At 40.0% G+C, this 238,970-nt stretch overlaps 10 protein-coding genes across 22 annotated transcripts; 7 read left to right on the forward strand and 3 right to left on the reverse strand.

Moving 5' to 3' along the window:
* Positions 1-293: 293 nt before the first annotated feature.
* sox21b (SRY-box transcription factor 21b) lies at positions 294-2,596 on the reverse strand. Its single transcript, XM_056390259.1, has 2 exons — positions 2,329-2,596; positions 294-2,161 (listed from the first exon to the last, which is right to left on the reverse strand). The coding sequence occupies exon 2, from the start codon at positions 2,142-2,144 to the stop codon at positions 1,398-1,400; it is 747 nt and encodes a 248-aa protein (XP_056246234.1). The 5' UTR covers positions 2,145-2,161; positions 2,329-2,596; the 3' UTR covers positions 294-1,397.
* Positions 2,597-26,455: 23,859 nt separating this feature from the next.
* On the reverse strand, positions 26,456-61,520 carry LOC130178155 (ATP-binding cassette sub-family C member 4-like). The gene is made up of 31 exons (XM_056390298.1): positions 61,278-61,520; positions 60,440-60,550; positions 58,534-58,654; positions 58,184-58,408; positions 58,004-58,093; positions 57,723-57,886; positions 57,476-57,601; positions 56,978-57,227; positions 56,773-56,880; positions 56,499-56,588; positions 55,700-55,891; positions 55,450-55,544; positions 55,282-55,368; positions 55,037-55,133; positions 53,546-53,776; positions 53,189-53,320; positions 52,869-52,906; positions 52,475-52,569; positions 51,927-52,073; positions 46,156-46,235; positions 39,772-39,922; positions 38,794-38,913; positions 38,575-38,685; positions 38,390-38,490; positions 37,736-37,927; positions 34,611-34,766; positions 31,712-31,801; positions 31,080-31,252; positions 30,463-30,568; positions 28,949-29,083; positions 26,456-27,500 (listed from the first exon to the last, which is right to left on the reverse strand). The coding sequence occupies exons 1-31, from the start codon at positions 61,349-61,351 to the stop codon at positions 27,423-27,425; spliced, it is 3,966 nt and encodes a 1,321-aa protein (XP_056246273.1). The 5' UTR covers positions 61,352-61,520; the 3' UTR covers positions 26,456-27,422.
* A 3,032-nt stretch (positions 61,521-64,552) lies between these two features.
* Positions 64,553-69,724, forward strand: LOC130177135 (claudin-10-like). 3 transcript variants are annotated; one of them, XM_056388591.1, is made up of 5 exons: positions 64,553-64,766; positions 68,238-68,399; positions 68,481-68,562; positions 68,653-68,757; positions 68,892-69,724. In XM_056388591.1, the coding sequence occupies exons 1-5, from the start codon at positions 64,553-64,555 to the stop codon at positions 69,046-69,048; spliced, it is 720 nt and encodes a 239-aa protein (XP_056244566.1). In that variant the 3' UTR covers positions 69,049-69,724. The 3 variants fall into 3 exon arrangements, with proteins under 3 accessions (XP_056244566.1, XP_056244567.1, XP_056244569.1); XM_056388592.1 differs by lacking the exon at positions 64,553-64,766 and adding an exon at positions 67,324-67,543; XM_056388594.1 differs by lacking the exon at positions 64,553-64,766 and adding an exon at positions 67,324-67,543 and having other exon boundaries at positions 68,898-69,724.
* A 423-nt stretch (positions 69,725-70,147) lies between these two features.
* On the forward strand, positions 70,148-72,703 carry LOC130177134 (claudin-10). Its single transcript, XM_056388590.1, has 5 exons — positions 70,148-70,465; positions 71,391-71,552; positions 71,655-71,742; positions 71,871-71,978; positions 72,077-72,703. Exons 1-5 carry the CDS (start codon positions 70,234-70,236, stop codon positions 72,267-72,269), a joined length of 783 nt encoding a protein of 260 aa, XP_056244565.1. The 5' UTR covers positions 70,148-70,233; the 3' UTR covers positions 72,270-72,703.
* A 512-nt stretch (positions 72,704-73,215) lies between these two features.
* On the forward strand, positions 73,216-74,868 carry cldn10c (claudin 10c). The gene is made up of 5 exons (XM_056388589.1): positions 73,216-73,565; positions 73,653-73,814; positions 73,902-73,983; positions 74,102-74,209; positions 74,315-74,868. The coding sequence occupies exons 1-5, from the start codon at positions 73,334-73,336 to the stop codon at positions 74,523-74,525; spliced, it is 795 nt and encodes a 264-aa protein (XP_056244564.1). The 5' UTR covers positions 73,216-73,333; the 3' UTR covers positions 74,526-74,868.
* A 1,142-nt stretch (positions 74,869-76,010) lies between these two features.
* On the forward strand, positions 76,011-86,878 carry dnajc3a (DnaJ (Hsp40) homolog, subfamily C, member 3a). Its single transcript, XM_056389005.1, has 12 exons — positions 76,011-76,238; positions 76,585-76,695; positions 76,811-76,935; positions 77,219-77,293; positions 78,881-79,033; positions 79,177-79,358; positions 80,111-80,230; positions 80,604-80,709; positions 80,809-80,929; positions 84,479-84,611; positions 85,120-85,268; positions 86,285-86,878. The coding sequence occupies exons 1-12, from the start codon at positions 76,157-76,159 to the stop codon at positions 86,437-86,439; spliced, it is 1,512 nt and encodes a 503-aa protein (XP_056244980.1). The 5' UTR covers positions 76,011-76,156; the 3' UTR covers positions 86,440-86,878.
* Positions 86,879-87,117: 239 nt separating this feature from the next.
* Positions 87,118-129,627, reverse strand: uggt2 (UDP-glucose glycoprotein glucosyltransferase 2). 6 transcript variants are annotated; one of them, XM_056388999.1, is made up of 41 exons: positions 129,532-129,627; positions 128,973-129,123; positions 127,959-128,041; positions 127,692-127,822; positions 126,336-126,448; positions 125,964-126,141; positions 124,478-124,574; positions 124,326-124,398; positions 124,091-124,191; positions 123,701-123,800; positions 123,183-123,243; positions 122,789-122,880; positions 122,463-122,613; positions 121,433-121,552; positions 121,075-121,160; positions 120,802-120,937; positions 120,008-120,139; positions 119,724-119,888; positions 118,955-119,078; positions 118,768-118,866; positions 113,567-113,661; positions 112,767-112,976; positions 108,631-108,762; positions 107,863-107,993; positions 106,747-106,842; positions 106,429-106,531; positions 105,560-105,639; positions 103,337-103,526; positions 103,063-103,221; positions 102,851-102,936; positions 100,260-100,344; positions 99,978-100,060; positions 99,643-99,666; positions 92,596-92,700; positions 92,391-92,475; positions 91,552-91,734; positions 91,218-91,378; positions 90,192-90,306; positions 89,702-89,818; positions 88,966-89,131; positions 87,118-88,790 (listed from the first exon to the last, which is right to left on the reverse strand). In XM_056388999.1, exons 2-41 carry the CDS (start codon positions 129,095-129,097, stop codon positions 88,765-88,767), a joined length of 4,599 nt encoding a protein of 1,532 aa, XP_056244974.1. In that variant the 5' UTR covers positions 129,098-129,123; positions 129,532-129,627; the 3' UTR covers positions 87,118-88,764. The 6 variants fall into 6 exon arrangements, with proteins under 6 accessions (XP_056244974.1, XP_056244976.1, XP_056244975.1 ...); XM_056389001.1 differs by lacking the exon at positions 129,532-129,627 and adding an exon at positions 129,333-129,506 and having other exon boundaries at positions 87,118-88,787; XM_056389000.1 differs by lacking the exon at positions 129,532-129,627 and adding an exon at positions 129,333-129,505 and having other exon boundaries at positions 112,767-112,973.
* A 2,246-nt stretch (positions 129,628-131,873) lies between these two features.
* hs6st3b (heparan sulfate 6-O-sulfotransferase 3b) lies at positions 131,874-195,119 on the forward strand. The gene is made up of 2 exons (XM_056390218.1): positions 131,874-133,134; positions 190,367-195,119. The coding sequence occupies exons 1-2, from the start codon at positions 132,590-132,592 to the stop codon at positions 191,127-191,129; spliced, it is 1,308 nt and encodes a 435-aa protein (XP_056246193.1). The 5' UTR covers positions 131,874-132,589; the 3' UTR covers positions 191,130-195,119.
* A 3,895-nt stretch (positions 195,120-199,014) lies between these two features.
* Positions 199,015-217,764, forward strand: LOC130177079 (muscleblind-like protein 2a). 6 transcript variants are annotated; one of them, XM_056388506.1, is made up of 10 exons: positions 199,015-199,253; positions 202,938-203,631; positions 208,141-208,305; positions 208,419-208,625; positions 208,751-209,002; positions 210,035-210,088; positions 210,891-211,047; positions 212,114-212,149; positions 212,895-212,989; positions 213,606-217,764. In XM_056388506.1, exons 2-10 carry the CDS (start codon positions 203,434-203,436, stop codon positions 213,618-213,620), a joined length of 1,179 nt encoding a protein of 392 aa, XP_056244481.1. In that variant the 5' UTR covers positions 199,015-199,253; positions 202,938-203,433; the 3' UTR covers positions 213,621-217,764. The 6 variants fall into 6 exon arrangements, with proteins under 6 accessions (XP_056244481.1, XP_056244483.1, XP_056244479.1 ...); XM_056388508.1 differs by having other exon boundaries at positions 212,937-212,989; XM_056388504.1 differs by lacking the exon at positions 212,895-212,989.
* Positions 217,765-218,472: 708 nt separating this feature from the next.
* On the forward strand, positions 218,473-232,019 carry LOC130177080 (ras-related protein Rap-2a). The gene is made up of 2 exons (XM_056388511.1): positions 218,473-219,433; positions 230,191-232,019. Exons 1-2 carry the CDS (start codon positions 219,120-219,122, stop codon positions 230,426-230,428), a joined length of 552 nt encoding a protein of 183 aa, XP_056244486.1. The 5' UTR covers positions 218,473-219,119; the 3' UTR covers positions 230,429-232,019.
* The last annotated feature ends 6,951 nt before the right edge of the window (positions 232,020-238,970 follow it).

Below are 238,970 nucleotides of genomic sequence, written 5' to 3' on the forward strand. Positions count from 1 at the left end.
TCTCTCTCTCTCTCTCTCTCTCTCTCTCTCTCTTTTCTGTTCATGGGAAAAGAAAGCTTCAGAGTTTTATCTTCCTCCCTATTCACGATTAAAATTGTGATAAATAAGGTTTTGGCTCTTGATTACAATGGGCTGATTTAGATTTTTCTCCCCAGTATAAAGCCATTCAAAGCGCGGACAAAAGCGGCCTTTGGAGGATACCTTACACTTCACCTGGACTGAGGAGGCAGGAGCAGGAAAAGAAAAGATAACAATCTTGTTCATCTCATCAAGAACTTACAGCCGCGATTCCCTTCCGTTTAATCCGAATACGCTTTATTGTAGTCCTTTGCTCAACAAGTGAACAGTAGCAATAGGTTGAAGTACATAACGGAGGTTAAAGAAAACACAAAAAACATACAAATTCCATAAGAGTTAGTTAAAAACGTTTTTTTTCTGCTGCACATGATACGAGGAGTGGGAGGGTGAGGGATCAAGGAAATGATAAACTCCTTGAATAAACTTCCACTTGCATTTAAATTTGAACTTTTTTTTTTTTTTTTTTTTTACTGATTAGAAAAAAAACGGTCTGTTGCAATGCACTGAAATTCAAAATAAATTACATCCTCTACGTTTCATGTGCAAATATTACAGAACTAGTCTTGTCCTTTTTAAAATTGTCTGGCTCACCATAGATTCCACTAAACAATAAATATTACAGACATCTATAAAACGGTTTAAAAACTCAAAATATACACCGGATTTCTAGTGAAATACGTAGGTTCCTGGCCCTATCTCAAACACTAAGCCTATAACGGCAAATAAACTAGAGTCATTTTATCTGTACACATTTACAGTCATTCAAGAGAGAGGGGGTGGTGGTGGGGGGGCTGGATGTTGTGACAATCCTCCTTGATCCATGAATTAGAACCCTACATCATGTTAGGCTATCTGAGAGGAAATGCTGTGATCCTGCGATCTGAATGTGGTCATTGTATCTGCCGCCATTGATTCCAACAGGTTAGTCAAGCAGGTGCAACTTGCAAAAAAAAAAAAGAAAAAGAAAAAGAAAAAAAAAAGATAGGAATCGAACAGGGTACCTTTCAAAATGAGTTTTCACAAACTGTTCTGATACCCTTTCCTCTCAAATGTGTGCATGTCTGCCATCCTTTAGTCCTTCTTCCTCTGGGCTGAGAGGTGATGGCTGGGTAATAATAGATTAGAGAGTTCTCTAAATAAGCATTACCTTAGATAAAGGCATTAATCAATATACATACACATGTGATATCTGAGACGACGAGCACTTCATCACATGTACAAGTTTGTGCATGCATAATAAAACTCTTGCATGGATAGCTTTTCTTTTTTTTTTGTCTTGTGTTCACATTTCATTTTTTTAGAAGTCCAGAGTGGGCCTATCATAACGCCGCAGCATATGCAGGGTACGGTTCAAGTTGAGGTTTTCCCATCCCGGGGAGCAGAATGTATGCTAAGGGGGGCTGGAGTCCTGCTGAGGGCCAGGCCGTACAGTTACAAGGGATCATGTAGCCCGGGTTTCCAGGGGACGGATGTGAGTGAGTGTGGGTGTGCGTCCCGCCACCTACACTGCCAGTCCCGGTGAAAGCCGTGGCGCCTCCCGGCGGGTAGCCCAACGGAGACGCGTACGGAAATGAAGGTGGGGAAAGCTCGGTCATCTTGGATCCCAGGTCGAAAAAGGAATAGGGGTTCGTGGACATGGACGGGTTGAAGAATACCCTCGCCGCTGCGGCCGCCGCGGCCGCTGCTGCCTTATCTGGGTTCCCAATGACGGAGTCGGAAAGTGCTCCAGCGGAAAGCCCGTTAACTTTGAGTGCGTCGTGCTCCCCGAGATTGTAGGGCACCGGGAAAGAAAACTTATCTTTTTTCATCAGAGTCTTGGGCTTCCGCCTCGGTCTGTATTTATAGTCTGGGTGTTCCTTCATGTGCATCGCTCGCAGTCGCTTGGCTTCGTCGATGAATGGCCTTTTCTCAGACTCGGTGAGAAGTTTCCACTCCGCTCCCAGCCTCTTGCTGATCTCGGAGTTGTGCATTTTTGGGTTCTCCTGAGCCATTTTTCTGCGCTGGGCTCTGGACCAAACCATGAAAGCATTCATCGGGCGTTTTACGTGATCCATTGGTTTAGACATGTTGGCACAAACGCACTCTGGAGGGAGGGAAAAAAAGAACCGCATTTCAAAAAACAACCCAAAGAATAAACACCTTTCAAAAACAGCACAAAATCACAAACAAGACTCCTTTAGAAAGTTTCGATACTCATTTAAATTCAGTCTGCACCCACGACAACCACAGCTCATGCTTTGCCTTACTTACTTTAGACTTCAATTCTTCATCCCACCGTCGCGATTATCTTCTGAAAAGTACAAGTGGCTGCGTCCTTATGAGTGCTCAACTTCTGTTTTTCTGCTTCATGGTGGCATCCATCAGTGATAACGCCTTTAGCAAGCACGAGAGAGAGGGGAGGAAAAAACACGCCGTGTTGTCGCCTGCGACTGTCAACCACCACTCAGCAGCAGCAGCATTTACGCAAGTGGATGATAACTCCCGCTTGCCCCATGTGAAATACAGGACTGTGTGGCAGGTAGTGAAAGTGCCGCTGGCGCATGCGCAGCAGCGCTCAATACGCATCCGAGCGCTGAGCTATTTTTTTTATTTTTTTATTTTTTTTTAAATGCCACCCTGAGTTTGAAAGGGAAACGCATCTCGTAGCCTTTTATATGTCTTTATTTATTATCAGTGTGTTTAAAGTCAAAGCGGTGACCTCGCTGTTCTTTGGCCTCATTAGTTTCATGTTCTGAATTATTTTCATTCTGATGAGTAACTTGTCAAATCGGGATTATTTAGCTCTATTGAAGTCATTAACTTCTTCACTGAGGCGACGGATGCACCTGAAACACGCGAGGAGGGATGGCAGCAACACGTCTGAGCCCCTGACTAACACACTGACAGACTTTGTGGAAGTGACTGCAGCAGACAGGTGCATATTGTTCAGGATGAGTCTCGAAGTGCTTTGAATCTGAGCAAACACTTGAAAAACAGGCACATGCTCACACTTTCTTTTTCTTTCTCTTCTTTTTTTTCTTTTTTCTTTTTTTTGAAACATTTGTCATTACACGCCTAATCGCCTCTTCCTCTCTGTTTCATTTGTTTAATTGACAATCGAGCCAGCTTGAATCCGCTGGTGTCACTCCACTCTCTCACCTTTCATGTCTGTGGCGTCTCTGCGCCCTGCCCCTTCCCCTTCCCCATGGGTGGCACTGCCATTGAGAAGTAAGTGTGTAAGACGACAAGAAAGGTAAATGAATGTCTTCTTTAATTTTCTGATATTGTGGCATTTTGTCGTAAATACGCAAATGCTGAGGAGGTCTGAAGTGTTTCTAATCGCGCCTGGTGAAATTAATTACTTTCCTGAAATCCCCCTTTTCACTTTCACTTCAAAGGACTTTCCCAAGGGCAGCGAATCGACAACTGAAATTAGGTTGTCGAATATTCAACTAAGCAATTACAGTTATCTGCAGGACTTGTTGAGTAAATTGTAGGTTTAAGTGGTTTGTTCTCGCACCTTCCCCGTTGTACATAATTATATATGTACAAAAAAAAGGAAATAGAGCAGGGCGGTATCGAACAATATTATAAATGACGAATTAGGCTGTGGGTTGATATGAATGGATGTCAAATTCATTTCATGTGCTGTTGCACTTTTTTAACGGTTTAAGTCTAATCTAAGGTTTACAGTTTACACAATACTATATAATGTAGAATTGTATTATTATTTTTATTATTATTATTACATAAAATATCGGACAAATCATTAGTTTAAACAGGGTGAAAGTGGAGTGATGACGCTGACCTATCGCACAGTGATGAGCAATTTACAAGAGACAGCGCCTTTATTGAGATTGTTTGAAATTTTGTGTTAACAAGGATTAGGGATGTTTTATTGCAACGGGGACATAAAAAAAAAAAAAAAACAAAGCTCACTGAGAGACCGTTCCTTTGTCTCAAGTAGGAAAACCTGACAAGGTGAGGATGATCCGCGCCAAAAAAGAAAAGGACCAGCTGAGAGACAAACCTGCAGCCTGAACTCAGTCGCAGCATCTCTCAACACCGTGCGTGCCCTTTTCTGTTTTTTTTTTTTTTTTTTTGTCGGCTTGTCATTCACCTCGATAACATTCCTGCAATGAAGCGCTCCACTCACTCCACAGGAGCATCCTCCTCTCATGACACAAACGGGCAAAAAAAAAAAAGAAAAAAAATATATTGCTATGAATTATATGAATAAGTTACGGTGGAAAGTTCTTATCGGGAGTTGACAGTCATAGAGGTGTGCAATTCAGTGTGCATGCTCTACACGTGGCCTCTTTGGAGATTTCATAATTTGTCATTACACCCCCAGCAGTTTTATGTCATTTTATTATTTAGTTTAATATTGTCTGGCAGTGTAAAGACACACCTGCCCTCACTGTCCTGCTCCTGAGGCACGGCCTCTGTTTTCTTCAGGAACATGTGTTGGAGGGTTTTAGATGATGCCTGGGCCTAGTTGAGCCTGCAATAACAGGAGCAGGTGCAGCCATGCAGTATGTTTTCTACTCATCATAATGTCAAGATTTGTTGTATCTATTTCACAAAACAGCTTATTATTTTTGCAGACTGAGAAAACATTAATTTATTCAATTTGGTAATTTAATTGAGATCAGATTTAAAAAAAAAACACTGACAACACTCCAGTTTGTGCCCCCCCCTTTCTTTTACTTCTGCCTGGGTCCTGGAAATAACACTTAAATAATTCAAGATGAGTTAGTGAGAGTGGGAGAATTACCTGCCGATAAAGCCCGAGTCCAGCCTCTGAGACGGAGCCAGCACTCCCACCTCACAGCACACTGACGATAAGACTGAATAGAAAAATATCATGCAAATAGAAGGCAGACAGCAGCAACAACAAGCCCATGGGGACATTTTCCTACCCGGAGAGATCGCACACAGTTCACTCCAAAGTGCTAAAGCCATCACTCTGAAATAGGAGCCCCTGGAGGTGCAAGAATCTTCATGATAGCACCAAACAGTTTATTCTGCTCAACACTCCACATAACTCTGGGATAAAGCAAAGCAAATTATAGAGAGTTGATGAGGATCCCTGGATAATCCCAGTTTGCATAAAAGCCCTCATCTATAAAGAATATTGTAGTGATGTGTACTTTACCTCCTCTTTCTTTTCAAGGTGTTTACTGTTATTCTCCCACTGGAGAAGGAGGGAGGGGAATCAAGGCTTAAAATAAATTGATTTCAAGGGAACACAAGTTGACCTCTTGCTATCAGATGGCTTTTCTTTGACTGGTGGGAAAAAAAAAAAAGTGAGCAGGGTAAACAACAATATCTTCTGTTTGCCACTTCAAACCCCACAGAGTGGAGAGTATTTACTGCCACATGAAAGTTTGCTCATTATCGAGGAGGTCTGAAGAAAAGGAGGAGGGAGGGGTTCCTGATTGTGTACCTGATGTGGTTTTCTTTCAGCTTGTCTGATCACAGCTCTGCCTGGATCTTCCCCCACTGTTTTTTTTTTTTTTTTTCCTTTTTCAGCTCAGCTGCTTCTCACGCAGGCCGGGGCCAAGACAGAAGCAGTAAAAAGGTAGTCCTCTCATTTTCATCTGATGATTTTCTTTTTTTTCTTCTTTTTTTTTTCATTAATCCCTACATGCTCATGCCAAACGCTCCACTTTTTACAGCCGATTTTCTGATTAAGGATTTATTCAGCAGATAAGCAGCACAAACGTGGACCAAAACATTTCATTAATTTAGCTTAAAACATATTTAAAAGCATGACTGATATTGTAATACTGGAGATTTATGTGGGGAGTAATATAATATAGTGTCAAACATAATTACTTTACATTTTCAGTTAACTCTTTTCATCATGTTGCCTTTTTTTTTTTTTTTTTCACAAATCACTGGCTGAATTAAATTCCAATTGCGGAAGATTAAGACAAAGGTATTCATATCAAAGACACAAGGAAACAAATCTAAAAAAAATAAAACTGTAAATACATTTCCCAGCAAAGCAAACATGTAACATACACTGAAGGACAAAAGTGTTCACTGCCTGATGTATGTGGAGAGCATTGAAAGTCAATTTGTCACCATCACACGCCATTAGCTGCAGAATCTTATCTTAAGTGAGCCTTTGATAAAGTGCTAATGACAAACAGTTTAGTGTTGTAAGGGATTCAATTGATTACTATTTAAAGATGATTGCATTTAGATTAGAAGTCATTCCGTCTAATGAGGTTTCTTTACAGCTTTTACAATACGGAGAAAATATGCTTAAGTGTAAGGCAGTATAATGATCGGATTGGTAAAGAGACAATGCCGACTTCAGCATCACTTCAAATGAGTCACGCAGAATGTCTGAATAAATACATAATTAATGTGAATAAAGTTAATATTTTTTGTGGTTTAAATATGTGACCTATTTTGAACGTTGTGTTCTCTAAATATATTCAATAAGTGCCAAATTAGTTGTGCAGTTCTTTAATCATTCTAATTATACAGTCTTTATTGCTCCTTAGGGCAGACTTTCGCGTCTTTGTCTCAGTGGGAATTATTTTGGTGAAGAACCAAAATATTTACTCAACCACAACCTAAATATTACGCATATCAAGAGGAATTGAGAAATAATCCTCTCATAGAGCACAGTATTAACTTAATCACATTAGTGAAAATACTATTGATAGTGGTCATGATCCCTAGTGAGGGAATCTGTAATTCACAATAAAACAGCCATACAAGATAGAACACACTGGAGTGTGTATTAAAGACTAGGGACTGGAACAGGCAAATGGCCCTGAGGATTGTGTGTGTGCATGTGTGTGTGTGTGTGTGTGTGTGTATGCTTGAATGATGGTGAAGAGGGAGGAGAGAGGAGTGATTGTCAGTTCAATCTTGGAGGACCTGAACTGACAGATACAACAAACTTTGAAAGCACATTATGGAAGGAGAATGGCTACACAGAAGGGAAGTGGAGTCCGTGAGGTTGATAAGACCTTCATCTTTAAACCGCCGCTTGTCAAAGTATTATATGTAATCTCACACTGCAGAATATCTCTGCACCCTCAGGGGCAAACAAAACAGCAGCGGCAATCAAACGACTTCCTGGATCATTAAAAAAAAAAAACGGCCTACCCTACCCTTTGTGAAAAGTCAGATTTTTGAACTCTGACTGCCGCTACCCCCCACAGGGTGTATGTTTAGCTTAAACCTTCCACATATTCTCTGTCTCAGAGTCCTGTGGTTCAAATCCACAGATACTTGTTTACCTCCAGGCACCGAGATGACTTTTCCCATGATAGACTATTTTGAACCATTTAGCGGATACATTATCGCTGGCCTTTCTTCCTCATTATATTCCCCCTTATCGCCGCAGCATCACTGCAAAGCCCCAAATAGAGAGTTGTAATTACCCAGACTGCCACCTGATAGCAGCCCTTCTATCAGCTTTATCACTCCAGGTCCTGCTAACTCATCACAGGGACAGAGGGAAGAAAAGGCCTGCTTGTGGCACAGCCCGCAACAGATAGCTCATCTCTCAGATACATTTATAGTTGCAGTTGGGATCAGAGAAAACTGATGCACCAAGGCAATTTTTTATCCACCCTTTCCCTTCAACCCCACAAAGACTGCTCTCTCTCAGTCCTCTCCTAGTCTCTCACTCTTTATGTGGAAGCTGAATTGATGCCGCTCCGCAAACAAAAAGTGATCCAATCTCCTTGAACCCGTGGCAGGGCAGTAACATGCTATTTGGGCTTTCATAGTGTGCCATCGTCCTTCAGAGTTTAAAAAAAAAAAAAAAAAAAAAAGAATCCTTAGGGTGACTTGTTTATCTTTCACATTGCACACAACGTCAAAGACACCTGCATAAAAGTTGACAGTATAGAGAGCTTGCAGCTTATTAATCACCTTTGACCCTTATTGCAAGTTTCTGTGATGTTATGAATAGGAAATGAAGAACTGAATCTATGGATTACGGCTCATATGGGTTGAATGAGCAGAAGGTGAAAAGCACTAAAAAGTTGAGATTAAAGGTCGAGATTTATTCACATTCATGGTCTTTTATATTCACAAGTCTGCTGCAAAAACTGAAAAGCGAACGCTAAATATCATCAAAATCAAAATGCAAAACTGTACAAATTATTCACAGGTCCGCCATTAAAAGATGACCTTTTGTGATTTCTTCACATTTCCTTTTTAGTGTATAAATCATGGGTCATTGTCTGTCAGAATAACAGTTTGGAAAAAGTGATTTGAGAAAAACCTTATAAGCCTCAGTAAAATAGTAAAATGACTTCTTTCTTTCGGAGAAGATTATTGAAAGTGTTGTGAAGAGTTTGAGTAATAACCACTGAAATTACATTTCTAACAGTATTATCCCAAAAATCTGTCATTTGTGCAATGCTATTCCTATTGCTTACAAGACCACCGTTTTAAAAGATGATCCCACAATTTATTATCTCAGTATATAATTATCTGCCAATTCAGAGTGTGTGTTTGCATTTGTATGACACAATCACATCACCTGCATCTTTTCCTGTCATTTATTGTGCGTGTAGCCGCGCTCTTCTCGATCACTTGTAACAATGAAAGAGCCTTTGTGCGTCTACTCATCAGTGTGTCAAAGAAACAGCCTCAGTGACTGTGACCTCCATCAAATGGGAAAATTGTGAGGATGCATTGGAACTCTATGGTTCCCATGGCCTGAGCGCCTTCTGACAGAGGCAGCCTGAAAAGAGAAATCAATCTTATTTGAGGAGATTAAGTGACCAAGATAATAACCATGTAATTGAGAGAAAAAAAAAAAAAAAAACAGTCCTACTTTTCTAAAGAGTGAAATAACCGAGTTCCTGCAGATGGCTCATTGTTGCAGTTGAGTGTCACGTCTCTCGAGGTGAGCCCTTTATAGGAGTGTTGTCTTACATACCTCAGGGACAAAACATGTGGCCATACCAACAACCGGAGTACGAGTTCATTTTGTAGACGCATAACGCGGGGAGAGATTAGTGATATTTACACTGCATGCTGTACCCGCACACGTGGGCGTGTGTGTGTGTGTGTGTGTGTGTGTGTGCATGTGAATGTGTCTTCTCTCCTAAGCACTGGCTTGAATGACAATATGATCAATGGGAGGGCAAGTGTCCTGTCAGCACGTCCTGTTCAATGTGTGTGTGTGTGTGTGTGTGTGTGTGTGTGTGTAAAAAGGGGGGGGGGGTGCGCGTTGACGGTGGCTGTCTCAGGTGATCTCATTATTTGATGGACACAGCAGTGGAGAGGCTGTATTCATACTTGCCTCTCTCGTGTTGCTCACTTAATCAGGCCATTACTCATGCACAGCGGAGGAGGCACTTATAGGAAATATTGATCATATTTTGACAGAGTATTCTCCCCTCTCCATAATCAGCAATGCATTACTGCCACAAAACGCTCATCCTGAGCACACGACAACATCATTAGATGCCATTGCAGAGGGGTTACACTTATCAGCATTCCAAAGCAGGCAGCCTGTGTTTGTGTGTTAAGATGTTTGCCTAATGATTTTAACTAATCTGTTTACTTCCAATGTTTATCTAAACAGCCTGTGAGGGGAGGGATAGTAAAGCAAGGAACATAGCTTTTCAAAATCAAAGACTTCAAAGCACTAATCGCCTGCGTGAAGATTAATGAATTACTCTTACGAATGCTCCTTCTCAGTGTTTCACTCCTGTTTTATTTATTTGTTTTTTTTTTTTTATGTCTGGCTAAAGTCGATACCTATGCAGAGCTGCACTCTGAATAGATGGCTAACCTCAAAGGCCAGGACCCCGCAAGAGTCAGATCATCATCCCATGGGACATTTGCTAAAGATGCTGTGACACGCCTAAAGAGCAGAGCTCCAGCAAGGGCCCCCCAGGGCTGTTTGCATTTGGCAGCACAAGCCAGAAGTATCTTCTGTGTCCAAATTAAGCCTTGCCAAGGGTCAAGTGAAATCAATATGTTAATCCATAAATTGTCCTGTGTGATAATTACTAAGAGGAACAGTAATTACAAAAGACATTAATTTACTTCTTAGATTTTGTGCCAGGGGAAGAGTCTCACACAGCCTTAATTCATCTGAAGGCAAACAATTCACAGAGGAAGCGTCCCTTTTTTTAAAGCAGTGGTCGATTCTTTTAAGGAACAGTAGGCGCACACAAGCTCTCGGTCAAAGCACTTTTGGATATGCTGAGAGATTGTTTGAGGGTTTTCGAACCCCTGTGTAGTCAACTCCAGGGTTCTTACATTGGTCAGTAATGACAAAGGTTTCACAAAATGCACACTTTTGTTCCCTGTGACAATGTGTCTTGGGCATTAGCATAATAATAATATAAAAAAAATCTATATGGGCTATTAAGGGATAAAACCTTGATGTCCTCAGCTAAAGACACATGGAGCGCCATACAAACAGCACACTGCTTTAATAGGGCGAAAACCTGTACACATTTTGATCTTTTTTCTTCCCAGCCACTTTGAGGCATGGCACAAACATCGTACAGGCATTCTTCTCTAAACCCCAGGTTGCAGCTGGTCTGCCACTCGCTGTGCACTGTCAAGTGCAAGAAATGAGTCTCTTTTATCAGGATGGAGCAAATCTGGGCTAATGTGTCTGGTAGAGAGTGTCCCAGGAAGCCTCGCTCTCCCATTCTTTGGCCATTCTTTCCACTTTTCTCCTCTCCTGCACTTGGGATAATTGCAGTTTAATTGGGTGACAAGAAATGAAAACTGTGTCCACATTATCTAGGAGTATCTCTTTTTCCTCCAGCCTGCCATCAATTCAAAGAAGCCCATTTATCAGCACAGGGAAGCTGATGCTTGGTCAGCGGAGGAGAAGCTTTGAGCACCAGTTAGCAAAATGAAGAGAGAAAGGGGCCAGGAGCGATGGGAGGGGGCTTGACAGCCAAGAAAAATGCTCTTTGTATCTTATGGTAACCATACATTCATCTTGGAGATGCATATCATTTTAGTACTCCAAATCGATAAAAATACAATAATATTATTCTAAAGAATTATTTTCTTCCAGAAAAGAAAAAAAACTATCAGTTAGCCAGTATCAGTTCTCAAACTCGACCCCAACAACACTTTTAAGCTTTGATTACTTTTTAAGTATCCAGAAACATTTCACCAAAACATACAACACGTCACATCGCTTTAGCGAGCCAGACAAAACGTGCTGAAGAATACCGGTGCGTCTTCCAGATTTGTGGCTTGGATGTGCTTCATAGCTGGCTTCATTCATTTCCTCAGCATTCTTAAATTCTGCATGGCAAGGTTATAAACATTGAGTCATACTCAGGCCAGCCATAGCTCACCCTCTTTGTTTGAGCTGTACTCAACCTTAAAAGCCTCTTTCAGGATGCATGAATGCACTTCATTTTCTCTCTAAGAACTTTGCTCTGATAGCTGAAAAAGGAAGGTTGTTTAGAGGAGGAGGAGAGACAATGAGGGCAAAATGAAAGCTTTCATATTCCATTATGAGCATTGCCCCTCTACTCTGTTAGGCTGTTTATACTGTACATTTTCTTCACAATAATTCCTTTTTGCCTTAATATGCTTGCCAGTCGCTCGAGCATAATTCTAAAGGAGGCTTGCATCAGGGTTATGGTAATACAGTAAATACTACAAAAATGATGGAGGCATTCTGAGGGAGGATCAGGGTAAAAGATAGCAGATCAGAAAACGGCTTCATTAGTACTTTGCTAGCCTCTGCACAGAAGTAGATGAAAGAAAAGAGACCTTGCCAGTGCACCATACCTATTCAGTCTCAGGTGCATTGGCTTTGTGTAGCACCTAAGTATGAAAATCTGTTGTACAATGACCGAGCTGGAGTGCCTTCCACTCTGAATGCAACAGGGGACCTTCTCTCAACACAATACGCTTGAAGGTTAAAGGATATATTGTTTGCTCTCAGGAGTGTGTGCATGTGTGTGGTGTGTGTGACTATATGCATAGCCTATGTCTGTGTATATATGTGTGTTTGTGTGTGTGCATAGGCGGATGTTGCACACAGGGAGGTAAACAAAATAAAACGTAAACAATGTAAAAAACATACATATACAGTACTGTAATAAAAACTAGGTCGTGAGGAAAAGGCTAAAGCGAAAACTTTCCCACTTTGCAGGTGCAAACGCCGGCTTAAAAGCGACGTGAGCCTGGACGAAACAAAAACACAAACGTTGCTACAAAGTTGGGTCATATTAGCATGAACGTCAGTTAGCATAATTTGTCAAAGCCAAGCATATCCATTATTGGATTTGTGATGTTCTGTGATGATTTTCCACATTCTCCTCTTCATTTATCTTATGATTAAGCGTTATATAACCCTTTGTAGCAATTTTTGTCGTTTAGTCTTTTCTAATCGGAAGTGACTTCTAAGCAAGTGTTAACCCTCTGCTGCACATGTGTGAGATATGCAGCAGTATTCTGGATTTTATTTTGTAATTTTGCAAAAAATAATTTCTTGGAAAAAGACTGAAGACATACTCAAGATCTAGGGCAGAATTCAAAGGAACACTTTTATCACAAATTCATACACTGATCATTTATTTCAACTTCAGACTTCAAACTGAGCGATAAGATCAAGCTGTCTGAGAGATACTGGGAGTTGGGGAGGGGGGGGGGTGATTTGCTGATTCAGCTCACCATATATAATCAAATACACACTGACACAAATGTCTCTTTGCTTACTCTGTTGTGACCAATTGCCGAAACAGTGCAACTTCTCTGATTGTTTCCATAAGGTTTCAATGAATGTGAAATACTTTTTCACGGTTATGGTTACAACAATGGGCTGATAGCAGGAGAACTGATACCTGTTTCAGAGTCAGGGCTATGCAGGAATATGGCTGCCACCTTCATCCAGGCGGTGTTAATCATTTTTACGCGGGACAGCAGTATAAAATTGCTAAAGGAGAATTGCTTCAGCCTGGTCAGTGCAGGGAGCAGTTTGTCTAATCAGAGTGCAAATAAGGTTTGATCACTGTCCAGCGTAATCTGGCCCACAAGCAGCATTTACAGCATTAAATCAAGCGTCGGGGAAGCTGCAGGTGCTGCCTCACAGACAGGCCTCCCCCTGGGGGCCCTGTGCTGGGGAATAAACAGCAAATAAATGGCAGTGCTGGGAGAGCGATGAGCTGATTAACTCACTGCAGGGCAGTTTCTCATTATCCCGTTAACCCAGACGGAGACCTACCCAATCTTACACCCTGTCTCACTTACAGTAGGGCGCTGTCCTGCGGAAGCCAGGCTGACATTGTCTGGGTTATACTTTCAGTGAGATAGAGTCTGTATAGATTGTGTATTTAAAAAAAAAAAGTGAAAATATGTGTGTGTGTGTGTGTGTGTGGATGTTCACGCCTATGTGTGTGTGTGTGCTGTGTGGTCCATCTCTGGGGAGACTGCTAATGTGTCAGCTCCATGGCTCATTTCTTTCAATTACAGCGGCTGGACTAGGAGAGCCCACCAGCGGTCCACTGACAGCTCCATATGGGTCCCATCACCGCTTATCACGGGCCACTCGTGGATAATTCATTTACCCTTCATTGGATATGATATATTACCATCAACAAAAGCAGTTATATATCACACACTTCGCACATTGTTCATTAAGAGCAAGTTATCGCGACAGTCAAATTATTCTATTCAAACAGAGGTGGGATTATTTATCGGAGCCGTAGAAGATCTTTTTATAATTTACCACAAAACATGAAAAAAAATAGGAAGAATGGTATTCTGAAATAGTGGCTTTCCTCGATAAAGTTTACTTTATGTAAGTGAAATCTTACCATATAAAAGGAGCTATGTTCAAATAAAGAAAAGTCACTTTTTCACTGTCTCTGGCGCTCCAGAGAAAAATGTGAATTTTCTATTGTAAAATGTTGATTTCGCATGTCACCTGAATATAAAGCATCCTCTGACATACTTTGAAATGAGCTGCACTGTTTTCCATTGTGCCTCCCCCTGTGGTTTCAAAGCGAATTAATTAACATGATACAGAAATAGGTAGAATGCAAATGTTGGAGCCCTCACTTTATGCCTGGGTATCCTTTTGTTCCCCTTTATTGTACCAAATTATTTAATTGGGTCTCTCTGATTGTGCGCAGACACAGGAAGGAACACAGGCCATTGTTAGCTTCCATACAAGCCACAATACGGTATCAAATTCAATTCCCATCAAAACGCCAGGCTGCTGTAGAGCCCACAGCGGCCCTGGAGATTAATGAAGATCTGCATCAAGGCAAAGCGCTGGTTTGAGATGGGAGATTTCTCCCAAATAAAAGACCCCTTCACCAAGAACAAAGGGGGCCCTGAAAAGCAACGGGATGTTCTGAGAGGATGAAATAAATCAAAACAAAGACAAGAGTTTGGGGTGGGGAAGGGGGAAATCTCTGAAATAAACCAATTTCTTTTCTTGTCATTTGATTTGCCTAATTCAGTCAATAAGTTGAAACACTCAACACAAGCCGGATGTCAGATATTAATATCTTAATATCAATTTATCCTATATGCATAACCAAATGATCAGTGTATCATATCTAAATCCTACACAGTCGGAACAAAAACACATCTCAGAGCACAATCATCTCTCTGAAACCATACCTCCGCTTTAAATGACACTGTGCAGGTAGGTTGTCAGGAACAATATGTTACTCACTGCCTTAAAGAAACAAACAAGTCATGGCGTTCACCTTGATTGTCGCGTGTTCATCAAAGCGTGAGGGAGTGAAAGCAATGACTGACAGGGTCTGAAGTGAATTAATACGCAGCCTTTCTCTGTTTTGTTCTTCAAATAACAGTCAGAGGAGAGACACACTTCAACTATATTCAGAGTGTGTGAATAGATTTTCTTCTCTTCACTCGCTTTGTATAAACTGCAACAACTGGATGACTTGTTCTCTGAATGCAGCGTGTCGACAGGTGGGCCTCTTTCAACTCAACTTAGCACAACACTTGTTTTGTTTTTGCCTGACAGATTCCAGGCTCCATGTGGGACTCGCATCATCTTTTGAGCCGTTTGATAACCACAAATAGGCGACATTATTCATGAAATAGATATTCCGCTTTCATTCCACCAACACATCTGATTTTTGTCTGCAGCACATGTATTCAAAAGGAGTTTGATTGTTTTGGCAAACGATGCTTTTTAAAACTTGAATTCATAAACATACGATTGTTCTAATAACCATTGTGGCGTTACAATGACACATTCGGTGTCGGAGAAGGAGTTTACGTTTTTGGTCAGTCCCACCCTAAACACAGCACGCCACTCTTTCACATTCAGCACATGGTGCAGTGTCCCAGCCCGCCATATTTACTTCATTTCCCCCGATTCATAGATGCTGCTCGCTGGACCAGAACATTCCAGCTGCCACCTCAACATCTCATTATTTTTTTGAAATATCAAGCTTGTATCTTCTTGATAAATAATTCGCAGTAGTATAATGTATCAGACTAAAACATATTTTGAGGGGGGCACAGAGGTTAAAGTGCCAATCTCACCTTTTTAATTTTTTTTCGCCCTGAAGACAGAGATTTCCATATATAGAGTGACCATGGTTTGTGTTCAACATGAGCAATCGGGATGAAGCACACGGCGACATATTTCTGTCAGAGATTGGAAATGAGGCCTGCTAACCTGTAGGCATCCTCCCCAGACCAATCAGCTTTACACATTGCCAATGCATTTGCCGCCTCTAAACAGAATTGTGACTGTGAAGTTTTTATCGGAGTAGTTGACAAACATTACTCTTTAATGCAGTTTTGTAGAAATGCATTCTTATCCCTCTTGGAAGGCATTTATCTACTTGAAACCTGCAAAACGGTTGCCACAGGGAAGGATTTCTTTTAATAGACTACAATAGGCTCAGTATAGGACACATTCTGATTTCTGTGATAGATAGGGGCCCCAGCCATATATTCATGGGAAATTGTTTATCTTCAAGCGAAAGGAGAGAAAGGCTATTCTACAATAGCATTTCAACTTTCATCTGAAATGATTCTTTTCACTCACATAAATTGTTCTGTTGAATTTCAGACAGGTGCTTTTCATAAAAAATATCAATCTGCAAAAGGAGATGTCACAAAACATGAATAGAAGCCACCATGATAGAAGAAAAAGAATTTTATGAATATTTATATATATATATATATATATATATATATATATATATATATATATATATATATATATATATACATACATATATACATACACACACATACATACACACACAAATACACTCAAAATTATTTTATATGAATAGATAGATACACTATATATTCACTGTATATTAATATTTATAATAATATGATTAAATCAACATATCATCTAAAGACCTGAACAGTTACGTTGGAAAACACACACACACACACACACACACACACACACAGACGCACACAGCAGAAAAAAAGCCCTCTGTGGGAGGCAAATGTCCCACGGCGTCCGCTATTCAGACGGAACTACATTGTGCCGCGGTGCTGTCTCTCAGGCCTTCGTGCGGTTGAAGCTTTTTTCTTGTGAGGTCCTTGTGATGCTTGGGCAGGGCCTTTCCCTGGCCTGTCTCTGTAACAGAAGCCAGCAACCAGGCGACACAATGTGAGAGCAGGGCCTGAAGACGGGGGGGCCTTGTGCACTCTTAACGCCACTCTCAGGAAGCGGGGACAATAAATCAATAGACTGTCCCTCTCCAGTAGGGGCCAAATGTAAACAAATTGAAAAGGACGGAGAACAAAACAGATTGGTGAGTGAAACAGACATACTCAATGGGGGAACTGCTGCAAATGAAATGCCTTTGTGGCCGTTTCCTTCCAGCCTTCACTATGATGTGTGCCACTCTCAGCAACATGACATGTGATAACAAGTGTAACCAACTTCAAATTTTGACTAAAAACAACAGGTGCAACGAGTCTTGTGAATTTCTTTATATTTAACTTGTTCTAGCATCATCCCGTGCCTTAAAATGAACATCTGCAGTGCGATGAGATGTATTCAGCGTCGCAGGTAGCCTAATTTGTCAGCGCACTTCTTCTGAGAGACCTATGCCAAGGAGCCACAACAACATCTTACACCGTATAACATACAGCGCTCAAGGGCACAAGCACAGAACCTCTGTGCATGTCAGAGCTGCATGCCACAAGTTAAATTAATGAATCTTTAAAAGGTTTAGGTTTTTTTAATGAGAGAATCTGTTGTAGCTTTTTATCAAACCTCTTCATATTTCACTGAGGTGGAATGGTGCACCACATTTGCGAGGCAGAACTAATGCTATATAAATCTCAAGTAATAAGCAGGCCCTGGGGACATCATCTAAATGAAGATTTTACACCAATTTAAACCTGCCTGCAATTTGATTCCTGCCTTAAGTGCATTTGTTTAACAGGTGCTGGAGATGCAAGCGTTTCCCTCTAAAGTGTCGCTATGTCTCCTTTATTAATTTCTGGATTGCAAGTGGGCGGGGGAGTATGAAGAGAAAGGGGAGTTGACAAACACTAATCAAAGGTTCAGAGTGGGCTGATTCTACCATAGAACCAATGTACTTTCGCTTCATTTGCAAACTAATGATTTTAAACCCCCACAATCTGTTTGAGGTCAGCTCCTGTGTATTTTGGATACGCTTGGCTATTAGCATCACTGAAAGCTTCAGATGTGTCAAGCCTGCTCCCCCTCCAGTGATAGTCACCTACTTTAATTTCCCTGCAGGCCTCAGAGGGGGATGAATTCAACTAAAATCACAAGCTGTTTTGTTGGCAATCCTTTGTGGCCTATAATGAATCTAATGAATATAAAGAGAGGAGAAGGGAGGGAGGGGGGAAAGGGATAGAGGCGAATACATTTCAACCACACTGTGTTGCTTTTACTTGACGATTTGTGACCCTCAACAATGGGACAATGGCGAGTGTTTTTGTACCCTTAATTTGCCTTTGTGTTTCAGCTTCATCTCTTTCACCGCCGAGCATTGAAAGTTGTCAGTTGAAGAATAACTGCTGACTCCACGGTCCGTCAGACAAAGGGGGGGTTTTAAGATGAATCCCTAACTATCAGCCAGCCAGAGGAGCAGAAAGGGAAAGGGGCTCAAGCACAACAACAGGCAAGTGTTGGGCAAGGTAGAATTAGCCGGGGTTCCCAAACAGGCCCGAAGCGCTTCCTCTCTCGTCACAACAAAAACTGCACTTCCACTTCTTAAAAGCTGCTGGACATTTGTTTCCCCCTCCTCGGAGAGGTGTTAGGCACATTCTTTAAAGTGGCTCATCTGATAAGAGCAAAGGCTAGTGGAGGTAGAAGGGGGCTGTTGTTAAAGCTGGCATGTTTCTGATTTCACAGGCCCCTCAGGTGGCAGGATCATATTAACAAGCCTTGTTCCCATGTCCAGGAGTTAGACACAGCCCAAAGTGACCACAGCTAAATCAATGGCACACTAAACATTTCTCGCACGTTAACTTTTAAGTGCACCAGTGTGCGCTGGGGAGATGATAAAAAAAAAAAAAAAAAAAAAAAGTTCTATGTCACTGGTTCATGCCGGTATGCTCCCCAGTCCCTGTAATGATTTCTATTCATAAACATGCAGTGTGCTATCCTCCACCTGGCAGCTGCCTCTGTGCATATGAGATTACTATTATGCATCTTCCAATCCCAAGGATAAACATCTCTTCACTTTTGAAGTTTGCAAGCATGAGGCATATTTTAGTGCCATACGACTTAAGCATCCCTTCAGGTATCACTTGCAATCTTTCCTCATTCTATATACATTGTTCAACTTTAATGGGTATCTAATTTGTGTTATCAGCTTACAGGGCAGTAAGTAATAATTTGCATGGCTGCCCTAAGCAAATATGCTTCCATAAGCATCCCATAGTATAGACACTAGAATGGATTAACCTCCATATTGGCTATGCCCCAACAGTCAATGCTTTTTTAGAAATAAGTAGAACAGATAGTTTAGTTTGGTGGCAATCGTGCTGTAAAAAAAAAAAAAAAAAAAAGTCTGGATTTACCACAAAACCTGACTACCTTCAGATTCAGATGCTGTGTTGGATAAAAGCATTGAACCCGAAAAACCTACGGTGAAATGACATCTGTGGAATCTATGTTTACAACAATGGTTAACATCCCATACTGGAACAAACATATGACATGGGTTTGTACTTCATTTCTTCTATCTCTGATGACATGCAGCGTGTGCTGGCCCTCTTGTAAATCCAGTTGCCTCCTAACCTGGCTCACAATAAGAATGACTGAATGTACTATTCTTTTGTAAGCGGTGAAAAGCCTGAGCAGGGTGAAGGTCAGCATGATTTTAGCTGTACAGAGCAGAGGCTATCACTGTTGATAATTTTAGCAGATTCACTACCAACAGTTCTTCGAAGCGCAGAGAAGCCCTCTGAAGAGCTCTTTGTCGGAGACTTCTGCCACTGACAAGGTCTCACCAGTCCCTCGTGGATGACAACTCTCTCAATCTCTGGTGGATTTCGAATGCCAGTTGCACTCCAAACATAAACCCACCCGTATCGATCCAAGTGAGAGTAAAGCTCCTCAGTCCAGAGCCCCCAAGTTAATTAACATTTGAAACGAATTAGCCGTGCGCATGTGTGCTGCGCGTTCACAGTGGATCTACAGGGTAAACGGGGATACATCTTGGAGAGTAGCTTGATATTCTACTGGCTTGCATCAGGCATGTGTGTTACGCTTGTTAGCTTAGTAGACAGTTAATTGCCATGGTGGGTGGTTAGAGTGCTAGGAGCCTGATCTTAGGAATATGTCATATTTGTTAATCGGACATGCAGATGCAAATAATGTGTGACAGACTGTGACCAACACTACCGGAACATAAATACTGTTAACTTCAGAAATGTTCTTGGCTCAGAAATACTACTGCATAAAGGCTATAAAGACAACCCACTGTTTATCTATTTATTTATTTTGTTTAGCTATTTCTGTTCATGGGCCAATATGACAAAAGACGTGTGATAACAAAAAAAATCCCACTGAAATAGTAGCGTGCCAGATTATGCTTTGTTGAGGGTTCTGTGTACTACAATCCCACGCTAGTTGGGGATTGTTGGCCTGATTACATTAGCTGGTACTAGGAATTCATGTAAACCAAGTGAAATCTGAACACCATGAATGGAAGGAACACTCGGCTCGCACAACCTAATTCATATTCCTAGAAGGATTTGTAATTTGCAAAACATATCAGATATCTGACAGGAGGGCACAGCCTCCTTAAAAAACTATGCTATTCAAACTTGCATATACAGTTTGAAAAGCTCGTCCATAAAGATTGATTAAAGTTGTAAAGATTTTGCATCAAAAAAAAGGGGGGGGGCACTCTGATTAAAGCTATCTGCCACACAGACGCTGCTCTTTTGCATCAGTCCTGTAATCTGCCTCACTTGGTGAAATTGTTGTTAATGCAGAAATAATATCAATGCAAACTTTATTAATAACTATGGTGAGAGAAGCTGGAGAAATGTCACTTAATCAATGAAAACAAATCATGCACACCTATGCCATGATTATGTGGAAGAGTCTGAATATTAATGTGTCGGTCTGAATCAATTTTGGGGTTGCATACATTGCCTCCTGTGTTTACTCATAGTTAAGACATTTCTTTCTTTTATATTTCTGCTACATCCCTGAGAGCGATCAATGAAATACTAAATAGAGATATGATACCAGCTATTATAGTAATTCAACAACAGTAACAAAACACTAGCGATTGCATTATTGTAAACCAGAAAGATGGGATGTTCAAATTTCAATTAACTTTGGTTTGTATTTGCTGATATTAATTAAGAGGGCTTGCAAAAGGACACAATAGAGACAGGTTTATTGTCTCAGATTATTCTCATGAAAGTAGCATTAGTATGTAGGACAACGCTACCTAATTAAGTGGCATGAGAGGCAAGACATTACACTGGAAACCTTTTGATTTGTGGGAGGTAATAGCATTGGGCAAGAAACAGATTCTTTATTTCATTATTTGATAAGAATGTGTTTAATGAAAATATCAGCCCAGGAGCAACAAAAGTCAACATCACTACTTTGTGGTAAAAAAAAAAAAAAAAAAAAAAAAAAAAAAACTTGCTTCAAGGAGTATTGTTGCAATCAACGAATTACCTCATGACTACAGTCCATTAAATAAAATGTGAAACACACCTGGTGGGCTAACGGAGGTCAAACGTATAAGCAGCAGTGTGAACGTAAGGTGATGTGGCAATCAGAGACAAAGCAGAATCTAGTCTCTCTCTGACAGGTTAATGAAATGCCTGCTGCTGCTGCTGCTGTGTGTGCATGTGTGTGTGTGTGTGTGTGTGTGTGTGTGCGCGTGCGTGTGTGTGTTCGTGTAGTGAGACTCGGCTCTGTCACAGCGAAGCTTCTCCTGGAGTCTGGAGTCAGCGATGTGACAGTGTTGTATCAGTGTCACTGAAAGCAATCATAACATTCCTTTCCTCCGAGTCCAGGGCTTGTCTGAAATTCCCTTGGCAGCAGAATGCTTTAGGGGGTCAAACACACCAAATCTCCCCAACAATAATAGGCCAACTATCAGTTACATCTCTCACCTGTAATCATTGGCCGGCATTAAAAGCATGTTTTTTTTCTCTCTCTCTCTCTTGCGCATACTTGACTGTGAATGCTTTTGAAATGAGTATAATGTAATCTGTGCCGCAGATATCTTCTGCTTTTGTGCATCTATCCAAGCAGTGAATGGTTAGGCCTATCAGTTACTCTCTGGAGGTGATGTATACGCTCTCTAGAACAATGCTACAAACAGATGAAGGCTATAATATGCTGCTCATTGCTACTCTCATTTTTCAGGGTTATTTTGTTTTCTTTTGGAAAAACATTTCAGGTCCCGCCAACTTTTTTTTTTTTTCCTTCCTCGAGAGGTAAAAGCTCCTCTTTGAATCAAACTTAAGAAATAACATTTTCCAAAATGCTCACTTTGGCAGCAACCTCAACTGTTGTTAGAAAGATGCCACTACAACTTCAGCTAACAACAGGAACTATTTGATTTTCATTTTGTTTTGAAATATGAAACCAGAGAATATAGCTAGTACAAAGTAAAAACTGAACCAAATGCTAATTTGTATGGCTTTGCTTCTTATCTTTTTACAAATCAACTTAATCAATGAAGTAGTGGTACAAACTCACATGTGTAACAACAGAAATCCATGTTTAAGCAACTGACGGGAGTCATGAGACATAAAATTTCCATTACGAGACATATCATTTTGACGTTATCTTCGAGATATAAAAGTTTTTATTCTTTGACTGTGATGTGTGTCAGATTATCCACCGGGCTGTCTATCGGTATTACCCTTTAATTTTCACACTGACGGTTTGAAGAATAAAGACACAGGGTTTAAATACATCTCCCCACTGAATAGACATTCTTCAACAGATGTGCAACAGATACTGTCAGTCTAATCTTTGAAAGCAACAGCATCAACTTTACAGTGTATTTATTGGGGTAAAAAGGAAGAATCTTCATAGATTATGATTTAAAATCAGCTTTGACGTTAAGTTTAACTCTCTTTTCCAAACTTTCTTTTAATTGTTGCATTTTGTAGGGACACAAAACACAAGAAAAAAGTAATTGAAATTGATTTTCAGACAAAAAAAAAAAAAAAAAAAGGAAAAAAAAAATAAAGTGATGGAACTACGAAGTTGAGAACAGATATGTACTAAGCAGAGGAAGAAGCCATTTGAGTAATTACAGCAGGACATGTCCCACTTTATCAGGCATCTCCAGCATTGTCCATAGGGAGTTAACTTTTAGACTGTTTACTGGCTCAAAGGCCAGGCATGCATCTGAAGCCACATAAGCAAGATAATGTGTCCCAGGCTACAAAAGCAGGCAAATCACTGTGCATTAAGACTGGACACACAATAGACAACAATGGCTTGCATAAACACTATTTAGAACTATTCACATGGCATTGAAGAGATGGGCGTCGACTCACTATTGCTGCAAAGCCGGCGCATTGTGCGGAGGTGAAAAGAAGTCTAATGAACAGGAAGCCTTATTTGAGAGAGCTGACAGTAACCATACAACAGCCGCATTGTGCGCTTGCCACCAACCCCGTGGGTCTCTACATTAGGAGAAATGATGAGAAAGTAACCCGAAAAGACACAGTGGGCCCTTGGACCCACGTAAATGCAACCAGACAATAATGGGGGACACAAGCTGTCCCCACCTTTACCCAAAGCTGCACGTTTACATGCACAGAACATCAACCGCTCTCATGGCCAAGGATAAAAGCCCCCTGGCCAGATGGAACTTTGAAGTACATTTGGGTTAGTTTACCACCAAAGACTGCAATTTTAGGGCAGCAGCAGTTAAAATATATGTCATACATTTTAAATTATATCAAACTCTGCAGAGGAAAGTTAGAAACTCTTGAGTTTGGTGAACCAGGCCTCCTCCTCCTCCTCCTCCACACTCACACACACATTCACAGTCACATTATGCCCCCTGCCTCAAGCTTCATCAATCTTCCACAAAGGCATGACATCACCAATAAGCATAGCCTTTTATAGCTTTAAGCAATAAGCCTTATTTACTGATGAGATAAGCCCTCTGCTATTGTCTAGCCCTCCACTTTGCTTCTTTCTCTCGCAGTTGAAGAATCAAACGGCACTTTTGGAAGGTGACAGAGCATGCCCGGGATTTAAGGCTAAAGCATGCAAAGAGGTTTCCTATTTGTTGGCTTTTCAAAGGCCCACATTAGCCAGTTTAGTTCAAAGTGGCAGGGACAGGTACAATTACAAAATTCCCGGCTTCTTTGAGACCACTTGTTCTGTTTCTTTAAGTTTTCTTTTCCCTAAATAAAAAAAAGAGTATTCTGTGTAAATGTGCACATAAACACTTGTTAAAATCTGACTAAATTTATCCACTGAATTTTAAATATCCTCGCACTCAGAGTTTGAAACAAACCACAGCCTGGGGAGTTTACAACGCATCACCCATTACATGTCTGACCTATAATTATTGTTTGTAGCAGTATTAGTCGGCCAGTCCATGAGGCCGGGCGGGGGTGGTCACTAAACTGCTGAGGCACCATGATGTGTGCGCGCTGGGAGGAACTACACTTGCAGATAATGTTTGTGTTCTTTTGTGATGCTTCTCCAAAGAGGTACTACTAGTTCTAAGTTTGAAATCAACACTTGGTACTTCTAATTTTTTTTTTTCCCACTTTCACAAAGTCTGCCACAGGAAAAACTAGGTCTAACTAGGCTGTTGCATCGATCTCGAAAACATAGCATCCGCATATTCTAAATTGAGCACCTATTTTTAACAAGATAAAAAGCCATTTTCTAACACACTACATCCAGTGTCACCACATGTATCTTAAAAAAACTTGCCATTTGTTGTTTGTTTTTCTTAGCTCTACACAGAGTCATGTCAGGGCCTTGGGAACTTGTCAGATATTCAGTTTGTAGTCACGTTAGAAAGGCTGCGCGCAGAGTCTCTGGGGAATCACTCCAGTCTCCCCATCTCCCCCACCCCATGTCACCAGCCAGGAACAAAGCCGCCATAGTCAATTCTCCTAATTTCACTGCAGCCTGTCGAAATCCTGTTCTCCTTTTCTCCTTCTCTTCAACAAGTACTTTATGCTGGGATCAGTCAGGTCTGAGTCGCCCACAAAAACCTGAGGCTCTCGCTTCATCGTCTTTCAGCACTGGGTTTGACACTCCCCATCTCCCTGCCATTCAGACGCCTGCACCATGCAATTTGTTTCCATTTGTCAAACAGCAGTATCCATCACAAAAGAAAATGCTGGCACAACAGAAAGTTTGTGAAAAACCTTGTCTCCTAAACCAAAAAAAAAAAAAAAAATGGCCCTGAGACTACTTATTTATTGGCTCGTAACAAAACAACCTTAAACAATTTACACCACTTTCAGTTGTTATGGATACTTGTTACATTGTTCTTCTCTCAACTGACTGAATAAAACATCTTTAACTGAATAGAGCATGTATCACATCCTCAAATCAACACCAACGTATCACTTTTCTCTTAAAGTGTGGATGCTACAGCTTGAATTCATCATTTCATTCACTGCTTCCACATTGTGCTGACTCTTATTTTGTGTTTTATTTCTTTGGGATTAAACTTCATTGTGTTGACAGCCAGGTTTCTCAGACATTTATTTATTAAAGCTATATCAGCACTATGTTGACAGCATTGCTATTTGCACACCTATTCAGATATGTCTTAAAATGGCAGTATTATTGGGCAACGTAGGAAGGTATCTGGTTAATAATACTTATTGTGTAAACTTTGTTGTCACCATTCTTGTGTTGGCTGTTATCGAGGGGAGAGCAGAGAGGATATGTGCTGACTCTGATGTAGATAGCGCCATGAGTATTCCTATTGTGGCAGCTGCCGTGTGGTGCAGTCCCTGATAGGGTTTCGGATGCTGTCAATGCTGTGTCAGGTGCATTAGCACCTCAGAGACCCATGATGCTCCAGCTGCTATGTGCCTGTGTCTCCCCGGGCCCTGGCCGCCAGCCTGACACCCGACACAAAGTAATCACAGATCACAGCGTTTAATCACTGAAACAAGCACTCCAGAGGACCCTACTGTCAATATCCCACTCTCTCATTATCTGTTTGGATTGCACATCCACACTGTCAGATAAACAGAGTGGAAAATTAAGATTAAAAATATGGTAATTTCATTTCAGGCGGCGGGCTCCTCTCACTGGCCCATTATGCTATTGATTACCTCTGAATTCAATTTCTCTTTTCAATGTAAACTTTAATCTATTCGCAAGCCAACAATTCAACTCCCAAGGGGCTATTTGAGAGTAAGTAACCATTTAATATGACGCTGGCTGAAGATTCACTGGCTTTAATGAATTGTGTAAATCACTCAGCTTTTAAAGGAACTGATGTCCCGCAGTTCATGGCCCAAATCTGGGCCTGGTTAAATACTGCCTTTTATACCAAGCTAAGTGTTTACTGACAGCCATCTCTGAATGTGTAATCACCTGCTTTGCTCTTGTCTGTATGAAGGTGAATTAAACAGCTCTTTTTTCTAATTGAGCCGGCGATGAAAAAATTACATTGTAATTAGGATTTAATCGTCATATTGCACTACCGGCGCGTTAAAATAATGGACTAAATAGCTGCACCACGGTGAAACAAGATTTAAAAATCACTTGACTCAACACAGTAATCACTAGGTTGTTTTCTTAACCACTTACCAATTTGTAGCATCGTGGTCAGGACCAGTTGTAATCACTGACCTGAGGCAAACACACCATTCAGACAACTGGGTAGAGGATGAGCAACAGCGAGAGGAAATGGTTAGTGAGTCAGAGTAATGGGAGACAACAATGTTTTAAAAGTAAAATGAAGACAGCACTGAAACAAAATAGAAACACTGTTTTATTTTATGTAATTTGAACTTAATCTACTCTAAATTTTAAGTGAAGATTTGTATCACTTATTTATGACTACAAAGTGCAAACTCACTGGAATATAACCTTTAACGAAACTCAGTGTTAAAAAACAATCCATACATGTAAATAAATAAATAAATACACAGCTAGAAACAGTCATACTAAATTTCATATTATTGCCAGAGTGAAAAGTGCTACGTTTCCAAAGCAACAGCAATACATTAATCAAAAGAGTAAAGAGACGGAGTAGATGTTACACTGGAGAGTTTTGTAGTTTCTCTGCAATAAACTTAGAACTTCTGTCGCATGTTCCTTGACATTAGTCTGTATCATTGGTATTAAATGACATGTTCCATTTCAACTTTACTATTTGTTCCTGACAAGAGCTGAGGTAGACATAAAACCACTGTGGTCAAAGTGCAGGAAGACTATTCAATAAAAACAGTGCAATTACAAAGAATCAATAGTCTGATTAAGGCACAATAATTACTGAAAACATCGGTGTCTCCTCTCAGTTTCTCCTTGTCTTGTCAGGCATTTTACCAAATAGATTTTATTTCCAAAAGACCTTAGTCCTGCAAAACAATGTCTGCTTTAAAAGAATAATTTAAGCCACCAATAATTTATTGCACGCCCACTATCTGCACTCTTTTCTGCACCAGTGCAGGATTGAAGCTACCCAGGAGGCCAGAGCACACATACATAAACATAGTGGAGTGTAATCAATAAACAGCCATGCAGTAAAATGCTGTCAATAAAGCCCTGCCTTAGATACTTGCCTCTTTTCTGTTCCAGACCAAAGGACTATTACAATCAAATGCAGCACATACTGCACTATGTCTGCCGGGGAGTCTAAACACATTTTAATGCACAGTAAAGGAACTACATGTATCTGGTAAAAGGATTTGGTCAGCGGTGGCCACAGCGACTCTCCAAACTGTCAAAGAGACGTCTCAAAGATGACACAGATGTCCTTGGCACAGCGCACGTCTGTCACTCGCTTTTTGTTCGTGTAAACCTGGAAGTGTATCAGGGAAGCAGTGTCACAGAATACAAGCACACAGTCCAATCTAAGCTACGATCTGTTAGGGTGCGTTTTTATGACAGATCCAGTCAGAGGCGGGTGAAGGGATTTGTCACCCGTTGAAGCATGCAAAAGTGGCTTATTTAGCCTCATAAACAGCTGTGAAATCCAAGGGAGAAAATATCAGAGATAATCACTTAAATTATTTGTTTTATTTGAGTTAATTTTCTCCAACGGTGACTTCTAAGCTGAGCTGTGCGATTGTATTTGAAAAACTGTCTCTGAAGATATCAGTGTTTGCCTAAAGTGTCTACAAAATGCTTGATTTACTCATACAAAGAGGATCTGGCAGACCAAAAATTTCAATAACAGAAAGTTTGTGAAAAAGAGGCAAAAAATAAAAAATAAAACAGGCTAGCCACAGCTATACAGATATACTGTCTATTCCTAGATTCTCTTCCAACGTGGACAAAGGAGCCAGAGGTTGATATCAGATTATTGAATGTATTTAAACCTTGACTGACAACTATAGAAACTTGACACACAACATGTGGACCATCTCAGTATTTAATAAGTGGTGCTAGACAGTTATGGATGCTGCAGTAATCTGATCTAAGGAGAGAAGCCCACAATAAAGAAAGGAAAACGTAAGGGCTTGAACAATGTCACTACCAATCCACCAGTGTGCAGGGTAAGACGATACCAAATAATACCACAGTGTGCTGAGTCTTTGAAATCAGTATTTTACTCATTTCACTCCTCTGGCTGAGAAGATACAGTTCCGCTGATAAATTTGTGCGAGGGACAGAGAGAAAATGAAATGATGCCTACTTTTTCTTATTTCACAAAGACCTGTTTGAAGTTGCAATATGGTATCTGTAGTCCCAGACAGATGCACATAAAATGGAATTGAACAATGAATAGCCGGCTCTTATCTGTTCAGTGTCTGAAGGGGAAATACATCACAAATGAATTTCACAGGGAAAAAATATGGACATTCTCTATTACAGTAATCCCCATAGAAAGTTTATCCCAAATCGCGATGAAGTTAAACCCAATATTTCAAAAAAGATATACTGCAAAGAAAGCTGCTTTTCTAGAATCATCTCGAAAATGATCTCGAAATTACATTATGAGAAAAAAGATTATATGGAGAGTTTCCGCGATAAAATCAGAGGATGTCAATCTACAAAGGGACAATTTCACTCTTAAAATTAATGTTATGGCGTCGCAATGCTCCAAGTAGGCACTTTAAATTAAAATGGTAATCAAGTGTCTTTGCATTGTCAGGGTTACGCACATCTTCTGTTGCTTAACTGTATTATTTTGGAGGTGAGCAACGAAGTCTGGAGTTTAAGGGAGAGGTCTGGGATTAGTGTGCCTCGACTGGACTCTATTTAGTGACAGAAGCCCCGTCCTGGGACAAAGGTGGGTGTGGTTACCTGTTTGGCTGTGTGCAGCAGTGAGGCGGCCTCAGCTCTGCCTGTCTGTTGGACCATCTGGTAAAAAAGCCCATCCTGGTTCTGGAGCAGCACATATGGCTCATCATACTCCTGGATCCTGCCAGCATCTAGAACCTGCAATCACACATACAATGCTGGGTGTGTGTGTGTGTGTGTGTGTGTGTGTGTGTGCCTGTGTGACGCCGGCTGTATACTTTACTTTGGAGAAAACAGACATTTCAGCTGTTTCACTGCTGAGTGATGCATCCAGACGGTGCAAGATGAATGGGGAAACAGTAGTTCTTTGCGCCTCTGAACCATCCATTTTACGTGACTCATGCAACAGCAAACACCGGTGCCTCTTTCTGCTTGACAGGGCCACGGACAATGAGCGTAACCTGTTGGCAGTGTGAAAGTCTACTACGCTGACGCTGACAGACTGAAGATCAGTGATTGAACCGTGTATTTATCCTGGCATTGGAGCGGCTCAGGGGTGGTCCCCATTCAAATCCAACAATCACACCTTTAAGACACGCTAGAAAATTACCATCATTTCTATGTCATCACATACTATGTAAACCACACAAAGAATAGTGCCAATTCAAGCAGTTTGGAAAAGACTACAATTATATCACAGACAAATTTTAACAAGCTCGATCCCCTTACAGCGGTAATGAGCAGTTTGTTATCGCTAAAGCACAGTTTCAGGGAGTGTTTAGTATGAAAGGGAGACTTGTGCAGCTGCTGTCATAATCGACGGTTTAGGCGCAGGATACTAGGAGATGAAGTTTGTATCTTGGAAAAACATTCTGTGTCTAAATATGGCGCAGCTTAAGATTTGGACAAGGCAATTCAGGTGTGTCCCAATTCAGTTCTCCTGGGTTGTGTGTGACAATCCGGGGGCATTTAACACAAGTGTAGGTGTGAAACAGTCCCTGCTGTGTGATATTTGACTTTTCTCAGCAACCCTCTCAGTGACCGAGCAGCGACCAAGTCGTGCCCCGTCCTCCGCAGACGCTTAACAAATGCTGCCACAAATGGCACTAATTGGCACCTCGGCAGGCAGTAGCAGGAAAGGGCCAAAGATCAAGTGGCACGAGCGCACGCTCAATGAGAGGCAGTGCTGTGAGGGAGAAATCAGCCCAGCTGTTGCAAAATACGGCAAGTGAATTTAAAACTTTGTAGACACTGCATGCTAGGAAATTTTAAAAAGGCGTTTTTATACGATCTGTGTTTAATGTAGGGTGGTGAATCCGAGACACATTTTTGCAGGCTACTGAACATCGCACCATAAATTTTGCACACGAAAGGAGCTCAGTTTGTCATAGTTGATGACAGTTTGTGAAGGGGTATCACGAAATGTCAGGAAGAAGTCAGGGAGGCGGTTATTTTTTGTTTAACCCCCGTTTCCTGTCTGTCATTATTAAAAACTTTCCACAATAACTGAATACCAAAGGGAAGCAGTCTCATTTTATAACACTGAAGTGCTGGACAGTGGAAATTTCCTTACTTACCAGTATTCTGTCACAGTCAATGATAGTGTTGAGCCTGTGAGCAATGGTGAGGACCGTACACTCTTGAAACTTGTCCCGGATAGTCTGCTGGATGAGGCCGTCAGTTCTAAAGGAGAAGGGAACACGACACCTCAGCACAAAAACCCCCCCCCCCCAAAAAAAAAACACCTCTATTCCTATAGACCCTTGGGCAGGGATTTTACTCAACACGGAACAATGGCTCATCAGCAGAGAGGTATGTGCAGTAGTAGGCATAAAAATAAAGGATATGACAGTAAGTTTACAAAGATAGATTCAGCTTATTTTGATAATTTTGTCTAAGACAACTTTGTATAACTATGTTTGATGACATTCTACATTGATAACCATATTTCACTTTTTCCAATAGTGTTATTGTTTAATGTGGGTGTTGCAGTAGAATTTATTAGTTATTTACTATATGGATGTTCTGATCAATCTGTCAGTGAACAGCATTGGTAATATTAGCACTCAGACATAGACTGACAATAAGTCCACTGATATGTCTACACAGATGCTCAAACAGAATCTTGTTTTAAGAATGATTTCTCTTTCTAGTGGTATTACAGTTTCTCTTCTCGACTCAAGTGTCCCCTGACCTTGGGTCCACGTTGGCTGTGGCCTCATCGATAATGAGGATGCGGTTTTTGCGGAGGATGGCCCTGGCCAAACACACGAGCTGCCTCTGGCCCACGCTGAAGTTAGAGCCCGACTCAGTCAGCACAGTCTCCAGCTTATTGGGCAGCTCCTCGACCACAGCCTTCATCTGCACCTGTGGAGAGGGAGAGCAGAGCCCCAACCCTTCATTACTCCTGCATAAAGGCTTCCTGTGGGGATGTCTTTAAAGAGCCATCCAAACACACCCATTAACCGCCTGGCACAAAGCAGGGCCAGGTCCACTGATGACCTTGGCCAGTGCTCTCTTGTGGCCAGCCTCTAGCTTTAATCCAGGCCACCAAACCCATTCAGAGGCAGGACCAGGAGCTGAAGCCCTTCACTGTGGGGGGAGCCTTCATCCTGGTTGGCCTGACTGCCCAAACACATCTCCCCCAGCACTTTCAATGGTTCCCAGTTACAAGCCGCACATTGAGCTGGGCCCCATGGCCCTAATGGGATTTCCCCCCATGACTTGTGGCGAGCAGGGAGGCTGAATGGCAGCATTGTACAGGGGGACAGAGGGATCCCCCCCTGGGCTTGCGAGGGGGAATCATTCAGAGCCACGCTGGAGTACCTCTTGGAGTGCATTCCACAGGTCCTCATCTGTGTGCTGCCTGAAAGGGTCCAGATTCTTCCTCATGGTGCCCGTGAAGAGAACTGGGTCCTGTGGATAGATGGATATAGAAAGAGAAGGCCGTGGCCAGTTAAGATAATGACAAGGGGGAAGACGTATGAAAGGGTTAAGACAGGCTTTATAGAGCGCCGCTAGGCAATGTGTGAGGGGAAGATGTTCATAAAGGGCTTGCTACACTCAGGAGCTCTATTCAATGCTCTTAGCAACTATTCTTCAATAAGTTGATCTTTTTACTTGGAAAACCAGGGCTTGTGCACTGGTGTCGGTGGAGAATAGCTGTGCGAGGTTGTCTGAATATATGACACAAAAAGTGCCATCTAGTCACTGTTACAGCACAAAGAATTTCATACAGTAGCTTTATTAGAAACGATAATCTCAAAATGTCGGCCGAAATGCGTCCGTCAATGGGGGTTAGCACCTTCAGTTGACTACCCTCATGAAAGGCCAGCCTCAGATCTCAGACAGCTAAGACATGTGTTTACGGTGAGCCACACACCTGTATCAAGGTTCAGCCGCACAGCCATCTTTAAGCGAGTTGAATAAAGCTCTTTATTACAGTGCAGAGGAAAGAGCTCGCAAGTGAACAGGCACTGTTCCAGCATGCCGCTCTGTTTGTGGTTAACCTGATAAACAGGAGCAAGCCAGCATCTCCTTGTATCAGGTCAGATATTTATTCATAAATCCTGCTCCAACGCTGAAGTGATTTACTGAACACTTGCTAGGACGCTCTCAGGTTGTTGTAAAGAGGTCTAGCCTCTCATGGTACAGCGCTGCGGCAGATAAGGTTTTCATATGGCATCCTTTTGGTATTGTTTTATCAGTGAACAAACACAGCTGGACTTGCTTTTGAAACATGGATTTATGACACTTGAGTGATCATCTAAAAAAAAAAAAAAAACTTCAATAAGATGTGACGGAGTATATCACAGCTACAGAGGTGACGCCTTGAAGAAAACGTGATAGGCTTCCACTGTCTGTATCCTCATCACAGTTAAGGCAATGTTGTAACTCCAGCTTACTCAAGATATGGATCTGACCTCAAATCAAGATAGGAAATGTTCACCTGGCAACTGTGAGATTAGACCAGGAGTAAAAGTAAGGTACACAATGGGTCTAAAAGGCTCAGTGTCCTGCATTAAGATTACAGAACTACTAGTCTGAGTGTGACTCACTATCCACACCTTCATCTCTGCTCTCTTACAGGTCAGCTCAAAGCCAGCGCTGTGACAGCAACATAGTGGAAAAAGTGCCACAAGCATTCATGTGTGTAGGCACATAAATTCATACAGTGCACAGACTCCTTAAATACAAAATCATGTCTCAACAAACCTTCATGTAGGTCAAAGGACTCAGGACTAACTGCTCAATTTCCATCCAGAAAAAAATAAAAAAATAAAAAGAATCAAGCTTTCAGGACTTCATCCCTGCTACCTGTGTCTTCGAAAATGTTCCACCTCTTTACTTCCAATGAGCTTTTCCCTCTGTCACCAAAATACAGCCTTGTCATTAAGCCAGCTGAAGTCCCAATTCAAACTAGTTTTGTGACACACTTTAATTGAGGATTCAATGTTAGGTCGGGAAAAACTGCTTTCAAGCACAGCTTTCCATAGACCGATTATGTGCTCCACCAACTCTAAGCCCTCTGTTTGCTACAGAATTCATTTTTAGTAAGTCATTCCTGAGAATTCAATAGAAAAGGAAATGGATCCTTTTTTAATGCCATATGCTAATAAAAGCTTATCATAATCAAATCTGTGGGTGGCAAATAATGAAACTCCTCACGGCCAATGTATAGCGTACATATCACACTCAACATTCCACATGAAAAAGTAAAGCGACTGGCAATTTATATCAAGATTCTTTCCATGTGAAAGGCTGACTGAATATCACTTTATCTCTGATGTCTAGCGGGAGAATAAAAGGCTTTCAGATGAATTTGTATAAATGCAAGAGACTTCTCTATATATAAGTTTGTAAAACTAAGAGCACAGAAACTCTTCTGAATGCTGGTTAGACTTCATGTCATGAAAATGCCATCCAATATGCGATACAGATGGGCGTGCAGTTAAAGTTCTGACTCGTAACCTGCCACTTTGTGCAAGTCTCTCCCTCTAGGAGAGACAGAAAGAGTAAACAAAATCACATCAAACACACATCACATCCATCTCAAACTAGTTTGGACTAGAAGTAAAACTTTATCTGAAGTAGTAGCAATGCCAGGAACCTATCAAATCCACAGAAAAGCATTAATGAAACTGTTTTTGGGCATCTTGGCTTCACCCTAGAAATGTTTGAGACTTGGGCTAAGTGACGGTGTACAAGGGGACTCTGACTGTGAGGATGGGGGAGACTTCGTCTAAGCAGCTTTCCCATGTTTGGGGGGTAGAGGGCTTAATCCTCTGTCAGGGATGGGGAACTGCTCTCTTCACAGTACAGGCCGTGGGAGTCTTCTCCCCTCCCTCCACTCTGCTGACACTCACCCGCAGGCTGGCATTTTCTTAATGCCGTATCAGTTTCAACAAGCGGAAATAAAGTTAAACTGTCTCAAGGCATCCGTTTGTCTCACTTTCAGAAATCCCCTGAGTGACGACTGTAATTCTCCTCACTTGTTTTAGCTTTTTAAAAGCCAGGCGTATAAAAAAAAAAAGGGAAAAAAAAGGCCAAGGCATGAAGGGTTCTGTTACCACTGTTCATTTGACATTTCTGACATTTCTCAATCATGAGAAATAACACAACCTTGAGTGCAAAAGATGGATTCTGCCGTACTTAACTTCTATTAAATCGAACATTTTTCTACCAAGACACAACAGCTGAGACTGGAGCAATTTAAAAGAGGCACCTGTGGGATGATGGACATTTTCTGGCGCAGGGTGTGTAGACCAATTGCAGAAGTCAGAAACCCATCAATCATTATTCTTCCCTCAGGTTCTGCCAGCCGGAACAAGGCGGAGATCAGGGAGCTTTTACCAGCACCAGTGCGTCCAACGATGCCAACCTGCAGTGTAGAGATGAGAGTTATTCTTAAAGCTGTGAAAAAATTCCACCAATTTACAGAAAGACAAAATATTATTGAGGTCCTTCAGATTTCTAATGACACTAGGGCTTATAATTGTTAAGTGTCGTTAAGTGTCAAGACACTGAGGGACCATGTCTTATGGGTAACACGATGGAACCACTTATAAAATGAAGCTGATGAAAAATAATTTACTCTACGCAGGGATAACAAATCAGGTTTTATGTTGTAGCCTCAATGAGACATTTAATAATAATAATAACATATGTATGTATGTATATGTATATATATATATATATATATATATGTATATATATATATGTATGTATATATATATATATATATATATATATATATATATATATATATATATATATATATATATATATATATATATATATTCTAGTCCTCACTGACTTATTTTGTGTCTAGTGGAACTTCACTCTGCCGTCACTGTAGTGATAATACCTGCAGTTCTTGCCACTGCCTATCACTATAAGATCTTTGCATGCATGCCATGTTTTTTACTCAGAACTTTTGCCAACAAGCTGAGCACAGATCATAAGCAAGACTCAGATTCAATCTGCCGGTAGGACCCAATGAATGGGAATGGTGTCAACATTGGCACCAGGAGGCAAATCGTCACTTGTTCCATTGAACTGAACTGCTGATGCCACACACTGCAGCCTGCCAACATATATGCCTGTTATATGCCACTACGCAGCCAATGGGCAACCCTTTGTTTGGACAGGGGATTACCAAAAACATTGCTTGCATGACAAAGAACTGCTGTGCTCATAACATGCCAACACACAGAGAAGGTGCAACAATTTTTTTTCCTCCTTTTTTTTGCCCAGTTAGGTGGAGAAAGGATCGAGACGTACAGGACCGGGTTGTTCTGAATGAGTTATCGTAATTGACATAACACTTAGAGAACACTGCAGAGCGGGCGGAAACGCCTCCTCTAAAAGGGTCTCAAGAAACTCAGGTGATTATAACATAAGGGACACGGGAATAGATAGACTGGATGCCTCTACCCGGTCTTTGTAAGAAACATCATCTTTCCCCAAACCAGACCGACAAATAATGTGACAGTAGAATATGGCAAAATTCCGTTCTGCGGAAACTGGAGTAAGAGTGCACAGATATGACTAAATAGATATGACTAATCCTGCACCTTTCAGCACTGAGCTACAGGATTGCCACTCGTGTGGCTAAGAAAGTTTACATGTTTATTCTGAACAAAGAATTTCCACACTGAATGAGCTTATAGAACAGTTGCTACACACAGAGTGGGTCATCTTTCCTGCAGAAGTCACCTAGCTCTATGCTAGTCAACAAGCCCTTTTATTGTGTAGTAGTTCCATATAACTATTACTGGCATTCAGAGCATGTACAATATTCAGTCTTTTATGTTTCTGTCTGACTGTAAAGCACATTGCATCTTTATTTTGAAAAATCCTTCAGAAAGTCATGTTCTGAGCTGCAAGTATGCATTTTGCTGACTGTAACTGAATGCTCAAGGAAGGAAGAGAAAGGGACCTTGTACCATACCATGAATTTCAACTTGTCTTGGATCCTTTCATGTCACCTCTTAATTACCTGGTGATGCCTGTGTGAACCATTTTCTTTCTAATCAAGAGATGATCTTTACTCTCTTAAGAGTTATTAGGAGAGCCCACAATCCCATGTTTTAAAGCACAGGTATGTTTTACAAGGCACAATAAACACTGTACAAGTCTTGCGACAACAAAGCATGTCCTCTGTAGGTGCTTTTCGAAGCAATCTATGTGGGAATTTCAAAAATGTATTGTATAACCGTTTTCTAAATTGATCTTAACAGGAAAAGGGAATAAACCTTGACTGCTTGTTTGAGAAAAGATGTGAACACAAAGGCATTTGCATAGCTGTGCATCTCACTTCAACAAGCAATATAATAACGCCACACTGCTTCCTGATTGGCAGTAAATGCAAACAAAGGTAGCTTTAAGCTATTTCAATAAATGGCCAACATCTGAAACAGTGTTCAGCATGGATGAGTCATACATTCCCTGGCTTTCATTAAACAAAATAAAATAATTAAAAAAAAAAAAAGGTTATCAAGTATCTTATTTCATTCAACCACATAAGAATGTCAAAGTTCACTTAATACATTTTATGGTGTTCTCACAGTTTATCTATAGCATAATAAAATGTAAAAGCGACTACTGTGCATTACTGATCTTGATTTTCTGAGTCTTTGAGATAAGTATTTTGCCCTTTCCAAGCGATTTCTCCAAACAACAGAAGGTCAGCTGAGGTGCTGTGGCGAGTTGTGTGCTTTTATATGATTATGTATAGTATATGACTTTAGTGAGTGGCAGAGTGAATGCATCTTGTACTGTAGGTGGTAGGTGCAGGTTTCCTTGTGAAAGGGTGTCAGGGGAACTGTCAGGATGCACAAAGCCTTTCACCCCCATGGCATGCGGCAGAGATCCCTCCCATGGGCTGTCAGAGCCAGGGGCTCTACACTTATCAACCCATCCATTGTGAAATCAGCCGCCCTGGCCAACCATAGCCATGCAAAATACACCCCCAGCATTAAACACAATTTCAATCATCCTCAACCATCTCCCTCTGCCTTCCTCTCTCTCTTTCTTCGCCCCTCTACCTTGGCCTCTTCTCTCTCTATAGTGAATAAACAGTTGTCACCGTCAGGTAGCTCAAAATGCAAATTGGGAACAAATGGATCCACTTGAACAGTCTTAATTACATGATATGTATTCCATGAATCACAAATGGTATAGTCCTCAAGATTCAGAAGCACATATGCTGTCCTTTTAATAATTGATTTCAAAATAATGCCACATAAAAAAGAACCACACCACACCTTCTACACTAGCTGCATATCAACCCAGGTCATGGGCTGTGCACACCAGTAAACATGCACAGGTGGGAATAAAGACAAGAACCTTTTCTCTGGAAGTGAAGACAACAGTAAGGTTCTTTAGGACCAAAGGATCACTGGCACTGTAAGAGAAGTTGACTCTGTCAAAGGTGATGGAGCCAGTCTTCGGCCAGTCATGCGGAGGCTTTTTGTCTGTCTCCCAAGGTGCTTCCCTCTCCAGCTCTGCATACTCAACCACTCTCTCCACTGATGTCATCTACAGAGAATGAGGCAAACATATTTTTCATGGAATTTTTGCTCATTTGGGAATTTTAAAAATAATGGAAAAGGCAACGCAAATATGGCAACATGGCTCACTACTATTTCTAATTTTACCATCTCAAAGAGAATTATATTTAAGTGGTTGATTTCTGTTTTAAAGTAGTACTCCAGTGAATTTATGGAACGTAGATCATTTAAAAAATGGCATGGCCTAAATCAAAGCAGCAGTATGGATCTTACAATTCCCATACTCCAACTCTACAATGTCTCAAATCCCACACCTCCAGTTTGTAATACAGGCCATAAACAAATCATGCAACACCAAATTAACTGAAATTATTTATGCATTTTAGAGAAGAAATTCTAAAAATGGGTTAATTGGGTAAATAAATGAGTTTAGTGATGCCCAACTGAAATAGAAAACTGCAGTTAAGTGTTCAAATGTAAATGTTCTCACCATGTTCTCGATCTCAGCGCTCTGTCTAACGCCCCACTGGAACATGCCAGTGAGTGTAACAGCATAAGACAGAGCAAGACCCACTGCACCTGGCTCCAAACCTGTAACATTAGAAAAAAAATGTAAACGTAAAGTCACACAATAATGAGTTTATCATCATGGTTTCACCAAAACCCATACAGTACCATCCCTGAGGTAGAGGCAGCCAAAAGCAGTAATGGTGACAAAAATGGAACAAATTCCATCAAGACGCACAGCGAACCAACGAGAAGTAGTCAGGAACAAGAACCAGGCCTCTGTTAACAAATACATCCACAGACATTATACGTGTAATCTCAAAAAAAAAAAAAAAAAATTAATGTCCTGAGTTTTGGCCATTTAACTGAAATGTAGGTTCCATTCACCTGAGTGAAGATCTTGAAATTCATCAAACATCTGCTGAAACCTCTGCTGGACCTTGAAGGCACGGATGGTGCTCAGGCCTTGGAGAGAGGAAGAAAGGTGGGAGAAGACAGGACTCCGAGCTGAAAGAAATATATACAGTGAATAAAGGGAATCTGTTGGCATTTGTAAAAAAAAAAAAAAAAAAAAAAAAAATGTACCAAAAACCTATGAATTGAACACCTTGTTCAAGTTTTTTAACATAAATATTTTCTTTCGGCTATACTTAGGACAGTTTTGAGGAGCTTTAAATACAATGTTTAACTATGAACATGGTTTCAGAACATATTTGCTTTCATGTATCATTATTCATAACTGACTTCCTCTACAGTGTGTTTCCATATTTATTTAAGTAAGCCAGGCAGTCATAATCTACTGCTCAGAACTGCCATGTTTTGGGGTGTTCTACCTGATATTGCCTATCAGAAAGTGTAGACAAAGAAAATGTGCTTTGGTAATCTATAGTGAAATACGTATGTGTTCTGCATTATGCAAGCCTTAAATGTTTCCCTTATGCCAGTCAGTTTTGATTTAGGGAAAGGTTGCAATTGAGTGGTCTTTTGTTTCTATTTGTTAGTTTTACAAAACCTTTCCTCTCAGCTTTTTCATAGAACTTTTCTTCTTTAAGACGATGAAACCTGTTGGCCAATGTGCATTTGGGCTCTCAGCCCAGAATAAAAATTGATAAACTAAAGCCTGCAATGGCCTAGTCATGCCCACTTGGCATTTTTCCCTTTGTATGTGATGTCATGAACTCCCGTCTCTTGAGGAAACTGCGTGTGGCCAAGCCATAGGCTACCACCACCTTTAGCCTTTATGCTAATGCCCATGGCTTTCTTCAATGGTCTATTAGCATTCCTGTGGTCTGCTTTTGTCTTTTGGCACAAATGGACATGTCCACGCCCCCACACCAAAAAAAAAAAAAAAAAAAAAAAAATTACTGGTAGACTCTAGGCGCTTGATGTCCCTGGAGGTCTGCAGGAAGTAGCATCTCAGAATCAGGAAGACAACGAGAAGAGGAACAACAGGAATAAGGATCCAAGGGATGATGACTGCAGCTACTGCAATCACTCCAATGACTTGGAGAAAAACCTGGGACAGAGGGAAAGATGTGTGCAAAACATTAATCAAACAGCAACAGAGTCAAAAGCTCCACTGCTGCTGTGTGGGCTACCACTGGGGCACTGAGGCCTATTTTTTGAGGCTGAACAAGAGAAACTCTTTCAGCTCTATTTGTGTGAGACCATCATGGACATACAGTAAGGTGACAGCAGGTTGTGGGACTGAGCTTATGTGACTCACAGTGTGAAAGGAAAACGATCACGGTGCTAATTCTCACTTAGTAGCAAGTGAGAATTTACCACTTGGCCACTGCAGCTCATATCCCTGGCTCCCTCAGGCTTTCCCTTCAACACTTCTGGCCTGTAAGCCTCCCTGGCAGTGCAGCCAGCCAACAGGCATGGCCACAGTGACTGGCAGAGGGCTCTGGGAACCACACTGTGGGTGTCTGATACATCGCACTCAAACCACACAGCCCTCAACAACACAGTGACTCATCACCCGTGTTAATAGCTCCGTGACACATCTAGACCAGGATACCAGAGCTGTCTAAACAGGATTGGAGGCAATGACTCTGATGACACCAAAGCACTCACACCTGCACTTTGTTTAGAAAATTGAAATAAGCATCTCTATCATCCACTGAAAGTATCATCAAAGTTACATAAATGCTTTTACAATAGCCCATATGTGGTGGTGATCAACAGTGACTAAGTACTTTTACACACATTACAATTTCGAATGTGTTGTTGTGTGTTGAAATGTTATTTCACTGAATAAAATTTTAACTTTATTTTAATTTCCACTAAAATCTAATGCAACTTCATATTTCTAGGTAATTTAATTTCAGAATAAAATAGTGTACTTTTTACTGCAGAACATTTATCTGAGTGTTATAGTGACTTTGCAGATTACGATTTGTACTTACAAAATATATAATTAGCCTCATCATATAAATAATATGTTTATTTGTTATAGACTAAAGTGATTAAAAACATATATTAAAATCCTGGAAGCTGGATATATACACACACAACAAGGCAAGATGTATTACTAGTACTTTCCAAGTACTTTCATTTTTGATACATTGAGTACATTTTGCTTAGTAATACTTATGCCCTTTTACTTAAGTGGGACTTTGAATGCAGGACTTTTACCGGAGTGTGTTTACCGTGTAGTATTAACATTTTCACTCAAGTATGGCATCTGAATACTTCTTCCACCACTGAATATGTGTGAGACCATTTCTTCTTAACTGAAAGATATACTGTGTTACATATTTCATATTCGATTGGTAGATGATAAAATTGAAACCTCACACCCTGAAATTAGACACATCCTAAGAGATGAATCATAAGACGTGGAGATTAGGATCGTACGGTTACCTTCAGTGGTCTCAGACTAGCCCAGAGAGATGAAAATTTAATTTAGTACCTTAATTACGGATGTTATCTGCCACTTAAGCACACATTTAAGCATGATCACTTTCAGTGTAGTTTTATGATGAAAAGCCACTCAATCCCATTTGCAGTTCAGATAAGAGGGTATTACTAGTCTAACCATTGCAATAGTGGAGCCCACACAATCAAACAGTAAGTGGAAGCTACTGAGCACAACTGATCCCAAGAATTTCACAGTACATAAGTTTCAATCTTAGCCTTGATGGAAGGCTACCAGACTGCAAAGTGAGATGGTGGCACATGGGCCATTACTGCATGTTATCCAGCCTTCCCTTGAGGGGATCAAATATTAACTGAACAAATGTCTTATCAAATATACTGTTTTTTCTTTCACTCTCCTGCTGCTGGTTACTGACACAGTGACACTGCTCATTCATGTTTGCTGGTTGGTTAATTTGAATTCTAATTGGGCTCATTTCAGCAGGGGCCACGAAGGTCCGAGCCAGGCCGGCTTATCTGACAGTGGGGTCATCTGAGGGGACGGAGGAGGAACAGGAACCATTAGATAGGAGTCTTGCCTCCTCCTGCTCCCCGGGGCTTCTGTCGCCAAGGCCCCCGTTTGATGTGATCCATTTGCGTGGTCTGCCGCTTATCATGTCAGCATCGGGAACACCGTGGCCCCCACCCACACTACACACAGATGACTCCGATAAGCGATCCTACAAGTGTACACCTCACCCCCTCAGACCACATCCATATCTCCTATGAAACCACACAGGAACAGAAAACTCCCAAAGCCACATCCCGCTGCACATAAAAGTGGATAAAAGGATGAAAGGTTCTGTATACAAACAGTTTAAATAAAGAATTACCGCTAATTGCTCTTTAGCAAGAAAAGAAAGCTACCGCACGCATGTGATTCAGTCATTCAAGCAAACTGGGCGCACTGCTGTGTCCAAAGACCATTCAGATCTCTGCTGACCCTAATTGCTTTATTTTCTCAATGATTCTATCAGCTCTTTGATGTCCAAATAAATGTAGAAAATTGAAGTTAATTGCTATATTTGTGTTCGGCAATGATAGCGACTGTTGTTCCGCAGCAGAAAATAAACACTTCCCTTTAATTAAACATCCCTCTGGACACAAGGAATCAGTACGCTTTTTACAACCCCTTTTTCATCCTCCCTTTATTTACTGTCAGTGTGCAATATTTGCCACTGGGAAAGACGTGCAAACAAAACAGGAAATGAGGGGAACGCATGGTGAAGAAAATTCCTCAAAAGAAGTCCTCTGTCATTGCTGGAATTTTTTTTTTTTTTTTACTCCACACTTTCCGTGACAGAGCCTCACAATAAGTTGCAAGGGTCAGTGGTACTGAAACAAAACAGGGCTGTTCCACTTGGGCTCTGGAACAATAGAAGTGACCCAATCCATTCTACTCTGTCTTTGGGCTTTATTTTAGCATTAAATGCCCAGATGCTGTGGCTTTTCTTTGGGAGAAATGACTGTGGACACCTCCTTCACATTTTCCCTTTCTGGGCCATTTTCACTTCATAAAGCTGCAGTCAATGTGTTTTGTGTGTGGTGAGGAGGGTCTGACACATACTGTGGTGGTCTCAGTCGCTGTCTACATTGGTGGCTCAAGTAGTCCTAGGATTAGGCCTTTGTGTGCTGTGAAAAGGTAAAAGAAGTCAGTTATTTGGGCTCAGTCAAGCTGCTGATTTCCAACCCCATTTTGGAAATAAGAGAAAGGCTTTGAAATGCAATCTCTCTCTCTCTCTCTCTCTCTCTACTATAAATCACTAGTGTCCAGCAAATTCATTCATTCAGTCATTGCTCCTTTCTCTCTCTCTCTCTTCCTCTTGATAACAACACAAAACACTTTTTCAAATACGCAAGAAAACAGCAATTCACACATACAAAAGTCACTCACAGAAAGCACTGAATCCATTATCTTCATCATATTGACATGAGGTGAGATTCTAGATGAGATTGAGACTTTGTTATGTAAGTTCCCAGGCTCAAACGACCCCAGGCCTGGCCTGCATGTCTGAGTCAGAACAGCTGAGGTGCTGGACCGCAGCATCATGGGAGACCACACATACACACACACACACAAACACTGGAAGCTTTTGCTGGCCAGTGCTCGCCATCAAATGACCATGTGTGGTATTGCTGAGTGGCCAGCTAAGCACACAAACACATACACACACACACAAACACAAACACACACACATATACACACTGCTGTTTTCTTGTGTTCTGGTTTCTATTGAAACTAATTTGACAAATAAGTGAATACAACAAGTATTTGTTTAAGTTCATCTTTAGGCCTCTCACCTTTTCTGTGCCACTTTTTTCATCTTGTGCAAGAAGACAATGGCACTGTCATAAAACAATGGTCAAAGGGGATTTATGGCACAGCCTATATATTTCCACACAGGTCCATCTCCTGTGTTTCTCCGGCTAATCTGTGTAACGCCTGGAGCCAGTGCATTCTTCACCTCTTCTGTCACCAACGTGGTAAAGAAACAGAGAAAGCTGGTGAAATCCCATCCTGCAGCACTCACGGTTACGTCAGCAGTTCTCATATCCCACAAAGCCACTGAAGAGGTCTGACACACAATGTACCACAATATACAGACTAACACAACTATCCACCCGCCAGTGTTTTTAGATAATAGCCATCCTTGCTCTGTGTTTGTGTGTGTCTTCAAACTCATGCACGCCCTCTTTCCCTCACACACACAAACTACTTTCTTTCTCCGGCAGGTATTACTGCTGTCGTTTACTGTATGATTTGCGGGCAAATATTTGTGCCTGTTTACATGATATTAACACTGGTGAGAGCAGGTGAGGTCCCATTAAAATGAAAGCAATTGTCAGCTGGTGTCTGAGCATAAACATCCTGACAAACTGAATTTGCATGGATGGCTGAGAAGACCTATGAATGTAGCTATGGACCCCACACTTAGTGGTGTGACTTGGTCAAGAGCCTTCACACAAAATCCTCCCCCTGTTCACCCCTTAATTGTCTTTCCCTCCTCCTCTGCCACCTCTGTGAAAATAGAGGCAACCCAGGATTTAAAGGTCAAGTCCACACAAAAGCTGACAGTCCCAAAAGCCTGAGGTGTTTTTAATTGACATTTCTGTCTTTGTCCCCTGACCATAAAGAGAGGAGAGAAAGAGCCTTTTTTCCCAATATACTAAATTACTACTAAATGAGACCTGTGGAAAAAATAGGGCTCTGGGGTGTAACCAGGTTCCCCCAGCTTGAGGGAATCCCCTTGTTAGGCGGGTATGGGGGCAGTGCTGAGGGGCTGTGAAGTGCTTTCTCCACCATAAAGGAGGAGGCTCCGGTGCAAATCCCCGCACAGAAGCGGTCTCTCCCCATAGAGAGAGATAAACCAGTTAGGGCATTGTTTATGAAGTTTCACTTTATTCACCACTGACAACCATTTAAACAATGACTATGGGGAAACGTCCCTCCGCGAATGAGCAACAATAGTCGGGATCAGCAGCTTTTCTGCATGGCTAATACTTTGATAAAAAGAGTGAAAATCTTCCTTCCTGAAAGCATTAAAGACTGCTCTATGAAAGACACCTGCAAACAGGAGCAGAAAGCAGCACAAACAAAAGTGTTTTGTCCAAAAGATGCCACCATTGTCAACTATCACAATCACCTCCCACTTTCTGTTGCAGCAAAACACTGGCACAAACAACATGCTCATGATATATTAAGTCTTATTTTACCATTTTGCTCCTCACTTGTTAGTTTTCACTGCAATATGGAGTTTTAAAAGTATCGTGTCATATATTTCCCAATAACGAAGGTAATGATGGAATGAATAGGTCATGGATGAAGTACAGAGAGAATGTATGTGCAACACAAGTCATGACCTAGTCTACTTTCACTGTTTTCAGTTGGACCTTATGGGCCTTCTACAAAGTTATTATTTTACTTCAGCCATTATTCACCTTATTATCAAAATGAGGGGAACTATAGCAGACAAAAAGCTTTTGTGTGGATGATCTTTTGTGCTTTCAGCATTTAAGATGGCTTTTGTCTACTGTGAGATGGGTATCTGCCACAAACATCACTCAGGCATTGTGGAGGGGGGATTCGTTTTCAGCACGCCTTTGTTCTATTCTCTGGCCCTAACCAAGGAGCCACGCCTGCTCCTCTACCTCGAATTGTGCAGCGAACATTCCCTTCTTTGTGGCGCTAGGTGCATGAGCTGGCTCATCTCCTCAGGCTTTCGTGGGAGATGGCTGTCGTAGTGGCAGGGTGGCATTTGGTAACCTAACCTGGTTATGCACCAGGGTGGCCCTTGGCTACCAGGCCTGTAAGACTGTAGAATATTAGGTGAATTGCACTAAGAGTCCCGCTCTGGATCTGTTCCAACTGACCTGCCCTCCCCCCCACCCCCACCTCCACCACGCTTCCAGCTCCACTCCTATAAACACATTGTACGCCTGCTGATCACACTTTTTCTCTTTGCCACTCAACACATCATCCTTGTCACCCCCTCCTCACCTCCGCACTGTTTACCTCCACATCTGACCCATCATCCTGTGGGCTTTATTTCCTCTTTGGTTCCTTTCTCTCCCCCAATCACTTGCTTAGTCTCCATACACATTCTCTGAGGATGCCGTTTCTGTTGTGTCACACTGGGGGAGCCACGCCCTCAGCCTATGTGCACACTTTTATTAAATCTGTGCAGGCGCTGGGCCGCGCTGGCGGGTAATCCTACAGTAATTGTTTCCAGATTAGGAGACCCAGACCACAAAGCAGGTTTAGCCAGGCATGAAATGGCCTCCCCATGCTGCAGCGCCAGCGACCAAACCTGCCGAGGTGAGACTCACCTGGATAAAGTCCACAAACGTCCACGGGAGCAGTGAGTCCAGGTAACCAATGTCTTTCGAAAACCTGTTGAGGATTCTTCCTGGGAAACAACACAACACAAATGAACAGATTAATATGAGATCAGATGTGTGACAGAGGCACACATTTGACGGCAGAATTTTGTTTTATTGTCCATTAAGATATTAAGTAAATAACTTGCACAATCAGAATATAGGAAAATAAGATGAAACAGTTGGGGTATTCATCATGTAATGTAAGTTGCAAATCTAAGTCAAATACATGCTTTATCCTTCAGCTTCTCTGCACCCACAAAAAGGAATATTTTGTTTGTTTTAATTTCCTTCAGTCTCACTAGACTATTGAGCAACTGTTACCAAAGTACTGTACCTTCCAATTTAATACAACAGCGCTTATACATTGAGTGTGATAACAGATGAAAAACACAGGCCTATCTAGATTAAACAATGAATCATTATTTGTCTAGCATTTCATAAAGACTGCCCTACTCTTGGCTGAATACGTGAGGGAACCTTTTGTTTGGAAACAAAAGGGCAACATAAGCTGCGTACCTGCCTTTATGTTCTGACTGGCAGTGTCAGTGACGTTAATTGAGTTGCCTCCAATCTGCTCAGGTGTTCATTATTTTGGCTGGTGCTCTGCAGGTGCTGTGGCAGCCCTTTATTGTCACTCCTTTAGTAACTTTGCTCCCCTATTCTGATCCCACAGCACATAAGATTACACTCCAGCTGCGTTCACACACTATTTACTGCAGGGTCAGTGATAGCCAATCCCCACACTAAACTACCCAAAGGCAGGCAAGACAGAAAAGGCTTTCTCTATCTCTGTCCCTGAAGGAAGCCCCAAGACTCTCAGAGGCAGACAAAAAAAAAGTACCAGAGCAGTGACAGCATTGCCACAGCAAGAACTAAGCTCAAGTTAAAAGACAAGAATAAGCTGAGGGTGTGTTGTGTGTATTCTTTGGTGTATATTTCCCATCAAATTGCCTCCAAAATAGCATCATAATGTTTTGTCCTGTATTTAAGCAACCCATTGTCTCTCGCAGTAACACATCACTAAGCAAACAATAATATCTGTCTGAGGAGAATGTAAATAAAGCAGCACTCACACATTTAGGGTACAGCCCCTGATAAAGAGGAACTAACCACACAGGCATGTCAATGAGTTTATCTAGGCTCACAGAGAAGGCCCCAAAACATGGTGGGACTCGGTAAAGGTACGAGAGAGGGAACGGCTGAGAGGCACGTTGGCACAGTGTGGTGGTATGGCACTCTCCAGGCGTGGTGAAGCCATGGCACCACTGACCTAAAAGTTGCCTCCCAGCCTCCCAGTCAGTCCTACGGAGTTGGGCCCTGTAATCACCTCTCTCCACGGCCGTAAGCAGCTTACAGCTTTATCCAAAATGCCGCTCCCGCCTAAAAACATGCATGCAGACGAGGCCGGGCTCCACATAACAGCCATTGCATAAACGCAGCCAGAGCATTATTCCCCGCAACAACCCAGCAATGCTCCAAATCAGTACTGATTCAAAGTCAAGTGGCGTAAGCATGTTGTACACTTGGAGGCAGACTAATCTTATTCACAGTGTGAGTGCCCCTTTAGCATACAGACATCCCGAGGGGAAGGTTCAAGCAAGGGGGTAGAGCTGCTACTATACTAGTGAAGAATATCGCAGCTTTAGTCTGGGAATGGGGGGAGTACTTGTCAAACTGTGTTTGTGGAAGATCCAATAATATTTTATGTAATTTTACTGTCTAAGCCATAGATGACCCAAATTCATGCATATCTGACAAACAATGCCAATAAGAAAAGGATAGGTTTCTCTGGGTTACATCATACCATGGTTGGAGGGTGTTCGAGCAGAGAACATCAGTCAGCTATCAGCTGTTTGACAAGCGGCTCAGTTAACACAGAGTTTCAGAGGGGATGAAGTAAAGACCCTTCTCCATCCTGCACAGACTATAGAGGGGATACATTACAGTGATGCAGTTACACAAAGACATTCACTGCATGGAAATGCCTATGAGGTAAGATCGGTGTGGGACAATGGCTTCAATCACTATGGGTGGTTGTCAACAATATCACCTATTGTGTAGAGAGGGGTATAGACGTTTCAGGATATCAGCGGCATTAGTATCAAACAATTTCTCATGGTTTAAGACTCCAGGGGTGATTTGCACCACTTTTTAAGGCTCAGGAAATATCAAGCCCTCCCAACTAAGGTGGCCCCTTAGGTGGAGATATTAGTTGAGCAGGGCCCCCAATCACACTTAAAGAAGTGGAACAGTGGGGTCCGGCTAGAGCAGGGCGTGTGGCAAATCGCTGTTCCCTGTAAACATCAAGATAAGGGGACAACTCAGAGCCGCTCCATGTGTGGGCCCCAGTGCGGTTGGAGGGGCCTTTCAGTGAGGCAAGAGCGATAATGAAGGAATACTGGGGAGGGGGCTGCCAAGGCTGGAGGTGGCACAGCTCACCTGCACTTCCATGAAGGGCCCAGGAGCCTGGGGCAGCCTCCCACCGCCGGCACCTTGCTGCCAATACTAATACATTCTAAATCCATTCTCTTCGCTCACACCGCCAGGCTCCTGCAATCTCCTCTCCTTCCCTTTCATGCAATTAAATAGTGGAAGTGCCGAGCGAGGGGGAGCCCTATCAGCCATACTGCACACACACATACACGGCTCCATCTCCACATTCAATTTACACACTTCGATATCATCATCCTCTCTGCAGTACTTCCTCCACTTTGCTCTTAACACTCTTGCAACCCAGACCTGAAATACAGACATTAAAAACATTGCCTCTGTAGACACAATTAGAATCTCACATCACTGACTACAGAAGATCTAAAGTTCCCTGCGTCAACAGCAACTGAGTGACACCCAGCACTGAGATGGCCCACTATGCTGATGTGAAAGGGGGACAGTAGAGGCGTGTGTGTGTGTGTGTGTGTGTGTGTGGTGTGTGTGTGTGTGTTGCCTGAAACGCCACTCCTTGACTGTGCTGATGAGCTGAAGCCCTGGCCTGCAGTCTCTGAGGGGATTAGCCAACTCAATGACACTAAATTACAGGGATCAACATCAGCTCAACACATCCACCGCTGTCTATGCTGCTCTAACTGGATCAAATTTGGATGAACAGCTGTAATAAGACTGTACATATTGCTAAAATTGAGCAACATGAATATATTAAGTTATATAAATTTATATAAAATAGAGGAAATATCAGTTTGTCATGTTATCAACATCATCTTGCTATCTCTAAACTTATCAAACAGTATTGTTACAAAACATAAAGGTTTTAATCACCAAAAGCTCCAACTTGGAAATCAACTATCTCCACACAGCACAAAAGATAACACAGACTTATGATTCGAATGGCGCAGAGGCATTCAGTGGCTGATACAGAAGAGCTACAATGCCTCTCCATCAATCATAATTCACCACTGCTGTACTCTATTGTTATAAACCACATTCACAGAATAACAAGCAAGACCTTTGTGCAGTGACGCTTGAAATGGTAACCTTTAACTCTGAGGACAGCTATCAAACACTGGGCCTGTTCAGCAGCAGCACACCTATCACATGCACATGTAAACAGCTGTCAAATCCTTAACAACATATAGGCACACGGTTACAAATTGCTCCCACTTATGGAAACACACAAGTGGATGTGAAAGCAGCTGTGATGGAGGTGACAGTTAATTATATAAAAGGGAAGAAAACTCTTTTTAGACAGAAGAAAACATTAAGAAGGAAAGAAGAGAAACCGGCATAGTTGACAATAGCTGTCTTTTTCCTGTTTTTTTTTTTTGTTTTTTTTAATATACAACACATAAAAAACATAAAAAAATAAATAAAGGTTTTGATTAAGTTAATGAATAACTTAAAAAAAAAGAAGAAAATAAAAACAGCAGTAAAAAACGACATGATTAAGTGAAACTTATTTACATTGCATAGGTTAAAAAAAAAAAAAAAAAGGTCAGGTTCATGCTTAATCTACTGTTGACTGGATAAAGGAAAAAGGAAACAGTCTCTGGGACAGTTGTCTATAAATCCAGTCAAACACAGTGTTGTTTGCCAGCCTGGAGGCCAAGCTGTAATGACTGGACTGGTCATACAATGGTTACTGATAGCAGCACAACAGCAATCAGATAGCAGTGTCTGTTAAGCCTCTCCTTTACTGCACTATTAAACAGATTATTACATTATTCAAAGTGTTTGTTCTCCTCCTGTGTGTAGATTACCAAGTAAGGCACACCCAGATAAGCTGCCAGGTAGTCCAATACGTAACACAGCAGCAACACTAAAAACAAAAGCCAAAAGATTAAGACCTGTGGTGTTTGCTCCAAATACAGCTTTGCAAAGGAAAGCTTTGTCGCTACACCCACTTCTAATGCCAGTAGAAACCGCAAGCTCCTGAACACCCTCAAATCATATTTAGACTTGTGTTACCAGCTTATTATGACTCATTATACAGACACAAGTTCCCTTCTTGTTGAGAATTCCCACCCGAGCTGATTGTGTCGTACATGCATGTCACTATGAAGAGATTAGGCTGAGTAATTATCTGCTGACAGGTGAACAATGCTCCAGAAAAATTAAAGTTATCAAAGTGGGCCACTTGACAGTTGACTTTGGATATGAATGACAGATTGTAGTGACATTATTTTACCTGATTAAAAGAGGTCTTTAATTAATGCCACAAAGTCCCAGGCATAAAATAACAAGAAGAGCAAATGAATTTTGCAAACGATTCAAACAAATTTTTAATTATTATAGTTTTATTGGTTTCTTAAAAAAAAAAAAAATAATAATAATAATAATAAAAAAAAATTACACAAAACACACCTGGAGAAAAACCAGCAACCCTCCTTGAGTAACGTCAGATGAGTGTTTGCTCACTTTTAAAATCATGTCCATCTGCCCACTCCATTGACCCAGCAGCTACAGCCTACAAAGCTAATGAAATAATCAAAGATTTCTGATACAACGCAAAAGACAAATACATCTGTATTTAAACAGCACTCTAGTCCAAACACAACACTGTCTAAGATCTACTGCAAACAGTATTTATTCAATACGATTGTTTGCTTTTTAGTTTGGACTCATAAAAAATAAAAAATAAAAAGATAACACTCTCTTTGCTCATTTTAAATGTATTATGGCCAAATATTAAGTCATATTACAAGGTTTTTTGACTGAATTGGCCTCTTGGTTGCACAGGCTTTACTTCACAGCAGCGACTTTTACGATGCCAGTACATTCACAGTTAGATTTTAAAGCTGATAAACAGTTGATCTTTAAGCTTGTTTGACTAAATTAAAATTATTATGGATATTAGATTCTGTAATTAACACTTATCATTTATTAATTCTATTCATGTACATATTAAACATGCATTTCAATGTGATGTAAATATAAAATCTTTGAGTACAAAAATAATATTTAGAGTTTTGTATGAAAATTGAATTTGAATGTGTGAATTATTATATCATACGGGACTTGATAGCAATGACAAACTATGGAGTTTAAGGGAAAGCATGTGGATGTTTGTAAAGTGGATGAAAAACATGACAAAGTAACAGTCTGCTCTCTAGTGGTGAGATGTTACAACAATAACTTGCACAGCATCTGGATGTTAACATCTCATAATCAGCTTATCATCCCTGTATAACCTTGGCCATGCTAGAAATAAGTCACCACTAATCACTTATTTAAATAAGAACTTGATATGGAGGTGAGCCACTTACCAATTGGATTGATATCGAAAAAGTGTACCGGGGTCCGGAGGATGGCATTGAACATGCTGTTGTGTAGGGTTTGGGCTGAGCTCACCAGGACATTAAAGAAGAGCAAGCTGCGCAGGAAGCCAAACACAACTGACGTGGCTGTTAAACCTGACAAAAACAGAAAAAAGTAATTCATCAGCACACTACAGTGCTGTTCTTATGCCTGTTCTAAGATTAGCTATGCATTTTAGATGACATTGAGCAAAAACATACATCTTCTGCTTTATTTTTTCCATCAATTATGTTTTTTGTCTTGAATGCTGATCTATCACAGTGGATACAAGGCCTGAGAGAGTGAAAAGGGTTGGAGTCACAGGGAGATAATCAGAGCAATCCAACAGCAGCGAACAAGAAAGGCACGGCTATCTCCCTGTACAGCTGAGGCCCATGTACACATACACTGGGCCTTGAAGGCCTTGGGCCACAGCCAAAGAACTGTGTTCATTGAATGGCTGCGTATTGAGAGCCTCACAGTACATAAAAAGCTATGTGCGCTCGGTGAGCTTCACCTGCGTAAACACCTAGGTACAGGTCAAGGTCCAGCTGCCGGGAGAAGCTGCCATTGAGGTGCTCTGTCACATTGATGTGCTTCTGTTCAGAGGCCCTGCAAGTCAGCCACAAAAGAAACAAAAATCCACAAGGACATATAAACACAAAGAATAAATAAAGCTGCAACATGAAGGTGCTAGACAAAACACATTCCTCCTATCTTGAAGCACAAGGTCAGTTTCAACAAGTGACAGATAATACCAAGAAAAACAGTTTGGTTCAGTCGTCTTCAATTAAATTATCAACCACTTCCAGTCTCTGAAAATATGTTGGTTTGGCTTACAAAACCAGTATCCTCTTTTTTTTTGGCAAGCCTCGTGTTTTTCACAGGATGTAAAAGAAACAAAATCTTACCAGCAAGCAAGCCACCAGTCCTGCAGGACAAATGTAATCTGAAAAAACGTGAAAAAATCTAATCAAGATTATAGTTTTTTTACATCAAATATTAAAACATGAACCAAAAATGTATTTAAAAAAAAAAAAACAATACAAAAAACCCCATTATTCATTAAATCACAGTAAAGAATAAACACATAACAAAGCAACTTAATTTGACTATGACTCATTAGATAATTCAGTGTTACATAAAATTCACTCATGTGAACTCACTTATGTTGTATTTTTCCAAAACTGATAGAAAACACAAACCAAATTAATTGAAGAAACAAACTCACTTGTGCAAGAGCATTGAGTAAAATTAGGACGAAGAGGACCAGGAAGTTAGCACCTGCCATGAAATATTTCACGTACATACGCAGGCCGACGTTTCCCTCTGAGCGTCTTTCCTCCACTGTTGGTTGCAACACCTACAGATAGACATTCGTGTCAATACCAGTCACTCAGCATCACTTAAATTCAAGCTATGATGAACAGGGAAAGGTGAGTATCTTCTGCTCTCTAGTGGCTGAAAGGATGCACAACAGGCCTTTTTCCTGCCATACTTGTGTGCTTAAAGCGTGATGAAAATTGTTTTGAGCTGCTTACACTCAAGACTAATCATTTAAGTAATTAAAGGTTTAAAATATACCTACCACTGCAAGTGGCTCTGCTCCCTCAATCAAAGAGCACCGAGAGGAGGTAAGGGAGGACATGGAGGACATGGAGTTGTCAGAGAGTGTATGGGGGAAGCGAGAGACAGTCCCAGGAATGGGAGTTGTGCCTTGCCTCTCTTCCTCCTGGCCGTCATCCTCCTTAAGCAGGGAAGTAAAGTCTAGTCCTGAACCCTGCAACTGATTGTAGGTCCCTTGTGCCACCAACTGGCCCTGAAAAAGAGAAAAGAGGACTCACACACACACACACACACACTCATAGAAATTCCACCATCTGTAAGTGACATAACATTTATATAACGTAATGTAATCCTGCCAATATTACCAATTGAAAAAATATGTATGCAAATTGTGGTTTCTGCAGGTGTTTTGCCTAATGCTTATACATACATTTACAACTTATAAACTCTCATTGTAGAATGACATCCTGATGGAGGCTGTTGACAGAATTGAATGTTGTCATCCATTTTGGAAGAAGATATCAGTATTGTGGAAAACAATAGTGATGGTTAATATATGAAAAATATCAAAGTTTAAGTAACACATTCTGCCCAGAATAAAATGACTTGGTGTAGCTTGGAAGGGGTAAAACCACGGAGAATCTTTTTTTTTTTAATAGATAAAAAATATATATTAATTAATTAATATATATTTTTTAACAACATGCAAATGGTTATGCCAAGCACCAAATGACACATAAAACAACAACATACAGCTGCTAATATTTAGAGATCACAACATTTTTGTCTGCAGTCAAAGAACAACAAACCAGAACTAAAACAACAGTGAGTACTGGATTTAACTCATCAAGCAGCTAGACACTGTTCCAATGTGAAGATAATGAACTGGGAGTAGTACTGCAGGCGATTGTTTGCTAAAACATTAGCAATACCATCCAATGGTTAGCTCGCTATTTAGCTCTTCTGCTAACCCATTGGCCAAAAACCAGTTATTGAATTGAATTTACAGTGATCAGTCAGGGAACTGCTCTGTCATAGGTGACTCACTGCTGGGTATTGTGACTCAACATGTGCTATACAAAACAACCAATAAAGCAGCTAGATACAAGCACTTTTGATTCTTCTTTCTGGTTTGAAACTGGGTCACCACCTGATTCCACTGTAATAGCTGTGTATCCAAGCTGACTACAGCCGCTGCCCTCAGGTGACTACAAACTTTTTAAAGCTCTAAGTCTACAGAGGGAGAGTGTTTGATACTCAAAAGACAGATTTTGGGTGTAGAATCACTGAAAAATTACTGAGCTGAAAAATGTAACGGAATTAGACATAAGTGATCCTATAAGCCAGAGACTGTTAACTACGTGAGAATTATACACTACATACTACCATGTGCGCTCATGACTAACAGTATACCTGGAGTACATAGAGCTTCAATACCAGTAATAAGTGTATTAATTAACTTTACTTTAGTATGAAAACTTTTTAACACACAAAAATAAACACATGCTCATACCTCCTTTAAGACAATTATTTGATCTGCAGCCTTCAGATACTGTAGTTGGTGAGTAACCAAGATGCGAGGTTTCTTCCTCAGAAGTCCACAAATGCACCTGAGTGAAACAAATATTTTTGTGCAGAAATGAAAAACTGCTCATATAGTTTTATCAACATAATAGTGAACAGCTGACTAATTGAAATATTCTTTGCACTGGATTTCTTCACGGAAAACAATGGGGAAATGTTAGTAACGAGACTTACTCTTCAAAGAGGTGCCGGCCCACCTCAGCATCCACAGCACTGAGCGGGTCGTCCAGCAAGTAGATATCTGCATCCTGATACACTGCTCTAAAATACACACATATTGAGGTTATCCCTGTCACTGACACCAAAGACAAAAATGCATTACTGTATAGTTATTCAACACACCTGGCTAAGCTGATCCTTGCCTTCTGTCCTCCACTGAGGTTGGCTCCTCTGTCCCCGACCATCGCCAAGTCACCACCTGGCAACAGGTCCATGTCCTGAGCAGGGTCCAAATGCAACTTTACCAGTTATTCACATTCACGCTGAGGTCACTACAAGGTAGCTGTGCTAAAACTTAATCAACTGGCCAACGCAGTATGAAAATACAACGGGGCATGTGATTATCAAAGACATGACTCGAAGCGATTCTCACTCTCTTGAGGGCGCAGGCTCTCAGAACTCTATCATACTTCTGGGGATTCAGCTCTTTGCCAAAAAGGATGTTGCTTCGAATCGTACCAGGTAAAATCCATGGCTGCTGGGAAGTGTAGGTCAGCTCTCCTTTGACTTTTACCACACCACTTTCCTGACTCAGTTCTCCCAGGATGGCACTGAGGAGCGAGGACTGACATGTACAAACACAGAAACTTTTTTTGACATTTTGTGGTTAGTTTGGAACTAAAGCCAGGAGGCAATTAGCTTAGCCTAGCATAACAGCTGTTGTTCACATAAATAAAAGAAGTTACAGCACATAACTCCCAGTCAAACCACAAATTAAATTTGTTTGTGTAGGGATAAAACAAAGGTGACACAACACGCTAAGCTAAGTGTCCCAGCATTAGCACCACACTTAACATATTGCTGCTTGCACACAAGCTAACTGTCTAGCATCTATCTAACTAGCTGCCCATTGGTTTTAATGGGAAATGCTATCATTATCATAGCACTGCAGAGTATTGGATTAATTTATGTCAAAATGAAGGAATATTGGTATCGTACACATCAAAATATTTATTCTCTCAATTGTATCAGTCACCTTTAATGTTCTTACATTTTATATTGCATTCAACTGCTGCCAAAAAACCTCAGCACTGACTCCATGCTTGCGGTAAAACTGATGGTAAATACAGTTGATTCCCATATATGATTTATTTAGACTTACTTAATATGTCACAGGTTTATAATCATGTGTGTGCATGACTATAAACCCGAGACTAGAGAACAGACCTGACCTTTCCAGCCCCAACAGGTCCAATTACTGCCAGGAGCTGCTCGGGCCTAACGGTGAATGACACATTCTGTAAAGTTGGAGCCTCTAGCATCTGTAAGAAAAAGCAATTGAACTGAAACACAGCACTGTACTGACTATGCTATAAGTCACACGTTTCCCTGGGGCTACACTGTGTGTATCGCATATGACACTATGCGTAGACTTTCTAGGAGTCTGATGACTGCTGCATGTGATGTATGTTTAAGAGGGTAGAAGTTAGAGGGGCACATCCTCACCTTATCCCAGTAGCATATCAAATCTTGAATCTTCACCATACACTCCTTCTTCTCTACCACAGGAAGTCCCAGATGATGAGGAGCAACTTCATCCAGCAGAAGAAAATTCTTCGTGGAAAAATGACATTTAGAACTTCAGTTTTCATATATAGTAAAATCAACAGTCACTGGGTATAAATATGCCTTCTGTTTGTGGTGTATTTACTTTAATCCTTCGGATACTGATGAGAGTCTCAGAGACCTTCTCTATGGCAAAGGGAAAGAAGAGGGTAATGGTGAGTCTGACTGCCCCGTAGAGGGAAACAGCCATAAACACTCTGCTAGCAGACAACTCGTTTCCAGTCAGTACATAAACGCACACGGTGATGAAGATGATGATCTTGCTGGCCACAAAGAAAGACGCCATGTTCAGGCCACGCAGGTAGGAGCTTTTCATTATCCGGAAGATTTCCATTCTGTACAATAACAAGGCATGTTCGTCAGTGAATGCTGTTTCACGTATATTATTGTTGTTATATTTGGCATCATACATGACCAGTTGTTAGTTTATGTTTGGTTGTTAGGTGTTTTTTGAAATTCAGTAGAAAGTAACTTTTCTCATTAATGTGAATAAACAAACCTACAGGATAACATTTTACACTTCTGTATCATGAATGAACAGTTCATCAAATATAACAATAGATATGAAGAGGAACCAAGCTACCTTCTGATCTCATCTACCAATGCAGCGAAAGGCTTCTCCCACCCATACATCTTAATAACACGGATCCCAGTGATGACTTCATTCATTGTGCGTATCCTCTCATCTGTTAAGACTGCTGTTTCAGCCCTAAAACAGAAAAAAAACAACACACACAAATACAAGCAATGACACCGGTGCAACAGCAACTTTTAAGGAAGTAGAGACAACTATTATCTTTATTTGATAAACCTGGCGCTCCACTACCAACCTGAGTGTAGAGAATAGCCGTCCAAACATGGTCTGTATTGGCATCAGAATGAAGAAGACAGCCATTCCCGCAAGGCATGATGGGCCAATTGCATACATCAACAATAATATCACAGTTGCTGCTTGTAGGGGGCCAATCCACAAAAAGTGCAAGTATAAGGTTACCTGAAAAAATGAAAGAAAAAAAATATTGCCAAGGTGCGGTCTGGATTATTGAATTGGTACATCAAATGGAAAATATACATACAGGACAAACAAAAAGAGTCACTTTCAGGTAATCACCTCATCAAATTTGTTGACATCATTAGATAAGAGGTTGACAATTTGTCCTGTGGTAGTTTTGGCCAGTGCTGTGCTGTTAAGATATAGAGCCTTTGCAGAACAAAAGGTTCATGTCAAGTTATAAAGACCACACGAATATGACAAAACATTTATACATTAGATGTGTTATTAATGACTGACCTTCCGATAGATCATGTGACACATGGCCACACGGATCTTCATGCCCACTCGCTGAACATGGTAGAAATAGAGATGATGAAGGATAGCCAGGCCGATGGTTGACAGGGAGATACCTGCAGCATAGCTGTAGGCCTCATAGACTGCAGCTGTGTTGATGGGGTCATTACTCTCAAAGTACTCAATAAGCTTCCCAAGTAGCACAGGCTGAATGACTTTGATAACTTCCTGATAGAAAATGGGATGTAAGGCAGATAAGTGGATGTGCTGCATTAAAATAAATCTTAATTTTTAAAATGCAGCATTGCTCACTGTTGATGTGTGGTTACACTGTGTGTGTGACTGCATTGTACCTCTATGAAGATGTATATTCCAATGAGTAAATATGATCTCCAATAGCACTGAATGATAACTTTGGTAAGATTTGGCGGGCGCGTTTCTTTTGCTGCCTGTTGAACTTCTTGATCCCAGTACCTTTCAAAAGCATGAGGAAGTGAAAAGAAAAGCCATGGTTACCTCCAGTCACTAACCTTTAACTAAGCTAACTTACTCAAAATATGGCACTGCTGGTAACTCCCAGGAAAGCAAGAGAAACTACTTAATGTTTCTCAAAAGAAATCACAAGAAATGTTTCAAGTAGCATAATACATAAATTATTGTGTGGATGTTACCCGACCAGTGCAAGTCTTGTACCACTATAAAATTTAATATGTGGTTGTCTACATACAACTTGCTACAGAAAAAAGGTATTTAAGGTAGTCAATTTGGTTTCAGCTCTCTCTTCATTGACACAGATTAATACAAATTTCATATTAGCTTCAGTATCTATTGGTTTGTATCATCTATTGTTAGCCTTAGTTATGGAGTACTTTTGGGTGTTGATCACCCCTCAACTTGTGGGGGGAGAAAACCTGAGCCTCAGAATTACAATTAAACAAATAAATAAAGTGTACAAAATGTGAAGGGGTTTGAAAACCTTGTGATCCCACAGTCGAGAACTCAAATTGAACAAGCTGGTCTTTATGCCAGGTAAGCAAGCTAAACTCTCACCTCACCTCCTAAAAGCAGTAGCCCCTACAATAGTTACACTGTGTTCACACAAACAGATACACTGTAGCTGTCAGTATCTGCCCTCTCATGAATCTGCAGTATGATCAGTGTTGGTGAGAAGCCCTCTCTCATGTGACAGTATGAGAAGTATTATCTATATATAACCAGGTTCACCACCATACAGAATGACAACTCTGATGCCAAACTCCGTCAGAGGAGGTGGTCTCTTTGCTATTTAGGGAAGGTCCAGGCTGAGAGGGGTCAGGAAGTGGTGGGGACGTTCTAAGTCTCTGGTTGGCTACTACACCCTTGGGACTGTCTAAAGTGGAGAAGGGGGTAATTCAATATGACTTCTACTTATTGTGAGAGTACAGCTCTGACTGCCGTTTACAGGGAGAACGACCAATCCATCCATTTCCTATTAACCTTCCGGGGTACTTCAAATTCAAATTGGCAATGACAAGAAGCATTGATGTGGCAGTGGATGACAAGAACAGCCTCTCTGATCCAAATCTGAGACACAGGTTGTTAGTTGACATCTGTACTGTTCATATATCCAGAACTCATGCTTAGGTAATAGTAAGAGAGGTGTTACTATAAGATGGACATGGTTAGTTCAGTTTCCTATACCCAAAACAGAGCTGAGGTGGTCCCTTTTCAAAACAAGTATGATGTAAGCAGATGCTGAGAATAGCCAGGAGGTGGTTTTGTCTGTCCTCTTGAAAACCTTTGAAATGGAAGCAAACACCGGCAGGAAAGTGGGGCTGTCAAGGTAACTAGGTCCTAAGGGCCTGGCTGGTACTGTCAGGCCTACAAGGCTGCATCTGCAGGGGTTGAAAAACCCATATTCTCAGGGCGGGAGTTGTTCAGAAAGGACAAGCATAACAGCTCAATTTCAGCGCAATCTGTAATAAAATTCAAAGTGACACAATGATGGATCTGAATGTAACCTGGGTTTGTAACCTTGCTCTTGACCAGGTTTTAACACTGGATTATAATGCTCAAGGTTTTAATGGTTGTCTTTCAGTGAAATACAGATTACTATGGTGTCTGAATTTACAAGAATCTAAGACTATTCAGTCAATGCTTTGTGATGGACTCTGAAAAAAAGAAAATTAGTAGTTAATTTCTATTAGATAATCCAAAAAATACATGGAAATAGCCTAAATACTATCAAACAAAATTAATAAGAGACATTCAATGTCATACCACTGTAGTTCCTCCCCGAGACTGTCAGATGCATCCTCTGGTAGAACTTTATACATGTCATCTTCTTCCAATTTCCTCTTGTAGCCGATTCTGAACAAGGGATTCAGCCAACTAGAGATAGTATAGTATATAAAGGTATTTTCAGTAGTTAAAATAATTACTGAAATGATTGACCTTTATGTAGATGTGAGCAAAGGTGGGTTGTCACCAAGTACATTTATTCAAGTATGTACAGTTTTAAGATCAGACAGCAGTACTTTTTACTCCATTACAATTCATAGGTAAATACCGTACACCACATTTATCTCACAGCTGCAAGACTTACATGAGAAAACATGAAAATCAGCTTTCACCTGAAAAATAATACATTGCTGCTCTACAGTACGGATGCAGTCTACCTGTACAAGCTACAACATTAAAAATACCATTTAACTTGTTGACATCTAATATAAGCAGAGGGGAACACTTATAAAACTTGTCTGGTTTGATTTCTACTATATGCTTTTTACTTTAATAATAGTATTACTTTCTCTCATGTTCTTTGTTTAAACTTTGTTTCCATGTTAAGAGTTAATACATTTGAATAGTTTCACTATGCTACTCTCGAATTACCAGTTTTAACAACTTTGCCTGTTCTGCTTTAAGACTGCTAGAAGAAAAAAAAAATAGTCTGAGCTCTCTCCTCCATGCATGAGCAGTGCATGGACGGATGCTCAGCCGCTACCTGCCATCACATCCAGGGACAGCCACTCTAGAGTGGCCACAGACTGTCACACAGAAGAGCTCTCCATTCAATTAATGTCAAACACGGCTGTCACTGTGAGGCTGGTTTTCTTACCAGAAGAAAATCTTGGAGAGAAGATTAGCTGAAGCCGACGGATTATCCTTCGCCTCCTTCCGCAGAGGTTCCATGCCCCCCAACAGTAACCCGAAGACTTTCTCGGCAGGTTGTGTGGCTGGAGGATATCGATTAAGGCTCGGAGAAGAAAACACTAAGAGAACAGCTGCTGTAAACTCCTATGTCCGTCAATATTTACACCTGCCAACATTCAGTAAAGGATTACTACAGGAGACGCACAGCCGGTCTGGCTGTCAGGTGAGCGGGACGCTGCGTAGCCCCGCCCACCGCCACGGTATTGGCCGACACAAGTCTCTATCACTTCCCACATGAACGCCATCCTGTGAATTAAATTTCAAAATGAAAACGTCTCAAATGAGAAGCAATAGCACACAGTACAAATACTTTATTACAAGTAACAAACCAGCATTCAAAATTTTACTAAAGTAAAATAGTATTATCAATAAAGTGTACCTATCAGTACAAAAAGTGAAAGTGAAGTGCTCATGCAGACTAAAATATAATAATAACAATCATCATTTAAACTACTTTATGAATTGGTTGTTGAGTTTTAGATGTTTTTTTTTTTAATTATATAAGAAAAAAAAAAATCTGCCAGCTTCAGTTTCAATAACAGGATAAAGTGATTCAATACAGGCTACATGCATAACCTACACTGTAAATCCCAATTTGTTCACTAAACGTTGGTTTATTAGAAAAGGCTTGCACACAAAACCCCTTTAGATTAGTACAGCACAGTAACATACGGTGAAAATTATGAGTATACATCTGACACAAAATGCATGTATCACATGACCTTTGTCTGACTGGAAGTTTATGTCAGTTCTGAGCTAGCTGCTCCCAGGTGCACTTGCAAGATGAACGATGCGGACCTGCAGGGGAGATATTTTCTGCTCTGTATCTGTATACAGATGTTGACAAAAGCCCTTCTTTTCACAGTGTCTTTCTGTTCACAGATTTAAATTACACCAGGTTGTTGTTTTTTAAAACATATCTTCTACACATCCAGTTTTTTTCACATGCACAAACTTATTTTGTGCAGGTTTATTTTACAGCTTTACAAAGCTTGATTTACAACTACAACCTTTGGATATATTTGTGACCATCACCTTACAAGCCCAAAATCATTTTGATCCTAATATGAGCCCATATAGGTATGGGGTGCAGTCAGGCTCATACCATTTATTGCTGGTTGTAGGGGGCCATAAGCTTTGGTAGGCCTGGCCTGAGATTGATTCTGGCAGCCCTATGAAAACTCATAACCAAATAAAATGGCTTTGCATTGCAGGGTAAACAAGCACATTTCAAGCAGCTCTTCACAACATAATATTGAGAAACTTTTTTTTTTTTTTATTTAAAATTAGTTTGAGCTTAAACACCAAAGTGACATTTAATGGTACAACAGTTTATGTTTTTGAAGACAGCAGACAGTCACAAGTTTTCAGCATTTAAAAATAAATAAACAAATCAAAAAATCCAACACAGTTTAGATGTTTTTATATATTAATAAACATGAATAGGAAGTGTTTTTCCAAAATAATGATAGTAAATATATATATATTTTATTTTTTCCCCCCATTATAGGCCCACATTCTTCACCAACATTGCACATTGACTAATTGTTTCACACTTGAGTTCAGGTTAAACAAATATTGAGCCTAACTGGACTGATATTTGTTGCAGAGAAAATATATTTGGATTGCTTTTACAGTAACTACTATAAAAATAAAAAATAAAAACAATTGTTTCCCTGATACTGACATTTCATTTGTAATATACAAACGTTTGTATTAACATGAAGCAAGAAATGAACCATTTCTCGAACCGCTTTGCTAGCTTAATGAAGCTTCATATCATGCCAGTGAGCCATCTTCCCAATTAGATCTCTGATAAGAAAGTAAACTGAAAACCTCCGACGTTGTGGACTTACCTCCGATACCGGATTTCTTCGCGAAACCAGTATGTGGCAACATGGGCAAAGTTTCCTGCTTTGCTAGAGAGGCTCTCCGAGTATTTTACTTACCGTCCGCGGACTGTACACGAGGTTCACTGCAGCCACCATGTTTTTTTTTTCGTCGTCCATATTTAAATTAAAAATGGCGCACTCCTCAGAGATCTCTGTCCAATCAACGTCAGTCCCTCCCTGCACGCCCTGTTTCCTGTTCACCTGACTTTCGAAATAGTCAGCTGTATGACCATAGACTGTATGGGTACGACCGATTTCGGCTTTTGTTTTCCCTCCATTTAATCCGAGTCTGGGCCGAGATATCCGGCAAATTTGCGATCTAATGTTGAGTAAACATGGGTCTGATAAAACCCAGATGAAGGTAGGCAGGTCTACATTAGGGCTGTTTTGCCTGGTTTCCCTTACAGTGAACTAAATATTGTCAACTTTAACCTTCTATCAGGACATATTACTGTGATTAATCATGAAAGAACGGGAGGGAATTGCCTGTATTTGTTTATTACCTAACATACTGACATTATACATAAAACACCTTTCACAATATGCAGTAAGTGTGATGTAAGGTCATCTGTGGAGACCTTTCATCTGAATCATACATGAACATAACTTAGCATTTGTTTAAAGAGTGGCTTATTGCTTGCATGAAGTCTTAACATTTGTTGTTTGCCATTATTAATTCCAGTCAGCATATTCATCTGCAAGATTTAGAGCATAAAATGTTTTTACAGCTTTCAACTCAGTCAGTACACAAGTATTCATGCAAACATCTGTTTTATTAATTGACTGATTTTATTTTTCTATTTTAGACAGAAACTGACACTCGTCACACTCTTTGGCCATGAAAAACAACATACATGTTCACATGTAATCTGGCAATCATTAGTCCGTCAGTTGCCAGATACTGCATGCAGAAATAGCTGAACTAGTAACTGGACTTTGTCACATTGCTTCTTGTTTTTAGGATTACTGATTACTCCTTTATTATTTTTTATGTTAATATGATACCTGGCCTTATTTTTAGACCAAAGCATGGACACACAAAAGGAGCATTTCAAATACTCCTTGCCAAAATTTAATGACTAACTGCCAGCTCATACTTCCTTTAGTATGTCACTCTCAGACACCTGTGTCTATCCCTCTCCAATAGAGATGAAGGCAAGATATCCTGTCTGTAAATCATCTCAGTGAAACACATGTCCACAGTGTAATTTGCCTGCCTGGGGCGATTTTATTTCTTCTCTTTTTCTTGAATCTCCCAAAAAACTGTAAATATATGTTAACCTACCAAATGTCAGGGTTGCAGATTCTGGCTTTTCTGAGCGGTCTGGCTGGGCTTGGGGCCTCTATTGGTGCCACAGTGTCCAATGAATGGAGAGTCACCAGCCGAGCATCCTCAGTCATCACAGCAACCTGGGTGCTCCAGGGTCTGTGGAACAACTGTGCTGGAAATGCCATTGGAGCTCTGCACTGCCGACCACATCATACTATCCTTCAGCTGGACGGTAAGTTCAGAGGGTCTGAACTGCCACATATATAATATGTGTGTTCTCACAATTCTGCATGAAGCATTTGTCTCTGTTTATAACTTTAATGGTTAAATACTGAGTTAATGATATCCGTAATGCATAGAGTGTGTGAACATATGTGCAGTAAGTTATATTTTTCAGACATAACACCATTGCAAATAAATGTCCATAAATCTGTTTAGGAATCAGAGAAAAAAGAAGTTCCTTCCTCCAGTGATAGTTGTCAGTACATCCAACAGAACATAACAAACAGGAACTTAAATAGCTAATTTATTACACTTAATTTTCCAAAATTTAAACAAACATGAGCTAAAAAAAACTAAACAGGGCTCAAGTTGAAGCCCACAATTTATGGTATGTCTGTGTATTGGATTTAGTTGCATTTGGATTAGATTTACTGCGTGAAGTTGTGTTGCTTTAAGTTTGTGCTATGCATCCATGGTTTGTACATATTATATTCCCAGAACCTTTGGGTGAGCTACTCACATGTTGGAGAACCCTGATGTAAAGTCACCTTTAGAATGACTTATTGAAGGTTAGGTGAAGTGATTTAATTGCAAAGAAATGGTTTCTTCAGGCTCATGATTAAATATCTCTATTAGAGGATACTGTCTGACAATGAAGGACTTGAATTGTCTTTGTCTTGGCACTATTAGTCATCTTGTGGAAGGTCACGTGGTGTGTATCTAATTATTCATGAAAATAAAAACACATCTGATCAAGTTACACCTTTTTTCATAATGACATTATTATCATTATCTTTTACCTTGACCAGATACGTTCAGATAACTAAATGTGTAAATGCTCACTGAGAAAAAAAAACTAAATACTCAAAACATTTGGTAATATTCATTTCAGTTCCAGATTATGGCTCACACGTTAACTGAAGCAAATGTGTAATCTTTAGTTGGAAATGTCAAACTGAGAGTCTCTGAGTCACAGAAGCTTCTGCAGAGGCCAAGTAAACAAAGATATGTAGTTACAAAGAGAGAAAGTTAAACTAATTCAAAAATCAAGACCAAATCAAATTACAATATTGTGTGAAATGCCCCATATTTTATGTATTATAATTGCAGTATTTACCCAGTATCTGAGGAATTTGGGTTTTATTGTCTATAATAATCCTTTTGTTGTTCATATTGTTTTTTTTTATCCATCTATATTTTGAGCAGTTCAGTCTATCAGTTAGGTATCAGGTGGCTAGTGCTGTAACTTTTTGTTGTTGTTGTTTGCTTTGTTTTCCTTTGGGTTTCTTTTTTGTTTTGCCTTTTTTCTATTTGCTGAAAACATTTCAGTTCAATGCAGTGCATAAAACTGCAATGGGAAGTCATGAAATCTTCATTTAAATCAGTTTACAGTTAATAATGCTTATTTTGTGTGACAGTGCTTTGAGATTCTCAGCTCCATCTGATGGTGGCAGCAGTAAGATGGCAGAAACTTTATCTACAGCATGTACAGCCACTAGATGGGGCTCTAATCCACATCATGAAAGCTGTTGTTTGGTTTTTGTCAGTGGCATCCGGATAATCTTTTTAGGTATTGTTCTCTAAATTAATTATCACATTGTCATGCCATGTAACAGGACAGTGTGTGTCCTTCAGTCACTGAAGCATTGTGCTGTTAACATGCAGTTAAGAAGTCATCTAAATCCTGCTACTTGAGGTGGGTGAGTATTAATCATAGGTGCCAGGACAAGGTGACAGGCAGAGGGTGACACTTCACCGTACTTCATCCTATCTCAAATGTCTGTTTTATATCTTTGGTTTATCAAGTCAGTTACAGACAACTCTTCCACCTTGGACATTTTCAGGCCATAGTCTGTGGTGTGGATGGACAAAATAACACAATACAATTTACTATTGGCCCATACTATGCCCATATGCCCATACCATACTGTATGGTGAACTGCTGGCTTTAACCTACCCCACCCTACAACATTAACTTCTACAGGTTAATGCATTAATAATTTAACACACCTTAGAATGACTACTGTGTGTTTAACCTATAAGTGCAATTCATTTTACTTTTAAAAAGTTTTGAATGCAAAAATCCTGCTTTTATTTAAGTATTTTTCCATTATGGTATTACTACTTTTACTTATTAATCAAATTATTCAAGTACTGGTCATGATGCCCACTACGGACCACACAAACAACTGCTCACACATTTTACATGCCTGAAGTTGCTTTAATTTTCAGTGTCTTTATTGAGGTCATCACAACACTTTTCTACATCTGGAACCTTCGGTCCCCGTCATCTCACGTTGAGTCATAGTGACGTGTACTAGGTGAGTGGGTGGAAGACACTATAATAGACCACTGGCCACCTGTTGAAGTTTAGGACCAAACTCCTCCCTACAGAATTTAAAAGTCCACAACACATTAACTATCAATCACAGCCTATCCATTGAACTTACTAGTGCAGAGCCAAGCTACGTTTTCAAGAAGCTTCACAAGCCAGAGAACCTTTGGTCAATTCTTGGTCCTACCAACTCCTGCCAGCCTCAGTCGTGTGGAGGACTCTTCTCTGCGGTATGAGCAGCATGTTTCAGGAGATCTTGGCCTTCATGTTAACCACCTCAGGGTGGGTGCTGGTGTCTTCCACCTTGCCGACGGACTACTGGAAGGTGTCGTCACTTGATGGAACCGTCATCACCACAGCTACTTACTGGTCCAATCTGTGGAAGGCCTGTGTCACTGATTCAACAGGAATCTCTAACTGCAAAGACTTTTCCTCGTTGCTGGCACTGGATGGTCAGATCTTTTTCATTCTGATCATTTGATGCTTGGTTTTTCTGCCTTTGACTGCGTTTGCTTCTTGACCTTTTTAATGGTGTCGCTCAGTCATGTTGAATTAAGTTTCTGTTTTTGTTTGTTTCTCAGTTTAAGAGCACAGGGTAATATCTGATGTTGTAGTTTTTCTTTCAGGTGATTTATCTTAACTACCCTAGTGCATCAGAAAAGGTCAAACTCAGCTTCTCTCTCTTTCTAAATTCAAGTTGAAGTTCATTGCAAACCAGGACTAATAGATAGTCTAATGCAAGTCTTCAAGGAAGAACTCATTTACCTCTAAATACGTCAATGTTTAGCCTTAGTTCTCTGAGCCTGAAAGCGATAAAGGAGATTTACTGGGACCCTCAGGCAATTTCTACCATGGCTGACTAGTCTCAGCGGTTAACTTCCAAGGTAATATTTGCCTCAAAATCACATCTGAAGTAGACTTTTCATACCAAGGCAATCACAACAGTAGGCAAGGTGCTTGAAAACAATTATGGTTACTCGTGACAAATTGTATTTCTTGCTTAATGTGTAAATTGGTCACAAGGTCAATACCTCATTGACCTTGCGTTGTGCAGATTTGAAAGGGAAGGCAAAACCACAGAGGAGAAGCACAGCACAGAAAACTATATTGACTGGACATAAGCTGATCTCTGTTTTATGTTTGCAGGTTATATCCAGGCATGCAGAGGACTGATGATTGCAGCCGTCTGTCTGGGTTTTTTTGGTTCCATATTTGCCCTTGTTGGAATGAAATGCACCAAAATAGGAGGAACTGACAAAAACAAAGCCAGGATCGCCTGCTTTGCTGGTGTTGATTTCATTCTTAGTGGTAAGTAAAGTGGACCTGTCGAATTATTTGTGTAATAGCATTTTCTGTTGATCTACATTGCCTTTCTCTTGTCCTTCTCAGGCCTCTGCTCACTGTCAGCGTGCTCCCTTTACGCACATCAGATAACATCAGAGTTTTTTGACCCAATGTTTGTGGCACAAAAGTAAGCACCATGTGACTGTAGATCCATAATGTTTAAAATGTTTAAATGTCACTCAACCAATTAAGAAACATTGCTGCATTTGCTCTGTAGGTATGAACTGGGTGCTGCTCTCTTTATTGGCTGGGCAGGTTCTATCCTCTGTATCCTCGGAGGCAGCATGCTCTGTTTCTCCATTGCCGATTCTTTTACCAAAAGGTGTGTACAAGTAAAACATACTATGTTTACATCATACATAAGATACATGTTGTAAATAACCTGCCGTGTGTATCAATTTTCTGGAGTCACATAGGTGATTTGTGCACATGAATCTGTGTTCTGTATTTTCACAGCCACAGTCAGGCAAACTATATCTACAAAGGCGCTGCCTCGCATTCTCATCTCTCCTCCTACCCGAGAGGGCAGGCAAAGTCTGTAAACCAGAGGCCGCCTCCAGACTACAGCAGCTCCTCCAGGATTCAGCACTTTGATAAGAATGTATACGTTTGAGGGATGTTGAATATATAACACTTTTAGTCGAAGCCACTGGTGAGTCTTAAGAGATATACCTAGTCTAAAAGATATAGAGCAGTGCATGAAACCTTGTGGTCTCTGTCTCACAGGGGATTAAGTTTAAAATATTTACATGTTTCTTCCAGGGGTATGAATTTAAAAGTATATGATAGAGTTTACTCTCTGATTTTGGAGAATTTGTATTTTCTATGCCGGACACAACTTTTGCATTTGATAGTTACATATTGCTGTGCATTGAATATCTTCTCACTTAAAAACAGGATGTGTCTCATAATTAAACAGCAAAAAACCCAAAACATTTGGTCCAAAATGGGTCTTTGTAATCTAATGTCTGCATCATTTTCTAATTCAGTCGCTATATATGGAAATAAAGTTTGTAATATTTTGTAAGACATTTGCTTTGGTGGTTGTATCTTTAACTGTAAGTAACCCACGCATGCTGTTAATCTGTAATGACAACATTTAAAGTTGTGTCAAACACTGTATTTTTGTTTAACATGGCGTAACCATTAACTATGATTTTGTAATAATTGGAAGTTTAAGAAAGTAAAAAAAAAAAAGGACTGCATCTTGTCATTGTTTCTAATTATGTAAATGTGTAGTGAATGATGATAAGAGTATGAATAGAAATAAAACAGATTAGATGAGTCTGAGTTGCAGCACATCCAATTTTGTGTCTTGCGTTGTTTTGTCATCTGATGATGTCATACCTGCGCCGGTCTGCAGAGGTCAGCAGTCTGCAGTCTTTGTAACAATATGTTCTCTGAAGGTGATCAGTGTAGAGTTGAGTCTCTGTGGGACTTTAATATGTAAGGGTAAACATTTGGTTGCACATCTATGCTGTTTTATTGTAAGTGCATGTTGAAATGTGTTGTTGCTACATACTAGGGTGCAAAACGGACATGAACCTGTAGCTATAAGTGGTGTGAAATACCTGAAGCAGGCGGCACACTCCAGAGAGTTTACAGTAAACACATGACACAATGGTGCAGAGCCCTCATCAACACTAATGGCACACAGCACGCACTGTCATAGCCTATACTGCCTGGTTCACAGATTGAAATCAAAAAAAGTGTCTCCTGTGTGTCCTGTCCTTGTGAGTTGCGCTGCTGTTTGAGCTTTTACCAAACTCAGTGGACACCACCTGGTTCAACTTCAGACATGGATAAACGTCTCCTGCAAATATTGGGCTTCTTGGTCTCATCACTGGGATGGACGTTTGTGCTGTGCACCATGGCCATGGACTACTGGAGGATCACCCAGTTAGGAGGACAAGGAGGCTCCTTCATCATTAGAGTGGCCTGGTACTGGTCCAACCTGTGGAAGGATTGTTTCTCTGATTCTACAGCTGTCACCAATTGCAGAGACTTCCCAGTGCTCTGGACTGTCACTCGTAAGTGCACAAAAACATGTTTCTAATTGTTAGTCTTTCACTCTGAATGAATAGAAAAATTTGCAATCCTGTAGAGCAGCAGGTACAGAATGGCACAACCATGGATAGATGTTCCCAGTGACAGCAGAATTACACAAGCACTTGAAGTGAGACTGTCACTATTGAAAGGATAAAATACATAAACCTGGTCTTAGAATGAAAAGTTTAATTCTTAAGCGACACATCCTTGTTGATTCCAATACACGCAGGGGTTTTGTCACTACAGGCTCACTTGGTCTGGTATGACCAGTAACTTTTGGTTTCTAATGCTAGTTAATTTTAGGAAGATTTTGCCATGTAAATAACATTAGTAGATCAGTTAGCTGACTTTATGATTCCTCTCTAAATGTGTTACTGTCACCCCCCCACCCACCTTGTAGCATCTAACATTATCCTGTGGCCTGCATTCTACAGAGAGGATTGTTGTAATTCAGCATGTCAGTTTCATGAGAATTTATTGGCCACTTTAATTCACCTTTCAAGAGGAAATATTTTCATTCATACTCCATAACCTCACTTTGAATGTTAAGGTTTTACTTACCAACATGCTTTGTGTGACATTGAGTTTACACCAATCAAAATCTTAACAGTAATAGTTCCCTTAAAACTCCTCTGAGAAAACCATTACACGCTTTGTAAAGTTGGTATTCATTGCTCACCTGTTTAAAATGACTGTTTATTGTACAGGTGTCTACGTGACTCTATTCAGTCCATGTAGCTAATATAAGAGCACTTCAACATCTTTTAAAGAGCTTATGATGTGATTTTATTCTAACAGCGTCCTCTTTTCAGTCTGAGAGAAACTGAACACTATCCTAGAAACTGAACCTTTTCTTTTAAACCTTTTCTCATTTTGTCAAACCTGAACTGTTCCCATTTCTCTCAGCTTTCATCCAGGGAGTGCGAGGATTACTAATGTGCGGGTTAACTCTGGGATTCTTCGGTGTAGTACTTTGCTTTCTTGGGATGGAGTGCACTTATATTGGTGGAGCTGATAAAACCAAGGACAAAATGCTTTTTGCCGGAGTAGTGTTTCATGTTGCTGGTGGTGAGTACAGCACATACATACATGTACATGTTTGTCTCTGTAAATGACAGACAGTGTTTTGCCCTCATTATTTCTTGGTATCAACGAAACCTCTGCACACAGGTGTGTCAGATATTTCTGCCTACTGCTTATACATCAACAGGATCGCCAGAACAACCTTTGCTGCCAGTGTAGGGCCAGGAGTCCTACGGTACAGTTTTGGTTTTTTTTTACACTTTTGTACAATACTTTATATCATTTAGTTTAAAATGTCCACACAATGTGGTGTGTATACAGTATTTAAATTGTATTTCATTTAATACAATTAAACTATTCCAGGTATGACCTAGGCCCTCCCATATTTCTTGGATTGGTGGGATGTTTTTTCATCCTGTTGGGGGCTGTGTTCTATTCTGTGACGGTCTGCCGAGTAATCTGCCCCAAAAGGTATTATAGATCATCCATCTTCATCCTTTTTCTCTGTGGCTACCAAGACCATCCTGTTTTATTCATTTTGTCAATGTTTTTACTTTTTGGTCTTACAGTAAAGTGGTATATGCCTATGGAGGAGGCACATACATGAGCCCTCGCTCCAGAGGACGAACGTACGCTGGATACTACAAACCCTCCTGGCAGTATGGATCTTATCTAGGCTCGGGTCGATCCAGCAGCTCCAAGATTTCAAAGCTCTCTCAGACGACACCAACAAAAATCTCAGAAAGAGATGCATTCGTGTAGTATCTTAAACCTTTTTTTAAATTCATATACTTTTATTCTAACACCAACAGGCAAACACAAAAATACATAGGGGCTCAAAATCTGATTAGCTCATATTGTAGATGAATATACTCTCAGCCTTCTCTTTAGAGCAGCATATGTACAATTGTATTTTTTTTGTTGTTGTTGTTCTCATTCACTTGTCATGTTTTGTTTTTGTAAAACAGCCCATTCTCTGTATAAAATATACTTTCGTTTACGCTTCATGTATTAATTCTGCTGTGATATAATCAAAACATGTATGACAACTCGGAACATCACTGTAATATCTATGAATTATAATATAATGATAAAAAACTTTGTACCTATGAATATATGAATATGAGTATACCATGAGTATTGTGTCTTTCCAGTCATTTTCTTCAATGTATATATTATTTATATATATATATATATATATATATATATATATATACACATACAGTATATATGCATACATACATACTACATACATATATATGCATATAAATATATGACAGTACTTTTTATTTTACACCAGTATATCCTCAGTTTTACAAAAATATAAGTGTATCATTCTCCTGTCAGCCTGTGTAATAAAATGGTGCCACCATTTTTAAATCTTTTACCATTCGGGAATGTGATGTGCCTTGTTCACACTGGTTCACACACACCATCTGAAGTTAGTAAGTAACTAATTGGCACACAAAAACTGAAGCCATGCTGGCAGGCTCCTGGGTACCAACAACAAACACATCACCAAAATGACCTTCAGGAAACACAGCAAACACAATCCAAGGCAAAACATGTGATGATGTACACAAACCACGTTCACCCTCTTGTGTGTGTGTGTGTGTGTGTGTGTGTGTGTGTGTGTGTGTGTGTGTGTGTGTGTGTGTGTGTGTGTGTGTGTGTGTGTGTGTTTCCATCTGCATGCAACAGCTGAGGAGGGACTTTTGGGCAGACAGCGCCAGACACACAAGTGTCCCACAGCTTGTGATCAGGAGCTTTGTGCCGCGGCTCGGCTCAGTCTTCCCTCTGTCTAGTGGTTCAACTTCAGGGCAGAAATGGGTTACAGGACTGTGGTGATGTACATGGAGATTGGCTGCTTCGTGGTCTGTGTGTCTGGATGGATCCTGGTCTGTTCCACAATGCCAACGGAGATCTGGACTTGGTCCGAAGTTGACAGCATAGTCCTGACCACTTCAAACTACTTCTCCAACTTGTGGAAGGATTGTATATCTGACTCAACTGGAGTATCTGACTGCAAGGGAATTCCATCATTGCTTGCACTGAACTGTAAGTAAAATATATGATGGTTAATTTAACACTTTTACCTACATTTTGTGGCATGTACTGAACATTGTTTTTCCTACTCTTGGACAGGGGACATTCATATGTGTCGAGCTCTCATCATAATCTCTATCATCTTGGCTTTCTTTGGGTCAGTTCTAGTCTTAGTGGGAATGAAGTGCACTAAGGTTGGGGGATCAGAGATTGCTAATGCAAGAGTAACCTTTGCTGGAGGGATGAACTACCTTATCGGAGGTAAGACGTTAAACTGAGAGCTATTTGAAAGTCACATTGAAAAGTACTCTATGATTAATTTTTAAATAAACATGTGCATTGTTTCAGGGATGTGTTCTATGACTGCTTTCTCCTATTATGGAAACAAAATTAGAGCAGAATTCCAAGACCCTAACTTCAGAGCTCAGAAGTACGTACAATGGATGATAAATACAACAACCTAGCCTTATTAATACATCAACATTCATCGCATTATTCTAAGAGGGAAGAGCTGTAGCCTGATGAATTATTCTTGTATTTATTGCCAGGTTTGAAATAGGCGTTGGTGTCTTCATCGGCTGGGGAGGCTCCACCTTACTTGTTGTTGGAGGCCTTATTTACAGTATCTTTGCAGGGAGGGAAGGATGCCGTTCAAGGTAAAATGCAACAACTGAATACATTTTTTTATTTTTTTTTATCCGCATTTCTATTATTCTACAGAAAAGAATAACCACACATTTCTTGAATTTTGACACACACAGCTCAAAACACTATCCTGCCTACCGGTTCCCTGATGCCTACGCAGTTGCCCCGGCAAAAAAGAGCCTTGCTTCTCTGGCTCGTTCTGAGATTAGTGAGACCAGAAAATCCAGGAACACCAGTGACACCAGTGACATCAGTGACACCAGTGCCAGCAGCATCTCTGGGGTCACCAGTATCACCAAGACGACAGCTACTAATGAATATGTGTGACATATTATCAAAGATTGGAAATAATTATTACTATTTTCTCATCTGTGTGCAGGTTTTCTTTTTAGGTGCACTGAATGTTCAATATGCATCATTTATAATAAGTCACTCTAGTGGACTCCTTACATTTAATGTCCAGTTGGACTAAGAGAATGCTATCAGTTTCCCCTGATATTAACTCTTGCTCTGATCTGAGACAAAAATTACTGTATGTTATGAGTATGTAAAGAAATATATAAAGAATTATCCATGCAAGAACACAGATTGAATGCATGCTTTGATCAAATATTGTTGGAAGCCATAAGATGTTTTTGAAATTTGTAATAAAACTACATTTTGATATTGATTCATAACAGAAAGAGTGGTTTGGGACGAGCATGAGAATATTCATGAGTTTTCACCACTGGCAACTTACAGATGTGAACACACCCAACACACCACCTTTGCATTGGGGAATTTAAGAGTTTTTCAGTCTTCACTTTGGATGTTTGACTTCAAAAGTCATTGCATCCCATGATGATCAAACTCATAACATCCAATATTCCAAGTAGTCCACTCACACTGTGACCTATGTTGTCAGACAGCTGACCTTTATTTCCTTGCACCTTTGAATGTCTACATTGGGTGTTGGACTTTAAAATTAATCGCAGCCCCAAACCTAAGACCTCAACACACCAGATCAGTGTTCTTTCTCCATGAGATATTTATACAGACATTTGAGCTCTATTTCTTGGAGATCTTGTGTCTTTTAGATACTGGACTTCAAAATCTGACCAGATGGTTCAAAGAGTTCTGAGACTTCTGAAATTTTGAATATTAACACTAATATCAAAGACAAATATTAATCAACTGTCTTTTTACAACTAGCTTGGGGTGTAAGTTATGGGCTGGAAAACAATGAGCAGCTGAAGCTTTATTGAAACATGAAGTTGCAACCAAGCTTTTAGAAATGTTGGAGGAATTTTTGCAACTACATTAAAACATTAGAACTAAATTAGCCACTGTTAGGTTAGCCTATTACATTAATAGCCACTTGAACTGCACACACTATATTGTTATCAGTTACATGTTTTTTTCTAGATATATATATATATATATATATATATATATATTTACACTGTAGTGCAAATAAAGTGTACTTCTATCTTTGTGAGGACATTCACTGACATAATGCATTCCATAGACCCTTACCCTAACCTTAACCTTAACCTATCCCTAACCTTATGCTGACCATAAAATCAGTTTTTTCCCCAGTTGGGGTCATGGCTTTTGGAGTCCCCAATTAATTAGTTGCCAATGACAGAGACGCGCGCGCGCACGCACGCACGCACGCACGCACGCACACACACACACACACACACACACACACACGTACCTTGTGCTGCCGTGGCTCCTCTCTGTTGAACCAACTGAGGTGGGCGTGGTTTTGCAAACCATCCAGCCAATCACAGTCACCCACGACCTGTCGGTTGCGTGTTTCTGCTCTGCTGTGACTGGGGAAAGAGAAGCAATATGCTGAACAACGCTCAACTCATGGGACTGACCAGAATTAAGCGAAACATTAGTTAAAATAACATCAGCTGAAGTTTGTGGGACCTAACGAGAAAGAGGACGTGTCAGACACAAATTTAACCATGGTTTCCATTGACCATGTAGCTCACAAAATACTGACTTACATCCCATATGTTCTTGTTTTGATGGACATGAGATATGAAGGTAAGAAGCTGACTAACTTCTACTTTACTGTACTAGGCAAGCTAACGATAGCTACGAACTTAACGTTACCAGAACTTTGGCCATGGTTCAGACAGCCTGCTTTTAGTCCAGGTAGGGTTAACATCGCTAATGTCAGTGTCAACATTACCAAGCCAAATCCACAACAATGCTGGCTAACGTTAAGCTAGCTAACCGCTATTGACTTATTAGTAAAAGTATTGAGTTTGTTTTAGCCTATAGGTGAATAAAAACTAGCCAAACCGCTTCTTTGCTAATGCATCACAGAACGGAGTACTGTACAGTAGTAGTGTGTGGAAATATACTCAGTATAGTGAATATGTTTCAGGAGTGAAATGCGGTAGGGATGGGAGTGTGGACAATCATATGGAGATGGGGAAGAAGCTGCTCGCTGCTGGCCAGCTAGCCGATGCCCTCTCTCATTTCCATGCTGCCGTAGGTGAGTGTCATTAACATGCTGAGTTTTTTTTTTTTTTAAGTTTAACTTTTGGCTTGTTATGGTAGGAAACACAGTCCAAAACTTTTGCAGCCATGTTTGCATGTTCTTTTATCAGACGGAGATCCCAAGAACTACATGGCCTACTACAGGAGGGCTACAGTGTTTCTAGCAATGGGGAAATCAAAGTCTGCACTGCCAGATTTGAGCAGGGTCATTGAGCTCAAACCAGACTTCACATCTGTGAGTTTTTGTTTTTACATCAGTTGGTCTGAAATGTTTTGCACACACTCATGTCATACTTTACCAGCACCACAAATATGCATTGTAGGTGTGACAGAATCCACCCACTTAATAGGAGTTAGCTGCTACATATGTGCATATATATTATGTGCATACATATATTGTAAGTCGTATTAGCTCCAGGCACAACTATACTGGGAAACCTGTCAGTTTTGTCAGCTGTGTTGATAAGTGTGTGATTTCAGTCTTATGCCCAACAAGTTCCCTCTCTCGCTCTTAACAGGCACGGCTTCAGAGGGGAAATCTCCTTCTGAAGCAGGGAAGACTCGATGAAGCAGAGAGTGACTTCAAGAAGGTGGTAAGTGTAGCAGAGTAATATCCAGTTTAAAGTCTACAGCAGCAAGACTGAATATTAGTCATTATTTTTGTCAGATAAGCAGAGTTCACCAGGAGGTGTCAGTGTTGATCAGTAGCCTGGTGTTGTAGTGAAGCTACACTTACGCATAAGAACGAAGCTTAATGTGGTTTTGTTATGATTTAAAATAAGGAGAGTCATTAGATTTATTAACTGCATGTTTGTTATGAATATTATTTGTTTTTCTATTACTGTGCACACTTGATTGATTTCAGAACACTGTACAGATATACTATAAAGCTGACAATGTGAGAAATGTTATTCTGGACTGATTGAATTTAATAAAACTCTTTGAAACCAAGTAGCAAGAAGGTTAAATGATAGACAAAGACCACATAATATCATGTGAAGCTGACGCACCCTGCATCCATAAGCCATCTTACAAAATGTAGATAGTAATTAAATTGGCATTGAGCTCTCATTTGGACCCTCTGGGATCATTTATAGGTGCTTGTTAAGGATTAAGACTGGAAATCGCTAATGCATTTTCCATTAGAATTACCAAATTAGACTGAAGTTTCACAACACTCCCACAGGACATAAATGCCCTTGTTATATCTACTATTAATTCTTAGATTCCATTTACAGCTGCAGTATTCTCAGGTGAAGTTATCATTCAGGGGGAAATTAAGTTCCTCCTCTTTCAGATAATGTCACATTGTGCCAAGGGCGCGTGGTTGACCTGCTGCTCCCTCCCCCTCCCACAGGCCCGTTTTGATCATTAGCTCGATGCCTTTTCATTCCCTTTTATCGAACAAACAGAAAACCAGTCAATGTTTGATTAAATTTCTTATATGTAGGTTGGATCTCAGTGGTTAGTCCTGTATTCTTGTTTGGCAGGCTGTAATGTGGAACCTAGTTCAAAGGAATGCTGTGTGTTACAGACGGCTAGAGTCTGTGATAAATATAGGTCTAAAGTCAGCTGCGATGTGGCTTCTGCTTCAGGAGAGCAATGAGTTACCAGCAGAGTCCCAGCAGAGGCCTATAGGCATCTGAGCTTATACAGTTTTACATACAGACAATATCCTGCTGGTATAATGTCAAGGTATCTGGCCAGAGGTGCATGCTGTCCTGCTGCTTCAGCGGCCCACAACATTGGCCCAGTGTAATGCATCACATTTATGCATTACACTCCTCCCTAAGCTGAGCTAGCAGGAAACACTTAAAGGGTAGCCAGGTCTGTTTGTAAAGGTTTGGTCATTAGCTGAGGTTGCTCTTATGAATATGATGACCTCCATGATGAGGATGATTATAATGCAGTGTATGTAGGGAATGGTAAGTACTGCTATGGTACATGGTGCTTTCAGGAGGCAAAGTTAGTGCTAGAATCTCGCCACAAATGTAAGAGCTCATATTGGAACACACTGATGAGTGACAGAATAAAATTTTCTTAAACACACAGATCATGCTTATACCATCTACATATCATATTTCACACTCTGTCCACGCTTCAGTTTTTGTTGCCACTCTAGACTTCTTTAATCATGACAATAAGTACTTGATATAATGTCTTGCTTTGCAATCCTCCAGATGAAGTCCAACCCCAGTGACAAAGAAGAGAGAGAAGCCCAGAGTCAGCTGACAAAGTCAGATGAAATTCAGCGACTGGTTGCTCAGGCACGCAGCAGCTTCAGCAGCCAGGATTATATGACAGCTGCTGCCCAGCTTGACACTGTCATTGAGGTAAGAGACCTACCTTGTCAGCATTGCCTAATTTTCGTGCAAGCAAGACATTGTCCATGTTATCATTACTGCACCTTGTGCACCGAGCATTTGAATAGTAACCAGTACTGCAGTTTGTAAGTATTACTGTCCACCTGTGACAGACCTGCGTTTGGGATGTGACTTCTCGTGAGATGCGAGCTGAGTGTTTTATCCAAATGGGAGAGATGGGGAAGGCCATCAGCGACCTGAAAGCTGCATCCAAGTTAAAGAATGACAATACCCAGGCTTTCTACAAACTCAGCACCATCTACTATAACCTTGGAGACCATGAGATGTCCCTCAAGTAAGACCCACTTGCAGACTGCTTTTTTTTTTGAGGAAGCTCCCACACTGGTATCGGACATTGTGACCAGTACCAGAATAAAATGGTGTCACTATGACAGAACATCCTAGTTATTAAGCTGATTCAGATAATAGATTATATGTCAGGTGTTTTTTGTAAATTGACATTACCAGTCTCTAGATTTATTTGTTCGTAAAAGTACTGGATTATTTCACATGGATGAAAGGTACAGTGGATCGCTCTTAAAAGTTAAAATAAATAATAAAATATTAACAAATACATTTATGAATACTTTTCCACCTTCCACATGATAAATATTAACAAATTATTTATAATATTTATCCACAAAGCCAATCATGAACACTGTAAAAATTCTAAATGCAATGTGGCAAGCAATAAAAGCACAACTTTTCAGACATCTGGAGCACACATGCTAAACACAGAGAGACTAAAGAAGCAAAAAAGAAGCAGGGATCACAAATATACCCTCAGCAACACTGACTTCTATGACACACAATAGGATATTTGTTTAACAACAAGTTTCAAAAATAACCACAAAGTTGAAATCAGAACAGCTTGAGCTTCACCAAAGCGGTGTTACTGCTAGACTATTGAGTGTACTTGTTATTTTTGTCCACTCCCTGCGAGTTGGCAATAAAGCACATACAGTACATCAGTTAACATGGAAAATAAATGTGTCTGCTGTAAACCCTCTCGCTCTTACTTTCTTCCTCCTCTTCTCTGATCTGCAGTGAAGTGCGCGAGTGCCTGAAGCTGGATCCTGATCACAAGCAGTGTTACAGCCATTACAAGCAGGTCAAGAAGCTCAACAAACAGATCCAGTCTGCAGAGGAACTCATCCAAGAGCAGAGGTAGGGGGGGGGGTGTTTGTGTGTGTGTGTGTGTGTGTGTGTGTGTGTGTGTGTGTTCGGCTTATTATGTATCTGTGTAAATATACAATAATATCCCCTCTGAATACCAGGGATTGCATCATCTGTGACTGCTTCCTTTATCCTCAAGCTCTCCGACTTTCTGCTCATACAAACGGGCATGCAAATCCCATCTGAATGTGAATGGGTGTCACATCATATTTGACATACACAAGATATCATATTCACAAGCCTAAACCCAGAGAATAACAGAGTGTCATGATGTTTGTGGGTGCAATCATCTCTGTTGCATTCTGCTGTTTCGCCCCAGTGTCTCAGTGTTGTTGAAACACCTACCTGCCTCTTGCTCTTTTAGGTATGAAGAAGCAGTGAGCAAATATGAGGCAGTGATGAAGACCGAGCCCACAGTGCAACATTTCTCTCTGCTTGCCAAGGAACGCATCTGCCACGCGCTCACACAGGTAACACCCCTTAACCGCAGCCACCCGATGTATTAACTCGCTCTGTGCTTTAACTGCTTTATATATCTGACCACCGTATTTTCTGTGCATTACGACCAGAGCCAGCAGGCCAGCAGGGCTATCTCAGTGTGCAGCGAAGTCCTCCAGTCCGACCCAGAGAATGTGAACGTGCTTAAGGACAGAGCTGAGGCCTACATCCAAGAGGAACAGTATGAGGACGGTAAGCCTGACACGCTTAGCTGGATTTATTATTCAATCTAGTGGGGTCAGTCTGTTAAATTTCCACACTCAGAAACAGGGACAAACTCAATACTGTTGAGTCTCCACTGGGAATACATCCATTTGAGGAGAGAAAGTCAATGATTTTTAGGGCTTCTTAGTGATGAGAACGCAGCCAATTAATTGAAGTTACTGAAATCTGCACACCCTGGCTTCTTCAGTAGGCACACCTGTATAATTTATTGGAATCCAGTATAGCAACTCTGCCACACCTTTACAGAACTCACAATGGCCAGTTCTTATTAAAACTTTGGTGTTAATTCAACTATATGTTTAGTACTACGTTTTAGTTATTGGTGGTATTGTGCTGGACTGGATTATATTGAGCGATGTCTCTAATATTCTTCACCAACACATATTTGTGACCACTGAGTGTGTGCTGAAATAACCTCAACTCTACTACACTTGAGAGGTACAACTAACTGATGTCATGGCAGGAGCTTAACACAAGGGGTCCTTGTAACACTACACGGAAAACACGGTGAAATAAAGTGAAAACATCAATGGTGCGTCTTGTAAGCATCGCACTATCTGATCATTCAATTCTGTCTCTTTTAACACAATCTATCAGTTCATCGGCAAACTCCCATTCGGATTATAAATTTGAATAAGCGCAATAAAGACCAACTGCAGATAAATACATCAAGGATTTCCATATCTAATTTGATTAAAGCATAGAACTACGATGTGTAAAGGAAATCATGCGGCACTTACTGTCTCTGTGAAGCCTGTGGTGGCAGAGGCAGGACCAGGCTGAAACAACGATCTCCCTTACCTGTTGTCAAATCGCAGAAAGTCCAATGATGGCAGATGGTGAAATCCCTAGGAACAGTCCGCCTCCCAGCCATCATATTCCCCTGTCAGCTGACGTTCTACTGCCACCATGCAAACAAGCAATGGATAATTTTTGCCAAAAGCCCTGCCTGCATTTTACGTTTGTCAATTAAGTTTGAAATTTAATATAAACCATCATTACCTCCTCAGTGTGTTTGTGTACAGATTGTCAATGCAATATCCAAACCCTGGATCAACTGTTCAGTACATTACAATTGGAAACTCGCACATTTGACTCTCACTGTCTGTGTTAGTCTGATATAAGCCAAAAACACTGGATCGAATATTGGAAATATTTGTTATGTTATTAAATGCAAATCCAATATAAACAATTTACAAATATTCTCTGAAACACAAGTAATGGCTGTGTCGCAGATCAGTGAGGGGAAAAAACGAGTGACAAAATGGCATCAGGGCAAAATGCTAAATGTGCAATGTGTCAGGTGTAGAAAGATGGAGTCAACTGAATGTTGAATGAAAAACTTTGTAGAATACTTGGAAGTACAAATTCTAGATACAGTGGCTTCAAAGAGGAAAAAAATAAGAGTAGGATTGGTGTCAGTATTGGCAGATCCTTTCAGTTCTGTGAATGTCACTGAGGCGCAGCACTGAAAACCTAGGCCTAGACAATACCTTCATTATCCAGTGCATCAGACTCCAACACTCCTATTGATTTACACAGCGTAAACAAAATGAACATAAAGTAATGATTCATAACTTGCCAGTGTGATGCCCTCCAGAGTAGAGATTTTCTGTTTGTTTTTCAAAAGCCTGCCGCTGGTTGAAGCTCGTATCGAACTCGAACTACAGCGGATCCGTCTGACAATGTGCGTCATTCAAATTAGAGACTGCAGATAGAAAACTTTACTGCCTCATATCTGACACTTTCAGATGCCCGCACAGGCAGTTATTCAGCTAAAAGGAAAGGTGGCTACAGTACAGTACAGGCTAGCTGCTGTGGATCGGAGATTGTGGTAAGAATCACTACAAATGCTTTGAAATTAACTTTTTTTTTTTTTTTTAGTATTTGTTGAGGAGGTTTTGATGGTAGCTAGTAACAAGAGATGAAAACCAATGAGTAGAGTTAGAGATTGAGGCAGGGGGTCCGTGGCGGGATGTTAACATGAGGCATTGCAACCACATGGTACACATTTTAGATGTGTAGGCTATCATAACATCCTCGGGGGGGGGGGGGGGGGGGGGGGGGTACGTTTGTAAAGGATTATATGCATGTGTCTCAACTAATTACAGAGACAGAATGATCATAAAACAGGAACGGTGTTGCTGACCTGTTCAAAAGAGCAAAGACGTGGTCAGTGCGCTGCTGGATTGCCGGTGACAGTCTCCCTGCTATGCCTCTCCTCCCATTGTGGCGCAAGTCACCAAAATAGAAAACTGGCACAGGCGAGGAAAGGACCTCAGCACTTTGGGCCAGTGCTAAACAAGCCCTCTCTTGTCTGATGAGCTAAATGTTACACCATGTTTATGGATCTTTTAAAGAAGAAAATAAGTAATACATCTATTTATAAAATCCTCAAAAGCTAAAGCCACTAGCTGTGTCACTGAGCACTTAAGATGCACTTGAGGTTAGTGCGACAGTGATGTTATTTAGTTTTTATCTCGGCTAACAGCTCACAGAAGTGTTAAATGCAAAATGTCAACACACTCACAAAGAAAATAGCAGCTATAAAAAGGGATAAAGGAGTCGTATTAACGCTCAATGTCAGTTTTCATTTAGTCCATGTAACTGATTCCTATCTATAGTGTAACACCCAAAAATATGGTTTTACTTTCTATTTTAGTCTCTAACAAAAAATGAAAAAAAAAAAAAAAAATCGCACACACACGTCCAATTAAACCCACAATTAACACCACCAGCCCTCTAGGCAGGTAACATCCTTCACTAAGACCCCATCAGCTCTGCAACCGCAGGAGGTGCTGGCTGAGCATGAGCAAATCAGCAGGTGGGAACACCAGACCTCGCGCAGGCTTTTAAAGTGTCAGAATCCATGGGTGTTAAAACTCACCTCGGTACACCACACAGGGTTAACAAGCCCTAAAGCTCCCAAACGTGCACGCACAAACAGCCTGGAGATGCTGCAACATGATCTGAAAGTGATGGGGCTTACTGAATGAATAAAGTGGTTCACAAGACTACAGTACAAGATCAAGCACTTTCAGATGTTTGTAGAGGTGATGCAGAAATGAAAGACTTTATATAAAAAAAAAAAAGAAGTAGGGTTTGTGTCTATATGATTCTGGCAATGATAGTATTTTTTTTTTTTTTTTTTTTTGATCATGACTGCTGATTGTATTAAGAATTGCATCCCTCACTTCCATACAGATGAGCACATCTTTAACAAAAGTCTCATTAAGCAACAATAGGGAATTATTGTCAGCTGATCCCTGTGAATTCTTCTGTGTTTTTTGTTTGGCTCATCATCTGCGTGGAGGCTCGCACACATAATATAACCTCATGACACTGAAGGATTCAGTGCCTTGCTCAATGACACTTGATAAGGGCAGATGCTTGCCACAAGGTGTCTAAAGTCTGTTGCGTTCAAATGAATACTGTAATACTGTGTGCTACACTTCCCGTTAGCTGTTTTTGTATGTGCCAGCAATACTGATTCTATCCTGCATTTTTATTTTCCAGCCATTAAGGACTATGAGACTGCTGCCAAACACAGCGAGAACGACCGCCAGATTAAAGAAGGCATGGACAGAGCTCAGCGACTTCTCAAACAGTCTCAGAAGAGGGACTATTATAAGATCCTGGGGGTGAAGAGGTGGGCGCTGATCATTATTTGTAAACTTGATGGGATGTTTTTTATATTATTTTTTTTAAAGGTGTATTCCAGACGGAATTTCATAGATTCCCCAGGGGAAATCGAGGAGAATTGGGGTATTTTACAAGTGTGTTCCATCAGAGAGCAGTTTATGTTTTGTGGTCAGATTGTGGTTTTCAGTTAGTTTCAGACATTGAATAACCACTGTGCTCTAAAGAAAGCCCTACTGCATGTGAATGTTATATAATATATCCCTTTTGAGCATTTTGATGTTAAGAGCACTACAGATAGTTTAAGATGGAAATCAAATTTAAGGCAATGGAAGCACTCATGGTTATAAAAAGTAATGGTTTATTACATGGGAGCTTGTGTGCTAACCCTGACACTTAGAGAGTATTATTAGGGCCAGCTTATGTAAAAATAAATAAATAAATAAAGAATAAGATAAGGAGAGAAGCTGTTCTTATCTTAAGTAAATGTGTTGATAATACTCTCCCCATGATCACAGAACTGCCCAGAAAAAGGAGATTATCAAAGCCTACAGGAAACTGGCACAACAGTGGCATCCGGACAATTTCCAGGATCCGGAGGAAAAGAAGAAGGCTGAAAAGAAGTTCATAGACATCGCTCAGGCTAAAGAGGTTCTCACTGACCCAGGTAAGAAGTGTGTGGTCCGCAGAGTGTGGGGAAAGTTGTTACCACCAGTTTCCCAGTAAATGTCAGACCTCTGAGGAGCTACTGAAGAAGAGAAAAAAAAACAAAAAAAAACTCTCTACTTACTTCTTTCTTCAAGTAGCCTGAGACTTTCTCTACTGTGTGCCATTACTGTTTCAGTAAAATGGTTTCATCCAAACCAGTTTACAGAACCCTATTGTGGTATATGTATGAACATTTTTTCAACATTGATGTTTCCAACAGCACATATTTTGCTGGTGTAACATATTTACCACAACTCATTTTGTAATTGGGCTGTATCAAGTTAGTGTTTGATTAATCAATAAAAACTGGAATATTTGTTGTAGGTCACATTCACATGTTACAAGTTAATCTCTGTTGACACTCATGTTTGAGTTTTTCCTTCATGCATTGCAATTCTTAGAACAAAACCATCACCACTTTGGAGAGCTTGCAATTTAGCTTAATTCCTGCAATAACTAACCAAACAAAAAACTGTACATGAAATTCATAATACCCACGTTTTCCAGAATAAAGTAATCAAATTTAGGGCTCCAGGTGAAATAAACTCAAACCTCATGAGCCAAGTGCACTTCTAAGTCCTCTATGATAACTGTTCTCTGTCATAACTCTATGACAGACCTTCACAAAAGTTGTCTCTTTGAGCATTGCTTAGGCTAAAGCTGCATCATTCTCAAAACGACCTTAACCAAATCTTTTCTGAATTATATCTTCACTGAACCATCTTCAATCTAACAGCTCAAACTAAATGTTTGATTGAATGTGTGGAGCTGATTGGCTGAGCTAAAAATGTTTGAAGCGTTGCAGAAAGCTTTTCTCACAGTCCAAACAGTGGTAGATGTTATTTCTGGGCAATAATAAAGAGAGAACTAAGAAGTTCTTAGAGTCATTTCATTTCTAATTCAAAAGCTATACACGAGCACATATTTTTTATTGAGTTGTTCTGTACTGACGTGTCAATCTGCATGTTTTTCTAGAGAAAAGAACCAAGTTTGATCATGGGGAGGACCCCATGGATCCAGAGAGCCAGCAGGGTCACCATCATCATAACTTCCATGGAGGTTTCCACGGCTTCCAGGGTTTCAATCCATTTGGTTCTGGACCCTTTAACTTTAAATTCAACTTCAACTAAGGAGGCTCACATCCAGCACTGCTGGAGTGGATTTTAGTATTTTCCTCCCTATTTAAAAGGGAGATCACTGGCAAAAGGAATGTCAGTACATACCATCAAGGCTCACAAAAAATGTGGAGCAAATTGTGACTTTGATTCAGTGACCTTAATTCAAGACGCATCTTTGTTGAATAATACAACTTCAGATTCCGTTTGGGGAAGGACTGTTGCTATGCTAACAAATATCTGCCATTTGTGAAGCAGCTTTTATCTGTTCAGAATGAGTGCTTAATTCTTCATCCTTTCCATATATTGTACACTCTACAATTCACATCCATTCGAAAGATTCAGTTTGTACATAGGTACAGTACTATTTTTATATGAATGGAGTTTTTCTGAAGTGTAAATAAAGAGATATTTATGTACATTAAAATGAACTGAGGGTCACGAGTATTGCCGATTGGATGGTTCGGACAGTAATTTACTACATTCATGGACTGAAGCTACAGTTTGAGAAATGGCACGTAGTAATGGTACTTCATTACATCTGACCTTTCAATATTGCAACTATCTTAACAGCTTATCTTCCCAGTTGATGCATTTTCACATGGAACAAATTACACAATCCCTTCACTGTAGACAATTCAAAACACGAACAACACATCCACTTACAGGCAAATTCACAGAATGCTTTTGTAATGACAGTTCTGTAGCAAAGATTTATTTTTCCCACCAGACAGTAATATAAACATTTCTTTTTGACACAGCACAGTGAAAGATGGGTGCCCTGAGAGCAGACTTCTGCACCCATTTTTAAAACTGCTTCAGTTGAGCAGTAACACCTATCTTATTCCTGAGACAAAACACTGGTTCACTGAGGAATTAAAATATTGAAAAATTCTTTCCAAAAATGTAATACAGTGGAGCTGAATGTACATAAGATGTAAACATACTGAAATAAGTTAAAATCCTATATTCTACACATAAACCATGGCCTGTAATGTGCAAATGAGGATTCTTCGTCCCATAATTTGGCAATAATAAAGCCTAGCTTGGTCTTCTAAATCATATTTGATATAGTGTCATATACTTGGCAGGTAGACAGACAGGTGACTGTTGGTTAGGCCACGCCTCCCTGTAGTTACTGCAGCTGTGCTTATCAAGCTTTCCATTGCAGCGTGGTGCATTTCCAGCTAATGACTGTACTGTGAATGGCTCTTAAATGTGGACACAATGGCTGCATAAGCTGCATGATAAGACGTTAATGATAAAAGACAAGGCAAAAAGTTTGCATCTTCACCAGTTGATGATCAATGCAGTAGACACTGATATAAAGGAGAAGCACTGTTGTGTGTTGTATGGCAGGTATAGATGGTTAGTGCCAGTATTATGATTAAAAATGTTATTTATTGTAACATAACCCATGGTTGGCTAAGGTGGTAACGATAGAAAGCATGTATAGATATAGCCTGAGGTGTAAAATAACATATAATCCCACAGAATAATGTAGTTAGCCAATGATAAGCCCCTAACGTTTGGAGATAAATTTAGGTTACTGCCACTGTTTTTGGTTTTGCAAAGGCTAAAAAAAAAAATACACCACCCTCCAGGAGGAGAAACAGGTGGAGAAATCCAAAGACTGACAGGCCTGCCATGCCTAGTTTTAGCTGCTCAGCTATAATTGGATAATAGCTGTTCAGGGGCGGGGTTTAGCAAATGGTAAACTATCAGTGCTAACTGCTGTTCTCATGTAACAACTTTAAATCAAAGTGTAATTTTAAAAATAAATCAAGCTTTACTTCAGTCACAACTTTGGTATGGGCATTTCAGTCAACGCATAGTCATGTTTACAAAGTCAAATTAAGAATATGTACATGTATTAGCTTTTTGAAAAAGGTGTACATAAACAAACATTAAGATTTGAGAATAGATTCTTAGAAATGTGCCTTCTCCATTTGATTCGTGATTCTGCATACATTATCAGTGCAGCTTGTTTTCCTCACATACACACCTAATTGAGTGGTTTGACTGACCGTTTACTCTTTCTGTGGTCACTTCATTTTCCGGTAACCACGTACTAACAAGACCTGACTGTAGTGCTGATAGTGCACCAGGAGTTCACAGCTGGCAGTTAACACTTACATCACGTGTTGATTTTGTAAGATGTACTGACTGCAGAAGCAGCCATGGCATCTCTGAAAGTATGACATCCTTCTCCGGCTGTGCCGCTGTGGATGTAAGACTCCATGGCTATGTTTAGATGGAATTGTCTGTCTTCAAGCTTCACAGGTGGCCTGCGTGCAAAAGGTGCTGCCTCCTTCGTCTCAAGCATAGTGCTGGCAGACGCTAAAGTTCATCACGCAGGTTGTCTACTGTGCAGAGAGGGGAAATGTAGGACAGACATTAGAAAAATGAACACAGAGGTTAGAAAGAAACCAAATTGACCAAAGAAAATGACTGACCATGCCTTACAGTTTGACTTTTCTGTCTATAAAAATGGACAAACATTGAAGGCACAGAGAATAAATAGCATTTTTCTTTATTAACCTTTTTTATGCTGTGAGGGAGCGGGAGTCTGTTTTTCCTTCGCTGGGTCTCCCTGTTCCTGGACCTGTCTCAGTAGCTGTTTTATCTCATTGTCATATTCAACCCACTCAGGCACAATCCTTGCTGCGGCCATTAGCTTGGGCTCCTTGGTCTTTGGGTTATTGCACTGCAGCAGAGAAGCAGACAAAACATCACTCATGTCGCCAGAGCCACTTTCTCCCAACAAGTCAGATTGTCATGGCCAGCACTGTCTGTGGCAGGCACTTGAACCTAATTTGATTTCCAATTCTGTTAAAAGGACGTTAGCCTATGTCTAGTGTCTGAATTACCAAGTGGTGTCCTATACCACAATGAGACAATGCTTCCTATTTCAGTCTACTGGAGCCTGCCCAGTAATTCTCTAAATTAGTTTAGGAGACTACAGGATTGCTCCTCAGTTGTTTCCTAAATGCCAAGTGCCTCATGGACATCAGTGGCTGGGAGTATGCTCTGACTTTTCAGCGCTGTAGCAGCTGCAGTTCACTATTATAACCACCACAGCTGGAAAAAAAAAAAAAAAGGTGGTATACCAATATTATTCCTCTTATCAGCATGTTTCCACAGGCAAAAGAATGATTCAAGTAAATAATACATACGGATTGCACTATCTTAATAAAAGACACAATTAGATTTGATGATGAATTACTGATTAGCTTCCCCACACTGCATAGACAGATCTAACTGCTCTGACACTCACCAGGTCTATAGTCTTTGCTGTGACTTTGGAGACGTCATCACACCATGTCTCACACCATAGCCACTCCTGAGGAAGAGACTTAATGGCCACCTGGTGGATCATGTTGTTGGGAAGGTCCTAGAAACATTATAAAACAAAATATTTAGGTGTATTAGACATATCGTCACCTTCCTAAAATAATGGCCTAAGTCATGTTTTGACAAAAATGTTTTTTTTGCCTAAATCACCCCCTCATGATGCTGGCCACCTCTGGTAAAATCGCCTGAATCCTCAGTTGAGGGGAACATGCAATTCTACCCCCGGTTGTATAATGGCCTATGTCAAAAGTGTGACTCTTTTGTTGAGTTTTTTGTGTTTCCTGAAAAACCTGAAAAAATGACTTAGGCCATTATTTTAAGAGGGTGTCGATATGATATATGAACAAAATATAGTAGTAGGTGTTTCGAAGAACAAACTCTGCATCATATAATGTAGTGGTGTTATGTCTGACCTGGTCCAGGTTGGACAGACTGTTAGGGTCTTGGCTCAAGGCTTGGTACTGGCCTCGTAATCTGTCCCCTGCTGCGATCTTTCGGAACTTCTTTAAATCTACTACAAACAGAGCGCTGGTTGAAATATGGGAGAAAAGAGAGAGGAGACATAAAAAGCAGGTGTGAGAAAAACCATTTCCTGAATGAGAAAGCCTGTAGGAGTGACTTCGTTTTTTATTTATTTTTTTAAATGACTCAATTTAGATAAAATACCTCAGGCACATGCAGATAATTGTACCTAACGTGGCATATTAATAAACCCAAATGTGTAGACTTGTAATTTCACTCATCCCTTATTAGATTTAAGTCTGCCAGAGGACATTCCCTATCTCATGTTTTCCCTGGGCGCACTGATATGGATCATCTCTCACCCTCGCTGATGTTGTCCTGCACCACAGAGCTGACCAGCATACTGGCATCCTATCAAGTCAATATGGTTTTCTGACTTTGTCCTCTGTCTCATTTCCATCATCATCAGCCAGTGCAGTGGTGAGGTAGAAGTAAAGTAGAAAGTCTCCCTGGCAGCTCTGCCATCTGATCAGCCATCACACTGACAGATGTAGAACTCCATACCTCCAGCAAGGACCTGATTAATAGTCATGACTTCTCTAGCGCTTGATTTAATATGTGTCATGGCTGTATATAATAAATACTAAATACTAGATACTAAAATATAGCTGTTAGAATTGTAACTATAATTGATGAGGTAAAATAGCTTTGAACTTTTTAAATTCAAATAGTGTATGATCCGATATGGTAGAATTCAATATCATTTGATCCCAGCTTGTGCAGGGGAATCTGGGGAGGATCATTTTAATTATCTAACAATCAAGAAACTTCTGGTGGATTAGTTAAATTCTTTTACCTGAATAAGATGATGTTTTAAAACTACACACAAATATAGTATATTATCAGAATTCCTTACCAGGGTTTCAGCGCAGTTGTTGCTGCTATAATACATTTCACAGTTTGCTATGGAAGTGTACCTGATGTGGTATTTTCTGTGTCCCAGATGTGAGGCCCAATAGCCGGTTTTCCAAAAGCGATAGCCTTCCATCTCTCGGCGGCTATCACAAAACGGTGTGAACCCATAAGGAGCACCCTCCAGGTTTAAATCCCTCAACTCCTTCAGATCAGCCCGAACTATCTGAGAGAGAGAGCGAGAACATCGGTAAAGGTAGAGAGGATTGACGACAAACAGTGATGTTTAAAATCTCATCCAATCTTCACACCAGCGCTGAGACTGATCCAGACAACTCTCTCACTTTCAGCCACACAATGACACATTGCTCTTTCCTGTCAGTCCAATTTGATCCTTACCTGGTCGGCATCCACAAAGATGATCTTGTCCACAGCCAAGGGGAACAGAACATCCAGGAAAAGGATCTTGTATCCCCAGATAATGCGTTGCTTCTCAGTCTGCTGGTGGAGCCAACGGGGCCACTTGTACTGCACTAATTCATATTGGAAGTCATACGACTCTGCCATGTGAGATATGGTCTCCTAACCGCATTGAAAACAAAACACCAGTGGTCAAAAAAATCAAATACAAGAGCATGTTTTCTATGTGACTAACCATTTGCAAAATTAGCTAAATTCAATCAGCTATACTGCACTTAAATTTATGCAAAGCATTGTGCAACAGAGTGCTATACTGTGGGATATTTGCCTCTATTACAAACAATTGAGAATTAGATTTATTTGGAGAGGAAAGTGTAAATGCCAGTGTCAGATTAAACAATCTTGCACAGAAGAAAACAGATGATGCTGGTTCCTTTTTGTGGCCTAGCAGAGGGACAGCCATTGACAGGCGGCTATGTTACAAGCGTGAAAAGGCAGATAAGGCAATACAATACAAATGAAACTTTATTCACTAAAGATGCCATTAACATAAAAAATGCAAGTTGTCTGGCTTCACCTCCCTCTGGCATTTTTATTTGCTATTTTTGTGACTCAACAAGTCACAGAGGGCACTGAATGCATTTTCACCCGTGACACACAAAACCTGAGATTAACACATGCCATCACAGAGCCAGGAACAACCTACAGACATTTTCTTTACTTTGTATAAGTAAATCTCTGAAGAACTGGGATCACATCATTTTGAATAAGCAGGAAAAACAGAATGCTCGTCTGTAGTCATGAAGTCAGGAAAGTACCTTGAAAGATGGGGAGAGGTAATTCTTGAGGAACCAGAACTTGACAGGTGTTTTGGTATGCCGAAGGACAGACAGCATCATTATTCTGAAATAGAGACAGAAAGATTGAGAGCTGAGTCCCAGGACTAGAGGACTAAAAGGAATGTAATGTGTAGGACCTGGAAAGTAAGTGTGTGAGAGTGTTTGTGAACTGAACGCGACTCACCTCAGAAAGCGCTCATACAGATGGCCTGAGGCCACAGAAAATATATTTAGAACATCTTCTTTCTTCTTCTCTCCATCATCCTTCTTGGAGCCACCACCCGTGATGCTGTAAATGAGACCATAATACATGAGTCTGCTGTGTTTTGATTGATGCCTGTTTTTCACTTAGTGACAGTAAATCAGCACTAAGCAGGTAGTCACCATGCTTTTGTAAAGCCAGGGGTAATAATAGTTATACCACCCAGCAGAAAACATTTTCAAACAAACCATGCATCACTGCACAGCAAACTGAGGTGCTCTATCTAAATGAAGCAATAGCACAGGGAATGACAATGTTCTGGAAAGATACAATTTTGACATGATTTCAACAGCAGTTCAGTTCTCCTGCTGGCACTCATAATCAACGAGTTACATCAGACACAGACATAAAGGAGAGACTTTATGCTTACATACCTGCATTGCTATTAGAGAGTCCATAACACAGGGTAAAGAATAATGATTCTTTTGTATTAGATCACTTAACTCCTAACCACAGGCACACTGCTAAATTTTAAAAGGGAGCATTATATCATGCAATATAAATTTTGGGTAACGGTAAAAATGAAATAAATACATCAGGCACCATTTTGTGACGCTGCAGAGCACAAAGCGCACTATCCATCAAGTGCAGCATCAACGGTGTGCAATCTTGCCACGCACTTCTTGTTATTTTCATGGCTGGATGCATGTGCCACACCAGCAGTGAATGGCATATAAGTTGCAAAAATGCATTAACAGACATTATAGGTAATTGTGTCAGGGGTTGGTAGCAACAATGCCCAACAATATCAGCTCCTTTTATCCCTTTTAAAGGCAGTGCTGCCATGATGTACGGACAGTTTGGCAATGGTGTGAATAGTATGGAGGAGCTTCTCCCGAGAAGAGACTAATATTCTCCTGTGGGATGTGCAGAGTTGTAAGTAATGGTACAGCAACCTATTCTGCTAAGGGCAGATGATTTTTTTTCATTTTAATTCATAATTCATAGTATAAGTGTGTAAGCTTGTTATTTCATTTGGAATTCTGACATTCCTACAGTTAAAAAAATACACTGTAGCACAGCCAATAACTAGAAAAAAAAGTTAATGAAGTACATTTTTAAGACACATTCAATTAGATTAGGCTATATGCAAAACTAGCTACTAGCTACCTGCCAACTAACAAAGACAGAATTTTTGTAGTTACATAATTAAACCAAACATTGATTAATAGTCATGACTTCTCCAATTAATCATCAAGTTGTATTCAGCAAGAACTGGGGGTGAGATTCAGTTTTTATATCTCTCAACAGTAGTATGCCGGATACATTTGCCTCAAGGGCTGGAATGTTTACTGTTGCTGGGCAACACCGTCAGCTGTGAAAGTACCAACGTAATCATAACCGTAATCATTCAGATTTTCATTGCTAAATATCTATGTTTGATATTCATTGGGATGAGTCTGCGAGCAGTTTGGTAGGTTTAAGACGGGATCTGTGAACCCCTCACATTACCAGATAATCTGGGCCGAACATTAGTACTGACCAAGGTCCCAGACCAGTTTTCCTCCAGTTGTCAGGAAGGGGTGAACTGGGGTCAAATTGGCCTAAAACTGAAGTCTGAATCTGACTTTAGAAACACATGGTTGCCCTGGTAATCTGGTGTTGTAGGGTGGGAATGAAGAGAAAGAACTTGTGAAAATGGATGGTCCTGAGGGTTAAGTAGTTAAGTAATTAAAAGAGAGAGAAGTTTCAGTTGTCAACATGGAGCTAAATAAATTGTGTGCGTTTGTCCTGAGGATGTTAACATCTCCAATCCTGTTAATTTGCACCGCATAAACTCGTGCAATGACTTGTCAATTAACTGATTAGCAGATAATAGAAAATCCATCAACAATTATTATAAATCATAGTTTAAGTCATTTCTCACGCAAAAATGTCAAATCATACAACAGTTAGTGCTCTGTAAACACACACCTGTGACTGCATTACATCAGTATTACTGTGCCAAACTAATTGTTTCAAAAATGTCAGACACTGATGTGAATTCTTATTTACTGGGTGGGCTAAACGTGGATAAGTGGTGGAAAAGACAGGATAGAAGTGAAATCCTGCAATCTTACTGGTTCCCAAACTATAACAAGAGAAGACGCTGGAGCAATATCCACTGTAGCACCATGCAATTAAAAAGGCACCTGTCCAAAAACACCTGTACCAGCAAAGAGGAGTGCTATAATAATGGAGCATTACTTCAATAATTGCAATTACAGGCGATATACAGATATATGTTTATCATCTTTAAGTGAGCTTTCCACTGCGTCTGTGTGTTGCTGCATCTGTGTGTTGCTTGGCAACCATTCCACTAAATGTCGCTGAGGAGCTACATTTCTTGGTGGAAGAATGATTATTTGTTAAAAAATAAATTACTGAACTTTTTAATTTGTGTGTTTATTTTATGATAGCTTACAAAATATATGTAGTAATCATTTTATAAAAGCAATAAGCCACACAACACTGTGGTTTTCAGTGATTTTAGAACAACTAATGGGGTTTTTAGGTTTTTAGACCTGACAACACTCCTTAGTTGTTCTAGTTGCTGTAAACCACAGCCTGTTGCGGCTTTATTTGTTACTCCGAGTTTCTCTGAAGACAGATTAGGAAAACATGAAAAAGGAGAGTTGTGTGATTTTGGGGAGTAATTCACTAATTAAAGTGATGACAATAGTATAGGAACAGGGTGCAGAGTGAAATTCTTGCCCAGGTACAAACACATGGAAGGTAGACAGCCTGAAATGTGGTAAAACCCTCACCGCCCACTGTGGTGTATGCCAAGCCTCCTAAATACCAAACCACCAAGCAAGGAAAAACACTCACTGTGCCTAAGGGAAAGAAAATGGCAAACAGTGTGCAGACATAAAGATAGTGCCAATCAAGTCAGCCCTTTACCTTTCAGTCTGAATTAACCTATTAATTAATTTAGAAAAAATTGGTTAACAAATACATGAGTAAAACTTTTTTTTTATGTTGAGATAACAGTACAGACGAGAGGAAATTCCAAAGGACTCTCTCCACACTTGTGAACGCACCAACATACCCCAACTGCTATTAAAGAGCAGTGGCTCATGATGCAAGGCACATTTAGCGGACAGAAATCAGGACTTGTGCTGGAGGGTAGATGTGTCTGCAGTCAAACTGTGTGTCCTTGTCTGAAACAGACTGCTGATGAGGGAAGGAGTGTCTCTCCCACATTCAATCACAACCACAGCTATGGCCCTGAGGCTCCAGGAAGATACCAGTGAGTGAGAGGGAGGTGTGAAGGGAGGGGAGGGAGCATAATGTTTGTCTCCACATGTCCTCTAAAACCAACTCTCTGGCACACACATGCAAGAGTCTGACTGGTAAGCAAGTCACAACCATACAACACAACACTTTTATTTCCCATTAAATTGTCATTTCTTGCCTGTCATTCTGAAAACATTTTGTGCATTTCTCTCCCTGAACTTCACCAAATATCCTCCTAAAATCAAAGCATTGCTTTCTGTCATTGATGAATTGGCTTCTGGGGAGTCACCACACATCTGTGGGGTCTGCGGATACTGAATGTCTGTCATGACTAAGCCAGCCATTATGAAGGGCCTCCACCACAACAGTGGGGCCCCCCAGATAAGCAGCTTTAGAGGGTCAGGTGAGAGCCGGTTTGGCTGACTCACCCGAGATAATCTCGACCTCTGGAAGGATCCATAGAGCTCTGAATAAATCCTGAGCAGTGGACAGCACTAACCAAACAGAACTCTAATTCTGTAGATTGAGCATGATCGTTCTCTAACATCTGTGTGGAGATCATCAAGAAATCAACATCAAGTCGCGAGCAAGACAGTGGACAAAAAGGCCGAAAGAGATATTGTTGATGTATAGTACATGTGTTTTTTTTTAAAACACCCATACTGAAACCAGCAGACACGAAGCCACAGACAGAACCACTCTGATCTTTGCCAGATGTAATGAAATTCTCTCTGGGTGTTCTTGATATATCAGATTCAGATTCACAATAACATGAGGTGACCATGACCTTGAATTTTGACCTTTGCAAACCAAAATCTAATCAATTCATCTTTGAGTCCAAGTGAATATTTGTGCCAAATTTGAAGGCATTCCCTCAAAGCGTTACTGAGTTATCGTGTTCACAAGAATGGGATGGATGCACGGACGACTGGAAGGACAGACATCCTGAAAACATAATGCCTCCGGCCCTGGCTGTCGACTGTGCAAGGGCCCCATCTAACACTCTTCACTGAAGAGCATATGACTACTTGGGGCGAGGTGGCTTTTACTGCACCCTCCACCTGAAGTCTGAATAAGTCCCTCAGGTAACATAACCAATGACAGTCTTTCACACCCTGTGTGGCCCTGATGTTTCTGATTTCTAACAGCAGCATAAAGGAGATTAAACCCTCAGAGTTCCCCAGGCTGAAAGTAGCAAGAGAGGACAACTTTCCTTCATCTTACTCACAGCCAAAGAAGAGAGCAAGAGAAAAAGCACAAAAGAATGAAATCATAAAACAAACGTGTAAGAACAAAGATGTAGGAAAGAAAGAAAGAGAGAACAAGAAAGAATCTATTTTCAGTCAGTCTCAGTATTGCTCAACAGAGAACATGATCATATGTAAAAACTCTGTCCCTCAGACTTGCTGATGCTTGCTGATGGATGGATCCGCCTCACTAATTCTTCAGAGGTGTTAAATTAATACATGGCCTTCACTGCCACCCTTTACAATTTAATCCCTCAAAGCATTCCGAGGTTACAAATGAGGTAATGGGTATTAAATACACCTTTACTTTCAAACCACCAACATTTTGTAAGATCACAGGCCAAGGTCCACACAGTGTCTATGCTGAAATATTCAGACCCTTTTACCTTCGCAAAACCTAGCATTATTAACGTGTTGTGCAGCCATTTCTGGGACTATGAAAAACCAGCCCTGTGAAAAACCAGTCTATTCTAAAATATTTTCTTATGAAGCTTCAACTTTCAAACAAGTAGATATTGTTTTAACATTGTGTATCATTTGACTATATTGTATTTGTTGGTTTTCAACAATGCTTTGATGCGTCTGCCTTTTAATTAGTCGTCATTCCAAACTTGAGTTGAGACCAGCTGCCTCCACTCGAAGTTAATGGGAGGATGTTGAGGTTAGACTCTCCAGAGCAATTTTATTTACACAGGAGCGGGTGGACAAAGAATGTATAAGCAGAGCATGGGACATATGGTTAAACCTTTTTGCTCAACATGATGAGTGGCTTTTAAGGCTTAAGATTTATGAACTCCTGTTTTGAAAGGAGGGTACATTGGAATCATGCCAGTAGAAAGTACTGTCCTCCCTCCAAACGCCGTCAAATTTAAGTTAATTTTAGATTCATGCATCACAGGCACTTAAGGAACAATTATGTCTCTTGAAACCATCTTATTTATCCTTTCGTTTAACCTTTTAATGTTATAAATATTTTTATTACTCAAATGCAAGCATACCATGGGAAATGGTCTTAAGATTAGATTCAATTATAAATCTATTCATCCATCTATCCAACCTCTTTCAGCTTCTTATCTGGTCCTGGTCGAGGCAGAGACAGGCTATATGGGGTAGCTCAAATGTTGTTCTCCCCAACGACATCCTAGAGTTCCTAATTAGCAGATGCCGAAGCCGGGAGGGATTTGTAATCTCCTCAACTTGTTCTGGGTCTGCCTCAGGGTATGCTCCCAGTTGGAAAAGCCTAGAATACCTCTACAGGACGTGTCCAGGAAGTATCCTGCTCAAACAGCCGGACCACCTGAATTAGCTTATTTCAACATGGAGGAGCAGTGATTCTACTCCGAGGCCCTCAGAAGGTCCCTGTGCGTGAGCCCACCAAGAATGTGCTCGATCTATTGCTGAGAATACGGACATAGCTCCAACTCCAATTACACAAGGGCCAGATGGCTCACACCAACAGCAAGATACACCCCAATATACATGGCCATAGCTCTACCAATGTCCACAAATGATATGTAGACTGGAGCAAACTCCAATATTGGATAGGTTTTAGGAGAGTAAAGAGCTGGTCCATGGTTCCATGACTAGGACAGAGCCTGTACTGCTCCTACGGTATGCAAGGTCCAGCAATGAGTTTGCACCATCCTTTCACTGCTGGGGGATTCTAGTGTCAAAGACATGGCAATTGCAGTTGCCAATTGAACTACAAAGTCAATCATGCATCTTTGGTCTAAGGTTTCTCTGATGTCAGGTATATTTAAAGTGTTACCCATATGAACACTCTGGGATTCATAGGTGGTGCCTCTTCCAGGGCCTCAAATAGAGACTCAAATAAGGCAATGTACTCTAAATGGCTATTCATAGGTACAAATAGGGTCATAGGTACAGACCTCATAAAATGGTCCTCCTGTTCATCAGGGAAAACTTTAACACAGAACTGTTTAGCCAAGGGCTCAAAAGTATCCCCACATCGAGCTGGCCCACCTCAGCTCCAGGAGGACAGACAGTCTAGCCCCTACTCAAGATTATGGTTCCAGTGCTTGTGCTCTGTGGCAAGACAAGCTAAGATTTATCTAATTGGTAGTGCTCAACTTTCTGCCCTTGTTCTGGTTCCTTTTCCAAGTTCCAAGAACTTAGGCAGCCATCTTTACCTGCAGTCTGATCAGTAACACATCATAGTTGATGATAAATTCAAGAGCACAGATTTTTAATTCCAGCACATGTAAGGCAATACAGGCTACAACACTGCCTGGGGTGTTGCTGAAATGACCACATAAATAAATAAATAAATGCAATAAGAACATGAACATGGAAATGGAAATATGATATCTAAACACATCTCTAAAATATTAACATATCCTGCTAGAGAATAACATGAAGTCATTCGGATTCATTACAAAACTCAGAGCAGTATCGCAGTTGAAAGCAACCAATAAACACTGCATGCTAATGAGTATGACGAAGAAGTTTTAGGTGTTAAATGGGTTGCAGCAACACTGCCTACCTTTTCTCAAAAGAGCTCCAAACACTTCATACAGCAAGCATTAAGTGAGGAGACAGGATCACACAGTTAGGAGTTGTTGAGGGAAAACACACAAATGCACACACACACATACCTACAGAAGCACATATTTTTTGCAAGACTAGATCTTACAGCATAATATTGCAGTCTGGATCCAGGGGAGGAATAAGATCTCCTGAAACCGCAATGTATAATTGACAAACAGAAGGCACATCAACAAACCCACCAATCAATGAGCTCACAGTTACTGCCAGTCAGCTGCGGGTGGTTTCTAAAACCAACCAGATTTTAGCTATATGTGAGGAAAGTTTACACACCTTGCTATGGAGTCCCATATGCCTTTGCTTTCACTAGTTTCACTTAAAAGATCTTCATTGATTTTATCTGCCTTTTTCTGCACCTACAATGAGAAAGGAGACACAAAACAATGATGCTCCTACTGGTTTTTATCACAGACTGTGTAAAATCATTTCAGCATCCTCGATTTGTGACCTGTGACTGAAATGCACATCATAGAAAACCGCAGAAGAGTATTTTACTGTAAATTCAATAAAGTTCACTGCTATGAAGCGTTTAATCTGCATGTGAATAGCACTCACTCTGACTTTGATGATCTTACTGTGGAAACTGTTCAGCACAACTCTAACATCACCAGCATCAGCAGGGGAATCGGTTCCGTCGTGCCTGAAAAAGTGGATAAAGAGTGAAAAAGTGACTACCATCACTAAGAGTAAAAATCAATTATGAAATCTCAACAATGGGTCTGTAGTTGGTTAGTCTAACACAGGTGAAACCCCCACATGGAGACTGAAATTTAGCAATCTACACATTTTAGTGCTGCCTAGATGATATAGCCTTATATAATCTAGCCATAGACTTTTGAACAAGAAATCAGTGAAAGATTAAATCTGGCAAGCTACTCAATTGGCTTTGGATAGGAATCAGCGCTGTCATTTTTCACCAGTGTATGTGTTTGATTGACAGATGAGCCTGCAGGGGCACAGAGATACGATGTAAACAAACTTGAGCTGGTAACTGTAGTCTACAAGCTGAGGACAGACACCATTTAGCAGTGGATTTGAAGAATTATAACCAGACCATTTAGCATTTAAACCAACCATTGCTGATATTTGCAGTTATGTTTATAAACTGTTCAGCGTGATACAGTTTACTATACCTTCAGGCCAACAACTATATTACCATTTATTAAAATGCTTATATAATGTAAACTATCATAGAACTACTCAACCAATCAGTCTGACTTATAATTGGATGTTAATAGTGTGCTTGAGGCCACCACTTAAATAAGGTTGGATCACATGTTTTAGTCATGGCAAGAGTACAAGAAAGATACACAGTGTAGACTGCTCTATGAAGGAGACAACAGCAGCTAATGGACAGACCATTGACAGAGAGTGAGAGCACACACTTAAAGGCGGATACTGGGAGAACTGCCAGAGTCACACTCTGAACCATATTCATTACCCTCCATCACCATTAGGAATCACCTTACCATTATTTTATCCATCACTGCTACCCAGCTATGCTGTATATACTGGTAGATTTAATGAGAAAGTCTGTACAGTATTGACTGCGTAACACTGGCCTCTCACTGTAATTGTTTTAGGACTGATTTGTCCAGTGGCAAATGTGTTTTGGCAGGCAGGATCTGCAGGGTCTGATGGTGAAACACCCGAGAGCAAACTTCAGGCAGAGATGAGCAATAGGCTATGATGCACATTATGACCCCAATGCTTACTAAAGGCAAAAAACTAACCTTGATAAATGCCCCCTCCTCATTTGGCCCAAAGTGCATCCCCCCTATGTTCAAGTGCTGCTTGTGCTTTGCCCCCTCTGCTGTCACCGGTGCAACTCAGCCTTTAGGGCTTGTGTTAGAAAGCACCAGAGATCAATCTGTATCCCTGCTCTGAGGAGAGGAGAGCTAGCCATCTCATTCATCGTTGTCAGGGCGAGGCGCAGTGGCAGCACAGAGGAAAACGCAGGCTCTGGGACTGGAGAGCACAGACACTCCCACTAGACTCTGATCGGCCACCTAACCAGAGCAGAGTGCCGCTAACCACAAGAATAATGACACTGCCAAGGTGAAAAATGACATCACCTCTTAGCTTCACCTGGAGGATTGGGGAATAAATCTTGGTTGTCTGATATGATTCCAGGGGAACCAAGGGCTGTACGTGTCCTAAATCTTATGTGAGGATAGCCAGAGAGAACAATATCTGTGGTTGTAGGGACATCTAGTATGGTGCACTACAGCTGCGTATGCGGACTCACATACATGGTTGCTATTATTGCAACTTAAATGTGAGGGATTATTGTTCTCTGATATGTTAAATAGAAATGATACAATAGGGTACAAGTTCCTTTGATAAATACGAATTTGATTTGCTTTAGATCAGATTAAAAAGTGCCACAGTACATTTTAATTAAAGTAAAACTGCAGAATGCAAGACACTGAATATGGCTGCAATTAAGGTGGTTAAAGCACATAACACATAACTGTAAAAATCCACTGTTTGACTGGTAGAGGGGGCCTTTGATGCATGCCATAACCTCTCTCTGTTTCCTGTTATTCTCTACATTGACTGAAAAATAAAGGCAAAATGCCAAAAATAATCTTTAAAAAAAGAATATAAAAGCATTGAAAATTGCTTTTTTTTTTTTTTTTTTTTTAGAAAATTTATCAAACCAACCAAAGCACAATACTGTTTCTATTCATCCAGGGAAATTAGACAACGCCAACGCACTCCGTCTAGTATATGCAGCCTCTGACACCTACGCCGTCCTAACTAAAACACATTCTGCTGCTGATATTCTGCAGTCTGAGGTGGATGGCATGGCAGGTGACCAGCTGAATCATCCCTCCACGCCGTCTTCTCTTTAATAGCACCCCTTTCCTCCTACCTGTCTCTCTCCCCTCTGCGCTGAGCAGAACTCCCTGCACTCATCAAAACCTTGAGCTGCTACAGTGTCAGCAGCTCTCCATGTTACCATAGTGATGGGTTTCATAGCTACCGGTATGAAATGAAGAGGTAGCTGAGAACAACCTTGATGCTGAGCTACTGATGAAGTCACCTAATTAGCATCATTATCTAACTTTGTTTTCAGTATCTGTAAGGGACATGATAGGAAAGACTACAATGGCATAAAAAAGCCACTGGTAAATACTCACGTGAGAACCTGATAGATATCCTGTGATCTTCCTTCACGTAATCTTAGGATCCAGGCACCAGGATTTGCTTTCAGCTGGAAATATCCCTGTTGTTGTTGAAAAGGTATTTATGGAATGCAATCAACAAGAAATACATTCCACACTTGTCATCTATCTAACAATGCAAGAAAACTATCCTAGTAACTCTGATATGGAAGAGAAAGGCTACTGACCAGGTTAGCCATGACAATAGTGTCATACATGAGCGGGTCTAGACTCATGCCCAGTGTAAACTGCAGTCCACGGGGAGGCTGACCAGTTGACAGGTCAAAGCAGTGGCCTTCCAGCAAAAGGTGTTCCAGTTCATACTCCGCCGCCACAACACCACTCACCTTGAGCAAAACCGCAAGTTGCAGAGGAGAAATCAGTAGGGGGAATGATTAATACAAAGCATCTGGACTCTACTTAACGGGTGAGAATGATAGGACTGACTAAGGAGCAGGGTACCTCCTGCAGGTGGATGTTATCCAAGTCATGGGGGCTGCGCACTGCCTGCACCATCCAGCTCTCTGGTGTGATCATATTCAGGGTGAGGAGTGGAGATTCTGGGAGCTCCATGAAGCGGGCAACTGGTCCTGGAGACACTGTGTCGTTGGCCAAGAAACCCACATCAGACTCCAAGACAAAGCGGTAAAAGCTGCAAAGACAAAGAGAGATGATCAAAATGCTTGCCAACTAACTGCAAATTAACATAATATCTAACAACAGAGTAAATAACTGAAAGACCTAAAAATGTTGCAGGACTTTTTGCTACCAGTCTGAAACAACAAATCCATCTAACAAACACTCTGTGCTCTTCAGGAAGCATTAAAATGATGACATGTTGTGCAATACTCTCTTTTCTAGGGCAGGAGAGATGGGCTCTATTGTGACAGTTGGGTATATACAATCTCTTCAAAGTTAGGAATCTAATACTATTACTGCCAGTGTTCTTGCTTCGCCAATAACAGAAATATGTGCAGCGGTCTGTGTAACAAAATTGCTCCCTTTCTCCATTATTACCCAGAGTTGTCGCAGAGGCCAGCTTCAGGCTAATCTTAATGCTAATTGCTTTTCTTGAGTGCACCCTCTGACACCAAGGAGTCATAATGAGAGTCGATAACGTTGCAGATGATAAACATTACCGCTTCTAATTCTTTTTATTTAGAATGCCTTCTCGTCCTCAAAAAATACGTCACATTTTTTTTTTTTTTTTAATCCACAGGAAGATATCTCAAGATTTAATTTGCGCCACAGCAGCCATCTTTCTGTAGACCAGAACAGAGTGGTTAAACAAGGGCTGTTGACCCCAGGGTGAGATGGGAGCTGCTACCACAGCACAGGAAGGTGGTGGGGGAAAGGTTGTAGTTAAGGAGGAGAAACCCAGTACACCAGGGGAAACACACTGTCTTCATTTGACTGGTTTCTATTTTGTGAGATGACCAATTCTCCACAAGAAGAAACGTGAGACAAAGAAGATGAGCAGCCCTGTGGCCTCAGTCTCACCATAATGAGAAGCAGAACAGTGAGTAAAATGAACCCAATGACACAGAAGAGGATCCATGTGCACCCACTGACAGCAGTATCTCCAAGGGTGGGCTGGAGGATTATCAAGCTTATAGATCTACAAGAGACACGAAGCAGGGAAGATGTAACCTTTACGATTAAGAACCTCATCTGCTTGTTTTAAGATGGACATCATTATCAGGATGTTTATGATGAAATCCGAAAAACTGAACAGCGCTCCATTGCCCCGTCTCAATGTTTGTTTATTTTTTAATGCCATTTTGTCATTTAAAAGGGCATTCATTCCCCAAAGTAGAAGTTTCTTAGGCCTGGCCAGGTGTTCAGATTTCTGGCTTTTAAAAGTCTGTACTCTTTCTCAGGTACTCAGATTATTAGTGGTTAAATATGAGAATGGTGCTTTAAGAAATCAAGCAGAAAAACAAAACATTTCATTTACAAAGGCTAATAACATGAAATGTATCTGCATTGTATTGGAATCGTGGACTAGCTAGTTGATTGCGGACATCCAGCTTATTTGTCTCTCATGTGAAAATATGTAGCCATGTGTCAATTACAGGTAGTTGTCACTCAGGGGGACAGGAGAGTGATGGGTTGGGAAGAGAGGGGGCTTTTGAGTGATTTGTGGGGGGAGAGTTATTTCTATCAATTCCATTCCAGCTGATACCTAACAGCGGTTAATAAAGGTTATACTGTAAATTGTCCCTCCAAAGTGAGCATAAACGTCCTGAAAATTTTCCATTTGGTACTAAGAAAAAAAACAAAAAAAACATTTGAGCTATTTCAGTTCACTACCTCTACAAATGACTCAACTTGTTATGGAACAAATCAAAAGAGAAAACATCCCAAATTACATAATGACTAACATCCATGCAGTGGTGTAAATGTTAATGGCCAATTTCAACCTTTCATTTGTTGTTGTTTATTTCTTATTTTGTTGTTTTTACTGCATGGCTTGAGCTGCAACTGTGCAAGCTGTAAGCAATTTAACCAGAGATGCGAGGGGAGGCCCAAAGCAATAAGGTGGTGTTATTAAGCAGATTGCATCTGTGCAGTATAATCTTACAAAGGGAAGGAGCGAGGCAGAGATGCTAAGTCTGCAGTGGTCAGAGGATACACAAACAAGCCAAACAGGAAAATTTAATTACTGTTGGAGCTAGAGCTTACCTCTTGAGGGGCATCTCGGACAACTTGGCCCGGCAATTCATAAACACCTGCAGTCTCACATTGACCACTTGACTGAGCACCTGCAAGAGTCACAGAAGAAGAGACCAAGCTAGAAATCACGAGCAAAGTAGATAAAAACCAGCAGAGGGGCCACGAGTACAGGCCACAGGATATGAGCCATACACTGAGCAAACGACTGAAGGTAGCTTATAGTTTTACTGCCCATTAATCTTACTATACCGAGTTTATGAGGATTCACAAATGGCATAGCACAGACATTCTTGCATAACATCTTTCATGATATAACAGTGGTCAAAAAAAAAAAAAATGAGTAGTTACAGGCGCAGTGAGCTGACTTTTTTGTGACCAGCTGTGATGTTGATATGCGGGCATCATACTTTTCTACTGCATCCTGCCATAGACTACTGAAAAGTGTACACTGCAAACAACGGCTACTGAAGATGCCTCTCTTGCTGGCTGTGTGTAAAGGCATGGTGAGTCATATTTTCATATTCACCCAAGTCAAATTCTTCACCACAGAAAGCCTCCAGCAAGATGCTGCAGACGGCTAGTGGGATTCAGTGAAACTAAGCCCACTGAGGAAAATGTTTGAAATAACCCTATCTGGTCAAACAAAAACTAAGCATACTTGTTTTAGCACACAAAGAATGGTCAGGATATCAACAAAGGTACAGTATCTTTCAGAATCAATAAAGTGCAAAAAAGAATACAACCATGAAACATTTAACCATATAAGAATGGGAAAAAGTGTGCTTTGCATTTCTGTACCCTCCATTTCTATGCAAATGATTTTAGGGTGTTCTTGGTGTATTAAGAATCAATGGAGAAAAGGGAAGAATATAGCTCACAATGAGCAGAGAGGACATCTTCTGTGCCTCTCTAGTGAGGGGGTCGACGATGGCCACCACATCATAGAACACCTCGTTTTCACGCGGGGAGAGATGGAGCATACTGAGGAGGAGAACAGCACACCAAAGCAAATTCAGCAACACAAGGTTATACAACACTTATTCAGCAGAACTGCAAATCAGAAGATTCGCCTTTCTGCGCTGCTTGAAATGATGGTGTAGCAATTTTCAGATCCATTATAACAAAAGCAGAGTGAGACTGCAGAGCCAAGAGGACAGCAGTAACAGGAGGAAAAAAAAAAAAAAAACCTTGCCCACCTGTGGCTGTCTTTGATAAAGTGGACATCCCTCCTGACCTCTCCTTTGGGAGCTGCAGTTAAGAGGGCATCAACTTTCATGACTAAGTCACTGGCACTGAGGGAAAAGAGGTGTAGCAGGGTCAGTCCATCATTTATTAATGATACATGTTAGGGGAGATGTCAAACAGAGCTCACACAATGTGATCTCCAGTTGTTAACAAGGTATCCTCATAAATCAGTCAAGGCCATCATCAAACTGAGAAAATGATACTGTCATCCTTGCAGAATTTAGTTTCATAGCGTACAGTGGCTTCAGAAAGCACTCAGACGGCTTAACTTTTTCCACACCTTAAAATTACCATTTTTGCCTATCAACCTATACTCTCAATAATCCATTTTGACAAAGTGAAAACATGATTTAAAAACTGTTTTAAAAATCAAGAACTGAAATGTCTCATTTATAGAGGTTTTCAGACCCTTAATTCAGTACTTTGTAGGCGCCCCTTTGGCAACAATTACAGCTTTGACTCTTGTTGGGTAAGTCTCTACAAGCTTCTCACACCTGGATTTGTTCAGTTTATCCCATTCTTCCTGGCGGATTCTCTCACGCTCTGTCAGACTGGATGGGAAGCATCTGTGAACTGCTACATTGATGTTCTACGGTGTTTAAGTCTGGGCTTTGGCTGGGGCCCCGCAAGGACAGTCAGAGACTTGTCCCTAAGCCACTCCAACATTGTTGTGGCTGCGTGCTTCAGTCATTGTTGTCCTGAAAGGTGAGCCGTCGCAACAGTCTCAGATCACTTGCACTCTGGAGCAGGTTTTCTTTTGAGGAGCTCTCCGTATTTAGCTGCTTGCATCTTTCCCTTAATTCTGACCAGACTGCCTGTCCTTGCCACTGAGAAGAAGGTTCTCAAGGAAAATGAAAGGAAACAGAATGCACAGACTACACTTTGGAGTGCCACAGCAAAGGGTCTGTATATTTTGTAAATAAGAGATTTCAGTTTTTGATTTTTATTAAATTTGCTAAAATTCTAAAGAGTTTAAAAGGATGTAAAAACGTCCATTAGAGACAGATAAAGGGAATGGGAAGGACATTTTGTGTAAAAATAAAAAGGCTCAAAACAAACAAACATACTGCTTTGGCTTCATCCCCATCTGTTTAACTCTGGCTTTGACTTTCTCTGCAGAACCACTCAGTGTAATCTTCTCCAGCAAATGGAAATCCTCCACAGTGAATTCTTCCTGCTCCTCAAACGGACCAAGGATCTAACATGGAGAAAATAATGCAGTCAGAACACGACTTTTCCAATTCATATCTCAGCATGTATTATTTACTACTTGCCAGGGGGGTGTTAAATTTAATGTGATTGTAACACCGTGTTTTATCCACTTAAAGTCATGGTATTCAGTGATGTGTTTTCCTCCTTTCTATTTTGGGAGTAGAGCCCTGCCACTGCAGTAGAGGAATGTAAAATGATATTAATTGTTACTGCCATCTCAGAGGCTGGCCTCTTCATCCGTAACTGTCAGCATCGCTGCTGCTGAGACATCAGTCATCAGCTCTGTGCACACATACAGTCAGCAGATACACAGACACTCACACAAACACACACACACACACACTTTGCCGTTTGTGCCACCTGTGACCTTTAAGAAACAGACATCATGCTGATTTGACAGTACTAAGGAAGCCCTCTGAAAACACTAGAGGGGAAAAACCCAAAGTGCAGCAGCTTAGAGGATCCTACTGCACTGTCGAAAACAATACCAACAACTTTTAATCAATGCTTTTCTTCACTGACAATATAAAGCAGTGTATTCCACTTTTCATGCAGAAATCTGTGAATCAGTAACCATCAGTGAAGAGGCTGAGTGAACTGTGTTAGGGTTGAAGTCCACTCACTCTGCCATTGCTGATCACTGCCCGCTCTCCAGGACTCAGTTTCAGGACATCTCGACAGAACAGCTGCTGACTGCGGATAAAATCCACTTCCAGTGTGTTGAACTTTTTCTCAAAGGCATCAACATCCATGCCCTAGAGCAGAATAACAAAAGTTTGTTTAGGGTGTTAGATAAATTGACTGTGTTGTTAACCCACAAATTTCTGAAGAATTTGTGATGTACTGAACGAATACAATAGGCTAGCTCAAGGACCTTTTTCCCTTTAAAGTCTGTCCAAAACAAAATCTGAGCGATGCATCGGCATAAGAAATGATGTATGAGGCAAAAAAGAAATTATTCACAATATTATTGATGCCTTACATCAGTGCAATCACTGCAGTTTTCAAACATAAAATATTTCAGCCAGAGGAGAGAGCTGTCAGAAATGCACATGTGTGAAAATGAGATTAATCAATTTGTAATTAATATAACAAACTCTTAATTAAGCCTCTGCCATTTTTGTCTATAACAAATTAGGTGCGAGAGTGTGGAGGGTTTGTGGAGTCAGGTTATTAGTTTCTCTAACATTTCCTTCCTCAGGAGAACAGGTGAAATACCAATAATGTCAGCACAATCCAGTCAGCAAGTCTGTCTGGCAGCCAATAATAAACTCACATCCCTAGACCCTGAGTCTCAACTCACACAGCCACCTCCTACCTATCTTTCCATTGCTATTTCCAGTCCATTGTCTCATCATGGTTTAAGGCTGGTATAACTGCAGGGCAGTTTGTCATGGTTGGTCCCACATGTAGCCTGTGCTATATGACTTATCCTGATGGGAGTGATTGGAGCTCCCTTGTCAGCTGATTTGTTGATTAGTGCATTAGAATTTGCTTTCTTATGTGCAATGCTGCGTGGGTGGATACTGCATGCTACAGGAAAGAGAACACTAGCAGTTGTAGACTGCCTACAGCAGCAGAGTGATGGTTAGGCTTGGCTGAACACATGTGGCTCTCACAACCATGAATGGTGAGCAGGAGCTCGCCTATTCATCAGGTGCTAGAGGCCCCCAGCGCTTTTTACTTAAAGATTCGGAGTGTGGAACCTGCCTTGTGTTGGCCCCTGTGACAGATCAAGTGGAAGTGACAGTGAGTAGGCTGCTTGCCTTGGTATCCACAGACTGTGGAGCATCATGCATGCTCTAAATGTATTCCGTTAGCTGATGTTCAAGTGAGGAATGAGAAGTTGGGCTCATCAATCACCATTTTTTCACCACTGTGCACTTAAATAAAAAAAGCACAGGCAGACAAGTCTCTGAAAGTCGTTATATTCAACCTTTGTTTTCCTAGTTTATACCATTATGCTCATTAAATTATCACTTATATCAATGTAAAGTAACATTCCTCCAATTTCACAAATAAACACGTTTTACTGACACAACTGAGAAGACAAACATAAATCCAATAAACAAAAAAAAAAAAAAAGAATTAACTTATTTTTAACACAGTAACTCTCCCAGTGTAGTCCTGTATATCTTTCAGGGTTGGGAATATATGACACTATATAATAGGGATACCTCGATCATGTTATTTTTTTTTTCCCATCGATATCGTTCTATGAGTGAGATACTGATCATTTTTGGCATGCATTGCATTGTGTAGGCTATATCAGTCTTACACACTTTGTAAAAGTTCCTCACGGCTGACATGTTGTTTTGTTTTGGTGGCCTGTTGCACGCTGGCGCAATGAACAAGGTAGGAGGCGGGACAACCCTACACAGCACACAATGCTTCTCTCAGCCGCAGACAGTTTTAAGGTGACCGGTGACTAGAAGCATTAATTCCGATCAACCGATCACGTATTTTTAATGAAAATCGTCCAATAGTGATCTGTGGCCAATCAATCGGGGCATCCCTACTATATAACAATAATAAACTTCACTTGTGTGGTACTTTTCATAAAACAAGTTTACAAAGTGCTTCACAGACATTAAAAAACACGGTATTGCAATCATGAAATAGAGAACAGAGATAAAAGACAATGAAATAAAAACTGAGAGTAACAGCTGATCTGCAGGTCTCAGAGAGCAGCAGGGGTGGAGGGGCTGAGAGAGTCAATAATGTAAGATGGGACCAGGCTGCTCAGTGATTTAAAAACAAGCAATTAAATTTTAAAAGCAGTTCTGAATGCCACTGGTAACCAGTGCAGTAAGGCAAAAATCTGAGAAATGTGGTCATATTTTGGAGTTCTTGTGAGTACCCTTGCTGTAGTATTTTGGACAAGCTGGAGGATGTTGATGGATTTCTGGGGTAGCCAAGCAAATAGGGGATTACATTAATCAACATGAGGAAACAAAAGCGTGGATGCCAGTTTGTGTGTCACTGAATGAAAAAAAAAAGATCTGATCTTGATAATACCAATGGCAGATTTAGAGATATTGCTAAGACGTATATTAAAATTCAGGTCTGAATCAAAGATTACTCTCAGATTTCTGGCCTCATGGGTGCACTACAAACCATGGGAAACTAAAGTTTGGCTCAGATAATCCCTATGATATAAATCTATCAGCCCTGGGAGCTTTTGCTACAATATTTATACTTAGGTGACTATTCCTTTAACATTTCTGGTTACATTAGTCAATTGCATGCAGTATTACAAATCAAAGAGCCAAAATGTTTAATGGCAGTATCAGATTTATAGAATTTTGAATCAGAGGGATGAAATGCCTTGATTTTTCAGGTACGTCATAAAAAGCTGTAGCCCAAAACATACATTTCCATTTGGCTATTTTATGTCTAAATGGTTTATCAACTGAATTTTCAGAAAACTAACCATACAACCTTATACATCAATAACAATATAAAATTGACAAAATATTTTACATGGCGTGATGGCATCTCCATCTTGTTGATGCATTTTGTGACGCACAAACAATTCTCATGCGTTGTTCCTATGCGTCCTAGTTCACTTTTTTTGGCCATGGATCGTCTGACAAATTCCCATGTCGGAAAACAAGAAATAGGATTTCACTATCTCAGCTAAAATGCATTCATGTTTTTAACACAGCAGATAATACATTTAATTTTTTCTAATAAGTGTCGACTGACGGCATCAGAAGATTTCTATGTTAACAGCTAGTGCTGATTCACTTCGGCAATTTTGCAGATAGGAGATATCAAATTTGCATATATTCTACTTGTAATGATATTCATGTAAACTGTTCCTTTCCGTCTGTCAGGAGGCAAGTGCTAGAAATCCAGTATCATGTGGATGTTAAACTACTCACTAATTAGCTCTAACAAATTAAAATAACATAACATAACTGACATAATTCAACATATTCGACAACATCATTCATCATACTATGCTAATTTTTCAGTGCATATGTGTATCTGTAATGTATATCATGTAATAATATTATACAGATGACAATTTGTGCCTTAAGAATATAATCAAACACAAGGAAACTGCAATAAAGGATATTAATAATAATATTGTTGATGTGACCGATGAGTAATTGTTTCACTCTGAATAATCAAGGTGTTGAGTCTTGACTTTCATTACTGATACCAAGGTACTTCAGTTTGAGAAATATAAATAAAACCTAAATAATAAATCTTTTTCTTCATTATGTTAAAAGAATTCAAGGTTTGCAAATGTTAAATGTAGCCCAAACAAGCAGCTTCACAAGAACTTTTCTTAAATGAAGTCTAAAGTTAAATTACATTTATCTAAATCTAGTCAACTATCTGATCAAATCACAAGAAAACAAGATTTTGAATCTGACCGTAGATGACAGCTTTCAGTTCGTGACCCTTTAGTCAGAACTATTTTTAATACTCTGCTACGTATACATTTCAGTCGGTAAAGAATAAAGATGTAATTGTAACTCTACAGCAGCCTTTCGATGAGGCAAATTTGTGAAGATAATGACAAACCAAGGCAACATTTAGTCTCATATCAAATCAGATCAGATCAGTAAATCAATATATAGCCAAGCTGTACCCAAAACTCGTACTTTCGGGTGATTGCAAAAGTACAGTTCTAAAAAGGGTCCCATTTGCCTGTCATATAAATTAAATGCAAATGAAATTTTTGGAATCTGATCATCTCTAAAGTGACAGAAAACAGAACAGCATTTCTTAATCCTTCCTTTACCTGCATCAGTAAATCCTTAATCTTGGTCCCCTGCTGGAGGAGCTGGCTGCTTTCCTCTTTCAGGAGTTTTTGCACAAACTCTGCTGTAGCCTTATTCTTCTGGGTGAGGAAAGAGGCCCAGATAGCCCTGTACAGCACAGTGTTATCTTCACTGGGCTTTCCACTGGGGTTATTTATCACCCCCACTCGCACTCCAGGGCTGGCCTTCTGCTTTCACACAGACACACACGCACAAACAGCAGTGATATAATTCACACAAATATCACACATTCTCATATTTCCAAAAACTGCAGGTGTCACTGAGAAAGAGCACTGGGAGGAGAGAGTGTTGAGTGCTTAAAAGTAACAGTAAAGGTTTGTCCTATACTACTTATCACTACCAAATATGCTTGCTTGCTCTATTACACCTAATCCATCTGTAGTGTATCAAAAGCAGTATTTAGTTTTTCGAGATATCTTGATGTATTTCTGTGAGAGCACAGAGCACAAAATAAGTTTTCAGAATAAATTTCTTCGTTTTTGGTAATAAAAAGAGGAACCTGAATTCATAATCAGTATCTAAACCATCTTAATGTTATTCATCTCTTCTGTCTGTGTGTGTGGCATGGATTTACAGCAGACAAGTTTTGTAGCTGTAGGGACACCAAGTGTAAGATTTGTGTCAAAGACAGGCAAATGTGAAAAATGTCATTGATTGAGTCAGCATTCATTCCTTCCTAGAATTTAAGGCTTGTGATATACTGTCAAGCCTACACAAACTAAGTCATGAGAAGACAGAATGGGGAGGTGCTGATACTCACCACGTGTTTCAGAGCATTGAGCAGCAGCTTTCTTCCTGAAAGCTTCTCTAAATCTCCAGCTATCCATATGGTCACAGTACTCATCCCATCCTCATCTAAGATAAAAGAGCAAAAATTCAATAGTACACAAAACACGTACATATCACATTGCATTCAATTTAAGCATCCTGTTATAATACAAACTAATTAGCGACTGTTAAAAAACGCTTCTGACAGTATCACGCAGGTGCTGCAGATTTGTCAGCTGCACATTCATGCTGCGAATTTCCCATTCTACCCCATCCCAAAGATCTTCTATCGAATTGAGGTCCGGTGACTGGAAACTACTGACGTGCACTGAACTCATTGTTATGCTGGTGGAACCAGCATGATAATCAGGTGCTTGATGCTTACTGTGTGTGCTAAGTTGAAAAATTTAGGAACGCATTAAGTTAAGAACTTTAGGGGCACAATGAAAATGTATCAAATGATGTGTTTTTCCTGAATAAAAGGGATACAAGGAGATATTTACAAGCAAAATAATTATATATTTGAATATAAAAAGTACACTAGCTTTTTTTTTTTTAATGCTTCAAACTGCATTTATTTAGAGATTTTCATTATTAATTATCATAATTATTCAATATTTGGTCCAGCAGGTTTATAAACAGGTTATCTGGCCTTCTTTGAGCTCAGCCAGTGGTCCACAGACTAAAGGGCCCTTTGTGATGACGGGTGGATCACCTGAATTTTTCAACGGACAACACTGGTTCAGTGGAGTGTCATCGTCACTGTTGTTGTGTTATCAACCTTTTTGTTGAAAAAAAAAAAAAAAAAGGAAAAACACATGCTTGGGCTGAATTCTGCAACACTTTTTCACACACATTCCTTAATACATTTTACAGTTGGCAAACATCCATCTTTAGTCGCAAATGTGGGTGGAAAGCTTGCACTGTTGAGCCCAGCCCAACAGACAATAAGTAATTGTCTATTAACAAAAGCTTTGGTTTGGAATGATATAAAGTTGAAAACCATGTTCAAATGTGAAAAGGTTCAATCCTCACTAATAAGAGTAGCGAATGGGAACTAGACAATGAAACTCAAACTTGGCAATATTCTAAGGGAAAACACCATACATCTGTCGGTGTGAGCCAGAAAGCTGCAAGTTTTTTCCAAACAGCAAACTCCACTTGACAGAATACTGCTCTGACAACAAAATTGCCCTTGCCACAGATATAACTTTTTCATTGATTTGCTTATTCACGCAGTGGAATTGAACTCAAAACCAGTTGACTCTAACGCAACGAACTCCTCGATCTCATCTTTATGCCAACAGTAACAACCACTGGCATTACGCTTATGTATAGCACATTTTCACATTTTCTTGAGAAAGAAATAACTGTCTAAAAAGTAAAGCTTTGGGGCCAAGATTTTTACAGTTGCAACAACAGTAGCTGAGCATGAAAACATAGTCCATGCTTACGCTTTCTTAAGATGAAGGAAGAATCTGTACGTTGAAGAAAGAGGACGATGAGGAAGGAGTCAACCTGCAGTTTCTATAGCAGAGAATGAGAGCTTGACAGTGCTATACCTATCAATTAAGGCTTAGATCTCAAGAACTGTACCTCCTTTGGGTTATGCTTTTACATTTTGAGACAAAGGAGGCTTGTGGCAACACTTTAAGGTATTACATGTGCTTGTACAGTTAAAACTGCAGCCCTGAGAGCAGTTTAGAATATTTTTTCTGGTTACTGCTCCTACCTCTAGTTGACACACTGATGAAGTCTCAAAACGGCTGTAAAGCTGTCACTTTAGATTTACATTTCTCCAAAATTGCAACACTGATCACAACACAGGTTACAACTTTGTTTAATCTCGAAAATACTCACAAGACTTTGAATTTTCAAACTCTGTAGGACTGTGGGAATGTCAGTAGGTAGTTTTCAAAGTTTAGCAGGCTTTCAAAATTTCCACAGTTGCATCTTTCATCCCATAGAATTCCATTATAAATTTATGTTCGTTAAAAATTAATATACAATATCAATGCAATATGCATGAATGAAAATGTCCAAACAGGAGAACAATTTGACAATTAAATAAAAAGACATTTCTGTTGGCGATACTGTTTGTTATCACTTAGGCAAGTTAACATAAAGAAAAGAAATGAAGAGGATGCATTAGTTTGACAGTGTTGACAGGGCTCTGAGCAAATACTCACACTATTTATCTAAAAGTATTTAAAGAACATAAACATTTGTGTTGCCAACAAAGTGTTTTTCCTTTTGTGTATTTCTATTTAAAGTTTTTGTAGAAGATATCCTCAGTGTTACTGAATGCAGAAACATAGTAGTGGATAGTGTAACCATCATATCAGTTTATGTTCTGACCACCAGTTTGAATTATTTCAGCTTCATTTCTGAGAAATCATGTTTTGTTCATCAGTTAGTCAGAAGGGCCAAAATACCCATGAGCCAAAGCAATGAGAGATGTGAATCAGACCTGTACTGAATTCAAAATGCTTCATCACTGAATTCACAAACATGTCACTACAGTTGCTGAATTCATCCAAAATTAACCCAGAATAGAATATAAAATTAATTTTCAAAACTTGGGACTTTTATTATTGGAACTTGGGGAAACTGGAACTGTCAGTGTGGTACTTTGTGGGTGTTATCAACAGAGTAGCTCTGCACCTCCTACACACAAGTACTGTGTACAAGTACAACCTACTACAGACACCATCTCCTACATATAACTACAATCTACTACAGACAACTATAAACCTCTACACGAAACTAAAGTTTATGGCATTGTAGTACCAACACTTCTCTGCAGTGCCTTTGTTTCTCAATGCCATGGCCAGAAGAAACAACCCACGACAAAGGGTAAGATTTAGAGATGATGCCCCTCATGACAGACAGAAAGTTCAAACATATGCCAATGATGGAGCTCTCTCTGCAAAAAGCCTTTCATAATGCTCAACCCTAAAAACAAGTGCCTAAAAAGGTAGATTGCATAGCACAGCATACTGAAAGAATACAGGCTGAAAGGGTGACATTTTTCCACAGGGTAAGCTGGCTGGATGAGCCGCTAAAGATCAGGGAGCAGCAGCTCAAGGATGAATACACAAAGTGTTACAAGACCATCGCAATGAATGCATTGGAAGTCTCCTATCTAAAGCATCATCTCCAATTCAATTGGGGGGCAGAGCAAGGTCACAGAGCACAAGAACCAGCACAAAGTGAACGTGGTGAAAGAGCAACTCCACCAAAGGAAGAATGAAATCCTGCAACTGCAGAAGGAGAAAGAGATCTATGTCTGAGAGGCTCACACAGACCACAAAGCTGAGGAGAAAAGGAGCCGAGAACCTCCTGAACAAGAAGGCTTGAAAGACAAAATACAACACCATACAAGAGCACTAAGAGACGATAGTAAAACTCATGGAGAAGAAAGTACTGCAGAAGGAGAAGAAAAAAATGGAAGAGAAGAAGAAACAACTGGAGGAGCTCTGTCTGAAAATGAGCTCTGTCTGAAAATGCAGACGTTTCAGGTCTCACAATCTTTCACCCCTTTTCCCTCCCTTAACCGCTAACCTCTTACCCCCCTCCTCCCTCCATTCCCCCTATCTCCCTCACCACCTTCTCCTTTCCATGCATATCAGGCTAATTGCAAACTCTTAACTGCCACCAAAAAATAAATTGATAAATAAAAAATTCTAACGCCCCTCCAAATAAAGATATATAGAGTAAGTACAATTGCATATGGCTCCCTATCCTGCTGGAAGTAGGCATTAAAAAATGGGCAGACTGTGTTCACAGAGGGATGCACATGATCTGCAGCAATACACAGGCGGGCTGTGGTATTTAAACAATGCTCAGTTAGTATTAAGGGGCCAAATGTGTGCCAATAATATATTCCCTGCACAATAAATACAGCTCCATTGCTACACATTGTGTCGATTACATTTTGTGATTGGCCAGTAAGCCCAGTCCTGGCATACACACGCAGCATACTCTCATGAGCACCCAAAATGACACACACACAGAGGTTTCAAGTTTTAGGCAGGAGTAGAGCCCAGGATGGTGTGTTGATGTAGCCCACCCACTTCAACGTTTGACATGTTGCACATTCAGAGATGCTCTTCTGCACTAGCTCTGTCCTTAGAGTTATTCTCACCTCCCAGTCACCTAAACAAGAACAATTCTCCTCTGACCTCTCCCACTCAAAAGGCATTTTCACACACAGAAATGCTCCTCACTGAACCACCCTGTCTGGCACTAGCTAATTATTCTACCATCAAAGTCACTTAGATCACATTTCCTTCCATTTCTGAAGTTTAGTCTGAACAACACCTGAGATTTTTGGCCATGTCTGCATGCTTTCATGCACTGAGTTACTGCCACATGATTGGCTGATTAGAAATTTGCATTAAGAAGCTGGAGTACAGGTGTACTGAACAAGGCGGCCACTGAGAGTATAATGAAAACAACATTGGAGTGCAAATTTATTTTTTGTATTTTTGTTAATGTCAACCTTAATGCTTATGTGGCTTTTAAAGAAAGCTCGTTATCCCTTAAAAAGTTTTCACCCTGGTTACACAGTGACTATCAGATGAAAGTGAGAAGGAAAATGAGGCACAGCCATTACAGTGAACGTTCAGTTCGTGTGTGACAGGTGAGAGCAAATGAGACATCTGGCAGAGAGCTGAGTACATTAGAGGAGAATTGTGCTGCTTGTCATACTTATATCCCCCCCAGTCAATCAGTCAGTCAGAAAAGCAGGCAGTCAGCCAGTCAGCCAGTCCATAGAGGTGGGATGGCAATCAGCCTCCTCAGCCTCACTGAGACACCTCCACTCTGGGCCTGAGTTGTGAAATGCAGCACTGATGACCATTTAGACTGCTGGCTGAGAGCCAGTAAGCAGACCCAGTAATTATCTTGCTGGAGGCGCAGTCTGTCTGCCTTCACAAAGGTTGCTTTCACACTTTCATAGATCAGTAAAGCAGTGTAGGATTCATTTTTGTTTAGATACTGCTTGTTTAACACATTTTCAGCAAACAAATGTACAATAGCTGTTCCAGTTTAGAGGACAAGATGCAAATGCTTGATTTAGTTATTTATACAGTCACAAGTCACTGTGCTACTGAAAATGACATAGTGTGCATTCATCTGAAATCGTGTTTATTGGGAAAGCAAGGCATGAAATTACAAGTAATGTCTTACCATTATTTGTAAAGTACTTCATTCTCTTGGCCATTACAGCTGTTTTGTCTCTGATGTCCAAGAATGAAAACATAGTTGTGTCCTCCCAATCATATACAACTGCAAAGCAAGATAAAAAAAGTAAAACCTAGGGGAATTTAGATGATGAATCAATAGTGGATGGTGTAAGATGAGGAGTACAGGTCACCTGGCGCGGCAGTGAAGTCGAGGTACTTTCGGTCAGTACCTAGAATAAGGGGGTTCATCCTGGGAACCACATTGGCCTGCTCCATTAGATAGTCCACCACATCTGAACCCTCAGTTAATTGACCCTGTAACCAGAGAACGGAAGACAGTTATGTCATTTAGAACATCAATCCATAAAGATCTACTGGATCTTGACTATGCCCAGTTTACATGCAGTTAAGTGTAAATGTGTCAACAAATACAATGATGTGGAGAGCTGGGAAGGAGGGGATGAATATTTAACTGCAAACTGCATGTCCTGCTATCTAGCAAATCTAGCAAAAAGCAAGTAGGTTATTGATCAGTTACTTAATATGCTTTTAATTATTTACCACATTACATTAAACAAACACTAATAGCTCGGTATATATTCTATACTCTACTGCAATAAACTAGTTTTCAAGCAGAGATCATTAAAATTTCATCCAAATCTAAATGTAATACTTCACAGTAAAGAGCCATGTATTACATCACAGATATGTTTCTTTACTTTACTCAGAGAGCATCACTGTTAACCACTGTCCAGCAAACAGTAACCCCAGGCTAGAAGGTGAAATATTACTTTTATGCATACTATAAGCACGAACAAACTTCCATTGGTACAGTTCTTTAGTGTGTGTTTACTTCCACTGACACACGTGTATTAATCTTAATGCCTTATTTCATAGTAAAATAAACTTCGGTAGGTTAAATATGAGGAGTGAGTCTCTTTCCATACAGTCGTGTCATACCATAAAGACAGCTCTCTGGAAGGCAGTGGTGGTGTCCATTATGCGCTGCAGGATGATGGTTTCCAGCTCTTCTGGGTCCATCTCATCTGGGCTTAGAGGGACTCCATTGAATAATGCCAGAGGTAGAGCACCCAGGCCAGTCTTTTTGTAGAAGAGGGAACCATCCTGGAGCAAAGAAAACATAGACAATCCTGGTCTGTCGGTCCTATTTCACCAATTTTTAAGTAAAAATCCTATTTCCAATGAAGACAAAGACAATAGTGAAAACCATTTAATTTTCTTACCTTTCTCTTGTCATCATACTCAGATTCTGCACCGAAAATCCTTTCAGCATTGGCTTTAGGGAATTTTCTCTTCAGGTAAGCAGAAAGTGTATCAACAGATAGTGTCTCGCCTACATCTACTTTGTTGTACATCTGCAAGAGAGTGGCAAGTCAAATCAGATTTGACCATCCCTGTCTTCAGATCCCTACCACTGTCAACAATTTCCAGCTCTGTTTGAAGAGCTGATACCAGAAGCAACATCTCACTGACTCATCTAGTCCAATAATGTCTAAAACCATGGAATAAGATGGAGCACAATAAAACAACTGATTCCAGGGCACAAAGAAATAGCTTTATAATGCTTTCACACATGCTCTGCATCCCTGAACTTATCTAGAAATTACCCAGAGGAGTTGTATGTGAGAATGCAAATGTACAAAATAGTTGGACCAGACATTAAACAGACTTTACCCTGCCAGCCCCCTCGTACAAAGCCCATGCAATGTCCGATTTGTGTGAATAGAGCAGGTCATTGTAGGAAAATTCATGGCAAGCGACTGGGTGTCGATGATGTTTCTATCATGCAACTGGTGCAAACCCGGATGAAAACAAACGGAGCATTTCCAGAAGGTAAGTAGTTAGTAGGGAATATCTGACACAGACAATCACCTGTTGTGTGCTACATGTGTGAAAGGACAATGTCTGGGGAATCAGGTTCAGACATTGTCAGGAGTTCATATGAGAAAACAGTTTTAGTTATTCTTCAATAAGTGCCTGTTAAAACAACAGAGATTTATATACATGATATACTTACTGAGACCATGGACATCAGAGCCTGGGATAAATCGTACTCATCTGCAATGTAATTCAGTAGTCGGTAAAATCCAACCCCTGCGTCTGAGAAGCCATCAATCTCATCCTTGGTGTTGACAACAAACACAAATCCAATTCTAAAAAAAAAAAAAACGGTGCAAAAACAAGTATTTAATTTGCAGGTGAAATGAGAATCACTACCTAGTAGAGATTGTAAATGCCAAGAGTAGACCACATAAACATCTGTGGAGGTGTCAGAAATAACAGCACCTACCTCAGGGGAATTTTATGCTTGTAGAAAAGCTCTGCGAGTTTCACCAGCTCAACACTTTCTTCTTGTACTGGATCTAGGAACAGCACCTAACAACAAAGGTATCATCAGAACAATACACCCCAGACTGTTTTAATAATCAAAAGGTAATGTGTATCTTTGTATGCTCTTCTGTGCCACTGTGTCTGTCTGTGCTAACTGAAATGTTTTGATGGTAAACAAGCCACAATTTGACAAAAGAGTATTTAATTGAGTCTTGCAGAAGAATCGGATACATACAAAGACCTTCACAGTGTTCAGGTGAGTCAACGTAACAAGACAATGATGACTTTCCTCATTCCAGTCCCTTCCGTCAACTCACCAGGTTGAAGAAATTCCGTCGGATCTGCCGGATGACTCCAGGAAAGGTGGCTCTGAGGAGCTCCTGTACACCTGTTGGCCAGCTGCGGTACATCGGGTCATTCTCTATGTCATTTATCCACTGGAATGTAAAGTACAAAAAGAAATTATATTCATGAGTTAAGTGTCAGTAACAGAAAAGCAACCCTGGAATAGGGAAAGATTCAGTGCCTCTCTAAAGGACAAGGTTTTTTTAGAGGTTTATTTATCAAATAGTTTTTCTGCATATAAATGTAAATCACAGAACTTGCTACACCCTGTTACAATACTTGGCTTACTCGAAACGGGTTAGTACAATACCTGCAATACCTTCCTTTTTTGCTTTTGATTTTTTTTTGTTTCCAATTCTGTCTCTATAACTTCCATCAGAACAACGCCTTTCCATGTATCCCAAATTCCAAACTTTCACTTTCAAAACTTCACAAAAGTTGAGTATCCAATGCTGGATTCTTTGAATTTATGGGCATGACTGCAGCTCTGCTATTCACCATCAGAGAAGGCTCTTAGGAATAGAACAGTGGTCTTTCTGACTCACAAGCCTCCCCATGCTGTAAACATTTGCCTCACTGTCATTATCCCCCTTACACAGTGTCTTCTCTTCCTTACCAATGTCTCTATCTCTCTCTCTCTCTCAGAGACTCATACTTACTTATATATTAAACACAGTCTCTAGAAAGAGAGATGTAAGATGAAATTACATTTTTGGTTGAACATGGACAGGCTTAATATCTTCATTTCTTTGGCATTTTTATAGAACCTAGAATATTAAAATGGCCAGAGGAGCAAAAATAAGAACTTGCAAGTTTTTAATTTGATACCTTTTCTTGGCTAACTTCCAAGTTAATAACTGAGGTTTCTGGCAGGCTCGAGACTGTTGCAATAGCCTGATGACTGAGCCACTAATTCAAGCCCTGGTGCAAGTACACAAAGAAGAAAAAACACCTGCAGTATTGATCTGGGCCAGATGAATAATTCTTCTGGACACGACTCACCATTATAGCTGGATGTCTGATATCTAAGGCATAGCTGTCATCCACTGCATTCACAGGTAATCTCATCAGCTTGCCCTGATGTTCTCCTTTTATGCCTAGGTTATGAAGCCCCTCCAAGACCCTGGCCTCTCCTCTGAGGGTGTCCAAAATGCTGCAAATGCAAAATCACAGGTTATTTTCTCCATACATATTAGCTGTGTGGCAGTGGCTTTGAAATGCAGCCAACTCTGATCTTGTTGCAACAGGATTACTGAGCTAGTGCATAGGTGTGAGGCTTTCTGGGGAGAGCACAGGCAGACCACCGGCCCCTCCTGCTGAGCTCCTACCTGAAAGGGTTGTGAGTGTCCAGATCAATGTGTAGCCCATTGATGAAGAGCTCCCCGTCTCCTGGGTGAACACCAATGGTCTCACTGAGATGCTGAAAGAATAAGCTCAAAGTGTTAGTGGAATGCCTAAACCCCTAAAAGAGTGATTCTACCTGTAATGTCTGATCTTTCAAGAAGACAAAATGTGCACAGGGACTACAGCTGTAAGCAGAAAAGATAAAGCGTGCACAGAAAATAAGAGAGAAGCAAGAATAAAATGTTGCATTTGATGGAATTTATTTCAGATACAGATTAGAAACTCATTCTCTAAAATAAAACCTGTGCAATAGCTAAGAATGTTATCAAAGAAAACCTCCTGCACTATCATGTGGGAAAGCTGCTTATGATATCGCACCTTTTGGTTCTCCTCAATTTCTTTTCTCATTTCCTGCTTTACAGCCACTCTTGTCAGTGATCTGTGGGAACAGTAAAACATGTACAGTCACCATCAGCTTTTACTATATCCCCAGCCGGCTGTAAAATGCCAGTTTTAATCTCCAAAAACCTGTGGGCCTCAAGATGGTACGTTTGCAGTCAATTCCCTGTAAACACCCGACTCTTACTCAGCACTTCTTGGTGTTATTACAAGCTGCCTGAGCCAAAATAAGCAAACATCCAAAAACCTGATTAGATCTCTGTACAACAGATGTATTTATTGTGGCGGTAATAGGTGTCACAGGGAAAAGTAATAATGCTCAAACACATGGGTTTTATAAAAAGAATATTTCAGGTGCAATTAAACAACAGGATTTGTTGTGCATGAATACACACATTATAACACAGAGTAGAGCTCCACAAAAAAAGCTGGAATTTGGAATGGTACCAAATGTGTTAGCCACTCAGCCAGAGAGAAAATTAGATGAATTTTCTTACCTGGCTTTGCTTGGAAAGTTCTGACTGATGTCTCGCATAAGCTTCAAAGCATCAAACTTGGGCACGGCCATGATTCTGGCAGCTGCTTGGAAACTTAGATCTGTGAACATCAAATGATGAAATCATCAACATTCACATACATACATATAAATACACATATATATATACACACACACAAATGCACATTATTTTTAGACAAAATAAAACCATGCCAGGTAATCATAGGAGATTGAACACACTGGCGGTGTTACAATTATTAGTCGAAGTCAACAGTACAAAATAAAAGCATCTCCTGCCACTAATGTATTAATATACGTTACATTTTTCAACTATATTAATGAACTTTTTCTTCTTATAAATCACTGAACAAATGAAATAGATGATTGATACCTTGCATTTCCCACACTCTGAGAGGAGCCATGTCATTGGTGCTCTCCAGAAGATGTTTGCGAAGCTCAACAAGTTGCTCCTCTAGGTCAGGATGAGATTTCCTTAGAGGAGGTAAAACGGCAAGGATTTCTATTCATCTCTTAATCAAGCAAGCCTCTCACAAAGCACAGGATGGGCAGCAGCAATAACAGATGCTAAAGGTTTTAAAAAGTCATGTTATAGTTAAGCTACTTACTTTAATGTTCCAAAAAAGAATCCTTGGACTTCATCGTTATCTTCGTCCTCTGTATTTATTACTGTCTTTGAATCTATGAAACAAAAGATTTTGCATGTAATTGCCTTAGACACAGTGAGGTCCAGCTCACGTTTGATAAGTCACCAACTGACCTTTCACTTTAGTGTCATCCACAGCTTTGTATTCTGTGCTTTTGATAGCCAACTCAACACCATAGCCAGATAAAAGCATCTTTCGAGGTTTTGGATCCTGCAGCAGTGAGAAGGAGAGTAATGGCTTAAAAGTAAAACAATGTGGAGTTTTATTTACATGTACAAGTCATCAATTACTGTCTATAACAACCATCAACACTCGAGAACTGTAGGAGATGCTTTCTGCCTATACCTATATACACACTATATAGTCAAAATTCAGGACACCCCCTAATTAGTGGGTTCAGCTGCCTCAGCCATAGCCAGAACTAATGTGTTTAAACTCAAGGTACACAGAAATGCAGTTTTTATTGGCAAACGTTTCAAGCAGAATGGGCTTCAGCTTGGTGCCTTTCAACATAGCACAATCATAGGAAACCATCTTTCAAATAAACCAATTAGTGAGATTTTTGACTAGGCCAAGTGCTGATACACAAAAAATCATTTGTCTGTAGTTGCAACCACCAACCACCAAGTTCCAAACTAACTCTAGAATCAATGTCAGGACGGGAGATATTTACAGCACACAAGCCTGAAATTATCATGCATGATGCCAAGCGTTGGCTGGAATGGTGTAAAGCAGACCACCATTGGACTCTGGCAGTCTGATGAACAAATCTGAGCATGGCAGATGTCAAGGGAACCCTACCTGCCTGAATGCAAAGTGCAACAGTAATGTTTGGCGGATGTAGGATAGTCCTCTGTAGTTTTTTTTGATTATTTGTCTGTTAATCAGAGATGACTGTTCAATACTATAGTCTATAGTGAAGGTTATAAGCTTTAAACCATTCTGTCAGTGGGAACAAAAATCACACAGGCTGCCACATACAGCAACAGATTCACTGACATTCAACCTTGACACTAATGTCATCCACATTCAAAGCGCCACCCCAGTCTTTCACAGGCACAATCAGGACTTTCACACCTACACGCTGCTTTTTTTCCCAACATATCTTAAATAAAAGCACCTTTTTACTCCTTCAAAAGGCATCTGTATCGTAGATAGATATTGGTGTTCGGTTAGATTTTGAGGACTCTGTTAATTCTTCTCTTGAACATTAGTGAGTAATGCAATCTGTTCAGTCCATCATTTTATCATCATTGATGATCCTTGCTTTTCTAGGCATTATACTAAAGGAAAAATGCATCACTGTTGTATCACTGCAATAGTGCTATTGTCTAACTAAAGATGAAACAATGGAAGTCTGTGGCACAGATATAGAAATTATAATGGGCTTTGGCTGCACAGGCAATACCTGTCAGTAGGATAAATTTATCGTTGTTTTTGATCTCGTCATGTGATTTGTTGACAATAAGAGCACTTTTGTGTGAAAAACAAAAGATATGAGTACAAGTACATGAGTTAGATTACTGGATAACTGAGAAGTCAATCAGTGTAATTAGTTGAACAGCACTTTAAAATGGCTGTAAAAGCATTGCTACTCACCGCTATAAAATGTCGCAGTACATATACAAGTGTGCCCTCTTGAGCTTTCTCGGACAGCACCTTATGAAAAGAGGTGAACTTCTTGGTTCCAATCTCAGCATAGAGGATCACCACTGGCACATCTGTTTTATTGACCCCTGGGTATGTGTGATCATTCTTGTATAAATATGGTTTTGGCCTGCAGACATTTGGAAATAGACAGGGATTTCAGAAATAAGAAATTTTTTTTTTCATTCATCACAGGCTAAAAACAGCCAGTGAAAGCATCGAAGAATAAAATTTGAATAACTAAACTATGTAAACTTTTGAACTTGTTCTGCTCTATGAGATCAGTTTATCCTTGAACAGGAAGACAGCGCCATTTCATGTTACCTGCCTGCAGCTGCCTTCAGGAGCTTCTTGACGTCCTTGGTACTGCAGCTATGTTGACCATGGATGGAGACAAAGGCAGGGCAAGCCTCAGGCGGAGGCTCATCACCAGCTATCTGTTATGAGCAAGAGGGTGAGAAACATTGTGCAACACTGGCTACAACATGACACAAATACTGCCCGGATCTGGTGTTTTGTTCCCATTAGGGTTACGCACATTAAAATGCATGTGATCACAGCAATGTGATGCAGTATGTATAAAAAAAAATACAACATGGCAATTACAAAGTCCAGCACCAGTGCCTCGCTCTTTAACACAGGGCCAAAGTTAATCAGTTAAATGTGAAACCAGATTGATTTATTCTCAGTACTCTCCAGCAATCATCCTACCGATTTACACTGCGCGGCGCAACACTTCATTTCACCCACAAAAGGCCATTACTCACTCAAATATTTAACACATTTTTAAATGAGAGAAATTCATCATCATAGTACATCACTATCACCAAAATTAACTTTCTCCTTATCACTGTTGAGACTAAGACAATCAAAAGGCAGAGGAATTGTTGATATAGGGTGCACTGAAATTGGATAAAGCCACTCAATACTAAAGTCATATTTAGTCTGCAGCAAAGTATCCATTAATAAGGTCCTGAATAAAGCAGTTTCATAAAAAAAAAATCTTCATAGGTTTTTCAGCTGTATCTCGTGTATTCCCCCTACTTACAGTATAACCTTGACAGTAATATAAAATGTACAGTAAAGACAAATGTCTCAACACAATAAATGATGTACAGTAACCTAGACAACCATGCGTTTCATTAAAAGACTTCCTTTCTGACCACAGCTTTTAACTTCTCATATTTACTCACTGTGGGAAAAAATCATTTGGCCTCTGATGTTGTGGACATAAAGCATTTATACCCTGTCTTGCTTTCCCTTCTTTGCAACAATGTTTAGACAGAAATTTGAATATTCTGCATACAAAGATATGCAGTGATCATGTTGATAAATGCATCTGAGAGTAATAAAAAAGCAACAACACTAACACTGAATCAATTACAGAGAATAATCATTACACATTTGAATTCTGTGAGAAACCACAGAGATACACAGGTAGTGTTGTGAGAAAACAAGTTATCGATGTGGAGTATTTCACACAGTCGTTAAGGAATAATTACTGTCATTAAAGGCTGGGCCAAACTGATTGAGAAAAACTTGCAGAACATCTGGGTTAAGATTAGGGTAAACAAACAATGTAAACACCCTGAGCACGAAATGGATTTTGCTCCTTTGTATTCCAAAGCTGCTTTTGAGAAGGTTTTATAATATTTAAATTCATACTTTTTTACAACATACCTGTTGGGATGCATGTACAGCTGGTGAGTAGGACCGTAGGGCCAGAGAAAATTTGAGAAGATTAACTTGAAGGTCTGTGAGGAACTGGCCAGCCTTCTTAATGACCAAGTTATAGTATGAGCGCACAGACTCTGAAAGACATGTCAACATTTGTAATAGTGAGTGTGTTTTAAAAGAGAAGCAAACCGGTCGTGGTGCCCAATTATTTAAACTCTGTTACTACACTCCTCCACAATTGAAGTAAGGATTTGGTTTCCATCATCATACCTCCTTGCTTGTACACAGTGAGCTCTTTCACAGTGTCAACAAACTGCCAGAATTTCTCATTCCCATCTTCTCCAATAAACTCGCTGCACATGAGAAAATGAAAGTATTAGTCAGCATTAGTAAGTAACCACAGTAAGTACCTAAGTAGCCATTTTCTGACAGCCCAAGAGGATAATCACTTTTGATTTTCTGGTAATAATTGTTCCCAACTGTGCTGAGGATGAGTTCAGCACCAACAAAGCTGTTGGTAGAATTTACTTTCAGCAAAAGTCCAAATATTGTTTTGAGAGAATCACAATATTTTCTTCTGCCATGTGAAGTGGATAATTTCAGAGAGTTTTCAGTTTTGCTGCAAGGAATATAATTATCACTGAAGTAACGAAAAAATAAGGCAACAAATAGTAGGCCTAATCATGAAAACACAGTTTAATACACTAAGGCTATAAGTTACTGTAGATACTATAGCTGCATCAGTGCAAAAATATACCTATTCTCACATTTGGTCAAGAATTTGAGTGTTTCCTGGCACCATACATTCAGCAGACACACAAAAAATTACTATAATAATAATATATAATAATAATAATTTAAATGGTCTTGTTTCTTTCTAGTGGTATCTTTGCATTTAGACAGATTTCATCTGAGTTATCTGTCACTGAAATTTCACCAATACAACAGCCGCAGAAGGAAATTAGTTTGTGGTACAGCATTAAATCAAAAATATTTAGAAAGAGCAACACCTCTTTCCAGAAACAATCTCCTTGTTACTCTGGACAATCCACATCCACAGAACACAAGCTCTAAAGTTTTCAGTGGAGGTACTTTCTTCTGAAGAAACTGTCCCCATGACCCACTCCCCCCCTACCACCTCCACCTAATTAGCAAAGTACTCCCCCTCCTCACAAATCCCGATTTAACCCCTGGTAGAGTATGCATGTGGGGGGCTCGGACTCATGGCTACGGCCCTGTTTATTGCTTGATCTGTTTGAATGCATGTCCAGGGATGATGAGTACCTTGTCTCCAGGAGGAAAGGCGTCATGCTCCACTTGGCTTTTAGACTGGCAGTGACTCCTTTGGGTGCTGATATGACATGATGTATGTTCAGCAGCAGCAGTGACAGCACAATAACAGCCCTCATTATAGCCAGCGCGATGTGTCATGAACCTACAGAGAGCAGAAACCAGCGGGGTCAGCACCGATCCCCTGCCTTTACAGAAGTGCCAGGCAGTGCCACGTAGTTACTGTAAGTCTTTATCCCAAACACAACACCGGTACACATTGACATATATATTAAAAAAATAAAAAATAAGTCCACAAATTCAACGTTGCGTGAGAAGCTGTGTGAGAAAATATAATCGAGTTGTTAGCCTTACCAAACGTTACTTAACGTAAATAAACGTTGAGGCTGAAGTTAACTTGGCTGTAGCACAAAGGTAAACAGGCTAGTCGTGGTTGAAAACGTAACCGCTACACTCGCGTGCTTTAACGAAAAAATATAGCTTGATACACATAAAAGTGTAATTAGAACTACATGGCTGTTGGTTTATAGGTTTCCAATAATATACCCCTCACCCCTTAGTGATGCTGACCGCTTCCATACAAAGCAAAATGCTTCAGGTAGGTATTTTGGGCAGCTAACTGTCAACCCGCAGAGCTAGCAAGCTGCCGGCGTAACAGGGTGGCTCACGCAGACCATTAAACACGACTGAAGCAACCTCTAAATTAAAAATAACGCTTGGCGTGTATTTGTTTCAAGGCTAACTTTACCAGGTTATTTGCAGGGACACAATGAGTGACAGTGGGTGCGAAATTAAATAAAATCTGATTGTAAATGGGGAATTTACTCTGGCACGGCGGCAGACAGCTATAGAGGCATACGCGGATGCTCAAACGCTTTCCCACCAAACACTGGAGCGTGTTGTGTTGGCCAAATTCCACAGGCAGTTTATTCAAACCTGGACATAAACACATAAAAGCTAATTTAATTTAATGATTTTGGTCTTCTATTCTGACTGTACAGTGGAAAGAGGCTTACTGTATCCAGCATAAACTGCAATAGTAATAGAGTTATATAAGATCTTCCAATGTTTTACAACAAATTTATCCTGTAAGAGAAATGTTGGAAACTGCCTTTTTATTTGTGTTTTTAAAGTTTGTAATTCTATTTATTTGGGGAAAATATCCAGAGTTTAGTCAGTAAAATGGGAAGTAATTTGCGGATTAGTGTATTTGATGTGTATCTTGGGGGATGTAAGTGAATATATTTCTTATATCAACTGGCTCCAAACCCTGCTTTCATCATTTTATATTTCTGTACTGAAGCAGTATGGCACCTTAATTAAAGATGTGAAGAACCTAAAAGTTAAAAAGACATGAATATGATTTAATTTGAACTTTAAAATTAACATCAATGAATAGACTTGAAAGAAAGAAAAAGAAAAGAGCTGTAGCTACACAACTGTAGTGAGTATGTGGTTAGGAGTAAAACTGTGTAGGAATTTGCCAGAGACTACATTATGTTAATAATGAGCTAATGTCAAGATGAAGCTCACACAACTTGCCTATGCAGGTATAACTTAATAAATGATAATAATCACAAGTAACCTTTATATTATTATTATTATTATTATTATTACAGAAAAAAACTATCAATCTATTAGTCAGTCAGTAGAATTAGAGAGGTAGTCCAGCAATTTAATATCAGACTTAATATATCTTAACTATCTATCTGTAAATTTGTCATCCTGATTGTCTATAGTTTCACTTTTCTGTACGCACAAGATGTATTGTATATCTGTCCTTCCTGGAGGAGGGACCCCTTCTCTCTTGCTCTTCCTGGGGTTTTCCATTTTTTTCTGTTCTTAAAGGGGTTTTTGGGCTTTTCCCTATCCAAGTGTGTCTAAGGATAGAAGGTGTCTGCTGTATTGTAAGCCCCTTGAGGCAAATTTTGTGATTTGGTTATTGGGCTATATGAATAAAACTTGACCTCTATAAATTTGGTGAGTTTGTGAGAAAAAGATCTAAAAAAAAAAAGAATGATCTAAATCAACAAAATCATTGTGGAAGAGGCTGAGATGTCCTGATTTATAATCCATATGTGTCCTACAATTCCCAAATTCAAACCCCATCTTTCAATATTCCCTTCCTGCCTGCTAAAGTCTCACTTCTTCGGGACTCCACGGTGTTTGTAAAGTAGGCTTTCTGTTAAAAAAAAACCTTTTCCGCAGACTTTGTAAAGTTTCCCACAGAGCCACAGATGTTATTGTACAGCTGTTTCACAGGTTGAGTAGGCCTTCTACTTCCCATGACCAGTAAACTGAGCTTGATGTGTAAAATGGGCAGACTATCCCTTTTAAAAATAATTTTGGTATCACTTTACAGGTTCATGTCAAGCTTTCTCATTTCACATCAGTTAAAACTTTGGGTATTTTGGCAGTTGGCCACAAATGACATTTTAACTTAAAATAGTAATGGACGCTAATTAAGTCAACTAGGAGCATTAATGAAAGAAGAATTAGCAACACATAAATTCAAATATAGATAGATAGATAGATAGATAGATAGATAGATAGATAGATAGATAGATAGATAGATAGATAGATAGATAGATAGATCTGTACTTTTTTAATAGATTGATAAAATTGTATTGTCTGTGGTTGCAATGGACGTGTGACTAACATTGTTGCAGCACCTGTTTCACATTTAACTGGTTCTCCTAACAGCACTGTATTTTGAGCAGATATTAGACATCAAATTTGGCTATTTAAAATATTTATTATTAACACTGGCAACCGTAGGCTGTAGAGGAACAGGAATAGTGATATCTCTTTAATCCTCAAAGGTCACACTCGGATGAATGCGCTTCAAAAAGTTACAGCGGATTTGGTATTTATATGTGGTTAAATCTCCATGTTGTCTCAGTTCAGGGTCCGTTTGGGCTTCTGGCTTTGCACTGTGTTAAACAAGATTATGGGATGGACGGGATGGGATGTGGAGCTTTCCCAGCCAGCCCAACCACGACGAGAGCATAACGCATATTTGTCGGATCGGATGCAGCAGCATCCTCTCAAAAGCACTGCTTCAGCACAGTCAGTCAGACCGCCTCAACCCGCGAAGGATGTTGTAGGATGCCGCCGGAGGATCCAGCCCAGCGGTCCGAGCCGTGCTATATTTCTGCTGAAATAAGTCTATTATAGAAATGAACCATACTGCGATTTAAACCGGGAACAGTGGGGGGAAAAAAAGAACAAAAAAAAAAAAACAAACTAAAAACTCTCCTCGATTGTCTCAGTTTCAACTTGATACCGGAGCATGGGAGTCGTCGGCGCGGATGCAGCTCTACACTGGCTTCAGAAGTTGGACAGCCAAACATTTTAATGCCATGACTCTTGACTTTGGACAAGATTTCCAGCGCAGTGCAGACGGCGTGCAATATTTTAGAAACCTAAAGGCGGACCTGTCCTCTTGTCCAGATCATGCGTATTTGGAGGGTGTTATTTGATCAACATGAGGCACTTAAATAAAATGCACCTTTAATGTATCTGAGGCATGGAGGATTATTGATCCCTGAAGAACCAATGGGTGCTACTTATTATTCACAGTAATGGAATGAAGACACTATCTTGATATAATGGATGATAGATGCAGTAAGCTCATCTTGGTTCCTATTTTAGCTGTCCTTTTTGTTATGATAGGTTATCAGTACATATGTCCCGCCGGCAGTAATTCGTGCCACTTTAAGACTGGGGAGAAATTTGAGGGGGTAAGCCTACTTTCCACCCCTTACCAGGACACCGATGATTTCTACAGAGATCAAGACCTGGAGGATGACAGCCCTCCAAAAGTGCCGTCAAAATTCAACTTCACCGAAAGAGACCTTGACAGACACGTGGAGTTCAACATCAAAGGGGACGACGTGATAGTGTTTCTGCACATCCAGAAGACCGGAGGAACCACTTTCGGGAGGCACTTGGTGAGGAATATTCGCTTGGAGCAGCCGTGCGACTGCAAGCCAGGACAGAAGAAATGCACATGTCACCGACCAGGAAAAGAGGAGTCCTGGCTTTTCTCCCGGTTCTCCACAGGCTGGAGCTGCGGACTGCATGCAGACTGGACCGAGCTAACGAACTGTGTACCTGTTATTATGGATAAGAAGGAAGCCCAGAGGAATAAAAGGTACGTGTGTGTGTGTGTGTGTATGTACGTGTGTGTGTGTGTGTGTGTGTGTGTGTGTGCGCGCGCGCGCGCGTGTGTTTTGTGTGAATAAACAGGTATACAAAAAACATGCTCTCTGGGCCCCCATACTGTAGCTACCACCAGGGTCGCAGATGGTGTGTTCAAACAGACATGCATTACACAAACCACTGGGGCCTCTTGATGCAGTCCACATGTAACTTTAATTCTGAACTTATGTAATTTGGCACATACTTCTGTCTTGAATCGTAAAGTAAGCAGTGATGGAATGGGCACAGGCTGGGATGGGGTCTCACCGTCTCCCATCAGGAGAAATATAGGCCTATTATTGTTAAGTCAGGAATAGAACCACAACTCTCTACCATCAATTCATAGATGAGACATTTGCAGATTAGATATTTACTGCAAGCTTCCACAAAGAAACCAAATGGCAGTTATTGTGAAAAGGCAAACGATTGCAACTAACTCACACCTCACATCTGTGGTAGGTGGGTAAGTGTGTGAGACTGAGCATAATGTAATGGTATAAACTACAAAAACAGCATTCAGCACAATATTAAACTTTGTTTGACCCTTACATAAATTTCCTGTGTGTTCCTCGTGTTCACATCATTCACAGTGAACTTGCTCCCGCCCAGCTGTGCTGCTGTTATTCTCCCTGTTGTTAACCAATTGTACTGAACCATTTACTGAACGCCCCCTTTCACAGAAGAAAATTAGTTGTTTGTGAGAGCACAGTCTAAATGTTCTCGCACCTGGCGGTGAAAGCTCTTATTGCAGTGGTGAAAGCTCTATTTGCAGCTATTGAAATTTGACAGAGAAATTTGTGAGAGCACACACACTCTGATCCACAAGGATAAATTGAAGGGTTAGTGACTGATTTTCTTAGCTGAATTCTCATCCTCGTGAATCAGGGTATCCTCCTTTCTCAATAAAGGTGTAGAAAATTGTGCTGTTTTCGTACTCAAATGGGAGTCAGCACAAACAACTCTCTCTGCGTCCTCGGCCTTTGTGTCTTTGTGTGATGTGTCAGAGTCCCTTTGAGGTGTACTTGTGGGATTACAGAACTAGCTCACTACCGTTGCACCGCACAGCGTCTTTACATTTGATGCCATTTATTTCAAGAAGTTTGTTCGGTAGATGAAGTTATCTGAGAGGAAATGCAAAGCAGAAACACTTCATCTCAGTCGTAATTGCTGTACAGAAGACATTTGCAATTGCTTGATATAACAGAGATGCAGTACACTCACTAATAAGGGTGCGTTGTAATGAACTAGTCACTGCATCAGCAATATATGTTTGTTCGTGTTTTTTTTTTTACTCAGCACAGTGGGTGTATGTATTTTTCAGTGCAGTTAGTGTTTCTTGGATCACTGATTTTTTAAATTGCATTACAGTTTAGGCTGTTCATTAATCTAGCATGTCAAAAATGATTAGTCAGTTGAATATTCTCAGTAATATTTGTACAAGTAAATATCAGATAGGAAAAGCAACGACCAAACGTCTTGTCACACACGCTGGACAATATCCTTCTCTGTTTTGAAAAATACAATCATGCACTGAAGTACATGAGCCCATGATTTATTTCTGCTGTACCAAGTGTTTCTTTTACTCTGGAAAGTGCTCACTAGATGCGACAGCTCTTCATTTCACAGCTGCAGAATCTGCACTTACAGTCCTCCCATCCCTTGTTCTTCAGTGGGCTCCTGCAGCATCTATTCTGAGATTATTCTGCCTCGACCAAGACTGCTGGCAGACACACTGTGTTAGAACCCCTCACTAACCGTCCACTGAACACGGCACATTTACTAAGTGAGATGACTAAAAGTATCATGCAAATTTCATTGTCATAATAATTTTCTGTGTGAGCAATAATAGCATAATTAAAGTATCTTTAATTATATAGGGTCAAAGTAAAAAAAAAAAGGACTCTTGCAGAGTTAAATGCATCATTTGTAACAAAAACACAATAATCCACTTGTTACAATAATCTTAACTCCACCTAAGGGTGCAATGGGGAATACCAATCTCTGCCAAATTCAGATGGCATGCCCTTGTTATGCCGTTGAGAGCCTCTCAGATTGAGTGGTTGTCTTTCTGCAGTCCCAGGCATTCACCTTGCCAGCTCTTCAGATGGCAGTATAAGGAGGCGGTGTGGGGTGGGGTGGGGTGGGCTGCGATGGCACTGCCTGCATGGCACTGTATGGCCTTTTCAGCCGGCCAGGGCGCACAGCACGGTGAGCCAGCCATGCGGCCCAGGAAAGGTCAGGCGTGTCAGACTGGATCAGTGTGCATGTCCTGCAGCGTGGCTCCTCTGGAGTGTGCTGTCAGTCAGGGGAGAAGTGGAGCAGGCAGGCCGGCTCTCTTCAGGGGCTTTTTGGAGAAACATACCTCTAAGTGCTATCCTCTTAAGTTGCTTTGTGGAGAGCATCACTGTATTATCATTGTCTGCTGAATGAACATGGCTTGTTGAGCAGGTTGTTTTCCTCCCAAGCAATTTCAGAGACCTCTGCTGAAGAGAGCTGTTACAAATTATTTCTGATTGTTACATGTTCATTATCCAACTGCTTGTTGTGGAGTATCTTGGGTACGTATATTCAATATAACACTGTGGTTACAAAACCAGGAGCTGATTTTCAAAATTAAGTTTCCAATGCATAAAGCAAGGTCCGAGTAAATCATGTCTTCAGAAAAGTTTTGCATGTGTAGTAAAAGGTTGTAGATCAATATCAGAGAAATATTTGATGTTGCTTTTCCATTGAATAGAGAATGAGCTCTTCCCGTTTCTCACTGCAATATTTACCATCAGTTTCCATTCTTGTGCAGTCAGAAAATGTCACAGAGATTAAAAAAACAACAGCAACACAGCTTTATTGTTACGGCTGCAGGTCTGAGGTGAGGAAATGTGATTATCAAACATACAGCTTGAAGTCTCTAGTGAGGCATACACAATACACATTGAATAAATCAGCTGCGTTGGGCTCAGGGCTTTCCAATTATCCATGTATATTGTAATGTAATTTCTTTATTATCATCTTAGTTTAATAATCACAGAACCATATATGAATCAATACTAGCCACATTGTTCCCAGTAGACAGAACAGAAGAACACTTCTGTCAAATCTTCCCGTCTGATAATTAAAAACCATTTAAGATGTTATTATGCAGAAGTGTCATTAATAGTGGAAGAGCCGCATGAAGCCTTTATCACACATCAGAAAACACTGAGAAGATGCATCCTCCATGTAGAGCAAGGTCACTCAACCAGAACTCAAAAACGTTCATGCATGCACATTAAGATTCATACAAAACAAAGTATCACGGCTGGTGGTAAAGGAGCACAGGCAGGGGGGAAACTGCGCAAACAAATAGGGAGACTGGTGCAGTCAAATTGATCAAATAAATGAGGAAGACCAAGTTTACAGGCAGTGTGGAAGACAGACAGACAGACAGACAGACAGACAGACAGACAGGCAGGTAAGAGACAACAGCTAGCTAAATGCAGGTATTGGGCAAGGTAACAGGAACAAGTCCACAGCATGAAGGGCACAAAGGGGAAACGCATTGAAAACGGGATGGTATAGATACAGGGGAGACAGTGAGGGGAATGAGGAACAGGTGTGTAGGTAGGCGTGGAGGTTCCAGTGATTGGTAATAGCAAACAGGTGAGCAGGTGGATCTGGAAACAGGAAGAAAGTCCAGGGACATATGGTTCGTGGGTGGAGTACTGCAGGAGACAGAGGCAGAATATCCAGCACAAACAGGGCACAAAGGACAGACTTCTTCTTCGTTTGAGGTGAAACAGACTTTTACACAACATTCCCTTAGTGCTCAGAGTGCGAGCTTAAAGGGTGGTGGGGTGAAGACAAACAAGTAACCACTGATTATACCTGAGCTTCTTATTTCTCCACATTCTTCTGCATAGCTTTAATTATTTGCGGCTCCTCTGAATATGTTGTATTATAGCAAATCAGAGCTTTCATATGTGGTCGGCATTTAAAACTGGATGTTTAGTCGATATACAAGTGAATTTAATTAATCAGGGTCATCAATCTCGTTGCGAAATGTGCTGCTGTTGACAATGCCAGCATCTCTCACAGTAGCCTGTGTGTCCATAGAAGCAATTCCAGATGAAGATTTGTCGGCTGAATCATGAGTGTGTTAAGTTTACAAAATTTCTACATGGGGTATTTTAGTGACTTTTAATGGCCGATCTTTGAATTACTGTTGACCTGATCAAAATTTAGTTAATATTTCTCCTTTCTCTTTCACTGTTCCAAAACAGTGTACCACCTTGGTGGTTCATTTATGATACAGATCTTTGAAGAGTTCAAGCACGGTCCACAGCCAGCCCATTACTCATGAATTTGTATTCGTTACAGAGATTCATATTTATTTTATAGTTTTATAGTACATCAAAGTCTTGTTACTATGAGGGTTGGGTGGTGAGGGTTTTTTTCTTTTTGTTTTTTTTTTTACGTTAGGTCATGGGCCAAATAAAAATGATTCGGGGTTTAGGTTCAGATAGAGCCACAATAACGTTTTTAACCATTGACTCTTTAATTCAATTACTCTTCATTAAAAAAAAAAAAAAAAAACTTTATTTATGCTCTCAGGGACAATTGTACACAGAAGCTTATCATGACCAGGTCAATAATTACAGTTTAAATAAGGGGAAAAAAACCATGATTAATCGCATGGCTTAAACAGTACCTACAATAACACTTTCACCACGTCTACTTCTACTAATTCCATCCCATCATCTTCACCCAATGGGGTTTTTAAAATATTTGGATAAAACTGGATAAATCAATCAATCAAAGGACACTACACATGTAAATAGCGAGGCAGCAATAAAATGCTAAATATGTAATAAGAAATAGATACAGCTGTGTCACATGCGGACACACTTACTGTTATGACTCGTCTTTGTAAAGCCTTCATAGGATATGCGTACTTGTTCATACGTGTTCTGTTTTGATGCACATCCAGATGTACATTAAACAATCCTTCATTCATTGAATCAAGCCAGTAGGATGCTCACATGGCAATTCAAGATATGTGTGTGTGTTTTGCAATAACTTCAGTGGTGAAGGGTGTGCAGCAGTCTTTGCAGAGTGCATACCTCCATATTTTCTAGCTAGTAATTGGAAACAAGCAAATCATCCTCGTTTCTGTGCCTATAGTTCCATTCATAAACACATTTCGCCATTAAGCGTTGTTAGACATTTACGTTTGATTCGACAGTACAAACAAGAGAGACTTCAATACATGTAGCTGAGGCAGCTGACACTGAATTAACTACTGATTTGTTTTTCTGTCTGTTTGTGTTCAGAAGTTCCACTCTTTTTTTTCTCTCCATTTTATACTTATGTAGCAGGTACATTAAGTAATAATTTGTATAAAGACCATAATCATCCACATGGAGATGTAAACAATGTTCATAGCAATTGAATTAATACACATACATTTTAAGTGTTGGCCCTTTTAGGACAGAGTGCACAGCTTTCTGCCCCCTTTTCATTATGCCTCCACACCGTCAACAGCCAGTGCCACAGGCCCCTCACGAAACATGTTTTCAGCCATATCTCTCAAATTCATAGGCTAATTATGATACAATTGAATACTAATTTCTACTAGGATAAAATTAAGTAATGACATATATTCAAATGGTCCAAGGTCGACTTCACTGTGACATCATAATGTTCTGCAAAAACACTTACACTTAGTTACACGCATTATTCAGTGTTGTAACTCAGAAAGGGGAGATGCAACTTGGCTGGTCGGCGGAGGCATACAATAGCGAGGCAGTAATTCTAGTTTTATTTTAGTTCCTTCCCTTTTAACTGTGGCCTCATGGTAATTTTATGCATATGCTGATGTTGCAGTTTTTATCAATTATAAAATCTTCATTAGCAACTTTCTTGTTGCTTATGCATAATGAATGCTCAGTTCAGAAATACAAAGAGACCAAAGCCAAAACACGAGTAAAGTACGGACGCTCTTCAATGCTCTCCTTTGATGAAACGGAGAGAGAGAGAGAGAGAGAGAGAGAGGAACAGAGATGTGCCCGATAAAGCAATGATAGAGGGTGTCCTCTACTGTGATTCTCGATGTTTACATCACAGTGTCCTCGAGGTTTTTACGTTGCGTGGACTGTCTGAGAAAGGTGTTGTCAGAGCTCTTTATTGTGAATGAGGGGAAAAAATAGACAAATGAAAAGAGCAGAAATAGGCAACTTAGTTTTTGTCTTGTTTTTTTTCTGATTTCTTTACATGCATTTGACTTTTTTTTTTTTTTATTATTGGAGGTTGTAGCGCTGAATAATTTTGATATAACCTATGTAGAACTATTTGTGCATTTGTGTTCGGGGCTACTTTAAGTTGGACTGTATACAATAGCTGTAAATCGGTGTTTTGGGATGTGAAGAAAAAGTCCTTTGTGTGCTATGCGGTCTCCAGCATTACTATTAATGGTTACTCTAGCTTAGGGTTTGAATGATGGATAGCAATACTTTATGGGAATTATCTGCTTGGCTAGGATCATTCTTTATTCATCAGGTTTCTTGGCTGTAATTATGCAACTTTATAAGCATGTGAAGCTATGTATATGTCACCTACTGATGTTAAAGTTCCTTCCCACACTAGGTTTTTTCCACCCGTCATCAAAGCACCATGTTCACATTCACTTTATTGCTACAACGATTCTGCAGGAGCAGTAACTCACAGTTGTTACTTACATGGCACACTGATGACATGCGCTAATCCTTGGCTGAATAACACTCCACATCATATTTTATTTCTAATCATCGATGCAGAGAAGGCTGCAATTACTGTGTGGTTGTTACCACTTCTGATCACTGAACCATGCATCTCTCACTCGAGCTACTACCTGTGCACGACAGCTACCAGCGCTGTGCATCTCCCTGAGTCAGCATGTGGGAGGGAGTCATTACCAACCTGACCCAAATGAACTTGAATGCAGAGAGCGATTGTGTTTTACATTTTGCAGACGCTGACCTAGATTCAGTCATTTTCATAATCACACAGTATCTTGTCAGTTTGACTCCATGCAACTCATATTAGTGTTGTTTTCAATTTGTCAACACTCAGCTAAGGGTGAAAGTTTATTCCTGTCCTTGGAAACAGCAGTTCACAAAACAATTTTGCTACAGCGTCCGTTAAGTATCTGCTCCGTCATTAGATTGCATGATGTTCATCAGATGGAGTTTGCCCAGTTGTCGTGCAATTGCAGATGGTAAAATTTCCATTTCCTCCAAGCACTTAAAGGTATTAAAGTATATCAAGTATTAATTCATAGTTTTTTGTTAGAATATCTAATCTGTTTTGGGAATGTGTTTTTAGCAATATCCGCTGGCTGTGTTTGACTATAGAGAATAGCCCAAATTTGAGACTTTAATTAAATACATTAATACCAGTGAATTGATAAATTCTCTTGCTGCTCTTTATGGACTTAGACTTTTCTTCGTTGTGCTCCGACTCCTCCTGCTAAGTCAGAAAATGAAACTGCAAGACCCCAAAGAGACACAGTGAAGCAGCAGTGAAATGGAAGCCCTCCAGACACAGATGAACCTGAAGGAGGAAAGTTGAGCAGATTTACAGTTCCGGTCATATTTTTAGATGTGGGAGGCAAAGTGCTCATCACAATGATGGGATGTTTATTATGTGTGGGGCTGAGAGTGCCCTTGCAGGCCTTGGACTTCCAGGGCGCAGATATTGCTTTTCATGTGTCATTAATTCAAGTCGTCATCGCTGGCAGGCCCGAGCAGTAGTCCAGTTGGTTTGATAATTAAGCGTTACCTCTACGCAGAGTGCAACACAGTATACACCAAGCATTTGTCATGACTGTCATGATAAAGAAATTAAAACAGTCAAGGAAGTCTTTAAGTGTGACTCGAATTAAACAGCAAAGAGAACGTGGAGCTATATGAGAAGCTTTTACCACTGTCCTAGTTTAAGACTTAGTTAACAGGGAGAATATTTTGAAGCAGATATTTCAATACAGGGGTGAGGCTAAGAAGGAGAGGTGAAACTTAACTTAACCATCAGTATTGATCAAGGCTCTGATATTAATACTTGATCAAAGGATTGATATATATCCAACAGTTGAGATCTCAGGGGGAGGAGCAATGAAATGAAATTCTACTTTCTGCATTCTACTTACATTTTTCACTTGGATTAAATGAACCAGATTAATTTATTTTTTTTTAAAAAAGACATAGTAAAGCTGCTCTAATCAATATTTTCATATTGAAGAAGGATAGAATGACCATGTATAATGTGAAAGGGGCTGCTCGTGGCGATGAACCCACAGAGATTTATCACCCAACCCTGCAGTTCCCCTCAGTTCTACAAAGCTTTATAGCGGCTTTCAGCTCATTGTTTTAGATTTATGGCCCGCAACTTTTGTTTTGTTTCACTCCATGCTTTGTCTCACTCCTTATTTCCAGACACAGCCGGCAGCTGTTTAAAGCCAAAAAAGGTCTAAATACCCATTTTATACTTACCTGACCAGCACCAAACAACAGGCAGCCTGACAGACAGTGGAACATTTAGAAGCTTAAAAGCCAGATATTTCGTTGAGTTAAAAGAGCAAAAAAACAGAGCTAAAAGAGAGTGATTATTTGACTTTTAGATTTATCAGGTGGTCAGAGACACAACTCCAAATTAATGCTGATGTGTGCAGGTTTAAAATCAGGAAGTAATACAACAGTTGCATACTGAATACTTTTGAGAACGGGAAAACGGAATGACATTGTACTCAGATTATTTGATAATAAACTTTAGGAGCTATGAGTTCTAATAATCTTTGCCCCAATCTCTGGGGTCTTCTCTGTAATTCTTATTTCATCACACAACACTTATCTGACTAAAGATGTGTTGTAGTTGTGTGTACTTGTGAGTGTGTGCCCAGTTTTCAGAAGTTTTAATCACTTTTAGGAAGGTTTATTTATTTATTTATTTTTTGCTATGTGCTGTCTCTTCTATTGGGAAGCGGATTAGTGCCCCAGTTCTATGCAAAAATCTGCTGCTTGATACATGATGCACCAAACAGGGAGCCCTGAGTTGTCTTCATACATTTATTGTTCAGTGCACAGTGATTGAATAACTGAGCCCTTTCAGGCCAATTGCAATATTACCATTTGGGAAAGATGAAAAGCTTTGCATGTGTATGAGTTGTAATGAATATTTGTCTTTGTCCATTTGGCTTGGAACTGTTTGAGATGTAGTATGGATGGAGCTTACCGTCCTTCTCTAAAAGCCACTCTAGTTAATGAAAGCTGTGCAGCTCGCCAGAGCAGGCTTGCAGCTTCTCTGCTGTTGCTGTCAAATTCTTGCTGGTCTGGCAAATATGAATCTCCAGTCGTCTGATTCAGCTCTTATAGTGTGATTAAAGTGTGGCATTTGGTCAAGTGGCTGGCTCGGACCCTTGTGCTCCAGTCACAGTTTCTCGCAAGCTGGCTTGGGTAGACTTCTGGTAGATCTTTCTGTGGTAAGAAGTGGTCATGTTGTATTAGGCGCTGCAGTGTGGAGCATTCCTTATTTTTATGGAACAATTTTCAGTTTTCTTACTTAAACCGATAACACTGTGAAGATTATGCTGTTTTTTTGATTTGATCCATGCCATCCCATCTGATAAATACTCTGTACTAATACTGAACTGTGTGCCATCCTGAACCCTCAGATCCCAGATGTGCTGTCATGGAGCTGAACTGCTTCCTAGTCAGCTTTTGATCAGCGTGAGATCACCCCCTAGACTGAAGTAAAAAGAAGAGAGGCAAAGCACCTCATACTGATCTAGTTAAATGTAGTCATCAGTGTGATGAGAATGACTCAGCTGGTGCAGCAATTCAAAGATTCTGTGTTTAATGTCCCCATGAGGCCTGTTTGGTGGCTGAGCCGCACAAGTGCTCCTGTTATCAGAGGAGCAATTAACTTTGGCTCTGTTTTCCCTCTAATTGAGAAAAGAACATTCTACTTCTGTACTATAAACAGTCCATAAAAAAGTAATTGTGCAACACGCAAAGATTTCTACCATAAATTCTTTAGTGTTTGTTGATCAGAAGCCGCCTGATCAGCAAGTTCATGAAAATTGCTTTGATGAGTGGTTGTTGGATTTATACCACTGCTGTAGCTTTCATGCTGTCTTGCAAAAATATTTGGCCTTAGACTCACTTTTAACTAGTTTAGCTTTCAGTGTCACCAATTTTTGAATGCAAGACTCAGTATAGCAGAAGCAAATGGGCACTTTTTATGTTTTAATTAGAGCTTACTTTGTATTTTTGGTACAAGGCATCAGTTCCAAGAATCAGTACAAGGAAGCAGAAGAAAGAGAATTGTTCAACAATCATATAAAGAAGGCAGACCTGGTTAGCCTCCCTGTTAACTCATGGGGCAATTTCCATGCCTGTGTGTGTGCCTGTGTGTTATTCATACATGCCTCTTTACTTGACAAACTGACACATCAAACAGTGATGTGGAAAATGCCAGCAGAGATGTCTGGCTGTGTTATTTCTCAATTGATACCTGTAAAACCTGATGAGGGGACAGTGCCAGGAATAACCGCCTCTGGAGTTGATTTATTAAAACAACCTAAAGAAAGGTCATCTGTCCTTATCTGGGGCGAGCTGGCGGCAGGTAAGTTATACTGTGGGGAGGCTAGGTGAGGCTGACTGCCTCAGACTGCACCTCCATTTGGATTCAGTGGCTGACTGAGCACCCGACACACTTAAAGTGTAAGCACAGGTCGAGTCACCTTCACGTGGACTGGCCTTGTGCCAACGCAACGTCTTCTGGCTTATATGTATGTAATTAAGTGGTAATCCATAGAATATGTTCTATCAATAATATCTTAACTGCTGGTGTCCTCTGCATCTTCCCTTTGCTGCTGCATCAGTCAGATGTGCTGCGAGAGACATTTGAATAATCTCACTGAACAGATTGCAGTCCAGATTGCCTCTTAAATTCCTGCATTTATAAATAGGTGCTTGTTCCTGTGTAAAATTATTATAGATATTTGATCAGCAGTGCACATAATTAAGGACAGACACTTGTTTTCATTGTTCACTATATAATTTAAAGTGACAATAGACAAGTTTTTTGCTGTAGCTTATCATTATGAAGAACTTTGACTGCACAGTGCAATGGCTATAGAATACTGGCACCATCAGCATTTAGTTTGGTTCCCCAAGGTTTCACTTTGCCATGCTGTCCACCAATGTTGCTGCTGCTGAAGAATGAAGGCTCAATTTAAAGGAAGTGTGTCTGCCATTATGCAACCAAAACAAGAGAAGGAAAGCGTTTACCCCTGATAGCGGGAACGTGGCGGACGGTGGAACAACGGGAGTAACTCGTTGTTGGATGAGGCAAAGAAGGCAAAGAGGTAGAGTGATAGAAGACAAGAGAAAAGAGTGAACCTCAGACGGGCATTGACTTGGTGGAGAGATCTCCGGGAATTGACAGGGCTCAACATTCCAACATTCAGTTGGCCTTATTTTTACTAGACCAGTAAGTAGCAAAACCCGTTTACTTATTGATACAACCGGGTGTTTTACTCAGCCTTTAGCATTGCGCAGAGGTCAGGGTTTTCTAGTTCAAATTGGGATTCTTAGTTGTTTTTTGCTTTCGGCAGTAGTCTGGCTGATAGCGGGAGCGATGTTGCTAACACAACCGCTGACAGCCAGAAAAGCGAACCAGGAGCTATAAGGAAACTGGGACCAGCCAAAGACAAAAGAAACGTGACAGAATTATATTATATTTGTGGTGGTTGTCTGTGAGGGTTGATATAATATCATGATTGGCCAGAGATCCTCACACAAATCAGCTCACACCTTTTCCCCTAATGTTTTCTTCTGCATTCTCCTGTGTTGTTGGTAGTTCAGGCTCTGAGGGAAAAGGTAAAGAATATGCGAAAGAGCTTATTAATTAAATAACAAAACAACTTTTTAGAATTTAGGAATCCCACATTAAATGTAACTATGACTGACTTGACTACTATGCAACTATTATATATTTTAACATCTTCTATATAGAGGCAGAAAACATCAGATGTGGTATGTTTGTTGTATGTTATGGTGACTGCACAATTATTTCCCACAGGAAAAGGATTTCCCCCTTTTTAGATCAATTTCTGTTCACACCCACCAACAATACTGCTGTATAAATTGGATCCCAGGCCAGAGTATAATAAGAATGGATTGAAAATCTGTCCTAACAACAGTACGGCACTAGAGAGTGGAGTACCATCTTGGGCCATCACAGAGTGCTGGTGTGGAACAAATAGCATTATGTCCCAGCACGTGTTGTGATACAGCACATCAACCTCATCATAGGACTACGATGTCCCTCAATGTGAGTCAGTCCTCTTGAGGTGCCAGATGACTGGCTACAAAACAGAGCTTTAAATCCTGCTTGCAAATCCAGGGATCAGTTAACTTCTCATCAGTCCTCGTTCTGCAATGGAGAGTAGGACTTTGCTTCATTCATCATTCTGCGATAAGCCTCTCCTCTCATGTTTGTAATCTGAGCTGTGAATTTATTTACTTTCTCCTCAAGGGTGGTGAAAGGAAATTGTCCTAACACCAGAGGCATTTGTTTCACTTGTAATGCCAGGCATGTCTGTGAATCATAATAACGTACAGAGGGAGGAACCATATTAAGTGCTGAGTGCTTCATTTTGAGCAGTACACATGAATTATCAGCAAATGCCTCTTTCCTCTCAATGTCATCAAGAAGCAGATTATGCCTTTTGTTAAATATTTCAAGATGGAGAACAAACCCATACATATTAATGCCATATGACATAAATTAGCATTGATTCTAGTTCGCACATGCCTATTAAAAGCAAGTATATTGAGAAAGCCGGGTGTGTTGAGAGCTTTCAGCACCAACGTGCAGAGAAGTTGCAGGGTCGTTTCAGGCCCAGGAATGCATTGCAGAGTGCCAACATGACTAATGGGCCTAACCTGGATCCCCTATCGACTCGCACAGAAATACTCAGGGATTGATTTGACTGCTTATGCCACTGCCATAATCTCCCCTCCAATGATACGGTTTCACGGCTATTTGTAAAACTGCTTCTGCAGCCTTTTTTTTTTTTAATGTCAGTCGTAATCTCAAATTTGATCATGTTGGCTGCTCAGTGAGGAGCCCTGTGTCGACTTACTTTTAAATCCAACCTGCTGTGTCACCTCTGCATTACAAAAATGGAAGGATGTATGTATGTGGATGTTTAGAGGGTAGGTGTGACAAGAAAGAAAGGTTTATGAGATTGTGTTTAATTGATTTTCAGAGTCTCACTTTCACCACAGAGTTAAAAGGGAAGAAGCTTTACAAAACATTAAATTTAAAGACAGGAAAAAAAAAGGTATGCAGTTTTCTTGCTGACTTGCAGTAATTTCTGATTTTATTCTTTTGTCTTAAATATCACTGGTCAGGATACTTAAATTTTCATGGACTTGTACAGCACTCACAGTACTCATAGAGACAGACATGCAAGGGGAGCACAGGAGGCACAGGGGAAAGGAAATTACTAGAAACACAAGGAATAAATTGGAGGCACGGCTGTGATCGTGACAGTATGAAAAAAGATATTTAAAAGACCTGTCCGTGGTATAGGTATAGACAAATTATGTGCTTAAAATATGGCTCCACCAATGCTTTAACCTTCAAAGTAGAATTAACTCAGCTGAAAAGGTTTTTTTTCTTTGATTATTGTGGACTACATAGATTGAATATATCTTTGAAAATGCATAAAACGTAAGCACGAGCAAACAGTCACCACACAGCAAACGCCTGCATGTGTTTGATTATTTGTATTTACTGTTTCTCAAAGTGAGTCCTACAGCCATCTCTGCTCTACCCCAGTGAGAGAGGAGAGAGAGCTGAGCTCTATAAGCAGCTGTTCCAGCACAAGACTGTGGCCTTTCCATGTAGATGATTGATTCAGGTGCGGTGAGGAGGAAGAGGAGGGATCAGGCTTCGGGCTGTGTCCGTTAATCACACTGTATTACCACACAGGAGGCATTTATCACCAAACACCAAAGGCTTCAGTCCACGGGGAACACTGAAACCAATCTCATCGCTTACATGCAATCCATCCAGGTCCACGAAAAGCAGCACTGCTGAGTGCTACCACATCCATTTTCTCTGTAAGAGGGATATGTTCCTAAGAAAAAGTAAGAGGCAAAGAACAGAGAGGTTTAAAGAGACTTTAGGATAAGTCCTTGGACACCCCTTTTTTTTTTTTCTAACATTTTACCTGATCCAATGTCACAGCCCTCTGTGGTGCTGGTTTCACAGCAGGAAGCGCAAGCGTCCAGCTTTGCCCCCAGGTGTTCAGAACTAACACAGCCCAGTGTTGGAAAAATATAAATGGCTATGTTGGTGGGGGACTTGTTTCAGGTACAGGGAGATAAAATGAAATGTATCTCATGCATGTATCTTTCATAGTGACAATTGCAAGGTAAACAGTAGAAATACAGTGTAGTCATTATCAAGAATGTGATGTTCTCTCCACCCTCTTCTTTTGATTTGATTTGTCAGCAAATGTCTTTTGCCAGACTAAATAGCTATTTTTCTAGACTGCACACAGACTTTTTTTTAAAACTCTCTCTGAACATAACATTCTCCCTGATTATTGGCCCCCAGGATCCTCTTGTGCAGACTTCACCCACACCCTCTAATGTCTTGATTTAGCGATGATAATGGTTTTACCAGTGGGAGGTTGTGTTTAAAGGCTGTGAAATAAGGTGCCTCTGTACAGCAGGTGTCTCATTTTGTCGTGAGTTAAAGGTAAAGTAAAATCAAATTATATTCTAAATGCTGCAATTATTGGTGGGCTGTTGAGCCTTCAATAGGACCCATGTTCTCTGTTCAGTTATTATATTATGATCTTTTTTTTTTTTTTTTTTTTTAAATGGTCAGCAGCATATGAGATTTTTATAATTGGCTAAAACATTCTCAGTACCTTTTGAGTTTGTTCAGGTTGACGATGACTTGCAGCCTCGTCTTTGATCAGACCTTTGTGTGATTTTTGGCATTGAGGGTGCTGGTTCTCTTTCATGGACACATAAGATGGTGAATTAATTTTCTCTGTAGCCTCGTAATTACCATCACGTCATGCCTTTTACTCTCTTTACATGCGAACTGTCGCTCTTGCTGCACGTGGTGTAAATGCTGCACCACAGACAACATGTTTGTCCACAGGGAGTCTTGGCAGGAGGTATGTCAGTCTGACATTTACATTGAAATGTAAAGTGTGAGCGAGTTAGGTTGCATGTCTGACTCCTGGTGTAATTGTTTAAAAGGAAGGGCACAGAACCACAGGTCCCTCAGGACCTTCAAACTGATGCCTGATAACTTAGAGCAAACAGATGCCACAGCTTTGATGAGCGGCTGTTTTTTTGTCACGTTAAGAAGACAAACAACATCTAAGCGAGGGTAACCACTGCTGTTTTTAATTAACGCACCGCACTTGCAATCACAGCAATAAACTTGTCTGCTGTGTTGTGCGGTGAAAGTAGATCAAAGTCAAAGCTATCCCAGCAGTGCGCATTTGAGGTGAGCTTTTTGCTTGCTTTCTTTCATTTTTTCTTTTTTTAATATGAGAGCTACGGGGGAAAAATGCAGTTCAGCTTTTTAATGTCGCCCAACATTTGGAGGCTTCAGCTCAGTGGAACAGCAGCAGAATGAAATTCCCCTCGTCTTCACAAGAGTGGTAGTTCATCCAGAAATTTGTATTCATGGCTGCAAATGGAAATGGAACAACCAGGAGGGGTGTCCTGCAGTGCCAGCACCAGTTATTGTGGTGCAGTGGAGGGGAGAGAGTGACATTTAACAGCGTGAGGATGAGCGGCCCTATGACCAGCTTGAATGCAGCAGACACCACAGAACATATAGAAACAGGCTTACAGTATTGCTGGTCTTTAGGGGAGCTGAGAAGAATGGGCCACAGAGCCGAGGGAGTTATTTCAGCTAGCCTCCACCTTGCCGCAGTCAGGGGAGACAAACAGAAAAATCAATACTCCCACTCAGGACAGTTCACTTCAAGGGCCTCCCTCAGCGCCACTGTCTGTCAGAGTCAGTCCCTCAAGCGGGATGGGATGGAACTGCTGACAAGGTAGGTGTCAGAGCACACTGATCACACTGTTAGAGAGCGAGTGAAGTCTTGTTCAGCACCGTGGACAGCTCCAGAAAGCCACAGATAGAGAACTCAGGCAAACAATTGGCCCAGTCCTTATCTGCCCTTCTGTTTCACACTTTTAAAACATGTTCTCGTTAAACTGCTTTCTCATAAAATGATTATTCTCCCCAGATTTTTATAGTTATTTCAATCAATTCCTCTTACAGCCCCACCAGCTGTTTTCTCCAGCACAATAAAGCATTCACAAACCTTATCTGGAATAAAAAGACAATCAAGACTTAGCCTAACACTACTAAACCTACCATATGACAGGGGAACTACACAACCTTTTGTGGTATTTTAAAGCAGCTCAGCTTAGATCGGCCTTCTTCTGGGTCTCTGACCTTTCCGATCTATCATGGGACCACATAGAGAAAGACCGTACCACAGGAGTAACTCTGGATACATATCTCTACTCTAATTCTCTCAGAAGGCTTAAGCAGAGCAGAGCTCATCCATTTGTTAAAACCACAATTACAGATTGATGTGAATCACCGGACATGCTTAGGGAACCAATAGAACTATCACAAGTTTCTCCCATTTGGCATTACAATGTTTACACCAGACAAATCAGATCCTGGATTCAGGCTCTGGGCTCAGAGGGGATTACAGAAGATCTCAGACCCTCATAGATATAACACCCTTTATGTCCTTTGAAAATATTACACAAGAAAATTGGGATCCCTCCAGCTCATTTGTTCAAATATATTCAAATGCAGAATTTCATTCACTGTAGGATTCAGTCACGTCAGTGCCCTGCTTTCAGTATCATTGAAGACCTGGCAACATAAGACCTTTTATTAAAGGGAATATCTCAATATTATTTAGGAAATTTGCAAGGGCATCTACAGAATCCTCAAATTATAAAAGAATGGATAGGGGATCTTCAGACGGATATTACAAAGCAGGAGTGGGAAAACGGCTTGTTTTTTTTTATTATTTTTTGACATCTATTAATCATATAGTAGAATAAATTCAATCCTAATATCCCACACAGTTGTATCAAATGTAGAACTGAGAAAGGAACTATTTAATTGCATTTGGAAGTATAAACACACACAAGACTTTTGGAAAAGAACAATTGACACAGACAGAGATTTGTATTCTCTGTCTTATTCCAGAAGCACTGGCCCTAAGAACTCATGAAAGTAAACTGGTTAACCTTTGCCTATTACGTGCAAAGTATCTTATTGCTAGACACTGGAAAAGTATTTGTGGTCCATCTTTGAATGTTTGGATTAATCAGCTTTCTTCTTGCATAGCGATTCAGTCATAAAGGTAAATACAGGACACATTTCTTATATTTTGTAATGATAACCTAACTTCTTAAATTGTACTTTTTTTCTGATACGCAGGCATGTATGCATTTCTGCATATATATGAGTATAAGTAGTTTAATTTCATCATTTTGTAAACTATCTTTATCAATCGATCAGATTTAATGGGCGGGAGGGAGGGAGGGAGGATGGGAGATTTCGAGTGAGACTTGAGAGATGCAGCCAACCCATTTGGAAAAGTGATGTATCATGTTCAAAATCAATAAAGATATGTGATTAAAAAAATATACATAAAATATGTGCATATATTGAACATTCTGGGGTATTAATTTTGGATCTTTAAGGCACATTGGTAGTTTAGGTGTTGGGTTGCTCGCCATGAACTGCAATGTCCCCAAATTTCATCCGACCATAGACCTTTGTTGCATGCGTTAGCCTCTCTCCTCCCATTTCCTGTCCTCTCTCAGCTAATTGTTGAAGACATAGAATAGCCCAAAACAGAAAAATAAAGCACAATCAACATTAAAAACTTTGTTCCTTAGCATCACAGATAAATACTGATGGCAGATGGAGCACCATAAATTTAAGTACCCAACTTGCCCTGCACACCTTTTTCATTCCTCCATCCATTCCAGTAATAGCCCTGTAAATGGGGAGTGGGTGGGAGACCAACAGCCACGTTTATCCAGAGTATTTTCTGTGTGTGTTGAGAATGAGTTGGAGGGGGGCATCTGTGAGTGCTGCCAGTGGTAATGAAGCCACCACTATAAATTGGCTAGTCATTCATGATTAACTAGCGTGTCATGCCTGAAGTAATTGCCTTAATTAGCTATTGAACAGGTTTCAGGGTTAATGGGACAACAGGTTGGCAGTGAACCTGATTTACTGTTGGAAGTTAATGATTTTACTCTCATCTTCCCCTCATTCCTCGAAATGATTTGATTAACAGCATGGGAGAAACAGATCCCCTTGTTTGTTAATACAAAATCAATTTCATGCCCGGCTGAGCTATCTCTGACAGTGTTTTTGTTGGACGAGCAAGGTCTTCAGTCAGCCACTGGAGACAGGACAAACACACAGAGGCCTGTAGACGGTAAATCTGCCTCTCTGAGTGCAGTGCAGTCATAGCGTTTGGGAAGCTGGCAGCTCTCCCATCCTGCCCACCAATTTACCTCCACTAAGCTTTTCTGTCATGACTAGCAGCCAATCCAGTGTGTTTTCCCTGAGACTGTGTCAGAGGAATAAGCCTATGCGAGTAATTGGGAAGCAGGTACCGTAAAGTCTCCCCTGTGAGGCAAGATCAATGTGTTTGGAAGTGTGTTTCGTGTGATATGCCAGAGGGGAGAAAGTGTAAAGACATTGTCCTCAAATCCTCATATGCCAAGGCCACTTAATTGGCAAAACCTTGGTCCTTTTATTGAATAGAGGTCAAAATATAACAGTCTTTTTACTGTTAACCTCCATTTTTCTCACTGAAACCAGTTTAGACAAACAATTTGGCCCTGCTTCATTGTGGCATATTGTGCCTGCAGCATGGCTGGGGTATTTTGGCAGAGCTCACAAGCTGGTTTCAGAGAAGTTGCAGAAATATTACAGCATCTGATTTTCTTTTTCTGCAGATTGCTTTAGCATATAAACGTCTCTGGTTAGAAAAGGCTAGTCGCTGCAGTGTACGTCCTGGCCAGCTAACGGTGATGTAGCAAGTCAGTTCATTTTGTGCCACTATTATACAGTTCAGAAAGAAATTATACAGTACATGGAAACACAGTTGTTTGTTCCAGCTTAGTTGAAATGTGTGTGAACCTCCTTGTTTTTCTTCAGTGAGCCGTGAAATTAGAGATGTGTGTTCCGTACAGTTGATGGTTCTCAGCTCTTTATGCACGAGTTGTAGGGTACAACTAATGATCATTTTCATTTGGAGCTGCAACGATTAGTCAATTAATCAATTAGGTGACTTGGTGTGGTAATCCATTAATTGTTTAAGTAATTCCATTGTTCCAGCTTCTCACATGTGATTATTTGTTGCTTTACACTGTTTCATATCTTAGTGAACTGAATATCTTTAGATTTTGGTCCAAGCTGTTTGATAACATCACCTTGGGCTTAAAGAAAGTGTGACAGGTCTTTTTCACTATTCAAAAACAATTAATTAGTCAATCAAGAAAATATAAAAAAGTAATCATTAGTTGCAGGTTGACTTTCATAATCTGTTTATTTTTATTTTTTAGATTAATCTTTCGGTCTATAAAATGTCAGAAAAAAAATGGTCTGTAAATTGTTCACTCTTATATCACGTCAGAAAATAGCTAAAAGAGTCCAAACTGATGAACCCATGTCTTGTTTTGTCCGGCCATCAGTCCAAAAACTAAAAATATTCTCTTTACAATCAGACAAAAGCAGCATGTTGAGAATGATCACAGTTTTTGCTTGAAAAATTACTTCAATTATTATGTGATTGGCAAAGTTGTAAATTTATTTCCTGTCTTTGTTTCAGCTCTAATGTGTTGCTATAGGACCACAGTCTTTATAATCTTTAACAAAAATTGCTTCTGCAGTTTTGAGTATTATTTGAGTATATCAGTATTTTGCTGATACAACACCAGTACCTATAGATTAAAGGCACGGAGAGCAGTAAAAATGCAGGAAAGCTTTTGCTGAGCTGCAAAAAAAACAAACAAACATATTTGCACTACCCCATGAGAGCCATTAAGGTGCAGCTACATTCGAGTGAATGAAGTGTGAGCGTATTCCATAGCTTTACTTGGGTTGGAAGCCAAGGTTAATCAACACTAGACAAAAGTTGCCTCTATAGGAGAAATAAACAAGGGAGTAATGTGGAAGACAGAGATCCTGACTTATGGTATCTCAAAGGAGCTCAGCCTCTAAGTCAATTCTGTGGTGTGCAGTGTCACGAGAACAGCGACAAAGATTATTTCATGCCCCCCTTCACAGTATTACAGCTATCAGCCCGGCTGTTTGTTCAGCACTCTTGAACTGTTACGACTCCGCACACATCAGACTTTGAGCAGTTTTTGCTTCACAGGAAGTGAACCAGAGGTTTGCAGTGGTGACATGTGCAGCATCATTGAGACAGCACAGCAGTGTGATGGAGAGGAGGATTTTCCTCGCAGGCTATGGATATAACCGGAGTTGTCAGTGTTCCCCCGTTGCTCCAACGATGGCAAGTCCTGCAGAAACTTGTGATAATGATGCTGACGAAGTTTCATCATCTGCAGAGCAACAAGGAGAGGATCAGAAGCAAGTGAGCAACAAAGATATAACACAGACGTGTCAGTCTCCTTCTTTCTCTTTCACCCTCTCGCTTTGTTTCTTTCTCTCTGTGTCTCTTCCTGTCTTTTTACTTCTTCCTGCAGCCCCCTGATCAGCCTGTCAGCGCCGCCGATTCCTTGTTCGTCGAGCAAGTCGTTGTACTCAGATAGTCAATGAAACTTTGTGTCTGTGAGCCAGTTAAGTACTCAAAGTCCCACTCATCTGTCAGACGCAGCAGTTACACTGTGCCTTCTGATAATAGGCTGCAGGAGGATCCTGTGCAGTAGCAGTAGCCGTCTTTTCCTTATACAGGAGTAATTTATTGTGAAATATTTGATGTCTATTGAGCAAGTAGAGCAGTACAAATATTTGGAAGTGCATTTTGACCCAAACTACAATTGAACCAGAGCCATTATTGATAATATTTGCTCACAAATGAAATTGTGCTTTTTCTTTATTCTGTGGTTTTGCTTATTGAACTGCAGACACAGCAGGGATTTGGTAATTAACTGATATATTTATTTGTAACTAGAAAAGTGTGCAGCGCTACTGACACATCAGATATTAAGGAGTAAGTTATTATTAGATTTCAGGTGGGGGTCTATGAGTATATGCGGTAGTGAAATACACGTCTTTTACTGATTTGAGTGAAAGTGCTTTCAGTGATAGCCTGCTCGTTAGCATTGTCACTGAGTTGTGAAGTGGGAGGAGCTATTTCAACCACCTCTGGGTTCAGAGTCCAATTAATTTTTCCTTTTGACCGTGTTGCACGACTCACAGTTGGAGCAGCTCTGTGGCTCGGATTGGCAAGAAATTCCCCTGGTTAAATCATCAATCCAAACGATTAAAAATAGTGCTATGAAATATCTGGTTATTTGATTTAAAAAAACAAAACAAAAAGTTAACAAGCCTGTGTATTATTTTTTTGTGTGAAGGTTTAAATACAGATAGATTTTCATTTAACTGTCCCAACTCATGGCCCTCCATGCTATCCTCTTTTTGCCAGTAGAGTAGTTTAGGTTACATGTCTGGGATTCTTTTTGAGGCTCATCCTGTAATCTGAGCTGATCAGGCTGCAACAAAAGCCAAAGGAGCTGTGGGGCTGTCAGCCCCGGGCCTGGCTGCTGTCTTCCACTAGACTGTATTGTAGCAGCATGACATGAAGAAGATAAATCATGGATTTTATCAGGTTAAGATCCGGGGCCACACTAGTGCTCCTTTGCTCTGTCGGTGATCAGGGAAGTTGAATAGCTCTGCTCTTCAGAGATGCCCCAAGCTGATAGCTATAAAGGCTATTGAGCACTGAGCAAAAGCAGCTATCAAATGCTGCAATGCAAGACTGAGCCTTTGCTACATTTGTCTGATAATGATGGTCAGAAACTCATATCTCTCCAGTTGTTCTCGGTGGATGCCTACCGTGCAGAGCAGAGCAGGAGACCGGAGGGGGATCTGACACCGGCATCTCTCGTCTCTCAAACAGTAAGAGCCTTGAGAGGGAGTTTCGCCTGACCCTGTCAGAGCCTACGACATACTCCACAGCTCCACTATACTAACAAGCATCTGAAGCCCTCAAAACAAAACGGGATCCATTTGAGGCTGGTGTGTTCCATGCTGGAGGTGTCAGACATCTGCTGAGCGTCCCAGCACATTCTGCCTCTTTCTGTCTTATTGTTTGTCATATGTGAGACGACAATGACTGTGATTTTACAGGCAAATGAAAATCTAATTCAGGGATTTGGACCCAGAGATATGATAGACTAAAGCATGACGCGCTGGCTGCCGACTGAGCCGATGGACTAATAGAACGTCGCTGTGTCCATCTGTGGGTCCATCTGGTGTAATGCGAAGGGAACGCAGAGCTAAGAGCGGGCGTCTAATTGAGGACACAGAACCCAAAATCAAGATTATGCACAGGACATGACCCAACATGAGATAACACAGAAAAGCACACAGTAGAATAGCTAAGCTGGAAAAGTGACAAAAATCGTTTCAGGGCAGAGAAAGAGAGTGTGGCTCTGTGAAACGAACAGAAGGAGGGGTCACAGTCTGTCTTTGTGATAATGTGTAATGTGAATTTGTTGATTGGTGGGAGTCTTTGGACATTTGTGTGTGTGTGTGTGTGTATGTGTGTGTATATCAGCATGTGTCCAGTTAAAGGTTAAATGCCTGGCTAACTAGCTATAGAGAAGGAGCCCAACATCTCCCAACTCTATTTCTGTGGATAAAATGTCATTATTGATTGAACGATTGCGGAGAAGCCTCACTGTTTTTGAGGTATGACCTTTCTTATAGTGTTGCATGATGAGATCGATTATAGCTATACACATTATATCCATGAAGCACACCGTTTATTTTCCTCCTTCGGTATTGATCTTGTACCATTTCGAGTCATGAAATAAACCAGTTTAAGGATTTTTATCTGTGAGACATTTCATGGATCAATAAAGAGCAGCTTACAATATTATATTTCATTTCAAACCAGACATTTCAGAATAGTTTTTTCTTTAAATCTTTTGTGAAATGGCGACTTAGCATTGCACAGGAGAACATTTTTGTTTGCCTCAGTTGATAACAATAAAATGTGCCAATTAGAGCAGTCCCTGTGAGTCCTGGGAAAAGGTCATTTTGACAGTTTCATATTTTCACTGAATGCCCCTCGCACAGTGTGGAGCACAAGCTGGAGAACAAATCTTCGCACAGCAAGGGCGAAACATAATGAAATTCGAGCTCAGTCCAAGGGCACGAACTGATGGTTGTCAGTATCAGACAAACCTGCACTGATAACAACATGAGCTGTTAAGCGGCAGATTATATTTGTCAGATCTGCGTGTGAACTTGCACAAAATTAATGGTGTTATTAAAGGTCGCTTCACTTCTAATTCAGACACAACGGCAAAACAAGACAGCAGGTGTCCAGCAGGCAGGTGAGATTAGTTGTATATTTTTATACCAGGAAATTAACACACATCTCTGATATATGGGATGGTGTGTTAGAGTTTCTGCAGCCTTTTTTTTTTTTTTTTTTTTTTTTTTAAATGTCACATAATAATTTGCGACCAATAAATGCTAATAAATACCTGATGTGTCAGCCAATATTAGCTTATTGAAGATATATATTAGTATTAGTATCGGTGTATATGTATGTCGGCAATTAAAGAGATAAACTTACAGTATGTTAAAGGTAGTTTACAACAGTGATGCTGTTGAAAAGAAAGCACTGACAAGTTGATTTTTTTAACTGTAAAATGTTCCACTCACTGTATATCTTGGGTTTCCTATCAAAATGTTCATTTCTGTTACTGTGCGTGTTTATGTTATCGTATTTCTAAAAATTCTCCAATAGAAAATGTTTGGGTTTTTTTTTTTTTTTTTTTTTCAACCGTAAAAAAATCTTTGTCTGGGTTTAATGTTTCATTACGTCATTATCCCGTGGTGAAAATGGTACTTATGGTGTCACTACCCTGCACACACATAGCAGGCCAACATCAACCAACATCATTAGACGTTGATATTTGGTTGAATGTAGGTTGTGACATCGAGTGACCAAACTTTACGTCAGCTGATGCTGATATTTTGTTGATTTTTAAATTGTGTTGTTAAGTAACCAAACTACAAACGATTCATGCATGTACATCATATTGATGTAGAATACCGAAATTCTAGTTGTGAGTTACGGTGCTTAATTTCACAATTTGAAATTGCAAGATTAAAAAGTGTTAAATGTTTTTCAGACTACTTCGACAAAACTATATTTTTCAAAATTGAAATGGAAACACTTTTTTCGCATTCAAGTCGTGGCACCTGTTGTATCGTGCCCCAAGGAGCTAGTTCCAACCGAGAGGCAGACTGCTGGAAATCCGTTGTCACGTTTAATTGGAATGATATTGCAACAGGAGAAAACCCAGCTTAGATCCTATAATATTACTCAGTGGAAACACAGACCATTTAGCAAAAAAAAAAAGTTCTTCTATTTTGAGCAAAACTGCAATGGACACCCGACAAATATCAGTTAGCCAACGTTGTGTTTTGACGTCAACCAGATTTTCATTTCCCACTAAGATTTAACGTCTGTCCGATGCGGATGTTGGAGTCATTACAGCCCAATGTCTTTCTGACAGTACATTAATGTCCAGTGCCTGCTGGGAAGATGAAGATTCAGGGGATCACTAAAGTCTATAGGCTTCAACCTCTGGGGAGCATGAATGTCTGTCTGCACCAGATTTCATGGCAATTCATCAAATAGCTATTGAGGTATTTCAGTGGAGGACCAGCTGCCTGACAGACAGACAGACAGACAGACAGACACTTCCATCCCTAAAGCCACAACACTAGCATGGCTAAAAAAGGATGCACTACTTAACAGAAGGACATCAACAACAATTGCGCTTTTGTATTAAAGGTTGTACCTGTGCTGGAAACACAGTGTACATAAAAATAATATTCTAATTTTTGATTTCATGTAAGGCCCTGACAGCAGGCTTATCAGGACCACATGTAACTGTTGCCCACTAAAGCTGTCACCTACACAGACTGTATGTAATGTAAGACTGTTTTGTAGGTGATGAAAGGAACTCTTCTCACTGCCCCGAGGAAATTATTTTTCTTTTCGTCAGTGTTTTTCATTTCCCCTATTGTATTACATTTCATGTTCTCCCCTTTTGTGTTTTTTTTATTAAGCTTTTATTCATTCAATTTGTGGCGAAAAAGATCTCATTTGCATAGATGTGAATAAAGAAAAAAATACCAGATACACAAAAGCATTATTCAGTTCAAAGTGATTTCAACCCAAATCAAAACCTGCATAAAAGGAGCTCAGGAAATTCCACCTGTTACTCAGCAGTCATGCTGTGTGGGTAATTTATACACCTTACTGAGCATTAAAATATCAACTCGTACCTAACCCAGATATGTGAAATAAATGCGGTATTTATGGCAGGAATATTGTCAAAGTTTCTTCAAGCTGAAATGGTTTTAATTGGAGACCCAGAATCCATGAAGTTTAGAAGCATCCAGTGAAATGAGTGTGATTGATTTGAAAATCAATTATTTAGCAGGTTCCACGTACCACAGTTGTCCATCACTTTACCCATTTAGCATAAAAGGTCATAAGGTTTTACGTCAGTAATGGTGCTTTCTGTTGCTCTAATGAAGGGAAAATGTGCTCGCAGTAACACATTCACGGCAGCTCACTGACACCTTCAAGTGAAGTAAGGGTCTATTGATATCCAGAAAACGTACTGTAGAGCTCAGACACACTACCGTTATACTGTTTGTTGATCCTGACACCAGATCCCACCTTCACAATCCTTCAGAGAGGACGGCAGACATTCAGATTGGAAGTGTGGCTGCACAGAGGGAAGACGAACTGCAGCCTCGTTGAAAGAACATCTCTAATTAATTGAGTGGGAATAATGGCTCAGCAGGACCCAGACACAACATTTTATATATTTCATAAGTGGCGTCAGAAAAATCAGACTAGCTTCTAGCTCACCTCCCCCCTGCATTCATATTGTATCAAAGTTTATACAGACAAATACCCAATTACATATTCGTGAAAATATGTTGATGTAATGCATCTAGTAAAAAGCAACAGAAAATATCAAAACTGTGTTTTAGTCAGAGATAGGCCTTTAAGGCAGATAATGAGCTGTTATAAAGGTGTTACATAATGTCAGTAACCATTATGTTTCTAATACAGATGCAGCTAACAATTATTTTCATTTCTAAAAGGTCACAATTTCAACATTTCAACTAAACATTATTTGTGTGTGTGTTTTCTCAGTAATCAAATTAAATGAATAGAATTCACTGACATGGCTGACGTGGCTGTGGTTCCCAAATTAAATCTGTTGGAGACTGTCAGCAAACACTCTCCCATGGGTTTTTTAATGTTTTCATTGAACCCTCTTCTTGACTGCAATATCCTCCCAACAACACAATAAATAAATCATATCAAACGAAGAAATAAGTGAATATAGCCCAAATAAAATAACAGTGTTAAATTAGTCCATCTTCTTTCAATCAGTTGTGATCAGTATTCGTTATAATAAGGATGTATCAAATGTGAAAACGGTGTGACAACGAAAGGTGTCGCTCACAGTGATGAGCCTAATTATCACCTCTGCAGCTCCTCTCTGAGATTTATTGTGAGTTTCAGTTCATTATTTTGATTTCTTCCTCTTTTCACTGTTTTGATTCACTCTTGATGCTCTCATAGCATCACTCTCAAAAAGGGGGGGGGGGGGGGGGGCTCACTGTAAATTGCCTGCTCAACACCAAACAGTAGTTTGTCAAAGTTAATGACTGGCTGGTGAACAAAGAGCCAGATATGTCTCCCAAGAGCTGGTGGAGACCAAAAACAGAGCTAAAAGAGGGTGAATACTGGACCTACATTGGCTAGGGGGCCAGAGATATGACTCCAAGTGAATGATACTGTTGCTCATTGGTGCTGGATGTGTAAATCACCAACAAGTTTGCCATATCAACCTTAAAGGAGAGGATATGTTGATTTTTAAATTCACAACTTGTTTCCACGGCCAAAAAAAAAGTTATTGGTTATTCATGTACCTCAATTTAAACCTTAATATCTTAATAGCACTTCTAATGTGTGACACCAATGTACGCATGAATTAAATTCTTGCACTGAGACAAAGTTATTGTCTCAAATAAATTATAAATTTAAGATGAGGAAAAATAATAGCCCCCCCCTGATCTCCCAAAAAAGTCAGATTATCCTTCAACCCAAAGAAAAATTAAAATACTCTTCCCCTTTTTTTCTGATCCCCTCTTTTTCCCTAATAAATTCCATACAGTTCCTTTTATGTTGCCAGAAAATAATCCACCACTTTTCCTCTGATGTGATTGGTGCTGAGTATCATTTTGCAGCTCAGTGGTGCTCTAATGACAATGTAAGTTGCAGCTGCTACATCACATAAGGACAGGGATGAGAATCTGAAGCCCAGCTGCTGCTCTCAGCCATGTCTGCGGTTTTGAGAAAAGTTCAATTCTAGGCAGAAAGTGTTGAGTCAGAAAATACTAACACAAAATAGGGACAAAGTCTCTGGGTTGTGATCATCCTGGCCATTAATCTGCCTTTTGTTTGTATTGTATTGTATTTATGTGCTTTGCACTGTTGCGCACTCTGTTCCCATGCAGAGTGTACTGAGCTCTGCAGGGGAACCAGTGGACCACATCCAGTCTGCTGACCACAGGTGGGGGTTATTTTCCTGCAGAAGTTCAGCTCTTTCCCGGTGTAGCTCTGATAGGCTCCCTGTAGGTCAAAAGAAACCCAAGCTATTTTCTTTCGACTTTCACAAATAAGGAGCCAAAACAGCAGGGCAATTCAGTCAATAACTAATAATAATAATAGCAGAGCTTAGAAATATTGAACACAGAATTGCAGCATCAGTAATACATAATGATCTCTTTGTACTACATTTGGTGAATGTGTTTTATTTTTGCTCAGATCCCTGGCTCTAGGGCCCAGTTTTTTTTCTGTACTGTGTTGCAGAGCTTGTAGGCCAAGCTGGTGAAATCCTCTACACATTGCTCTCCCCAGACCCAATCAGCACTGGTCTTCTCCGCAGTGGAGGGGGTTCATGGCAGCAGCATATCAGCGATGGGCATTTGATATTGCCTCTGCAGAAAAGAGTCACATAATCCAGTTTGTGGCCAAAAAAAGAATAAAAATGTTAATTCAACTGCGGCCGAATAATCCCCTGAAATAACAAGCTTAAAAGCTAAAACCCTCCATAATTTTATCTGGAATCTTCCATACACTGACACCACAATGACATCAAAGCAGGACAGGAAATGCATGGCTAACAAATCAATAGACAGAGGAGTCGCATTAAGGCTTAATTCGTGGCAAAGTGGAGCTTTAGGAAAGCTGTGGGGTTCAGCTGATGCAGAGAGAGACTGAATCAGAGATATCCAGCCTGCTGTGCCACTCATCCCTTTGGGGTCTGGGGTTTAAAGCTGTATGTCAGAGCAAAAAGTAGTTTTACACTTCAACTGTTTCCTTTTCTCTTCATGGGGCAACTATCTGAAATTGATACGGTCGCATCTATTTTGATTTCCTTGGTCAAATTGTCAAAAACAAGATCAACTCTGCCTCCTACAAATTAGCTTCATATACTGTAGTACTAAACTGGCATTCCCATCAGTCTCAGCTGTACTTTATGCTAACTATTAATTGTTAGCATGCATACAAAGTGCACAACTTTGACACCAGACAGCTGGTTTTGCATCCTGAGTCTCCTGTGGTTCGGTTTAGTAAACAAAAGCAGTTTGGTTAAGTTTAGGGCAAGATCATGGTTTCAGTCGTTTCATTAATTCATGTTTTCAATGAGGTCAAGATTCAGTTTCACAGGAACGATTTGTGTCCAGGACTATTTCCAGGTTTTTCTGACGGTGGTGGTATTTTTACCTTTTGAAATGTGTCACTGTTCGCATTGAGATCTCAGCATTACGCAGAGAGAGGTGTCAAACAGAGCAGCATGGTCTCCATGTGGTAATTAGCAATGGAGAGCTGTAACCCAGGATAGCTCAAGGACACTGCACTCGTAGTGCAACCAGCTCTCCTCTTCACCTTTACAAACACCCCCTTTGCTCTCCCTGAATATTGCCTGTGGGACACTAATGTGAAATGGAGCTTCATTCTTTGATTTTTATCTGAATGCTCCATCAGTCCACATTGGATCTGTCTCCATGTAGCCACTGCAGCACAGAGGAAATAAGTGATACATTACTGTAGGTCATTTCATCCCTCACTACAGTTCTCCTTGAATCCCATTTTGCTTTATATGCATATTCAAAGCACACGCTAGCATGGTTTTTGAGGCTGAACACAGAAAAACTGAAGAAATTAATGCATTCTCATGAATCCAGTGACAACTTCTCTCTCCAGCAAAGAAGCAGTGAGATACAGTGTGCAGCACTTACATCAAAAAGGGATCCATTTGAATTTTTCTCATTTTGCATCAGATCCTTGGAGGACTGTTCTCATAGGCTCTTCGGCTCTTTGAACCTGCACGTAGTCCGAGGAGAAGATGAGCCATGAGGAGATGGATTAAGCTGGATGTTCATTTGTACTAGAAAAACCTTGTCATCCTAGCACTGCGCCACGGCTGGCAGGGACCTCACATCCTCACAGAGACGGCAGCGGTACACAGCACAATTAGTAATTGGCTGAGGAGCACAGATATATGGGAAGGGTGGGCTGAGGTGAAAATAGAGGCGAAGATGGTAATAAGTCAGAGCTATTATTCCAATCTCTTTCTCCTCCTGTCGTATGAAGTCAACTTGTACAAAGTCAAACTGAATAAGTCAATATGTCAGAATTGGAATATATACATGATGTTGACTAGAGCTCACCACACACGCTTTGTGTGTATGTACATGTATGTACAAAATAGGCCTATGCTTTTTTTTTTTTTTTTCCGCCAAGACATTGAGTGGAATATAAGATTTCAGAACAAACCTCTGAGAACAAGTGACATGAACATCCAAACTGCATTTCAGTTTGCAAAACAGCAAATGCATGCTCCAATTTGTGTTGTTTACATGAAACTATTTGTAAGATCCACAAAAAAAAGTCTGTCAATCTTCTCTTTCAACAATGAACTTTCAAGCTCAATTTAGAAGTAAAACAAACAAAAAAAATCAATACAATGACTTTTATTGAATAACTTTTTTGATGCACTTGTGCACTAACAATGCAAAAAAACAGTGAAACTTCAAATGCTTTCACTCGACTTTTAATGATTTCTGGTTTTCTTCGCTTAATGTGGAAAACATTTACTGTAACGCAGGTGAAGATTTCCTCTGCTCACACTGTTCTGAGTCTTGTTCCTGATGAAGAAAATCTGCTCCTGCTCTATTGGCTCATACACTGTGCAAAAATATGCAGAGGACTCCATAATCAGGATGAAGCCACATGTGAACAGACACACAAGGTTGGTATTAATGCACATCATAAAATTGAAGCAGAGGGAGAGAGAGAGAGAGGGAGATAGGAAACTGCAGCTGTGAAGTATTGGGGTGTGTGAATATGAGGATGGAAAAATCGATGGAGGGCAACAGCTTCCAAATTTGGTTGTAGCGTTGTATTGGAAAATGTGATGTTTCATCATACTGTAGTGCAGTGGGTTCACCCTAGAATATCAAATATCTATCTATCTCGCACAGCTTTCCGCTCACATAAGCGAGGAAATTTATGGAAACAGTGTGGTGATGCAAGGTTTACAAACACAAATCTCATGTTATAACAAAGCTGGGTATTTGTCTCCTTTGTAGACTTTCCCACCGTACATCCACACAGCTGTACATCACAGCTGCATCGTTTTTCCTCCCTGCTTCCGTTTACTTGGCGTTCCGCAGGTAGCGCACCTGGGGTGTCTCTTCACATGTGACTTCATACCGTTTATGCTGTCAAATGTTTTGTACCTCTGTATATTTTCCCGCAATCAATGAGCTGACGCTGCAGGAACTCTTTTCTCCTCATTGTGATAAAGCTTGAGAGCACTGTCTGCAGATGACTCCATTTGAAAGATGCACTCGGTGTCTGCACTTGTGTTAAACGCCCTGCGAACTGATGCTTCCTATGTCACGGCTCAGTGAAAAGCAAAGAGAACTGTGTGACAATGATCCGACAGGGAAGTGATTGCCATCATAGTTGCAAACTTTGAAATGCATCTGATCAATTGAAACAATTTCATTTCTCTCTTCGTCCTCTGAATTGCCTTTGCACCACTAAGCAATGTGCAAATAAGCAGCAGAGCAATGCCCCTGAAGCCTTGCTCAAGGATACTTTGGCATTCATGGTGGTCAAGTAATACTAGCCACTACCCAGTAAACAAGTTCACAGCTGGATTAGTGCCCCCTGTTGAGTTTAAGGATTAAACCAGAAGCAATGTCAGTGGTCAGCCTCACGACTTCCAAACCAAACAAGCGCGAGTTCATTTACAGCAGCTAAAGTCAATACTGTAGATCAGCAGTGAGAACATGAGGGGCCCAAAGCAACCCCAAAGAGCACAAATCCCCAAAGAGCATAAAGAATCCACCCATAATGAAGCTGTTTGTTGTGTAGTGATGTGTTTGAGCAGAGGTGAAAATATCCTTGAACATGATTTAAGATTAAAAAAAAAAAAAGGTGTATTCTACATTAAATATGCATTCTGTCATTCATCCTAACTCATCAGTCTCACTGCAATGCAATAAAGACGGAGCAATCCTCATTTCACCGTGATGAGCCTGAATTATTGAAACAGCAGTTATTTGTATCAATCTGGCATCCGCTCTGTGAATCCAGCCTTGGGAAATGTGCTGTGACGGACAGCTCACATCTCTTGTTAACTGACAACACGGCAGAGCTATATTTGTAACATCAATAACCATTACATCCCAGTATCAATTAACTTTGATGCTGGGATGTAGTGGATAATCTTAGGCCAAGCTTGCTTTCTCAGTCTTATTATTCCAAACCTTCTGTAATATATTTGGACGACGTGCATGAGTTTTAAAGTCATTTTAAGAGATGCAATACAACTCATTGCGTCTGATAGTGATTTGATGCAGAGTTTCATCTTTCTGTTAAACCAAGTTTGAAACTTCACCCAGTCTCTGAGTTCAGCTCATGCACAGTTGTAGTCTAGTCATGAAACAACTCTACACTTCAGTACGGGCTGCACCCAGCACCTCTAATAGTTTTTTGTAAGTGCTTCCTCTTTGACATACAGTACGCTATGTCCAATACTAGTGCGTCAATATGCTGTTGAAAGTATCAAGCACAGAGCAGTTTGATAGCTTTTCCACTCCTGCGGCATTTGGCCACGCTGTGGCCACGTCCCCGCTTCACCCTGACCTGAGTTGACAGCCCTGAAAAAAACAAAAAACCAACAGGATGAAGAGGTCTTAACCTTGGGTTTGCTTTGTTGTAGTGACAGCAGAGTCATCCCAATGATGAGGAGATAAACCCAATACAAAGTCTCCTGCTGGGTGTCATAGCCTGAAACAAAGACCAACTCCCCCTAACACAATAAAAGGTTGGTAAAACTCGACAATACAATAATCACAAATTTGTGAGTACTTACTGAAGAATGGGTGAGGAACAAAGGGATACCATGATGAGCTGTAGGTGCTTCAGTCAGTCCCCTCGCCTTGATTTCACAAATGTAATTTCTTAAGCTGCATCAGCTTTTCAACGCTGATGCAACAATGGCAGGTTTTGTGTACCATAGTGTCACATAAAGATTAATGCATTTAATAAAATAAAATAAAATATTAACTTCAAATGGAAAAGGAGCAGAAGCGTTATAATCACAGCCTTTCAATGGGTGTGGCAACAAACGAATTGATCACAAGAGGAAATATGTCTGGATGTGTTCATTGTTTTTCACCTTCCCATGGAACACCCTAATTTTGTGCAGTTTTTATGAGGAATGATGACCATTAAAATCTGTAGCTTGTCAAAAAGTGTATATGTATACATACACATACAAACAGTTTATGCATGTAAACAGTCTCATATACCCAAATCCTGACCTCATCTCATCTGCATTCAAAGCATCTGTTCACCCAAATGACAAAAAAAAACACATTTTTCTCTTGTAGTGTCTGGCCATGAAGACTGTTTTGGTTTTATTTATCCAGGTTTTGAGAAATCTGTGTCTGACTGTTTTTTTTTTTTTTTTCTTTTTTGCTGCACCTCCACACAATGGAGATGTGTGGTATTTTGTTTGTGATGCTCACAACACTGAAATATTACATTCAGACAATTTTCATTTTAATTAGAATCACTTTTTACTATAGAAACAGCTGCTTTTACTGTTGACAGCATATTCTTTGAATTAGCTAGAGTATTGGAAGGCCTGTCTTTGGAAAGACACATTTTAAGTTAGAAAATATAATTGTATTTGGGTCTCATAAATTAGTTGGGATAGAGAGTCCATATTTACAAATTTAAATTACAATAAATCTGTGAGTGCTGATATAGTTTCTGACATTTGCGAGATTTACTGATGGCTCATATTTGAAGAGATCTTGTGTGGTCATGATGCGTTCAACACAGCTACTCCTGCATTTGTTGATGAAGGCATTTTCCTAGTACTAACTCATAATAACACCTGGGATCTTGATGATAACAAATAAGAATTGACTTTGGCGTATATTGATTTCAGAGGCTTCATTTCACAATTGGAGTGTCTTGAAAAAGCTGCGAGAGTGAGAAACCAATAGAGAAGCCATGTAAAGCCCTGATAACACTTTTCTTTCGATCAATAGAATTCCATTTACAAAACAAGAGACCAGTCGCACAGTTAATTTCATCATGAAAATCCCATCTTTAGTTGTCAGCCAACATGACTAAATCAACATGTGTGGTTATAATACCTGAAAAAGAACTCCCAAGGTTTACAAATAGAATTGCATGCACATTCCCTACTACCCAAAAATCCTCAATCGTGTTTCTGTTTGAAAATACTATTTGCAAATTGGTAACACAGATCATTATGTTGATCCATTCAATATTAATTATATAGCTACCAAAACAAGCAAACAGGAAGCGGGCAGAATTAAAACATGTGACAAAGTTACAGATTACTGTTAGTAGGGAACTAAAGCTGTTCTTTATTTAAGAACAGTTTCAACTGTCTGAAACTGTTCTTTTCATTCATAATGATACACGTTTCCCACCATAAATGCAGCACTGCAGGGGACAAGACTGATTACAGATGCAGAAATGTCCCCAGGCCAAACTATTCTTCTTTTTGCTATAGTTTAAAAGACAAATACAAGCTCACTCTAATATTAGCCTACTGAAAATGTCTTTCAATATATTCTGTAGCAGGTGTCATGAAAATCCATGCGATCGTGGTGAGACATTTCGGTAGAATGTCAAGCTCATGCAGACGCTATAGGAAAAGTCAGGGGATCGCCAAAGTCAGTTGGATTCATCTTCTGTGCATTTGTACCAAATTCCATGGCAATCAGTAGTTGTGTCCAACCAATGGACATGCGGAGATGCGAGCAAGACTAAAAAATGTTCTTTCCTGTTACAAAATAAGCTAATGTTGTTGATATTGGATCTGATATTTGGAACTTAAAATGTTTACACATATTACATTGTGAGGTTTCAAACACTGTAGCTATAGGTTGTAAAGGTTCAGTGAGGATTCAGCAGGATGCCATCCCAGCTGAGGTAATCGACCCACCTCCTGGCCTGCATTCATGCAGCTGGTTGCTAAGTGGTTTTTAACTCAGCTTTAAAGCTTATGTGTTTGGTGCGTGGGGATGGGCATGTTTATGTTTACATAATATATATATATATATATATATATGCGTACAGATCGATGACAAGTCAGTGTTCTCAGACTATTAAAAGTGGTTTGTATGCAATTGTTTCTTAAAAGGAAATTCGTTTTAGCTGTTTCCCAGGTGACGAGGAAAGTGAAGCTTAATAAGTAGAGTGGTATTCTACCTGCTGGCTGAAGAAAGACTGACAGCGAGGTGGGCTGTGAACTTATACAGAACTGTGGTAGAGTGAAGCTCAGTGGTTTTTGGCTGATGGAGTCAGTGGAGCAAAGACAAGCTTTTTAGTCTGCCTGGCCATCAGTCTGACACTGCACATCAAAGGCTGTCTGAATAATTGCCTAATGTGGCAGAACCGTGCTTCTGACAAACATGCTGTTTCCCAGACAAGATCAGTGTTTTCTGCCTTTACCAGCATCACTTAATAATGAACAAATCATCTTTCCGAAGGAAAATCCTGGTTAAAACAGTGCTGTGCTGTCCTTTCTTAACTTAAGTTATTTTTCTCTTTGAATAACGCTGACTTTGGGATCATTTTACTCATGGGCAGAGGTCAAGTGTATAGTATAACTTTAATTCCGCTTGGACTTACTGAAATAAACCTGTTGAATATTTCATTAGATAACGGACAGGTATTTCCGCTTGGGATCCTCTTGCACTTTCATTTTATTCAATACTTTGCATATTGCAATGATCTGGTAGTCCTAAGGGCATTTTCATCATATTGAATATTGTGTCTTACAGGATTTTGCTCCTCTTTGTTTTAGGCTGCTACTGACAACGTTCTGAGTTTAGTTTAAAAGGAAGGTGTTCACCATAGAGAGTTGCTTTACCTTATCTGTTTATTTTTACATAATCTTTTGGGTTAAGGGTGTTAGAGGGTTAAGGGTTATGGGTGTTCTCAGTCTTAGAACTTTGAGTTCATGAAAGGCCTTGTCCTTGGACAAATGAGTCTTATATCCACTTGAGCCGATCACGTTTAGAACCAACAGAACCCATTCTGCTGATAATGCAAGAGAAGTCTTGAGAAAATTGAGCATAATGATTAAAATAGCTCAATCCCACCCCCCCAAAAAATCTCTAGATTGCCCAAACTGAGCCTATTTTATTCTTTCATTGAAGAGACACACAGCAACTTGCAGGCACACACACACACACACACACACACACACACACACACACACACACACACACGTCACCATCTTGATCCCCAGCCCTTCTCAGAAAGTATTAACTGTTGTGAATAATTTATCCTCCTCTATCTGACCCAAATAACTGTCTATTGTTTGATTAACCTGCTGATCTGATGGACTGAAGAGGAGTTTTCTGTCCGGTGTCTGTAAATACAGGCTGTAGGTTGCTGCTTGGCACAGCTTGCACATCCTGCTCACGCAGTGCCAGAAACATCTCAGAGGGCAGCTGGGCACGATGCCACAGCCGAGCTATTGTAGGTTTTGTGTTTCTTCCACTAAGCTTTTCATTTCATTTTTGAGTTATTGTGACACTAATACAATACAATTTTAATTAATCTGTGGAGCTGAATGCTGAAAAATGTTTTATTAAATGTTTTTAATCTGAGTTAAGTAAGTAAGGGGAAAAAAATATGGTTTTACTCTCTAAGAAAATTCAAAGGAACGATTCACAGATGTGCGTTTCAGCATTTGATTTAATGAATGTGAATCCACAGTCTTATGACAATATGTTTTACAAGCCGAAGTTTTCTACAGTTTACTCTTGTTTGGCTACAACTCAGTAAACGCACCTTCTCAAGTCAGTTATTTGCAATGCCTGTTTCACCGTGAAAGGTATCTGTTTTGCTGTAATTGTACATCTATGGGAAGCGAAGTAGGACCCACACTGTCTTTTGCACACAAGATACAGTTCATAGTTAAAGCCATCTTATTACTATCTTAAGTTTTCACGTCACAAAAAGGCCAGGCTTTGAGATGTTGGCTAACTGTATGGAACAAATGTGTTTACATGAGTGGCCTTTGATCATTCTTCATAGGCAGGCCTTTCCAGAGAAGGCTGACAGAAACCGTCACTCTTTGATCACAGCTATGGTTTCTTAAACATGAGAGCAATGATCTCTGATGAATAATTTACTCTCTAGTTATCATATTAGTGATAAAAGCAAATCAAGATATGAACTGTGAGGCAAAACTCTGAGAGTCTGTGCTAGAATTAGAGATAAAGTGGTGGGTATGCAGCTGAGAAGCTTGGAATAGCCCCACTATATCATCGAACACTGTGCTCATTAGACTAATAAGTAGCTGTATCGATGAATACTGAAGAGACCAGGCAGAACTGCGTTGTTGCTCCACTTAGCTCTGACAGCGGGTGACCTCAACCTCTATCTATCTATTTCTATTTATCTGTCTAACATGTAATAAATAGTTTATATCACACTATAATATAGTTGTACACAGCTATAGAAAAGTTTTTAAGTGTTTATTAATATACAGTAATACAGCAATTATACTGTCTTCTTATTACAACAAATTTCTACTACATTGTCATTCATTATCTGTTTAATCACCAGCATCCACTTATTGGTGCCCACAGAAGGAGTTAATAAATACTTCAATAAACCACTTATTAAATGTGTATATACTGATTATGAAAGCTACAGAAAAGCGGTGCAAATTTATCTGTTGATTATTTTTGAATTCATTCTTAAGCCTATTAAATGCCAGAAGATGGTGAAACAACAACATCCCAGGCTATGTCTTCAAATTGCTTGCTTTGTTCCAACAACAGTCCAAAACTATTACAAAAAAATGATTAGTTTTTATTATAGGCAAAGAAAAGCTGAACGTCTGAGACAATGGAACCAGAGAGTATATGTTTGTTTGTATTTTGCGCTGGTATGTACATATTTTCCTGTTGAGTTTTTGTGAATCTTGAAGGCCCATCTGGGGACGGCTACTGCACACAAGCATAGGCTATGAATGCTGCTGTGGCATTGGTTCATGCTATATACTTGTCCCTACAGATAAGCATTAAATTACGTAAATTGATGAATATAATAAGACTCTTGGGTATTTTTTCTTTAAAAAATGATTCTACCTGTCAATCCATTCATTTTTGGCTATCGACTAATCGACTAGCTCTATAACCCTGAATTAACAATAGAACCAACGTTGTACACCATGAATGTTCTCTATATCTTCTCATTATCTATTTATCCTTGATTTTTTTCTCCCAACATCCTTTCTTCTCTTGCCCTCCCCTTCTCTCAGTCATGCACTAACGCACACACACACACACACACTTTCCTCCAATTCCACAGACTCTCGGCAGGGCAGGGATTATAGCCATGGTTAAAACCTTTCCAATGCTGCTGGCTTGATCCTCTGTGCCAAACAGAGACTAAAATGAGCTTCAGAAAGTTAGATAATCTGCCTCATCTACATGGCTCTCTCTCTCAGCCACACTAATATTTAAGAGGCACTCACTTTGTAATATTTCAGGTCCCACCTGGCTGGAAATTTTGGTTCAAACACTGAAATGCAGCATTGTTATAAGTCCAGTGTCCAAAGGAGCAGCTTTTGGTATATTTACATATACCAAAAGCTGCTCATTCTCGCATAACATGGAAGACCCAAGCAAAAGTAGAGCCAATTCAGTATTAGGCCATTTAGTGCTGGAAAATGTTTCCACATCAATTTTCCTTCAATTTACCCAACATGGCCGACAGCTAAATTGGCAGAGGAGTCAACCCATTAGAAATGTGCATTAAAGGAAATTAAAACTTTTATATATCATGATTACAGCTACTATACAATTTGGAAGAGCTGCATAAAAAGTGATCACTGAAAGAAGAAGCTATATTGACCATAGTATAATGGAATAACATGAAAATATTTATTAGTAGTATTACAATCTCTTTCTCACAGAGGTAATAAGCTCTTTGCCGATGCAGGTCAAATAAAGCCAAGTGCTGCAGACCACCCAGTTTCTTACACTAAAATCATAACGTCATAAAATCAGCGCCAGCTCCACTGCTCTTGATTAAAGGTATTCATCATAACTTTGTCTGGCTCAATAGGCAGGAACCATAAAAGCACTTCAGATTGTGGAAGTTATTGTAAGAATTATCTGGAGATTGTCCCCGTCAGCTTTATGGATTTAAAGATTATTAACTCGGAGTGTGTACTTGTATAGTTGACTCAGAGAAGCATGTCCATTGTTGAGTTACTTAGTGCAACTACAGTATGTGATGTAATTATTAATATCTCACATTATCTAATGTCAGCCATCAACCAGAAAAAATACATATGCGCAAATCTGGAGCAGTGTCCGTGGTCCAAGTATTTCATGAGCGGGTGCACTGACTTCCTGGAGTCAACGTAAGGTTTCCAGGCAACCAGCGGAGACGTGAGATGTGAGATATAACGTGTTAATTAGTGAGCTTTAGAAGTACTAGCAGGCGGATTTTGTTACCTTTGGACAGAGCAAGGCTTTGTCTGGCTGTTGCTTCAGATTCAACTGACAGACATGAGAGTGGTGTCAGTCTACTCATCTAACTCCACTAACAACGTATCAAATGCTTTTATCCAGCATTTTAGTGTCTTGTAGCACATAATGATTATCATCATTATTATTATTATTATTACTTTATAGCATGCACATTAAGAGTTTTTTATTTGTTCAGTCTTATGGCTCTTATCAGCGTTGTTTCCAGCCACAGCAGACTGCTGTTATAAATGAAAATCCTCTGATAAACCCAAGCTACCTGCTCAGCACCAAACAACAGACAGACAAAAGTATTGACTAGCTACGTAGTAAACATAGCAGAGTATTTCACAGCTAAAGAGGCAGGCATTAAAGAGAGCTAAATGGAGAGAAAAAAAAGGGTGTCCGTGTTGGACTGACATTTACCAGGTGGCCCTTGTGATAGGTTTTATAGTGGAAGGTGCAGTGAAAAGTAAGATGCTCGATTGTGGTTAAGCTCACAATTACTGATACAGCTCTGTGTCTGCTGGATGTGTAAATAAGCATCATCAATTTTATATGGTGATAGTATTTCAGTGTCGTGGTTGCAGGTTGTTGCACTGTCATCAATGGGCCAAAAACATTAGTTCATGTCGGTTTCAGTTCAGCTTTAACTAAAATAAGCGAGCCTTCATGAGTCGAGTATGTAGCAGCTCTGAGAGGTCCTTAGCCACAGCAGTGCTTAAGGCTGAATGCTAACATCAGCACATTAACACTCTCACTGTGACATAACATGCTGATGTTTAACAGATATAATGTTTATCGCATTTACCATCTTAGTTTAGCATGTTAGCATGTGCTAATGAGTACATAAAGCTGAGGCTGCACTTCACAGGTTCTGAACCAATAGCACATGATGGAAAGTCGTTATCACCAAAGTTACTGTTTTAGGATCCATGCTGAGTAGGACATGGACGTGTGCACCAGATTTCATGGTAATCCATCCCAGGGTTGTGGAGTCATTTCACTTGAAAACCAAAAATGTTGGGTGATGCGGTAGCTCATCTGGTAGAGCACATACCATTAAGACTGAGTCTTTACCGCAGCCAGGGTTTGAATCTCTCTCTCACTGCATCTATCATAATAAAGGCAAAAAATGCCCCCGTAAATAAGTTTTGAAAAACAATAATGTCAACCTCATGTTGGCACTAGAGAAGAAGTTAGTCCCTAGGATTTATCCTCTGTGATGCTGTACCAGATATCATGGCAAGCCATCTGATAGTCGTTGACATATTTCATTTTGGGCCAAAGTGAAGAACATACCGACATTTCCATCCCGTAGCCGTGTCTCTAGAGTGGATTGAAACTGCGTGTGTGTAGAGATACAATAACAATAAACCACCATGTAGAAGTATCACTACATAGTATTTTTTATGTCGGCACCTGTGGGTGATATTAATAATTCCCCATCCCTTCCTTTTTTCACGCAGGAACCAGAGATTGCTACCTCAGCATTCACTGTGTCTCTCAAACAACCACGGTGATGATGATGATGGTGATGATGGTCATGGTCATGATGAAAATGAACTTCCATAATCAAGATAAAAAACAATTCCTGCTTAATTTGAACAATATTTTTGGGACATTAACTGCATATGGTGAGGGACTGAGTGGATGAAATGCTGTTGAGCTGAAGTTGTGTGAGTGGAAATATTGGAGAGACGTAAGACTCTCATGGCAGCATGCAAAGCTCTCAGTGTCTTCAGCTCTGTGTTATGTGATGTGACATGTACTGTGGTTTCCACTGCCAGTCTGTGTACTTGCGCCTCTCCTCTGGCTGTATTATTCATTCAGAGACCACGCGAGTACACGCCTTGTCTCCTCCTCCGCTGTCTGCTGAAGAGATCTTTGAAAGAGAAAGATTAAAAGGAGAGCATAATTAGACAGGAGGATTTCCACTATCATGGTAATTGAAGCCCAGCCGTCATATTACAGTGTCTAATTGGTTTCAAATTATAGCGAGGCAGTTAGGACAGCAGGGAGCCGCTTGCCAATGTAAAGGGACATTCAGATTTCTTTTTCCAACTTATACTTTATACATATCTTGTACAGTTATTGTGCTGTCTCTTACAGTCATTTTTCCTATTGAGTATCCACACACCACATTCAGAAGTCCTTTCATGGCAGTAAAGAAGAATCAGAAGAATTAGAAAGTAGCGTATGAGATCTATTATAATTCTAGTACAGTTTTATAGCTGTATCAGCACAGCGTTATTGCCACTTAAATCTTTGTTCTCTGGAGCCTGACAAGCAGAGGAGGTCAAACAGGTGCTTGTCCCAGGAGCTGAAATGAGACGACAGATCTCAGTGTAGATACGCAGCCACTCAGATTTGAATGAAGATGGTGCCATCCCATTCCTGAGCTGTAACCTTAGCTTGTATAGGTATATTCACCTTCGCAGAGGATACAGCTTGTTGTTAAGGTCTTGCCCCTGGTAAAGATTTTTCCTCTTACATGATGCTACTCTTATATGTTGCCACTCATTGCAGCAAGGTTACATTTTATGTCTGTGAATCAGGCACCTTTGTGTCAGTCTGCAGGGTGTATGAACATCACAAAGAGCATACAGGCAGAGAGGCATGCGATTACCCAGCTTGCGGGGGTAATTCATATCTGAGCAGTGAGTGTGTGCTGATTTCACCTCTAACGACGTTATATTCTGTTAAAGCATCCAGCTACCTGAGACTTCACTCCACACTCACTGTGTTCCGGTTGTTACGTGGCTCTGGTTATCATCGCTACCATCCATAAAGTGGTTTCTTGTGTCTCAGCTCGGGGAGGTTGTCCTGCGAGCTGTGCTGCGTAGTAATCTTGACTTTATGAAAACCAAAAGATGAAGGGATAGCTGGTTCAGTCTCAAGGTGTACGCGGTGACACCCAGGATTAATGGCAAATGCAGTTTAATGCAACAGGAAATGCGAGCTGAGGAGCTATTTTATCAAAAATAAATCAGGAGAGTAGCTGCTATTTGTTTTGTTCAAACTCAGATTGTTTTATTATCAGTCAAAAGTAATTACAACTGTGGGCTGATTTCATGCTGCACACAGCTTGATGAGGCCAGCAGCAGCAGCAGCAGCGCCACAGAAAAGTTTGTTACCTGAGAGGTTTGAGGCGTGCAGCCTGTTGCCTGCAACTCTTCATCTAACAGCCCGCTGTGACTGCTCTCTCCTTAATGAAAAAATGACAAAAATGTCTGTTGTCCCATTTTGGAGATGCATTTTTGATGAGCTAGCCCCAGTGACCAATACGCTGTGCCTCCCTGCAACTATTGCACAATAAAAGCCACCACATGTTTATGAGATGACATAAAATTAAAAACAGTAACAGTGGATTACGTGCATGTATGATTCCCTGTGAATCATCCCCCTGCGCATGATTGCTGTTTAAATCATTGGAATCACTCAGCCACGAACAAAGTAAACTACCATACAGAGATAATAACAGAATGTAAATTCAATGAATGACTTTTGTGGAAAAAATGCAAATCTTAAATAGTATTAAAAAAAATCTGGATTTCTTTTTTAATTATTAGTGCTGACAATTATGTGATGAATGAGCCCTCAATTTCTCCTTTGGACGTGTGACATTGTTATCTTTTGTTTTTTTAGTGTAAAGGAAAGATTCAAATGTTTCTCTTTTAAAGCGCAATTTTTTTTCCCCCTTGTTATCTGCCACTCCTTGCACGAGCACTCTCTGTATGCACACCATGTCAAGTGCTAGCAATGCCAGTTTCCTGACAAGTAAATGAAAGGTCCCATCGTTCTTCTTGTTTCTTCCCAGGTGACACTCACTGTCCCCATTCCGTCACCATCAAAAAGCCGAACAAGATGCCGAGAACCTCAAAAACGGTCCATTATGGGCTGCCAGGGGGAACGCAGACACCATTAAGGAATGGTATCAGTTACAAATAATGCATGTCTCCAGTCTCATTCTCATCTTGTCTGAGAGAAGCGGGACAGCGCAGAGATGCACAGCTGCACCGCAGAGACCTTGCATGCTGAATAACGCACGTGGTCTCACAGACCAAGGACATCTACTCACCAGGGACACAGTAAAGGCAAGAGCTTGCCACATAATCCCAGGTTCAAGCCATTCAACAACTGTATGAACAACCGAAACAAATCTATTGTGCTGATGTTCAAAACACACCACATTTGAATATCTGTATCGTTCTGCTTTGGGAATACAGCGTATACGTAACCTTACATTTCATAAAGTGGACTGATAAAGTAGAGTCCCCATCAGTCTCCATCACCTTACTGCTGGTAATATCAATGTCACTTTTCATGACTGCTGAAATTAAAGATCTCAGGGATGGAGGAAGTCATTACCTGGAGAAGTGATTTCTCTTTAAGCATCTTTACTCATAGTGTATGGTGCAGCACTCAGGGCTCTTTTTTTTCACCTTTTTTTCACAAGGTTACGCACATGTCACCTGCTGTAACATCGCTAAAGTGGTAAATGATAGCACTAATCAAGATGAATTATAATCCACTACCAATGCTGCTTGGAAACCAAGCCTATTCAAGAAAGTTCTTTTCACAAAGCCTACACTACAATGCGTTATTCCCATGTGATAGATTTTATAGTAAAAGGCGCTGTGAAAGGCAACATGCTGGGTTGTGGGTAATCTCACGATTACTGATACAGTTTGTGAAGATGTTATATGTTATTTGACTAAAACACCTGAATTACATATATTCTGCCACAAGCACAGCTAAAACTGCTTGTAATTATTAATAGCAATTGCAGCAAAATGCAAACTTTTACCAAATACACACAACGTCTGAGTACATCCGTACTTCACAGTATTCTCTTGTCCATTTTCATTCAAACGGTGGTGATACCAGCAGTTACGCCTTTTTTTTTTTTTATTTTGCGTGACAAGATGTAAGATGTAATCTCAAAACTCCAAAGGCTCACTCTTTTACTGTGAGATGCCATTAAGTTCTGAGGCGGTTATGTCTTTTTAATGAGAGAGCTAAATTGCCTTCATACGCGGTGATTTTTGTGCAAATGAAAGCCTTGCAGACTATGAATGTAAAGTAGACGACTAAATGTTCCTTGGCACATTGTGGGCCACGGGCAGTCGCATCAGGATTCACACTGACGACCGCGTGACGAAGCCGAGCGGCATTCTCTACTGGAAAATATTTCAAATGTAATGAACAAAATGCAGATTCATACCAGCAACACAACAGTGTCATTACAGTTCACGTCGGAAACAGTCATACTCCTACGTAATATCTACACTGCTGTATCCTTTTGATCACGAATGGCTGGTATCCTGCAGAAGATGATTCCTCTGCTGCAAGTAATATCTGCAACATCAGAAACAGCCAGGTTTGTGACAGTGACAGCACAGGATATCACTTGGTTCATATATTTTATATTTTCATATAAGAGCAAATATCCCCAAATCACATCTCTACTTTTTACACTCTCTGTGGTCTGACAGCTGCATCAGTGCTGAGACTAGAAATATCTGTTTCTCCAGCTCAAAATAGCACAAAAGGTTCTCACCTCGTGGTAAATGGCCAGTTACGGTGTTCTGGGCAAACAGATCAAAATAATGGAAAAAAATATCCGACAAAATAATGTTACTTCAAGGTCCACGGATTAGCGGAGGGAGTTTGTTCGGTTGTCATGGAGATGGCTCAGTTGTCGTCATGTGTCCTACGTGTGGGTCATATGTCACATAACAACAACTGGTCGTATATGGGGGGAGATTACAACCCCTGTTGATCCTCGCAAGTCATTTTTTGCAAGTCAAGTCTCAAGTCTTTGAGCTACAGAGCCCAAGTCAAGTCTCTAATGTTTGTAATGAGCATTCCATCATCTCCTGCATTGCCATATATAAGGGATTCAAAGCATGTACTGCATTATCGCCACTCCTTTACCTCTATAGGTATGCATCTTAATAAGGAAGGGGATGACATTCAACTCATCAGACATTTCCTTTATGTTAATATGCCAAAAAAAAAAAAAAAAAAAAAAAGCTCAGTAGAGCGCAGAGCTCTGCCAAGGCCGAAAACCCACCTGGAAACACCATCATATAGGCCTGTGTCGCACTTCGCAAGGAATCATGTAAACAGAGGATAAATGAATTGGAACAATACATGAAATAGAGCAATCTGCACTTCTTTCCTGTGTATAAGTAAGTAAAGTTCAGACTGAACAGTACAGCAGTAAATACAGCACCAAACATATTTTAGTTTTAGTAGTTTTTCTCCCTTCACAAGGTGTTTCCTTCAATAGAATTCTGTACATCTGAGTTAATCACACAGAAGACGAAGCTATTCAACATTATCCCGTTAAATCAACTCACACCAGATTCCTGTTGTCTTCTGCCTAGCGCTTATTCTGTAAAACTGGACTCACTGCCAGTTGAGATCCTAAACTCACTCTGCTGCTCTGATCCTGTCTGTCGCCGCACGGGACCAAACTAATCGTCGTTTGCTGGGGAGGCAGACGTGAGGTAGATGATGGCCACGCAGAGCCACAGTGGGCCGTGCGGCCTGCTCCACTGGGCCGATCATCACGACACAGCTCTTTCTCTCTCGCTCGCTCCCTCTTCTCTTTTCGTCTTCGCCCTTGCAGCCCAACAACCAGCTCGGCCAACCAGGAATCTTTTCATGCCTTTTGATTAGCCACTCCTCATAATTGCTGTGTGACGTCTTGAGTAATGGCCAAAAAGTGATTTGTGAGGTCACACTGAGTTTGACCTTTGACCTTTGACCACCAAAATCTAATCAGTTTGTCCTTGAGTCCAAGTGAATGTTTGTACCAAATTTGAAGAATTTCCTTTAAGACGTTACGGAGATATTGCGTTCACAAGGCCAAAACCGTGTTTTGTGAGGCCACCATGACCTTGACCTTTGACCACCAAAATCTAATCAGTTCATCCTTGAGTCCAAATGAATGTTTAGCACAAACATTCATTTGAAGATGTTCCGTCAACGTGTTACTGAGATATCATATCCACGAGAATAGTATGGACGGACGGACGGACGGAGGGACAGACTGGCCGTCACATAGAAATTCAAAGTCAAAGAAAATGATCCCGGTCTGCCTTAAATTGTAATGTGTTCTTCCCTGGTCCATGGCCCAGCCCTCCACCAAGTTCAGTGCAAATCAGTACTTTTTGTATAATCCTGCTGACAAATAAACAGACAGAAATCTGTGAGCACATTACTTCCGCAGGGGAGGTAATAAGGTAAAGATGGTTCACCAGTCCCAAATTTCTAGTCGAGGCTCAAGTCTCTTGAGGACGAGTCTCAGGTTAGTAAGTGCTGAAGCCTCGAGTTCCCATCTCTGCCCGAGTCTATCATTAAAGATGTCCTTTGGATGTGAATGTCCTACTCGACATTTCTGCAGCTGTCCCCTGACTCCTGGTTGATGACTTTTGACCTTTTCGAGTTGATGCTGTGACAGCTGGTGCTGACTGTTTCTGGTGTTCATTCAGACTCTTCTCCAAGCTCCTCTTTCACAGATGTAAAAGTCCTGTATTTGGCATTTTACTGAATATTATGCATACGTTTTGTCAGCAAAATACACTTAAAGTATGAGGAGTAAAAGTATTCATTACACAGAATCACCCTTTTAAGAGGCTATATCATCATACTGTATATATTAAATAACTGGAGTATTATAATTATTGATGCATCAATTTATAAGCAGTGTTTTGTTGTTGAAGCTGGAGAGATTTTTAACTACTTTACATCCTGTTTGCTTTTATGTTTATTTTGTTTTGTATTTCTGTTGTTATGGTTATTTTTAGTATTTTCCTCTGAGTATCATATGGTAAAATGGAAATATTCAATAGTTATTTGCTTATTATTTGCTTTTCAGCATCAAAACATGCAAAAAAAAAAAGGATCATTGTACAATTGTTTTTAAACCATAAGAACCATTATGCTGTATTGCTCAATTCAATTCAATTCAATTTTATTTGTATAGCTCCAAATCATAACATATATTATCTCAAGGCACTTTACAGGGTAAGGTCAAGACCTTACAATGTTTCAGAGAGAAATCCAGCAGTTCCCGCAATTAGCAAGCACTTAGCAAAAGTGGGGAGGAAAAACTTTCTTCTAACAGTAAGGACCCTCCAACAGAAGCAGACAGTTTATGTGTTAGCAAAGGATCTGGCCCTTCTGGCCCTTCTAAATGAAATTGCATTCACTGGCTATAAGTGAACATTAAACAATAGCTGGAATATATTAAGAATCTTATTCAGCCATGCTAAATTGTAAGCAGTAAGTTAGTTTATTTACTTAAATGTAATATTATAAAATAAAAACATAAAATTAAGTGATGAAATGCAACATTTGGTCCAAACAGTTTGTTTTTTTTAACAGAAAATAAATATACCACAAAGTCATGTGCCAACATTTTGTAGGCAAATATGCAACCCAAGTATAACTTTCTGGCTTGTGCTAATGAACAGTGAATTATGATAATTTGATTCATGTTCAAATTTGACAAGCATTTATATTATAACGTAAATGTCAAGTACATTCTTTATACCAGTCCCACATAAAGCCGCACAAAGGGTTTGTGTGGCAAAATAGACCCTACAATATGCAGAATCTACTCTTTGTATGCACCAAGCCTACTGAGAGTTTAGTTCACAATACAGCTATCTGCCTCCTGTGTTTGTAGCGTTCTTATCATCTCTTCTCGGTCAGTACTGATAAAAGCTGTCACTTGCATAACTTGAACCAGGGGCAAGCTGAGACATGTCGAGCGAGTCTGACTACATAACCCAGTGAGTCATCACACACATTAAGCCGCATCTCATATATGAACCTGGCCTGATTTTCTCTCACTCAAGTGATGGAAACCCTGCCTTTACATAAACAGGTTAGATTTGGTGTGGCAGTCCCTTCAATTAAAATCTCTATCCTGTCCATGTAGAATGTCTCAGTATATTTTAAAACGCACTTAAGTGAAGCCTCCCTCTATAAAGCAGCAGCTCCAAACACTTTATTTTTCTCACTAAACGGGGCATTATAATTAGCTGCTATATAATAGATTAGAAACATTTTTCTAGTCAAGTGTTTTCCTTTTTCCTCTACATGTAATTTCAGTGAGGCAAGCTTACATGTGTCAAAGTCTAACTGTAAAGAAACCAAGGTCAGTTTTTTTTTTCAGTGGTATAGGGACGGATACAATATACATTGACGAACTGGATTCAATAAAACACACATTTAGTAGTAACATATAATTGCCAGAAGGTTTCGCTTTTATTTTCATCATGTCAAATTTGTTACAATACCTGTCGAGGTGTGAAGGGCTTTTCAACTTATAACCTGATGTCCTATCTTTACTGAATGAAAGGGGGAACTAAATGGACAGTTGCCTCTTTATTTAAAGTTATTTGAGTTACCATTAAAGAATCAGTTAATGTCACTGTGTTGTTTAAAAGACAGCATTAGACATTCATCAAACTCAGAGTCCCAAACTGAAGAAGCTGTTTATTGGAATATACTGTATTTGTATCTTGTGTAAGTCTAACATAGCATTGTATACTGTGAAATGCAGAGCAAATAAATGTCTTGTTTTATGGTGTTAAGTGAGATGAGTTTTTCCGTACTGTGATCTAAAACCGATGAGCAGTTCAATCTGACATTGTTTGTCTGCACTGCAGATCCTGTTAGGTAACACATATTTTTAAATCATTATTTCTTCCTTTCTTTCTCAAGGGGCTGTGAATTCAAACTTCCTCAGAGAGCTGTGTTCTGATTGTTTTGACTGGTACTGCTTTACCTTAGAATAATGGATGCAGCACGATGTGTATTAGATGTTGGAAAAAAAACACAATTAGATGTGGGCATACATCATTCTGGAAGGCTTTTCATTTGACCTAATGTCAGAAATGGTTAAAAAAAAAAAAAAAAAAGGAAAAGGTTTGAATAGGAGCAGAGGAGTATATGGAGCCTCACACAGGTTACATGGCCATAATAATCTCTTTCCCTTCAATACTCAGGAACACACTTATGGAGAGATATTAATTAAAGAGGTAATAGTCACTCAGTATTACAGTATGTGTTTCATGATCTGCAAATAAAAAACAGGTTTATAAATGCACACGACGATTTGTGAGCTACTTATGGTGTTCACAAATGCATTGTCTATGGTATTTATTCAAGTTCGAATCATTTTATATAAATAAATTAATTCCAACTTGAATAAATATCAGTATTTTACATATATTGCTTCCGAAGAGCTTCCTGTGCCTATAAATGCCCCAAAATCTGCGTTTTTTGCATCTATTTACACATTGTTAGATGTGTGTGCACAGATCACCTGAAGTGTGGATTGGGTTACTTTTGTGTTGAATTCTAAGACTGAATTCTCAGTTCACTGTAAAACATCCAGCGTTCCATCTCATTAATTTGGAATTTCAAAAGATAGCATAACTCGTCACCCTTTCATTAGATCATATATTTAATTAGCCTAATTCACATTTGTAAATCTTGTTGATACTTGTAGAAATTAAACATGCATTTGTCACCATTATTGAGTCCAGTGACTCATACTCTTATTCACTCCTGGTAGAGAGAAAAGCCATATGACAGTGTTTTCAGCCTTTACTTCTTAGACATCCACTTAGGTATTGTGTTCCTCTAACATAAAGCTTTACAGATGAGTCGTACAGCAACAGTATGCAGTCATATCTGCTGTAGAACAAATTTATTCCTCATGATTCAAAACTAGAACACTTTGTCCTTTACATTGACTTTTGTGTTTCAAACCTCTGCATGAAGCCAAGCTTTCAACAACTCTACACTGTAATACATAGTGAATGAGGGGTACTCGTGCTCAGTGCATCCATACACCTGTGTATTTTTGAAGTGCTTGCGTTGCAACCCTAGAGCTGTTTATTGGTTAAGGGGGAGCATTGGGGCCAGCTCACTGAGAGCTGAGGTAGTTTAGCTGAAGGCAGTGCCACTGGCATAACCACATTCCCATTCAGGCCTGCTGTTGACTGCTAAAAATCAACTGTGATCAAATGTACTGCTCAGATCATGTCTGAGAGACAACACAACCTGATAACTGCCTGTTGGGACTTCTCAGATATGTTTATAATGTTCAACATTCTCTACACTAAACTTAACTTTGTTAATTAAGAAAATGTCATCATTATTTTAACAGAAAATGTAATCTAATTGGCATTATTTTCCCTTCAGAACACATTTCCTGTTGCAGATTTAGAGTATATAAACATCATTTCAAGGAAACAGGGTTATATGAAGTGTATATTTGCACTCAGTAAACCTGTTTTAATACACTGCATGGTCCATGGTCACCATGGTGTTTAATAATGTGTCTTCAGAAGCAGCCTGCAAGAGTTCTTGTTTATTGTTAATTTCAGATCTTAAAATACAAAACTATACCAGACTGAAATTGATTCTTGAGATAGAATCAAACTCACCATGTTGCCTTCCTGTCTCATCAACACTTATCATTACCATGATTTACCTGAATGAGGAGTCACTCGGAAAAGGCTATAAAACAAAGGAAGGAGAGCGTGTTTATATGCAGTGCCTCAAGTGGAGGGAAGTGAAGACGGGCCATGCACAGCATAACGAGAGATAAACACAAGAGATACAGGGTGAGATTGACGAGTGAAATCAGCAGCGTGATTAATGTGACAACCTTTAAGAAAAGGTTATGGATCCGTAGGGAACACAAATGTCCGTAGGACATGGAGGAGAAGCAGAGTAGAGAAAAGGGCAGGAGTCAAGTAAGGTGCAAAGTTACAGGAATACCCCGTTCTCATGGGGTACTGTACCCTGTACTATGTCTTCAGGAGACTACCCCTGGAAACATTGCTCTAATGATTGGTATGTTTTTCATCTGGAGCGAAGGTACTGAATGTTATAGCAGTGATTTTAACACACTGCCCTATTCCAACATCATTGATTTGATTTCACACTGACTCATAATGTGTTGTCAGAAAAGCTGTACTGGGCTTTGTCATAAAAATGTGAGAAAAAACAACATTAAACGAAGGGCAAATTACTGATAGCAGCATTTTTACCAGAACACTTCACAAGTATTTGACTTGACGTGCTGATATTCAGAACAACATCATGATGTCGAGTGTGATATTGCTTTTATACAACAGTTCTACGAGCGCCATATTAGTCTAATAAGCAACAACAGATTATGATTAGTTTGTTTATTTCATCACTTATTTGTTCACGCCAAGACAAATAGTTCCGCAACTAGACTGGTACTGGATTGTTGCTAAGAAACACAAAAACATTTTCCTTGTCTACATATTACCTCAGGTGTGAAGTATCTAGACTTCTTCCCTTCATCATTTTTCGACAATCATACATAGTTTAATTCAAATGTTATTTATGGAAATATTTTTTATCTTTGCAAAGTTTGTAACAATCTAAGATAGACACCGACCGTTAATGTAACCCTAATTAACGGTTAAGAGAGCACCTGTAAGGCGGAGTGATGTAGTTTAAAGTCCCAGTGCTGTTTTACTCCATATCAGCACTTATGGAATGACTCTTGTCCAATAAAATTACTTGGTCGGAACTAACTGTTGTGTAACTGTGGTTAAGACTGCGGGACGGACATGGACAAAAGAAACTATTAGCTGACTAGCTATTGGTTTAAAAACTATGGGTTTGTTTGGTCGATCCATCCACCCATCCCAACCTACTCCAAACACGGACTTTGTCGCACCATACACAGATCAGCCACAACATTAAAACCGGTGACTAGTTTTAATGCTGATCTGTATACTGAAGTATGTCACATCACCTTTTGCCAACTGAACTCAGCTCGCTTTAAACCAGTGGGTTAGGGTCAGGATGAGTAAGATGAGCACAGACAAAACAACACCTGCAGAAATCTCCCATGTGAAAGCAACAAAACTGTTCTAACTTCAGCTGAAAATTGTTTTTTAATGTAGAATCTCATTAGCCATAGAATGAAGTTGATTAAGGGTCCCTTTAATGGCTCTATGTTGAGTGAAAAGCAGGGTGCATCATTATAACATAGACTCTCTCCCACCACAGTTCCTGTTTGCTTCTGTGCTGTACTGTACTCCATCAAATAGAGGCAAAAAAAAAGAAAGAAAGAAAGAAAGAACTGTACATAGCTGAGAGCCTCAAAATGCCAATGGGGAAATAAACAGTATAGAGTATACAGTCGGGAACACAGCAGGAATTTTAAAATGAATATAAAAATCAAAATAATATTAAAAAAACAGAACACAATTAAATAGACATTAAATGTGACAGATCTTTCATAAGTGTTAGATTTAATGGTGTTAATGCACTGCTCAAATTCTATAGGAAACTCAGACCACACACACACACACACACACACACACACACACACACAGTGTCTATCATATTACATCCCAAGATCAGTCAGTCCCACTGTTGTACTGGGACATGGTCTGTCTCTACTTATTTACTGCTCACTGTATTTGCCTTTGCTCTAAACAACTTTCTGCACAGCTCAGAGAGAGATATTGTTTTGCTTTTCCCCATTGTCTCGGCCACCCTCAATCACCTGCAACAACATCCAGCTCCCACACATGAATGTCTTAATGAGGGGATTCAGTTCATACACTTCCAAACACCATGTGCTCAGGCTGAAAGTACAATGTCCCTTTTAGCAGCCTGCAATCAGGGGGAAGCAGTGGGCTGAAATCGTGTCATTGAGGCTAATTATGGGCAATTAAAAGCCAGTTGCCTGTTGCACTGATATGTACTGGGGATAAAATGCAGTGCAAAGACTTTCCATTTGTGTTGCATGGGTTTAAAGAGTGTTTTAGTGACAATTCAGACTTTACAGACACATACTGTTTTTTGTTTTTTTTGGGGGGGGGGTTAACCACGCTAATGGTGTGGCTCTGTAGCGCATGAAATGTCTCTCATTAGATGGGTCCACAACTTTGGTCCAGGCTGAAATATCTAACGAAATCTAACGATTGCCATGGAATTTTGTAAAGATGTTCCCAAAGGATGAATCCTAAAATGATTTTGGTGATCAGCATCACCATAAAATTGACATTTTTCTTTCCTCATGATGAACGGTAATAAACTGATTCTCTTACTTTTCAGTAAGTGCCATTATCAAGTCAAACATTTTATTTGTCCAGCAAAAATGACATTCCCACCAACATCTGTTGCACATTGTGTTTGGTGCTAATTAGCAGATTTTTGGATGCAAACGCGCTAAACTAAGATGGTGAACCTGGTAAACATTATACCAGTTAATCATCAGCATTTTCGTGATAATGACAATGCTGATGATTAGTGCAGTGCATGTTAATATGCTGACTTCAGCTCAAAGCCTCAAAGAGTTGCTAGTACGACTGTAGACTAAGCTGTGTCCTAATTCTGTAGTAAATACTAACTGTATACAGTATATATTAATACTGCGATAGACTTTATTTTCAGATAGTAGCCTACACAGGAAAATAAACTTAAGCCTCCTAAACTGTTGACGTGTGACGTGCAAAGGCAAACAAGCTGTGACTTCGGGACGCTGCTGCAAACGGAACCTAGCAAATCGACAGCAAAGTGTTTTTACTGAACAGTTATCTTTTGTCTTTTGAGGTCTTCCTGGAATTATGTCACTATCCATTACATAGTAGAAAAATAGTGTCCATCAACAGCACACTCAAGAATCAATGGTTTTTTTAGTGAGCAAACTGACTTTTGTGTGTACCTGTTTGGCAGTTTTCCAGTTTAAACACACTAAAAACCTGCTTAGAATTAGTAAGTAGTATTGATTTGTGATTGGTGTGAGTTGTTTCCTTAATGCTCAAAGTAGCTCTTTAGTTTATAACTGAAAAAAATGTGTCATCTCAAATTGCTGTAATATTGCTTTAATGACATAACTATCAAAAATGTCTTCCATCCATGTATTTATCAAAAGCTAGCAATATCCATTAACTGCATCTATTTAAATTACACCAAGCTTTAGTATTCCTATCTGCAGCCGCGCATTCATCTGCTCTACTCATCATTCCTTGCTTTAGTTTCCATTTTTATCCATACTTTCGAATTCCTCTTCCATCTCTGTTTAATGACCCCTATTTAGTTTGTGCTCCAGTGAAGACTGGCTGCTGTGCTGCTGCTGTAGAGATGAGTATTCTGGGGCAGGATAAGTTGCGATGTGCCTCCTATCCATTATTGATCCATGATTAACTAGAGTTCAGCTGGGTTCTCGACTTCACATCACTAAAATAGGCTGAGAAAAATCTTGGGAAGGGGATGTGGCTCTGTCACAGCGTTGCCATACAAAATAGTACAATATTAGTCTTATCAAAGCTGCTTCCAATGGTATTTGCTGTGGATTTTACACTAACAATAACATTTACTGGAAAACAGCATCATGGTAAACTTCTCACAGTGGTTTTGATAGTGAGTGTGAAATGACTGTAGGGGTGGTATTGATGATAACACAGGCCAGAGGTAAGAGAGGCCTGTTAGCTTGCCCCCTCCCTCTTCGACAGCCATCTGTATCACTCTGGGAAAGCCTCCTCAAGACAGCTCCACGGGCCCGTTGATGCTGATGCATTTTGACACTGATGGTGCACACAACTGACCTTTGGGCTGTCGAGTGCACTCAAACAACACTTGCTGCATGTGTTTATGTCCCAGAGACAGTCTAATGAGGATGTATCTGCAGTCAGCCAACTCCAGGAGCAAGTGCCAGGATACAGCTGCTGCCACCAGGGCTCTAATCACAGCTTCTTGCCTGACTCACACTGGGTAACATTGTCAGTGATGGCATTCTCGCGGCAGTGTTTGGACAAATCTCCAGATAAACTCAAGACATATTTTTGGTTCAGACAGATAATATTACTATTTGTGCACAAAAATACACCCAAATATTTTCCTTTTAATGGTGTGTGCTCATCTCAAACCACGTCCATCAATGTGATATCAAAGAAAAGGTTTGATTCATACCATGCATACCATCCTACGCGTGGTCACTGCACTAAACCAGTGTTAGGTTTTGGGTTAAAGTGACTAGAGGAGGTTGAGGTTAGAGAAATGCATAGATCATGGGTAAAAAAAAAAAACATTACACACAAATGTTTTCAATTTTCAATTAATATATTAATTGTTTGTCTCACACTGAAAAATATCCAAAAGGTACCAAATGTGCAATCACACAACACAAACAAAAGCAGTAAATCCACATATTGGAGAAGCCGCAACCAGAGAATATTTAAGTTTTTGCTTGAAAACAGGCCAAAGTGATTAATCAGTCATCAAAACAGCTGGTGTTGAGAATTCTGTTGATCAACTAATCATTTAATTGACTCTCAGCTCTAAAATTGATTTCCCTCCTCAACTTAACCTCTAATCATTCCCATGATGTAATCACAGTGTTTTATTAGTGGGTCCATACAGCTCATTTTTCAGGACAAGTAAGGACAAAAATTGAACAGGAAGTAAATAAAGTTGGGGCAAAATATTCTACTGAGTGCACAATTTCAGAATCCAACCCTGAAGGACAAGCAAGTATGAGCACAGGGGAGTGTGTTTGTGAAGCTCTTTTATTTCCACTTCTTTGGTGAGTCTGTGTGGATGTTTTTGCTGTGTTGAAGCAACTGATGCAGCACTGAGAGCAGCTTTGGAGTCAGTGGGAAATCTCAGTGCCACACTCAGCTTTATCTGCCCAGACTGCTCTCTAGGGAAGGGGGGGTCGCATCATTAAATATTCACATGGCACTCACAGGACTTCATCTTAGGAGGTTTACCTGGCTAACACCTGTCCAATCTTTGTTTTCCATCAGAATGCGCTCTGACATACCTGTGGTTCAGCAGAGCGGATCTCTTTTGAAGGTCCTCAACCTGGCCATCAAGGGCAGATGCAGCTTCACTCCCGAACAAAATATCAACTTCAGAATCAGACATATATTATACCCTTGCTGTTATTTGATATTTTTCGGGGGGTTTTGTTCTAGTAATATTGCTATTAATTTTTATAGTAGAAACTGCTTCTCCAGCCAAAAAGCTTTATCATATTTAACTGATGAAGTTCAGCTTCCTCGTTTGTCTTCCATGTCCAGTGACTGTTCTTTAGCAATGATTCTTGGCGTATTCACTCCAAGGGGGAGAGATAATGGTGTATACTGTACATATAAGGATAGTGCTCATTTACCAGTTGCTGCTAAAATGCCAGCCAAATGTGTTTTCTCCTGCAAAATGCCCTGCTGTGATTGGCTGACAAAGGATGGGTAGAAGTTTAGCAGATTTGCGTTACGAAAAAGAAATCCTCATTATTTTGTATCATTGACATGTTTGAGATTTAGTTGGGTCATTTGAACTCAGTTTCTCTATGTCCAACGGTTATGATCATGGCTTAATTCCCAATTATTGTCCATCATGGCAGGTGGCAGAAATCTGTGGGGGAAGAAAACTGTCCTAGCCCAGTTCTGTAAAATCCTTGTTTTGATGTAAGGCTTTAGTTTTCAAGGGCAATATATAGACATTCTATAACAATCTCATTAGTGAGACTTTCAGTTTGCCAATTAGCATTCAACCTTGAAGTTTCATACACAGACAAAAGTCACCATCTGTCAGCACAATGCAGGGCAGCCCTCTGTGATGATGATGTGCTCACAGCTCTCTAACTGTGTTTGTTTTGGCTGCAGGAACTTCTACTACATCACCATGCTGCGCGACCCAGTCTCCCGCTACCTGAGTGAGTGGAAGCACGTCCAGCGTGGAGCCACATGGAAGACAGCCCTCCATATGTGTGATGGACGCTCGCCCACCCAAGACGAGCTGCCCACCTGCTACAGTGGGGACGACTGGTCTGGTGTCACCCTGACAGAGTTCATGAACTGCCCATCCAACCTGGCCAATAACCGCCAGGTCCGTATGCTGGCTGACCTGAGCCTGGTTGGCTGCTACAACCTGTCCTCTATGAACGAGAGTCAGCGTAACCACATCCTTTTGAGCAGCGCCATGAGCAACTTGAAGAACATGGCTTTCTACGGCCTGACTGAGTTTCAACGCAAGACGCAGTACCTGTTTGAGCGGACGTTCAGCCTGCGTTTCATCTCCGCTTTCACGCAGATCAACAGCACGCGAGCCGCCAACGTGGACCTGAGCGAGCCCGTGCGCAGACGCATCGAGGAGCTCAACTTCTTGGACGTGCAGTTGTACGAGTATGCGAAGGACCTGTTCCTCCAGCGTTTCCAGTTCACCCGCCAGAGGGAGCACCAGGAAGTGCGTTTGAAGAGGCGCGAGGAGAGGCGTTGGCTGAGGGAGCAAAGAGAGCAGGGCAGGCCATGGCCGCCCAAACACAGAGTGAGCGGAAATAGAGGCGGGAGAGGAGGTTTCGAGAAAGCGACTGATGGTGACTTCCCCACCACCACTGAGGACTACACAAGCCAAGTGGCCCGCTGGTGAAGCTTTGGTCCCATAAAGAGGGAGGAGTAAGAGAGAGAGCACCTGATGGAGATTCCTCAAAGACTAGATGAAACATTTCCTTTGACTCTCTCTCTCTCTCTGTCTCTCTCTCTCGCTCTTTCTCTCGCTCTTTCTCTCGCTCTCTCTCTCTCTATCTCGCACACATCATCTGTCTCTCTCTCTCTGTCTCACCATTACTCTGTCTCCTGCATCTATCTTTCTCAGCTTCAGTGTGATCCAAGTGCTCTGCTGTTTCTTTATGAAAACTGCCAAGTCTGTGAGTCTCACAGCAGCTCTGCCTTGGAGTGCCCTTTGGTGTCTTAAATCTTTAAATGCTGTTTATAATTTCTTTTTTGTTTTTTTTGTCATTTAATTTTTGCCTTAGTTGTTTATCATTCGTTGAAAAAGACTGAGACGAAACTGAGGTGAGAGAAGAAAAAAAAACTAATCAAAAAGAGCTGCCATAGACTGCATTTCTTTTAATTTTGGCATTCACTGCAAAACTAAAGAATGTCATTGAAGTCATTGTCATTGTTGCAACTGGTAGAAAGATGTAGTTGTAGAAGAACCCATGGTTGCATGTCACACATCCACATTATACTTACAATTGAGGATAATTATTTCCAAAAGATATACTGTACTGTAAACCAAAGTGAATAAAGAACACAATATATCTATTTGTTTTCATTTCATGCCAATGAAACCTTCTCCAAGGACCATGTCGTATGCATGCAGTACCCATTTTGAAGCCAAATTATAGACAGATGCTGATATTTTGGTCGGAGTGCAATATATACAGTATTGTTTTCTAAGTGCAATACCTTGCAGATTTGAACACCTCTCCCAAAGACAACATTGTCACAAAGCCAGTCACAGTCACAAAGGGGACGTCCTGCTGAACAAAATAACCTCCGTCTTTCCCTACACTGTTAGTAGAACATTGTGTTTTGTTTTTTTTTTATATATGAGAAATGAAAACAAGTAGTCTGCAATGAAAAAAGCATATTTTGTGAGTAATTCATTTTTGAAGTAGTGGGATGCAGATTAAAAAAAAGTTGGTAAATAGTACAGGTGATGAAATGTGTCAGTGTGGCTGGTGTGTGGCTCGACTGTAAATGAGATGATCAGCATTCAGTTCTCATGCCCCTCCCCGTCACACTGGCTGCTTTTACATGTTTGTAGAGCTGACGGCCACTCCACTGTGGCCAGCGAGAGGGCTCTAATGCCAGTAGAGTGCCAGCCCTACAAAGACCAGCCTCAAAGCAGATAGTTGTGAAATAAAACATGCCTGTCATTTCTCCTGCCCGATAGTTTCCAGTCCCTCCAATCCAATCAGCGCGCCTATCTGTGAGGATGACAGAGGGCTTGCTTTTATCTGGTTAAATAAGCGTCAGTGATGTGTTTTATGCCTCTTATCTCATATTCACTCAAAATCCCTGCTTATCAAATTAAATGTTCACTAAATGTCAACACTGAAGTCATATAGCTGCTGCTGCTGCTGCTGCTGCTGCTGCTGCTGCTCCAACGGTTATTTCTCATGTTTCTTCTCTGATTGCAGTTACTTCTAAAATACCTCAGATGGAACAGTTTTGTTTCATTTTAAAGAATCAGCCGTGTTTTGTCTTGTTTGAGTGATTCATCCACTGGCACAGCGAATGAATTGAATGAATACAGGATTGATTTGTTTGAGCAGTATTGGTGCATTTAGGTCTGCATGAGTTCAGTGAGTGTGTGGATGGATGGGGCAGAAGAAAGACAAGGTGTATAGCACGTTGATAACACTTCATCAAGTGTTTCAAGTAATGCTATCAGTTAGAGCTCTGAATACTGAGTCATTCTGTGTTTAAATACGAAATATGTTCATGTAGCCATTTGTGATGTAGCAGTCAAACAGCATGTTGACAGCATCTGATTTAACTCCAAATGCGTAAATTGGGATACTTAGTATTTCTGTGAACTTTTGTTATAATTTTTTATGCTACTTCATTCTTGTAATGCAGTACCTTTCAAAGGGAAATATTGTACTTTAAGTTTCACTACATTTATTCGACAATAGTTGTTGGTTACATGCAGCATTAAATTGCTGGTTATATGCTGATGTATCATTAACAATAACCAATTATATTAAATACATTTTATATATTCTTCTTAATGAGAATCTCTATGTTTGAGAATAATAATACTTTTAACCCTCAAAAAGCTATACATCATCAGGACTGTGTGGGTGTCCCAACTGTACCGATACAACAACACGCTCTGTTACAAGGAAAAAACATATTATTGTATATGACATTTTTAGATGTTCAAGCAGCATTTTATTGTTATAGCTGGTCGAAGTGGAGCTAGATTTAACTGCTAACAGCTTCCTGAAATCTGACACATAGAAGACAGTTAGGAATCACAAACCAAAAACACTGGCAACCACTGGTTTAATCTCAAAAAAGTGTTGTATTTTATCAACATAATATATGTTTTATGTACAATCTTAGTCTGTAAAGTAACCACTAATATCTCTGTCAAATAAATGTAGTCAGGTAAAAAGTAAAATCCCCCTGAAATGTAGCGAGTAGGAGAAGCAGAATAAAGTGGCATAAAATACAAATACAAAGTGGAAGTACCTCAAAATGCAACTTACATACAGTACTTGAGTAAATGTACTTAGTTACTTTCAACCACTGGATTTAATTGGCAGTTGCCTAGCCAGAAGGCGACGGAACAGACCCATCATTATTTTATTATTCGTAACACTTGTGCTTTTCCTACTAGTGAAAATGTCTGTCCATTGTTATATTGTTCCTTTTACTCAGACAAAAAAAGAATCTGTGAACTTCTATAATCACATATAGCCTACACTGTTTTGCATTTACTGCTAATTCTATTGCTACTTGAACACGGAACTTTTCATTTTAAAATGGAAATTGCCAAAAGGCCGTTTATTTTGGAAATTTCTTTTAATAAACCGACATGCTTCACTGCTGTGTGACAAGCTGTAGGAATTACAATGTTCCCCAGTGACAGATGGCATAAGCACTGCATGAGCAGTAGAAGTGCCGTACAGCTATTAATGAAACACTAATGAAACACTTCTTCTAGTGTTGTAAATGTGCTATTACCCAAGTTTTATATATGTGTGTATGCGTGTGTGTGCGTGTGTGTGTGTGTGTGTGTGTGTGTGTGTGTGTGTGTGTGTGTGTGTGATCACTGAATTATTGTAGACTAAATTAAACTCATTAACTGTGCATTCATTGCCTCAGCATAATCAACAATGTGTAAATAGAAACTTACTTTTGAAAGGGTGGGATCTCATCAAATCATGAATAAGAGGTTCCAGAGGTTAGGGTCTATTTCCCAGTTACACTGTCACTTTCTGTCTATGATTTATCTGTATCAGCCCTCTCTGCTTACTCCATGTCTGAACTACTGAAAAATAATAAATAAAATGAGAGTGTGCTGTTGAAATTTAGGCTTATTATTTCTGTGATTTCTAAATGTTTGCTTCAGCAAAGCTGCTTCCGAAAAGTCTTTCCAACAATGTCCAAGTTAAAGAAGTGAAAACTCTCAGATTATGGTGTAAATAAAGTGAAAGCCAACATGGATTTTCACTTGAAATTAAACTGCCATTCCCAGAAGAGTGTGACATGCCACTTTGTTAAAGGAGCTTTTCAATGAACTTGTACTGCCACCTCATGAAAGCGCATTTTTCTGTGAAGCTGATTGATCTGTATTTATTTGTTTATTTATATGATTTTAACTGTTGCTAAAGAATGGCTTTGCCTGATGGAAAATATTACCAACACCTCAGTGATAATGGAAGAGAGCTTTCTTAGTGTAAGAATTTCTATGTACATGTTAAAAGTCTTGTGATGAAATGAACAGTCGAAAAGCCTTTTGGCGTGTAATATTTAATCAGCCATCTTTCTTGTTAGACCTGAAAAAAAGAGTGAATTCTGCATAAGATATCAGAAATAAATGCATTGAATGGTCATGACATCATGCCGCCTGTTGCCTTTATTTTCTCAGTCTAGATATTTACTGTGTAGACAGTTCATTGTAAAAAGCAAATGCACACATGCTGTACTAGATTTTGTTGACATATAGTTAAGATAGTAGATCTATCTGCTATATCCGCTTATCAGGATGTGGGAGGCTGGAATCTTTCCCAGCATACATTGGGAAAGCCACAGGAAGGATACCAGTCTATCACTAAATCTGGTAAATATTACACTAATATTACACCTTTTTACTGCTTGATTACTGTATGTTGACTGTAATTTAATAACATCTATCAACCAATTAAAAGAAAAACTGTCAAACATTGTCTTCTCACAGTATGGAGACAGAACATATTGCCATTACTGCTCTGCTGATACTTTTTCATCTTGAAAAATGTCAAGATGGAATTACACAGAATGTAAGTTCAGACTCAGAAAAAAACAGTTCTACTCACTGTGCACAGTGCATATTCATCTGAATATTTAAATTTATTCTCAAGTAACAATGCAAGCATATGGTGGTTGTATATATATATATCACACTGTCTTGATATTTCCACTTATTTCAATTGATTTGAACTCAAATACCAGCAGACATTTACTCTGATAGCCTAGTAATGATTTGTTAAGAGAAGATAATATGCAACGACAAATTTAGTGTATATTAGCAAAACTTTTCATATAGGTACTGTATATGGTACTACCTGAAAAGAAGTGAAATGCAGTAAACTGATTATGTTACTGTTATGAGATCACAGATTCAGTGTTAATTAGTGCCATAATATTACAAGAAAAGTACATTTACCCCTCTTCACCATTAAACCAAAGTGCCTCAGTGCTTATATTGAGATAACCTTGTGTTTTCCAAGACACACTTTACATTACAGCTCTGTATCCACTGGCATACACAACCTTCTGCTTCCCCTCAGGTTGTACAGTATGGATGGCTAGCTCAGCATTTCAGCCAACGACTGCAGCAAGTCATTTCCTCCCAGATGGTATGACTGTATTATCTTCCATGTTTAACCGTAGGATGTGTGTAATAACTTGATTTAAGAAAAAAAAAAAAAGAAGGAGAAAAAAAACAACATTGCTTGAAGACAGTGCTCTACTTTCTGAGCTTTTATTGTCAGCACAAAATCTGGTGCCTCTTAGCAAACACTGGTACACAGAAGGAAAATAAGTTTTAAAACATTTAGTATGAACACATCATTATCAGATTGCATATTCCAACACTACACTTTATTCAAATACTTCAGCTGCGTTTTTATTTTTCAATACCATAATAAAACAAAATGACACAAAAAAAAACACTGAATCAGATCTATCATTATATTTGAATCCCAATAATGTTAGCACAATTCTGCCCTGCAAAAAACACTGTATGCTTGATGCTTGATATGATAACAGGGTTTGAAAACAAACTGTATCCTTGGTGTGAAAATAAATTATATTTTGACCAAAATAAAAATATTTGCTGTGATCTTGATTCTACTAAAGTTCCCATTCACATTCATTTTGTCTCTCTGAGCCAGGCTGGGCTGGTCCATGGAAACTAGCCATCTACCACTGTAGAGACGGTCAGATCAGAGAATAGTACAAGCAGGACTGAATGGAATGAATACTGAGGTGTATTGATTCTCATATTTAACATGCAGGTCATCTATTTACCTACAATGTATACCCTTGGTGAGCGCAAGATGTGATACAGCTTGCATCACAAACCTAACACCTCACTGATGGGTTTCTGAGGCCAACCATCCCCCTCATGTTGAGCCTCGTGGTTCCTAAACTATGTGAGAATATATTTTAGAGAAGACTGACATCTACTGGCCATAAGATGATATTGCTACTTTTTGGATTGATTGTCTCACCTAATTATTCAACTGGCTATCAGTTCCTATAATGAACACATAAGACTTCAAAAGTTTTGCATATGACATTTTTACTGCAGGAGTAAATAGAAATAAATGAAGTAAAAATTAGCCTGCAACTTATATAAACATGTATATTTCTCAGACACACAAAAAACAGATCTCCTTCGATTAATTTGCAATTTTCTACCACTAGATGGGAGCGTTCCTCTCAACAATTAATTATGGTGAGCAAAAGTTCCAGAATTTTAAATAATTCTTCTGGAGTTGTAGTTTTTATAATTACAAATAGGAAAATGTTTAAAAGCAATATAGGCAAAAAGTTCACGTCATAAATGGTTAGTGTTATCTGACTTTCCATGTATGGAGTGATTAAGTAATGCACAGGATTTAATGTTGAAAGTTGTGGGTGACTAATTATCCAAACTTAAATTGAAATTAAGATTTTGAAGACCAAAGCCACACAGATGTGAAATGATGCCACATAATACCAAATGGAGTGCGAATATCAAAATATGTGAACAACAAACAGTATTCAGGTGAAAGGAGTGAAAGCATGGATTGCTGCATTCTTTTTGTTGTTATATCTGACTCTATCTGACAGTGACATTTCCCCCAAAGGGAACAATATGGTGACCTTTCTGTGTGGCACTTGATGCCACATCTCCAGTTAGTTGAAGAGATCTGTCAGTGTGACAGATCAGAGAAAGCTGCCGTCCCAAATAGCCATGGGAAACATAAAAAAGAGAATCAATAAATTAGTCATAACTGGTGAATGTGTGTGTAAATGTGTGTTAAATGAGCTGTAACAGAGGCTAAATAATTTCATGACAAGTAATGGAATGGATAAAATGTTACATTTGCCACCGTTGTGGGTTTTTTTATTTCTTAAAAAAAAAGTAATAACATTATTCACATTTTTAATTATATGCTAGCTGCTGAGCACAGATGTCACAACACTGTTTAATTACTAAAATTAATCTAGCCTACTAAATGACTAATTAACTAAATTTTCCCTAAATAAATTCAGACATGCTGCTTAAAGCATTCAAATTGTATTGTATATTGTTTTCACATTCATAGAGCATGACCATCACTGTCACAGTATGAAATTACAGGCAGCTGATCTTTGTGATTTTTTCGTGTTCTGATAATGTGGTGCTATCTATAAATACTTTCCTTGTACCAATTTGCTACAAAATGAATGATAAGGGGATAAAACAGCTAGCCATACAACTGAGGCACAGTACTCTAGTCTAACACAAACCAGAAAAGACAGAATGTCCATGTAAGTGGCTCTAACATAATGGTGTTTTTATCTTCATTGCAGAGGTATATTATTAAACATGATAGCAAAATCTCACCGCCCTTTCCTCCCTTTCATCCTGTTTTATTTTACCTGGTTAGCATCCATCTTATTTGACCTTGAGCAGACCTAAAAGGCTTGGGTATTGTTAGCGCAGTTCATTTTTATAGGCCTACTCATTTTAAAAGTTTGTTTATTCTTACAAAGTCTTCCATTATCATTAATTCTTAACACGGATACAAAACTCTTTAGGCCACATGGGCTATTTTATTATTTATAATACAAATGATTTGGCAGAATTTCGACTTCACACTATTTTTGGTAAATACTGTTACATTTCGTTAATTTGATGTTTATATGTGCGTGAAAGCGTGTTGTCATTAAACTAATCCAGAAAATCTCACATGGTTTTATTGCTGTTCCCTTGGTAACAAGCAAACCCTTGCCCTTTTAGCCTACTGGCATTCGTGTGGATCGTACCACTTTGTATTCGTAAGGGGGGGATGTTACGAGATAGAATTATAGAATGACCCCTTTTTTGACAATAACTGAAACGTTCACATCAATTTAATGCATATGATATGAGTATGTGAGTATATCATATATAACTTGATATATATTACATATCTTTGTCCTATATTAAATCATTAACAGTCGAAGGATACTCAGCGCACCCCGTGAAACCCCCTCATCACATCAAATTGACGGTCGTACAGTAAGCTGGTAGAAGCTTGTTGCTTAAATCTGTGCAGTGCCAGAAAGTAAAGAAGAAACGACGTCGGACACGCAGACAGAATAACAAGCTTTAATTCTGTGAACAGAGTAAGAGCAAAATGGGCTGTTGAACTAACGTCTCGGGAACACTTGTCACCTTGTTTTCGTTAGTTCAGTTGAGCTGCCGTGTCGTCTCCCCTAGCTGGTGCGTGATCGCCGTATCCTCCGGGATGATGAGGTAAGCAGGTACACTCCTCGGCTAACAGTGAGGCTAACATAAGCTAATAAATGTTAATGTGGACGTACTGTAAAATGTTAGCTTATGACAGCGGCTCACTTAGCTTGCTAGCTATGTGGTTGTGAGTAGCTAGCTAAAGTAGCCGGAGATGAGAAAGCAAAACAGAGACAAAACCAGCCCTTCGAAGTAACAAACTATGCAAGCAAGATAATATGATGTTATGCTTGGAGGTTAGGTGACTGTCGCAGTTTATAAGCATTGGTGGAGGAAGTATTAAGTATCTTTTATATTAAGAAAAAGTACTACTACCCCACTGCAAAAATACTCCATTTCAATTAAAAGTATTGTATCAAAAGTGAAAGTACTCCAAGAAGAAAAATGCCCCCCATGACTGGTGTATTATTAATTAGGTTATTTTTACCATGTGCACGTGTAAACAGCATGTACATGTTATATTTGATTGAGGTGGAGTTTTTTTACTTAGTTATTTTATGTATAACTGCGACTAATGATTATTTTTGTTATGGATAACGTGAAAGATTAATCAGTTGATTTGTTTGGCTTGTAAAAAGTCAGAAAGTGAGAAATGCCATCATAATTACCCAGAGCCCAAAGTGACAGCCCTCACAGTGCCTTTTTTGTCCAACTAATAGTTCAAACCTCAAAATCACTTTAAAAAAATAAAATGACCAAAAATAAAGGCAGCAAATCCTTACATTTGTGAGGCTTAAATCATGAAATAATTCAAAATAACATTATCCTGCAGTATTGATAGATAGACAACAACCCTGCACAAACCCTACCTTAGCACTTTTCTAAAGTTTAGCACCATCATATCTATAAATTCTTTGAAACCCCTTCAGTGTGTACATCTTCTCATTCTTCCTCCTGTGAAATACACTGCATATTGTTCAAATACTGGCTGCTTTCCACCTATAATCAAAATGCTTTACATCACTATCGCACATCATAAGCTCTGCAGGACGAAGCCGTCCTCTATGCTGAATTTAGAAAAATACTCATATTTAAAACATCAGCACTAATAATATCATGATGGAAATGTCAGAGTGAACTTATATGTTACTACATCATCTTTCTCCATTTCAGTATCAAATTTTGTTCATAAATAAAGTGTCAACTCCCAGCAGTGTTTTTCTCTAAGCTGTGCGGCCAGCTTTCACACAGTATAGCAGATTCTGGTTTTCTATTGGCTAATGTCTGACTGGGAGGGTCTTCCCGGAGGCCGGCACCCAGGCAGGAAGGGGGTGGCTGGAAACATAGCTGGAAACGTTTCAGCCAGAGTTGGACAGACAGTCTGTTTTTACTGTTGTGAAGAGAAAATCTTTGGTCCCTGAATCTTCTGGAAAGAGGGGGGATAAAGACAGTTGTTGTTGTCAACATCTTCACAAATTAGCTTCTCAAAAGTTGTAGCTCTATCCTAGATTCTCGGTCTGGGACAGAAGTTCTTTCGTGCTGCATGACGCGAGAGGTAGGTTTTCTTGCTCTGTTTCCTGACTTGTGCCTAAAGGAATTTGCTGCAGTATGCCGAGGGATAGCATTCAGTAAGGCTCAGAGGCTGTTACAGTGGAAGATCTGGGTTACCAACAGCAGTTTTTATTCTAAAGCTGTGCCTTTTGGGTTTTTGTGTATTCGTAGGCCTTGTTAATTACTCTCAGTGGAACAACTTTTGAGCTTGCACACAGATTTATTCAACTCATGGGTTAATCACCTTTTCTGCCTGCTCAGCAACTTCCTGTGTGTTTTACCACTTGGTGTACAGGTCAGACTATTCTATCCTGTGTTTAACTCCCAACACTGTGTGTGTTTAAGCTTTGTCTTGCTTCCCTATTCGGGTTAGCCTCAACATATCTGCCTAGTAATTTGGCACCAAGTGTTGATGTCATTGTACTAGCAAGTGGAGAGTAGCAGTGTATTTGAAAGTAGACTGTTGAGAAATAATTAATACAATGAAAGGTATGATTAAAATAAAATGTAGTTTTGATTGGCAATCTGTTTTGATTGTGAATGCTGATCAACAAAAGTTGTTAAGAATGTAGCATAACCCAGATCTTATGGTTTTATGGATTTGAGCTTGTGTACTGTTATAGATTTATTGATTAAAATGACACCACCCAGCTACACATCCCCAGCTAGCACAACAATTGTGGCTTTGTGTTTCTAACAGTCTAATATTTCTACTGAAGAAACATGGCCTGGAGAGTCTTTTACATTTTATATTAGCCTTTATATTAGACCCTGTGTCACGTGTATCGTTACACAACAACCATCACTACTTTTATAAAGTTTGGAATGGTCAGTCAAAATATTGAGCATCTGTATTCTTTGCTAATTAGCCACTGTTAACAACATTAGGCTGGAAAAAGACAGGTTTTTAACTGAATTTAACAATGCAGTGGATGCTTTTCACACAAAATGATGAGGAAGAAGTATCCGGTTTGTGGCTAAACTGACTTTGTTACTGTTTGTTTTTGGTTTCTTTAATGAGATGTATAACACTGTATGATCAACGTTCTGCTGATTCATTTATGTATCTTGTGGTGTTTAAAGTTTAACTGTGTCAGTCTGGCAATATTAATATTCAGTTTAATTTTAGACCTTATAGAGGGGACATAATATTGGCTTTTGACAAAAATGTATCACTCTCAAGGAAAAAATTCAAGCAGATGTAAGGTGGTCTCTATTCACGTTCCCTTGTCACTGATAAATAACTTATTAAATCTTGTATTGTCACTGTCTATACACTGTACAGTGAATTGTGGGGATCTAACAATATGATTTTTTGCATCTGGCATGTGTCTTGTGTCTGGCATGCTTTGCTGGCAAACAGTAGGAATTTCTAATATCTTACCAGTATGAAGGGCGAGGGGGCTTCCAAGTTCTTATCCATGCTCTTTTTTTTTTTTTTTTTGTTGAAGCGCTTGCATTGAGTCCCTTGCTGTGCAACACAGTGGTCTCACTGAAATGAATGAGCAGACTTTGACACAGGCTATTGTTAGTCTCCAAGACACAGAATGTTAGTTTGGCAGCTTGTTCATCAAGCTATAATACAGCTTCGGCCTAAAATTTCTGTCTTCTTTGAAATGTTTTAAATTTCTATCATTTCAACAGTCTTAGTTTGTTATTGTTGTTACCATTGGTGTTTTGATTGTCAAGTCTTGTCGATATTATTTTCATTATGATGAAGTTTTCAGATGTTTTGTTTCGTGCAACCAACAGTAGAAAACCCAAAGACATTCAGTTACAATGATATAAAAGAGACAAAAGCAGCAAATCCTCACATTTGAGAAGCTTAAACCAGATAAGTTTTTACTTAAATAAATTAAATGATTATCAAAAAACTTGCCAATTAATTTTCTGTCAATCAGCATTAATCAAGTATTTGTTGCAACTCTAGTCTCTTTAATTAGGAAATTACTGAATTTAGAGGCACTAATAATTTATTGGACAGGATTGTTTCAAACTACAATGGCTGCCTCTCCAAAAGGCATTTGGCTTGTCTTCTGAGAGTCTGACAAGACTACATATAGCTTTACTAATTACACAAAGTCACATTTGATATTGTTTGTTTGTCTCTAGAAAAAATAAGACATTACATTGCATGCCATGATAATAATGTGTATTTGAATACAATGTCAGTAATATACATGTGTTTTTGTCTTTCAGATCACCAATAGAAAGTGCCTTTGAGAAGATTTCCCCGACTTGAAGTTGGTCTGTGTACATTGGTCTGTATCTGCTTTCTTTAAAGCCAGGCTCGAGCACCAACACAGCATACCTCAGCTGCAAGCCCTTCGCCACCACTTTGTACAATATCACCACCTAAATCAATGCTAAAATAGACCCACAATATAAGAGAATAGGAGGATGGAGACGAATGACCTGAGAATGACTACAGTGACAAGCCTGCATTAACTTTCCCCCACTTGTCTGATATTTATGGGCACCATCAGTTGTGGAATATACAATTGAACTTGACCTAGAAAAAAAAAACATCTACAGTTGTTTCCCATTGATGAGTGATTTCTCAGCCATCTGATCTTTCTGTTCCAGCTGATGGAGGACTTACCAGGTTGTTTTAAAAGAGGACTTTGTACATACAGTCAACCTACAGATTTTAGTGTATGAGGCACAGAACAATAATATTGACTTTTAAAATTTAATGTATGATTTAAAACCTTTGGACATGGCATTGAACATTTCTTCAGTAAGAGACACAAAATGGCTGACACTGGAAGTCTGTCGACAGTTTCAGCGAGGAAACTGTTCTCGTAGGGACGAGGAATGCAAATTTGCTCATCCACCGAAGAGCTGCCAAGTTGAAAATGGTAGAGTTATTGCCTGCTTTGACTCACTGAAGGTAAGAAATATTGCACACACTATTATCTGCAACAGCTTAATGACCCTTTACTGAATGTAAGAACATTTTGCCCATGTAAAAAGGAGTACGAAACTACAAAAATCCCATGAAATGAAAAAGTGTCCTTGAGTGAATGGTTTCTCTATTGTGTTATGCCAGATATATGTAAAAAAAAAAAAAAAAAATCCTGTTTCACGTTGTTATTTTACAACCCTTTTTGCTTTCCTTGAAAGGTTTTTAAATTGTTGAAATTGCTCAAACTGTTGGTTCTGTTCAAAAGAATATGATTGCCAGTTTTAAGGTCATGTAGCTAGCTCATCCCGTCAAATACAATTATAAACCTGTAGGTCTACCAATCTTTCTCCTCCTCTTCCTCCACGTGTACAGTGGGATCCCATTCAAGCCCCATTCAAGTAGTTTACCAGGAGTAACAAATGAAATCAGACTCGATATTTGATATTTACTAATATTTGTTTAGGTAGAAACAAAGTCTGGGATGTGATATAGCTCCAATCATAGGTAACACCACACAAATACAGAGTAAAATATCAGTCAGATATTACTCTTACCACTTATCTTTTTTAAGATTAAATCTGGCAGCCAGTCGGATTTCAGCCAGTTTATTCTCCTGTTTGCTCTGTTGCCCTGTGTGAGGCCGGGGTTGACTTAATCCACTCTCACACATTCACTATCACACCACAATACAGCTTTGCCCCCAGGATTATTCTCATGTTGAGTCATCGTCTTATCTCCTCACTGTAGGCAGTTTATACACAGATTGTCTGTGCCCTGGTGGTCAAGGGCCGGAAAGTATTAACACAAAGTAGCAGTCTCATTCCTTTATCTAAAAACAACATTAATTGTTCATCTTGAATATTGTTAAATAGGTTATTGAGGAGAAGTAATGAGCTTAGATTTAAGGGTCAGTAACCAGTCATTACAGACGTTAATAATGGGAAGTGTCAGATGAATGTGATACCAGTTTTTACCTCTAAAACTACCTTTTGTGATGAGAAACTCAAACTCCCTCAGAAAACAGCAACAGGGTTGATTAATATTTTTAGCCGTTTGAGATAACTGTATCTATGAATTGATCAAAACTGCGCCACGGATCTTTATCATTTTTCTTTCTCCACTCACCTCCTTCTAATAGTTTGTTATCGGCTAAAAGTTGTTTTAGATGAGTAACCTGTTTTTACTGTCTTGACTTAAGTTAACTAACTTTAGCTTAGAGATAGTTTAAATATCTCAAAATGCTTTGAAATCAGCCAGACCCATATTAGCTCATAGCAGATTTATCTGTGCCAGTGTACAGTGGGGTCAGAAAGTTCCGCGGTTCACTGTCTGTCATTATCATGCCTAATGTCTAACACCCCTTCACAGTAGAAACTGGTTAACTTTCCTGTGTAATGAAACAGCTTTGCTCCAGTTTGTTCTTTCGTGACGGTGAAACTATCTGGCATTATGTCATGCTGATGAACAACAACAAATATAACCATTTCTTGTTTTGCTTGAAAGTTGTAACCATTATGAGATTCACTACAGACATTTTTAGACATCTTCAGTATATTACTGCTTAGTGATACCATGCACTGCATTGATTTGGAATTTAACCCTGATAAATTTAGTTAATACTGTACATGAGATAATTCTGAAGGAAAATCCTTTTTTCACTTTTATTATAAGGTGTTGGATCAGCAATCTGTATTATTTGAGTCTCTACATTTAATGACCTGAATCAATTTTACTGACAAAATATTTCCCTGTACATCCCTGATTTTGAAATATACAGCTTAAACTGTTCAATGAAAGAACTGTATCTCAGAATTATTTTCATTATTGATACATCTGCCAAATATTTATTTATTTAATCAATTAATTGTTTAGTCCATCAAATGCCATTAAACAGTGAAAAATGTCTGTCACTGTTTACTAAAGCCCAAGATAATATCACATTTCCAGTTCTATTTGACCAATAGTCTAAAAGATACTGAATTTATAACCACATAAGACAAATGAAAGCAGCAGATCCCCACAAATTACAAGATGGAACTGGAGAGCATTTGGCATGTGACCTAAATGATAATAATCAATTATCAAAATAGATTCACTAGAGACTACCTTAATTTTGGCGCATTTTCATAAATAAACAATAAGAGGTAAACAATAGAACAATTATTACTGATAGAAATGTTGATTTTTCTAGAGGAACCAAGTGAATGAATATCAACCTTTGTTTTTATACTATTTTGAGGACACAGGAATTAATCTGTTATGAGGATGGAAAGAAGAGGTCAGCAAGAAAATCTGTAGCTGTCGCAGTCATGTGATGATGTCACAGCTCCTCTTTATGAATAGGCTTTTGTCTAAGGAGTTATTAAATATCTGTTACCGACATCTCTACTACTGTCCTGTCAGCTCAGCTGATACTAACTGCTATTCACACTCAGTCTTTATTTATAAAAAGACAAATATAGCTAGCTGCCTAAATTGTGCTTTTTAAATGTTGTTTTCCTCTTACTTAGCTGTTTTGGCTTCTCCACTGATGGGATGTTATTGCCATGTGATTTCTTAAAGTCACAGTTCTCTAGCCATTCACCAATGACTGCTAACAGAGTTAACTTTATTATACCAAAGAATGTGCACATGCTTTGGTGTTGTAATTAGTCTCTCATGACTTCAAACAAAGTCTGCTGAGAAGGGAAGGCACAAGTGAAGGATGTCAACCGCCCATCTTTTACTCTGTAAAGATAGTATTTTTTAGCCCGGACAAGCTTCCTGTGGCTTTTTCTCATGAGTGTTTTTATAGTGAAGACAAGTGAGCGAACCTGCTCATTAATCAGCAGTGCAAGCAGTAAACTTCAGTAGTAGCAGGCATTGTTGTGGAGATTTCTTTTAGTCAGAACCACATCTATGCAACCTATATCTCTTGGACCCTTTTCAGACCTAGCATTAACATCTGTCTCAGGTGATCTGATCACAAGTGGAAAACTGTAAGTACAGGTCTGAATGCACCCAGGATGCATTGAGGACCCATTTTAGGTCTGATCACTCAGACCACATCTGGAGGTGGTCTGAGCCACGTGTGGCTGCATTCTTTTAGCAGTGTGAACATAAATATGTCGTGGGCCACATAAAAGGGCCGCTTACTGACCTGATGTCCTCTGCTACAATTTAATTTGTCCCGCCACAATTCATAATGAACCAAAAATATTTTACTATTTCAAATGGATAGAGCTGTGCACAGTGCATTGATTCGCTCACTCGTTTGCCCTGTTTTCTCTCTCTCTTTCTCTCTCTGTCTCTCTCTCTCCCTCCCTCCCTCTATCTCTCTCTCCCTCGCACAAACACATTGACAACAGATCTGACTGTCATACTTGGACTGGCTAAAAACAACAGCGTTTATGTTTATTTGCATATAGAGTAGGGAAGTGAGATCCGATCACAAGTGGTCATTCGAGACGCATGTGGAGACGCATTTTATGCCAGGTGTGACCTGATGTACTTAGAGCTGTCCACTTGTGATTGGATCAGCCAAGATGCATGTTAATGCCAGGTCTGAACAGGGCCTTAGAAGTCCTCAAAAAACTGTCCTCTCTAAACTGGAAAGAAGCTAAATACTGTTAAAACATAGAGGTTAGTAGTGTATATACCATAAGTTATTTCTGTTGGCGCTGTTTTACAATATTTCATAAAGAGTAATAAACACTGATGACCAATAAAGCTACACTAAATATAATTGAATATATAATTTGAATGGATTTGAATATTTAGGACAGAGGAAGTTGACCTCTCATAAGGTTAATACAGATGCTTGACTGACAGAAACAATGTGGTATGCTCATTTTGAAGTTTTAAAAAGAGATAGTAATACTCAAGCTTAAAAATGTGACTGTTTGAACTAAAAGGCAAACCACCACTATGCTCACAGCTGGTAAGCTCAGGGATGTCTCATGTAGCCAGTCAGCTTGGTCTTAACTTCTCTCATAACAGCTACAGTGTAATCGTAAAGAGAGCACTGTAGAATCAATAACTGACTTGTCTTCATCTCAATCATACCCTTTACAGCCCAGTATATTACATTTATACTGGATCACTCTGCAGCAACCCGTGTATGTCCAAAGCTACTGTTCACTGCCAATATCCTTTATGTAGCATGGTAAAAAGTATAGTTGTGGAGGTCGAGGTGAGAGTTGCGTATTGTATCCAACTGTTACGAGATTTCTCATTTCTCAAAATGGAAGTTTTATCCATTTAAAAGTAACCATTATTTTGTAACAGTTCTCATATTAAAATCCTTTCGGACAATGTAACAGTATTTTGATAAAAGCAAGACTTAAGTTAATACACTTTTAATGTCATGGCCGTGACATTTATTTTCCTAATAAATTATGTTGATAAAAACTTTTTTTTCCTCAGTTTCAAAAAATAACTGTAACACTTCAAGATAACGATTACTGGCCTGTGATCTTGAGGGTTCTGCTTTTTTTTTAATTTCTCTGAATACAGGGCCGATGCTCAAGAGAAAACTGCAAGTATCTTCATCCACCTTCGCACTTAAAAACCCAGTTGGAGATAAATGGGCGCAACAATCTCATCCAGCAGAAGACTGCGGCAGCCGTACTCGCCCAACAGATGCAGCTTGTGATCCCTGGACCCAGCATGCAGCCTGTGGTAAGGTCCTCATCGTGAATCCTACCCATTACTATTGTTTGTAATATGAAGGTGCTTGTCTCATTTGTATAATATAACACCTTCCCTCAAAGTCAGCTTTTTCTGTTACACAGGGACTTGGCACAAATACTGGTCTTGGTTATGGCTCATACATGACACCCTTGAGCCATGGAATGAGCCTTGTTCCCTCAGACATCCTCCCGAGCACCCAAGTTCTTGTTCCTGGGAGCCCACCTGTCACGGTCCAGAGTTCCTCTTCTTCTTCTTCTTCTTCCTCCTCTTCTCCCTCACAGAAGCTGCAACGTACAGACAAACTAGAGGTAATCATTCGCCGCAAGGAGTGATTTCACATAAATAAGATATCAGTACTTATGCAGGCACACATAATCTGGCCAAATGCTGAGAGCTGAATTAATCTTGCTGTCTTTATAATTGCTCCTTTCAGGTTTGTCGTGAATTTCAGCGGGGAAACTGTTCAAGAGGGGAGACAGATTGCCGCTTTGCTCACCCCAGTGACAGTCCAATGATTGACACCACTGATAACACTGTCACTGTTTGCATGGACTATATCAAGAGCCGCTGCTCCAGGGAGAAGTGCAAGTATTTTCACCCACCTGCACACTTGCAGGCCAAAATCAAATCCAGTCAGCAAGTCAATCAGACAGCCATCACAGCCCAGGCCGCAGCTGCAGCCATGGTAAGACACAGCCTTTATCTTTCTGACAACTGAAAAATGTTCTAGTTTGCAAAAAATACATGATCAGAAAACACATTATCTTGTTAATAAAATGGAGGTGTTTGGTGTCACAGTGTTTGCCATTAAATGCCTAAATATGGAGCACTATCATTTGTAATGGCACATTTAATGTAGTGGTATAGTATATGCCCCCATGTCCCCTGATTTTATACTGAAGCCATGTGTCAGTATTGTGCTCATTTGCCATCCATAGACCATCTGCATCTTTTTTCATGTACGTAATTTTTTTGATAGTTATTTAGATCATATTTTTGTTGCATGCATTTCAGCTTGTACAAAAGTGAAAAACATAACTATACCTAAAAACAACTGTTTAGAGTTACACATAGAGGAGGCACCTGCCAGTCCACTCAAAAAATGAGTGTGGGTGTAGTAAATGGAGCTCCACATTCTGTGGTTTATGACACTAGATTCATGTGTTTTTTTTAACTGGTGATGTTGCTTTTGGCTAGCTCTCATAAAACCAAGTCATCCTTCATTCAACATTAAAAGATTCTGTGCCTGCCATCCATTACATTATTCTTTTAATGTGTAGAATCAGTGTATCTATTACCAAATTACATTGTGTGCATAGTTTCACTGATTGCATCACAGTAGTGGTAGTGTTTTGATCATAATGAAAAACTCTGATCAAGTAATAATAACAAGGTGATCAATATACAATATAAAGGGTGTACAGGATTGTACTGTATCATTGTAAATCTTGGTTGCCAAAGCTACTGATTATGCTGAACTACTAATTCAGGAATCTTAAGTCAGTGTTTCCTTCAATCAGTTCTTTTGGTTACTGTGCATGCATATTGTGTTTTATGTGGTATACTACATTCAGATTATTTTGTTTTGTTTTCCCCTTCTCACCTATCCACAATGCTGTCCCCCATGATGCACCTCTGCTTGCTGTTACCTGTATGTTAATACGCTTGAATCCCATTGGCCCACTGCCATCATGTGCTCGCTGCCTGCTATTAAAAGACTCAGTCGACTGCCAAAGCAATGAAGCGACCCCTCGAGGCAACTGTAGACCTGGTATTTTCACCTTTTGCTTTGCATGTAGCTATTAATTGTACTGTAAAAACTTTTAATTTTTGTCACTGTGGCTTCTTCAAGTTTCATATAGTGTTTGTGTACACAGTTAACATCAGTATCTTCAAGTGCTTAAAGGAGCTATTTGTAAGTTTTGCTATTGCTTACATAGCCAACGTTAGCATTAACAGCTGTTTAATTACCAGTCTAGAAGAAATGTTGGAAGCTCCGTGTCAAACTTCATTCCTTTACTCGCCAAGAGCTGTCTCCAGTCGTGGAAAGCAACGCCAGTTGACAGTTGTTTTGCTTCTATTTCTATCACTTCTTCTACTGGTTAGCATGCTAACCAGCTAACCCTAGCCCAGTTGACCTGTCTCATCGCTTTCCTATACCAAGTCACTGTAGTGCCCAGTCTGCCCTGAAGAAGGAGTGCTGCTTAGAGGGCATATGATAACTTCTTGTATTGTAAACGCAATGACGCCTGAGGCTCTTGGAAGGCGACTATCACCACCACCCACTCCTGGCAAGCAATCATGCTCAGCAGCAAAGAAAACTTACAAATAGCCCCTTTAAGTTTACAGATATTTGTTAAATATTGGTGAATACATTATTCCATTCATATCTGTATTCTACAACTGTGCTTGATTTTTTTTTTTCCATCATGTGATAACAGTCACCTTTATTGTGTATTTGTGTAGTTGTAGTCGTGATACTAAATATTAAGAATGTATAAAATGCAGCTGAACAGAGAGAGGGTAAAGTTGGGAGGTTTTAGTGTTTTATGTTTTCCCCTGTCACTTTTCAGGCCTTTCCCCACAGCGTCCTACAACCCCTACCAAAGAGACAAGCTCTTGAGAAGAGCAGCTGGACCAGCTCTCTCCTCAGTCCCAGTTTTTTGCACTACCAACAGGCTCTGGCCAATGCACAGCTGCAGCAGCCCACTGCAGCATTTTATCCCACAGGTAATCTTTAAACTTGTTATGTATCCAAAGTTTAACTGGCACTTTATACAACTTTCCACTTAAAAGTAGTTAAATCACTTAACAACTTGGCAGCTGCCTGTGCTACAGAATGACACTGCTCATAGAATGAAATAATTCAAATGAAATATCTCTTAATCCTGATCCTAAAGAGTTTGACTGCAGACCTTTTTCACAGCAGACATTTTGAATTGTCATAGTCAAAAAGCACAGTTGTTACTCATATTATTAACAATGCATCTGCTCTACAGTCACTCATCTACACAAAATATGTAGGATCAGATGCTTGGTGAATACTCACAGGGCAGCGCTTATTAGTGAACAGCTGTGGTTGACGAGGTAACATTAACTCACTTGCCTGGCTAATCAGTCACAATAGCCCAGAGACAGCTCTCTTCTGTTATTTACTTTCCCCTGAGATTTTGTTCACCATTACACACCATTTCATTGAATAAAATTTTACTAAATAGAGAAGTGAGCTCTTTGAACTAAGAAATGGACTAACAGTCAGTTAGCTAACTCATTAGTAAGCTAGTTTTGTTGCCAAAGGGACAAAAACTTAACAAAAAAAACGTATTTGTACTATTGACTCCTGTCTCTTAACTGTTTGCAAACCCTTCCCCTTTTGTGGAACATTTTTTACTCTGACAGAAGAGGTTAAGTAAAAGTGAATGGTGCAACACAGCTGCTGCTACCTGCTATGCCAAACAACAAATGTCTGTAAAATGTCTGCTGTGAAATAAGCTCTTTTTGCATTCTGAAATATTTCTTAGACAATACATGGAAGTGATCAGTTGCATTTCCAGCAAAATTCTCTTCTTTCCTGTGGCTTCTAGGAAAGTGGAAGTGGAAAAATACAAATGTGTTCAGTTTTTTAGCCTTAAATGTAGAGATGTGTCTCCTTGCCTTGCACTTACAAATAGCTGTAGTATGTTACTCAGCTTGACTTAGCCAAAATGTAATTATCTGGGCTCACACCAGTTCTTATCGTTTTCACGTTTCAGTCACACTTAAATACACCTTCTCTTTCCATTTGATAATCACACAGGTTCTGTCTTCTGCATGACTCCTGCTAACAGCATTGGTAGGTGCCTTCCTTAATTTCTATACACTATGTCATAAAAAATGGAGAACACAGGTGAAATGTAATTACTGTGTTTGTTTAAGACATTTTCGTTGTTACACCATAGGAAAGCAAAAGCTTGAATATGGTTCCAAATATTAGGAATCCACATTACATAACTTTTTCTCTAAAGATATTTTTAATCACCTTACATATTTATGTGTTTGTTTTGATCACCAAGCCTTTTATATATACTTGCTTTTAACATTATTCCAAATAGCCAAAGCACAGTATACAAATATAAGCATTTTGGTGGATTTTGTTTGTAGAAGTGCCATGCATCATGGATTAGGAAATTTGATCAGCATCCCTGAGATTCACTTCAATGTTTTTTATACTCTTAAATGCTTTTTATAATTAAAGCTCCTTAAATATAATTTAAAACCACTTTTATTGTGTCTGCTACCGTTGCTGTACATGCTGTCTCTTTTGGGATGTCAAATTATTGACAGATTTCCTAATTTTATCTCTTATCAGCCGTCCTTTTGTGAACTCCCCTGCTGTCTCGCTTTGCTGTGTGATCGTATGCCATCTGCTGGTCTAACCTAATGATGGCTTGCTGCTAATTTCATTTTATATTTGCTTGGCAAGAGAGAGTGAGAAAGAGAGAGTGAGAAAGAGAGAGAGAGAGAGAAAAACATTGCTATGGTTACCATAATGCTCCACCTCCCTTTTCATTGCTTTCATGGTTCCCTTCCTGAAAAAGTCCCCATGATGTACAGTGCTACGCCTGCTACTGTCTCTGCAGCAACTACTCCCGCCACAAGTGTCCCCTACGCAGCAACAGCAACAGCCAATCAGGTTTGCTCCTTTTTAAAGCTTTCTGTCATAAATCCTTGAGCCCTGAGGAAGTGCTTCATCTTTAAATCAGGGGAGTTGCTTTGTCAGCGTAGAATTGCCCTGCTTGCATTGCCTATCATTAAGCTTCATTTACCTGTAGACCTTCAGTAGAACTACTAGGCTGCATCTCACCCCTTTCCCTTATGACAAACAACACTTGTACAGAGGTTTTCCATCTGCAAACAGTGGTTTTGCACATATTCTTTATTGCATGTTTTTTGCTTTGTTTGGTGTCAGTGTCTGTTTCATTATTCAGTATTCAGTTCTAATGTTAAGGGAGGAATAAATTATTGCAACAAAATAGTAGTTGGTCTTCAAAAACAATATTATCCTCCTACTGGTGGATCCATTTGTGCACCTGAGCGTTACCTAAACCTCAGAGGAATTTGAAGACCATTATCACAAGCTTAAGATGTTCAGGTATTAATTCCATTTAGTCTTATCATTTTTGTATCCATTCAAACAGTAAAATTTGATGAGCAATTGATGATCTTTGTCATGTAACGAAACGCATTTGTCCCAAGTATATATTTATTGTGTGAAACTACTAAGTGACTGTCTTTTGCCTCTGAAACAGATCATCCTCAAGTAACCACCAGAAACAGGAGTCAGTGCCATGTTGCTGCTGTTAAGGGTCCCAAACAGCCGCTCTGTAAATACTCTGTTAACCCCACACAACACATACAAGCTGCATGCTAATAACATCACTGATGGAAAATGTGTAAACATTACTTTTATCTATAAAAATAAATTACATAGCTCAATTACTAGGATTATATGGTCTTAGAGAAATAACACAGAAGATTATTGTATGTACATGCCTTTGCACCTGAGTTAACATACATCCTCAGTAATGTGCAAAACATCCTGGTTTCTATTTCCAAAACCCAATTCTGACACGGTCTGAGGTGCATTTACCCTCTGAATGAGCGGAAATGCAGTCTGACTCAAATTCGCATATTGGAGCCTCATAAATAAAAATTAACCTTTCTGAATAAATTCAACCATGAAACAAGTGGAAATCAGACAGAAATGTATTTTACTGACAATTGTAAGAGATCACGACACACCTAATCTGAGATCAGTTTTCAGTGTGTAGACAGAACATGTTAATGCCATGTGTTAATTGGTCCTATATTATTATCAACATAATATTGAGCAACAAATTATTTTTTCCTTCTTGAATGTCATATAATCTAAAAAGTTTTTTTTCACATTAATGATTGTTTATCTAGTGCCGGATTTAATTATTTTAAGATAACTCGTGAAAGCACTTATTTTAACTTTAAACTCCACATTGTAAAAATGTAACGTGACAGCAGGCTTATGGAAGTTCTGGGGTAGTCAATCTGGGTTCTTTGCCCTGTTATCCCCAGAAAACAGGATCAGAGCTCCACCTCCTGGTGTGCCTTTGCATTGCGTATACTGTGCATTATGTTTGTTGGCACAAAATTCTATTAAACCTATTTTCTACAGATACGTTCTCTCTTGAAGGTAGTAAAGCAACAGTGATTCAAACTGTTAATTTTCCCCTCTTCCTTTGGATTATTGGTCCAGGTGATGTTTGACTTGTTGATGTATCCATGTGGTGGTTTTCAATTCTGGGGCAGATTCACAAAGATAGACTTTGACTGTGGCTTAGATCAAACCTATAATAGTCAGACTTCAGATAAACATCCAAATTCATCCATTTAACAAAGCTCTCTACTTCTTGTCTGTATGAATTAGGACTAATGTACTATTAACTCCGGGTGTATTTACAAACTTGAAAACATGGCTGACTGAGTAACTATATCAAACTGCTCAGCAGAAAATGTTTGCCTGCTTAAAGAATTTGTCAGTTACAGGACATTTTACTGGAAATATTCAGTGAAGAGTATAACAATACAAAAACCTTGTATTATTATAAAATGTCAATGCAGTGCAGACCTGTAGCAGATCTGAGATGCTGTGGCTTTTAATGTGGCTAACTCATCAGTCAGACTCAGGATACTCTCTTGGGGCAAACAAAATGAAGATGTCCTCATTGCTGTATATTTTCAACAGATTACTGCAGTCACTAAAAACTCTTCTTCTTATCATTAAACAGTCCACAACATTATTAGCAAACCACAAATTATGAGCCATATTTTTTCAGACATATTGTCTGATGAAAAACAACTACAGTGTAGAGTCTTATGTGAAGCAGAATTTGGCCAAAAGTCAAAGATCTCTGTACACACTTACCTTCAGGTACATTACCATTAGCTATTGAAAGAAGTAAAGTTCATGTCTGACAAATGTATCATCACTGCAATGGTATTGTTGGTGTCTTCGAAGTCATGTGGGCTGGGCACCGCATACATGTGCATGACACCAAATATAATTCACTAATTGGCCTAACACTACAAAGCAGTCTAAATTATCTTTGGGAAACCAGCCCCTGGTTCAACTTGAAGATACTGTATAGCAAACCACGTTTTTAGGAAGAGCCTCCACAGTCATTATAATGAACTCAATAAAAGGGTATTGGAATACTACTACTCATAACTAAAGTTCTTGTGATACTATAAAGTTCGAGTTGAGTAGTGTGTGCACTGCTAGTCTTGCTGTTACAGTCAGTTGTCAGTACTGTATTATTTGAATGTTACAAGTGCCTAAAGAATTGTGCATGCAATTACATCTAAGCATATTTAAAAGGCTTTGTGGGAAAAATCATTCAATTAAATCGACTCAACTCACATTTAGAAAGAAATGTTTAGCAATGCCATGTCAGTGCATTAGTATGTTGTGTTCGCCTGTTTAGATTTAGTCTTATAATTAATTTCCATTCATGTGACATTCACTCACATTTGTATGTACTATGTATAAGAATGAATATCCAGTTTAATTTTATTTCGTTTCACATTTAAGATGATAAAGTAGTTTCCGATGATGTCTCCTAATTAGTTAAATGCGCAGTAAAATACTATATGTAGTAAAATAGAATATAAGGAAATAGACTTTTTGGTGCAGTTGTGTATGATTGATACCACAATATGCAATTACCTGACTGTGTTTAAAACTTAGAGCAGGCAGAGTGGGCATTGTGTCTGGTTAAGTGAAAAACAAAACTGATGTTTAACATATGTAATGTTCTCTTGAACATCTTTTTATATAAATTTTAGTTACCTGTTTTGCAGTGTGTGAAAACATCAACCTTTTCCTTTAATGTTTCTGTGTGTCTTTTCAAGTGACTGGTATGTTTTTAAATTGTGTGTGATTAACTCAGACAATCCACCAAGAGATGTTGCATTTGTTAACATTTTCATTATGTATTTTCATTGTGAAAATTTTTACACATTATTGGATGGAATATATGGAGTATACTTGGATATTTTACTTGTTTAACTTTAGCTACGAACACGTTTAAAGTTCTCAATATTCTCTTCTATTTTATGATGAATGTAATTTATTAAACTGACTTTAGCTCTGTTGGAGGTTCCTCAAAGGGCCTTCATCTGTTGTTTTTAGCCTATGAAAAGCCGCCTGTGTCGAGGGATCATATGTTGGAGCAAAGAGAAGCTTAGAACATTTCATCCTTGCTACTGCCTTGTCAGCTGTAAGGGACAACAAACCTCTGTATGAGCAAGGCCATAGAATTGCTTTTTATGTACAAAAGTGCATTGTACAGCCCACATTTAACAAAAAAGTAATTAATGGTTTGCCATGTTACTGTTTTGATTTGTTGCTGAGGCAGCCTGAAGTTGCAGTGACTAAAATTTGTATTTTTGTAGGTGATATAAATAGTTTTTCCTCCTCACAATAACACATTAGACTATACTTTCAGATATTTGACTTTATTACACCATGGTGAAAACACTAAGTGATAGAGTGCATAAAAATAGTGTTTTAATCTGAATTTTGTGTTTTACATAGTTTCCACTGCATGTCAACATCTTGCAAAAAAATATAATCCACCACACAGTGAGCTAAAATTTCAGAGGTCACTTGATGGTTCAGCGGCTGTATAAAACTTAATTATTTTTTTGATTATATGATTGCTTTCAAAGTTTAGGTTGCTATTAAATAGATGATACGTTTCCCTAATTTATTATACCTTCAAATAAAAGGCATATTTCTGAATGTTTGTTTCACCGTTTGGCAAAAAGCTTGAATGTCAAGAAAACGCCTGCACATGGAGCTTGTTTGACATTTTGATTCACCCAGTCAAAAACAAATGGACAGTAAGAATGTTTGGTCTGACTGACTGACGGAAACATTTCTCTTAAGCACTTTCTCAAAGGTCAGTCGACTGAGAAGACATGCTTTTTGTGAACTTTGCCTTATCTTTGATCTAATCCTACGTTTGCATTTGTTCAGTAATTGTGAATTCAGTATCTAATAACTAAAACTAATTTCCCTCAATCGTTTTGTGAAATTGTTACAGCATGAATTTTTAGTTTACGGCCAAAATGACAGACTGTAAAACAAACTGAAACACTACCCTGAAACGCATGATGATGATGAGACTGACTAACTTGTTATTATAAATGGTTATATTAAAATTACAAGACTTCTGATGAAGCTGTATCAGTGCCATTTGGTTCCATTCTGGTCTGAATATAAACTTTCCCTTTTGCTTTTTTTTTCTTTTGAAACGTGAAATAATTTTATTTGTGCATAATTAAACATTTCATGTGGATAGTTTTGTTCCTGTAAATTCTAAATTGTGTAATATCTAATATTGCAAATAAATAAATGTCAAATAAATGCCATTCTGTGAGCTCTGTTGTTTTATTTTGTAATGTACATTTATTTTGTACTTATTTGGCACAAAAACTCAATCTGAATCAAATAAAATAATTTCACAAATTAAATAATTTCGCTAAGTTTTTAAAGTTTAATTATTTCTACTAGAGGTAGGTCCAGCTTGATTGGTCGCATACCCATAAAAGACAAATCAGACAGGCAGATCATGTTTTTCTTTTTAAAATGCTCCATACATTTGGATAAATGATCTATTTCAGGTAGTGTGCTGGGCAGTTTCATTTTAAGTTTTCATCAACTGAAAGTAAAATTTCCAGAGGGCAAACAGACGCAGTTAATGTCTGGGTTATCAATAAAAAATATTCGGTTTCACGGTTAAGCAGTTTTTATCCAGCATTCTCACATTTGGACAGCAGCAACAAAATGCAGCGTTACCATAGCAACAGCATCCGGCGCATTATCCTCCTCTTGGATACGCATCCTCGAGTCGCCTCTGTGATTGGACAAGCTCTCTTTGGATGTCACTGGGGCAACCGAATGATGGGAATTTTAACACATGAACGGAAATGTGGCCGCTGAATTTTAGTGGCTGCCTCCGTGCGTCCCCCATTCGGGCACAAGTGATGTGTATGGAGAGCGGAGGCAGCCATTGGACCGCTCGCACATCCGTCTGACGGAGGGAGGGATCCGTATGCTTTTTTTTAATTTTTTTTTTTTTTTTACCCTCTCAGTACGGGAGCCGAGCGGGGACCGGCTGGTTACGCAGCGGCCGTGGGTCTCCACCCGAGAGTATGGCGGCTAGGATTGCACCAGAGAGCGGGGGAGAGACGGAGACATGCCAGCGATGGTGAAAAAGAAACAAAGAGACACAAGTTCTTTAATCAAGTGTCGAAATAGTTTTAGTTTGTGCAGATTTTCCGCGGCGGCTTCCTGCTTCAAAATCTGCGCCTGCAGTTCATTCTAGGGGCTGAACCCAGCGTTTTTCCAGTGTCCTCGATGGAGCAAGTTTGTTTTTTTTCTGATGCATAGACAGGGGTGAGCTAAGCAGATGAAAACCCGCACGGTCCACATCATCGGCCGATATTTTCTTCCTCCCCTGTGCACATTTTGGACAGTTGCAGTCCTCGGATGCTCGTATAGCTGTCAGTGTCTGGCCTGCATGGGGGAATTTCTACAATGAAATCCATCTTGGGGCACCGAGTCTTTGTGCTCTGCCATAGCTGAGCAGCGGCGAGCAAGACTATATTATTGACAACCCGTTCAAAATGGGACACGAATGGTGAATGTGATTCGTGCGGGAACATTTTGAGTTCATTTCAATGACGCGCGGAGATTGATACCTTACGACTTGATTTAATCCACGATGCGCGAGTATAAAGTGGTGGTCCTGGGCAGCGGTGGGGTCGGGAAATCCGCCCTCACTGTGCAGTTTGTCACCGGGACGTTCATTGAGAAGTACGACCCGACCATAGAGGATTTTTACCGCAAGGAGATCGAGGTGGACTCCTCACCCTCGGTACTGGAAATCCTTGACACCGCTGGTACCGAGCAGTTCGCCTCCATGCGGGACCTTTACATCAAAAACGGTCAAGGATTCATACTGGTCTACAGCCTTGTCAACCAGCAAAGCTTCCAGGACATAAAGCCGATGAGGGATCAGATCATAAGAGTGAAAAGGTTGGTGAAATGATGCGCAGGAAACCGATAATGTCCAAATAGTTTAAGTATGGATGTTGGAGATTATTCTTCACGCATATTATGCTGGCTTTACGGGCCCTGTATAGTTGAAGGATGGTCATAGGCCTGGTCTGAGAACTGTGCTTGGATGGAGATGCTGTGCATCTTCAGGGCAGACTACAGAACAACACCACATGCCTGTTCTATTTTGGTGTACCAGGTCTCACCCACAATGCTTGTTGGCAGGCAAATGTCCTTGCACTGCAGTCCCAGCATCTCTAAAACTAATCATTTGTGATTTCTAGGGTATCCTCATCTCTTCACTGTTTCTGCAGACTTCTTAATGTTTCAGTCTAGACAGTTGCATCTTAGGAGTGACAGCTCTTAACAGCACCAGCAGTGCTGACCCATCCTATCCATAAGCACTGTGAAGTGAAGACCAGTCTGTCTTGCAGTCATAACATGCTAGATGCTCCCTGTGATCTGCCAAGCTGCAGCTTTGCAGCTCTGAATGTCTACTGTGCCGGATGCTGCAACCTCAGTGAAACACCCAGCCAGGGATACCCAGGATTCAGTGCAACAGAGGCTCTGCAGAGAGCTTCAAGGAGGCACAGCTCAAAAATACTGTAGGGGTTGGGGAAAGCACGCTGGCGTGAGCCCGGCTTCTACGGTGGAGAGGCCGTGTTTTTAATTAACAAGCTGCACAAGCTCTTTAGGAAGAGCGACACAATTGAAAGTGTGAGATTGTCTGATGTCTGAGTGCTGTTACACGGATGATCCTGATATGAGGTCACCAGAGTGAGCTGCTGATTGATACATGGAAGAGGTTAGCTGAGGCTGTGTGGTTGTGCCATCATGTTATTGGTGTTTCTTAGCTCGGGGCCAATGTACTGTGCAGGCATACAGTACCGTATGTTCACCTGGTGAATTGAGATGTTTTAATAAAAGCCTAAATACACAATGCCGTAGATGCTGCTGACCAGATAATTATTGGTGTATTGGCTGTGAGTGTGTTGGTTCATCAGTCATGGTGGGTGTCATTGGATGTGAGTCAATGTAGAGAGGCCCATAGGCTCTGGAGAGACAGAGCAGGCTAATGATGAAACATATTAAAATCAGCTTACAGCTCACACTGTTTAGTGATATAGCTAATTACTTTAATTAAGGCCCAGCATAAGGACAGTGAAGTTGTATCATGCGGTGTTGTGTTTCTTTATTGTGACAGTGCGGTTACATCCTGTCACCTTAAGATAAAACGTATTCATCTTAAAGAGGTTTACTTTTGTTTGTTGCCTTTAGTTTTTTTTTTTTTTTTTTTTTTCACATGCACCTTACAAACAGTCCTATAAATCTGTGGATGAAAGAATCAGGTCAACATGTTTCCCCCATATGAGTTGGGAATGTGGAGAGGTAGGTACAGTCTACGCTGTGTTTGTGTCTGTGTTTTGATGTGTGTGTGTGTGTATATGCGTGTGTTTGTGTGTGTGTGTGTGTGTGTGTGTGTGTGTGTGTGCGTGCGTGCGTGCGTACGTGCATGCGTGCGTGAATGTAAATGTGTACATGTGTGCTCACACAGCAGATGCAGCCAGGCTGTTCCGTGATTTCACACTGATCACTGAGTCTGGTGCTGATCTCTAATGTCACAGCAGAATTTATTTTCTGTAGCAAAAGCATCACACTTCTCATGCTACTCCTACATAGTAGTTAATTTCAGAGTCCTGTGCTTTGTGTGGACTTGGTTGAAACTTGAGATTGTGTTGGAAACAGTGGGGTTTCTTTAAAAACGTCAGGTCATGGATAGTCTTTGATTCAGTTATAAAACGCTGACCCACATTCGGTATGCTGTTCTCCCTTACTGGAGTTTTTGAATGGAAGTACACATATTTTCTTTTGGTTATTTCGAGAATTTCTGTTCATCTGTGCAGTAATTAGTTTCAAAGAAGAGCTGAATCAAAGAATTTCTAAGAGCTGATGTTTAGAGACCTCAGCATCTTCCCTCTAACATTAACACAGTTGACCTTACTCACTGCGAGCCTTGCAACATGAAACATTTAATTGACGGTTTATGTTTAAGATCAGGAGAGGCTTGCTTTATTCTGCTGTTTGTTCAGGGCTTTTTTAAACACACAGACACACGTTTTCTGCTTATAAAAGCTTCTGTTGACTGTGGTTATATAAGATCACTTCTGGTTCCTGAGAGGCTGTAAATGTACACTGTATGGTAAAGTCAACACATACTGCTACACGGATACAAACAAAAAAGTAGTCGCTAAATGTGTTTCCATTTTTCAATTAATATGGTTTTATAGGCACAGGAGGAAAACCACATGATGTGACTGGAGATCGGAACGCTACAGATCATGTAATTCTATACTTTCTATAACCATCAAAGATCAATTCAGGAGACTTAAACACAACCCTCTACCATCAGAGTCAGTCATAGTTTCTTTGGTTGCTACAAATAAATGGCAACAAATGAATCAAAAAATCTTGTGATTATATCAAGGAAATTAATTTGGTAACTACAAAGTTGTCAGCAAATGCTTTTGTCTTGGTTTCTAAGTGTTGTTTATTTATTATTTGATCAGAGAGCGGATGATTTAAACATATGTTTGTTAATCAAAGTCAAAGCTGTATGATTGTTGGTTTAAGTCGGTATGTACAGTATTTCAGAAGTTTGCCATATTTTTTCAAACACAAAAAGGTCCCTATATAAACACAAGTTTAAAACCCAAAACACATGGATTCACATGTTTTCGTCAGTATTGAAAAAGTTTGAATGTAACTCAACATTAGAATTGTATTTGATTCTGGGTCCTCTTGTTTCGTGTTGTGTTTGCTCCGCGGGTTAACCAGCGAAACGTCTGAATGAAAAAGTTTTAGGTTTCTTATTTTTCACCAGTTTTCAAGAATTAAACTATGAGGAATCCATAACAGAAGTGGAACAGATAACTATTTATGTGCATGCTGTGGGCCTCAGGAGCCCATAATTCAATGTAGCATCAAGACACGTTGTGTTTTAAATTTTAACAAGTGACAATTCTGCTGTTTTCCTCACTGAGAAATAACTGGCACAGTCTTGCCATCACTCCCTTGAAACACACAGCTGAAACACAACAAGTTCAGGCATGTTCTGTGGGGCTTGTTGAAAGGTATTGTGGGAAATGTAGGAAATCATTCAATGCAGACAAGAGAAGCATGAGACATCAGAAAGACACAGGAGTAACAAATGACCACTTGCAGTGACTGAACATCCCAGAATAGTGATGAAGCACAGATGATAGCTCTTAAAAAAAGGGGGTGGAATTTTCCTTTAATGTTTTTCGGACTAAAGCTTTAGCAGTTACAGGTCTTTGACACTGTATTTGTAAAATGGGATTTCGTTGTGTAAAACATCAGCAGTCAAACTGCTCCCGTGCCTCTCACTGCTGTCATCGCTTCTCTTGCCTGTTTGTCCCTCCCAGCTGCCAAAACACTGGTGACCCGTCACGACCATATCGGCATTCGCTCAGGTCAGAGCCACTGCTGTGCGTCGCTCTCACTCTGAACCCTGTCAGCATATATCAGTGCCTGCTGTTAGTGGCACCGTCGGGCTTCAGCACAGAGGCCATGGGTGCACATGATTACACCCTGGCCTGCCTGTGTCTGCTGGGGACCTCATCACTCCTCACTACAGCTGCAGTTTAACCGCACACCAGGGATATGTTGTAATTGGTGACTTAATAGAGCATTTCAATAGAAGTACTATGGTCAGAGGTTGGAGAAGAAGAAACAGGTGAAATAGGGTATCATACACTTTATACTGCCATCCTGCAGTGGTCTGGTGTCTTTGGTCTACTTATTTTTAATTCACACACTCATTTCAACCTTGTGATAAAGCTAACAAACTGTGGAGATACCATTCCAGGGCTTGTTCGTGTGCCAAGTGGCTGAAGGGATTAAGATCAATAACTGTAGGAGCAGCAGTCTCCCAGTTCGCCCAGAAAGATCCTCTTTCATCCTTGTTATTGTCTGTTGTGAAAACTGTGTGAAAGAGCTGAGTTAAAGTTCAGTGGTTGTTACTTAAGAGGGGACTTGGCTTTAGAAATTATATGTTAAAGGCCCTACGCAGTGCTGGGTCATAGCAGGAACTCTTTTAGGAGTCATTCACTTATGGACGGTGGGGTTATACTAGGTACAGGGGTGTAATTACTGAGAGCAACTTCTGTAAATTTACCCCAATAAACGGGTCACACATAGCTCTAGGGATTGCAATGTGGGTCAGTTGACTGGCCGGTCCACCACTCTAGTGGACTGGCCAATATCTCAATAACTATTGGATGGATTGTGCTAAGAATTGGTACGTACGTGGTTCCCAGTACTACTGACGTTAATCCACTGACTTTTCCACTAGCGCCACCACTATTCCTTCGGTGTGTGTTTGTGTTTCAGTGCGGAAATGTATAAATTACATGTAGCTGTCACATTACAGCTTGACAAGAGCCCATGTGTCGCATAAAGTCCGGTTCTGTACTGTGCCGCAAAGCTACTCACAGAGGTTAAAGATGATGTCAAACAGTGCTTGGTAGTTGGTGACAAAATGTCAATTCTTAGAAACCCATTACAAACTGAAATGGATTTTTAAGCGGTTTCCATGGATAATGACAAGGGAGAAAAAAAACAACAAACAATTATAAAAACTCAGGCCACCAGCTGTGCAGGCATAAGTGGTTTATAGCTTTTTTGTTATTTAAGTCATACAGTGAGTGTTTATACTAAAAAAAAAAAAAAAAATCCCAGAAGAGTCAAAAACAGGCAGCTAATAAGCTCTTCAGTTTTGTGCAGCCTAATCCAGCTCACCAAGCACTTCATTAGGAACACCTGTACACCTGCTTATCCATGCGTTTACTATACTTTATTATAACAATTGTTCAGACTGTGAAGATGTGGAGGAGAAAAAAAAGAAAAAGGAGAAAGCTGAAGTTACATGTTTTAGGCCTATTTCATTTTTGTAAAACTAAGCACTTTATTTTAAGATGCACATTTTTTCAAAATGTACTTATTACAACCCCTTATTTTCCTTGAAATGAGAAAGTAACTTAAAAGTCATCTCAAACTGATTTCGTGAACATGACAGTGAGTTCAGTGAACTTCAGTGGCCTTCCAAGTCAGCAGATCTGAATCCAGTACGGCTCGTTTAGGATGTGGTAGAATGGGAAGCGCTGCAGCTGACAGACCTGCAGAGATGGTGTGATGCAATCGTGTCAACGTGGAGGAGAAAATCTCAAAGGAGCGTTTCCAACATCTTGTGAAATCATCGAGGCTGTTCTGAGAGCAAAACTACCGAGTATGATCTTCCTAAAAAAGTGCTTGGCGAGTGTATATGCTGTGAGTTGGTCATCGAACACTGACAACAAATTGACACATCGTACTTTATGATGGTGTAATTTGATTTCTAAAGTTGCATGTTGAATTTTTTTTTTTTCCTCTCTGACATTAGGCTGGTAAGTCTAGTGTCAATACTGGAATCATTTCCTCAGAGTGAAGTATCAGACTTCAGCAGAGAATGTACAACGTGTCACTTGTGCCATATTCTGTTATAAAACTTATGGATGAGTCTGTGAACTATTCAAAGTTTCCTTCTCTCCTTTGTTACCTCTCTCTTACAGAAAGGCAATCTGAACACATTTTTTTTTGATTGAGTGGCACTTTGATTTTCAGATTTTCAGCCTTCCACTTTGTACAGTAAGAGGAGGAATTTGTTTCAGACGGCATAATTACCCCCAGGGAGCTCGTAGTCTGCTCCATTATTGCTGCAATACATCAGATCCAAGGATGACTGTAGAGTCTGTCGAGTTCCGTACGCATTTATCTTGTCCATTTTGACGTTTCTTGGCCAGTGTCTTTACCATCTGTGAATAACATCAGATTTTGAAGGTAACAGGAAGCAGAGAATTAGTTTTCATAACCTTCAGAGAATCCAAAAGAGACTCTCGTGATATTGTCTTTTTTTTTTCTTTTCAACGATTACTTTCAAAAGCAGAAATCTGCATGTGGTTGTCGAGGCATGTTTACAAAAGACTCTTTAGAAATCTGTTCCTGATTAAGTCTTTCTTTGTCCTGATTTTGTGCTAAAAAGAGAGGAGGCTTATTGCTTCTCTCTGACTCAGCTGAATTCTCTCCACTGTCTAAACTGAAGACCCTCCTCAAAAGAGCCGTTGGGAGGAGGCCCGGCACGCGGCCCGTTTCCTCCCTCCTCCTGACGGTGTTGTCTCAAGTCAGATCCAGAGACTCTTGAGCAGCCAGGTTCCACCGTCCGTCAGCAAGGCCAGTGTGAGTTGATGCATCATGCATTATAGATAAGGTGTGTCTGGGGCGAGCTCACATGGGTGTTTGCAGTCAGAGTGCTCCAGTGCGGGCGCCGTTAGGCTCACAAGCTGAAGGCTAAAGCATGACATGTTGTTTGTGCTGTTTGTGTCGCAGCAGAAACACAACCGGACTCAGTTATTCATTTGTCTTTTTGAGGCTCGTGTCTAAACCATGTAACCGGCTCTGTGTGTGTTCTGCGTTACGGACGAGCCTCGCTTCCTCTCAGCGGCTACCGTCGGGTCCAGACACAGTGTGGCCGACACCCTTTATCCTGAGGTCCTGGGAGCCTCGGTATCCGTGGCAGCCACCATCTCACACCTCTTGGGACCGCCGGTTTCCTCCTCTGTTATTATGACTATATATAGACCCTCTCCTTTGGTACCAGATGTCTTTGTGCTGTGCTCCTGTTATGATGAGGCCTAAATGAGCTGTTTAACTTGCATACAGCGGACCAAGTCAAATCCACCATTATGGTTAAAAGAAGTAAAAAAGAAAACATGCAACACACTTTGATGTTTGGCATGACTCTTCTGGACTGACTTTTCTTGAATTCCTCCTGCTGTGTGGGACATCCGTGATAATTATAGCTAGTTTGTTATATTTGCTGTCTGAGGTTTGATGTGTAGGAAGCTCTTGTAACAGCAGCACTGCTTTACATGACACCAGTGGACTGAGAATCTGCATCCATTTACATCTTGTCTGGGTGTAACACCTTAAAACACAAGATACAATTTGATAATAACTACTATTATATAGAGCTGAAACAAGTTGTCAATTAACTGATTAGTCAGTTAACAGAAAATGAATCGGCAACTTTGGTTCCAGCTTCGCAATCGTGACTGGTTTTCTAGTTTTTGCACTCTTGGTTCATACAAACAAAACATTGCAGGACGTCGCTGTGCTCTCTATAAACTTGTGATGGGCACTTTGCACTCTTTACTCGTATTGTACAGACCAAATGATTAATTGATGTTATATTATTGTTATATTATTGACAATAATGAGAGTTTGCTTCTAATTCTCATTTTAAAGCCTTGAATCCTTACACAGAGCTCAGTTACCAACCATGTTAAACCGTGCCTTTTTCTGGAACAGGAAACAACTGGGGCAAGAAAGTGAGAGCTGGGATGAAACAGCAAGTGATAGTAGATAATATATATAAGATAGTTAGGTGGCCACAGGCCTCCGAGAGAGATCTAAAGTGGGAGATTTGAGATAAAACCACAGCCTGGGGCAAAAGAGGAGACACCCAAATGGTCCCATTACCCCAACTAAATGCTGAGCCCCCTGTGGCTTCTCCTAAATGAATGCAGCTGTAAAAGCAAAAGGTCTGCCTTTCAATCTGCTTGCCAATGTCTATGTTTGGGGTTCTTTTTCAGTGAAGGTGGAAAGGGAATACAAGGTTCCAGGCAAAAATTGCCTACCACCAGCTAGAAGTGGTCCAAAATAGCCGTCAGGAAAATCACGGCCTTGCTGTTTTTATAGACACCAGGAATGCAGTGAATGAGACCTGGGCGCTCTGTGCTGTAGTTTCTCATTCAAGTTGCCTCCGAGCTCGAAGAAGAGGCACACACCGACCAACCTCTGCGATCATCTCTTAAATCCTGGTAGTTCCTCTCGGCTGGTGAGCCGATCCTGGGAACAGGACAGGATAGAGATTAAAGTTCACTCTGGATAATGTATTCATGACTAGATCAAAGTTGGCTTCTTATTCTCGGCAGGTTTAAGCTTATTTAATGCTGAAACCTGCAGCCCCCTGGCCTCCGAGAGAAGCTCAGGCTGCCCGACTTGGAAAAGTATCACACTTTCTGCTCCTGCAGTTGCCCTATCTCTCCTGCATTAGTAATTTCCTTGTATACCTGTTACCATGGCAATCAAGGACGAGGATGATTTTTTTTCCTCTATAAATAATTTAGAAGCTTGTATATTTCGTCGAGCGAGGGCAGCATTTTAAAACCCTAATGATGTTGGTGGTTGTGCAGGTGTATGACTCTGGTCGGATGTTGCTCAGTGTTGCAGTCAGAGACATTTAAACTCACTTCAAACAACGGGTCCAGCAAATGGAAAGCGCTCCCTTGCTAGCCTCATGCAGCTAAGGATGAAAGAAATAACCTGTTGTTTACCAAAGGACGTGAATACGCATGATCTGCTATCTCTGTGATGTTTTTGATTTTCGTTATCTCTTCTGATGTGTACAAACAGGCTCAGAGGCCCGCCATGTTTCCCCAATCTCAAAACCCGATGCAGTGATTATTATCGGTGAAACTGCGTCACAGCCGTTCCTCTTTATAATTATAGAGCAGTAGCCTATTTAGTTAAACTGACCGTCTCCTCTGGCTGCCGACAAAGTAGTCCAGTTCCACAGTGACATGTTGTGCCCCAGCGACATGGCAGTTCGGAGCTCAAAAGATTATGAGAACTTCCTATCCTCAGGGGTCAGAGCTATACGACTCATTTCCTGTTCTCCGCTGGGTCAGGCTTTACGCTTACATACATGAGGCAGGGTGGGCGGCGTGAAGGTTTCAGCATTTAGCTCCTCACAGTGAGAAGGTGCTGCCCTGGTTCTTAATGTGAAAAGCTTCCTCCCACAGTCAAAGACCATGTGTACATCAAAGTAGAACCATTAAAAAAAAAAAAAAAAAAAACCCCATCATTTTCTTTCCATCCACCCACAGTAAACCCACATTTTGCGCCCAGCTGAGCTTTTTGAAAATACTTTACCAAGTGAGTGATTTTGCAGCAGCCAGACTGATGTTGTAGTGTGGAGAAGCAAAGGAAAGTACTCTCTTCAAAAACAACTGACATATGATTTTCAACCTTTGCCAAGAACAAATATTTGACCTCCACCTTTCTCCGTGATCACTTTTTTTTTTTTTTAAATTCTCATCCCTCATTCCAGATTTCCACTGAAAAAATAAACGCTTGAATTCTTTTAATGAAACAGTTCTATTTAAGTTGATTTTCAAATATATCGCTTCCTGCGGAAAAAGAGGAGTGTTAACTGCATTTTTAACAATACTCATTGTAAGTACTTAGAACGAGAACAGCCCAGAAAGTGAAAGTGACAAGACGAGTGAGAGGGAGACAGATGGTGGGCAGAAAACAAATGAGTTCCTGAGTGTGTGGTACTTCAAAGTAAAATATACTCAGTAGTGTTTTTTAACTGATATTTTCATCCACATTTTTGTATTATTGAATTTTTAGCGGCATGGCATGGCTCTAGAGGTGGCAATTTTATACGAAAATTGATTCAAAAAACCACTTCATATGATGCCATCACTGAAAACAGCCAGCAAAATATGTCAGAGAGACATGACAGTTTACACATCATGAAAAGTGCTACGTAAACCAAAGAAGGAAAGGTGCAGACTTGATTTTACTTGCAATTAAATGTGCCATGAAATTAAAATTGCCTATCCTTGCTAAGACTGACTTTGTATATCTGTCAAAACTTAATTCGATCACACTCTTCACTAGAATTTGGCTGTAATACAACATTGGGAAGTGCCAACTGCCATTAAACCAAAAGCAGAAGAAAAAGATGCATGTTTTTCTGTTCTGGCGCTTCAGTATGTTTTACAAACTAAAGTGAACTATCTGAAAACACAAATTACAGCCAGAAAATGTCTAAAAGTTCGATGTCATTTTCATCTTTATTTGTTGTGTTTAAATCCTGATGATGAGATTAGGGCTGGATGAGAATGTAATACTTCTATCATTAGCTCGGGAATAAATATAAAATACATTTAAAAATTTATGATTGAAATTTTTTTTTTTATTATGGGATTTGTTTTTAACTGTAAACATACTGTACATATATGTTAAGGTGTGTGTATGTGTGTGTGTGTGTGTGTGTGTGTGTGTGTGTGTGTGTGTGTTTGTGCCTGCATGTGAGTACTTAGTAACTGTCACATTATTAATTTCATCTATATTACTCAGATTCAGTGTGAATGTCTGTCCTGTGATAGATCAGTGACCCAGTCAGGTTGCTTCCCTGCCTTTTGCCTAATTCTGCCTGACTCCCTTGAACGGGGAGAAGCAATTAATGAATGAGGCTAGATTGTCCATTGTTGCCATTGAAAGACGGCTGTTTGAATGACTGTTTTAAAGGGTCATATTTCAGTAGTCTGCTACACAGAGAGAAAATTTATGGATTATGGATAATTAAATAATGACATTAAGTAAAGGATTTTCTCATGCAAAGTGTAAAGGTTTATTCAGTAGTGCAATTAAAAGCCTGTTGAAGCATAAAGCATCTGTTATTACCAAGTTCTGAAAGGGTAATTGCCTGTTAAACTGTAAGTTCAGGAAAAATGCTAGGGCTCAAAAAACGCACTGATTGCCTCCGTACAGCTTGTCAGCATCAGTTTTTTGCTGAGTCTTATTCGTGCGTCTGTGTCTGTCCTCAGGTACGAGAAGGTTCCTGTGATCCTGGTGGGGAACAAGGTGGACCTGGAGAGCGAGCGCGAGGTATCGTCCAGTGAAGGCCAGGCCCTGGCTGAGGAGTGGGGCTGCCCGTTCATGGAGACATCAGCCAAGAGCAAAACCATGGTAGACGAACTGTTCGCTGAGATCGTTCGGCAGATGGACTACGCCGCCCAGCCAGACAAGGATGACCCCTGCTGCTCTTCTTGCAATATACAATAGCCCCGGGGGCCTCCAGGAACAGGCCAGGCAAAAAAAAAAAAAAAAAGTCTACTTTCGACTCACAGCAGAGAGATACACACTCGGATACACACGCGCACACACACACACACACACACACACACATGCACATGCCAATTAAACGGAAGATAAATTCATGGTTGAACGCAATGGATGTTAACTCTATGGAGCATAAAATCTACAGTGACATGATTATTAATAACGACATGTGAGTAATGAATACGTTTTGAATGAGGAATGCCAGGAATTTGCTGCAAGTGAAATTGACAAATGACAAAAAGGAACGTGCCCTCGCCTTATGTTACTCTCTTTTGTTGTTTGTTTTCATCCTCTCATCAGCAAAGAATCACAGATCAGGATCACTACTCTTTAGGTTGTTAAACAATCTGATATAAATGAGTTAAAAAAAAAAGTTTTCTCCTGGTTTTGTCTGTTTCGCACAAAACACCGAGATGCATTTTTTTATTATTATTATTATTATTATTATTACCCTGACTCGGTTGCAAGTAGCTACTGTACAATAACCCAATAACAGATTTCTGGGATCCAGTTGTTTCAAACACTGAGGAGTATTTTATTTGCAGTATGTACACTTTTTTTCTCCCATCTTTGTCTGTATAGTGGTCAGTGGGAGGTTTTTCATCACAGGGCTGAACCAAAGAGGTGACCTGAAAGCACCTCTATTATATATATATATATATATATATATATATATATATATATATATATATATATATATATACATTTTCAGCTGTTAAAAAAAGGAATGGAGAGAAAACAGTGGATAAGTCAGTGTCTTTTCTTCAAACATTTGGTGCAGTCATCTCTTTCCTATTTTCTCACTTTTGAGATATAATGGTAAACATAGCGGAGTCACATATCGTGTGATGTTTTGTTTTCCTCCTGGGGGAAGACTGATGGCAGATCGCTGAGTGGTAGTATAACTAACTGCTTCATCCTTATGGGACAAACAGTTCATCTTTTCAGTGTTTGAATATCTCTACAGACGATCTCTCGAAACTCTTTTCAGGAATGGGTGACATTTAAAGTGAAGATGCCAACATTTGTCATACTTTGCATTTTTCTTTTTCTCTCCTCTGGTATCAATATGAAATGGGGTTCTCAAGCGTTTCAACATCCTGATCCCATTCTTTATGTGCTCAGAGTATTCAAATCCATAGTAACAAATAGTAACGACGAAGGCGATGATACTAAGAATAATAAATGGTAGTGTAAATATTTTGTATTGAAAGTGCCAGCTCCTATGAAGACACTGACTCAACACATGTGGAATTGTCAACTGTATGCATGGCTAGTAAACAAAAAAAGGACTCTTATTGTTTGAGATTAATATAGGCTGTGGAAATGTGCAAACCAAACACATACACGTCTGGATCTGGACATTGTCTCAACTGTACATCTGTGTTGCCACGGGAACCAGACTCTCCCTGTGTAACCATTTTCATTGTTGATTTTATATTTTTTTATGTGACCATTTACTCTTTATTCCCTCTCTGAATGGTGACACTGTTACATTTGACACCTAAACAATAAAAGTGCGTTCAACACTCAACTGAGGCTACCAAGCTTGAGTGAAATGAAAGTGAATGGACTGACACGCTCATTCCTCTGTTGTGTAACCAAACTGCTTCTTTTTTCGTTTGTGCTTTTTCTACTCTACATAACTATTTGAACATTTCTTTTATATTTCACAGAGGCCGCTTGAACACTCTCGTATAAAGCAGAGGTTTTCAAAGTCTGACACCGTAGACACCCCCCCCCCCCCCCCCCCGTTAGCTGATAAATTGGCACTGTTAAAAGTATGCGAAGTTAGCGGTTAGCAGTTCCTGTTTATGATGTACCCCCTGATGTACAGACAACTATCAATGGATTACTTTGATACTGAAGAAAACATAAAAATATGATGATGCTCAGGCAAGTTCCGGACTTATAATGAGCGTCTTTTTTTTATTTTATTTATGGGAGTTTATTTATGGATGGACAACAGAGATAATGATATCCTCGGGGAGTGTAGTCCCACTGAATCTAACAATATGTGAATCAACAACGGTTCGAAAACCCTCTGCTTTACACGATGAGTGTGTGCCACAAACACCTTGACACCACTTGGCCTTGCTTCCTCACCAGCTGAAAAGCAACACAAACACGTGTTGAGATGACTACCGCTGCGGGCGAGGATGACCTTGCACCCACCCTCCGCTCTGATGCCGCACTGCCTCCCTGGGTTCCGTAGACGCAGCGAATCCACATGCGGTCCGTTACATCTTCCTGGCAGCTCGGCATGCTTGGTTGGTGGTTCCAAGCGTTGATGACATTGACGCTGCCATGTAAGTTGGTGCAAGTTGACTTACAAAAATAGAAAAAGTTCATGCCCCTCACCATCGCTACTGCAATTTCTGTTTCATCTGAGTCAGGCTGAATGAAAGAAGTGAAACAAAATATAAATTCAGTCTGATTATCAGGCTGTTCAGGCAACTTAGTAAAGCAATCTTTGACAGGGCAAACCAAGACTTTGGTCAGCCATAGAGAGTGCTGATCAAACTCTAAAACCTCATCCAAAACACCATTCACATTCGTAACTATGCTAAAAACTCAAAATACAGCCTCAGAAACTCAACTGTATGTATTGTGGCTCACTTCATATGTCTTGATAAGAACTGTAGTCTTTTGAAAAGCAATCAAACGTTGTCTAACATCTCCCATCATCCCCAGCTAAACGTCGCAGCTCAACAGAAGAGGCGAGTGCATGAGGTAGCTGAAAGGGTCAGTTCAGAAATGTCTGTACTAACAGCAGGGCAGAGAGGACTGAAGGCTGTCGAAGTTTTTAAACAGCATCACGACTTTAGCTCAGATCTTCATCATCATCAACTGCACCAAAATCCCCCTCAGTTATTCACCACCAAGCACTTTGCCCAGGTCCCTTCCAACTTGCGACTGGCCAGCTTGTGGTTTGAACAATGTCGAACAAGAGCATGGTCCTGTTCTCCTCCAACGGGTGTCATTTTGTTGTCCAGTGGCAAAGAGAGAGACGGCGATTCTTTATGGGAGCCAGCTCTCTCCCACGGCTCGACGCGAGAGCGATGGAGCCGTCATGCTGCTTACTGCGGTTCTGACGTTGAAGATAACTGAGGAGAGCTTCCTCTTGAGCGTGGTAGCCCTAGGCAACACTGTCTTCTTCCCTAACACACAGTTCTTTTGGTGGTTTGCAGGAATTTCAGACTCAAGAAAAGACGTCCAAACATAGTCACTGCTGCACATGCATTATTCCAGCTCGACTCAGCCAAGGTATACTGCTGTTAGGTTTTACTGGGTCTGATGGTGGCTGCTTCAGCTGCGGGTTCATTAAAGCCCTGCCGCGGTCTGAAAATGTCAGTACCCTTGTCACTGTAGGTGGCTATGTGTGGCGCTACCTTAAATAAAAGTGTCACACGGCTCTGTCCAACGCACCAGTTCTTGTCTTTTCCCTCTAATAATAAGAAGTAACTCTATGGTGTGATCCTGTTTTTCAGCCTGATGTCATTGAATTACTGAATAAAGTGACGCCGACTGACATTTCTGCCTTGTTTGCCCTTCCCCCTCTTTAGTTAAGGAGGAGAGGGGTTGTGTGCTTTCTGTTATGATTGTGCTCAAACCAACTCTGTGTTACATACTTCGAATCAACTATTTGTTCGGATCTCTTTTTCTCTAGCATTTCAGGCAACAGGGAATGGTCTGTCCAAAGCTTGTGCTAAAGATAACCAAACTGTTTTTTTAGCATTCAGCGACCACAGATCCTATGAGGCTTTTAAAGCTCTACTTTGGCTGAGACTCATGGGAGAGGCCGACAAAATAACAGTCGTTTTTATCTCTGTTAAAATGTCAGTCTGCTCAAATTTTACTGTCCAGTACTGTAGAAACTACCAATTTAGCTTAGGACATGGACAAAAACTCTTGTTAATTTCTTTTTTGTTTCTCCAGAAAGACACTTAGGGACAAAAATCCACTGAGAAAATAAATTGTGGGGCAGAGGTCAGAGCCTAGTTTGGAAAGGGGGATGGGACGACTTTGGCACTGCAACATGACTTTAACAGAAGCATGGAGCATTTCTGATGAAGAGAAAAGACACTTTGTTTTATGTCCCAGTATTTGGCATTTCTAGTCTAGAATGTAGCTGTAAGCAGACATGAGTGTATAGTAATGTATTTGTTAACAGCTATAATTCCTCATTTGGACACCCCTAAGTGGAGGCTGGTGTACAAACAGCTATTGGATGACAATATAGTAAAACACAGTTGTGATAATATAAAATATGCCTTCATAGGAGAAATGACAACTGCTACATTACATTACATTAGAAAGCAATGCAGCGTTACCACTGTCTTAAACTCTAACTAGACACAGTACAGATAAAGTCTGCGGACGTTACAGTTTCCTGATTTTTGGATGAAAACTTCCGTTTCAGCTCGAAATTAAAAACTGCATAGTAAACAGAACGTGTATTAAGTTTCAATAAGCCTGATGTTCTGTAGCTAAGCAGTGCACAGACCTGTCATGGCACCTGAATACACAAAAACACATTTTTATGAGTGGGAGAGGAACAAATCCATTATGATTCATCATGAATCATCCCGAAAGACTAAATGGTTCTGCAGTGGAATTATAGATAAGGATACTGACTATGCAGATAAATAGTATTGCTTGATATATGGAGCTACTTGCTTGAACCTGGTAAATGCCTTTGAGCTTCATAATAAAGTATTTAAATGTGAATTGTAAACTCTTTTAAACCAGAAATCCTCTTCAGAGCAGTGTGATTCAGTCAGATGCTGGGGAAATGCAGGCGATGTAAGAAAAATTAAAGATGAAGAACGTGCCTACCGCACATCAGATAACTCTGGACCAACTTAAAACTAGGTGATGTTTATTTTATTTTGTTTATCATCTGAAAGGGAGATGAAAATTTCAATTTCAAAGTGTACATTTTTTATTAACCTCCTAAGAGAATATCAGGCTTTTGTTTGAGACAGTCTGTCTTTAGAGATACCTTCATCTTTGAACTTTCCCCAGCTGTAATTCAAAGTTAGATCACAGCATCTGATGAAACACAGAACAAACCGTAACGCTGGCTTTTAACAGAGAATTTGAGATTGCAGTTTTCTAAAATAAATTAAAATGTGCTATCCAGAGTATCGTAACATAAAACAGGTTCTAAAAGAAATGACAGAATCTAATACTCAGTAGTAAAATAAAGTATATTTATAACATGTAACATGGATTAGGAGTTTATCCCTCGTGTCGGGAAGGCTGAGGAACCAAAAATTAGATTTGAAGCTAAAATGGTTTTAGGGGATGATTAGATATATACAGACTTTGGTCTCATTTTCTCCTTGGTTTGCCCCCTGACTAATTCTGGAGGAATGGCCTGTTGGGGGAAACACCAGTTAATAGATCTGGGGAAGTGTGTGCCAACATCTCCTCTGAGGCGCTTGTCAGCATCCACCTCCAGCCACCTGATGTAAGCAAGTTAGTACAGAGCGAGTCTGTGTGGCCTGTCTTGCTTTGCCGAGGTGCTTTATCCACCCTGATGAGGCAGGGCGGACGTGTGAAGGACCTGATGGTGTGAGGTCTCAGCGGGGTTCATTAGGAACCAGAATCCCTTTGGCATCACTCGGTCTCCAGCAGCTTCATTTGTGTTTGTAGTAAATGTGGTACAATATCCTTGTTGTCCAGTGACAGAGGTTTAATGAGAATGAATGCTTCACAGGAATCCGCCTAATAGTTGCTGCGCAGCTTTATCCCTTGGATTGGTGTTTTTTAAAATGCCTTTGTGCACTGCAGCGTCCATTTTTCCACAAGTCCTTGCTGAGTGGAAGCAAGAATGACTTTCAAGGAATGCTAGGCAGCACCATGAGACATTGAATTCTCAGCAGGGAATAGACTGGAAAATAAAAATAAAATCAGCTCAAAAACAACCCCCAGAGTTTCACAGCGTAGGTGTATGAATTAAATAGGTGCTGACTCACTGCTACCTGTTCTCAGCTCTGTAAAGCCAGGGGCTCAGAGGCACAGACATTGCAGCTGTGACACAGCACACCATGTTTGTTCCAGCTGAGAGCCTCTACATCAGTATGTCAAATGTCAAGATGAAAGGGGGGAGCTGCATGAGTCACGCCACCGCCACCACACACACCCACACACCCACACCGCTCCCAGACTGCAGCACAGACCCCTGAGGTATCCGTGTGGGATGCAGCAGCAGTCCATGACAAAAAGGCCATGTCTGCCCTGTGCACTTTTACTCCAGGAGACATGAGTTCATGAGGCTGTTACCCTGAGGAGTAGAGGAACGCCCTGCCAGTCCAGCAGTTTTGAGGATGAAGGAGATTCCAATGCACAGACCACACAAAGGAGTCTTTAAATTGCTTTAATCCTTTCATTGATCAGTGGAGCATTAAAGTCTCAATGTGGGCCAGGCGGGGGCTGAAATGTGTGGAAAAAGGTTTTTGTACCTTCGCAGCACACAGCAAATGTGGAAATCAATAGGCTGAAATGTAAGCAGGAGAATTTCTGCATTTAGAGCAAATGTTTTCATTCATTAGGTCATCATGGTTTAGGTATTGTCACTGCCCTGATAATTCCCATGTGTCTGCCTGCGTGGTTTTTCTAGGATGTGCTCGTGACTGAGCACGGCGAAAGATTATTTATTGCTTGTGCTGTACCTTAGCTGGAAGTCACCACCGCTGAAGCGAGCCAAGCTGTTATCAGCCCACACTCGCTACCCCCCTCTGATGTTTCATGCCTTTTTCATATTGGAAACAATGTTGATGTGCAGGAGGGAGAAGATGGAACAAACAAGACGAGCTAGGACTGTCAAAGGGCCTAATAACATAGGTGTCATGGCAACCAGATGGCAACACAGGAGTTGTTGATTTCACAGTCTAATTTGCAGCTGTAACAGAGGACTGTGTGTGTGTGTTCACTGGTTGTGGTTTCTCCCCTTTCATTGGGGTGGCAGTGACTAACTCAGTACCTCAGTGTACTCTGATCATATGCACAAGTTAAGTACAAGTTGTAGCTTGCTATAGCGACTAGCTGCTTACTACTAAGTTAGCCACCTGTTGGTGTTAGCTTTATCTTTAGTAGAGTTTTCTTATTTTTTCCTTAATGTCAAATTTTTAATTAAAGGACTTGAAATTGAGTATTTTATAGTGGCATTTCTACGTTTCCTTAAGTAAATAATCTGAATACTTCTTCCACCACTAATGGTAATGATACTATTGGTAATTTTAGTTTATTCATATAGCACTTATTAAAATCAACAAACACTTGATACACATATGTTTCACTTTTCAGGTATTTGGTACACCTAGCTAAAACCAATGCAGTCTTACAGCATGGTCCCACAATGAATCCTCCTTCGTGAAGGTTATCATGTTGTACAGCTATTGAATCAACTGTTGGATCATTTTGAAGGATGTAATTTGTGGTGGTGTTGAACAGTATTGCATTATATAAAGAGGTGTGTCTGTTGTTTAACCTACCCTTACTGATTTTAATAGGGTGGACAACATATTCACCTCTCAATATAATGCACTTCAGTTCAACAGTGCTATCAGAAGACTGCATCCTCCAAAATGATCACACAGTTGAATCAGCACCTCTGTAAAATATTTTCAACACAGACAAACTGCAGAGCTGTTGTATTATTATTGCATTGAAAAGGGAACAGGAAATACCCCATACAATATGATGCAATATAATCATGCAATTCATCTGTGATCTAAGTCAAATTGTAAGGAATGTTTATGTTATTATGTGTTTATCAGTGACACCCCCCCCTCCACACACACACACACACACACACACACACACACACACACACACACTTTGTGGTTTTTGTAAAATGTTGTGATTTTTCCAAATTTCAAGGGGTCAAACTGTGTCCTTGGTGAAGTTGTACTGCAAATCCCTACTTGATTGTTTCCCAAACTTCAAAGAAAATCCCTGAGGGAGGGAGCATCGCTGACAGGGAGTAACTCACAGTTTGATGTGAAATGTCTCTGATGGATATTTCTGTTTTGTTGCACTTACTTCTTGACAATGGTGGTGAAATTGTTCTCGCAGACTCCAGGGCCCAAAGCTGTACCATCTGTCTCTATTATGTAGTCATCGGAAGTTATAAATTGAAATACTAATTAGATGGATTTATAGAACAGCTGAAGGATTTTGTGTATTCCTGCATGTGGGATCAGACAAAATATACTGCCAGGCTGACAACATTTTTCTAAGTTAATGTAAACAGAGAAAGAAAAAAACACATCAACAAAAACAACACATGGCAGTGTGCCTCCACTGGTGACTGTGTTCATCTAACTGAGCTATAAATACAGTAGTATGTCACAAACACAACCAAATATACATCTTACAAAATCTTTTTCTTTTATGGGCATGTGATAACAGTCGGGCAGAGAATCTCCACTGTGTATTTCCCTGGAGGATATTGTTTCAAGCCTAACTCATTCAA

This window comes from Seriola aureovittata, chromosome 11 (assembly GCF_021018895.1).
Source record: "Seriola aureovittata isolate HTS-2021-v1 ecotype China chromosome 11, ASM2101889v1, whole genome shotgun sequence".
NCBI classification, from domain to species: Eukaryota; Metazoa; Chordata; class Actinopteri; order Carangiformes; family Carangidae; genus Seriola; species Seriola aureovittata.

What these genes read in the sequence shown, in the direction of transcription:
- sox21b (XM_056390259.1), bottom strand. Translation starts at nt 2,144, where the DNA reads ATGTCTAAACCAATGGATCACGTAAAACGCCCGATGAATGCTTTCATG.
- LOC130178155 (XM_056390298.1), bottom strand. Translation starts at nt 61,351, where the DNA reads ATGGAACCTCTGCGGAAGGAGGCGAAGGATAATCCGTCGGCTTCAGCT. An exon ending in GCAAGGATCAGCTTAGCCAG is followed by an intron (nt 55,369 to 55,449) that starts GTGTGTTGAATA and finishes TGTGTATTTTAG; the next exon opens with AGCAGTGTATCAGGATGCAG. An exon ending in TTTCGATATCAATCCAATTG is followed by an intron (nt 46,236 to 51,926) that starts GTAAGTGGCTCA and finishes GTTGTTTCCCAG; the next exon opens with GAAGAATCCTCAACAGGTTT.
- LOC130177135 (XM_056388592.1), top strand. Translation starts at nt 67,324, where the DNA reads ATGAGCAGCATGTTTCAGGAGATCTTGGCCTTCATGTTAACCACCTCA. An exon ending in CTCGTTGCTGGCACTGGATG is followed by an intron (nt 67,544 to 68,237) that starts GTCAGATCTTTT and finishes TTATGTTTGCAG; the next exon opens with GTTATATCCAGGCATGCAGA. An exon ending in GCCGATTCTTTTACCAAAAG is followed by an intron (nt 68,758 to 68,891) that starts GTGTGTACAAGT and finishes GTATTTTCACAG; the next exon opens with CCACAGTCAGGCAAACTATA.
- LOC130177134 (XM_056388590.1), top strand. Translation starts at nt 70,234, where the DNA reads ATGGATAAACGTCTCCTGCAAATATTGGGCTTCTTGGTCTCATCACTG. An exon ending in AGTGCTCTGGACTGTCACTC is followed by an intron (nt 70,466 to 71,390) that starts GTAAGTGCACAA and finishes CATTTCTCTCAG; the next exon opens with CTTTCATCCAGGGAGTGCGA. An exon ending in GTAGGGCCAGGAGTCCTACG is followed by an intron (nt 71,743 to 71,870) that starts GTACAGTTTTGG and finishes AAACTATTCCAG; the next exon opens with GTATGACCTAGGCCCTCCCA.
- cldn10c (XM_056388589.1), top strand. Translation starts at nt 73,334, where the DNA reads ATGGGTTACAGGACTGTGGTGATGTACATGGAGATTGGCTGCTTCGTG. An exon ending in ATCATTGCTTGCACTGAACT is followed by an intron (nt 73,566 to 73,652) that starts GTAAGTAAAATA and finishes ACTCTTGGACAG; the next exon opens with GGGACATTCATATGTGTCGA. An exon ending in CCTAACTTCAGAGCTCAGAA is followed by an intron (nt 73,984 to 74,101) that starts GTACGTACAATG and finishes ATTTATTGCCAG; the next exon opens with GTTTGAAATAGGCGTTGGTG.
- dnajc3a (XM_056389005.1), top strand. Translation starts at nt 76,157, where the DNA reads ATGGTTTCCATTGACCATGTAGCTCACAAAATACTGACTTACATCCCA. An exon ending in GAACTCATCCAAGAGCAGAG is followed by an intron (nt 80,231 to 80,603) that starts GTAGGGGGGGGG and finishes TTGCTCTTTTAG; the next exon opens with GTATGAAGAAGCAGTGAGCA. An exon ending in AGAGGTTCTCACTGACCCAG is followed by an intron (nt 85,269 to 86,284) that starts GTAAGAAGTGTG and finishes ATGTTTTTCTAG; the next exon opens with AGAAAAGAACCAAGTTTGAT.
- uggt2 (XM_056388999.1), bottom strand. Translation starts at nt 129,097, where the DNA reads ATGAGGGCTGTTATTGTGCTGTCACTGCTGCTGCTGAACATACATCAT. An exon ending in GACACTCACAACCCTTTCAG is followed by an intron (nt 122,614 to 122,788) that starts GTAGGAGCTCAG and finishes TTGCATTTGCAG; the next exon opens with CATTTTGGACACCCTCAGAG. An exon ending in GACGGAATTTCTTCAACCTG is followed by an intron (nt 121,161 to 121,432) that starts GTGAGTTGACGG and finishes CTTTGTTGTTAG; the next exon opens with GTGCTGTTCCTAGATCCAGT.
- hs6st3b (XM_056390218.1), top strand. Translation starts at nt 132,590, where the DNA reads ATGGATGATAGATGCAGTAAGCTCATCTTGGTTCCTATTTTAGCTGTC. An exon ending in GAAGCCCAGAGGAATAAAAG is followed by an intron (nt 133,135 to 190,366) that starts GTACGTGTGTGT and finishes TTTTGGCTGCAG; the next exon opens with GAACTTCTACTACATCACCA.
- LOC130177079 (XM_056388504.1), top strand. Translation starts at nt 203,434, where the DNA reads ATGTATGATTTAAAACCTTTGGACATGGCATTGAACATTTCTTCAGTA. An exon ending in GACCCAGCATGCAGCCTGTG is followed by an intron (nt 208,306 to 208,418) that starts GTAAGGTCCTCA and finishes TCTGTTACACAG; the next exon opens with GGACTTGGCACAAATACTGG. An exon ending in GACTCCTGCTAACAGCATTG is followed by an intron (nt 212,150 to 213,605) that starts GTAGGTGCCTTC and finishes CCTCTGAAACAG; the next exon opens with ATCATCCTCAAGTAACCACC.
- LOC130177080 (XM_056388511.1), top strand. Translation starts at nt 219,120, where the DNA reads ATGCGCGAGTATAAAGTGGTGGTCCTGGGCAGCGGTGGGGTCGGGAAA. An exon ending in CAGATCATAAGAGTGAAAAG is followed by an intron (nt 219,434 to 230,190) that starts GTTGGTGAAATG and finishes GTCTGTCCTCAG; the next exon opens with GTACGAGAAGGTTCCTGTGA.